Source organism: Phalacrocorax carbo, chromosome 14, assembly GCF_963921805.1.
Source record: "Phalacrocorax carbo chromosome 14, bPhaCar2.1, whole genome shotgun sequence".
Taxonomy (NCBI): Eukaryota; Metazoa; Chordata; class Aves; order Suliformes; family Phalacrocoracidae; genus Phalacrocorax; species Phalacrocorax carbo.
In genome coordinates, this window is record NC_087526.1 from 9,764,710 (window position 1) to 9,972,766 (window position 208,057).

Here is a 208,057-nt window from a genome sequence, read left to right on the forward strand (position 1 = left end):
GCACTGCCCAGCACACGCTGGTGGGGACCATGTCCTGGCCAGCTGCAGGGCCTGCGCCACAGCCCCACTGCCTCAGGGAGCCCACTCCCACCCTGGACTGGTCAGGCACATGCGCATGCCCTGCACCCCCATGTGCACCCCTGCACCCTGCGTGCACAGCAGCTGTCAGCACCCAGGGGTGCCACATGCGGCAGGGGCCCTCCCAGCCTCCCTGAGCACCCCCGCACTGACACTGGCAGACTTGGATTTGGGGCATCTGTGCCCGCAGAGCCCAGTGCCTGGCCTGGTGCCCAGGAGGGCTCTCTGTGCCGAGCAGGGGCTGCGTGGCAAAGGCAGGAATGAGGAGCGTGCTGGTTGGGGGAGGCAGAGGCTGGGCAGGGGCCAGGGCAGCACGGATCTCAGGACCTGTGGCCCTTCAGTGTCCAGGCTCTGCTTCTCACACCTCACATCCCTTCCCCACCTCTGCATGTGGCCCCTTGCCATGGGGATGGACCCAAACCCCAGTGGACGGGCCTGGGCCACGGGTGCCACTTCCCAGGTGCAGACCCCTGCTGCCAGGGCCTCCCTGCCATGGGGGTGATGCCAGGGGTGGTTGTTCCCAGCTGCAGTGCTGCTCTGCCCGCCCTGAGACAACGGCCAGGTTCCTTCCTTGTTTTAACCAAACAGCTGTTGTTTGGAGTGAAACCTCCCAGCAGGGTCTCTGTTTGCAGCCCAAACAGCACAGCCCTGCCAGGAGCCGGCAAGGGGTGTTTGCAGAAACTGCTGTGCCCATGGCATCGCTCGGCTCACAGGCAGGAGCCAGGCAGAGGTGCCAGCTGAAGCTCACCCACACCTGTGCCAAAGGCAGGGCTGTCCTGATTTTCCCAGTGTGGCCAAGATGAGCACAGGTTGCCAGGAGGAGGAACAAGAGGAGGAGAAGGCAGCAGCGAGGAGCATGCCGCTTGCAGTGAGGATGCAGAGGGCGGCTGGATGCTCAGGGATGGACCCTGACTTCCAGCTGTTGCTGGCTCAGTGCTGTCTTCTCCCTGGCAAGGCCAGGGACACTTCTTGCGGCACTCACTGCCTTGCGAGGGATCACACAGTCCCATCCCATGCCATGCTGTGCCCTCCTGTGCTGTGCCCTGCTGTGCTGTGCAGGTCTCGATGTGGGGGTATGGCAGCTCCAGGGACGTGCTGCAGGGGAGTCTCCAGCCCCACTCCAACGAAGCCTCTCCTGCCATGGCAGCAGGGCTGCTCGCACCCCAGGCTCTCTCTGGCAGCCCTGGCTGTTGCCATCGGCCAGGCGCTGCTGTGCCAGCGAGAGAGGATCACTGTGAGCCAGGCCCCTGGTCTGGGGCCCCGAGAGGCCAGACTCCTGCCAGGAACCTGCCCTCCAGGCTGCACTCCCTGCTCTGGTCCCCTGTCCCCCGCAGGTAGGACCCATGACCTGCTCCCCAGGGAATAGAGGCCAAGCAGATCTGCTGCCTGGTGCTGCCCTGATGCTGCTGTCCCACCTAAGGGGAACCCCAGAAGCCAGGGAGGTGCCCACAGGACTTCATACACTGCCTGCTTCTGGAGCCCCCACTCTGTGCTAATTACTCCAGCTGCCCCAGATGGCACAAGTGCTGCTCCTGGGAGTGCCAGCTCCGCTGCACCCCCCTGGCAGAAGGTATGGCACTGTGGCATGGCCACCAGCACCACATCTGTCCCGGGGCAGCTAGCACACTCCTCTTCTGTCCCTGTCCCCAACCTTGTGCCATCCCCATTGCCATGGAGCAGCCCTTTGTGCGCTGCTGGAAGCCTCCTGCCCATGGTTTCCAAGGCAGGCATGGGGCATGTGGAGGGGTTCAGGACAGAGCACCTGGTGGGGTCCAGCCAGGGGCAGGCAGAGGGGGTCCAGCAGGAGCAGGTTTCCCAGCACTGCCCTGGGACATTGCTAGTGCACCCTTGCCTCTCAGCCCCACACCACTTGGCATTGCAGAGAAACCCGGTGCCTGCCCAGCGGCTGCCCCCGAGGGGCCCTTACCTGTGCTCCTTCCCCTGCCTGGAGGACAAGGACTGCCTGGGAGCACAGAAGTGCTGCCTGCTGGGCTGTGGCCTTGCCTGCCTGGAGCCAGTGCAGGATAAGACTCACCATGACATGGCCGTGGGCCCCTCCGTGCTGTAGATGTCTGCCACCTCCCTGCCACCATGGGCTCCTGGGGCAGCCGCACACCGCTTCCCCTACATCAGCAGCTCCTGGCAGCTGCCAGAGAAACCCAGTGCCAGGACACAGCTGCTGGGTGCCAGGCATATGTGGACCACGGTGAGGGGCCAGGGAGCCCCAGGGTGGGCAGGGCATCCTACTGGGGATTCTGAAGCCTTGCGCCTGCTCTGCTCTGCCAGACCAGCCCAAACTTGGGGGGTGCCCTGCAGCGCAGCCCAGGCCAGCGGGGCCGTGCTGGGAGCAGTGCCAAGGCGACAGCGACTGCCCCGACGTGCAGAAATGCTGCAACAGCAGCCGTGACCGCCACTGCCTGCCAGGAGCCCTGGCTGGTGAGACGGGACGGGACAGGCAGCACGGGCAGGGCTGTGGCTTGGGAACCAGGGGTGATGCCAAGGGGCTGCAGCCACCCTGAGGCAGAGGTGTGTGGCACAACAGGGGCCTCCATGCCCCATGCTCACCAGGGTGGGCTCTGCTGGGGCTGGCAGGAGAGCCGTTGCCTGTCCCCAATGTCTCGCTGCTGCTCCCAGTGAAACCTGGCACCTGCCCCACCAGCTCCCCGCTGGGCAGTGACCTGCTGCGCCGGGACCCCTGCACCCAGGACACTGACTGCCCTGGCAGTGCCAAGTGCTGCCCCTGGCCTGCGGGCTCACCTGCCTGGCCCTGCTGCACAGCGAGCCTGGCTGTGCCAGGGGCCAGCGCTGCCCCCACCCCGCACCCTCCCTGCGCTGGGGCCTCATGCTGACATGGTGCCAGGAGGCGAGCACTGCCGGCAAGACTGCAGCTTTGGCCGTGCATCGGCATCATGCGGACACATGCACAGGGGGTCATAGTGCTCGAGGCCACAGTGCCACCGGGGCATTACCAATGACAGGCAGAGAGGGGCCAGGGTGGGGACCCACTGCATGGTTCCCAGGTGGGCACTGGAGCAGGGAAGGATGGGATAGCAAGGCCACCGTCCTGCTCTCACCTCCTGGCTGGCACTGCCAGCCATGCCCTGCTCCATGGCACAGAGGATGCCAGCCATGCTGCAGCCACCCCACAGCCACACCACCAGCAGAGCTGCCACCAGGACCAGGACTGCCCCCCATCCGAGGTGTGCTGTCACCAGTGGTGCAGCCGGGAGTGGCACACACACAGCCCAGGTGAGGGTGGCAGGAGCTGCCCTGGAGCTTCGACAGCTCTGTCCACCCTGGTCCCCATGGCCGTGTCTCTGAGCGGTGCCAGGAGCTGAGGGGACAGGGACCCCAGCAAAGTGGAAGGGAAGGGCTGCAGGAACCCACCTGGGCTGGGACCCCCAGTGACCTGCACCCCAGCCACCTCAGGGACCCCAGTGCCGACCTGCCCCATGCCACAGTTGGGACTCCTCCGCATGTGCAGGGCAGATGCTGCCCCAGCCCCACTGCTGCCTGCGCTGCAGAGTGGCATCAGGGGAAGAGCTGCCTTGGGGATGGGAACTGCCAGCATCCAGAGACATGCTGCCGGCACCGGAGCAGCCCAGAGTGCCATGCTGAGGCAGGAGGTGAATGCCGCAGCCCGGGCAGGAGCCGGGCAGTGCCACGCTGCCTCCTTGGTGCTGTCCCACTGAAAGCTCGGGCAGCAGAGTGTGGAGTGGGGCTGGGTGGGATCCCGGGACTGACGGAGGGGACAGATGTGTCCCAGTCCCTGCTGGCATCCCTAGCCCTACATGTAGCCACGAGCTACATGCCTCGCAGGGACCTCCATGGCTGCGCCAGCCTGGCAGGCGGGGATGAGGTGCCAGAGTGATGGAGACTGCGACGGCAGGGAGATGTGCTGTGGTGGCCAGTGTGTGGGCTTGTGCAGTGCTGAGCACCAAGGTGGGACACGGGGGAGGCTGAATCTGGTGAGTCACAGGAGCGTGGGAGGCTCCTCTCCACAGCCCCTGTGTGCCTCGGCAGAGAGGACTGGTGCCACCCTGTTGTTCCTGTTGGAGGACATGCTGCAGCATCGCTGCAGGGCAGAGCAGTGCTACAGTGCCTGGTGCACCCAGGGCCATGGTGGTGAGGGGGCGGTGATGCCAAGGGAACTGTGTCCCCCATGTGGGCAGCCGGGATGTGCTGTGGGTCTGTGCTGCCATCCTGGGGGCACTGCAGCCACACTGTGCCATGTCTTGCAGGGAAGGCCAGCTTTTGCCCAGCCCGCGCCAGACTGTTCCCCAGTTATGACTGCAAAGCCTGGTGCCAGCATGATGCTGAGTGACCCGGCAAGAAGTGCTGCCTGCATGGCTGTGACTACACCTGCCTGCCCCCATCCTGAGGTGCGAGCTGCTCAGCCCCATGCTGGGCAGGGCAGGGGCAGGGAAGCAGCAGGCAAGAGTCTCCCCACAGCTCTGGGGCTGCATGTCTGGGTGGGGGAGACCTGTCGTTGCCCCCTGTGCCCCCAGCCCCGCTGCCTCCTGCCCCCCAGGCCAAGGAGGTGCTGACCACTGTGGCCCCACGCAGCACCACCTGCTCTGGGGACTGGCAGTGCCCAGGGTCTGAGGAGTCCTGCAGCAGCAGATGTGGCCACGTGTGCTTGGCCCCCAAATGAGGTGAGGAGACAGTCACTGGGGCGGCGGTGCCGTATGCCACCAGGCACACTGGCAAACCTGCAGGGCAAGATGTGGGGCGGTGCTGTTGCAGGCGCTCAGACCTCCTGGGGTGCAGCCATCAGGATACCTCGCAGCCCCCGGAAGGCAGGTGCCCGCAGTGCAGGGAGGTGCTTGCCCCTGGCTCTGCTGCCCCTTCAGACCCTCTCAGACAAACCCGGCAAGTGCCCAAAGGTTATGCCACAGCAGATGCTGGAGACGTGCACAGAAGACTTCTGCACCCACGACAGGGACTGTCCCCAGCAGGAGAAATGCTGCTTCTCTGGCTGCACAATGCGCTGCCCCTGCCCTGCCAGGGGTGAGTGCTGACAGCCCAGCCACCAGCACGGGACAGCTGCACATGAGCAGGGCTGGATGTGTGGGAACCCTGCACCCTCACCCGCCTCCCCTCCTCCCACAGAGCACCCCGGGGAGTGCCCTTGGGCAGAGCCATGCTGGGACCACCAGTGCAGACACAGAAGCTGGTGCCTGGATGAGAGCGTCTGCTGGCAAGAGGAGAAATGCTGCAACACCGGCTGCAGCTGGGAGTGCATCGCCATGCCCAGAGGTAGCGGGCACAGCCTGCCTGGGGGGAGCCGGCCACCAGACCCCTAGGGTGGCTGGCTGACAGCAGGTTGCTATGGCCCTGCAGAGAGCTGGGACAGGGCCAGCGGCCAGTGCATGGACGAGTGTCAGGCCGACTCACTGTGCCCCCAGGGACAGAGATGCACCAGCACTGGCTGCAGTCGCATCTGTATGGACATCCCTAGAGTTGAGAGACAGCAAGGCCCCCGGGAGTCGTGCAGGACCACCCCAGGGTGCCCCATGGTGGGGTGCCCCTAGCTGGGTGTCCCCAGCAGATGCTTGCCTTGCAGGCAGAGTGGGAGTGTGCCCCATCCCCAGGGAGGGGGGACATGCCTGGACTTGTGCATCTTTGATGAGGAGTGTCCCTGGGGCTACAAGTGCTGCAGCAAAGGCTGTGGCCACATCTGCACGCCAGCCTCTCTGCAAAGTCAGCCCCTTGCACCAGAGCGCAGGTCCCCTTGCCCAGCTGAGCCCAGTGGGGCAGAGCCTGAGGTCTCCGCAGCACTGTCCCCACAGGTGCATCCTGCCCCACCCTCCCTCCCCATTGAAGATCCTGTGTCATCACCGCACTGGAGCCCCATGCCAGTGGCTGCTGAGCTGGCTGTGCCCACAGGATCCTCTACCCTCCCCACTCCAAGGACATAACCTGCCCCCATCCTTCTTTCCATGCCTCCGCCTCTTTCCAGGCAAGTGATGAGCATGCACAGCCTCAGCTCAGAGCTGCCACGTGACTGTCCTCTCCTGCCCGCAGAGCATGACACTGCAGTTGTGCCACCATGCAGTGCCGAGCAGCACACAGAGGAGTGCGAGGCCAACTCGCAGTGTCCCTGGGGACAGAGGTGCACCTGCACCTGCTGCGGCCATGCCTGTATGGGCATCCCCGGAGAAGAGATGCAGCTCAGCCAGCCAGGACCCAGGTGTTGCCCTGGGAGCCCCGTGGTGCCCACCAGCTGGGTGCTCCACAGCAGGGTGCTCTGCCTTGTAGGCAGAGAGGAGCATGCCCTATCCCCAGGGACCATGGGATGTGCCTGGACCTGTGCAGCCTCGATGACGAGTGTCCCTGGGGACACAAGTGCTGCAGCAATGGCTGCAACCACATCTGCACATGGGTGCCTGGTGGTAAGGGGGCTCAGGGTCACAGAGCCAGGGCTGGCACCACGGCATGTGGGGTGCCAGCCAGAGCTGCATGAAGAGCACAGCCCTCAGCATGCTTCTGGCTCCACATCACCACAGGGCAGGCTCCTGATACTGCACCATCTCTCTCCTCCCGGTAGAGACACTCCTTCAGAGCGAGGGGACCCGAAGGGACACGGAGTGGGAGGAAGCTCTTGCCAGAACTGGCCATGCTCAGCTGCAACCGTGGCTGGGAATCCCTGGCCCCTGCAGCCTCAGGGCTCCCTAAAAGCACGTCCTCCTTTTCAGACATTGTGTGACAGGAAAGCAGCAGATCCATGGCAGGAAGACACCTTCATTAGGGGATATCGAGTGGTCACGAGTCCCAGCTGGCCTGTCCCCTCCCACCACCTCCAGCAATAAAGCATGTGCAAGGTAACCTCCAGCTGCCCCCAAGTCTTGGCAGTGCCAGGCTGGCCCCACCAGGCCCTGGGACAGCCCCTCATGCTCTGGGAGCAGCCCCAGCATCACCTGGGGCTCGCCAGGGAAGGGATGGTCCCACCAGGTTTGGGGCCAGAGAGCTCAGCTCACGCTGGTGTCGGTGCAACGGGGCCAGCGACGCAGTGCAGGCACAGCCTGGGGTCTGGGACAGGCTGCAGGACAGGCACCACCCATGGCATCCGTCCAGGCAGGGGTCATTTCTTCTCGGTTAGGTCACTTTAGCTCCCAGCCAGGTCACATCAGAAACTTGAGGGCAGAGCCAGGGCTGGGAGCCCACCCAGAGGCAGCGGAAGCTGGGGGGTGGTGGCCAGGGCAAGCCCTGGGGCTGCCATGCAGTGCTGCTAAAGGCACCCACCGCCCGGACCCAGCAAGGAGGGAGGGGCAGCCCAGAGGGATGGGCACTGCCAGCTCCTGCCTGCATGGGCTGGAAGGACACGACCCAGACGTACTCATCCAAGGACCTGTCCTTGTATTGAAGTGTCACTGCCCCAGGGGAGGGCCGGGCTTCTCCGGCGGTGCACCACGGCGCAAGAAGGGGCAGCCATGCCACCGTGGGCGCACATCCCTGCCCTCTGGCCAGCGAACAATCCCAGGCAAGCCACGGCCCCTGGCACGGCCACCCTGGGCAGCAGCGCTCTTCGCCACCAGCCCCACAGGGAACGGCTCCCTGCAGGGATGGGGACGTGGCCGCCGGCAGCAGCTTCCCCCGGGCAGGGGCCATGCAGAGGCCACTGCGCTCCCCGGGCCGGCACTATCAGGCACCTAGAACTAAGAGACCAGGGGTCAGGAGCGGGGCCAGGCTGGGCATTGCCGGGGCCAGGAGCATCCACCGGCCGCAGCACACAGCACGCAGCACACGGCGTATGGCACATGTCTAGTTACCGACATGGGAGCAGGCCTGGAAGCACTCGCTCTCGGTCTCAAAGTTGTTTCTGTTGCCACCACAGCCACCGTAGATGAACTCCTCGCACTGCTGGCTGGAGGCATTGAAGAAGAAGCGGCGGAAGAGCGCCTTGCAGCTCCCGCAGACGGAGGGCAGGTAGCAGAAATCTGCGCCGTCCAAGGGGGACAGGCTGAGCCAGGGATGGGACGGGGACACTGCCAGGCTTGGCACTCCCAGAGCCCTCAGAGAAGTCTTCACAGCTCCGGTCCCCTCTCATCACCAAATCCTTCCCGCTGGCAGACAGCTCTGTGCCTGCCTGCCCCATGGCCCCGTGCACCAGCAACATGGGTGCTCCCCCACTGTACAGCGTCGTGCTCTCCCCGGGTCTGCAGGACCCAGCAAGAGCTCGGGGGCACCCCAGGGAACCCCCTTCCCAGTTTGCTTGGTGCACCCCTCCTCTCACCCACCCCTGTGCTCACCACACCACCGCTCCAGAGCCCCACCACCGCAGCACCGAGCCCTCACCCAGCACCGGCTCCTGGCATGTGTAGCCACACTTGCTGGGGCAGCACTTGGTGGCACCAGGACAGCCGGCGTCACTGGTGCAGTGGGAGCAGGAGGCGTTCCTGCGGCAGGCACCACAGTCCTCATCCAGCGGGTCCTCCACCTCTGGGATGTGGTAGCAGTACCCAGGCTTTGCTGTGGGACACAGCAGCTGGGATGCTGGGGAGGGCCACAGAGCAGGGTGCTGAGCTGCCCCCCAGCACCCCAGGGATGGACCCCAATTGCCCACAGCCCCGTGCCCCTGCAGACACCCAGCACCACACAGAGCAGCGGGGATCACCGGGCACAGCAGCACCCAGAGCATCCCTGTCCCCGGCATGTGCCCCAGACACACTCACCCATCCCCGGCTCCTCTCTTCCAGCAGTGTGCAGGGCTGGGCCAGACCATGCAGCAAAGGGGAGCAGGGCTGTGAGGAGGAAGAGGAGGAGGTGGCCAGGAGGCAGCTCCATGGTGCCCTGGGCAGCCAGGTCTGGGTCCTGGGTGCGGCGGGCTGGGATTTAAGGTGCGCCAGTGGGGCGGAGGGAGCAGGGCTGGTGCCCGAGCCCAACTAATTCCTGCCATGTGGGTAAAAAAGCCACACCCAGGCAGGGCCCGGCCTCCCCATCGGCATCCCAGCCACAGCCCTTGAGCTGGGGGGACCGGTAGGACAGGACGGCTGCTCCAGCACTGCCCGCAGGGAGCCCTGCCAGGCAGCAGTGGCATGCCCAGGCTGGGCTGGGGACGCTGCCGGCGCCCACTCACAGCCCCCTGGGGATGAGCCAGCGATGGAGGGCATCCCAGGCAGGACAGTCCCATGGCTAGGCCCATGGGTACCACCTCACCTACCAACCATCAGTGCTGTGGAAGGGAAGTCCCACAGGACAGTGATGTTCCTGTCCTCTTCCTACTCCACAGGCACCATCCACCATTTGCTGCCCATCTCATCAACCTCTCCCATTCTGGGGCCATCCCCTTCACCCGCTCCCCTCCCAGGGAACTGCCTGTGCAGAGCCATGCCCTGTCCCCTCTGGCAGCCCCCTGCTCCCGGCAGGGGCTTGGGGTCCAGCAGCTGCATCGCACCAGTGTGAGGAGCATACCCTGGGGACTGGACACAGCTCGCAGCCTGCCCCGCTCCCAGCCGGGGGTCAGACCCACTGTGGCGCAGGGCTCCTGGTGCTGGGCTGGGTGGCAGGCGGGTCCCCAGTATCCTGCTGGCACCTGTGGGCGGATGTGGGATGAAACCTGCCAAAAGGAGGGAGAAACAGATTAAGCTGTTCCCATTCAGAAGGAATAATTGTCTTCCTAATTACTGCTGTAATTACTGTCCCAAGGGGGAAGTGGAGGGCGAGGAAAGCTCCATGGGGAGAGGCCAGGAAAGTGGGACCCAGGGTGGGGTTTGGAGGGAGGTGCCGCAACCCGCCCATGCCCCACCACAGCATTTCCCTGCCCCTCCTCTGAAGCCCCAGGATGGAGACCCTGGCAGTGTTCATGGGACACAGAGATGTGGCAAAGCCTGAGCAGGGCAGGAGCAAAGCTGGAGGGACATGCTGGTGGCAACCAGGGGGCACAGGGTCAGGGCAGGCAGCAGGAAGGGGACCCCTGCATGGGGACTGTGGTGGTCCTGGGGCTGTGGCTCAGCAGCCACCCTAAGCATGTCTCCCACAACCTTGAGCCATCCAGGGCATTCCCAGTGACAGCAAAACTCCCAGCCTCACACCCCACAGGAGGGCAGGGCACAGCACCAAAATCTACCGGCGCTACATTTTTCCCTGCTATCTCTCCATGGTATCTCAGCCACCCAGGTGATCACTGTAACAAATGACATCATCTTCCAGAGCAGTCCCTTCTGTCCCTGCACCAGTGGTAATGCCGTGGCCAGGCGGGGGAAACGCCACAGTGGACACAGGAGACGGTCCCAGGGGTGCTGGGGTTCAGGGCACCGCAGGGGGCAAGGGGCGGGGGCTGCTTCCAGGCAGACCTTGGGGTTTGCACACAACAGAAAACCACACCCCACGGGGAACCTGTGTCGGTGACCCCTGCCCTGCTGCCGTGTCCAGCTCACGTGGCTGTGGACGTGCAGCGTGAGTAATGGGCGCAGCCACGCGGGGCAGAGCTGCCGGCCAGGCCTCCACTGTGGCGGAAACAGGGACTGAGGCAGCCCAGCCCAGGGACCACCCAGGAATGTGGCACCTCCCAGGGTGAGCACCAAGGACGGACAGGCTTGGGGACAGGTACAGGGTTGTGCCACAAGGATGATGCTCCTGCCTGGCCCGGGTGTGCGGCAGGAGAGGGGCTGGGGGAGCCGACGGGCAGAGCGGGTGTCCCGGCTGTGGCATGTCCTGGCTGGCCCCACACGGAGCCTGCTGGCCTGTTAGGACCAACGCTCCCCAGGGCTGACAGAAGCCAGGCACTGTCCCCACTGCCCACCCAGGGACAGGCACAGAGACAGCTCCTATGGGGAGCAGGGACACCCTGGCACAGTGGAACCAGCACTCCCCACTGCTCCTCTTCTCATGGCTCCTTGTGCTCCTGGGACAGGTAATCCCGCCTGCACGTCACCTCTGTCCCACACATGGGGACATTCGGATGGGAGAGGGTCCCCATGTAGCCGGCTGCTGGCAAGCGCGTGATGCTACCCAGCCAGCCTGGACTGCAGATGGGCACACACAGTTTAGAGGTGGCACATGCACAGGCAGCATAGACTGTACAAATCCCCCCACACACACAAAGAGTGTGGACTGCACACGCACGCACACGCATGCACACGTGTCCACACCTGGCTGGCTTGGATTGCACGTGCACACACACACACACACATGCAGGCAGCCTGCCTGGCCAAGCGTGCCAGAGCCCTCCTGCCTCTCCCAGGGACAGGCACTCCCAGAAGGGAGCCGGCAGGGAAAGCCCCGGCAGCTCCGGTGCCTCCATCCTTGTGACACGCCACACCAGCAGACCCACCTGCTGCCCCGCACAGTGCTGGCACGGTCCAGCCCCAGGGACATGTAACATCCCAGCACAGTGCTGGGGGCAGCTTTGGGGCCCCCCAGGAAAGCGAGGGCCCAAGCAATTGCCATGGGGCTCTGGGCAGAGGCAGAGCCACGGGTGGGAAGCACAGCCAGACCCCAGAAAGGGCTGTGTCCATCTGAGCAGCGGTGCTGGTGCAGATCCACGCCCATGCCCGGAGCCCTAGCAGCAGGTGGCCGCAGAGGCCAGGATGGCAGGTCCCACCAGCCCTGTGGAAGGGAGCGGGAGGCAAAAAGCCGCTCCGCACCATGTGACAGGGACCTGGGCACCTGTCCCAATTCTGGTGAGGACGTGGGGCCCAGTGTTATGGCCCTGCAGTCCTGGTGCCCAGGCAGAGCCTCCACGCAGCTTCTGGCTCCTTGCCTTCAGCTTTGGGGTCCTGCACCCCCCGGCCAGTCCTGGCCCCCAGTTCCCACCCCAAGGCGTGGGGCCTGGTGGGCACTGGCTGGCCGGGATCTGCAGGGTTGAGGGGTCTGTGGCAGCACGGGACTGTGGACCGTGTCCGGTCACAGGACGTCCCTTGGGAGCCAGCGATTGTTCCTGGAGGCAGAACAATGCCCGGAGAGCTGCCAGGACACCACGAGCCGCTCCACAGCACCCGGCCGGGGAGTCACCTCCTTTGCCTCCGCAGGGCCAGCCTCACACTGGGGTCTCCCAGCCTCTTGCTGCCACCTTGCCTATACCTGTCCCCCACATCAGGAAGTTGCACCGGCTGCTCTTTTCTTGTGGCACAGCATGGCATGGCGTGGCACAGCATGGCTCTCTCAGGGCTGCACAGAGCCCAGCACTGAGCAGCACCACCTTCTTGCCTCCCCGCATGGCTTGTCCAGTAGCAGCAGCCCATGGGAGGGAGGGGACGGGGGGGTTCACGCTCAGACGGAGCGTGCCAGGCACTGGGTCACGGACTGGGTCACTGGGACCAACCTCCAACCCTGGGAGGATTTAAACCCCTGCCTGTGCCCAGACAGGCAGCCCCCACTCTGCCTGCCCTGCGCCATGCGGCTGCTGTTGCTGCTCCTGCTCCTGGGGCTCTGCTGCCTCTGGGCCCGGCTGGTGTCCGTAGGTCAGCGCGGGGTAGCTGCGGGGCGGGCTCAGGGTGGGTGCGGGGAGCCAGTGGGATGTGCTGCACGAGGATGCACAGGGATGAGTGTGACCGTGGCTGGGGTGCAGCATCCTGCACAGCAGCGCTGTCTCCCTATACATCCTTGCACACTGCAGAAGTGACCGGCAAATCCCCCGACAGCTCCCCTGAGAGGGATGCCTGGGGTCTTGGGACCCCTCGCCCCCAGGACCCCACTGCGGGGCCAATGGCTGCACCCCAGTATGCTACACTGCGAAGGTCTGGGACATGGATGCTCCTGTCTCTCCCCAGGATTCACCTAGCCCCTGCCTGGACCCCGACCGAGGACCCAGCGTGTGCCGTTACCCCGCACCAGACAGCCAGACAGCCAGACAGCCAGACAGCCGGCCATGGAGAGATCCATCAACTGCTGGATAAGCACCCGTCCCACAGAACCCCCCTCCACCCCCTTGCCCTCAGCTCCATGCTGAGCATGGGTGTCTCTGTTCCCCCACCCCTAAGTAAACCCAGTCTTGTGATGAACACTTGCCGGGTCCTGCTGTGTCAGTCTCCTGGTGAGCCCCCGCTGGCCTCTGTGGGACCTTCAGCCCCTGTGGGAGGGATGGGGTCCTGGGCAGGGGCTGTGCTACCACAGCTGGTGGGTCCCCGGGGACCTGCACACAAGTCCTGCCCAAACTCCACAGGTCCATCCACCCCTGATGGGACTGGGCTCATTCCTATTCCTGGAGACCCTCCTGGGAGCAGGTGCCCAGCAGGAACCCATTGTACCCCCAGAGGACCTGGGCTTGCCCCAGGGCCATGGCAGCACAGCCATCCCCAACCTCACCTTGGTATGGCTCCGCAGCAGGAGTGTGTTGGGGCTGCCCTGAGATCTCAGTGGTCAGCTGAGGGTGCCCCTCACATCAAGCACCAACAGCAGTCCCCCAGCTCCTGACCCCACTGCCAGCATGGCAAGGCGCAGCACGGGCGGGCACAGGCAAGGCTCCAAGGGGTGCCCAAGCTCCCAGCACCCCAGCACACTGCCTGTGCAAAACCACTGGATCCAGGACCCGGGGGTATGCATGCCCTTGTGACTCCTGGCCAAGCCCTGCCACAGCATCTGCTTTCAGAGGATGCCAGGAGGCCTCATCCATGGAGCAGCTCACCCCAAGAAGCCCCAGGAAGCTGGGAGGGAAAGACCACACGGGGAGGTTTCTCCTGGCTCAGAGATGCTTTGTTGGTCCTGGGTATATGGCTCTCCCATGGGGGACAGAGTCACATCGCTGTGCAAAGAGCCCTGCCAAGACCACGTGGGAGCTCCCCGTGCCTGGGGCAGGGCTGGGGCAGCCACGATGGCCTGACTGTGCCAGGCACTGACCAGGGACAGCTTGTCAGGCCAAGCCAGTGGCCCAGTGTGGGGTTTATTAGGAAAAAGAAGGTCCTGCCCAAAACGCCATCGGTGCCTGGGACCGGCCCTGTCAGAGGTCGGGAGTGGCCACCCCTGTGCCCACCCACCACAGGCTCTCCTTGCGACCCACGCCCCTTGCACACCCTGCGGCATCGGTCACCAAGCATCATCGCCGTCGCCACCACCATCATCATCACTGTAATCTTCGGCATCATCATCTCTGTAGTCATCATCATAGTCATAGTCATCATCTTCATCACCATTGTCATCACCATCATCATCATCGTCGTCGCCATCATCACTATCATCGTTGCTGTCATTGTCACCGTCGTCATTACCCTCATTGTCACCATCATTGTCACCATTACCATGCTCATTTTTATCATCATCATCGTCGTCATCATCACTGTCACCCTGGTCGGACTCGGGCTTCTCTCCCGCCTCAGGCTTCCCCTCACTCTCTGGCTTTTCCCCAGTCTCCGGCTTCTCCCCCGGCACAGGTTTCTCCCCAGCCTCTGGCTTCCCCCCAGCTGCCGGCTTCCCCCCAGCCACTGGCTTCCCACCAGCCTCCGGCTTCCCTGCGGTGTCTGGCTTCCCTCCAGTCTCTGGCTTCACTCCAGTCTCTGGCTTTGCTACAACCTCTGGCTTTTCCCTAGTCTCAGTCTTCCCCCCACATGCTGGCTTTTTCCCTGAACTGGGGTTCTTCCCAGTGTCTGGCTTCCCAGCCAGTGTGGGCTTGTTCCCCGCCACAGGCTTGCCCCCAGTCACTGGCTTCTTCCCCAGCTCGGATGCTGCAGCAGCCACCAGCTCAGCCCCAGGTGGGTGCTGGTCGTTACCCATCCGCTCCGCACCCAACTCCCACTTCCCATCTGGGACAACCCTGCCGGGCTGCAGACCAGGCACTGCACTGGGCTCTTCCCCAGGCAAAGGGCTCTTCCCCAGCAGAGTGCTTCCAGGTTGTCTTGGCTGCGGCCACCTGGCAGGGGCTGCTCCGGGGAGCCCTGGAAGGGAGAAAGCAGCAGTGTCAACCCTGGGGCACCAGACCTGTGCTGCCCTCCCACCCATAGCTCCCACCCATGGCTCCCACCCCAGACTCCCACCCACCAGTGTCCTGCATCATTGCACAGGGTTCCCGGGGTGAGCAAAGCCCACAGGGATCTGTCCCCTGATGGCTCAGGGTCTCAGATTTGGCACTGATGCTAAGTCAGGGCATCAAGGGCAGGACACTCCCTGTGCTTGCAGCAGCCGGGTTTTCCATGGCATCACACGGCTGCCTTCTCCCCCGTGGCTTTTCCCGGTGGGATTTCAGGCCTCTGCCCACCCACTGCTGCCTGCACAGCCAGGGTGACAGAGCTCCCCTGGGGCCGTGCCAGTGCTTCCCGGTGCATGGCAGTGTCGTGGTGGGGCCAGTGCCAGAGGGGCACTCGCCGTGGCTGCAGAGCAGCTGCCACAGGAGCCACAGCATACCTGCCTGCCAGGGCACTGCTGGGCGTTTCTGCACCGGGACCAGCACCCGCCCGCAGCTCCAGCTGCGCAGGGCAGCTGGGTGAGAGCCGGCACCACACCATGCTGCAGCCTGTCCCGACACCAGCAGTGAGCCCCGTATCACCCAGGCCTGTCCCCACCCTGCTCCCCCGGCGGCAGCAGCTGCACCGGCAGCTGCAAGCACCCCCAAAGCACTGGCTTCCCCACCAGGAGGGGACAGCTGCTGGGGAAATTGCAGCTGCAGAGCTTGGAGAGCTCTGACAGACCTTGGAGAGGAAAAGCAATAAAATATGCGTCTCTGTACGTGTGTGTGTCCTGGGGTGCTCCCGGGGGGTTGCAGGGGACAGGTGAACATCGCAGTATTGACTGCAGTGACTTCTTAGCAAAACAAATACAAATGCAGCATGTGCCATTTAACCGGGTTATAAATGTATCACTAAGCATATTTAGGAAGTCAGTCTGCATGCTCTCCTGTTAGGCAGCAGCAAGCGACCCCGCTCAGCAGCAAAGCGGCACAACACAAGGTTGCCCACGGGTAGTGCTGGCCCCTTGACATCACTCCAAGACAGGGAATGGGGCCAACACATTAGCAACAGAGGCACCAGCACTGCCAGCTTGCTGGCAAAAGGAGGGTTGTATTGTAAGGTTTAAAACCAGCCTGTAAACTGAGACGAAAAGAAATTCATGTTAGTTCAACACATTTTCATCAGCGTGCAATGGTCCCAGCATCTTATTACAGAGCAACAGCAAACCTGGCTCCAGCTGCACAGGAGCCGTTGCTGCCTCAGAGTTTAAGCCTTAGAATAAAACAGCCCGGCTTGCAACACATGCAGCAGAAGGAAGGAGTTCCATAAAATCTCAAACACTGCTCTCAGAATCACTTCACTGCTCATTCAAACAAAATACAATTTTCACTTCTTTGAAAGTTGGTCATTAAAAAAAAAAAAAAAGAGAGCGAGAACGAAAAATAATTCTTTGAGAATTTCCTGTCTCCCAGAGCTGCACCTCCTCAGTGGGGCTGGTGCTTTCGGAGGGCTCACGGTGGGGGACATGCCCTGAACCTGCCATCAAGCAAAGCGCAGGGGCAGCTGCCAGCCCAGGCAAGGAACGTGCTGCACTCTGGTCCAAGGCGGGCACAGGAGGGTGAGCAGCAGAGCTCAGCCCACTGGAGCTCAGCTTTAACAACCTGCAGGTTGCCATTTTGGTTAGAGATGCACCTCAGGGTCTGTGAGGGGTGAGGGTCCCCACTCGCCCCAGGGGTGTCCCAGCCCCATGGATGGAACTGCTCTGCCCAGACAGTAGGGACACCCCCAGCCCACCCAGGCAGCCCAGTCTGGGTCCAGTCCAGTCCATCTTGGTCCTGTCTGCAGCACCCCAGGGCTCTGGCCGGGCTGATGTTTCCACCAGTCCCTGCCCTGGTCACTGGTTTGACCGACAAACCTTCCAAGCATCCCTACGGTTGCGCACTGGTTCCCCCGCTGTCTCCGTCCTTGGCAGGAGTTTTGCAGAATCCAAAGATTATAAAACTTAAGCAAGGGCTAAACCGTTCAAGGGTTACAACTCTTCACAGGAAGCTTTCATAAATACAAGGATGAAAACAGGCATTTAAACACACATCACTGAACATCATCATCAACAGTGATCTAGTTGAAGATGTCCCTGCTCGTTGCAGGGGGGGTTGGACTAGATGTACGCTAAAGGTGCCTTCCAACCCAAACCATTCTATAAGTCTACGATTCTATGAAGATAAGGAAAATATATTGAAGTCTAGGAAGGCTGGGTGTTTCCAGTATGCCTGTACTTGCCTGTGGTGGGTGCTGCCTGCAGCTCTGCCCACAGGGCGAGGAGCCCCAGCAGGAAGATGCCTCTTGCTGTCATGCTGCCAGAGCCAGTGGCCAGGGCTGAGCCCGACAGCAATTTAAAGTTCCTCCCAGGCAGCCCAGGTCCGGGAATGGGAGGAAGCAGCTCACAGGTGACTTGTAGGAACCTCCCACATTTTACTGTAATTCTATTTTCTAAAGAGCCACTCCAGTTGCTTTTCTCCACCCACAACCAAGGCAGGAGCAGGATCCAGAGTCAGCTGCACGCCACAGAGAGGACAGCATAGGGACGGGGAGGAGGGAAGGGGGAACCCTGTCTGCAGAGAGGCAAAGTTTTTACTGCTGCTCTTGACGGGAATCCCCATCACATTGCTGAAGGCTGTGACCGACCCCTCCACCACTGCTGCACAGCAGCACCCAAGGACAAGCCACTCTCCCCGAGCCCCAGCGCACAGGATGTTGCCGGTACCTCCCTGCAATGACAAGCAGGAAAAAGCAGGGCTGCCCACACCTGCTCCCGACCAGCTCCATTCCTGCCAGTCCCTTTCGGCAGGTCCCCACCCAGGGTCCAGGATGCTTCAGATGGTGCTGGTCCTGCCACCAGCACTGCATCTGCTGGGGCATTTCCCACTTCCCCGAGAACACTCTGGGAGGTGTGTGAAGAAGCGGGCCTCCAGCACCACTGCTTTATTAAGTGGAATTTGCAAAGACAGTTCAAGTTAGTTGTGGGGAAGGAAAGTGCCAGCTCAGAGGCAGCCCCTTCCAGAACAGCACCAGCTGCCACCGTCCCGCGGGAGAACAGTGCTCACTGTGCAAATCCTGTACCATTGCTTCGGTGAACTGCTGTATTTAAAAACCAGCAGGAATAAACATCCCTGGCAGCCAGAGCACTGCTTGTACTGCAGCATCATCGGTTTCTTTTCTTCATGTCACTGCTGTGTTACAACCGTGAAGGACAGTATGGTGGGAAGCACTTACACACAAAACCCATTGCAGTTTTAAAGACAGAGACAGGGCATCTCCTGGCAGACAGCAGCAGCACTGCTCAGAAAGATGTTTGAGAAGTTGTGAGCGAACTTTATTAACAGCAGGAGCCACCTGCACTGCCCCAGTTCTGGGCTCTGCCCGCAGGCAGGAGCCCATCGCTGCCCCACAGTCCTAGCCGAAATGGGTGCAGGGGAAGAGCACCCACCCAGGCAGCAGCGCTGGGGAGCTCCCTCCTTCCGCATGCAAAGGGCCCTTGTTCTTAAGGCTGCTATTTTTCATAGGAGCCACTATTTGCAGATTTTTGCAGGCCCAATATTCTAGGCTTCTTTTGAATATCTGTCTCTAAATACAGGATGTTGTCTGTGTGTTCTGCTCACGAGCAGTGTGCTCCAGCTCTTTCAACATTACTAATGTAAATCCCTGGGTTTTGGCATCCAAATGAGCGAGCTCAAAGTCTCCTCGGCTGTCCCTCGGCCCACGGGGTCCTTCTCCTTTGTGCCCTCCCCGAATCCCCTGTTACTGTGGGGCAGCCCCGCGCAGACCTGGGCACGCACCAGGAGCAGGCAGAGCTTGGTGCGATCCTTCATCCAGCCCAGCCAGAGACTCTGGCAAGGCACCATCAGAGCAGCTTTCTGGGAACTCTTAAACATAAATTGCAGGGTTTAGTGTCCATGCATGAGTGCCCAATTAATTTTCACATGAGCATTCAATAATTACATGCATGAGCACTGAATAAGTTCATGCAGGAGTGCAGAGTTATCACATGCACAAACACCAAAATAATTCTCACAGGGGCACCCAAACAGCACAGCACAGGGACCCAGGGGAACTCGCGGTGTGCATAGGCGGCATCGGCGCCCAGCTAGGGCATGCACGAGCACCCTATCCGTTCATCTCTGAGGGCTGTTCTGGGCACGGATTTCCTGGTTCAGGCAGCAGCGCGTGTGCAGGAGGAGGCCAGGGGCTGCTCTGAGCCACAGCCAGTGGAAGCATCTGTTACCTCTAATCAGTGAGTAGAAGTTTGTTAACTGGCAATAGATTAAATTAATTAAAAATTCCCTTGAGACAAGACTATTTTTCCCACAGCCGAGATTCCCCAGCCTAAGGACAAGGCTGAGCATCCCTTTCACCAGGTCAAGTGACCACAGTCCCTGGAGAACCATAAGCAGAGAAAGCATTTCCCCTCGGCAGCTGGGGACTGGAGCTCAGGCTGCTCCCTGCCGCTGCGAATCCAGTGGAAAGGTCTGCTCCAGTGAAATGGAGCTCTCTGGAGGGAAAAGTTGCGCGATTTCAAGGACAAGAGATAACCCAAGGCGAGGAGAACACAGGAATATGCCTTCAAACCCCAGGTCCAAACTGCCACCCTTCCCAGGAGACCCACATTAAGAGTAAATGAAAAATTAAATGTACTGCAACATTAACTTCCCTTTTCTCTGCATCTGATTTCAGGGTAAAGACTTATTTAATATGTTTGAGATAATGGATTAAGTAGTAACTTCAATTATGTGAGTGTCAACCCATTTAAATTAAGTTATTCTCAAGTCACACAGAGGTGCTAGTCAGAATCTGATTTTGCAGCTTTTCCTTCCCTACTTAATTATTTCTTCTTCAGCTGCACATGAACCAAAGGGCAATCAACATCATTGAAGAACTCAAGGACTGGTCTAGCCAGGACACACCAGCACCAAGCAACAATGGGCCGGACTTGCTGGATCAAAAGACAAACAAAGTTTAAATCTGCAACTGGTTTGGTTTAAATCTGTAACTGGTTTGAGCTCAACATTATTTCTACAATTCTAAGCAAGTGCGTGGCATGAAAACTGAAAAGGCAAAGTTCCTGCTCGAAGACCTTTCCATCAAAGTCATGTCAAGTGATGCAGGGGCAGTACAAGGGATGAGACTCAAGAGTGGGAAAGTGCACAGCTCCATGCTGCCAAACCTGTGTGGGAAGAGGGCTCATTGCAAGAAATATGCTTTAAGTATAGGCTGAGTCTTCTCCTCACGGCCATGACTCAATTTGGATGCAATTTCTATGTAAACCACGCATGTCTGTTGAGGATCCAGTATTCCACACCTTGCAGTTCCACAGCTTAACCCAATGGCCTTATCACACGTTACTGTTGCTGTTAATCACCGTCAAGCAGGACACCCCACAGAGCAACCTGAGCCGTCCTGCCGGTGTCAGCAGCGTTGACTCCCTTCCACGCACCCAGCAAACAATCTGGAACAACTTGCGGGACTGCAGGGCTCCTTCTAACCCCAGGACTCCTGAGGTGGAGAGCTCTGCCCCTGCCCCTGCCCCTGCCTCTGCCCCAGTGTTTGCCTGGCAGCTCCTCCTCTTGGGAACACCACTGTCCTTCTGGCACATTTCCGTTTTAGCAGACCATAATCTTGGTTAACATTTAGGGAACTAATGAAGGAGAATGCCTTACAAGCTCATTTCTTGCCTGAAATAAACACCCTGGAGACATGAATCCTGCAGGTCCTGTTCCAGCAACATGACTCAGACCCCACAGAGCAGGATCACACCTGCACCCATTGCCCATGGCAGCACAGGTCCATGGAGAGCCGGATGTGCACCAGAGCCCTCCAGCTTGCTCTCAGGAGCAACCAGTGACGGTTGGGTGCCCACCAGGAACACTGTTTCGTTATTCAAAGGCTTTTTGGCCATGTTTCCCCTCTCCTCATCAGCCACTTCCTGACTCTCATTGATTACCTGCAATGCAGCACCAGTCTCATAAGAGGTCAGAGGGTGAACAGAGAAAAGTAAACAAAAAAGTCACGTCTTCTGCTGTGGCAGGATGCAGTTGTTTGCAAAAGAAGAAGCCAGAAGAATGAGCAAATACCCATGATGAGAAGCACCACTACTCCTGCACTTGGATCCTCCTGGGGATGGCTGGGCTGTAGCTGGGGCAGGTCATTGCTAAACTGACGCAGAGCTTGCAGCATCCACATAAATCCCGCTTCCATGGGACGGCAGGAGATCGCCTCAGCTCACTTGGCTCCACAGACACAGAACATCCTGAGGCTGACACAGATAGCTGACAAAGGGGCTCTTGGCATCCAAACCACTTGGTTTCTCTCTCTCTTCCTTTTCCCCTTCCTACCCACCTCAACCCACTGAAACACAGACTCTTCTGATGTATTCTGCCAGCTGTCTTTCTGTGGAGGCTGGTAGAATTTTACAGCATTTGATGCTAAGAAGTAATATTATGCAGTTAAAGTTTACAGGCTATGATCCCATTCCTCCTTCCTAACCCACTGTACTACATATCCTCTTACACCGCAGCCCTGTGGTGACTGCAAGGGCAGACCCAACACCGTCATGAGGATCCAGCGGGATAATGAAGTTTTGTCTGCAAGACCAAACCAGGATGTGGGATTGGGCTCAACAGGCTTTCCCTGCCACCAAAAGCCTGCCTGCTCTGCAGGCCTGCCCACACTGAGGACACTGAGGGACAGACATGACTTTTCCAAAGGCTCTCTGTGGATCGAAAAAACCTCAGGTAACCTCACCCGTGAAACGGCTGTTCAACTCTGGCAGATGTTCACAGGCTGGTGTGTTTTGTCATGTGTACCTACCACACAGATCCACAGAAAGATTACCATTAAAAAATGGGGACTGGAGAGCCAAAGAAGTCATCTCATCAGTTACATTTAGGTGATCCCTGACAGATATTGTTCTAACATGCTCTTAAAAAGACGTCTCTATCCCTCTGAAAACGGGGACTTATTTATTGAGAATTTGTTCTGGGATTTAAGCATTCCTGTAAGTTGAATGTTTTTCCAAAGATCTGATCCAGGTCTCACTTGATTCAGACCAACTCAAGGACGGTGGATACCGGGAGCAACTGATTGCTGTCTTCTCTGCAGCACACATACAGGGCTGAGCCCTCTCTCCAGCAAGCTTCCGCAGGTTAGACAAAAAACCATCCTGTTCACCTTTCCCCATGAGTTTCTACATCCATAGTTATTTTTTCTCTCCTCTGGACAATGTCCAATTTTTGTTGCTAACAATTTGGGGCAACCAAGATAAGCACATAAAAAGCCCAGTGTTGATGATAATGAAGTTATGGCAACCCTGATGGCGACTTGACTGGCCCCACATCCGCAGGTCGGGTTTGTGTAACAGCCTGATCTCATTCTGGGCTGATACAGCCCCAGCCAAAGTAGCAGGAAGGAGACAATAAGGGCAGGAGCCTCTTCCAGCGCGTGAGCCCATGAGTCACCCAGCCTCTCCTCCTGCAGCTGGTCCGGTCTCCCATAGGTGCCAAGTGTGGTTACTGCTGGGCCAAGAGATACAGCAGAAGAATCACACAGGTCACACTGAGGGGAGGCAGCCACAGGCTGCAGCGACAAATGCTGAGAGACACCAACAGGCCATCCTCTGGAGGCACCACCACCATGCCTGCACCCCAGGTGCCAGTCCAGAGCATAGGCAAACCTGGCAGAGAAGAACCCGCTTTCCCCTGCCACGGCACTGTCAAGTGCTGCCCCACTCGCACACAGAGCACGTGAGGATAGCAAACTGGAAATGACTGCTTGAGCCACTCGTCTATTCTGCACCATCCTCCACACCAGCGGCTCTGAACAGGAGCAACAATATTGTGTGCTTTGGGAAATCCAATTTGTTTGGCTTATCTTACAGTCATCTTGGAAATAACAAGGCAAACATTACCAGGAAAATGGCAAATGTTTTTTAACCAAAGAAAATGTTGTTGTCCACCTGACCCAATGGAAAAACTTCTTGTTGGCCACAAGGCATGGTTAGAAGTTCTTGAAAATGACAGACAAATTGTTCTGACTATTCTGCCCATGTTAGATGAGATGCAGAAACACTGGACTGTTTGCTCAGATAAACAATGAGATTCCAGAAGGTGGAAAGACATGCAGGAAAAAGTAAACTGGAACTGCAACAAGTTAATTTTTTTCTATTTCAGGCATAGAATATAATACAACAAGGAATGCACAGAATGTGGAAGGACAAACATTCACATTTCTGCAGCTGCAGTTACTTCGGTCTCATGGGCAGGGTCAATACACCACCAGTTTCGTCTGGGACAGGTCCTGTTCCTAGGTGGGACAGGGTGGAACAGCATGACTTTTTAAGGCTTTAGGACTTAGAATTATTTTAGAGCTGACCATCCATCACTGCATTCATCCCTGCAGCTGAGGGAGCTGTGGTTGTTTAGTCTGGAGGAGGCTGAGGAGAGACCTTATTGCTCTCTGCAACTACCTGAAAGGAGGTTGTAGCAAGGTGGGTGTTGGTCTCTTCACCCAAGTAACAAGCGATAGGATGAGAGGAAATGGCCTCAAGCTGTGTCAGGGGAGGTTTAGATTGGATGTTAGGAAAATTTTCTTTAACGAAAGAGTGGTCAGGCATTGGAAGAGGCTGCCCAGAGAGGTGGTGGAGTCACCATCCCTGGAGGTGTTTAAAAAACATGTAGATGTGGCACTTCAGGGCACGGTTTGGGGCCATGGTGGTGTTGGGTTGGTGGTTGGACTTGATGATCTTAGAGGTCTCTTCCAACCTTAACAATTCTACAATTCTATGACCCATGAAGCTGGTCTTCTTTGCAACTAAGGATTTCTTTATTGCTGTGTGTTCTTACATGACCGCGCACCCCCGTACACAAGAGAGACTGCGCATACCTGGAGGGGAAATTTACAATAAGTCAGGAGGGGAAAAACAACGGTAGACGCGCGGAGGGAAGCAAAGGTGGGCGTGTTAAACCCACAGGGGCGAGGTCAGCCTACCTCGCCCCCTCGGGCTGTTCGAGTTCAGCTCGCTGCTCTGCCCCACCGCGCCCGGCCGCTGCCGCGGGAGGCCCCGGTGCCCTTGGCTACGTCTCCCGCCGGCCTCTCGCTTAGACACACCAGGTGATCCCTCCAGGCCCCGCACCGGGACTCGCTCCCGCATTCCCCGCCCAGACCCCCGCAGACCCTCCCTGTTGCCACGGCAGCCATTACTTCCGGCGCGTCGCAGGCTGATGAGGTGTGCTGGGCCCGGCGCTTCCGGTGGCGCGGGCCGGGGCCGGGACCGGGGCCGCCGCCATGGGCGCCGCCCGCGATGCGGAGCAGCAGCCGGGACCGCCGGGCGAGGAGGGGCCGGGCGGCGCCGAGGAACAGCTGGTCAGCACGGTGAGGCGGGGGGCCGGGGCCGGGGGGGGACGGCGGGCGGGCGGGCGGCGGCGGCTGACGCGTGTGTTCCGCAGAGCCCCTGGAACATCATGATCAAGCACCGGCAGGTGCAGCGGCGCGGCCGTCGCTCACAGATGACCACCAGGTACGGGCGGTAGCGCGGGCTCCACCGGAGAGGCCGGGCTGGTGGGGGCGGAGGGGTGGGATCGGGCGGCGGGGAGCTGAGCTGGGCCGGGCGGGAAGGGGAGCGGGCTGGGCTGGAGCTGGCAGGGGTGGCGGTGGGCGCGTCTGGGCTAGAGAGACCCGAGGGGGAAGGTTGAACAGAGGAACTGGGCTGGAACGGACTGGCTGGACTGGGCACTAAACCGGAGGGGAAGGTCTGGGTTAGACCAGACCGGAGCAAGGAGGGTCCCGCGCCCCCCATCTGACTCCTCTGCCTTCAGCTTCACAGACCCGGCCGTGTCCATGGACCTGCTGCGAGCTGTCCTGCAGCCCAGCATCAATGAGGAAATACGGGCTGTCTTCAACAAGTACATGAAGGTGAGAGCTGTGGGGACAGGCCTTGCCGCCCCATCCCATCGTGGGCTGTGTGGAGAGAACTCCGCTTCCAGGTGCGGTGTGATGCTGTCATGCCTGTCTCATGGCCGCTGGTGTGTGGGTGCAGCACGGGAGCGAGACCCGCATGCCTGCCGCAACACTGCCTGGCTGCTCAGGCTCTAACCCTCTCCTGCTGCCTCCTCTCCAGTTTTTCCAGAAGGCGGCAATGAATGTGCGTGATAACGTTGGGGAGGAGGTGGACCCGGAGCAGCTCATCCAGGAGACCTGTCGGAGCTGCCTGGAGCAGGTGGGCACTAGCAAGGGACTCCACTCCCTCAGCAGAGCCTGGTGCCTGGCCAAGCAGAGTGGCTCAGCTAGGACACATCACTTTTAATGGCTTTGCCGTTAGCTGGGGGACACTCACAGCCCTTGTGTGGCTGCTGTGTTTTGCTTGATTTTCACTGGGAAGTGTAGAGCAGTCAGGGCTGGGCAGCTCGTGCTGCTGCTTTCCACTGCTGCCATCGGCACATGTCGCACAGCTGGAGCTTCCACAGAGACTGGCCCCTGGCACCCGTCAGAGAGTCCTTAGGGAGTGAGGTGGGATTATTTTCTTTCACATCTTGCTTTGGTCCCAGTTGCCCAGACTTTATCACGCACAGATCGTGCTTTTGCATCTTGCGGTCTGTGAAAGCACTGCATGGCGGCACTCCGAATGCAGACCTGTTACAGGGCTTTCAGGTGGATACACAAAAGTGAGGGCTGCTGGCCGGTCTCTCTCTGGACCCAGAATCGGGTAACCCTTCTTTCTTCTCCTGCAGGCCAAACTGCTGTTCTCTGATGGCAGAAAGGTTGTTCCCAGGTTGCCCCATGAGCAGGTGGTACCAAAGGTAAACGTTATTGTTCCCAGAGGCTTGAATGGCTTGTAAGAGTCGGGAGATGGAGGAGGAGGGTTGGAATTGCTTTGTTCTCTGCCCCTTCCTGTCTGTTAGTGCACTAGTGAGGAGGCAGGGGTTAGGAGGGAGTGGTACCTACAGGACAATGAAAATCCTAGACACAGTTGCTGCTTGTCGCAGTTTGGTGCTTCTCACCAAGACAGGGTGGGGTCGGTGTTTCCCTGCACGCTTGTGCTCTCTGCCTCGAGCGCAGCAAAGGAGAGATTGGCTGGCTGGTTGTGTGGGGCCCTGCCTGCCTGGCAGGGAGAAGGGTCCTGCTCATCCCACTGCCATTCCTCTTCCAGCGTGCCCGGCAGATGGATGAGGAACTGAATCGTCGAGGGAGCCCTGTTCCCAAAAAGGTAGGAGGGTTTTCCGCACGAGGGATTTTATGTTTTGGGAAGCCTGCTCCTCATTCCTGGCCGTTCCCACATATGAGAATGTGCAAGTGCACAGGCGGCTTTCGGGGTGCCTTGGAGGTGCTCGCTTTTGTGCCAGCCAGCATTTCTGCTCATGACAAAAAAGAGCAGCTTCCCTGGGAGGGGATGGGTAACATGGGGGCTCTCTCAGCCTGCACAGCTGAGTCACTGAAGGATTTCTTCCATGCAGAGAAAGGGGAGGCCTCCAGGACAGAGTCTGTCAAATGATCGCGGGGTCTCAGGCATGGCTGCGTGAGTATGGGTCCTGAGCTAAAGCCCCTGTCCTGGGAGGGCTGGGGGAAATGAGGCTGCCTGAATGAGGAAGTACAGAAACCCTATGGTCTCCTTGCCCTCCTACACAAAGGAGAGGTGCAGGGGGAGTGACGGAGGGAGGGGAGGAAGGTTTTAGGCTGAGCTGTTCCCCTGAGGAGGCAAAGACCTTCAGGAAGTGGTTTTAAAATGGGCCTGAAAGGGTGAAAAAGTCCAGATGAGCCATGCAGAATGAGCAGTGTGAGACACAGGTGGTGGTGGGATATTGGTGGCCAGAGAGAGGAAAATGTGCAGTAAAGATGAGTGTCCAGAGCTGGGCACTGCGGGGGGGATGGAGGGTGTGAACAAAGGTGGGTCTGGAAGAGCTGGGGCTCAATCCCTGCTACTGGTGCTGCAGTGGTGACTGCTGTAGTCCCACAGGGACTCGTTCTTACTGCATTTTTCTTCCCCTCAGATGGAAGCTCAAAGTCTCTGAGCCCGTGAGAAGGGATGGACCAAAGGTATTGGCTGGCCGACACTGCTGGGCTCACCCTCTCCTCCCCTTTGCTTCCGCCAGCACAGAGCCCTACTGCTGCAGGAGCGGAGGACAGTGCCGCGCTGTGCTCTGCCCCAACAGGCCCCTGCAGTGCAGGAGAGAAGCAAGAAGAGGAGCGAAGTGCCTGGAGGCCTTTGCTTGTCTCCCCTGGGCACTGTAGCCTGTAGCTCTGCGGTGTGGTGCCGCTGTTAGGTGACCTGGGTAGAACAGTAGTAGCCAGGAGGATCCCACAAGCATTTCCCATGAGGGAAACTGCTTAGATCAGCCCAGAGGGAATGTAACTTCCCTCCTTCACAGAAGTCTGGAGGTCTATGGCCAGCTCCCTTCCTCCCAGGCTAGGGGTGGTTCTGAGGTTCCCCATCCGAGAGCTGAGGCTCATGGAGCATGGGCCAGCACCAGCTTCATTTCTAATGTTGCCCCTTTTCCAATTGCTCTGTAGTGGGATCCATCCCGACTGACTGAAACCACAACCTTTGTGCTGGGATCTCGAGCAAACAAGTAAGGAATGGCCCTGTCGATGGAGGGTGGTGTCTCCAAGGCAGGAGCCCGTAAGGCTCCTCCCGTCACTTCGCTTCTCTGCCTCAAAAGCAGTAGGAAGGGCTTGGGGAGGAGAGGAGGTGTCCCCATACCGCTGCAGCCACCCTCTGCACAGGTGTAACACTCCTTCATGTTCCTCTTTCAGAGCTCTCGGGATGGGAGGAACAAGAGGGCGACTCTACATCAAGCATCCCCACCTCTTTAAGGTCAGATGCCGCAGCAGGACACTTCCTCCTTCGGGGTTTGCTCAGAAACGGTTTCTGATGGGAATCGGGAGCGTGTGCTTCGGCTCACTTGTTTTCTTCCTCCCCCACACCTTGTTTGTTATCTTAGAGCATGTACAACATAGTCTGGCTAGTACACTGGAACATAAGTTAATGGCTTAGCACAGCCTCCAAGGTGGTGGGTTTGCCTGAAGCCAGGGCTTGAGGTTGGAGCTGAGGTTGGAGCAGGCAGAGCTGAGCCCTCCCTGGGCAGCACCACGGGGGGCAACACACATTTGAGGGAGTGCTGGAGCGGGGTGCAGCGTCCCAGCAGGAGGGTGGTCAGAGCGGAAGGTCTGTTGCCTGTGTTCAGCTAGGTCCTTGCTGCTTTATTGCAGTACGCAGCCGACCCGCAAGATAAGCACTGGCTGGCAGAGCAGCAGCACATGAGGGCCACTGGGGGAAAGATGGTGAGTACGCCCGGGCTCGCGGCTCCTGCAGCCGGCAGGAACCACGCAGAGACCCACCGCAGGGCTAGGACGGGCGGAGGAGCAGCAAGCCAGAGCGCGTGCTGCGGGAAAGGCGGCTGTGGCAGGAGGCTAGGCAGGGCGCGCGGAGGCAGAGGTGATCCCAGGGTGCTACGGAGGCCTGTCCACTGCCCCTCGGGCTTCAGGCGCACACAAGGGCAAGCAGCGCAGGCTAGGAGGCGCAGCCGGCTCCTGCGGGGAGCAGCGGCTCTGCGCTAGGTGGGGCTGTGGGACACAGTGCTGCCCTCCCTGCCCCTCATGGGTGCCAGAGAGGGCACGCGGCAGCCCTGAGGTGTCCCCCCAACCTTGTGCTGCAGGCCTACCTTCTCATTGAAGAGGACATTCGGGATTTGGCTGCCAGTGACGATTACAGGTGAGGACCGAAGCAGTGGCACTGTGTGTGCTGCTGTGCCTGGGGCTGCTGCCCTGGCAGCCTCTGCTGTGCCCACCTTTGCTGCTCTCACTGCAGGGGAGCCCTGTGCCGGAGGGACCCCACTCTGCTGGTTGGGGGCTGAGGGTTTGGGGGCTCTGCTGGTTGGGGGCTTGGTGCTGGTTGGAGTTGGGGCTAGGGGTGCGTGGTGGGTGCCGGGGGTTTGGGTTCAGTGCTGGCCGTGGGTCTCTAGTAGGTGCCGGGAGTTTGGGCTCAGTGCTGTTTGGGGATCAGTGGTGATTGCTGGGGTCCCTCCATCTCACCCCACCTCTACCCAGGGACTCTGTCGACCTGCGGCTGGAGGAGCTGAAGCCCTTCATCCCGCCAGCGTGGATGACGGAGAAGATGCAGAAGCACATGGAGACGCTTCGCCGTGGGGGTGATGTGCTGCCCCCCGAGGCCCCCCCCGAGCCCTGAGGGCCCCCCACCCACCCCCGGGCCGCCAATAAAGCCGCTTTATACTCGCCTCTGCCGCCTCCTGGGGAAGGGAAGGGTTGGAGGGGGGTGTCTGGCCCTTTAACGCCCCACCGGTACCCGTGGCTCCGCCTTGCCGGGCAGCGACCAATCGTGACGCTTCCGCGGAGGCTCCCATCAGCGTCAGTCACCGGTTACCGTAGTGGCCGCATCGCCGGCAGGAGGTGATTGGCCGGCTCGAACCGGGCCGCGCGCTGATTGGCGATGGGGCCGTACGTTGGAAACATTCAAACGGGGCGCGGGAGCGGGGCGGGGCCGCCGCACTGGGGAGCCATCAGCATCGGCGCCTCCGCTCCGCTCCGCTCCCCTCCGCGCCGGGAGAGCCGCAGCGGGGTCCGGGCCCTGCACCCAGCGCAGCCGCGGGCGGGAGCGAGGGAGGGAAGGAAGGAGTGGAGCCCGGCGCCGCCCGGGTGTGGGAGGCGCGTTCGGCGCCCGGTAACTGCCGGGCAGTGGCGGCGGCCGGAGGCGGGTGTGTCTCCCAGCATCCCCAGGAACAGCCATGGCCTCGCAGAACGCTGACCCCGCCGCCGTGCCTAGCGTAGCCGCCCGCAAAGCGGCTGAGGCGGGGGCGACGGCGGCCCGCGGCTCGGTGGGGAAGAGGTGAGCTGGGACCCGGGCCGGGGCCGGGGCCTGTGCCCCGCCGGACCGGACCGGTAACGTGTGTTTCCCCTCGCAGGCTGCAGCAGGAGCTGATGGCGCTCATGGTGAGTGGGGTCTCGGTGCCGGGCTGGCGGCGGCGGGGGGTCCGGGGGCCGAAACGGCAGGGGTCCCGGGGCGCCCTGACGCGCTGTGCCCCTGTAGATGTCTGGTGACAAAGGCATCTCCGCCTTCCCGGAGTCCGACAACCTCTTCAAGTGGATCGGGACCATCGACGGTGCCGCCGGCACGGTGAGCAGCCGCGACCAGCCCGGCGGGACCCTGGGTCCACCCCGCTCCGCCGGGGCTGCGGGTGGTCTCAGTCCCATCCCCCCCAGCCGCGGCTGCCCCCGCACCCCTGTTCCCCCGGGGCTGGGGCTGCGGCCCCCACCCTTAACTCCTGTCCCCAGGCCTACGAGGAGCTGCGGTACCGGCTGTCGCTGGAGTTCCCCAGTGGCTACCCCTACACCGCACCCACGGTGAGGTTCCTGACGCCCTGCTACCACCCCAACGTTGACACCCAGGGCAACATCTGCCTTGACATCCTCAAGGACAAGTGGTCGGCCCTCTACGACGTCCGCACCATCCTGCTCTCCATCCAGAGCCTGCTGGCAGGTGGGTGCTACAGCCACAGTGCCGGGGGGAGCCTTAGTGGGGCTTCCCCCCCTGCAAGCACAGAGCTGTGGGTAGTGGAGCTCAGGGGTCTAGGCCAAACTCATCCGCTGACCCAGCCCCTGTTCCCAGAGCCAAACGTCGAGAGCCCCCTGAACACACACGCTGCTGAGCTCTGGAAGAACCAAGTGGGTGAGTGCCAGGAACAGATCCCCCTCTCCGCCCTTCCTCCCTCTGGGGTGGGCAGCAGCGCAGCCCCCCGACCCCACTGCGCCCCACTGCCCACCCAGCCCCACGGCTGCCCTGGGACCCTCAGCCCAATTCCCCTCCCTCCTTTCTCCTCAGCCTACAAGAAGTACGTGCGGGAGACGTACGCCAAGCAGGCCAAGAGCCAGGAAACCTGACCCACACCACCTCTCCCAGTCGTACCTGGGCCTCTGCCCACTCCCTCTCTGGCCGCTCCTCCCAGCTTTCTGTATCATAGGCTGTTTTTAAGTTAATTTTGCAGTCCAAGCCACAGTTAATGTATAAATAAATGCATGTTTATAACTTTTCTCCTGGAGGTTTTGTTGCAGACTGGCACCCTGTGAGTGCCTGGAGGCACCTTCTCTCTGTCAGCCCAGCCCCAGGTCCCACCGCCCCCTCTGCAAGCATGGGCAGGAAGAGGACGCCAACCCTTGTGGGCTCACAGTGGCTTTATTTAACACTTAGGGCGGCTGGAGCTGGTCCCATTCCCTCTGTGGGGTGGGGGCAGCCCCCAGCATTGCCTGCCCAGGCAGGGGGCCCAGGGAACATGGGGGTATGCAGGGCCCTATCCCCTATTCTGTGATGCCTGAGTGTGCATGGGGTGTGCCAGCCCTGACACCTCCTCTCCTGTCAGAGCACACTGCAGCAGTACCCAGTACGAGGCCCCTCCCGAGCCACCCCAGCCGCAGCGGCTGTGGTGCTGCCAGTTCCCACCGGCTGTGTGGCCTCCACTGTCCACAGCGGGATGTTGGCTCTGCTCTCCATCTCTGCCAGCATGGCCCTCACCTGCTCCATCTCCTCCTCCAGGTGTGGGGTGGCTGGGGGCTGTGCAAGACCCCCTCCTTGCCGGCTCCCCTTGCGGCTCAGCAACCCCTGGGCCCCCAGCCCAGTGCGCAGTGGGGATGTACCACCCCCTTGCACAGAGAAGAGCTGGCAGAGGTGGTGGGCTTGGCACAGGTCCTGCAGGAAGAGCTCCAGGGCGGAAAGGAAGAGCACCCACAGCCTCTCCAGCTCCCGCTGTTCCTCGGGGCTTGCTGGTGCCTGCCGCAGCCCTGCCAGAAGTGCGCTCCGCAGCCCTACGGGACGGAACACTGAGCCGGGGTGGTCCCAGAGCCCCTCCACCAGCCCCAGTGTGGCTGCATGAGGGCGGGGGGGGCAAGGCAGCCACTGCCCCCGGGCCCACCCCCTTCCCGCTGCCCGGGACAGCAGCCTCCTCCTTACCAGCGCTCAGCTCACGGGCCTCCGCACTCCTCCTGTACCGCTCCTCCCGCAGCCAGGGGCTGTCAGCGCTGCCCCCGAGCTGCAGCACCAGCTGCCGGTGCCCGGCTGTGGCCTTGCAGAGGGCCGCCTGGGCAGCTGCACATGACCCCGATGCCCCCTGCGCGCGGCGCACTTCCCCTCTGCCCGGTGCCATCATGCCCCACGAGGATGGTGCAGGGCCTGGCCCCTCTGCAGCAGCCTCCGGCTCCCTGGGGCACTCGGCTCCCCCTCGTGCTGTGCCGCAGGGATGTGATGGGCTCTGAGCTGCGTCCCTGCGTCCTGCCAGCAGCACAGTGTTGGTCCCACTGTCCTCTCATGAGCTGGGCACTCCCTGGCCCCCCTTGCCTTAGCCTGAGGAGTGTGCCTCCCTCGTCCCCCTCACTGTGCTCCTTTCCAGCTAGAGAGGCTGTGTGGAGCCACTGCAAGTGCTCAGGAAGGAGTGAGTCTCTGGGGAGGAGTGATACACAGCGGCCTGGCACAGGCTGTCCAGGCACAGAGCTCCAGCATTGCCTTGACCCCACAGGGAGGGGGCTGCTGCTGGTGCTCCCACATGTTACAGCCAGGTTCCCTGTGCCCTTATGAGTGGGACACGTAGGTCCTGAAGCATGGCAGGCAGTGGTGCTCCCCAGATCCCCTGTGGTCACACAGCCCTGCCCTGGGGAAGGCAGGAGCAGCCCCCCGGGGCCACTGGCTCCCAGAGCTTTGCTGCCCGCTGGGGCCCCTTGGGACCAGGGCTGCGGCCATGCTCCCTTGCCTGCTGGCGTGTGAACTGGCCATTCCATATGGAAAGTCTGAGCTCAGTGCTGGCGCCCATCCAGCAGCCCGTGGGAACTGAAGCTGCAGCCCTGTGCTGCCCCCGCGCCCTGCTGGCATGGCCCTGTGGGGGGACCCTGACCAGCATGGGGTGTGGGGCACTCACCCAAACATGTTCCCCCTTCCTGGGGAGCAGTGCTCTGGCCCCCTTCCCATGTGAACCCAGTAAAATGCTGCACCAGCAGCTCAAGCCTTTCCCCTTTTAATGAGGCTCAGACTGAAACCACATGCGACAGACTGGAGGAAAAGCTCAGCCACCAGTGACAGGGTGAGACCAGGGTCCTGGTGTGGGGCAGGGTCCCAGCTGGCACAGGTGGCTGGTGGTCGGGCGCTGCTGAACGGCTGCTCCCCAGATGGTGATGGAGCAGGGCTGGGCACAGCAGCTGGCCCGAGGAATGTCTGCTCCCTTACTGCACACCCTCCATCATCTTCAGGAACTCTGCAAGAGAGCAGCAGCCTCAGCCCACTGCCATGCCCAGGGCAGGCAGCACGGGCACTCAGCCGGGGCAGGCACTGGGCTAGGGCCAGGGCCGTTGCTCACCGTCAAAGTCAATGCGGCCATCATTGTTCTTGTCAGAGTCCTTCATCAGGTCTTCTATGTCCTCTTCGGTGACGTGCTCCCCAGTGGCCCTCAGGATCTCACCCAGCTCCTCGATGTCAATGAACCCATCCGCGTTCCTACAGGAGGGTGAGGGCAGGATACGGCCCCGCTCTCTCCCACAGGTAAGGGCAGACAGGTATCACCTCCCCACTCACCGGTCAAAGATACGGAAGCAGTTGGCCAACTCCTCCTCAGACTTGCCTTTGGCATCCTCCTTCATCTGGCGCACCATCATCACCAGGAACTCCTCAAAGTCAATGGTGCCGCTGCCTGCAGGGAGGAAGCCAAGTGTGGGTCCAGCTGCCCACCCAACACCCGCCACCTGCCACCGAGGGCTGCTCACCATCTTCGTCCACCTCCTCTATGATGGCATCCAGCTCCTCCTTGGTGGGGTTCTGGCCCAGCATCCTCATCACCGTCCCCAGCTCCTTGGTGCTGATGTCCCCACCGCCATCCGCATCAAACATGTCGAAGGCAGCCTTGAACTCTGTGGGGAAGGGAGGTGTCAGGGCCAGGCAGCGCACAGCATGGGGCCACAGCAGTAGGGCAGAGCACGGCCCCATGCTTTGGACAGGTTTGGCCCCTGTGCCTGCTGCCCTCACGCTCACCCGCAATCATTTCCTCGCTGAGGAAGGCGCGGGCTTCAGCCTGCTGGTCCGTCTGCAAGGCAAAGGAGAACAGTCACCATGGATGTCCATGGTGCGCCTGCAAGCCCCTTGCACACGTGTGGGGAGACCCCCTGCCCAGCTGGAGGATGGGCCTGTGCCAGGGTGAGCCACAGCCCCCAGCAGTCCCTGCAGCTGTGGTGCGAACCAGCCACCTGCAAGGGCAGAGGGCTATGAGAAGCTGCCTGCCTGGGGCCCCCCACCAGCCAGGGGGCTCCAGGGTGCAGGGGTCGCAGTCGCTGGGTGCAGCCTTGGCATCCCACTCATGCAGTGCTATTTTTGGGATCTCCTCGGCTCCCCTTATAGGGATCAGCAGGGCTGCGGCCATGGGCACCTGTCAGCCCCGATCAAGTTTCTCCTGGAGGTGCGAGGTGGCTGCAGAGCCGACGGCGATGCTGTGTCGCATGACCCAGCACTCAGCTTTCAGCCACCCCCTACCACCACCTCCGCACAGCCCCGAGCTCCAGTCAGGGATGATCTAGCGTCCCTGGGTGCCTGCGCCCCTCAGGCAGCAACACAGTCTCTCCCTGAGTCTCTCCCATGGGGACCCTGTGCCATCGCAATGCCTCCCTGCCCTCGCCCGCCGAGGTCAGCCCAGCCCTGGGGACTATCTCCTCGCCACCATCCGCAGAGGTGCCTCAGCAGCCCAGATTCTCCAGACACGTGCCTCCTGCCCTGCCAAGTCTTGCCCCAGCACACGGCATGCAGCACGCGGCACACGGCTCGTGGCAGCATGAGGACTCTTACCATTGAAGGCATTTCTGCTACTTTCCTCCCCCAGGGAGTCACCACCTCCTGCAGCAGAAGTCCCAGGAAGCTCCCTGGTGTCCGTGGCACCCCAATTTGTAGTGTATCCGCCGCATGGCGTGCCCCCAGCCACTGGCCCCCCGGCCCCAGCAGCCTATCAGCTCCCCGGTGGCAATCCGGCCCCGCTCATTGGCAACAGGTGCGTTTTACCTAATTTAGCCAACATGTTATTGGCCAAGAGCTGGGGATTAAACGTGGGTCTAAAGCCAGGATAGAAATTCAAGCCCTCTGGGGAGGGACACCAGAGTCTTGGCAGAAGGGTGGCTGTGCTCCCACCCTCAACAGCCCCCACCTCCCTCTGCCCAAGCTGGGTCAGCAAGGAGGGGGTGAAAAATAGTCTTGGAGCCACCAGCATCACCCAGAGAAGGGGGCCAGGGTTTCCCCCTGTACTGACCTGTCTGCCCCAGCACAGTGGGCATGGCCCATCACCTGCTCCCCTGCCAAACCCCCAGCCCTGCCTGGGGCAGGCTACCAGCACCAGGTTGGGCTCCCCCAGTTGTCCCCTCCCTCACCCCAGCAAGACCCCAGGGACCCCAGCCCATCTTGCCACCTTTGGCCCCCTCCTTTCTCCCCCATTTTCTGCTCGGGTGGGCTGGGGCAGAGCCTTGCTGCAGCACTGTGCCCTAGATGAGGAAGGGACCCCTGGCAGGACCTGAGCTGTGAAGCCACTGAAGGGGTGCAGAAATGCCCTCCCACGTTACGGGGTCCCCACTGCCATTGGCACCCGGCTCCCTGGTCCGGAAAAGGCCCTGTCTTTTCGTGCTGCTGGGAGAGTGGGAAATCTGCCCGGGCACCTCCTCGAAGGCTCTTCCCTCGCACACTGCAGACCGTGCCAGCCACCTTTGCCAGGGCCCAGCCAGGGCTAGTGGCTCTGGGGACACGCTGGCCAAGTGGCCTGTGCCCTGCAGTGCCCTGAAGGGGTTGCACAGGGACTCGGGGCTGCAGCAGGGTCAGGCTGACAGCACACTGTCCTGCAAGGTCCCAGGGCTGGGGACATCCAGGAGGTTCCCTGGCTCCTGGTTTTGCCAGGACCCCCCATTCCCTGGGTCGGAGCTGAGGATGGCAACAGCCCAGCCCCTGGTGCATCCCACCCTGCCCAGCAGCCAGGCAGGGAGGGGCTGGGTAGGCTTTGGGGCTCCCCAGGCACGGGGTGAAGAAGCCCCCACAGGCCCATCCGTAGGGGAGCGCAGGGATTCCCATCCGAGCCCGGGCAGGGTGCGAGGTGATGGAGCAGGGTGCAGTGGGCAAGCAGGGACAGAGCGATGGCAGCAGCTGGGCTGGTTCCTCGATATTAATAGACATTCCCAAGAAAGCAGCGAGGAGGGAGTGGGTGCGGTGCTAAATAAGGCAGGGCGAGCGCCGGGGGTGCTGCCCGACCACACGGGGCGCGTGGCAAGGCCGGCCGGGGGCGAGGGCAGCGGGGTGCCGGGGTGGCCCGGGGGAGGTCCTGCAGGGGCTGCGGCACAGTGCGATTGGGAGCCTGGGTGTGGGGTAGCGAGGTATTGGGGTACCGGGATATGGAGGTATTGGGGTATCAAGGTATTGGGATACCGGGGTATCAGGACCCCGGGACCCCGCAGTGCCAGGCGCCGGGGTGCGGGGCTTCTCTGGCCCCGGACGGGGGGACACGGGGCCCTGCCAGGACAGCCCGGGCAGGGCGACAACGGGAGCGGTGACCGGGTCGGACCAGGCAGGGGCTGGCTGCGGCGAGCCGGACTGTGGGCAGCGGCGGGCAGACCTGCCCTGACCGTGCCGATCCCGGCCGTGCCGGCCCCGCCGCCGCGATCCGGGTTCCCGGCGGAGGCGGAGCCGCGCAGGGAGGATCCCGGGACGAACCGCGGCGGAGCAGCCATCGCTCGGCACCGCCCGGCTCGGCACAGCCCGGCCCGGGCCAGCACGGTACGGACCGGGCCGGCACCGCCCGTAGCGGGGATGCTGCTGCACCGGGCCGGGGCGGGGGCGGGAGCGGGGCCGGGATGGGGGCGAAGGGGGGGGGGGGGGCCCTGGGCTGAACCGGGTGGGTGTCCCAGGGCCGGGGTGTCCCAGGGCCGGGGTGTCCCAGCCCAAGCCCGTGCGGCGCCCTCGGCTGCCGGCGCCGGGCCGGGCCGTTGGTGGGCAGCACAGTGCGGCAGCGGTGGGCAACCCCTGGCCCCCTGCCCGTCCCGCCGTGTTGGGGCAACCAGGCCTGATCCCCCCCGCTTTGGCAGCTGGGCCAGACGGGATGGCTGCCCACATCCTGCACCGCCTGCGGCACGCGCTGGCCGGCGAAGGCAGCCGGGAGGAGCGGGCGCGTGGCAGCTCTGAGGTCGAGGACTTCCCAGAGAGCTCAGAGCTAGAGGACGACACGGAGGGGCTGTCGACGCGCCTCAGTGGCACCCTGAGCTTCACCAGCCACGAGGAGGAGGACGAGGACGAGGACGAGGAGGTGGACGGTGCTGGAGAGGAGCTGGGGGAGGCTCCGCAGCTGGCAGGGGCAGCAGCGGGTGCAGAGGACGGAGGCAGGTGCTGGGGACAGTGTGCTGGGGGTGCCAGGGGTGCTCCCCGGGGCAGCAGAACCCTGGGAGGGACCCAAGCAATGGTGGGGGCCAGTAGCCCGGAGATGTTGGGGCACTGGGAGAGCTCCATCCCAGCAGCCGGTGGGCTGACATCCGTCTCCCGGTGCAGAGTGGAGCCCTGCGGCAGAGCGCCCTGGCAGCAGCTTGCTGACCCGGCAGCTCCAGGAGCTGTGGAAGAAGTCGCGGGGCAGCCTGGCACCACAGCGGCTGCTCTTTGAGGTCACCAGCGCCAGCGTGGTCAACGAGCGCTCCTCCAAGTACGTGGTGAGTGAGCCCGGCGGGGCTGGGCATGCACGAGGTGGGCGTGGGGTTTGTGTGGGTCCTGCTCCCTGCCAGGGCAGGGGGCCCATGGGGCTGGCGCTTATTTCTCTCTGTCTTTCCCCGTGCTGCTCGGACGGTGCTGGTGGCTCAGATGAGCCTCAGGTAACTATTGCTGATGGGTGCTGCAGCTGCAGCAGCCTAGCCTGCTCCCTCCTGCCTGGGCAAACCCCACTGTGGCCCCTCTGTGGCCACACACCCGGCTCTGTCCGGCCTCATGGGAGCAGCATGCCCATGGCACCACACTGACACCCGGCTTCCCCCGCAGCTCTACACCATCTACCTGATCCGCTCCGGCCAGTTCGACAAGGCCCCTGCTGTCATTGCCCGGCGCTACTCGGACTTCGAGCGGCTGAACCGCCGCCTGCGCTGCCGCTTCAGCTGTGACATGGCTGGCGTAGCCTTCCCCAGGAAGAGGCTGCGCCGGAACTTCACCGCCGAGACCATTGCCAAGCGGAGCCGAGCCTTTGAGCAGTTCTTGTCCCACCTGCACTCCATTGCTGAGATCCGCCGCTCCCCTGAGTTCCTCGAGTTCTTCTTCCTGCAGGACCTGCGGGCCGCGCAGCGCCTGACCTGCACCGGCATGTACCGGGAGGCCCTGGCCACCTGGGCCAATGCCTATCGGCTGCAGGACCGGCTAGGGGTCTGCAGCTCTGGCCGCTTCCTCCTGACACTGGCCGGGCTGGCCGTCTGCCACCAGGAGCTAGATGAACTTTGCGAGGCCCACAGCTGCTGCGAGCAGGCACTGCAGCTGCTGGAGGCCCAAGGCAGCCACCCACTGCTGGGGCCCTTCCTGCAAGCCCACATCCACCTGGCCTGGAAGGTGGGCAAGGACAAGCGGCGCTCGGAAGCCCGGCTGCAGGACCTGCAGGAGGCTGGGCCACCCCTGCAGCAGCAGCCCACCCTGAAGGAGTGTTTGATCAAGGAGCCTCTGGAATGAGCATCCTGCCACTGGCACCCACACTGGCAGGAGGGCAGGGGGCTGTGTGGGGCTTGTGCCTGGGGTGGCCAGGATAAGCAAGGGAGATGCCACAGGTGGGTATGCGACAGGGAGGCAGCACAGCCCGCACCCAAGAGCGGCCTCGAAAATGCACTTTCTCTGTGGTTAGTCTGTCCTGCAGAGCCAGGTGCTCACAGCACTGCTGGGAGCCAGCTCCCCCGCTGCAGGGGGCTTCTAGAGTGGACAGGACTTAGCTGGGACATACTGGCACTGTGTAAGGGAACGGGAGGCCTTCTGGCAGGGTCTGGGGCTCTTGCCAGGAACTTCCCATAAAACTTATGTAATAAAAAAGGGTTTATTTAATAAAATCTTGGTAGGAAGAAGAGCAAAGTGCCTGCTGCATCTGTTCAGCTTCACTTCCCCCAGGACACCATCAACGGGAAGCCTCAAGCTGCCCCCACCAAGGTGGGACGTCCCCTTTCCCTGGCTCCCAGCGGCTGAGCCCTCTCCCGAGCCCAGCCCTGAGGAAGAGACCAAGGGTGAGCAGAAGTAGCACAGGGAGGGCAGGAGAAGTGAGAAGGGGAAGCCACATGTGCCGCAGTAGCACTTTCCCCTCCTGTGACCAGCCTGTTGCGGGGGCAGAGCCAGCCCCCAGCACCCCTGCACTGCCCATCCTTCCCCTTCCAGGAGAGGCTCCCTTGAGTGAGCACAATCATGGGAGCTAAGGGGACAAACTCCAGGAGATGCCGCCCAGCTGTTCACCTGACAGCTTTATTTAAGACAGGTGAAGGGTGGTTGATAGTAGTGTGCGGTTACATGCTCTGCAGCTGGCAGTCGGTCACAGCAGATGCCTCTGCAGGTCCCCATCTGTCGCAGAGGGCCTCTGGCACCAGCACTCCCCCAGTGCTGGATCCAACCTGGTCTCCTTCGAGGCTCCTTCCCGCTCCTGCCCAGGTCCGTCCTTGCTCGCATCTGTTTTGGTCTCAGGGTCCCTCCCTCACATACCTGAGCCCCAGCCCGTGGGGGTTCCTCAGCTAGAGCTTGCTCTGGTTTGGTGTTTGCTCCACCCTGAACACTCCTTCCTGCGCACAGGTGACAGCCAGGACCCCATCTCTGCGCCACAGCCGTCCCTGCACCAGTCCCCGGCACCCACCTGTGGAGAGTGCCTGTCAGACCACAGCCCACTGCCCCCAGGGATGGGCATAGCTCACCTTTGCCACTCGGGTCCCCGGGGAACACAATGTGGACTCACCAGCCCATGGGCTCTCACACTCGTACAGCATCCAGTGGTCTGCTCGGAAGGGTGCGTGGAACCACATGGAATGGTCAAGGGATGCCATGAACTTGATGTGGTACTGCCGGTGCCTGAGCAAGGCTGTGCCCAGGAAGGCGTAGTCGGAGATGTAGGCAGCCACACAGCAGTGCACCTTCATGTCAGTCTCTCCTGCAAAGCAACCGGCATTGCCAGTCCCCTGCGGGGCGACCATGGGACAAGCCTGGCATGTAGCATGAGGCAAAGCCCCAGGAGCTCTGTTTCCCTGAGGGTCAGCTGCTGGCTGAGAAGAGCTAAGATGCTCTTTCAGACCTGCTCCCCTTGCTGTGCCCTCCCGGAAAAAGCCTGCTGTGGCTAAGCACAGCACACAGGCATTGCTTTATGCTCTGACACCCACACCCATATTTCAGCCTTGAAATCTCCAGGCTTCCCCACAGGCTTAGGGCACGGACAGCATCTGAATCACAACCCTCTCAGCCCACTCCATCACAAGTGTGCTCTACAGTGTGAGCTTGAGCCCAAGCCCTTGGCTCATGAGGCAGCTGGACCACCCTCCTGGAGGGACCCACCTATGTAGCCTCGTGCTCGCACCCAGAGGAGCTGCTTTGGCTCCTGTGGCTCCGAACAGAATATATCTGGTGGGTTCACAGGTTTAATATCAATTGGCACATCTTCAGCTTGAATCTTGTTGAGATGCTTTTTGTACTTCTCTGCCAAGTTAGGATTCCTGTAGACCAGCACAGAGAAGTGAGGTTAGTGCCAGGCAGGCCAGGGACATCCCATTGGCAGCAGCTTCAGCCCAGGGATCCAGGGCGCACAGAAAGGAAGGAGAGGCACAGCTCCTGCCCTGCCCTGTGCTGCTTCTCTACTCTCCTCCCAGGCATATGAGGGAACTCTTCAGGCAGTCACCCCAATCCCTGTACCTCCCTAAGCCCCAGCCACAGGGAAGAGTGCCCTTGGCATGCCCCTTCTGCCCTGCTCACTGCAAGAACTTCTGGATGAGCTCCTCTTGTGTCAGCAGCTCCTCAGGGGGTGGCACAGCAGGCATGGTGAACTGGTGCTGCACTGGGCTTTCCTGGGAGAGCTGGAAGGAGGCCTGGCAGGTGAAGATTGGCTTTCCATGCTGGATGGCCTTTACGGAACGAACAGAGAAGCTCTTCCCTGTTCGGGTCCGCTCCACCTTGTACAGCACTGGCACCTTGGGATCCCCTAGGACAGAAAAGGAATATTCTACCATTGAGCCACCACACACCACAGAAGGAACCTCACCTACAGAGGCTGAGCACTGGGGCTGGGCAGGATGACCCCACTGTGCCCTGAGCTGGAGGGGCCAACTGCACCTTCTCCTTGCCATGTGGAGCTGGGATGGTGGCACCAGCTCACCTCTGTGGGCCTCAGCCCTGGCTTCCCCAGCCCCTCAGCTGCTGCATTCGCTGCCTGGCCCCAGTCCCACCATAAATACCAGCACCCCCACCCCCTGCACCCCCTGCACCCCGTCCCCCACCTCAGCCTCCACACTCTACCTTCTGCCCCACCGCTGCCTCCTGGCCCCAGGCCCCCCACGGTCCTGAGATCAGTACCCCAGCACGCCACGGTCCCCGACCTGTTCCTGCCCCCGCAGCCCGGTTCCCCCCGGCCCGGCCCGGTTCCCACCTGCCCGCACGAAGTAACAGTGCAGCGAATGGACCTGTTCGTGGCGGCTGACGGCGCGGGCGGCCGCCACCAGGGCCTGGCCCACGATCTGCCCGCCGAAGAGGCGCTGCGTTGCGGGCACCCAGTGATGCCGGCCCCTGCGGGGAGGGAGAAGGCGGCGGCAGTGAGGGCGGCGGCGGGGAGGGCGGTCCAGTCCCCGCGGCCCAGTGCCCCCACGCACCTGAACAGGTCGAGGTCCAGCCGCTCCAGGTTCAGCACGCTCGTGATCAGCACACTGCGCAGGTCACCGGGCAGCGGCAGCCGCTCCGGCTCCGGCCCCGGCCCCCCGCCAGCCCCACCGGCGCCGCCCGGGGCCGCCATCTCCTCAGCGACCCGGAACCGGCGCCACTGACAACGGCAACATCCGGCCGCGCCGGCCGCGCCCGCCAGATGATTGGGCCGCCGAGCCGTCACTCACCCAGGTGGTGGACACACAACCGCGCCTAAAGCTCTGGGCTGGTTAGCTCGCCTCCTGCCAATCCGGAGAGAACGCTTCTGATTGGCCACTTTCAGAGTATGGGCGGTGTCCCATCTGGTTTAATACCGGCGGTGGGGTGGGGTGGGCCTGGTCCCCGCCATGGAGTTGGGATCCTGCTTCAGGAGCTACGAGGACTTCAGGGAGTGTTTCTGCGCCTACAAACTGGCGCAGGGGTGTCGGTACGGCCTGCGGAGCTGCGTCTCTGTTCGCTGCCACAACAGGCAGCACGGCACCGCCGTCCGCCAGGATGTCGTGTAAGATCCCCAGTGCGCGGCCCTGCCGCCGCTGAGCTAGGCTGCCTCGGTGCCTCGCAGCAGCCGGTGCAGGGCTGGGCGCCTAGTCCCGGGACGCGGGGAGAGGGGGCGAGGGTTCCCCGGAGGACTCCCCAGGCGGTACCGGACACCGGCGAGAGCGCCCGGCCCGCGGCGGAGCGAGCCGCAGGCAGAGCCGTCAGCCAGCCCTCAGACCCCAAACCAGCGCTCTTAAGCAGGGCGTGAGCCCTTGTCTGCACCTGGTCGAACGCTTTTATAACCATTTTATTCTGTGACTTTGTTAGGGTTGATCCTGACAGCGTAGTACACCCGGGGAGAAGAATGCTGTTGGCTACGTCATGCACTCGCTCTTTTCATAGTCTCAGCTGTTCTCATGTCACTCGTACCTCACCCGTGACTGCCCAGCTGTGTCCCAGCGTCTCATTGTGCTCTGTCCCCTGACTAGCACTCTGACTGGCACTCCGCCCTCCGGTGTCTGCTGCTTAGCTGTTTTACTCTGCCGCTCTGTGCGACAAATCTCTCCACCTCTTGTAGCAAAACCTGTAGCCTTGATCTTTGAAACTGCTGGCGAACTACAATGCCCACCTCTATTCCCTCAGATAGCAGGATGCTAAATATTGGTGTCCTAGCTGCCTGTATCTCACCACAATGGAGAAGTGTTGTCAGTTTTCCCTCTCACAGTACTCGATTCTGTACCTTTTGCTTCTCTGAACAGGTCTAGTGATGCTGTGATGTCATGTCATTTCTTCAGTGGGTATGTTCACGGGTTCAAAGGCTGCAAGGTCATTCTCCTGTTACACAAGTGCTCCCCTTGCCTTCTTAAAATATAATTTAATCTCATACCTTGAAGCCTTTCCTGCTATGTTGTAGCCTGCTCCTCCAGGCGCAGAGGAGTTGCAGAAATGATATGTGCTGAAAGAGAGTAAGACACAAACACGCAGGTACCAAGTTTTATTGATGGCTTTGAGGTTTCTGGAGAGCAGAAGTAGAGGCACTGTTGGGAACAAGCACTGGGGCTGGTTTGCAGTAACAGGTCATGGCTGTTGTGACTCTTGGTTCCTTCGTTTCTCCTGTGTTTGTGCTTTCTTGCCCCAGGCTTTGCTGTGCAGACAGCCAACCTGCATGTCTGACTGGGATACGTGGGGATTTTTGTTCTCTCTAACTGAATATAGAGTTGGCATGCAAGAAAAGTCAAAACTAAATGCTGGCAGCCTACACCACCATTGCTTCCCCCACTAATGCCTTCTCAACGTTTGCAGGTTCATGCAGGTGAAGTTTGGTTGTGCTTGGACCCAAAAATACAGCAAGAAGAGAAAGCAGCAGCCGCCCAGCTTGTGTCCGGTGTATTTTTTGTTGCAATATAAGGAGGTCATAGACCAGCTTGTGATCAGTGAACGGAATAGCAACCATGTCCACAGACTCAGTGTTTTCCCTGACCAGAGCCACCGCTGCGATGGCAAGTACTGTGGCACATGATGGCCCCGCAACAAAACTGCATAAGCAGCGGCAGGCAGGTGGGACCGACAGCGGTGCTGCCATGGATGAGGACTCACATGTGGTCACAGGACAACTGGTGGACAGGGTGCCTGCTCTGTACTGGGCTCCCACGCTCCCTGAGGCAGTGAAGGAAAATGCCTCGGCCTCAGCTCTTGTCAGGTTTGCTGAGGTCATGAAAACTTTCCTGAGGGTGGACAGGGGGTCGCTGGCCTCAGTTAGCACAGACATGGCCTGGACAGACTCAGCTTCCAGAGCAGCAAGACAAAGAGCTCATTTATGGAGCTCCCTGAGACCCTCCTGCTGCACAGGGTGCTGAGTAAGGGCGGATACGTGCTCTATGCCTTCCTTGTAGAGAGTAAGGAGCGAGTGGGGAGAGTGGTGCACTTGTCACTGCTGAAGGATGACACAGGGCACAGCATCAGGAAAATGCTGACAGTCTTCAAGGAGTTCAACCCCGAGTGGCAAAAGGTCCAGGTTGTTTTCACAGATGTGTCCTTCTTTCACAAAGCCATCCTCTGCGAGCTATTTCCCTCTGCCCAGGTGCTCCTTTCTGTCTATCACACTGTCCAATTGCTTGAGAAAAACATGAAGGAAGCAGAAATGTCCCCTTCCTTCAAGAAGAACTTGATGCTGGCCTTGCAGAAGGCTGTGTTTTCCCCTTCGGCTGCAAGTCTGGATGCCCTGTCCCAGCTGGTGAAGCGTGTGGTCAGCCTGGAGCTGTACAACTAACTGCAAGCCAACTGGTTCTCCTGCAAGCTGCTGTAGTGCATGCATGCAGAGAAAGGTCTGCGCTCCTGCAGCATGCACATGGACAGCCTGGACCTCATCATGCACCAATTATCCAGTCTCTTTGGCCAGCAGCTGTCCTTGGAGGCGAGTGCTCTTTGTTTTCTGGAGTGTGCAGACTGCCTTGATTCTAGAGGCTTAGGAAGCCTGAACCAGAGTTTCTTGAGCACCAAGGAGGGTGGTTGGAGCAGCCTCCAGGAGAAGCCATACATGTGTGTTGGAGCTGCGGCAGAACCAGGCTCTGTTTCTGGTGCTCTGCCTCTTGCTGAGTGCCCCAAGACCACTGGGCAGGCTGCTGCAGTGGGGACGGGCTGCATGCTGGCCATGCTCTGGGAGACCTGTACGGACCTGGGCTTCTGGCTGTGCCTGAAGGAGTGGGAGGTGGTGCAGACGTCCAGCCAGCTGCTCAGCCCCAGGCCGGGCAGCCTTGTGGTTCAGCTGCTGGAAGGTGCGCACCGGGTGAGGCAGGACTGCTGGAGCTGCAGCTGCTGCTTCCACCGCCGCTACCGGCTCCCTTGCAGGCATGTCCTGGCCGTGCTGCAGGCGCATCGGAGGCGTGTGGAGGAGGGCATGGTGTGCAGGTGCTGGCAGAGGAGGTACCAGCAGCTCCCGGTCCCTGGGACGAGGTCGTCGGGCTCTGGCGGGTGCTCTGCGGGGGGCCGGCTAGAGGGCGGTGGGGAGCGAGCCTGGTCCCTCGGCCTAGAGCTGGCCAGCCTGCTGCTGCCGTGCGAGGGGGGGGAGCTGGAGGAGCGGAGCTCCGCGCTGGCAGCAATCCTGGCTGCCTGGGCCCGGTTACTGGGAGCGAGGAGCGGCTGGCCCCGCACCGCTCCGGCTAACGGGGGCACCGAGGAAACGTGACGTGTGATGGCGGAGGGGAGCTCCCGGCGGTCCCCGGCCCTCTGCCCGCAGCGGGCGGTGTATGGCGCAGGGTCCCAGCCCCCCGACGGGCCGGTACCGGCGGGTGGTGCCGTGGCCTCCAGGGGGCACCCCACGGTGACTGGTGCCGCTCCCGGAAGGGAGTGGAGCATGTCGGGATGCACTCCCCGGGGCGGGAGCGGGGCATGCCGGGATATATCCCCCGGTAGCGGCGCCCGGCCGGGGCCTGGCGATGGCGCGTGCCTCGCTGGTCCCGGTCCGCGGCTCCCTGGTGCCCTACGAGCTGGGCGCGCGCGGCGGCATGGCCTCCTGCAGCTTCCGGAGCGCCGCCCGCTTCCCCGGTGCAGCGGGCGGGCCGGCGGAGCGGACGCTTCACGTCTTGCCCAGGGCAGAGTTGCAGCTCTCCGTCTCCCACCTCTGCAAGAGCCTGCAGCAGCAGATCCAACCGCTGGCCTTGGAGGGCCCTGCCGAGCGCCTGGTCCTGGCCGCCCTGAGTGACACCATGTGCGCGGCCACCGAGCGCAGCCGCAGGAAGATGCATGGCCCCCTCAGGGACCTCATGACGCCAGACTTGCTGCCTCAGCTCCATCCTCGCTGGCTGCTCGACGAGGAGATCCAGGCTGTGCACAGGGAGAGGAGCTGGGGAGCGAGCAGTAACTACTTTTGGGACCTGGATATCGTTACCCAGGGGTTAAGCCAAGCTTTCGGCACTGGGCTTTCTCTGGAGAGCTGCATCACCTCCTTAGCCCAGCACTACCACAAGTGTGTTTCTAAAAGCCCTCCTGATGCTGTGATGTGCTCTGCTCCGCATCCTGATTACTGTGCTGCTTGGGCAGCTCCCCAAAGCCTGCCTGCCTCAGGTCCACCTCCTGCCCCTCTGGTGTGCCAGGGTAAGCCATCTCAGAGCTCCATCCAGGCCTCCCCCACCACAGCAGCAGTTCAGTGGCAGCCTCTCTCACAGCTGCTAACTGTCCCATAACTGCTCCAGACTCCCCTGGCAGCTCCTCAGCTCCCTGCGGCTCTTCAGCGTCAGCCTGAAATTACCCAGACTCTCCTCCAGAGTGAGCCCGTGAGCTCTCAGTCCTCATTAGACCCTTCATTTCTTGCGGCTAAACCGGAGGCCACAGAAAACTCAGAGGCTGACAGTGAGGAGGAGATTAACCGAAGGACTGAAGAATGCCTCAAGCAGTCTTTGAGTGATATTTGCATGGAGCCCGCCGCCAGGCTGTGCCTGAGCGAGTTTGCAGTGGTTCAGAAGTCCGTGCAGCTGATAGGTGCTGGGGAAGATGCTCTCAGCATACGGGTCCTGGAGGATGCCCACAGGGTGGACATAAAGGGCCTGAGCAGTTGCACTTGCCACTTCAGCCAGGTCTTCTAGCTGACCTGTTGGCACATCCTAGCTGTCCTGAATTTGGACAGGAAGACTTTGCAGCCAGAGATGCTCAGTAGACAGTGGTGGAAGGGATGTGATGCCTATCAGGTTGGGCAAGACAGTGCTGATGGCCTCTTGGAGGTCCTGAAGAGCTCCTGGAATGAGTCTGGATAAATCCCTGGTAGTGTTGTTCCTCACAGCGGAGATCAGGTGACTTCTCACCCACTGCAGTGGGGAGGAGTTTGAGCACAGGTACAGGACCCTCTGGGAGCTGGCTGACAGCTGGATTGGGCCCTAGGTCGAGGTGAAGCTCTAGCACCGAGCAGGAGCTGAGCTGGCTGCTCTGTGTGCAGGTCCTCGGGAGCAGCAGGGCAGCAGATGTGCAGGAGGCCTGTTCATTTCTCCACTGGTGTCCCGGTTTCCCCCTCTACTCCCCTCAGCCTGTCACACCCTCAGGGCTTGGCATGGAAGGGGTAGTTTGGGCCCTTTATCTGCCAAGCAATTGTTGCCTTTTGCACGAGGCAGCTGAGGAACCGGATTGGGAACTCAAGATAGCACTGGAATGGGTAACCAGACACTGACCTGGCTAACAGGAGATGTGGCTGGGAGCCAGCCACGGGTGGTGCGGCGTGGGAGGTGATGGTATAATAACATGTGACAAAATTATTTGATCTGTGGCCAGCGCCTGCAGGTCCTTCCAGCATCCAGCTGTGATGTGTTGTGCAACAAAGCCAATAAATTGGTGCTGTATCACTCCAGAGCTGCGTCTGTCTGTGTGCCAGCTGCAGCCGTCTCTCCTTGCTGGCAGGATGGGACAGGGGGGCTTGCTGAGCCTGTGAGATCAGGCAGGGCTTTGAACGTGCTTCTTGGTGGTCTTGCATTGTTGTGGTGCCCTCTGTTAGTGGAGTGAGCCTGTTAGGAGGCAGCAGATCCAGAGGGTGGCAATCTCTGCTGCTGGCAATGCAGCCCACGGTCTGGAGCAGAGGAGTTGTTTGTCTGGTTACAGCAGCTGCTCTCAATTCCTCCCTCATCAACAGCTTGTGTGCTGGGGGAGGTGGGAGGGATGCTCGGGGTCACAGCAGTGCAAACAAAGCTGTGGTGAGGTGGAGAGCAAAGGCTTTAAATATGTGGGGTGGGGGAGGAAAAAATACCGAGAACAAACAAGCCCTGGCCCTTGGGCGTTGCTCTCAGGCTGGATGAGCTCCCTGTTCCCCCTCGCCAGCAAGAGCAGCTCCAAAACCCATCACATTGGGATGTGGCAGGTTGCGTCCTGCAGAATGTGGTGGGGGGCGTTAGGAGACCTTGCTCATTGCTGTGGTTCAGTCACCATCAGTGTTTTCCCCAATCAGTGCTTCCTTCGTTAACACTGGTTCTGGTAGAGTTGGCCTGTCACAGGTGTAGGACTGCTGCGTGGTTGGGGATTTCCTCTTGATTGAGGGTTTTGTAACATTATCTGATACTATCAAATCTCTCTAGCTAAATATAGTGTCGTGTTTCCTGAAACACCTTTCTGTAAACTGGAGCTGCTTCTTTCACCCCTCAGCTGTGCTGTAGAAGAGGCCTGGAAAGCCCTGCCTGCTAGCCCCCTTGCTGTCTCTCTTCCTGGTGTGTGTGGGCACCCCTCTGATTTTTGGAGGGCTCTTTTCTCTGCCTCTTGCTCTGTGCAGCTCTGACACTGCCTCCCTTGCCAGCCCAGCACAGGGTCTGCAGGAACGCCAGCTGCCATCCCCACCAGCTAGAGGATGAGGGGTCTGGAGGAGGGCCCAGTGCCGGCTCCTGGAGCTGGGGAGCACTGGGCTCTCCTCCCCAGCTGGTGAGGTGGGGTAGCTGGACGCTGTGCTGGGTTGCCGTGACTGGCTCTGTGGCCACAGACACATGCCTGAGCAACAGCCACTGCCAGCGCAGCTCCATGGGTGCTGTGGGTTTCCCTCTGGCGTCAGCCTCATCCACCTCCCTGCTGGAAGCACAGGAAATAACTCATCCCTGCTCTTGGGGTAAACATCTTTCCCAAGAGTAAAACTGCCCGGCCAGGACAAGCCGGTTGTAATTTACCCTCTGTTTGGGGATTGGGCTGTGCCCTCCTGCATTTTGCCCAGCCCTCACTCGGATCCACCCAGCCGATCCCAGCTTTGTTCCTGGGCCACAGACAGGTTCTGAGCCCAGCAGGGCTAAGGGCTATGCTCATGGGCCTGACTTTGTTCCTTGCTGGAGGGCAAACTGCTCCCAGAAGTGGCTCCCGAAGTATGGCGGGGGGGGGGGTGTCCCAGCCCCGTCCTAGCCCTGCAAGCCCTCCTTTGACAAGACTCTTCCCACCTTACTAGAACACAGCTACCCTGAAACCCCTTGCAGCTACATGAAATGCCCTGACATGGAAGGGGAAGAAAGTCCCCTTGGCTGAGGACTAAAAACCCATAGTAGTGGCGGCTTCTCCAGGTCGGGAGCTGGGAAGCACACCAGCTCACAGAGCTGCTGAGCACTGGCCTTTCCCTGTCAAGGACCGTCCTGGCGCCAGGCACATGCCAAGGGCTCATCGCACAGGGCACCAATCCCACCGGTGGGGCTGGGTCCCCCGGCTGCAGGGGCTCGGTGTGTCCCGCAGTGCCCACCTCAGCCAGCCTGGGTCTACCAGCATCCCAGTGCAGGCAGCGCCAGCGCTTAACACAGCCGTGATGGTAACAGCCCTGGAGTGGGTTGGGCAGCAATCCCCACTCCCCCTGCATTGCTCTGTGCACCAGCACTCCCACAGCACACTCGCTTTCCGGCTGGAAGTGCTTTATTGATCACTCTGCCCTGTGCCACCCTCCTACCTGTTGCACCAGCCCTGCTGCACCCATCTCCAGGTGTGAAGTCCCTCTGATGCTCTGCCACACTGCCCATGCTCTCGCATCAGCCCTTTGGCAGCACGTGCCATGCATGCAGGTGCCACGGGGGCACGGGGGGCCATGTGCTGATGGGCCCTGGGGGGTGGAGAGGGCAGCTGGGGGCACAGATCCTGCCCAGGCAGCCAGCCGGCCAACACTGGTGGGGCTGTTGGTGTGGTGGGCGGCCTGGGGTTAGCACCCTTGACACCTCACTCGTGTTTGCAGAAGCTCTTCAGTGTTGGAGGCAGGTCCAGGCCATCGATGGCCAAGCGGTGGACAACATGCTTCTGGATGACTAGCCGGCAGAGGGTCTGCAGGGAGGGAACTGGAAGAGAAAGCAAAGGAGTGGCTGAGCTGGCTGAGTAGACTGAGAGCAATGAATGGCAAGAGTGAGAGCAGACGGTATGGAGGAGATGGGTCCTAAGGCTCCCCAGAGGCACCACGTTTTAGGGCAGTGGTAGGTGAGGTTGGTCTGCAGCAGGAGCAGGCATTGTCCTGCCCTGGGCTTGAGCCGGCTGTGCAGGAGAGCCAGTGCCAAGGTGCTCCAGCTGGGACAGGAGCCTGAGGACCCAGAGCTGTGAAGCTCTTCCCATTACTGGGAGGAAGGCTGGGAGGACAGTTACATGCCCGAGTCGTGTGTTATTGTGTCTGGTTTGCATTTGTTTTCTCTGGGGCAGTCAAGCAGCTCCCCAGGGTCTCACATGTTCACACTGCGCTTTCCTTTCATCCCGCTGCCCTGGTGTGCTTCCACCAGTGCCAGTGCCAGGCTGCTGGGTGGGCACCCACAGGCCGGGGCTGCACTGCCTGCAGAGACAGCTCCAGTGATGCCTTTGGGACAACCATCTTCTGAGCCGTTCCCGTGGCCACCCACGTGGGTTCTGCCTGGTTCCTGCTCCTGTGACACGTGCTCCTGTGGGATTCCTTTCAGGAGCCCTTGGTGGCTCCGCGGCGTGGGTGCAATTAGCTGCGGCCAGTGCTCTCCTCAGATTTTAAATGAGAGCTGACTCAGGCACAGCCTGTGGTCCTTGGCTCATCCACTGCCTCCAAGAGCCACAAAAGAGGAGAGCACCCCAGGGCATCACACTCAGCCAGAGAGTAGCCACAGGTGGGACCCAGCCGTTTTGCGTGCAGGTGGCCGAGCACCTCTCTGGCTTCGGGGTTGGTGCCTCCAGGGGCTTGCGCCAGCACTGGGCAGAGCAGAGCTGTGCTGAGCACGACCACGCTGTGCCCAGCAGGCTCCCAACCTTGGGGCTGTTTTGGATTGCTGGGGTGCTTATCTCCACCTTGGTAGCGCAGGGCTGCGTCGTGCCGAGTGCTGGGTGAAAAGTGGCAGATGCCCTTTGCCTCTCCTGCTCCCTGCCCTCCCTGTGCCACATCGCATGTGGCCCACTGCTGACTCCTGGTTTTCGCTTCACCAGCCAGGCCCCAGCCAGGAACAGAACCGCACTGAGACTGATTTTTAAACCCTACGGAAGTGTTGCAAAAACCGGAGCTAGTGAAATCTTTGTTAAGGGCAGGAAGCCAGATTGTCCTCCTGCAGCGGTGCCTGCACCAGCTGTGGCACATGCAGAGACCTGTGAGCAGCCTGTGGCAAGGCAGGAGGGGACAGCTCTCCCAGAGGTATGTGCTGCCAGTAAGAGTCCCTTGCGAGCAGCCAGGGATGGTGCCCCCGAGGCGGCTCAGTAGCCTCCCGCAGCATGCTCCAGCCAGTTGCCCTCAGCACGCTTCCGGGGCAGGGGGGCCTGGGCAGCCAGGCACATTTAACCTCCCTCTTTGGATAATCCAGCTCATAGCAGCTGGCAGGGAGAATCCTAGATTTCAGCCTTGAGACAGAAGGAGCTGAACTTTGCGCTGAGAGAAGTGGTGGCTCCCGGCGGTTGGGAGCAGCCAGCACCTTGGCCATCAGGTCCGGGCTCGTTTCTGTCTGTGGCCTTGCACCCAGGGTGCAGACAGTGAAATATCCCACTGATTAATGCAAAGGTGGCATGGCAGTGTGACCCAGGCACTAGCTCTCCTTCAGGCTCTCCTCTTGCCTAATCCTCAGCATCTGCTGATTTTTCCAGTATGGTGTTAATTAGCACTTATTAACCTGACTCCTCACAAGACCCAGAAACCAGCACCAGTCTTCCCAGCCCCTCCCCAGCTGGCTGAGGGATGCCTGATATTTCCCAACCTCCAAGGGCATCATGGGATGTCTGCTCAGGGCACCCCGCAGCCGGGGCATGCAGCAGATGTGGGGGCATGGCTTGCATGCCAGGGTGGGCAGAAGGGCACAGCCAGATGTTTTGATGCCAAGCCAGGATGTTGCTTGGCTCTGGGCTACCACGTGCTCATGGGGTGGCATGGTGAGGGCTTGCTGGCCCCTGAGCAGCAGCTCTGTGAGCACTGATGTTGGGCTCTGGTCAGGGGCGTCTGGCTGGCTGGGGATGGGCGTGGCACTGTGGGGGTCTGGGGCAGCCCAGAACACCTGCCCCCATCGCTCTGCTTGGGAAGGGTGACCAGGCTGGCCACTGCCCCAGCTCTGCTGCTGGGAGCTGATGTGAGCTCTCCCCTGGCCCAGCCCTGTGTGGCAGTGTGGGATCTCGCCCACGCTCTGCAGGGGCCAGGGACTATCCTGTGGCCTTTACCCCACGTCCTTCTGCCCTGTGGCACGCTCTGATGCTCCCACTGTTGGGGATCATGGGTTGACCCCACCAGACACCCCCCGCAGGCTGCTGGCCCATGCAGGACATGCCGCAGGGAGAGGGCAGGTACCTACAGCCATATTCCACTGGGATGACCCGGACACTCTTGGTGGAGGCAAAGACGTCGACCACGGCGTAGAGCGGGCGCGTAGTGGGCAGGTGCCTGGCGCTCGGCCCCATGTCCTCTCCATTGATGACGATGTGCATGTCGGCAGTGCCATCAGGCTGTGGGGCGTACAGCACACCGATCCGGCTGCGCCGGGCGGTTGCAGGCAGAATGTTCATCTTGTACAGGTCATCCAGGATGTGGCTGTAGCGCCCTGGCCTGCTGCGTCCCACCAGTGTGTCACGGGGGATCCTCACCTGCTCGATCAGCAGGAAGGGCTCCCATGGGAGGCCCCGCGCCTGCACCGGTGCCTCCTCCCCATCCACCGCCACACGGTTGTGGCTCCGGGTGATAGCAAACACCCAGGTGTCCCCCATGTTGACCAGGTCCGGGAGCGAGTACTCAGGCACCACCCTCAAGCTCTGGGGGTCGTGGGCCGTCAGCCCCACGCGCAGATGCCCACACCAGCCCAGCTCCTTCTCCTCGATCTCCACCAGGAATATCTGCCCGGGCGCCAGCGGCTCCTGGCTGAAGCAGAGCCCATTGGCGAAGCTCTCCACCCGGGTGGCCCGCGTACGCGAGGCATCCAGGCGGACGTTGGCCCCGTGGACACGGTGGAAGCGTGTGGCGAGGCAGCACCGGGCAGCCATTGCTGCCACCGCTATTTTTAACTGTCCCCGTCACAGCTGCGAGGTGGTGACAGTCCCTCTGGGCAGGGACAGCTGGGGTGGCTCGGAGGGGTCCTAGTGCCACGGGGCGGGGGCGGGAGGGGACCCTGCGTCTGCCGGGACACAGCCGGGCCCCACCGGGGCCTGCAGGCGACACACGCAGTGCCTGCCCGGTGACGCCCATCCATGCTTGGGTGCTTGGGTGGGCCCAGTGGCAGCCAGGTGTAACCGGTGGTGCCCGGTGGCACCGGGCAGCGCCTGGCAGCGCCCACCCGTGCCCGGCGGTGCCCATCAGGGGCCGCACCCCCGCCGCCGGTTGCCACCGTCGTGCCCACTGAGGGCTCCCACCGGGACCGACTCTCCCCTCCCTCCCGTTCCAGGGCTCCTGTGTGGTGGCCCGCGGCAGGACATGGCATGGCGCCAGGAGCGGGGATCCCCCGCCCCGGTCGGTACCGGAGCCGGTCCCACGTGCGGGAACGGGGCCGGTGCCGGTTGCCCCCCCCGCCCCCCCGGGCGTTGATTGGCTGCCGTGAGGCCCCGCCCCCCGCTCACGTGAGCACCGCAGGTCATATGGGCGGGTGTCATGTGCCGGCTGGGATCGCCGCCTGCGGGAGCCGCGCGGGGAGCGGCCGGGGTCAGCGGGGCGGGGCGGGGCGGGAGGGGGGCCGGGGGGCGGCGTGGGGGGATCGCGTCGGGCCGTGCTGGGGCAGCCGTGGGGCGCTGCTGGGACCGCGGCCGTTCCTGATGAGCAGCGCCCCGACCTCCCCTCCCGTTCCCCCGTAGATGGGGCCGGTGCTGCTGTATGCGCTGCTGTTGCTGGGGCTGAGCCTGAGCCTGGCCGCCCCCCCGGACCACGAGGTGACCTTCCTGCCCGGGCTGGCCAAGCAGCCCTCCTTCCGGCACTTCTCTGGCTACCTCTGCGCTGGGCCGGGCAAGCACCTGCACTACTGGTACGTGGGGCCGCGCTGGTACTGGTGCCGGTGCCATGCTGGTGCCGGGATGTGCCCCGAGCAGCCGGGGCAGGGTCCTGGCTGGGTGCCGGGCACTGACAGCCTGTGTCCGCAGGTTTGTGGAAGCCCAGGGCAACCCCCAGAGCAGCCCCCTGGTGCTGTGGCTGAATGGAGGCCCCGGCTGCAGCTCCATGGAGGGCTTCCTGAAGGAGCACGGCCCCTTCCTGGTCAGTAGTCACAGCCGTCCCGTGGCTCGGAGCTTCTGGGGGCTGGCAGGCTGTGTGGCCCGAGCCGTCCTGCTGGGGCCAGCCTGGTTGTGCCCATCAGTCACTACCTTCTCCTTCCCCAGATCCAGCCTGACGGGGTCACGCTGAAGTACAACGACTATGCCTGGAACAAGGTACGGGTGTAGGCGCTGCAGCCCTCCATGGCTGTGGGGAGAGGGTGGCCCCGAGCCCGTTCCTCTTGCCCTCTCCATGGAGCCAAGCTTCCCGCAGGCCTCCCTGCCCCACATGCCCTGCTCTTGAGTCTGCTGTCGAGCAGGGCAGGAATATGGCTCCCCCAGCACAGCCCTGGGGCAGGCCGGGCACCCACGGGTGCTGCCACTGGCGAGACCAGTGGCCCTCTGCCTCACTGAGCCGGGAGGGGTGTCTCCCCTGATCTCCAGCTCCTCTGCTGTCCCTGCAGATTGCCAACGTGCTCTACCTAGAGTCCCCTGCTGGTGTCGGCTTCTCCTACTCTGAGGACAAGAAATATGCCACGAATGACACTGAGGCGAGTGAGCCGGGCTGCTGGGAGGGACCTGCCTCCTGTCTGCCCCAGCCTGGGCGCTGGCAGTGCTGCCTTGTCGCCTGACCCCTGCCTCCTTCTGCCTGCAGGTCGCTCACAACAACTACCTGGCTCTGAAGGATTTTCTCCGGCTCTTTCCTGAGTATGCCAAGAATGACCTCTTCCTCACAGGGGAGAGCTACGGGGGGGTCTACATCCCTACACTGGCGGAATGGGTGATGCAGGACCCCAGCCTCAACCTGAAGGTGAGCGGCTGGGCTCTGCTGCCAGCCTGGGCTGAGCCGGGGAGCAGAGGGCTTGGCACAACCTCACTGGGGCTCTCGCGCGGTAGCGGGGTGGGGACTGGCAGCGTAGCAGTGTGCGGGGCCCTCTCTGGGGTGCAGGGCAGGTCTGTCCCCGCAGCCTTTCATCTTCTCCTGGGGTGCTTGGCAGTGGCTGCTGGCGGACGTGTCTGTCCATGCCGAGGGGGACCAGGGGGAGCATTCTCGGACACCCCCAGTCCTTCCTGTTCCCTCCGTGGAGTAAACAGTGCTACATCTGCTTCCTGCCTGCTGCTGTGGCTGCCCTGTGGGGAACTGGAACACAACAGAGTTGTTTTCTTCTTTCCTTGCAGGGAATCGCCGTGGGAAATGGCCTCTCCTCCTACGAGATCAATGACAACTCCCTGGTTTACTTTGCCTATTACCACGGCCTGCTGGGGACAGAGTAAGAGGAGGGGAAGTGCTGCCGCTAGACGCACTGTCCCTGTGCAAGCAGAACATGGGCACGGCCTGTGACAGGGCTGGCTGGGTTGGTGGTGTTGCGGGACAAGGGAAGCTCCTGGCCTTATTTGAGCCAGGAGCCAGACTGTGGAGATGGCCCCTCATCCTGGGTAGCTCCTGTGGGCACATTTGTTCATGGGGCCCGCAGGGCACTGGGCTGAGCGACGTGCTGTGCGGCCTCTGGGCAGGGTGGCTGTGGCCATGGCCATTGGTTTTCTGTTGGTGTTGCCATCTGGGAAGTGCAGGCCAATCCCCTAGTCTCTGCCCACAGGCTGTGGAGGGACTTGCAAGCCTTTTGCTGCTCACAAGGGAAGTGCAACTTCCACGATAACTCCAACCTGAACTGCACGCTCAAGGTGAGGGGAGCCTGAGCCCCTGCACACATGCCCAGTGCTGGTGTCTGTGAGCAGCACCCACCCACCTGGCTCTGAATGGGCCCATGGTCCCTCAAGCATCCTGCTGAGTCCCAAACCCTTCTTGTGGCTTGTTGCAGATGGGGGAGATGATTCAGATTGTAGAGGAGTCCGGCCTCAACATCTACAACCTCTACGCCCCGTGTGATGGTGGTGTCCCTGGGACCGTGAGGTGAGAGTGGCCCCAAGGGAGACAGGTCTCCAGGCACTGGCTTGCTTTGGTTTGCAGCATGTGAGGTCCCAGCTGGCAGATGGACGTGGTGGGCTGGGCAGGGGGTCTGTCTAGGACAGGTAGACTGCGGCTGCAGTGGAGGACTCCCCAGGGAGGACTCTGAGCCCTTGTTCCTCCAGAGCTTTCAGCCTGTCCCTGTGCTCGTTCCGGTTGCAGGTATGAGGGTGACTATCTCATCACACATGACCTGGGCAACTCCTTCATCCAGATGCCGATGAGGTTCTCCTGGCGGCAGGTGAGCCCGGGTGCCTGTGCCACCAGGCTGCGAGCATCCTCTGCCCGGCCAGCAGTGCTGCCTGTGGGCAGGAGAGGGCACCACCAGGTGCTGCTGTGGCAGGGACTCTCCCAACTCTGTCCCAGAACCTGTTCCGGATGCCGGTGGCCCGGAATAAGGTCCGGATGGACCCTCCCTGCACAAACTCTACAGCCCTCAGCGTGTATCTGAACTCCCCAGAGGTGAGGAAGGCTATCCACATCTCCCCCAGTGCCCCAGAATGGCAGGTGTGCAGGTGAGCAAGCTCCAGGCAGGGAGGGTCTGCTGCAGGCCTGAGCAGCCATGTGACATTGACACTTCTCTGCAGCTTCGAGGTGAACCACAGCTACAAGCGCCTGTACATGCAGATGAATGACCAGTACCTGAAGCTGCTTGGAGCCACGGTGCGTTTGGGGGAACCCACCAGGCCCCGGGACTGGCTCTGCCAAGCCCTGCCTTGCTGGGGCTGAAGCCCTGCGAAATGCTCACCCTCCTTCTGCCCTGCAGAAATACCGGATCCTAGTGTACAACGGGGATGTCGACATGGCCTGTAACTTCCTTGGGGATGAATGGTTTGTGGACTCCCTGTGCCAGAAGGTAAATGGGCAGGGGCTGGGGCAGGCCAGTCATCAGCTCTGAGCTGTGCAGTCAGCTGCGTGCCAGGGCTGGTTGCAGCAAGAGCGTGGGCAGGGGTGGCCACCTACCTGGGGCAGCTGGGGCACTGAGGGCGCTGCTGCCGGTCCCAGGTGCAGGTGGCTCGTCGGCCCTGGCTCTACACTGAAGGAGGCGAGAACCAGATCGGGGGCTTTGTGAAAGAATTTACCAACATCGCCTTCCTCACTGTCAAGGTAGGGCTGAGGGGGCTCTGGGGAACAGGGCTGCTGGCCACGATGCAGGCAGGCATGCCAGGTGCCGGAGCTGTGGTTGGAGTGGGGTGGCACTGGCTGGGCTGCAGGGACCCTGGGGCTGGAGGTGCTCACAGGGCAGCAGCAGCCCCACGGCCGGCACTGACCTGCTGCTGCCTGTTTTCTGCAGGGAGCCGGCCACATGGTGCCCACAGACCGGCCGCTTGCTGCCTTTACCGTGTTCAGCCGCTTCATTAACAATGAGCCTTACTAGTAGCTGTGGAGGCAGCACCTGGCGCCCCGGCTGCCCTTACCACCCATCACCTCCTGCACAGCCCGTCCTTGCTGCTGCTCAGCTGCACCCGGGCTCCCTGTGCCATGAAACAAGTCACTCCTGCAGCCGGTGGGGCTTCCCGCTCCAGCCCAGGAGCTCTGCCCAGCCATGCAGGATGGTGCCTGGCTGGACAGGGTGGAGGATGGGGCTGCCTGTGGTGGCTGGAGGGTGAGGAGTCCCCAGGGGCTCTGGCCTTGCTGGGTGAGGAGTCGTGCCCCTGCTGCAGCCTCCTCCTCACTTGTGGCTTCCTGTCTCGCCTCCTCCTTGTCTGGGGAGGCAGCTACTTCCCCCCTAGGAAGGGAGGAGTCCCCACCACTTCCCCTCTAACCCACAGCCCCTGCACGCACACAGCCCTGGGCAGGCTCTAAGGCAGCTGCCCCCTGCTAGGAAAGCACAGTTCACATGGTGGCTGCGGGCTACTGGGCACTGCTCCTGCACAGACTTTCTGCTCCCCTCCAAACTGCTCCTACATCTGATCCTGGTGAAAGGAGGCTTACCCGAAGACAATCCCACTGCCACTCACTGCCTGGGGCAGTGCTTCTGGGAACTCGCAATAAACTCTGTGAACAAGGTGGTTCTGTGCCTCATTGCCCAGCTCCTTGCACTGCTCTGCTACCCCCACCTTGCTTTCCTTTTCTCTCTGAGGACCACTACATGCCAAGGATTCTGCAGAGGTGAGTGCTGCCACGCTGTGCTGGGGAGCCAGGGCCTGAGGCCTGCACCCCCCTCTCTGCAGGGTGTCAGGGAGGCCTGGAAACAAGCCACCCACCAGAGCAGGGGAAGTGCAGTTGTTCTGAGCCCCTCCGCTGCTGCTCTGAGCTGTGTCTGCCTCCCAAGTACCTGAGCTGGGGGAGCAGTGCTGTCTGCTTCCTTCCCCATCTCCCCACGTGCTGGCAGCCACACAGTCCAGCGTGGGCACCTCTTCCAAGCAATGAGGCCGCGGTGGGTTGGAGTAGAGTGGTTTATTAGTGTAATGAGAAGGGGCGCAGCAGGGATTCCCAGAATGGCTGTCTCCACCCTGCTTCTATCTGCCAGGGCACAGGTGCCCTGCAGGACGTGCCAGTGGTACCGGGGAAGCTGCTTCCTACCTACAGTCTACGGGTCCAGCCCGGGATCTGCCCTCGGTCCGGGGTGAAGGTGTGAGTGGGGGAGAAGTGCTAGAGCTGGTGGGGGTCCACGCTGGGCTCTGCAGGCCTTGAGCTGGGGTAGGCAGGGGTGGTAGGGACTGGGTGGTATTTCTCAATCACCTCCCGCAGTCCCTTGGAGAAGTGGAGATCGGCTCCCACTGTGAGGAATCCCTGCAAAGAGGAAGAGAATTAGAGCGAGGCTGGGTGTGACTGCGCCTTGCCCCAGCAGGACACGGTCCCTGCACCTGCTGCAGGGGCCTGGGCTGTCCTCATCCTGCCACGTACCGCATGGTTGGTGACCACCTCCTTGGTGAAGTCCATGCCTTCTGGCAGTGGGATCTGTACCCCCTTTTTAGTCCTCTCTGCAGGGAGGGAGAGAGATGTAGTGAAGCCAAGTCCCGCTGTCCCCCTGCCCCAAGCCTGACTGTGTGCAGGCAGTGCTGGTACCTACCATTAATGATGGGCATGATTGTCAGCTGCAGCAGGGTCTTCAGTGGGGCCTGCAGTGAGAACAGCTGGGGAGAGAGGAGCATGGTGAGTGCACCGGCGGCGGCAGCTGCAGTGCATGCCAGCACATAGCGCTCAGTGGGCTGGAAGGGGTGTCCCATGCTGTGGCTGGGTGCTAGCAAGGGAGGCCAGACCCCTCAGGCTGTCACAGGTCTGCTCACCGCTAGTGACTCCAGTGCGGACTGCTTGGAGTAGATGCGAAACCTGCAGGGGGACAGCAGCCATGAGTGGGGCATGGAGGGGACCTTCCCCGTAGGCTCTGCGGGACCCCCAGTATGGCACATACCGTCGCAGGTCCAGCTGCACCCGCAGCGCCTTCCCTTGCAGAAACACCTTGGCACTCAGCTTTGTTTCCTAGGGAGAAAGAAGACCAAATTGCAGCCTTGCTGTACCCATTGCAGGCCTGCAGCTGGCCAGGCCGGCAGCTACTCTTGCTTCACAAGCCCAGCTGTCCCTCTGCTTTGGGACACAGAGCCTTCCCACGTGAGGTGGGAAATGGTCTCCTGCTGTGTTCTGGGGTGGCTGCACAGGGAGCCCTGGCCACATGCACCCCTTGGCCAGCCCCCCACTCACCATGGCCATGCTGGAGAGCTGGATGGCAGGGCGGCCCGGGATCACCAATGAGATGTTGAGGAAGGCAGAGACGGAGATGGAGGTGCCTGAGGGTTTGATGGTGCAGCGGGGGGGAGCAGACACCTGCAGCACCAGCCGCAGGGGAGCATCCACCGTGGGGCTCTGGGGAGGGTGGGTGAGCCAGAGGCACAGAGCTGGGCAGGGCTATGCTCTGCACCAGGGGCTCCCCTGTGCCTCCCACCCCAGCCAGGTACTCCTCTCACCAGCATGAAGATGGTCCCAAAGAAGGTGGCTCTCAGCAAAACATCCAGGTCCTTGGGCACCTGCAGGGAAGACAAACCACCAGAGGGTATGCGAGCAGTTGCTGTTGATCCTAGGAGAGCTGCTCCCTGGATAGCACCCTCTCTGCTCTGTGGGCAGAGCTCAGCCCTCCCTCCTGCCTGGCAGCAGGTTTTGCCTGCAGAGAGCTGCCTGTGGGTAGCCAGGTGACCCAGCACCGCTTACCTTCTGCCCCTGGAGCTCTATGGCCAGCACACCCGCCTGGAAGTATGCATGCATGGCTGAGTCAAAGAAGTACTCGGAGAAGGCGACATAGACCATGCGCTCGGTCTCCTTGATCACCGGCTCCACCGCGTGGTTCTCCAGCTCTTGGTTCTCTCTTGCACGGGGGAAAAACATGCCCTGGGCCAAGAACAGGAGATGTTTCTGCAGCTGTAGCACAACCCATCCTCCTCACTCTGTGGTGCCCAGAGTGCAAGCTGGCACAGCCACTCCCATGGGGACTGGGGGAGGGTCAGCAGGGCAGGATCTAGTGTTCACCTTGAAGTCTAGGTCGAGGGTGTCTGTGGAGACGACTGGATCCCGCAGGAGGGAGTAGTCAATCCCAATGTGTTCATCCACATAATTCCTCACTGCCAGGGAATATGCGCTGTCATGACCAAGCCTGTGGGCAGCCTGATGCCCTGCTCTGCCCGCACCAGTCAGTGGGGTCTGGTCCCTTCCCCCAGGGCAACACTCACCTGGCACTGTGTCCAGCAAGGAGTTCAGCAGCACCAGGCTGGCATGCTCCAGGGACGGGCAGATCTGAAAGGGAAGGGGCTGGGTTAAGAGGGGAATCACTCCAGGTGCAGATGAGGACCCAGAGCCTCCTCCCGTTGTAGGGCAGAGCAAGGCCAGGCTCCATCACCTGTCTCCACTCAGCCATACCTGCTGGCTGAGGAGGAAGCGCATCCCTGTGATGATGAAGGTGCTCAGGAATTCGTAGACCTTCCTGCAGGACACAGCAGCAGCTCTGTGGCTGCCTGCCTTCCCCTGCAGCTCCAGACCTGCCCCTCCATCCCCATGCAAGCACACAGCCTGGACTGGGGAAGTCCCGAGGGTGCAGAAAGAGGGGCCGGGGAGCTGGGCACAGGCGGAGCTGGTCTGGTGGAGCGACAGGGCTGCTGTGGTTGGGTTGGGTGTACCTGAGTGTGCCAGAAAAGCCTGCATGCATTCTGGCAATGGAGGCGTTGCAGGTGATGTTAGAGATCTTCAGGCGTCCAGCCTCGTCCTTGGCCAGCTGCAGCACTGTGTGGATGTGGACGCCATCTGCAGAGGCATTGATGGACCCAATGTCATAGCTGGAAGCAAGGACAGCAGATGAGAGGAGCCCACAGCTCCTACCAGCTGCAGGGCAGGGCAGCAAGGCACTCATGGCACCCAGCGGGCATGGCCAAGCACCAGCTGTGGCCCAGCCGTGGGGTAGGATGGTGCCCAGGGGAGTGGGAATTAGCTCACAAGAACCAGTAGAGCAGCTGCCTCCGGAAGCGCAGGCTGATGGAGGCATTGTTGATGTTGAAGACAAGGTGCTGCTGAGGCTGGAAGTACAGGTCAGAAAATGCCAGCTGCAGGTCCATCACCTTGACCCTGCAGGGGAGGGCACAGAGATGGTCAGACAGACAAACGGACACAAACGGAGCTGTGTGTGCGGGGAGTGGGCAGCACTCACTGGCTGATGTTGTAATGGAACTGCCCCTCCTTCCCGTGCAGGTCCGACACTGTGATGTTCTGCAGCTCCTGCTCCACAAAGCGCAGCCCCTCCTGCTTCACTGCAAAGCAAAGCGAGCCTGGGCTGGCCACATCCAGGCTGTGCCGCCCTCCTGGCAGCATCACCCCCCAGCCAGTTCCCCAGCTCCTCTCCAGCCACCCCACATGCAGGCAGCACAGGCAGAGCCTTACCCAGCTGCAGACCCCAGGAACAGTGTCCCAACCTGCCTCTTACCCAGGCCCCGGGAGCAGGGTCCCGTCTAGCCCCTTACCCAGGTCCAGTCCCTTGGAGGTAATCCGGATCTTGCAGCCAGGTGGGCTGTGTGAGGCCGTGACCAGCCAGGGCAGGAGGAAGAGGAGGCAGCTGCTGGCAGCCATCTCACACCTGGAGGCAGAGAGCAGGGTCACAGGCTGGCCCAGGGGGCACACAGGGGACACCCAGCCACCCTGGGAGGAAGACAGCTGCTGCCCAACCTGTTTGCAGCCCTGGGGCAGGGGATGGCCCCAAGAAGCACCTCATGGCTCTACTGCTCACCCTGAGCTCTCCCAGGTCGTCATCGCCTGAACCCCATGAACCAGCAGCCCACAGCTGGCACAGCCCCCACCCCAGGGTGCTGTGCACAAGCCCCAGCATGCACCCTGTGAGGCCCAATGGGTCTCACATCCCTTAGGAACACTTGCCCCAGTTGGTTCCCTGCCATCCCACCCTGCCCTAAACACACCCGGCTCACAAAACTGCACAGCGAGGCACGAGCCCAGCATGTGCTGCTGCAGTGGGGAGCCACAGCACTGCACAGAGAAGGGAGTCCTCTCCTGTGGGGCCAGCCCACAGCCCTACCAGCCCCACAGGGCAGCCCCTGCTGCCCCCCCACCGCCACCCCCAGAGATGTGCTGCCTGCTTACACGCTGGGCTGAGAAAGGAGCTGGAGCCTGTCCATCCAACAGCAATAGGCAGAGCTCCCTGCAAGATTGTGGGGACAGTCCCGGGCTCTCCCCACACCACCTCTCCACAGTTCTCTGCACGGGAGAGGACAGGGGATCCTCCTGCCCAGGGCTCAGAGCCGCCATCCTTCCCGGAGGCTCTGCACAGACCCGGGGGTTCGCCTACACAATACCAGCTCAGCTCGGGTACTTACAGTGAGGCTTGTCCTCGGCTCCCCTGGTGTGGGGAAGCTGAATCACGTGAAGGGAGGGAGGGAGAACACCAGTAACTCCAGGAGTTTCTTTTGAGCTGGCCGAGGTTCCCCTGCCTTTATATATCCCACCAGCTGCCACTCCTTGCAAGCCCACAGCTGGGAGGAGACAGCGGGACGGACTGGGAGGATGCGGGTCTCCAGCACGCTGAGCCCGGCTGCCTGCCAGCACAGGCAGAAAGACAGCGGGTTGCTCAGACACCCAGGCTCTGGACTCAGCACGCAGTCTTCCTCCCCCACTGCAAACACAGCTCCCTGTGTCCCACACGCACAGCCAGGCACCACATCCCTGGACCCCCGGCACCACAGCAGTGCTCAGCCCTGCGAGAGGCATGCATGCAAATGGGGTCCAAGGGGTTTGTCATGTTGGGGCAGCCCCCCCCAGTCTGAGTTATGAAGCCTCCACTGGTGCCAAGCTCCCCAGCCGACCTCTGCCAGCTCCAGCCCTGCCCGGCAGGGTCTGTGCCAGGGCCAGAGACCCGCAGAGGCCCCGTGGCCCTGGCTGGGGGTGCCAATGGAGGCTGGTTTGTGCCCATCTGTGACATGAGCCCCAGGCAGAGAAGATGACGAGGCTGCTGGATCCTCAGCGCCACTGGCATGAACTGGGCAGCTCCAGGTCTGCAGGACATGCCTCTGCCTGGACTTGCCCAGCTTGTTGCTGGCAGCCTGGCAGGCACTGGGGCTTGTGGCACTGTGAGGGGACCTGTCAAAGTGGCCCTAGCAGCACCCACGCTGCCATCCTGCTCCATCCCGCCCCTGCAAGCACCCATCAACAGAGAGGACACGGGCAGTTCCTTAGGCTGGGACCTCCTTCCCAGATCCCCAGAGGGCCCTGCCTGCGTGAGCTGCAGGGGCACAGTGGAGGGGCTGCCCCTTCGGCCCCTCTTTGGTCCAGGGATTGAGGCTTTACACTGTCCCTCCACAGACTCCCCTCTCTCCCCCAACCCAGGCCATGCAACAAGGGGTTGGTCTGAGCCAGCACTTTGAGTTCCAGGCGATTATCTGCACCGTAGGGCAGCAGAGCCGGGCTGTGCAGGGCTTGTGCACCGAATGCAGGGAGACTTAGTGCTTACACAGCACTTATCCCTCCAGAACTGCTTTGCCAGCATTAACTCTTTAAACTGACCCTGGTGCTCTCAGAGCAGAGGGCAGGACTTCTGCGAGAGCAAGCCAGTCGGGCCGCTGCCGAGGAAGATGGAAAAGCCCCTTGAAAAGCCAGGCAGTGGGGACGCTCCGGCAGCAAGGAGCAGGAAAGGGCCCTGTGGCTAGGGGTGACAGCCCCACGGCTGCCCCTGCCTAGCTCTGCAGAGGCCGTGAGCCAGCGCCAGCCACCATCTGCCCAGTGAGCCAAGCCTGCGGGCCTGCAGCAGGAGCCTGTGGCTGCAGCTCCTGCAGCAGGAGAGGGGTGACTGTGCCCCTGCATGCAGAATGGCTGCTCTGCTGGGTGGGTGCATCTGGGGGTCCACCCGCAGCCTGTCCCTACCAGGCCATGAGGGGACAGCAAAGACTCCTGCAGCCCCGTCCAGAAACCAGCCCAGCCTGGCAGGAGGCAGGACCCAGTAACTGCCATGCCCCCCTTCCCCACCCCATGTCATCCTCCAGCACACATTGTGCAGCTCCCGTCACGCTTTGAGTACCATGCTTTCTGGAGGGGTCTGGGTTCCAGTGTCACAAGCACATCTGTCCCCGCAAGCGTGCAACCCGGGGCTCTGGGAGGACACAACCTGTGGGCACGGAGGAACCAGCAAGGTGGGCCCCATGGGAGCTCCAGCCATGCCAGGGAGTGCAGCCTGGCATGCACCCCAACGGGCCATGCAGGAAGGCAGCCCCGCTGCAGCTCCTGCAGCAGCAGCAGCTATTGGTCTCAGGGCAAGGGAGTGATCCCAAGGGCTGACAGAGGAGCATAGCTGCCTGTCTCAGCTCTACCTGTGAAGCACTGCACCAGGCATGGGGCAGAGATATGCTGCGTGCAGACCCGCACAGCCGTCCCGATACACAGCCACTGCAGCCCTTTCTGAAACCCGTGGGCCAAATTAACCACTAAAACAGTGGGTGTGTGGGCAAGAACGCATAAGCAGGTATTCCTGAACAGAGGAATTCCTGTCAGCAGGCACACGGGCACTAACAGCACTCTGGGTGGCCGCTGCCAGGGGCTGGCCCGTGGGCTGAAGCGCGGGCAGGGAGCCGCTGGGCCCCATCGGGCGCTGGAAGCCCCGCTGCGGGCACCCAGCGGGGCCACTGCCGCTGGCTGCCGCCCCCGCCCTCAGGCCCAGCCGCCCTCTCCGCCCTGGCGCCGTCACACTTCAAAGGCCCTTTGGTGGCGGCTGCTTAGCAGCCTCACCCTGCCTGTGACAGGAACCACCCGCGGCGGGCGGGCAGGGCCGCCCCACAGCGGCCACCGCGGGCCGCAATGACAGGCTACGCGGCCCGAAATAGCGGCGGCGGCGGCGTGGCCATGCCCACAACGGGGCGGGCCGTCACCGCCGCGCCACAACAAAGATGGCGCCGCGGCAGCCGGGGGCCGCCGCCCGCTCTCTGCGCATGCGCTCTCCCGCCCGCCAAAACGCGGGCAGGGCTCTGCGCAGGTGCTCTGCCGGCGGGTCCGGTCGCGGAGAGGAGTAGTGCGCATGCGCTGGGCAGTGGCCAGGCAGCGGCGCCTGCGCAGTGGGGAGGGCGGGGCGGCCCCCGCGCCTGCGCACCGGCGGCCCGGGGTCCCGGCGCAAGATGGCGGCGGCGGGGCGGGCAAGGCGGAGGTGGGGCGGCGGCGGGAAGCGCGGCGGTGCCCGGTGCCTACAGTCCCCGACCTCACGCCCAGGTAAGCGGGGCTCCCACGCGGCCGGGGCCTGCTCTGGAGGAGGAGGAGGGGGCGAAAGGTGATGGGGAGGACGGACGGACGGCGGAGGGGAGGCGGCGCAGGCCCGCGGCCGCCATCTTAGAGCGCGGCCGCCGCCGCCACTACGCCCGCCCCGGTTGCTGCTCTCCTGCCGCCGCTGCGGCCGCGCCTGCGCGCGTTCCGGCGGCTCCTCCCCCGCGGCGCGCCGTAACGGCCTCCTGTCTCCGCAGCGGCCCCCGCGGGCCAGGCGCGGGACGCCCCGCTATGAGGATGCGGCCCCGGCGCGCCAGCGGCGAGCACGGAGCGACGGCCACGCGTCCCGCCAGGCAGCCCGCCACCGTAAGTACTCGCCTGCCCGGGCGCGGGGTTCGCCCGGCCTCCGCCCCGCTTAGACCATGCCCCCGGACTCCTCGCGTCCAGCCTGCAGAGTTGTCGCCGCCGCCGCCTCCTCTCCGTATTCGCTGGGCACCGGTGCCTGTGGCTGCCCGCCGGTCCCGGCCCGCCGCGCCGAGGAGCTCCGTCCTGTCAACATCTCCGGGAGGGCAGCCCCGGGAGCTTCCTCCGCGCTGCCCGGCAGCACGTTTTCCCTCAGCAGATACGGTCCCTTGGTCCCTGGCGCGCTCGCTGCACGTGTGCGTGCCGGCTCGGGAGCTCTGTGCTCTGCCCAGCCCCTGTCCTGCCTACCCAGGCGCAAGGGCTGCCTCTCAGGAGAGGCACAAGTACTGATGGAAAGAGGTGGTGGCCTGGCTTCCAGCCTCCCAAAGCAGCCGTGGTTCTGGGATGAGGGAAAACCTTGCTGTGTCCCAGGGGGCTGTCACTGCTCTCCTTTGTCTGCATTTGCTGTTGTCTTGTGTAAAATCCTACCTCGCTGAAATGGAAACAAACAATGATCTTATTTGCTGTACTTCTTTACTTTGTGTCTTCTTCCACCTTGCTGTGGTCCCTCTGGTTGTGCTGCTGCTCCTAGGTTGTAAGCTCTCTGGGCAGGGACAGCATTCTACTGTGTCTGTGAAGTACTGTATGCATTGCCATGGTGTATAAAAACAATACCGTACTTACCATAAAATACTTACTCTGAATCCCTTTCACTGTCTAAGTCCCAGTACTAGTTACATAAAAGTAGAGTTGCTTCTGTCAGGATTCCTGTTAGTTTGCTTTTTTTCCTTTTCCCAGACCTTAGGGGTACTTGGATTTAATACTCATCAACACTGATCAAGTGATAAAGCTTCTTGTCTGCTTCCACCAGTCTGTTTTATCCATAAATGGGAGAGGCAAAAACAGTGAGCCTTATTTGACAGCTGTTTTGAGTGATCGTTGTGAATAACACTGGCAAGTTGCTGTAGCCAGTGTGTGCTATCCAGTCTAGGAAGACCCTGATGACCAGTGCTGTCTGTAACTTCTTGAAATATATTTTTGGCTAAACACATTCTTGAAAAGTTACTGCACCTGCAGTACTGTCTGATGAGGCTCGTGCTTTGCAGCCCTAGGGCCCCTGAGGCTCCTGTGTGCTTCCTTACATGGATGGCCCCAACACAAGTCCGAGCTCCTGACATGTCTCTTTGAGATGGCTGGGCTAACCTGGCCACTTTTCTGGCACCTAGCTGAGGTGAAATGACTGTAGAGGCCATGGTGGGGTTGGAGTTCAGGAGGAAGTGTGAGTAAACAGATATTGCGCAACACTCACCTGCTGAAGCGATTAAATGTCCATGATTGCATCAGTACGCTCTGTAGCAGATGCTTTTGCCTATGGGCTTTGTTATTGTTATCTGCCTAGTTTTGAGCAGAGACTGAAACTCCAGGTTTCTGCAGTGTCCCACACCTTTCCTTGCTTACCCTTGCTGGAAGACAGAAACATTTTCTGAGGTGCTGGAAGGGTCAAGTGTTCCTCAGCCCTGGCCTGCATCACACTGATTCCACAACCAGTAATAGACAACTTAGCTAGTGCCTGCTAATTCTCGATTGTTGTCAGCTCCTACCATTCTGGGCTTCTGAAATAGCCAGCACAGTTTTTATGGACAGCAGGGGTGAATAAATCCAAAATAACTTAGCGTGGAAGTCAAGCCAGAGTTTTTACTTAAGAGATGTTATATAAGGGAACTTACTGCTGGGTCTGCTATGGTGTTCAGTTAAAAAACACTCTTCTGTATACAAAATTGTGCTACTGCAGCCTGAACTTTGGTGTTGTGTAGGGTGTCTCCAAAGGCCTGAATAGAGTTAAGTAACTGAGGTAGATGGTAATTATTTAAAATGCTTGTTTCTACCCCCCGCCCCCCCCCCCCCCCCCCCCCCAGTTCATTGCCACTGTATTTAGGGCTGCCAGAGAGTAGTCTGCAGTGCTGTTTCAGAAACTTCCCCAGGGGGAAGAATGGTGACTAAGAGAGGAAAAGCTTGGCTGTTTCTCTCCAGCTGGCAACGTTAAATTATGATTAAGATGAGCTTTATTGTTTCAACGGACCCTTCTTTGCATAACTGTTGTTATGAAGATGAAAAAGTACCAAAGGCTAAAACAGCCTGGCTGAGGTCTTACAGCTAGTCTGGGCCTGGGACCTACTGAGGAAAATAATTCACTTCCTGACTCCTAGCCTGTGGTTCTATGAACCACAGAACTTAGTGAAGCACTAGTACTATTTTATATACCAGATTTTTTTTAATAAAAGCCTTTTGTTTAAATTACGTGCAGTTATGCGTGTGTGAATGTTGACTTAAACTGCCTCTGAGGATAGCAGATCAGACATGGCTGGTAGCATTAGCATGGCAGAAGGTGGTACGTGTTCACAGAGAAGTGTATTTTATTTTTTATGCTCTCAGTCCTGGTGTATGGGACCAAGCGCTGCGCTCATTGGAGAGATCTAGCTGAAAAGTGAGTATTTTCAATGCTGGCCTTAAGAACTCCGTGGTCAACACCATGTAAAGCTCAGTATTCCTCATAGTTGTGTCTAGGATAACAAGTATTTTCAGGACTTAGGTGCTGTTTTGTGTGTACTAGTTCAAACCCTGCTTTATTTTTAGAATGGACTTGTAGTGCTACAGCTGAATGGGCCATGTGGATGTGGGGTCTTTCCTGCCATAACACGGATCCTCTGTGTATGTTTTTCTAGTGTGGTTGCTGAGAAATGGCCAATGAGAATCACGGAAGCCCCGCGGAAGAAGCGTCTCTCATGAGTCACTCACCTGGCACCTCCAACCAGAACCAGCCCAGCTCCCCCAAACCTATGCGACTGGTGCAGGACCTGCCAGGTACTGACTCTGCTTTTGAGAAGGCACAGCACAGAATTCTGCAGGGCCCTGCTAGCAGGGGAGAGAAGGTAAAGCGAAGCCTCCAAGGGAGGTTAGGAATGATCCATATTTCAGAGCGTGCTGTGACAGTAATGGGTACCTGAAGGGCAGGGCTGTTATTCAGGACTGCTCCTGTCCTGACTTTCTTACTGTCTTTTCAGATGAGCTGGTGCAGGCTGGCTGGGAGAAGTGCTGGAGCAAGCGGGAGAATCGCCCTTACTACTTTAATCGCTTCACTAACCAGTCTCTGTGGGAAATGCCTGTTCTGGGACAGCACGATGTCATTGTAAGTAAGCACTCATCTCAAGGGGCTGTGCCATGCTGGAGTATTCAGCAGGGGCAGGTGCTATGGTCTTGTGGACTTCAGATAGCACATGTGGGAGGGTCTTATCTACCTTCGGAACTCCTTGCTGAGTCCGGCATCTGGCTTGGTTCTCATAAAATGTTCTTCCTTCAGGTGCGCACTCAGGTAGTGCTGTTCCAGTTGTAGTGAGCGGCTTAAAGAACATTCAGCCTGGGGAACTTGTGTTGCATTTTTCTCATCTAAGTCTTAAAAGTATATGGGTACAGGTCTAGAAGGGATTTTTTTAGCTTTCTGCAGGTGTGAGTAGTGTTGTCCTTATTTCCAGTCAAGTGGGAGCCTGGGCCAGTGAAATGGGAAATTAAGAGAACTTATTGCCTTCATTTGGGACTCTGCAGTGACAGCTGATGAACTAATGTGTACTGTTGTTTGGATGCTCATAGTCCGACCCTCTGGGATTGAATGCAGCTCCGATGCCACTGGAAGGTGCAATGATAGATACCTCTGTGGAGAGCAGGGAAAGGAGGAGGCGATTCTCTGAGGAGGTTCCACTGAGCGGCAACAGTGTGAAAAAGCCCAAGGTGAGTCTGGTGCTGTGAAACAAATAGGCTTAAGGGTGTTGTTCAAACTGAAACCTTGGGGGTCTGTAGCTTGGATCTGGAATTTTTGAACTGTGCAAGGTCAGACTGCCCTAGTACAACTCAAGCTGTGACAGCTGACACTCAGAAAGGACAAAAGTGGAAGCAAGACTCAGGTCCTGCCAAGCTGTCATTTCTCTCTTAGAGCCTGAGGTGTGGAGTATGGGAGTTGGGAGGTAACAGCTTATGACTGAGAAATGTGGTAGCTTGTATGTCCGTGTTAATTTATGCCAACAGCAGGCAGAATGTGCTCTAGCAATTCACAGGGGCATCCTGAGTGGTGTATTGGTGCAGGATTGTTAAGTGTACTGGGCTGCTTCCCCTTTCTGTGGGGCAGTAATTCATCTTTTACACACCCAGGCGGACATCCCAGGGAACCCAGCTGCTCAGCCAGTCCCCAGCTCTCCCAGTATTCCAGGAACCTCTGTTTTGAAGGCGTGGTGTGTTTCACCTGAAGATAAACAGCAGGCAGCTCTTTTACGACCAACTGAGTGAGTTGTCTCCATTTGTATTTTCTCGATGGTAGATTAGAGACGTGGTTTTCCAGACATCTTTGAAGAAGAACCTGAGGGACCCAGCACCCCCCTATATCTTTGCAAGGAGTCTTGATAGTTCAACTTCCTGGCTGGTGAAACAGCCCAAGGAAGCATCTTTAGAAGCAGTATTTGATATTTAGCCAATGATCTGGCCACCCTGATGACATTTGCTTCTGCCACAGAGTATATTGGGACCTGGATATTCAGACAAATGCAGTGATTAAGCAGAGAGCACCATCTGAAGTGCTTTCTCCGCACCCTGAGGTGGAGCTGCTTCGATCCCAGCTCATTCTCAAGCTGCGGCAACATTATCGTGAGCTCTGCCAGCAGCGAGAAGGTAAGTTTCTCTTGGGCTCCCCTATTTGTTTTATCAATCCTGCAGTACTGTGGGGTTCTTCCTTCTGGTTTATGTCTGTCTTGTCCTTGTGGTTTCTTTTTGCGATGGTGATACTCTCTGTGACATTGTTGGTTGTGAAGCCGATAGACAGAACTCCAATGTGATGATCCTTATCAGAGCTTCTGGCATCTCCTTATCATATTGATTAGACCCTTTTTCTGTGCTTATCCAGGGATTGACCCCCCAAGGGAATCCTTTAATCGCTGGATGTTGGAGAGGAAGGTGGTTGATAAAGGGACAGATCCTCTTTTACCAAGTGACTGCGAGCCAGTAGTCTCTCCTTCCATGTTCAGAGAGATCATGAATGACATTCCCATCAGGTACCGTTCAAAGATGGGGCACCTTGCTGGGATGTTTTTGCATTGGTCTGGTCCAGTGATTTAGCTGCCGCAGTTCTGTGCTTTTGTGTTTTCCTTTTGCTGATGAAGTGGTCGGGTGCTGGTGATGTACAGTTTGGAAACTGGACCTGGCCTCCATGCCTTAGTGGCAGCTGTGGAACTCATGCATGTGAATTTAAACTTACCTCAGGTTATCCAGAATCAAGTTCCGGGAAGAAGCCAAGAGACTACTCTTCAAGTATGCTGAGGCTGCGAAACGGCTGATTGAATCCAGGTGGGAGTTCCTCCTACAGTGCTGTCATGTTCAGAAAAGAGAAAAAATTATAGAGACTTTTAGAAGGGGCTGCTGCATCCTACCTTATTTAGCATTGGTCATAATCTTACAGAGAAAAAGCAAGGTTAGGAAAGTACAGAAGAGAAAAAAATAGTGCCGGAGGCATCTTTTGGTGTTACAATAAAATCTGATGTTGGGAAGCTGAATGTATGAGAGGCATGAGAGTCTGAATTACTGGATGTGGAATGCCTTCTGTCATTTATCCCTGAGAAAAAAGTGCTTGAGCACTCACAGCTATTAAAGAGCAGCAAGATTAGAGTGGTATTTTATTATACCATGTATGATTTTTCTAACAAGTTCTGCCACAGAACAGAATTGAGGAAGATAGCCTCAAGTGGGGAAAATAAAAAGCTCGTTAACGGGGCAGTTTCCTCAGAGTCACAAGCTCCTAGGAATGCCTGCATTTGAAAATCAGAGGCAAGCTAAAAATGGACCATTTCTGTGATAGATAAATGCTTTATCTGCCTCGGCTGCAGAGGGGACAGCAGACAGTCCCTAGTCATACAAATGTCTGTAAGCACTCTCCAGAGGAGGCCTAGAGGGGAGTGACAGGGTAGGGCCTCGAGGAAGTGTCAGCAGCTGTGTTCCCCTCTGACAGGAGACCATTGTGGTGGGATGGAATATATTGCTGTGCAGCTGTGAGTTAAATTTTGCTTCTCCATTTCGTGCAGGAGTGCTTCACCAGACAGCAGGAAGGTGGTGAAGTGGAACGTGGAGGACACCTTTAGCTGGCTGCGACGGGACCATTCTGCCTCTAAGGAGGACTACATGGTCAGTATCCCTCTGCTTGTGCAGCTGAGCACAGGGAGCCTGGGAAAAGATGAGGGGGCATGTTTGGGGACGGATAAAGGTCCTCCTGGAGAAGGCTGCGATTGCTGTCCTTTGCTTTGTGAAATGGGAGTGACAACAGCATGGAGACTCTGAGTACCTCTGGGGAGTCCAGTGGTGGGTTGTGTGAGGAACTCTGCCTCTCTGGTTCTGCAGGACCGCCTGGAGCACTTACGCAAACAATGTGGGCCCCATGTGTCTGCTGCAGCAAAGGACTCTGTTGAAGGCATCTGCAGTAAGATTTACTACATATCCCTTGAATACGTCAAGCGGATCCGGGAGAAGCATCTTGCCATCCTCAAAGAGAACAATATATCTGGTACGCAGTCACCTCTGAAGAGCTGTAGGGCTACAGCACTGCACTTTGGCCTGTCCCCATTCAAATAGCATTATCTGTTGGGAGGGCTGCTGAGTCCACAGGGTTGGATTTAATAGGGTCAGAAATAGCCGGTCCAGCATAGGTCTTAGCTGACAGAGTCACACAGTGCCTAGGCAGTCGCAAGGTGTTTTCCATCAGGTACTGTTACCAGCTGAAATATCAAATATCATAAATATATGATTTGTCAGGATTAAGTAGCTTGTTAGGAGCTGGCCACACTGAACAGGGCATTAGTCCATTTCCCTGGACCATGATTTCTTGCTCTGCTTCTTCATGAATTCCTGGGGACAGCTGACACTCCCCTTCCTAATGCCAAGTGCTGTATTCTCCTTTGCCACATTTCTTGGATTCTGAGCACCTTTTGCACTCCTCTGCCTCCCAGCACGTCACTGTGTACCCTTCTTCCTTTCCCAGCAGAGGACTCATGTTCCTTGATCTTTTGTCTGTTCTTTCTTCCTAGTTTATGTCTGTACTTCTGCCTCTAGTCACCTTTTCCTTCTTCCATGGTCCCTGCTTCCTTCACCAGCACTGTTCTGTAGTCCTTTTCCTTTTTGCATCCTAGCTCTTCTCAGACTCCCTTCAGATCCCAGTGTCTGCCTTTTGCTTCTTGTTTTTGCTGCATGTCTTCCCACCTGATTGAATCCACGATTCTTTCCGACTGATCTTTCCTGTGAGCTCTCTTTTTTCCTGCTGAACCCGAGGCCAAGCTGCAGTCTGCAATGGGTAACAGCAAGGTGGCAGGAAGATTCCTTTGCCTCCTGCACTTGACAGCCTGGGAATATTTATTGTGCTTTGGATGAGTTTGGGGCAAACTGAAATAATAACGGTAATGACAAGGAAAGTGTTTTATTCATCTGGAACGTGTCTCGCAGTGGTGGAACAGTTCTGTACAGTCTACAGGTCTGCTGCGCTAGAGATGGAGAAGTGCTGTGAAACGGGTCCTCTCTGTGCTCTGGGAGTGAGTGATGGAATTAATTTGGGGAATCAGCTCTGAATGTAGGTAGCTCCCTACAGGATCTATAAAGGACCACCACAGTGTTTTTGGGGTGACCAGTCTGCTTTTTAGCCCCATTCCTGTCGCTGCACATTTTGAGGTGGAGGAAGATCTGTCCCAAACATCCTTGGATTCTAATGGGCTGCCTTCCTCTTTATTTTCTGTAGCTGAGATAGAAGCTCCTGAAGTCCAGGACAGGCTCGTATACTGTTACCCAGTGAGACTGGCCATCCCCTCCCCACCACTCCCCAGCGTGGAAATGCACATGGAAAATAACGTGGCATGTGTGCGGTACAAGGGGGAGATGGTGAAAGTGAGCCGCAACTACTTCAGCAAGCTGGTAAGGGCTGACTGCCAGTCCTGCGTGACTTGTTGCAAACTGCTCTTTGGTGAGAAGTTTCATTTCTCCGTGTCCTCTGAGAGGAGGGACTGTGCAGAGGGGTGGCATGCTGACCTGGTGGAGGCTTAGGCACTGCCCTAATAGTAGCAGAAATGAGGACAGCTACTTTCACCTTAGTCAGGGTCAGGCATCTGCTGGGAATACTTAAAAGGTGGTGTGTGTATGCTTTGGATACATACTGTGCTCTAAGAATGGTCGTACTGACAGCAAGGCAGTCCTTGCTGAGAGATGCTTGCTGATGTGGTACGTTCGTTCATGCTAGTGAAGTGCTTGCGGTTGACTCACACAGTAAAAGCAGATGTGCTGACAAGCCTCCATGCAGAGCCCCACCTGCTCCTGTTGTTCATCTGTGTCCCTCTCCGTGTCATGGTGTGTCTGTGTACTGTCTTATCTTTGTTGATTTTGTTTGTGTTTAATGGCTGGGCTTTCCCTTCCAGTGGCTTCTGTATCGGTACAGTTGCATTGACGATTCTGGCTTTGAAAAGTTTCTGCCCAGGGTTTGGTGCCTTCTCCGTCGATATCAGGTACTGTCTCAACACGGTTGTACGGTTGTTGTAAATCAGAAAGCCTTAGTAATACTGGGGAACGGAACTTGTTGTCTTTGCTCTGGGGGAGGTCCACAGCTCTGGGAGCCTGATGCAAAATACGGCTTAAACTGGGTCCTTTGCTCCTGGTGTTTTGAGATAGGACTGCATTTTGGGGAGCAATTTTGATCTTGACAGGAGACCACGGTGGGGTAAAGATACATTTTTATGAAAGAAACCTTCAGTAGTTCTTGACTCTGAGGGACAGCTAAAGGCTCTTGGGGGATATATGTGAAAATTGACAGTTGGTTTGTGGGGCCTGAGTTGGATGAAATATCTAAAGAGCATTCTTGGGTACATGCAGGGGACCTACACGAATTTGAGAAAGGACGAGGGGGCCCTGCATACCTAGAGGAGTGGGTGCATGGACGTGTGGCCCTGGGTCCGTGGTCAGTGAAGGGAGCAGCAGGAACAGCGAGTGCAGGCACGGCTCACCGGGGTTTGCTCTCCTCAGATGATGTTCGGTGTGGGTCTGTACGAAGGAACTGGTCTGCAGGGGGCACTTCCCGTGCATGTCTTTGAAGCCCTCCACAAGCTCTTTGGAGTGAGTTTTGAATGCTTTGCCTCGCCCCTGAATTGCTATTTTAAACAGTACTGTTCGGCCTTCTTGGATACAGACGGGTATTTTGGATCCAGGGGGTGAGTCTTATGTTCCAGTGCCCTTGCTGTGTTTCTGTATGGGTGCGTGCACGTGTGATGACTCAAGACAGGCTGACGTGTCTGTGCATTAAGGGAAGTTGCTGGTTGTGTGATGTCTGCTCAGAAGGATGTGTACTTCAGGCCTGCCTAAAGGCAATGAGTGGGCATAGGCTGTCTGTGAATCTGTCGGGACTGTGCCGTTAGTCTAGTTAGAGGGCTCTGGTCCCTGGAGCAGTGCAGTGTATAGGTCTGCCAGCACTTGCCTTTGTTCCTGAAGAATGGGAGACCTGAGCCCTCAAGCAGTCAGCTTGAATCATCAGTCCCCTTCAGTGACTACAGGTGGAGTGTGTCCCCAGTGACCAGTCCTGCTGTTAGAAGCGGCAGGCCTGGTACTGCTGGGGAGCAGGCTTTCTGAGAGTATGACTGCCTTTGCTGAGGGAACAGATGCTTTTCAAGGTGTGAAAATTAGAATTCTAGCCTCTCTGATAGGGATCTTTGCCTTTTTCCTCCAGCCCATGCCTGGATTTCTTCCCTATAAGTGGCTCTTTTGAGGCAAATCCTCCGTTCTGTGAGGAGCTGATGGATGCCATGGTCTCTCACTTTGAGGTATGTTTGCTCACCTGTGGAGTTGTTCTGAATGGAGCTGTGCAGTCAGTCCTCTTCTCGCCACTGCTCCTGCACCATCACACCAGGGCTGTAATGCAGAAGGCAAAGGACTGTGACTGCTGCAGCACTGCTCTAGAAGTGGGAATGTTTTCTTCCAGTAGAACTCATGAGACATGTCATTGCTTAGCCAGCACTGAGATTGTTCATTTTCCTGAACTAGAAACTGCTGGAGAACTCCAGTGAGCCTCTCTCCTTTATCGTCTTCATCCCCGAGTGGCGGGACCCTCCTACACCAGCCCTGACCCGCATGGAGCAGAGCAAGTTCAAGCGGCACCAGCTCATCCTGCCAGCCTTTGATCACGAATACCGCAGCGGGTCTCAGCATGTCTGCAAAAAGTAGGCCTTTTTCTCTGGTCCTTCAGGGAATGCATTTCTGAATCTGTATGACAGAAATATCCTATCGCAGGTTGAAACCAATAGGACATAGGCAGCAGGCAAGGAAGGACGCAGTGCGTTATCACCTTGGATTTTTAAGATAGGCATACAGAGTGTGTGAATTTCACCGTCATTTAATGACTGCGGAGGTGTTTCACTAACAAAATGCTTGTGAGTGTTGTCTTCCTGGGGTATAAGTCCAGTCTGACCAGGTCATATGTACGGTGCTGTGGCGATCACCTGTGCTCCTCTGCCAGCCCTCTAATCTGCTGAGCAGCATTTCCTTGACTGCCAAATGCTGCAGCAGCTCAGTGTCACTCGGGAGGGAAAGCGGAAGCCAGGGGCAGGTAGGGTCTTGGTCCTCAGCAGAGCAAGCTGGCCATTGGGCTGGTGTTTAAGCAACAAGGTCAAGCAAAACCTCATTCAAGCAACAAGTGCTTAAATGCTAAGTTCTCTGTACCTGGTCCTGATTGATGCCTTACCATGGTGGGCCTCCTTCTGCAGGGACAGCAGTGTCCCAGTGCACGTGCTGGTACAGAGCTATGTGGCTGTGCAGCATCAGTGCTTCTCTGGAAGTTGACAAGCCTCTACCTTTACTCAGAAATGCCTGACACTGAACTCTGCCTGCTCTTCTCCTCAGAATAGTGAGAGAAAAGGACAGAGATTAATGCTTGTCCTAAATATGACATGCAGAAAGAGGAGGGGCAGGCACTAGGAAGTGGATCTGGATGGCAGCTGTGTGACCTGTGGGCAGGTGGGCCATGGGAGGTGCTGACCGCCTGTTGTCTTCCCTTGCAGAGAGGAGATGTACTACAAGGCCGTGCACAACACGGCCGTCCTCTTCCTGCAGAACAGTGCGGGCTTTGCCAAGTGGGAGCCCACGCCAGAGCGGCTGCAGGAGCTTGTTGCAGCCTACAAGCATTCAGGCCGGACCCTAAGCTCCTCCTCCTCCTCCTCCTCCTCCTCATCCTCCTCCACAGCAGACAAAGAGCGGGAGATAGGCCGAGAGCAAAGCAGCAGCCGGGAGGCTAATCCCAACTAAGGCGCAGAGGTGCGAGGCAGCAGGGGAGGCGCCGGCGGCCCCGAGGAGGCTTGCCAGGGCAGTGGAGAGACTGCTGGCTGCGTAGCACCGGCCTGGGGGACTCTTGCGCAGCGGCTCCACAGCACCTGCTTTCCTCTGCAAACTGCATGCCGCCCCTGCCCAGGAGCGCCAGGGAGCGCCCAGCCACCGGCGGGGAGAGAAGGCTCAGCTGTGGCCCTCAACGGAGGGCAAGGGAACCCAGCGTGGCACAGCAGGAGGAGCAGGAGGCCCCTTCGACGCCGGAGCACCAAGGCAAGGGGCAGCCAGAGTTGGGACGCACACACGGGCGGAAGAACAGCAGGACAGATGGAGGGACGGATGGCAAACGCGAGTGCTCGGCGCCTAGCGCCGCGCCTGGAGGGCCCCGGCAGCTGGCCGCAGCCCGGTGCCGGCAGGAGAAGGGCGGGCAGAGCCCGGGGGCTCCTGCGGCCGGCTGGCACCAGCACAGCTCCATGTCCACAGTGTAAATAGTTCTGTCCGTGGCGCCCGTGCTCCTCGCAGGGCTGCTCCCATCGCATCCGTGTTTCTTTCCCACATGTGTGAGTCCCGTGTTCGCCGGCACTGTGTACCGTATAGGGGAGGAGCGGAGAAGAGGAGTTTCTTTGGTGTGTAAAGACGTCTTTGCAGCTGTTTTGTAGTCGTTGTGGTTTTTATGCGGAGCCTCCGGGCTTTATTTAACCTCCTTGGGTTTTGTTTTGTAAGGATTAATTTAACACCGCTAACCATTTTATTACTTTTACCAAGAAGAGCAAAGTCTATTTTTGATTTCTGTTTCCTAGTTCTTAGGAACATTAAAAACCAGCATACAGCTCTGCCCTGTGTCTGCCTTTCCTTTTCTGTTGCCCAGGGGCCTGTAGTCGCCCCCTGCCCTCACCTGTCGCACTCTGCCTGAAAGCTAGAAAAGTGTTGGTTTGGTTTTTTTTCAGAACAATCTGGCATCTGACCTCTTCTGTGCTGTGGTGCCCTCAGGGTACATTTTTTAACTCGTGACCAGCATGAACTCCCTACAGCAAAATGACCACCACCCTCTTGGTTCATTGTGTGCCGCTACTGTGAAGAGTTTGGCTTCCTCTTCCCTCCAATGGCCCTCCAAGCAGTGCAGGCAGCTGCAATTGCCCTCAGCCTCCTCCGGGCAGAACCACCCAGCTTCTCATTGTGGGGTCTCCGCTCCTGGGCTCTCCACACTTCAGTAGCCCGTCAGCCCCTGATCGGGGAGTCCCAGGCTGAGCCGTGTTGCAGGCACAGCCTCGGCGCGGAGCAGCGGCTGCTGCGGTGAGGAGAGGGCTTGGCTGGGCTTTCCCGCAGGCCTCGGGGGGGATGTCTGTGGTGAGCAGGGAGCTTTTGTGGATAGGGCCTTGGGGGTCAGTGCACCGTGCTGTTGAAGCGCAGGCCTTCCCCAGCTGGACTGGTCTTGCTTCAGCTTCCAGCCATTGATCTCACCCCGTCCCTGGCCACGGGATTAAAGAATCGTTTACTACCACCAGTATCTTCTGGCCTAACAAGATGAGGGCAACTCTGGGGGTTAAAAGCTGTGGTAGTTCTCTCACCTGGCTTTTGGGGGATTTGGGAATTTCCCGGCTTTACCCCTAGAGCCCCCGCTGCCTCTGGACAGGCTGCAGGCACCATGGAAGCCATTGTCCCCAGCCCCGGGTTTTGCTGTCCCAAAGGAAAACAGCTCTGGAGTGGGTTAGCATTGCCTGGAAGCCTGTAATCCTGCTGACTTGCGGGGCTGCATTTCTCGGCACAGATCAAACAAGTCACGAGGTTTATTAAAAGTAGGGAGATGAGCAAGTGCCACGAATCCTGGGTCTGTGGTGTGCACATGGTGCCCTGCAGCCAGCGCCACCAGTGCCGCAGCAGTGCTGGTGGTGCTCTGCCGTGGGCAGGAACAGCCCAGCCCCATGCTCAGCCTGCTCCCAGTATCTCCGCGGCTCTCCAGGGCTGCTTTCAAGGACAAGAGACGGGGAGGTCATTGACCTCTTTTAACAACACAGGACAGCTGGGAACTCTGTCAGTGAAAGCAGAAGTTTGTAAAGCCTTGTTGTCCTTTTATTCATCATTTTGAGCCAAGGCAGGCTGTTCCTGAAGTGCAGGTGACAGAGACATGCTGGTGCTGGCAAGTCCAGCAAACCTACTCCTTGGTCTGTCTGTCCTCACCGAGTCCCTTGGCCATCACCTGAGGGAGCAAGACAATTACCTTGTTATGTATTTAATTGCAGGAGCACATCAGGAGCCGAGCCCCAGCAGCGGAGGTCGGTGGGGTCTGGCTTCAGAGGAGCACAGGGACGAAGCAACAGCTGGTGGAGGGTCCAGTGAGGGTGTAGGGGCCAGGGGTGCATGGCTGGGACAAGGAGCAGGTTCTGCTCGCAGGCCTGCGCTGTGCCCGATCCTCAAGGCTGCAAGACTGGCCTGCATGGAGCACCCCCATCAGCCTGATGCCAAGACGGGATGTGACACATCCCACCGAGACACTCGGCAGTGGCTGTCCGGCAGCGCGTGGGGCTGCTCGCTGCCCAGCTGAGCTGGCACCAAGGGTGAAGCCAAGGGCAGGTGATGGAGATTGGGCCTGCAAGGGCTGCATGAGGGGCTGCAGTGGTGGGAGCAGCCAGGGGGTGCAGCTGGGAATGGTGGGGGGTACAAGCAGGACTGGAAGGTCAGTGGTCACACTGGGAGCTGGACATTGCCTGGTCACGTGGAGTAAATTCGTTCAGACTCTGCCAAACCTTGACAACTAAAGAAGGGCGCCTCGCTGATGCTGCTTCAGCCCAAGTGGCTGCTCTGGCGTGGGCCAGAGCTGCCGCCCAGCACTGCGCTCATCAGGGTGTGGACAATAATTACCTGGGCAGTTCATGGAGCTCAGTGAACAGGGTAGAGCCCTGCGTGGAGAAAAAAAACACCATAATTTCCTTGCTAACCAGCACAGACACCCTGTCCTGCACCCTGAGGGGGCTGAGAGCAGCAAGTTGTGAGTCTGCCACTGACAAGGGGCTGGAAACCCCCTGCAAGCCCCTGGGCCCAAGTGTGTTCCTGGCTCGGCCATCACTGCATGGGGTCCCCGCTGTCACCCCCACAAGCGCTGCCACCAGTGGTGGGCAGTTGCTGCTGCTCTCCCGGCTGGCAGCGCAGTGGGATGGAGGCTTGGTGGGAGGTTTGCCCTCTCTGTGCTGGGGAGGAATCAGCACTACCGGCCTGCCTTTCAGCCCTGGGCAGCGAGGGGTGTGTGGGGGTGTATGTGGGGAGGGGCGAGGTGGTGGTGGTGGTGTGTCTCTGACAGCTGCCAACCCTCAGGGCTGCTGGAAACACCCCTGCAGGGTCGGTCTGCAGCTGCGGGGGAGGATTTGGAAAGGCTGGGGAGACCCAGCCACAGAGAGGGATGTTGAAAGAGCTTGGCCATGCCCAGCCTGGCTCCAGCAAGCGCTGCAGCCCTCGGGTGCCTTTGGCCCCGGCTCCTTGGGGCGCAGGAGTGGGACAAGGAGGCCAGGCATACATGGTGGTGCTAAGTGTTTCTCTGCACCCCAGGATCCCCATCCTGCAGGCAATGTGTGGGGCCCTGGGATGGGTGTGTGGGGCCCTGGGATGGGTGTGCAGAGCCCTCCTCGCTGGGCACTTCATGCTTGAAGCTGCTTCTCTCCTTGGGGCCAAGCAGAAGCTGCCTGTTCCCAAGCCATGGAAGGGGAGAGAGGTCTGCCTGTGCTGCGGGAGCCCTCAAGACCCGCCTCTGAGGCTTCTCTCGCCCCTGGGCTGAGGCCCCCAGGGGTCACTGCCTGCAGCCTGTAGGCAGGGAAGGAGCATCATTAGGGCTGAGTGGGAGTGAAGGGACTGCAGGGAGCTGCACTCACCCACCCCCATCCCCGCATTGACACGCTGCAGCCTGGTGGGGGCCCGGGGGACCCCGCTGTGCCCTGCGGCATGGGTGGGCCTGACCCTACCCAAGCGGGGCTCAGCACGCCACCAGCATCGGCCAGCCGAGCATCCGCCTCCCGCTCCGCGTTGCCAGGCCAACGCCGCGGAGGATGCTGGCAGCCCCTGCGCCGGGGCTGCCTCCGCAGCGTGGCGGGCAGCGTGCCCCACGCCTCTCCATGGGGCGCACATTGCCACCGGCACCCTGCCTGCCTCCACGGACAGGGCCGCAGCCTGGCCCACCGGGGCCGCAGGGCCGGGGACTGACCCACGGCTGCGTCCCACCCAAGATCCCCGGCGCGGACCACAGGTACGGGGGGGGCGGGGAGTGTGGGCTGGGAGCCCACTCACCCCACTGCTCGGGGATGGGGGGGGGAGAGGGAGGGGTGGCTTCAGGGAAGGGGGGGCGTCCCTGCAGCCATCAGAATCCGGTGCCCGGAGCCGGCCCTGCCCCAGGGCACCGAGAAACCTGCACGGACGGGAAGGGACAAGCTACACCCAGGACTCAGGCCCCCACCGTGCAGTCAGTCCTGTGCCCTGGGAAAGATGTCTCTCTCCCACCCAGACGCAGAGGCCAGGATGGGGGCAAGTCCCAGCGGTGGTGGCATCAGCTGGTGGTTAGAGATGGGCTGTGCTGGCCCTGGGAGGGGGGCTGCTGCCAATGCCCTGCTCCCTCAGCCCCTATCTGCCACGGAGCCCCAGGGGCTGACCAGGACCTTGCCCACGGGGTGCAGCAGGGCCTGGGAACCTGCTCCCCCCACCCCCCCGCCCCCACCCCCAGCCCTTGCTCACAGCGGCTTCCCTCTCCCCGCAGCCCGGACAGCCCTCAGCCAGCCCCGTGGGAGCATGGCCCAGCAGGATGGCGAGCGGGGACCTCAGGCGATGGCACTCACAGCCCCCGAGCTGGAGTGCAAGATCTGCTACAGCCGCTACGATGCCCGCGCCCGCAGACCCAAGCTGCTCTGCTGCGGCCACCGCCTCTGTGCCAAGTGCCTGTGCAATATGGTGGTACTGGGGCAAGCGTCGCCCTGCCAGCTCCGCTGCCCCTTCTGCCGCCGGCACAGCCCTGTGCCCAGTGGGGATGTGCAGCAGCTGCAGGATGACGGTGAGGCGCTGGCACTGCTGACAGGCCGTGAGCGAGCCAAGAAGCGGGGTCCTCCCCGGTCCCCTGAGGTCCTCCTCTGCCCCAGCGTGCTGGAGCCCGTGCCTGGCCCCGACTGCCTGGTTGTCACTATCCTGGAGGTGCCGGAGGATGTGGCCCCGCCGGAGGGCCTGGGCAGGCTCGAGGTGGTGCGGCTGTACCGCTCCGCCAGCCTGGGCACATTGCCCTGCCACAGCCCTGGGCAGAAGTGCCACTCCTGGGGGTGGCGAGCTGTCCCCCGCTTCATCCTGGGTGTCCTCTGCCTCCTCTACTTCAGTTCTCTGCCCTTTGGTATCTACCTCCTGCTCATCGAGCACCACAGCCTGGGCATCGTCCTGGTCAGCCTTGTGCCCTCCACCCTCCTCCTCTGCATCGTCTACAGCCTCTGCCAGTGTCTATGCCGGGAGGTCTTTGGGTTCCCCCACTCCTGACCCTGCATGGCCAAGCCCTGTGCCCACACTGGGGAGGCTTTGGGCACCTTGGCTACAGGTGTTCCCCAACCCACGGCTGACCCACAGCATGGCGCTGTGCCTGGACCACAGGGAGATGCTCAGCAACTATTGCCTTCCCTTGCAGAACAGTGTGGGCTTTGCCTAGTGAGAGCTCATCCCAGAGCGGCTGCAGGAGCTTGTTGCTGCCTACGAGCATTCAGACCAGACCCTCAGTTCCTCATCCTCTTCCTTCACAGCACACAAAGAGCAGGAGCTGGGCTGATAGCAAAGCAGCGGCTGGGACACTAATCCCAACTAAGGAAGCACGAGTGCTCGGCGCCTAGCGCCGTGCCTGGAGGGCCCCGGCAGCTGGCCGCAGCCCGGTGCCGGCAGGAGAAGGGCGGGCAGAGCCCGGGGGCTCCTGCGGCCGGCTGGCACCAGCACAGCTCCATGTCCACAGTGTAAATAGTTCTGTCCGTGGCGCCCGTGCTCCTCGCAGGGCTGCTCCCATCGCATCCGTGTTTCTTTCCCACATGTGTGAGTCCCGTGTTCGCCGGCACTGTGTACCGTATAGGGGAGGAGCGGAGAAGAGGAGTTTCTTTGGTGTGTAAAGACGTCTTTGCAGCTGTTTTGTAGTCGTTGTGGTTTTTATGCGGAGCCTCCGGGCTTTATTTAACCTCCTTGGGTTTTGTTTTGTAAGGATTAATTTAACACCGCTAACCATTTTATTACTTTTACCAAGAAGAGCAAAGTCTATTTTTGATTTCTGTTTCCTAGTTCTTAGGAACATTAAAAACCAGCATACAGCTCTGCCCTTTGTCCGTGCCTTCTCAGGGCTCCTGGTCCCCTCTCCCCTCCCCATCCAGCTCCCCAGCCCCGCTTGTCACCCCATGGCTGCACAGAGCCGCCCGCCACGAGTCCAGCCCCCCGGGGCATGGGAAACCCAGCGGGTCTGAGCCCAGTCCCAGCAGCCAATGTCCCAGTCAGCAAGTGTACAGGCACTGCCGCTCCCACTCCCCCGTCCCCTCAGTTGCCTCCTGCATGTCCTCATCAATTTGTGTCCCTGTCCTTGCATGTCTCTCCCTGTGCTGCCCTGTGCTGCCCCATGGCACAGTGCTGTGACAGCCACCCCAGCCCTGCGCCTCAAGTGTGAGCCTACCCTATGGGTGACCCTGGACTTCCAGGGAGGGGGAAGGGCAGGGGGCATCAGGAAGGCACGAAATTGCCTTGAAATGCTGCAGCTCTTCCTTTGCTGAATGGGGGCAGCCCCACCAGCAGTGGGGATGGTGAACTCCCAGCAGCCTGGATGGGTATGCAGGAGGGTCTTGCTTCAGGAAGCGAGGGGACATCACGGTGGAGCAGAGGGGGCCAGGCAAGGGGCAGCCTGAGGGGCTTGGGGCAGGAGCTGCCCAGCTCCCCAGGGGCGGTGGAGCCACCCACAGCAGTGCTGGCAGTGGTGATGTCTGCATCCCCACCAGCCCCCAACCCCACCCCTGCCAGCATCCCCACCAGTATCCCTAGTGCAGACAGGCAACACCAGGCGGTCCAAGACAGAGTCACGTTTATTAGTGCCCCATGTCTCTTCCTGCCCACACCTCCTGCTCTTCCTGTCCAGGCAGCTGCCAGGTCCCGTGGCTGTCTGGCCTGCTGTGCCTGACCATGAGGGTCTCCCTGCCTCACGGCCACAGCCACAGCCCCTGCCTGGCCCTTGGGGTCAGAGCATGACTGCCGCAGCCCTACCCCTGCTCTGGCCCCACTGGCACCCCTGGGCGGCCCTCGGTCTCGCTGGGGGAAGATGCCAGCATCGCCACCACACTCCAGATCTTGGGTTTCTGGGGCTGCTTGCCCTGCCCAGGGCCTGCCCCCTCCTCGGGACTGCCCCCACACACAGCCTGCGCAGGGCTGGGACTTTGGTCAGGGCCAGGGGGGGCACCCGGTGGGGCCCCTTCGCCCTCGCTGTCCTCGCTGTCCGAGGCGCCACGCAGTGCCCAGCCAGCCTTGTTCTCCTTCTTGAGGCGCCGGCGGGCGTTTGCGAACCACGTGGAGACCTGGGTGAGGCTCATCCGGCTGACCACGGCCAGCATCACCTTCTCTCCCTTGCTGGGGTAGGGGTTTCTGGGGTGCCGTGCCAGCCAGGCTTTCAGTGCTCCGGTGCTCTCCCGTGCCACCACCTTCGCCCGCCCCGGCTCCACGGGCAGAGGCTGCCGGCAGCACGGCAGGCAGAGCCTGGCACTGGGTAGCAGCCCCGGCGGCACCTCGTAGGCTGGTGAGACCTGGAGGGAGCACAGGAGTGTCAGGACAGGATGGGGGGGGGGGGGCACCCGCAGCTGGAGGAGAGGAGCTGGGGGATGTAGGGGCTTGGCAGAGTTGGGTCCTGTCTGCTCTTGTCCTCTCCCGTGCCCGGCACTGCAGTCCCCAAGGTGCTAGGGTGTAGGAGGGGGCAGAGAACCTGGGACAGCAGCTCCCCAGCCCTGACCCCAACCGCCCCACATAGCCCCAGTCCAGTCCCGGGAGGGGTCCTATATCCTGGCCCCCCAGGAGCTCCCATGTGGCACTTACCGAGGGCGCCAGGAGGCTCACGTGGGGTGGCAGCAGGCTGTAGCTGGCCAGCATGGGGCAGGGACAGGGCAGCAGGGCTTGGGGGGGCCTCTGCAGGGCTCCCCAGGGCCCCCTGCAGTCCCCCAGCTCTTGGCCTGGGCTCCCTTCACCCCGAGGAGCTGCCATTGCTGCAGGGAGAGGAACCGGGGAGCTGCTCTCAGGCGTTTTATAGCTGCCGGGGTCTGTGGTGACTGACAGCTGATTAGGGAGCATTAGCACCCACGAGAGCGGCACCAGGGATCTGGGGCAGCCAAAGCTGCCCCCTCCCCAGCTATTGTCAGGCAAGGATTGGCAGGGACCATCCTCCCTGCCTGCCCACCACTAGCAAGGATGTGTTCAGGACCCACACCAGGATGCCGTCCCCCCCCATCCTGTGCAGCCCCCAGGGATGGGGTGCAGCGGTATCAGGAGCTGGTGCATGGGGCCCACGTGAGCCCCACGGACACCCATGGCAACACAGCACGCACAGGGACGTTCATGGAACACAGCACATGCGGGCCCTACTGGAGTGCCAAGAGCCATCGGTCCCCCGCCCTTGACCCCAGCCCTGACCTGGCCCTGGGGCAGGGGTTGCCAGGGCCCCCCATGCTACGGTGGGCCAGGTTGGAGGGCTGGGGGCTGGTGGGAGAACTTGTGCACGGCCCAGTAGGGTGTGGGTGGTGTGAGGTGCTGCCCCAGAACCTGCTCCTCATCCAGCTTGGCCAGGTCCTTGCCCAAGCCCCAGTGCTGCCGTGCCTGCAGCTGGATTCCCGGCTGCAGAGGGGAAGGGGCCCTGCAGCCCCAGAGATGGCTGGGGACCCTTTGCCTGGGTGTGGACTTGACCCTGCAGGCACCGGGGCATTCCTGGCTGCTGGCAGACCGGGGGCAGCAGGCGGGCAGGGCAGTGGTGGGCAGCTGTGCGAGGGGCCCCGACAGCCCACAACCCCCCGAGCTGCGCGGCTCCTGCCGCTGTGCCTCCCTGCTCAGACTGGGATTATCCCACAGGTTGTATCCATCATTAAATACCGACTAATAACGCTCTCAGGATATTAAATATGTAACAAACCCGCTTAGCACTGGCTGGGGACAAGAAGGGGAAGGTCACTGGTGCTAATGAGCCCTGCTGCATACCCAGGCTCCCTGCAGGCCCCTGGTGACTGCAGAAGGTCTCAGGGCTGAGGTGCCAGCGCTGAGGGCCCCTGAGCCCCCACAGTCCTGCTGTGCCCCATTACCCAGAGGCCCAGCAGCACCCAGAGCTCCCCATGTGCAGCAGCTGGGAGCCCCAGTCCCATCCGTCCTAGCACCATCCCCGCCTGAGGCTGGTCCTGTGCTCTTGGCAGTGCCAAGCATGGATGCTTGTGCCACGGGCTGCAAGGGGACGCTGGGCTGGATGGCTGGGACCGGCCCTGGCCACAGCCCTCCAGTGGCCCCATAACCTTGTCCCCACAGGACTCCTCCAGCCCTAATCAGCACCGCCGGCAGTGCTGCGGATCCGCTTTATCAGATAATGGGCTGTAATCTAGGAAAGCGCCTGCGGACTGCTGCAGCGTGCCATGGTGGACGCACACAGCTGGACGGTGACTGAGCTACGGCTGGACAAGCACAGCTGGGCACAGACAGGGCTACAGCCGGACGCAAACGTGCAGCCGGATGCGAATGTGGCGGGACACAGCCACAGCCCACGACAACTGAGGCTGCTCGCCATGGGGAGGCGCGGGGCCACCCACACCCCGCTTCCCCGGCTGGACAGGAAGGTCGGAGGGTCCAGCCCGCAGCGGCCTGGGCGCCTGGCATGCAGGCAGGCTGCTGCCTGCAGTCCTGAGGCAGGGGATGAGCGATGGGCTTCCTGGGGACAGCAAGCACCACCGGCAGCCAGAGGGGTTGGGTGCTGTTGTCATCTTGGGCAGAACACAGGGTCTGCGTCCACAACACAGGCCCTGGTGCCATCCCCATCCCCTGCATGAGCCTGAGCGGGGGCCCGGCTGTGAGCCTGGTGAGCACACTGCACCAGTCCTGCAGCCGCAGGGCTCCGGCCTCATGGAAGCTTTTGGTGAAGTTGGGTGGTTCTAGGCCTTTTTCCCCTCCGCAGATAATCAGTTTAATGCAAAAGCATAGAACTAAAACTCTGAGATTAGCTGTTATAATCACATGTAAATACTTCCAGACAATCCGCTCAGGGAGGGGCAGCGTGTGTAGTTTGGGACAGAGTTACACGGGATTTAGGCTGTTTACCACTTGATTAATTTCATGACTCCAGCCCCAAACCCACTGCTGCACCAGATGCCCGGCTCACTTCCCAGAAGTCAAGGTCACTCGGGCAGGAGGAAGCCGATAGCACAGGGCAGCTGCATCTGGCAGCAGGGACCTGCCCAGCCCCAGGGCCAGGCTCTGGGACCCCTGCGCCCCAGCCCTGGAGGGACATGCCAGAGAAGGCATCAGGAAGGCCTGGCTGCCCCTCCCCACCGGCTGGGTGCTGCGAGGACCACAGAAACTGCAGGCAGGCACACGCACTGGTTTCAATCCCTTTTTATTCATAAGCATAGTCAAAGCTTGAGAATGTCAGAATCGAACCCCTCCCACAACCACCTACAAACCAACTCCAGAGTCCATCTCTCTTCAGAAGAAAAATAGAACATCTTCCACCTATGTTTCTTCCTACTCCGGGTTCCTCCAGTCCAAAGCCCTACTGCTGCCTGCCTGCAGGCTGGAGAAGCCAAGGGCGGGATGGCTGCCCTGACGCCAGGACCGCAGGCCCCAGAGCTGCGGAGCACGTGGCTGCAGCTGCACCCACCCCTCTCACACCGTACCACATGGCTGTGCTCAGCGCCACAGCTCTCCCCCAGGAACCTCACGTGCTAGGCAGACGCCGATCTGAGTCTGGCCCACACAGACATGATTCAGGAAAAGGGATTTCAGACCATGAAGTGCAACAGGCAAAGAGACCGGCCACACGAGAGTGCTGCCACTGCTCAGCCTGCCTCAGCACCTTAGCTGCAGAGTAGTCTCTGCTGGAGGCAGCTGCCTGTGCCGGGGAGCTTGCACAGGACCCGAGCAGCGCACAGCTGAGCGGCAGCATGCCCCTGCTGCGGCATGTCCCTCGTAGCCCCAAAGCAATAAGGCAACTGCTGGCTGAGGAGGCTCCTGCCTCGTGCAGCTGTCCTGCTCAGCACGGGTGTCCCAGCACCAGTGGGCCTGGCCCTGGTGCTAGTCCGCCAGCGTGATGACGTCATAGTGGATCCCCTGCTGCAGCTGCTGGATCTGCTCGGCCGTTGCCTCGGTGGTGAATACGCCCTGCGTCTGGGCCATTGCAGCATCAGCCACTGCTGCAGAGGAGAGGGGGATCAGTGCCTCCTTGCATCCGAGGGCAGGGGGGAGCAGGTGGCTGCCCAGGGTCCCCCTCCACGCTCGCCCCCTGCCTCCAGGGGAACAGGCAGGCAGATGACCATGAGCACAAGGGCCACCACGCTCACACAGGGCTCCGGTTAGCTCTGCAAACACACATCAGTGTGTCTCCACCCTGTGGAAGCTGCTTCACCTCCCAGCATGGCAACTCACGTCCAGGGGAAGGGAGCTGGTACTGTTCCAGAACTGATATGCTGAGACCAGCAAAGATTTCCCCTTGGACACCAAGGCTGGGCATCCCAGAACTACAGGGATGCAGGCAAGGTGTCAATCTAGCCTCGCCCACCCCAGCCTTTCTGCCAAGGGCCACTGCACTCCTGGCACCCATAGCAAACCGGCAGCTTCTGCAGGCAGAGCTGGGCTGAGACCACGGCATCTCTGTGGCTGCTAACAGGCATCATAAATTGCCCGGCAGGACTGGCACTCTGAGACCCGGAGGGAGATGGGACTGCTGGAGCTAAGCCAGAGCTTGACCCTGGGGTCCTGGTCCTACCTGAGACTGCTGAGTGTGCAGCTGCCTCCAGCTGCGCCTGGGTGACAAGCTGCTGCTCAGGTGAGACAGGCATGTACTGGATCTGCAGGGAGGAGAGAACAGGAGAGTCCAGGAGGGGCAGTGTCCCTCCTGGAGCACTGCTCTGGCCACAGTCACTGCACCAAGTCACCAACCCACATGCACCTTCTATTTCACATCCCTCCCGCATCGGCTGTGTGCTCAGAGCCCATCTCACAGCAGCCCCGTCAGCCCCAGCCACCATGCCTGGCTCCCTCACCTGCGGCTCCTGCAGGAACTGGCTGCCCTGCTCATACTGGATGTGGGTGATCTGACCATCCTGTACCTGGGGACAAGAGCTGCAGTGAGGCTGTGGTAGGGCTAGCAGGCATCCCTGCCCCTGAACAAAGCTGTGACTCGAACGGAGCAAGCCACAGGGAGCAGGAGGCTGAGCCCTGCACACAGCAGCCTCATGAGCCCCATTCACCATGCAAAGGAAGCAGGAGCCAGCCTGAAGCTTACCTGGATGTGGTGTCCCTCTGGGACAACAACATACTCATGGGGAAGCAAGTGCTGTACACCATCCTGGGCTATGATGTACTGAACCTGCAAACACAGGGATTCAGACCCAAAAAAAGAGGTCACCACTGCCCAACCCCCCACCGCAACAGGGTTGGTTCTTGTCTGTCTTCTGGGCCTGTTTCCAACCCACCCCTCCCCACTCCAGCTGTGCGAAATCTTTTGGTTCCTGGGACGTGCCACCCCCCTCACCTGGTTGTCAGAGGTCACTAAGTGCTGTACTGTCTGTCCGTCGGCAGTTGTGATCTCCTGGATGTACGTAGCCTCCTCCTGCAGGTCAGCGAGAGCCCAGCACTGTCAGCAGGGATGGCCCTCCTCCCGGGAGGGAGCCTGCACAGCTTGTGGGGAGCACACGATGGGAGGATGAGACCAACGCGCCTGACTCACCTGGCTCGTGACACTCTGCTCCTGCGCGACGATGATGTGCTCCTGCCCCAGAGCCTGCTGCAGCCGCTCGGGAGCCAGCACTGCCTGGCCGGACTGCAGAGCCGCTGGAATGTAGGGAAAGGCGGTGTGGACACTGCTAAGGCTGCTGGCCAGCCCCGCTCCCAAGCAGCCCCTGCCAGGTGCCCACCCCAACAAGGAGCACATGACAGTCTCTTGGCTCTGCTCACAGAAGGTCAGAAGCTAAACCAAACTGTCTCAACGTGAAGTAAATTAGAGGTCACTGTGGGCAAAACACAACCTCCACATGAGGCCACAAACTCTGCTTCCCATTTCAGCCGTAAGCTGCTCACAGAGCAACACACTGATCTATTGGGACCTGCTTGGAGGAAGCATCAGACCCCTAGTTCTGCACAGAAACGCAGCGGTCAGCACCCTGTGCTCATCCTCCTCGTGTCTGCAGCCACTAAGTCCTGCTGCCGCTGGCAATCCTAACCTTCAGCAGGCATCTCCTGGCCCCGACCCTTCTCAGCTCTGCTTGGCCCACAGGCTGGGTGAATCCCCATATGGAGCCCTGGCTACAGGAAACCCGCAGGTCACCCCTGGTCACAGGGACATGTCTTACTCTGCAGGGTGGCCAGCGTGTCCTCGTCGCTCTTCAGTATGATGGTCTGCTGTGCAGCAGCTGCAGGCGCCCCCGGCCTCTTCCCCTCTGAGCTGTGCAAACGCTGCATGTGGAACTTGAGGTGCCCATTACGGTTGAACCTATGGGAAGACCACAGAGAGGTAGAGTTCACCATGGGCAGCACAGGGCCTCTGTGCTCTCTGCAGAGACACAGGCCAAAAGCACCATGAGCACATCCTATGACATGGCCTGTCCCAGCTCCCAGAATGCTTCCATCAGTGCCCAAGTACTGAACCTCCTGTAGAGGAGTTCCTTGGAGACAAAGCTGGGTCCAACCTGCAGCAGAAACCGTTGAAGGGCAGAGTCCCTTCTAATAGGGGACTGTTCCCAGGGGTAGGGTCAGGGCAGCCAGTTCTTTGCCAATATCCTATCTCCTCTTGAGCCTTGGAGAACTCTACAGGATCTCTCGAAGCAGCAACAACCTAGCAGGCTTCACTCACCTCTGCCCACAGATCTGGCAGACAAAGGGTTTCTCATTGGTGTGCGTCAGCATGTGCCTGCGCAGGTCCTTCTTGTTCTTGGAGGCGAAGCTGCAGTGGGTGCACTTGTGTGGCCGAAGGCTGGCATGCTGGACCATGTGGCTCTGGGAGCAGAAGGACAAGCGCAGCGTCAGAAAGACCCCAATTTCTCCAAACCTCTTGTTCCCAGGGCTGATCTGGGCCAGGGAACCTACCCGAACCTCCGGCCAGAGGGCTGCAGTGAACGGACAGTCGGGACACTTGAAAGTGCTGGGCCCCATGTGGGCTCTCTTGTGACTCTCCATTTCTGCTCTCCCTGTGAACATGGCTGTGCAAATCTTGCATGAAAACTTTTTGGCTGTGGAAATCTTGCACGAGAGCTTCTTGGCTGTGGAAACCTTGCACGAGAGCTTCTTGGCCATGCCTTGGAGCACAGGCCACTTGACCTTTGGGGATGAGACTTCCTGCCCCTCGGAGGCTGGGGATAAAGACGAGTCCTTCTGGAGCTGCCTGGTGACACACTGCACCAGGGGCCACTTGACTCCGGCAGGCTGTGCCTCCTGGCCCTCCGCAGCCGAGGGAAAGGCGGCATCCCCACTGAGGGGCTGAGAGAGAAACACTCAGTCACACCTGCTCACACTGCTGCCCGAGACCAAGAGAAAGCTCAGCTTCTTACCTCAATCTGATGGAACTGGTTCCCTGGAACACTGGATGACATGATATAGTGATTGTTATGGTCCTTCAGGGCCTCCTCTGTCAGCACAGCTTCGCTCACCACAACTGCGTGGGAGGTCTCCACAGGGCTCTCCTCCTCACTGCTGGAGAGGACAGGGTCAGGGAGCATCTGCCTTGTTCTCTGCACCACTAAAGCCTCCTCATCTGAGGTCAGAAATGCCTCTGTCTCCCCACTCCTCCCATACAGCTGACCTGTACAGCGTGCCTGGAGCCTGAATCTCCTCACTGATGGGTGTGATGATGCTGTACTCTGTCGTCCCACCAAAAGGAATAGTGATCTGCTGCAGCTCTGAGCCACCCAGAGTTGCCTCCTCATAAGCCTCCCGCACCAATGTCTCCCCAGGCTCTGCCACGTGCAGTGTCACCAACTTCTGCTGCTCCTTAGAGCCCATCTCTGCCTCTTCCTCCTGTGCCTGCGGCTCACAGGGAGCCTGTGCTTCTCCTGAATCAGCCGGCTTCACCACTGCCACCTGCCGGAGGGGAGAGCAGCTCAGCCACAGGCAGGCAAGGCTCTGCAAGAGAGCCCCTCAAGCAGAACAGGGCTGAGCACTGTGGAACAACTGTGGAGGGCTGGGAAGCCTCCCCCTGCCACCCCACAGCAGGCAGAGCACCCCCCCCTCAGCCCACCTCACCTGCAGCGAGCCTGTGGCCAGCTCCCGCTGAGTGCTCATGTTTAGCAGGAGATCCAGGGCAGTCTGTGTGGCCAGTTCTGCTGATCCTGCCACATCTGTCAGGGTCCAAAGAAGAGGGTCAGGTACGCATTTGCCCACCTCCTCCCCATCCCCACCCCCTTCCCTAGAAGCTCACCTACCTTGTTCGTAAATGATGGTGGCCCCTCCCAGGGAATCCTGCGAGAGGATGGGTGGCTCTGCTCCTGTGACAGCCTGAATCGTGTGGTAGGTGACAGGGCCAAGAGGTGCCTGTGTGAGAGGGAGAGCTGACAGCATGGCCGGGGCTAGTGAGCACCAGGAGGAGCTGGGGCATGGGCAACGGCACTCACCGGCGGACTGGCCTCTGGCTCAGCTGGGGCCTGCACCTGGCTGTGCTGCTGCTTCAGCTCCTCAATCTGCTGCAGGGTGAAGAAGGGGCGGCGGCGGCAGGGTGGCTCCTCAGGGTGCCTCTGTGCCCACTCCTCAAAGGAGTCGGCGTGGCGACAGTGCACATGGAGGCGCAGGTTCTTTTTGTGCTTGGTGGTGAAGTGACAGAACTCACAAGCAAATGGCTTCCCTCCTGTGGGACACAGGAGGCAGGAGTCAAGCTGGGTGTCCCCGAGGGATGGCAGGGAGAGCAGACGCACTCTGAGCACCTCCTGGACAAGTGGTGCATAGGACATCGGGGCACAAGGCGGGCAGGCAGCTCCTCTCACCTGTGTGCTTGACGGCCATGTGGGAAACCAGGAAGTCCTCCCGGAAGGTGGAGTACTTGCAGAAGCTGCACTTGTAGGGCTTGTCATTCATGTGTGACAGCTGGTGGTTCAGCAGGACCTTTTTGTCCTCGCAGACATAGTCACAGAACTCACACTTGAACCTGCCAGGACAACACCACCTGTCACACGGGTGGCAGGGACTTTCTGTCCTCCCCTCTGAGGGGGAGCTGGAACATAGGCTCTACCAAGGCATGCCACAGGGTATTGCCAGGCTCCTACCTGCGGTTGGCAATGGCCTGGATGTGTGTCAGCAGGTGCATCTTGAAGGTGTAGCGCTTCTTAAAGGACTTCCCACACTGTAATGAAACAAAGAAAAGCAGCATTCACCTCTGGTCCAGCCTCACTTGACACCAGCCCTTCCCCAGGCTGTGTCCCACCCCCTCACCTTGTCACACATGTGTGGTTTCTCTGTGCTGTGCGTCTTCATGTGCTGCGTAAGCCTCTTCTGCATGGGGTAGATACGGTTGCATACAGGGCATGGGAAGGAGTTCAGCTTTGGGGGCTGGAGGGAGAGCATGAAGATGAGCTCACCTGGGAAGGGCTCACCAGTTTCCTTACCCTCTCCCCACTGCAGGACCTGGGCTGCCTTTCATCAGGTGATCCAGAAACACTGCCTTCAACAAGGCACCAAGAGTTTGTGGAAGACCCAGACATGCCTCTTCCCATATAAGAGTGCTGAGAGAGAAGCCAACAGGGTACTCAAACTCACCGGATCAGCTCTCTTTTTCCTGAAAAAGAAAAAAGAAAAGCCCCTTGTGTCGGCCACATCCCAAGTCCAAGCTCCCTTGTACCCAGACACCAAAACTACCCGTTTTGGAAAGGGCCAGAGGTCAGGGGAAGGGGCAGTCACGGCTACCCCCCAGGGCAGGAGGAACAGTGCTAGTGACACTCAGCCAGGCTGCAAGACAGTCTCTAGGACTGCACTTCCCTTACCTGTCCCGGCTATGCACTGTGGAGTGCCGGATGACATCCTTCTTGTATACGCTGGTGTAATTGCACTCCTCACACTTGTAGGGCTTGCTGCCCACGTGGTTGAACATGTGCTCCTGGCGAGAGGCAGAGTGGCATCTGTGAGACCTGGGGCCACCAGCCACTCTTGTGGGTATGGGAGCAGGGCGGACAGCACTCACCTTGAGGGAGGACCAGCGCCGGGAGCGGTAGCTGCACTGAAGACACTTGAAGAGCTGCGGGTCATTGGCCTCATGTGAGTTGACATGGAAACGCAGATCATCATGCGTGAGGAAACGTGAGCCGCAGATGCGACACAGGTAGGGCCTCATCAGGGGCTTGGGTGACTTGTAGTAGTATCTGCGGAAACAGGACCAGGACTCAGAGCTGTGGTGGCCAACAGGGGCTGGACCAGCCCTGGGCACAGGCCAGAGGGCCCAGCGCTGGCTTGGCACACACCCCTCACCTGCGCCCCATGTACTTGCGGTATTTCTTGCCCAGGAAGCGGCGGGAGGGCCGCCCTCGCCTCCTGGGGACGATGTCCGCCTCCTCGGGGCCAGTGCTGGAGGAACGGTCCTTGTTCTCGGAGTCAGACTGGTTGATGCTGGGCTCCGCCAGGCTATCGCTGGTCCTGTTCTGTTGGCCAGAGGAACTGGCTTCTCCCGAGTTCTGCAGCTCATGGTTCGGTGTGCTTTGGGATGTCACCAAGGGCTCCACCTCCCCTCCTGCTCGACAGAACACAGCACAGCTCCATCACACAGCCTCTCCCTACGTGCCCCCAGGAGCTCAAGTACTGCTCCCTGCTCCAGCCCAGCACAGGGCTCCTGCCTCCTGCTTCCCCCACCTTCAGGCATGTCCTGGGTCATGTCATCGAGACGAGGAAACTTGCGGGGTCTCCCCGGGCGTCTCCGTGGCCTCTCCTCACTGGATGTGGGGACAGTGCGGCTGTACTTGGGCTGTCGCCCACGGGGCTCATCCTCAGCTGGGTTATAGTCACTGTCCTCTGGAGGTAAGTAGCCCAAAACATCAGAGAGAGACTTGGAAAAGACTAAGCTATATAAGATGCGGGGAGGACAAGTCCTACCTTCAGGGTCATCAATAGCACCAGCATCCATGATATCGTCATCTTCTTCTTCTTCTGGGGCCTCCTCCTCTGCAGTCTTTGAAGCAGATCCCCCCTTTCGTGGACGTCCTTTCTTCAAAACCAGAGCTGAACCCACTGCCACAGAGAACAGAATGAAAAATCTTTACCAGACTGTACTGCCAAACAGGTCCTTACTGGTACTCCTCCCCTTGTTTCTTCCGTGGAGAGAGCAGGCCCATCGGCAGTAAGATAACTCTTCCTCAGCCCTTAACATGCACCTGGCTGGAAGTGCCGCTCTTTCATGTGGTTGATCAGCGTTTTCTTAGAGACGCTTTTGTACTGACACATCTTGCACTTGAACTGCTGCACCACGACCACCTCCATCATCTCTTCCAGGGCATCCATGTCTGGCTGGCCAAGCTCCTCCTCACCATCCTCCTCTTGGGCCTGATCTGGCTGTGCAGGCAGCTCCAGCACTTCCAACTGCTTGGAAGGGTCTGAAGGGCCGGGCTGGTCAAGGCATGTGGAGGTAGGCCCATCAGCAACAGCTTCTATCGCCAAGCTATTGGCCAGAGCAGAGGTGGCCATCTGGGACACCATGGGGGCACCTGAAACACCAAAACCAGATCAGCCAAGGAGCAGACTCTCACCTGCATCTAGGCTGCACCCACACCTGGGACACAGGGCCAAACACGAGCTCAGTAACAAGCTCCCAACAGTCAGCACATCCACAGGGACTCTGGTACAGGCGCTGTGGCCAATGGAGCTGGGATACCCACGCCAGGTCCCACTCCCGCAGAAAAGACTTGCGGGCAGGGACAGTGACCACCAGATGCCCTTGGACACACCCTTACCATCATCAGGGCCCTGCAGAATGAGGTACTGCGTAGTCTCTGCCCCACCATCCTCCGCGCTGGTCACAGCAATGCAGCCTGGGAGGAAGAGGAGAGCAGAATGGTAACGGCCAGATGCAGGGACTGTAGAGTCACTGGGGCTCTCCCAGCTTCAGACTCAAGTGGGAAGGGGTGAGGAAGATCTGGCTCCAGGGACAGAGCCTGCCCTGGGCTGCTGGCACTGTGGCCGAAGGAGCAGCCATACAAAGGGAGGGCTGTCCAGCAGCTACAGCAGCCACAAGCTCCTCATCAAACCCTCCAGCTACTACAGCAGGGTAAAAAGAGAAAGCCCCACCGATCAAGCTGCATACATATGCATGTATGTTTCTCCCTCACCTCTCAAGGTCTGGCACAGCAGCAGCTCCCTTCCCCAGCCCCATGAACCGTTTGCACGTGGGGAACTCCAGAGGGAGAACAGGCAGGTCTGCTGCATGTGCAAGCAGCCGGGAGCGTGCACTCACTCTGGATGATGTCAGGCCCAATCGTGGACTCGATGATTTTGTCGATGGCAGAACCTAGGTCTGAGGAAGTGGACGTGGTGGAGTCTGACACGATTGCGGCTCCATCAGTGATAATGCTGGAGTGGACCAGGACTTGTGGGGACTCTGACACCATGATGGACTGGCTCACAGTGGAGACACTGGAGACCAAGGTGGACTGGGCAATGGAGGATGAATCTGGCAGGTAAATCCGGGGAACGACATCTGTGCTGGAGCTGCTCTCCGACACCTCTTCCTGGCAGGGGAAAAAAAAAAAAAAAGTCCAGAAGAGCTCAGCTGAGAGACCTTTGCCCAGCCAAGACCTTAGGGGAGCCAGTGTATGCTAGCCACACTGGTTTATCACTACAGAACTAGCAGGAAAGGCATTACAGCAGTTCCTTTGGTATTGCCAAAGACCCTAGATCTCCAGGACTCCTCTTGCTACCGAGAAGAGTTCTCCTCAGACCGTCAAGCAGACACCTGACTGGCAGCATAACAGCGCCTGCCGAGGTTGCTGAGCTCCTGACCCTCAGCTTACCAGAAACGTCTAGAGAAACTCTTAGGAGCCAGAACCACAGCTGCCCTTCCCTTCCCCAAGCTGACTGCCACCCCCCCTTCCCCAGTAGCTCCTACCAAGGAGCCCCCGCTGCTGTCGGAGCTCTGGCCCACGTTGGAGTCATCCTCTCGGGAGAGGGGGTCGGGGGCCGAGGCAGCGTCGCTGCTGTCCGCCGACACGGCCTCCGAGCTCCCAATGCCCAGGCCGCTCTCGGAGGGCTCCTCCCGCGCCGCCCGCTGGGCCGCGTCGCTGCTGCTCTCCACCGCATTCTCCTCCATGCCCGCCCTGCCAGGGCCGCCTAGGCTCGACCTGAGGGGGGGGAGGCCGCCGTCGCCGCCGTCAGAGCCGCACCCCGCCGCACGCATCCCGCCGCTCCGGGGGTCCCGGCCCGCGGGGTGGCGGCTCCGCGCCACCCGGTTCACCCGGCCCGGGGAGCCCGGGCCACCCCTCGGGGCACCTGCGGAGAGCCCAGAACCTCCGCGGCGCCATGTCCGAGGGTCCCGCCGCCCTCACGGGGGGCCCCGTCGCCACCGCCGGTCCCATCATGCCCCGCGGCCCTGCCCCGCCGCCATCTTGCCGCGGGGTCCCCCCCGCCGCCTCCGCGCGCGCGCACACGGCGGGGCGGTCCCGGGTGCCGGGACGAGGGGGAACCGCCGCCGCCGTCGCGGCGGGGCAAGGAGGTCCCGACGCCCGCCCACCGGCCCGCGCCCTCACCCAGCCCGCCGCGGCCCCGCCGCGCCTCCGCCGGAGCCGGCATCACGACGGCCGCCATGCCCCCCCGCCCTCGCGCCGCGCAGCGGTATGGCCAGGCGGGACCCGAGCCGGGACTACTTACCCAGAGCCCCGCCCCGCCCCGCGCGGGGAGCTCCGGCCGCTGCGGGAAGGCGCTTCCCGCTCCGGCCGCCGCCGGCGGCTCCCGGCACGGAGTGGCGACACCCGCCGCCCGGGGGGTGGGAGAGGCCTCCGAGCCCTGCTGAGGACTACTTTTTCCGCGGAGGGAGCATGGAGAAGGGGTTGCGATCTGCGTCATGGCGTCACGAAGCGGCGCCCGGGCCCTGAGCGTCGGCGTCGCACGGGGTTGCGCCCATCACGTGACGAGAAGGCGGAAGCGGTAGAGGCGGGCCGGGGCTCGGGGCTCTTGGCTCCGCCGTTCCGCTCCCGGCCTGGCCGCTCCCTGCGATCCCCTTGCAGGCCCCAATCGGAACCTCACCCCGCTGCGGGGGCTCTGCCGTACCGACCGGCGCGGTCCCGTCCCCGTGGTGCTTCCCCCCAGCCGGTGGCCGCATCCCGCGCGGTGCCGCGCAGCCCCGGCGCTCTCGCTCCCTGTCTGTAGCCCGTAGTGGTGGGCACGGAGCCCCGCGCGGCTCGTGGTCGCTTCTGCGGGCTCAGCTGGGGCCACCCCGCCCCCGAGCGGCGGGGACCTTGGCCGTGCCCTGCCCCGGGGCCCTGCTGTGTTCGGCCCCCGTGGCCGTGCAGGCTCGGGCTGTCAAGCACTTTTCCCCTTGCTCTCCAATGTGGGAATGGTGCCTGATGGGTGCTGTAGGTTTGCTCTGTCTTACAGAAGCCAAACTCGCCTCTTTTGATGGCAGTTCTGCTGAGCAATGGCATCTTCCTCCGTTTTGCTAACCAATCTGCCATCCGGGTTGCTTTACATCCTACCGCAGATGGCAACAGGCGCCCAGTTTGGCAGGCCTTGGTTGGCTGTGCTTGCTGCTGGCGGCACTGCTGGTACCTGTGCTTGAGGTTCACAAGCTAGGGGGCAGCTCTGGGATGGCCTGGGGCTCCTGGCAGGCAGTGGGGCTTTGCTGGCATCTCCTGATGCTGTGGCATCCTTGCAGGGATGTGCTGGGGAGCCTGCTGCTGCCCCAGCTCTCCAGCGGTGCTGTCGAGCACGGTGGCGTGCCACCTTCTCCAGCTGGGTTCAGCCTCTTTTGGCCAAGGCCCCTGGACCACAGGGCCCATGCTCTGCACTGATGTCTTTAATGAACCCCTGGCTTGGATGGCTCCCTGCTCTCACTGATGTTTTCTCATGTTGCAGTGCTCTACTGAGGACATCTCTATCCTGGGTTTTTTATGGAAGAAGGGTGGCCATGTTGTGCCTGTGCTCCTCCGAGGCTGGGACACGTTTGGGCTGAATCTGGCTGCTTGCCCCCGTGGAAGGGATGTGCTCACTGAGTGAGGGGCCAAGGCTCTGCGTCCCAGCTCCATCCTGGGGCCACGAGGACTGAGTCAGCCCGCAGTGCAGCTCTGTCCAGAGCAGGTCTCGGCAGGCAGTTGCATTGTGTCGCTGGCCAGAACGGCCAGTACAGAGCTGGTGCTGACATGGTGCCAGCTGCAGAAGGACAGACAGTGTCTTGTCTGGCGCAGTCTGCGAGTGTGGAGTTAGCCTGCCAGAAATCCGAGTGGATGGGTGTGGAATGAATGGGGTGGGCTGGGCTGGATCACCACTCTGTTGTTTGGTGATGGTGCTTCTGGTCCAGGGCAAGGCGGGTGGTGGCTGGATTCATCCCCCCGCAGCCCAGGGCCCCTCTGTGGGGCTCTGCGGGTCCCTCGCGTCCATCTGTCGCCTCCTGCCCTGGGTGAAACTTCCCGGAGGTGCCGCGTGCCTGGTAGAGGCAGCAGAGGAGCTGCTGCTGAACTGCCAGGGTGGTGTGTGTGCATCTTCCAGCTCTTTTTCAAGCTAAATAAATACATCCTTGAAGGTTTATGCCCTCGTCTGTCATGGGGTGACAGCACCAGCAAAGCCCATCCCTGGGCTGGCAGGAGCTGAGAAGGGGCTGGCTGCACAAGCGCTCTTGCTACAGCAGCAGTAGAGCTGCCTGCCAATAACTTGGGTGCCGAGTTGCTGCACACAGCTGTCTGCTGCAATCACTTGTGCCAGAAGCTGAGAGAGACCAAGGGGTTGGGGTTTTTTTCCCCATTGCTCCTCTACAAAGCAGCCCTGCATAGCTCTGCTGTTGCTGGGGGGGGGGAAGTGGAGCCAGGGTACTCCTGTGGACAATGTCCCCCTCTCTGATGTCCTCCCTCCATAGCTCATGCCGAAGGAGCCTGGCACTGTCTCTGACCAGCTGTGGTGCCAGCTCCATCTGTGGGTTTGGGGCATCACTGTGCTCCCTGTTGGGGGAAGCTCCATGTTTCTGTCAGGGGGGAGGGTCAGAGGACCCCCTGGTAAAAGCTGCCTCCCAAGTAGAGGAAATGGGATGGATTCATGTCAGGCTAGCAGGTTTCCTCTCTGCCTTCAGTAAGCCAGTGTCTAAAACAAGTGAAGGATTATCCTAACAGACAATGGTTCTGGGGCAAAGCAGCCTCACCTCTGGGAGCCTCAGGGGCTAGCATGGACCCTCCTGATGCTGGCTTGACTGATGGAAAGTTTCTTAAAGCCTCCCTGTTACCCTGCAGAGATACCCCATGTCCTCTGTCTCAAAGGATTGTACCAGCAGGAGCTTTGCTGAGATGGGTAACCTGCTATTTTTAAAAACACTGCATGCCCCCAAGCAGGGGTGAGCAGAGAATTTCCAAGCTGGGGAAAGCACAGCTCCCATACTATGCTCTGGAGGCACAGCTTCTCTCTGATAATGCTCTGCCGTGGCAGCTCCCGTCCCTGAAATCATTTCAGGGCCAAAGAAAACAAAGAAATCTCGGCAAGAGGCTTAAGAGAATCCAGAAATGGATGCGGCATGCAGTGGATGTGCGTCCAAATACCTTAGCGGGGGAGCGCCAGGTTAAAGGCCTTTTGGGAACAGGCTGAGAAGACAACACAAATGCTTGTGTCTAGAGAATAAAGTGATAAGACTCAAGTGGGATATGAAGCTGATTTTTAACAGGCCAGTTGTTCAGCTGCACTGACAGGCTGTCCCAGGAGGTGGAAGGTTTCCCAGCTCCATGCTCTCCAGCCTGAATATGGTGCTCGGAAGGAGCTACCGCCAGACAAGCTGTGGCTCAGGGCAGGGTGAGAGCGTGCTGATCAAGCGACTCTGGTCGGGAGCCCGCTTTTGCCGGCGCCCCTCGGCTGTGCTGATTTGCTTCGTCCCCAGTGGCGGTTTGTTTGCGTGCTGACCTGCCTCACGGGCTTGCCCTGCTCCCACAATAGCTTCTCCATGAGCTAATGGCTTCGGTCAGTGTCCCAGAATAGGTGGTGGCTTGTGCTGAGCACAGTGCCCAGGGCTGCATCCCTACAGCCTCTTTGCAACCTGAACCCCTAGACTTCCACTGTCAGTGATTTTGTCGTCTGTGCTGTTTATTCCTCGTTGTTTCCTTTTTCCTTTTTAAGGAAAACATTGCTGGCGATGTTTGTGTAGCTGCAGGGCATTAATCCACATCAACCAGGCTCGTATTTATATCCCACCTGGGAAGGGCAGTTGCATCAGCACATTTTGTAAAACGTTGAGCAAAACAGCCCTTGCTGCAGGAAATGGTTTTTTTCTTCACACCAGATTGCTTCACCACTCAGCTCCTTCCCAGCAACTGCAGCTCCTAAAGAAGGCGCCTGGGGCTCTCCTGGGGGATTGCTCCATGCTGGGATGGCAGCAAGCCGGGACAGCTTCCCACAAGGCACTGCACCAGCCCCTCTGCTCTGTGCCTGGGGCTTGCTGGGCCACCAGTGCTTCTGCAGGGAGCAGCCTCCCTCCGGAGCCGGCTGTTCCTGCTGGGATCTCCACTTCCCAGGGCGCTGGCACGGGTGGGAGTGTCGTAGGATAATGCCCTTTCTCTGTGACTGCCAAGGCTGCGGCTGAACCGGCGGCCTCAGCTGTAATGCCACCCTTGGGCTCGGGCAGGGCACTCCCGAGACAGGCAGGAGCCGCTCCCAGCTGTTCCCCAGGGGTTTGGAGGAGCTGCTGAAAGCCCATGGCAAGGCCACTTTTATCCTTGCAAGGTCCCCTTGGCAGGAGGCGGCTTGCTGGCCTTGGCTCTGCCTAGCCCGGCTGGGCTGGGAGGTGCTGCTGGCAGCCGTGCTGTGGGCACAGAGGGGCTGTCCTTGGGGTGAGGTGGTGCTGCATAGCTGGGCCAGCTCCAGACAGAGTGTGCAGCCCAGCTCCCTGCCAGCGCCTCCGCTACTGCTCTGCTGGGTGCCCTGCCTGCTGGAGGGGGCCACGGTGCCCTCCTTGTGTCCCGCTGCCTCCTGGGCCATCAGTGCCCACCATCCTGCACGCAGGCTGGAGCGATGGCAGCGCTGAGCTGTGCCGTACACTGCTTGTCCCGAGCATCTCATCTTGCACCCGGGTCGGAGCCATGGCTGCCATTCCTGCAGGGCTTTGGGACCATCAATGGCCTTTCCAGGATGTGTTTGGAGCTGCTGAAACACAAACAGCAGCGGCTGTGGCCCTTCCCAGCTCATCCTCGCCTGCCAGAAGTGCTGCTGCTGCTGCTTGTTTTTTTTCCCCTTCTGGAGAGATCCTGTGGCTTCCTTCCCAGAACCTGAGACCTCGGAGCCACGGTCCAAGGCCGCCGGCTTCCATCCTCTCCTGTGCTGCTGATTCATCACTGCTGGTTAGTTAAAAAAGTGGTAATCAGCAAATTACTGAAATATAAGTTAAATAAACAGGGTGGGAAGGAGAACTGCGTATAGCAGGCCCCCAGAGGCCTTAAACATGTGCTGTGCCATGCCGTTCCCATTGCCTGTGCTCAGTGTCCGTACAGAGCTTCGCCCTGCCGAGCACCCATGGAGCGGGGGAGCTCGGCACCTACATGCTGCTGCAGGGGCTCCCAGCTTGTGCTGGCCCCACAGCCTTGCCCGTGACTGGACCTGCTCAGAGGCCAGAGAGGCCCCATGGCTGTCACATGGCAGCGGTCCTGAGCCCCACTGGGCAGCGACTGGGTGCAGTGGCTGGTCAGTCTTCCCTGCCCCATGGAAGGGGGTTACCAGACCTCCGGGCCAAGCGGGCGGGGTCCAGGGCTGCTCTCTGCCATGTGGCTTTCAGAGGTGCCTGCAGGGCACGGCAGCTCCCAAAGGGCTGGTGGCTCTTGCCCAGGTGCTCTCCAGCCCTTCTCCGCCTCTGGCAGCACAGCAGATGTCTTCATCCCCAGTGCTCCCACAGCCTGGCGGCCACCTTCTTCCCCTCCTGCAACACCTGCGCCTGCAGAAGAGGTTTTAAAAGGCCCCAAGGGTCGTGCAGCCCCAGCAGCTCCCAGCTGACGGCCAGGCCGTTTGCCATTCCCCGGGCTGCCTGGGTTTTGTCCATATGCCTATGTTGACAACTGAGCTGCTCTGAATTAATTTGGCAGCAAGCGTTTAAACAGTTGTCAAATGTTTTACTGAAATCCAAGCATGTTGCATCTACCACTCTTCCTTCTGCTTCTTGTAGTTTACAATTAAATAAAACCAGTTTTGCCCATATTTCACCTTCTACAAACCCCCGCTTCTTATTCCTAAGCCATTTCATCACTGGCAGCCAGCGGGTTCCTGGCACTGAGTTGTCCCCTTCATGTGCCGGACAGGCAGGCAGGTTTGCCGTCATTGTCACAATTGTTGCTCTTCCCGTTTTAGCAGGCAGCTGCCGTGCCCATCTCACTGCTGGGGAACAAAGCACTGCCCACCCGTGCCGTGCCATGCCGGCTGATGGACCGGTGCAGCCGCTGTGCCTCGAGGAGCCTGCAGCCGCCCAGCCTTGTCCGGCCCCACTCCCCTCTCAGCCCCTGCCTTACCCCTGTGGGGCGCAGGAGGCAGCCTCCACAGGCCTGATCCGGCAGGTCACCCCAGAGGGTACGGCCCCAGGTGGCTCAGGGGATGATAGCAGCAGGGCTGCCCATGGATACCCCCTTCCCAAAGCCACCACAGGTGACAAAGTCTCGGTGCTGCCCCACGCAGCCTCTGGGAGCTGGGGCAGCCCTGGGCCCTGCACCCCTCTCGCGTGCCTGAACCCACTGTGGTCCTGCTCCTGGCAGGTGGGGAAAGATCGGTAGAACAAAAATTGGCCAAAGCCAGAGGCAAAAGCTGAGACAGGATGAGGTTCAAGGGATGGGAGTTTACAGCAAAGCAAGTCATGAAGCACAAAAGCCCCACAGTGTTTGGAGCTCTTGCACCCCTTTCCTACGGCCCTGGGGCTGTCATGCTCTTCGTGCTGCTCTCTGGCAAATGGGATGGTCTGGGCTGTTTTTCCTCTGTATTGAATACCAAGGTGTTTTCAGAGGCCTCTGTCACAGGCTGACTTGTTTCTTCAAATCCTTTCTGGATTTCCTACCTCAAGGGCTTCCCAGCAGGTGGGAGCATAGTTTCCTCTCCATCCCATGGAGATGAGCAGGATGCAGGTGAGCGCAGGGGTTGTGCCATGCAGCGAGGGCTCTGCGTGGGTGTCTGCAAGGCACTGGGTCCCCTCCTGGCATCGAGAGGGCTATGTCCAGCAGGGAGGCTGCCTGGCTGCCTTGGCACAGGCTGTGCTGGTGTGCCCGCCACTGGCCTTGGTGTCCGGAGGAGCAGAGCACTGGGTGGGAGTTTCCTGCTTCAGCATCCCTGTGGGACTCAGACAGACAGGATTCCTGGGGTGTGAAGGGAATGGGGAAGGCACGGAGGGGGGATGTCCCAGCCTGATGTGGCAAGATGACTGTTCCACCCATCTGGGTGCCTGGAGCTGGCGTGACGGCTGGGGGGATCCGTCATGTGCCGTTCGCAGCTGGGATCGGTACTGCCAAGTGATGAAACTGCAGTGCTGGTTTCAGTGCCTGCAGGGTGGAGGTGATCCGCCCAGCTGACACCAGCTGCATCATCCTCACCCAGACAAGACGCTGCTGAGACCAGCAGCACTGGGGCTACTGGGGCTGGTGGGGCAGCTGGGCTGGGGGTCAGGATGCCACCTCCTGCCTGGGCAAACAGGGGCAAAGAATTCACAAGAAGCTGGTGTTGAGGGGGTGGAGAGCTCCCCAGGTGAGGCAAGTGACAGGCAGGATCTGGTAGGGACAGGCAGGGGAGAGAAGCAGGCGCATCCATGATCACCAGGCAGGCAGGGAAGGCATGCGGGGCTGGGGACCAGCCATGCCGGGAGCGCTGTGGGACCATGGCATGCAGTGCAGTTTGCCAGGAAGGGTCCTGGGCCCAGCTGGAGGACGCGATCCCAGCCCACGCGCAGCCCGGCGTCTGGGAAGCAGATATGGGAAGTGTGTGCAGGAATGTTGTTTCTGTCTGGAGCCCTTGAGCAGGACCAATGGGGCTTCCAAGCCTCTGACGCAGAGCTGCTCCCTGTGCCTTCGGTCCTGCTCCTGTGCCAACTGTCCCCATGCCTGGGACACTGCACCGTATGGTGGACTGGTGCTGGCTGTGGCAGCTGGCGTGTGGGCGGCAGCTCTGCTCCCTGGGCACGGGGTGTTGCACAGCCTGTGGGATGGGAGCAGGGCTGGGCTCGGGGCCGTGGGGCTGGCAGCTGCAGCTGCCCGGCTTGGCTGGGGGCACCTGCTGGTACCCTGTCTGCTAGCTGGGGAACCTGGCTCTGCTGTGGTGACTGTGGCGCTGGCACTGTGTGTGGCAGCTGACAGGTCCGAGAAGCTCCCTGCATTCGCATGGGCTGTGCTTCCCTGCGGCAACTGGCGCTTCTCTCCCCAGCCCGGCGCTGTCTCACCCGCACAAGGTGCTGACTCCCTCCCATACTGCTTCCCCTCTGCTGTGCTCCACCATGCTCCTGCCCGGCCCCGTGCGCCAGGAGGGTATGCGATGCCATCTACATGCCTGGGTCTGTCCTTCACTCCTGCATCCCCCTGTCTCCTGCCCAGACCTTTGGGCTTGCAGGTGTGAGGCAGTGACAGTAGCAGCTGGGTGTCCCCTTGCAGCCCCACTCCTTACCTCTCCCACCATGTTTGCCACCTTGGTGCACCCCATGGCCATGGCTGTCGGACCTGTCCCCAGCTGGCCCCCACCTCACTCGCCTGCGCTGGGGGAATGGAGCTGGGGAGGGTCCAGGCCCAGCTCGGGGGGTCCCTGGCTCCACCCAGCCTCCTCAAACTTCATTGGTGGCCCAGCTGGAGAGCTGCAGCCTGGCCCAGGTGCCGCTGTGTCCCGTCAGCCTCTGCCCTGGGCAGGGCTGCTGCCTCCCCAACAGCAGGGATCCAGGCAGGCATCCGGCCCCAGCCGGGTGTCCCAGACCTGTTTCCCATAGGTGTCTCCCAGTGGTGCCTGCCTGCGTGAGGCTGGCTGTGAGTAACGGCGTGAGAAGAGGATATGGTGGCTGTTCCTTCCCCTTTTGGCGGCAGCGGTAGTGACAGGCAGCCTCGTGGCTCGGACAGCTGGCGGGGATGGAGAACATCCACATGAGTTTTTCCATATCATTCTTCCTTATGGGGGCACTGGGTGTAAACAGTGGCCTTGGGCAGACATAGGCTGGGCACAGCACCCAGATGCTCTTGGGGTCCCTGGCAGTCAAAAGCCCTCTCCTGCCTGCTGCTCTGCCTGTACTCACCACTGCCCTCCGCCCCTTCCAGCAGCAGCAGCATCTGCCCTGAGCATCCCTGTGCATGTGCCTGTGCCGAGGGACCTGTGCCTTGCCCCAGCTCCCTGGGCTGGCCTTGCACGGGGCTGGGGCTGCCAGTGGGCTTTGTGCTGGCAATGCCAAGCCTGTTCCCATGGAGTTCCCCAGCCTAACTCTGAGGCTGCTAGTGCTGCCAGACACGGGGTTTTCCCTGCTGCCCTGGCCCTGCCCCTACTCCCTTGTGGAGTCTCCAGAGAGTCACCAGAAAATCCCCTGGGGTTGGTGCCAGGAGGAAGCTGGCAAGTGGGTCCATGAGTCAGTGGGAGAGGCCAGGCTGGTGGGCAGAGCTGTGGCTGGCAGCCCCCCCGCTGGGACACTGGCTACCCAACTCGAGGATGCTCAGGGCATTGGCCATAGACCCACTGGTACACCCTGGAGCCAGCCAGGGCCAGGCAAGCATGGGCTTGCCAGGACAGGCTGCACAGTGTGTCGGGCCTTGGCGCTTGGCACCTCCTGCCATTGCTCTCCTCTGAGCTCTCTCCTGGTCAGTGCTGCTCTGCTCTGCTCGGCCATGGCGCTGCCCTCAGGGGTGCTGCTCTGCCCTCAGGGGTGCTGCAGGTGGTGCGGTGCATTGCAGGCGGTGCCGTGGCAGTGTGCCCAGGCTGTAAGAGCTGTGGCTTCTGCATGTGGTGGAAATGAGGGATAGGAATAGCATGGGAAAGGCCCAGGGATTTGCCACAGCACCGGGGGGGCCAGAGCCAGATCTTTCCTCCCTGGCTGCGCCCCAGAGCCTGTGTCAGACATCCCCTTGCCTGGGCTGTCCTAGTGTTGCATCTTCCCAGTGGTGCTTTTGCATCCAGCTCTGGCACCGGCTCTGTATGTTGTGGGCTGAGATCCTGGCAGCCTGGAGAGTGGAGAACATGGAGCGATGCCTGCTCCCTGCACATCCCAGGAGCCATTGGCTGCAGTAGGGTCCTCAGGGAGGGCGCCTTGGCAGAGACCCATCCTTACCCCAGCCGCTGGCCAGGCAGGGAGCACAGGGAGCCGCTGTCCCCTGCTTTGCAAAGAGCTGGGCCATGCACAGGGGTGAGGGGCAGCAGGCTGGACCCCTCAGTGAGGGGAGACAGTGGGGGTGGCCTGGCTGCGGGAGTTCCTGGCCTGCATCCTGCCAGGAGGGGGCTGCATGTGGGCATCGTGGGCTGGACGTGTTTGTCATGCTGGGGCGCAAGACGGCAGCTGCTTGTGGAGCAACTTCCTCCGCCTGGGAACCAGGGCTGCTCTTGCAGGTCTGTGGCAGGGAGTGAGGCAACCCCACGATTTCTCAGCTCCGCTTCCTCCTGGTGCGGCTCACGTTGCCTGTGAGATCCCCAGGCCCATATGACTGTGGCCCTGGGGTTGCATCCTGTCGGCACTGGGTGTCTGCCACTAGGCAGCTCCCCTGCACGTGGCTGGGCCGGGAGTGGGGCTGTGGGACCCCAGCTGGGTGGTGAAGGGGTCCAGGGCAGAGCCTGTGCCTGGGGTGAGCCCCCTCAAGTGAGCCTGTCTGCCCCCCACTGGCGATGCTCCCACAGGGATGAGCCCTCCCTCAGATGTGGGGGCTCCTCTGCAATGGCACAGGGGAGTGTGGTCCCTCTCCTCTCACCATCCCCCAGCCTTGCTGGACTGCAGCATAACTCAGCCAGAGCATGGGGTAATGCAGAGCCAGGGGTGGCTGCAGGGGTGCAGCCTGGGATTAGTGAGAGCTGGGGAAGGGGGACCCACCCTGGGACCTGTGTCTGGGGCCGTAGGCTGCACCAGCCCTCCCACTTCACCCAGCTGATGCTGCACCTTTCTCTCTGCTCTGCCATCTGTTTTCCTCACTCCTTGTCCATGTTTGCTTTCCCCTTTACCACTCCTGTTCCCACAAGCGTCGGCACTTTGGGAGAAGCAGGAAAACACCATCCCATGGTGAGGTTTTTGCTGTGCCGAGTGGGAACCTGAGTCAGCAGTGCCCTGTGGAGTAGCTGGCCATGAGGACAGGGCACCCCCATGTCTAGTGGGCCCTGCTGGAGTGTCCCCAGGCAGGGAGCTGCTCCTGGGCAGGCACTGCCCCCAGACCTGCAGGGCTCTGCCGGGCAGCTGCTGGCGACTGGGCTTAGAGGCACCTGTGGGGTGATGAGGCACGAGGACCTCTTATGTTAGGAACGCTCTACCCCATGCTCTGCCCTGCAGATGATGCAGCCACAGTGGGGGATATGGGGATGGATGCTGCAGCCCAGTGAGGCTCCAAGCTCTGGCATCTGGCTCTGCATGTGCTGAGGTTCTGGGCAAAGGCTCTCCTGCCGGCTCTGCCTGTGCAACCCCAGTGCCCACCCAGGCCCCTGTGTGTCTGGCTTTGGCAGCATTGGCCCTTGGCCAGCGGAGCCCAGTGTTGGCCAGTGCAGCAACACGGCTGCAGGGTCCTGAGTCCCCAGCTGGCCCCCTGGCCTCTGCAACCCCCTGCTGTCCCTGCTGCCACCACAGCCCTGGGGCTGGCAGGGCAATGCCTCTCACTGCCAGCCACCCTGCCACGGGGCAGCCCCAGAGCAGCTGTGCTGTGCTGTGCCCTGGCACAGCTGCCCGGCCGCTCTCCCTCTTGCCCATCTTCGCGCCTTGCGTGGCCATCGGACTGAGTGTGTTTAGTAAACAAGGTGATGAAACAGTTAAGGAAGGGAACGGAGGAGCCTGAGTGAGTGTTTCGTCACTGTGGGAAGGGAGCGTGAGTCGCTGAGGGGTCTGAGGGTGACTCACTGCTCTCCTGCTGCATAAATAGAAGTGGGAGCCCAGCAGCATCCAGAGTGAGCGGCAGGGACCCAGCACAGCCACAGGCCTCCTGCCACCGCCGTGCCATGGTGCTCATCCTCCTGGCCCCGCTCACCATGGGGCTGCTGGCCCTATCCTGCTGCGCAGCCCCGCTCCAGAGCAAGCCGCAGGCGATTGTCACATTCCCGGGGGAGCTCGTCAGCACCCTCTCAGACCTGGAGCTGGCGGAGGTGAGGGGAGTGCAGCCCCACGGCCCCCTCCTGGCATCCAGGACCCCAAGGGGCTCCCGGGGCAGCAGTGCAGGGCTGCAGGCTGAGCCTGGGGGCTGCCTGTCTCCCTGCATCCTGGGAAGTGCCTGGGTGGGGGTCAGGCACCAAGCGTGTGTGGTGCCTGGGACTGCACAAGCCCCCTCCTGCCTTGCTCAGCACCTCCCTCTGCCTTTCCTCCCCAGAGCTACCTGCTACGGTTTGGCTACACCACAGAGGGAGAGGCAAGGACGAGCAGCAAGCAAGTGTCCATGGCCAAGGCGCTGCGCAAGATGCAGAAGCAGCTGGGCCTGGAGGAGACGGGGGAGCTGGATGCCAGCACGCTGGAGGCCATGCGAGCCCCCCGCTGCGGTGTCCCTGATGTGGGAAACTTCCTCACCTTCGAGGGGAACCTCAAGTGGGACCACATGGACCTGACATACCGGTGAGTCTCTGCCGCAGGAGATGGAGCCTCTTGCTCACAGAACAACAGTTGCCTGGGGGATGGAGACAGGCGCAAGGGCCCAGGCGGGACGACAGCCTCAGCTCAGCCCACTGGCCATGCCTCAGCATTGCCAAGACAGCTGGGTGTCAGTGCAGCCAGGGCCAAGCCAGCACAGTGCAGCATCTGCTCCCCGGTGCCTGGGAGAACATCTGAGTCCTCGCCTGAGGGTGGTGGCCGGCTGCTCTGCCTGGCAGTGCCAGCGCTGCTGTCCCCTCCCAGGGCAGGGGCATGTCCCTGCCATGTGCCTGGAGCAGGGTCACTCCTGCGGCACGAGCCGGGACCTGGCAGTGCTGACTCTCCTGCTTCCTCCCCGGCAGGGTGATGAACTACTCCCCTGACCTGGACCCTGCCGTGATTGATGATGCCTTCAAACGGGCGTTCAAAGTGTGGAGTGACGTGACCCCCCTCACCTTCACCCAGATATACAGTGGCGAGGCAGACATCATGATCATGTTCGGCAGCCAAGGTGATGTCCTGTGCGCAGGCAGGGAGCCGGGGGCTGGCTCATCCACAGGGAGAGGGCTGGTGACATGCCCTGCCCACAGGACTGTCACTCCGCATCTTCCTGGGCCATGTCCCCTCGTGCCCAGCATCTCTCTGCCCCTGTGTGTGCCAACAGACACGTGCCGTGCAGGCACACAGGGGGTGCACAGGGCTCAGGGTCTGTGTGTACACCAGGGGCATGGGGGCTCCTCTGGTGGGGCTAGCCCTGAGTGTGCTTGTCCCCACAGAGCACGGGGACGGGTACCCCTTTGACGGCAAGGATGGGCTCTTGGCCCATGCCTTTCCCCCGGGCCAGGGGATCCAGGGTGATGCCCACTTCGATGACGATGAGTTCTGGACACTGGGAACCGGCTTAGGTAAGGGCAGGGTCTGGTGGGTTGGGGGAGGGTGATGGTGCCCACCCCAGCCCTGTCACTGAGCCACCCCTCTCCTGAGCAGTGGTGAAGACCCGCCATGGAAATGCCAACGGGGCCAACTGCCACTTCCCCTTCATCTTTGAGGGCCACTCCTACTCCCAGTGCATCACGGCGGGGCGTAAGGATGGGCTACCCTGGTGCGCCACGACCGCCAGTTATGACCGGGACAAGAAATATGGCTTCTGCCCCAGCGAACGTGAGTAGCAGTGGCTGCAGCCCCTGCCCGGCCCTGCGGGTGCCTGGGGCTGTCCTCACCCCTCCTCGCCCTGCAGTCCTCTACACCAATGGCGGCAACAGTGATGGGTCCCCATGCTTCTTCCCCTTCATCTTTGATGGCACTTCCTACAACACCTGCACCACGGATGGGCGCTCCGATGGCTACCGCTGGTGTGCCACCACTGCCAACTTCGACCAGGACAAGAAATATGGCTTCTGCCCCAACCGAGGTGCGAACAGGGAGGGAACATGTGGGGATGGGTGCACGGGGTGGCTGGTCCCTAGGCGTAGTGCACAGGGTGGGTGCCTGAAGGGTCTCAGGGCTGTCCTGGGGACTGGGGCAAGCCCTACTGACACTGCACTGCAGACACAGCGGTGATCGGCGGCAACTCCCAAGGGGACCCATGCGTCTTCCCCTTCACCTTCCTGGGACAGTCCTACAGTGCCTGCACAAGCCAGGGCCGGCAGGATGGCAAGCTCTGGTGTGCCACCACCAGCAACTATGACACTGACAAGAAGTGGGGCTTCTGCCCAGACAGAGGTACCAGTCTACACCCTCTGGCCCCATGCTGTGCTGTCACACTGGCATGGTCCCCACGGGGGTCACAGTCCCTGTCTGGTATGTCCCATCCCACTGGGTGCTGAGGCTGGTCCTTTCCCCCAGGTTACAGCATCTTCCTGGTGGCTGCCCACGAGTTCGGGCACTCGCTGGGGCTGGACCACTCCAGTGTGCGTGAGGCCCTGATGTACCCCATGTACAGCTATGTCCAGGACTTCCAGCTGGACCCAGATGACATTCAGGGCATCCAGTACCTCTATGGTGAGCAGCTGCACTGTGGCTGGGCATGGCAGGGGTCCCACAGTCCTGGGCTGGCCCCCAGCCTCACGCCCTCCCTTATATTCGCTCAGGTCGTGGCTCTGGCCCTGAACCCACGGCCCCTGCACCTATGCCCACTGAGAAGCCCCAGCCCATGCCCACTGAGGCTGGCAGCACCTCCACCACTGAGGAAGAAGAGGAGACACCAGAGCCCACAGCCAACCCCGTTCCTGTGGACCCCAGCCAGGATGCCTGCATGGAGAAGAACTTCGATGCCATCACAGAGATTAACGGGGAGCTACATTTATTCAAGGATGGGTGAGCAGCAGCAGCCAGCGCCTCCTGCCCTGGCAGGTGCTGGGGTGAGGAGGGGGTGTGGGGGGACATGGGGCTTGCCAGGCTGAGGTTACCAGGACAGCTGACCTTCCCCACCAGGAAATACTGGACCTACTCATCCTTCTGGAAGTCGGGCATCCAGGGCGCCTTCTCCGTTGCAGACACCTGGCCTGGCCTCCCAGCTGTCATCGATGCTGCTTTCCAGGATGTGCTCACCAAAAGGGTCTTCTTCTTCGCTGGTGAGCTCTGCCCCTGCCACCCTTGGCCCTCGTGCTGCTGGCATCATGAGGAGTCAGCTCCTGCCCTGATGTCCTCAAGGCCGGCTGACGCCTGTGCACTCTCCTGGCTGCAGGTCGGAAGTTCTGGGTGTTTTCTGGCAAAAGCATGCTGGGGCCCCGGAGGATTGAGAAGCTGGGCATTGGGAAGGAAGCTGGCCGCATCTCGGGAGCCCTGCAGCGAGGCCGTGGCAAAGTGCTGCTTTTCAGTGGGGAGAGCTACTGGAGGTGAGCGGGTCCAGATGGCTGCAGTGGCACCTGCTGGCTCCCCCTGCAATGGGCTGGAGCAGGGGGCTCGTGGCAGCCCTTAGCACAGCTCTGCTCTCCCCACAGGCTGGATGTGAAGATCCAGAGGGTGGACAAGGGCTACCCCCGTGCCACCGATGATGTCTTCACTGGTGTCCCCCTTGATGCACACAATGTCTTCCTCTACCAAGGTGAGTGGGGTCCTGTTGGATGGGGACTGTGCCGTGACCCCCAGGCTTTCCTGAGCCTCTGGTGGGCAGGGGCAGCATCACCCTGGTGCTGGGCTCGGGATGCTCACAGGTGTGGGGAACAGCCCAGGCAGGTTCTTGTGGTGGGGCTGGCCAGGCCCTGGCGAGAGTTGTCTGCTTGCCTGCACCACTTGGGCAGCTGCCAGGATGGGTTCTTGCATGGATAACCTCCTGCTGACCCTCCATTCCCTTTGTCTCCCTCCTTACCCAGACAAGTACTATTTCTGCCGGGGCAGCTTCTACTGGAGAATGACACCACGCTACCAGGTGGACCGGGTGGGCTATGTCAAATACGACATCCTGCAGTGCCCCCAGCACTGAACACCCGACTGGCTGCCTGGCTCCAGCTGGCATGCTGCTCCCTGTCCACTGCTCCCAGCCCCCTTGCAGCCTGACTCCCCTGGGTGCTGGGGGCCATGCAGCTTTGCAGCAGTGGGGCAGCCCCTACCAAGGTGGAGGCTTTGCTGTCTCCCTGGCAGGAAGGGGGAGGGAGTCCTGGGGTCACCCCTCGGGAGCTGCCCAGCCCGGGGAGCCCCGGCTGGGGAGCAGGACTCTCGCCACAGCCGGCACCGTGCCACCCCTGCCAGGACCGGCTCCACCGTGCAGAGGCGTTTGCCTGGTGCAAACCACACATGGATTTGTAAAGACTTTGTCTTTTTCCTGAGCCAGCCTTGCTGGGTCGGGCTGGGCTCCGCTGGGAGCTGGCACCCGGGTACTTGGCCGGGGCGGGGAAGCGGGGCTCTGCCAACCTCCATCTGCCTGTTTTTAATAAAGACAATCTTTCGGACATGGTCTGTGTGCTCCATCAGCCTGCTGGGGCTAAGGCATGGCAAACCCCCAAGGTGTGGGGTGCCAGCATCGGTGGGGAAGGGGGTGCTGGGAGTGGGGGGCTGCAGCCAAGCCTCCCTTTTGCTGAGGGCTCTGGGATCCCTAATGGACACTAGGTCCCACCGGGAGGGCATCCCTTGGTCCCAACATCCTCCGCCACCTGCCCCACACCATGCACAGCCCCCTGTGCCCTTCCACTCTCCTGCCCCCCGGTTCCCCTGCAGGGTCTGGCTCCCCCATACCCCACCAGCCCTCCGCTGCATCCCCGGCTTTCCACCGGTGGTGTAGAGACGGGCGTTTGTCACAGGCTGGGACACGGCGTGTGGCCGGGACCCGCTGCAGCCTGGCCCGCGGAGGCCAGCGGTGGGGCCGTGTCCGGGGCCGTGTCCGGGGTGCTGCGCAGGGCCGTGGCAGGGTGGGGCGACCGCAGCCCCGGGGCTGTAATTAGCTGCAATTAGCGGCCGCAGCTCCGCGTAGGGCGGGGGCAGAGCGTGGCCCCGTCCAGTGCCGTCCCGTCCCGCCGCGGTCCGGTCTCAGCACCCTCCGTGCGGCGGCTGCTGCGGGGCTGCGCGACCCCGCGGTCCGTCCCGTCGAGCCGATCCGATCCGAACCGAACTTAGCCTAGCCGAGCTGAGCCGAGCTTTGCCAAGCCGAACCGAGCCCTGCCAGCCCAGCCGGCCGTGCCCGCCGAGCCGAGCCAGCCCTGCAGCCGCGGGGGCGGCGCGGCGGGCGGTGCCGCGGGCACTAGGACCCCGGTCAGCGCCCGGCGGGGCCGCGCTCGGCGGCCGCCGGGGCCCGGAGCCACTTGTGGAGGCGGCGGGGCCATGAGCCGGCGGTTCACCGTCACCGCGCTGCCCCGCCACGGCCCCACGGCCGCCCGCGGACCCGACCGCGGCGCTGGGGGCGGCCGCCAGCCCGGCCGCGACGGCAGAGGTGAGCGCCCGGGCACGGCCGGCGGGGCGGGCGCTGGGGGGGTGTCGGTGGGGCAGGGCTCGTGGGAGGCTCCGTGGAGCAGGGTCTCTGGGACAAGGTCTGTGGGTAGGGTGCGTGGGGAAGGGTCTGGGGGGCAGAGCCGGTAGGGCAGAACCGGTGGAACAGGGTCTATGGGGCAGGGTTCCCAGGGCAGGGTCCTCGGGGAGGGTCCAGAGGGCAGGGAAGGACAGGGCAGTCAGGCCACCGTGGGGGGGTGCGGCATTGCCCTGGGCCGGTGGTCAGTTGGCCGGGTCCCTCGGAGGTGGCGGAGACACCCGGAGCAGGGCTGATGTGGGGCTGTGGGGCTCAGGGGTTGGTGGGTGTGGAGCAGGGAGTGGGGGCTTGGCTGCCCAGGCAGGACCCCTCATTCCCAGGCTCTCCCCTGGGGCTGCTCCTACTCCCTGGGGAGCTCCCCTGCCCAGTCCCCATCCTGGGGTATGTTGGAACAAGGCCCTGCTCCTGCAGGACTGGCAACGGGATGGAGCTGGGATCATGGCTGGCATGTGGGGAGATGGCTGTGGGGTGCGAGGCTGCATGCTGCTCCTTGGGGAGCTGTGGAGGAGGGTGGGCTGTGGGGCTGCAGCTGGGCCAGCACGAGGGCACAGGGAGGGCAGGCTGCGGTTAGCCCTTGGCAGCGGCGGCCCACCAGGCTGCAGTGGGCGCTGGTGTGGGGGCTGGTAGGCCATCGCCTTACGGTGCCCAGGGGACGTGGTGGCAGGCCTGCACTGTCACCGGAGCCATATTGATCCCAGAAACCCGGCCGACGGCAGCACCGTGCTGTGTGGAGCTGTGACCTTGCGCCCTCAGCGAAGGGCGCTGGTGGGAGGCGGTGAGCAGCCGGACGGGTGCCGCGATGGCCAGGCCATGCTGTGTCTCCGTGAGTGGGCTCCAGCCGCTGGGCCACCCGGACCAGGACCCCAGCTGTGGCGGGGTGGTGCAGGGTTAGAGCCAGTGGTGGGCAGGTTCAGGGCCACTTGTCACCCACAGCATCCCAGGGTGGCTGGGCCTGGCCCATGGGCTGCACCAGGAGCAGAGCAGCCGGTGCCGAGCCAGAGCTGTGGCTGGAGCCCGTGGCTCTCCAGGAATGGCTTATCAGCTTGGCAGCTGATATACTCATGGGGGGACAGGCAGGCCAGGCGAGGAGCAGGCCTGGCCGTGGGAGAGCTGGCGTGGGCATGCTGCAGGGGCCGTGGCAGGGGAGGTGCAGGGACGGCCTCCCTCCCCAGCTGAGCTGTGACCTTGTGCCCTTGCAGAGGACAGCCAGTGGCCCAGCCCTGCCGGCTGGCACCCAGGGACTGACCCTATGCCGTGGGTTGGCCACAGCCATGGCAGCGTGCATGCTGAGGGGTTGGGGCAGCATGCCAGAGAGCCCCTGGGCTGCCCCAGTACATGCCCTGTGTTGCTCCGTGGCCCTGGGGCTGTGGTTGCAGCCTCCCCGGGGGGGATGGATGGGAGGGCTGTGGGGCTGGGCACCTCCGGATTTGTCATGGGGCTGTGGATGGCAGAGCTGCCTGTGCCGTGCTGGGGAGAGACCAGGTCCCAGGCGGGTGTGTGGTGCTGCCTGGCCCTTCCCAGTGTCACAATGGGACGGGATGACAGAGCCCCAGGGACCTCGGCGCAGGTCCTGGGGAGGGAACAGGTGGGGGCTGGAGGCGGCCGTGCTGCTTGGTGCTGGGGAGCCATTGGGACCCCCAGGGGCAGCGTGGGGACCCTCTCCCCAGTATAGACCCTGGCCCTGCAGGACCACCCGGCCCCCGTGGGTCCTTGCTCCCCACCATCCTGGCCCGGTGGGCTGGTGCCACAGCGGGCTGGTGCTGTGCTCCCTGTGCCATGCCAGGACCGTGGGGCCGCTTTGCTGCTGCTCCTCCCGGCCGGCTCTGCCCGTGGGCGGCCCCACGCGGGTGGCGCTGGGTGGGCGGGTGGGGCTTCAGCCCCATGCGAACCCCGGGCAGGGGCGGCCTGGGGCTGTCGGGGTGGCCGCGGGAAGGGACTTCCTGGTGCCGGGCGGAGCGTGGGCAGGGCCCCGCAGCGGGGCCCCGGGGCCGGGCGCAGGTTGCTGCTGCAGCACGGCCGGAGCTGGGGTTGGCCCGGGAGGGTCTCAGGACAGGACGGGACGGCCGCGGCCGGCGCGGGGTCTGTGCGGGGCCGGCGGATTTTGGTGGGGGCGGCCGGGGCTGCGCAGGGCCTCGCAGCCGCCAGGGGGTGCTGCCGGGACGGGACGGGGGGGGTGGTGGTGAGCCCCACCCTGCCCCGCCCCGCCCCACCCGGTCCCGCCCCTCAGCCGTCCGCGGGACCCGGCCGCTGCGGCCGCCCCCAAGAGAGTCTCCCCAACACCCGCGGCGTGGGAAGGGCTGGGCCTTCCGCGGAGCCGAGGATCGGGTGGGCCTCCCCTGGGACCCCCTGCCCCGGGGCGCTGGCCGTGGGGCGGCTGCCCTGGCTCGGGGGGACACCGGGGCACCTCTGGAGCGGAGCCCCCCCGTATCCCGAGGCAGCCGGGCTCGGCGGCAGTCGCCATGGCAACCAACTGGTTAAGGAGCCTCTCTCGTTGCCATGGAAACCGGGCCCAGTGTCATCCCTGCCGGCGGCTCCTGATGCTGGGGGGGGGGGGGGGAGTTCAGCGCTCTCCCAGACCCGCCAGGGGAGGGCGGGGCCGTGGGGCCGTGGGCAGGGCTGTGTGGGGCAGCCGTTCTAGGGGCCGGCCCTGGGCGGGGGGTGGGCACCCGTAGGGTGGGGGGCCTTGAGTGCCCGTGTGGGCCCCACCAGCCCTAGCTGCATACCGGCTGCAGGGACACCCCACTGCGGGCCGCTGCCCTGGGGGGCCGGGGTGCCAGAGCTGTGGCAGGGTCCCCCGTGGGTTGCCAGGGCAGCCCACGCTTGAGGCACCAGGCACTGAGTGCAGAGCGGTGCATGCAAGGGACAGGCTCTGCAGAGGCTGCGTGCATGGGGGGCCCTGCCTCCCCTGCCGACCACCCCCCACTGCTGTGACGCCCCAGCTCCCCCAGTCCCCTTGGCTCCCCCAGCCCAGAGCCATGCAAAGCAGGTTTGTGGGAGACTGGATGCCCTTGGGAGAGGTTGTTAAAAGCACCAAGGGGCTGTGCATAGAGGAGTTGCATGGCACAGGGGATGTAGGACTGCTCCCGGGGGGGGCTGGTGCAGCCCAAGCTCCAGCTGCCACCTGCAGCACATTCCTGCGGCCTCTCCGTGCAGCCAAACCCGCCACGGGATGCTCCAGCAGGGCACTAGGGGCTGGGGGAGCTTGCACAAGCTGTGGTCCTGGCAGGGGGTGCCGTGTGGGACACAGGACACCCCAGCACCTTGGTCAGCTGTGCTCCTGCGCCCAACCCTTTTGAGAGCAGCCAGTGATAGCTGTGCAGCTGCTTCTCAGCGGCACTGCGCCCTCCAGCCCTTACTCAGCTGTGGCAGCCTGGCATCCCTGGGGCACTGCAGCTGGCGCAGGGCTGCTTTGGTGGGGCTCCTTCTCTGCGCTACCTGGGCATGGGGCTTGGTGGGAGGAGGTTGCTTCCATGGCTGATCCCTGTGCTGGGCTGCCCGGCCACCACTGCCACAGCCCCACTGCTGGCAAGACATCTGGGCAGGGCAGCCAGGATGTTGTACCAGCTGTGCATGGTGCGGGGCTCTTGTGGCCCAGGAGCTCATGTCCTCCTGCCCTGCCTCACTGCCACCCTTCTGTTCTTGGCCTTGGGTAGCTGCACCAGCTCCTGGCTCCCTGTGGTTCTGCTCCCAGCCTCACACGACACCATCCCTCCACATCCTGTCCCACCACTGGAGCTGGTGGCAGGTCCCAGCTGACACCCATGTCACCTTCAGGCTCTGTTTTTGCCCTGGTGCTGGTTGCAGGACCCTGACCTGTCTGGATGGGGATGAGCAAGGCCCCTCCATCCTGCTGAGGTGCTGCAGGATGTGCTGCTCCCAGGCTCATGGGGCTGGCAGGACAGAGCGGTGCAGGGCACGCCATGATGCAAATCCTCCAGCACAGCCCCTGGCTGTGTGTGTGCATCGCTACCCTCCATGCCCCACTGCACCTCCGAGCTCCCCCCCCCCCCTTCCATCTTTTGAGGTCTCTCCTGCCCCAGCTCTTCCTTATCCTGGGGGATGCTGGCCTCATGCCCTCAAGCCCCCAGTGCTGTGAGGAGCACCCTGCCAAGCTGGGACCGCGGGATCTCCCATCCAGGCAGGATGTGGGTCAGGCAGGCTGCTGATGGTGTCCAGGGATTGCTGCAGGCAGTGCAGTGTGCCCACCAGTATCCTCACAGCATGGCTGCCCTTGCCTCCCACCTGGGCTGCTGTTAGGCTGCCCACTCTGTGCCCTCAGGAGGTTTCCCAGAGCCTCTGGCACGTGCCTTGCTCCTGGGAGGTTTGACCACTGCTGGTGACAAGACAGGCAAGAGCTATGCAGCCGGCTGGTGGGACGCCTGCCCTGGGAAGGGCTGCAGGGACAGTTCTCCCCACCTGGGCTCTGCATGATGCAGTGGGTGCAGAGGGGTCTGGGATGTGCTTGGGGTCTCTGAGGGGTTTGCAGTGGCACAGGGTGGTTTGCAGGGATGCTCTGTGTCCCAGACCAGCTCTGGCTCTGGGGGTTTCACACAGCCCAGCAGTCTCCATCCTGGGGGGTTGCAGAGGCATTGTGGGGGGGTGGTCCGGCTGTGCTGTGCCAACCCCTTGGCCTGGAAGAGCTGTACAGCTCTCCTTCATCATTCTTTGCATTAAGTGAGGCACTGATGCCAGGATCCTGCCTGTGCCTGGGTTTAGGGGCCATTTGCAGTTGATCACCCCCCATGCCCAGGGAAAGCCCTCTGCCTCCCTGCGTCCCCAGCTCCTCTGCCCATGCCCTTGCGCTGCCTTCAGCTCTGGTGCCAGACCCCTTTCCCAGCACCCTGGTCACTGCAGGGTGCTGGGAAGTGGGTCTGGCACCAGAGCTGAAGGCAGCGCAAGAGCACGGCTGCTGCCCAAGCCATGTCAAGCCTCTCCGCTCCCAGCACGCTGGAGCCACCTACCCCAGCCCTGGGGAATCACGCTCACGGGCCAGGGTTAGGTCAGTGCTGTGCTGGTGGGTCGAGCCCCCTCGGTCTGGCTCTGCTCCAGGGACACCCTCAGTGTGCCCCCCCATGCTGGTGGGACCCTATGCATGGGCTCAGCAAGTGCAGTCGATAGTGTAGCCCCCCTGCACTGCTGGCAAATCCCAGCCCCTGAAATGGAGCCATAATCCAGGGATTACAGGATTCGTGGTCTTTCACGTGCTCCCTCCCCCCATCTGTTTTAGCAGGAAAATCCCTCTTGTGCGGAGCCCACGCGCTGCGGCCTCCTGCACAAAACCACCCTCTTGGTGCTCGGCACTTGCCGTGGCTGTCTGGCCCCCACGCAGCCCCCAGCCCACTGCCCCTCTGCCCAGCCATGGCCTCTGTGTGTGGGTGGGCTCTGCAAACCCCCCCTGGACCCACCAGGGAGAGCGGCTCTGCCCACTGCATCCTGCCTGCAGCCCTGGCTGTGCAGGCAGTGTGCGGGGGCCAGTCCCGTCCCTTGGGAGCAGGCCAGCCCCTTGCTCCAGTGCTGGCTCCCGCTCAAGGCCAAGGGACGTGGGGGTGAGGGAACAGTGCTGCTGTGGCTTGGCAGGGGCAGCCCCATACTGTGGACGGTGCGCAGGGTCCTGGGCAGGGAGGGGAGGGTGGGGGCTGAGCAAGGGGGCTGGTGGCAGTGTTCTGCCCCTGCTGGGGCAGCCCTGAGCTGGCCACCTTGCCTGTGGGCCATCCAGCACCGTCTGCTGTGGAGCTGGGGCTGTGCCGGTGTGGCTCCCAGGGTACGCCAGGCCCAGGGGTACTGGCTGCAGCAGGCTGGGCAGGGTCTGGGGCTGCTGGCAGGGCCGGTGCAAGGGGTACGAGCCCTCCCGCCCAGCAAGGTGAGGGCCAGGGAGCCTCTGCGCTGCAGAGCAGCTGGCCCCGTACCAGGAGAAAGTAAACAATTAATTACAGCCGTCAAGAAGTAACTAACGCCAGCGGGCTGTCATGATCTCAGCCCGCTCCGGAGGAGATGCCGGGAGCTGCAGCCAGCTACGGCTCTGGGATCCTCCTGGATTAAGTGGGTGAGAGAAGGGTGGGCTGCGAGTGGCCCTGCGGGGTCAGTGCGGGGTCCTGCCAGCAGCCCTCAACCCAAAGGTGGCCCTGAGCCCCGTGGCCATGTCGGGGGACAGGCTGTGAGGGCCGGGGGCTCGCGTGAGGCAGCAGGGCCCGGGGGGGGTCAGCTCCTTCACAGCCCTTCTCCAGGGTCAGCCCTGGACCTGCTGCGCTGCAGGTCGGGGAGGGGGGCGGGGGGAGGCTGTGTCAGGGTGTTCCTGGGCACGGTGTGACTCTGTCCCCCCTGGAGACCCGAGGGGTGTCAGGCCAAGCCTGCTCCTGTCTGTGGGCTGCTGCAGCCCAGCTGGGCAGAGAGGTGTCAGCAGCCTCTGCCGGACCCTTGGCCCCACTGCTGGGTGGTCTGGCCATCCTCCTCCTCTCCGAGGTGCTCTTGGATGATGGTGGCTGCTGCTGGGGTTGGGGGGGCTTCACCCCCAGCCGTGGCCCTGCTGCCTGCAGAGGGGTCCTCAGCATGGCTGGCACTGTCCTACCCGGGAGTGGCCCACACCCGGGAGCTGCTCGCCGCTAGCCTCGCCACAGGCAGGGGCCGGGGTCTGCCCGGGCAGGGGGTTGCCTTGACCCCAGGCCTCATTGTCCCTTGGGGATGCGTCGGTCCCGCAGGCGCAGGGTCTGCCCTGCTGCACACCCGGAGCCGGCTGCCCGGTCCCGGAGCTCCACCGGGGGCCGGTGCGGGATGCAGGGGGCTGGTGTGCGGGATGCGGGGCTGTCCCGCCCGCGCCAGCCGGGGCCCGCAGCGCTGCCGTGCCCTAGTTCTCCCCCCCCCCGCGCCTGGCTCAGCCGGGAGGCGGCGTGCGCTCCGCTCCGCGCCCTCCCCCGCCTCGCCCCTGCCTGCCGCTGCTCCCCTCCCCACAGCGGCGGGGGCAATGCCTCCTGCATACGTGATGAAGTGAGCGGCCGGGCTGGGCTCCGCCGGCAGCAGCGAGCCGTGAGCCCGGGCTCCTCCGCACTGCAGCCCCCTCCCACCGGCGGCGGCGGGGGGCGGCGCGGGGACGCGGCTGGCTGCGGAGCGCGGCGCTCGCAGCTCCCGGGCAGCAGCGTGCGGCCGCGGGCAGCCGGCGCCATGCTGAACAACCTGGCCGATTGCGAGGACGGCGACGGCGGCGCCAGCCAAGGTGAGGGACCGGCACCGGGACCGGGACCGGGGGGGACCCGCGGGCCGGAGGATCCCGGAGCGCCCGCCCCTGCTGGGCTGGGGGCCGAGGCTCGGCGCCGAGCGGGTGGCGGAGGCGGCGCGGAGCCCGGGGGCTGGGGGTGTCGCGGACGCTGGATCCCGCCGCGGGGCAGGCGGACAGCACCGGCACCGGTACCGGCTGCGACGGCGGCTCTTGGTCCGCGGCCCCGCGGGGCTGCGGCGGGCGGTGCGGGGCTGCTCCCGCTGCCGGCGCCTCCGCGCAGCCCCGGCCCCGCTCCCGCCGCTGCGGCATCCCCGGGAAAAGGCGGCGCGGCTGGAGCAGCGCGGCGGGGACGAGCCGTGCCCGGGGCTTCCCGGGGAGCCTCCTCCCGGGCGGGGGCTGCGGGCTGCGCTCCGGGCGATCCCGCCGGGTGCCGGCCCCTGCCGTCTCCCGGGCAGCCTCCGGCGGCCCGTGCACCGGCGTGCTCCCGCCCGCCCGGGAGCCCCGCAGGGGTCCCCGCGCCCGGCTGCCGCTCCCCCTACCTCGGCTACCTCCTACCTATCCCTCCCTACCGCCTACCCCCCTCCGGCTGCCGCCCACCCATCCCCGGCTACCTTCTCCCTATTCCTCCCTACCGCCTCCCCCATCCCCGTTGCCGCCCCCCCATCCCTCCCTACCGCCGCCCCCCCATCCCTCCCTACTGCCGCCCCCCATCTCCGGCTGCCGCCCCCCTATCCCGCCCCGCTGCCGCCTCCCCCGATCCCCGGCAGCCCCCCATCCGCTGGCGCCCCCCATCCGCGCCGCCCCCCCCCCCCCGCACCCGCCGCCCCCCGGGGCTCAGCCCCCCCGTGCCGCTGCCGCCGCCGCCGCTGTCCGCGGTGCTGAAGCGGCCGTCCGGGCCCTGCGCCGGGGCCGGCAGGAGCCGCTGGGTCCGGGTCCGCTGCGCTCTGCAGTGCCGCGCTGTGCCGTGCCGAGCTGAGCCGTGCCGTGCCTTCTTGTGCCGTGCCAAGCCAAGCCGAGCTGGTCGGCTCGGTCTAGCCCATGCCGTGCCCTGCCAGTCCGGTCCAAGCCGTGCCATTCCCTGCCAACCCATGCCATGCTGGGCATGCTGCAGCCCCGGTGCAGTGCAGGCGGGCAGCGCTGCTGCAGGCAAGGGGACGGGGCTGCAGCCCCGCGGGTGGTGGGGCTGCCAGGCCCTGGCAGCGGCCGTGCGACTGCTGGCGCTTTGGCCTGAGCTCTCCCTGGGGCACCCGCCAACAGCTGAGCTGCTGCAGAGGGTCCTCGGGCCGCTGCAGGGCCACGTCCAGCCCCAGGCAGCTGGGCCAGTGCAGCACCCTCTCCTGCAGGTGTTTCTGTTGGGCACAGGGGTGGGTTGGAGCCATGGAAATGCAGCGATGTACCCGAGGGTACCTGCAGTGCTTGTCTGACTCCCCCCAGCCCCCCAACAGGTCCCCTCGTGGGGTCTGCTGAAAGCTCAAGCCAGGAGGGGACAGCCAACTCTGGCAGTCGCTGCAGAAGTCCCTGGCTGCCTGCAGTGAGGCTCTGGGCACAGGCACGATGAGGCTTTTGGTGTTCGCTCTGCTCCGCCGACCTGAGCGTGTTTATTTGCTTGTTTATTCATGGCTCCACTCAAGGTCAGGGCTGGCAGGAGTCTTCTTGGGGCACCTTGCTGAGCTGGGGAGAGCTGTGCTGGCCACGGACAGTGCCCTTCCCTGGGCTCTCACCATTCCCAGCACTAGGATCTACCCCACTCGCTGTGTTTCCATCACAGCAGTGCTAGCGGTGTGGCGGCAGGCGTTTCTGCCTTGCTGGGGTCTGACAGGAGGGCTGGACATAGTGCTGCTACAGATGGACCAGGCAGACTGTCCCTGGAGCCAGGCCTGGCGAGATGGTGCCCTGTGTGCTGGCAGGTGCAGGGCTGGAGGTGGCAGGGGCCCTGGGGTGCTTGGGAGAGCAGGGAAGCATCTCCAGGGAGGGGCACAGCAGGGCCTTCTGCATCCGTCCTGAGGGCGGCTGCTGCAGGGGTGTGTGGGATTGCCCCCCCCACCAAGGGTCGCACTGAGCTCCCTGCAGGGTTCTGTCTGTGGGGACCATGGATGACCTGGGGGGGAGGGGCAGAACTGTTGCATGCCAGCGGGCCCCCCCATGTCCTGGCTGTTCCAGCACTGGCTGGCCGGCAACTTGCCGAGCCCAGTGGAACTGCTGAGGCCTTGGGTACCACTTAGGCCATTTCCATCAGAAAGGCCGAGCAGCGTCCCCACTCAGGTCCCCACTCTGGACAGCCTGCAAGAGGCTCCTGACAAGGGCTGGAAGGTCTCCAGCCCTGGCAGCCTGGCGTGGGCTGGGATGGTGGCAGACCCTCTGGGGAGGCAGTGGGGAGTGGGGGAGCAGGCAGGGATGCTGCCTGTGGTGTCCAGGCTGGCAGCTTGCACTGCTCTGTTTGGGGTGTGGAAATGTCAGATGCAACCCCACTGCAGGCTGCCATGATGGTGCTCCAGCCTGGAGGCACCGGGATGCCCAAGGAGGGGAGACCCGCGGCTGGGAGCTTTGCTGGAGCTTGTGTCCATGGCCATTTCCAAGGCAGGGCATGGGCTGTTGGAGAATCTGGGAAGCTGTTTAAATGCAGCCAGCCAAAGCGCCTGTGCTGGAAATCCTGCGCCTGCAGGGCCGGCTGATCAAAGGGAGGATAATCCCGGGTTTAGGAAGGAAGAGGATAGGTCTGAAGTAGCAGTTGGTCCAATTTGGGTCAGGCAGCGAAAGAATCCAGCCTGAAAGGCCACTTGGTGTGCCTGCTGGCTGGAGGGGGAAAGCGCAGCCCTGGGGTGGGGAAAGCATCCCACCACCCCCCCACACCCCACCCCATCGCCACGCTGCAGCAGGGAGCTGGCACTGCTGTGCACACTGCTAACAGAAGTGAGGGCTGCTCTGGCCACCGGTGGTCTCTGCCTTGATGGGGGCCACAGTGGGGTCTGTGGCCTCTCCGAGGATTACCCTACCCAGGGCAGCTGGCAGATACCCTTGCTCAGGGAAGAAGGATACCTGGGTGGGAGCAGAGGTACCAGCTGCCATAAGGGCCCCTTGGCCATCCCCATCTGCCTTAGGGACCCCCAGGCCAGCAACCCAGGACGAGACCAGTGGCTATGCAGCCAAGTCCCCTTGATGGCCAGGAGTGACAGAAGAGCACTGTGGCTTCCTGGCCAGCAGCTCCTGCAAAACGGCAGCAGCTGAGGACATCAGCCAGGCCCACGTGCTCACCTGTATGCTTGCTGGGCTGCCGGGGTCACCCTGGGGTGTCCCTTGCTGCTGGACGCGGGCAGAGCCCTGGGGAGCAGGAGGAGGCTGCTCGTCAGCTGGTGCCATCGAATGCTCTGGCAAAAGTCAAGGTGCCCTGTGCGCCTCCAGGGGAGCCCCGGGGCATCCACAGGCACTGTGAGCAGCCGCCACACTGCTGCTGTCCCTGGGGCTGGTGGGACTGGGGGGGGTGTGCATGAGGGGCCAGTGGCCAGGCCTGCACGGGGGTCCCTGAGTTGTCAGCACCCTTGTGCCAGCACCTGGCGGGCCCTGGGGCGCTGCAGGAGCAGAGAAGGAGGCACAGGGGCAGTGTGGGGCTGGAGCTGACCCCACTGTGTCCCCCCTCACCCGTTGTTCCTCCTGGCTGGCACCACAGCCCCAGTGCCCGATGTCCCTGGCCAGGGCTTGCTGTGCATGGCAGCCGTGAGGAAGCTGGCCCTCGTGGTGTGCCGTGGCAGGGACGGGCTGACTGCAGCTGGGCAGGAGCAGACAGCAGCCCCGGCAGCAGCTCTGGTTAATTAGCCCATAGGGTTTGGCAGCCTGGGCTCCCCCCAGCCAATGCTCAGTGCCTTGTGCCATGTAAAGCGATTAGGGAGGATTTGGGATAAGGGACATGACGCTTCCCAACCCAATTTAGGGCTGAGTAAAAAGCCATTAGGAGATCACATTGTGGCTGGTGCTGCAGCCTGAGTGCTGCCCTCTGGGGCAGGTGAGCTCCCAGGCACACACGGGTGGTCCCTTGGCTCTGGGGGTCCTGGGCTGCTGGGACAGGCAGCGGGGTTAGCTGTGAGATGCCTTGGACAGGCAGCGGGGTTAGCTGTGGGATGCCCTGGACAGGCAGGGGGAGTGGTAACCCCTGCCACAAGCAGGACCGTGCAGTGCCCACAGCGGGGCTGTGGGTTCCTGCCAGCAATCCCGCCGTGAGCCCTTCCAGCCGCCGCAGCAAATTAAAAGGCCGATTCATGTTGAGTGATCCCTGGGGAGCGGGGGGTGGCTGAACGCTGGGATCGAAGCCTGGCACGGCTTGGCTCTGCTCTGCTCATGCCACTTCTCCCGTGCTGGGCTGCCTGGCCCCGTCCTGTGCTTCTGTCCTGGTGCCACGCATCCCTGGGTTGTGCTGGGGGAGTGGGACACAGTCAGGCCCGGCAGGTACTGGTGGGACCTGGCAGTGTCCCGCATGCCCCCACAGCCAGGAGGTGTCACCCCCTCGGTGCTGCTGGGCAGGGTCTGACTGTGGTGGTAGTGGGTGGGGAACGGGGTGGGCCCTGCCCGGGACGGGCTGCGGTGCCCCTGCCTGCCTCTGCCTTCACAGACTACAAATCCTGTGGCAGCTGCTGGGGAGAAGCTGCACCAGCCCCTCTGCGGCAAAATGGTCTCCAGCAGGAGCGGGGACCACATATCACCTGGGACCCCGCGGCCCGGGCACTTAACTCCTTCCAGCCTGTGGGGCCAGGGGCGAGGTGGATGGCGGGGCATCCCCCCAAGCCATGCCCTGGGGATGCCGGAGCTGTGCTCCATGCACATCCCTGTGTCCCCACCTCTCACCAGCTTCTTGGGGCCTCTCCAGTGCCGGTCCTCCCAGCAGCACCAGCAGGCGAGGGGCTCCTATGCCCCGGGGCAGCCCTGGCCGCCCAGGTGATGCCAGCACTGGGCCACAGTGCCTGCAGTGCCAGAGAGGGGTGGTGCCCTGGCCCGGGGGATGGAGGGAGTGTGAGGTTTGGATGCTGATGTGGTGCTGGCAGGTCGGAGCGTGGGCACCCCGGGGTGCTGCTGGTGTCTGTCGTGTGGAGCTGGGTGGTGCTGGTCCTGTGGGGTCCGGGGGCACGGCTGTGCTGTCCGGCGGGCGCTGGTGGGCTGGGGCGCGGGTGCCGTGCGGGGCCGGCGTCCGGCCGCCTGCGCCGTTACATAAGAGCGGGAGCCGAGGCGGCCGTGGCTCGCTGTTGCCATGGAAACCAGCACGGTGATGTCGTCTGCCGGGTACAAGGCGGTGAGGCGAGGCCCCTGTGGGTTCCGCTCTCCCAGTGGGATCCCAGGGCCTCACCAGGCTGTGGGCATGTCCCCCCTGCCAGGCTGCCCCCACCCCTGTGCCCTTGAGGTGCCATCCGGCCCCGCTCCATCCTGGGGCGTGGGGAGGTGGGCTCCGGATACCCCTCGTCCTGCACCCTCTTGCCCCCATGCTGTGGACGGGCCCTGCCATTGGCTTGGAGGGCATCACTGTTGGTGTGGTGGATGCCTCTGGTCCACACGGTCCCTGGAGCTGGTGCGGTGGGTGGGAGCCGTGGCGAGCCGGTGGGTGCCAGCCCGTGCCGCTGCTGTTACCTAATGAGTGCTGGGTGCAGCGCTTTAGACCAAACCCTGAGCAAGGAGAGTGTTAGGGCCACACTGGGAACCTTTCATGCACCCTTCAGTGGGTGACACAGGGCAGGGCACATGCTGGTGGTGCAGCGCATGGTATTGTTCATGCATCCAAGGGGGCTCCAGAGTGAGACCAGCTGGACTTGTGGGCTGGGTGTCCCGCTGCTGCCGCCATGACCATTCCTGTGCAGGAGGAGCTTGTGGGGCTCTTCCCCACAGTTTGGCTGCACCATCAGGGACACTGCTGCCCCGCTGCCCCATGCCAGAGGAGCCCAGGGACCAGCAAGAGGTAGGGGGTCAGTCAGCATCACCTGTGGCGCTCAGGGCTTCACCTCCTGGTCAGGCAGGAGCACCGCATCTGCCGGCGAAATTGCAGATGGTGAATCACCACTGCACACAGGCAAACTGGCTCCCAGGATCCCAAATATGAGTCAACTGGCAGGAGGCAAGCAGTCTTCAAAGGACTGGGCTGCTCCAAATGGTCGCAGGGTCTGTCTCGGGCTGCCGTGGTGCATGGGTGGCTGCACTGCCCTGGCTTATGGGTGGCTCCTGCACCATCCCTGCACCCCTGGGCACTGCTGGGCTCTACACTCAAGGCTGGTAGAGGGGATGGCTCTCACTGTGGGCTTGGTGTGCAGGTCTGTAACCCTGCCCATGCAGGCAGCCTGCCTGGTGGTGCTGCTGCTTCTGGCAGTCCGATTGCCCTGGCTGTAGGGCCATGGTAGTGGGGGTGGGTGCATGGTGGGGAGCCCCTCTCCTGCCCAGGGCCAGGGACCAGGCTCAGCCGCCCAGGTTTCCCTGTGCCACTGGGTTGGTCACCCACTGAGCCGCTCTGCCCAGCACCATCTCCTTTGGCTCCCTGGCCCTGCATGGTCCCTGCCCCCGCTCCCCTCTGGGCCTCCGCTCAGGGCTGCACCGCTCCAGCAGCACCGTCTTCACTGCCGCTCCATTTCCAGCCTGATTTATTTCTGCTGCTCTGCAGCTCCACTGTTTTCCTTGCTATTAAGCCGACTCCGGGTTTCTTCTGCACGAGGTCGTTAATGCAGCGAGCAGCCGTGGCCCTGTCCCAGCAGCTCTGCGGGCTCTGTGCTGCTGCAGGCAGCTCTGCTGCCCCGGGCAGAGCAGCAGCACCTGCCCTTTGTGGTGGCATCACTGGATGCCTCCCCACCTTGTGGCACAGCCAGTGGGGCTGCAGCCCCTGCTCCTGTGGTGCGTGTTGGGGAGCAGGACCAGACATCTGCCTGGTCACACTGATCCCAGGCAGCGTGCTGGGACCGTCCCCCTCTGCATGACGTGCTGGGTAGCTGGCCAGATCCTGACCCTGCAGATGTAGAGCTGCAGGCAGCCCCGGCATGCTCACCCACGGGCGCCCCATGCCATGAGTTATTGCTGCCAGCTGTCTGGCTGGGAGGGTTCCCCCTGGATCCACACCGCTCACCTCACTGCGTGGATGCGCTCCGGTGGGTCCGTGCACTGGCCTGGACGGGCAGGGCAGTGCGTGGCTTCTGGGGATGGGCAGCCCTTGCCCCCGTGTGGTGCATGAGGTGATGCTGGTGGCTGGGCCACAGGGGCTGCCACTGTCTGTCCTGGGCACAAGCATGGTGCCCACGGCTCTGGCAGCCCCCCCGTGGGAGCTGGGGTGCAGCCGTGACCCCTCACAGTGGCAGCCCAGTAGGGTGGATGCTCTGACGTGGGCTGGGGCAGGGGCTGCCTGGTTGACCTGGTGGTGTCTCTGCAGGCGATGGCAATCCCAAGGAGAGCAGCCCCTTCATCAACAGCACGGACCTGGAGAAGGGCAAAGAGTATGATGGCAAGAACATGGCCCTCTTTGAGGTAGGACGCATGGGTGGTGGGGCAGGGAGGCTCCCTGGGGAGGGGACCGAGCTGGGTAGCTGTCCCACAGCACCCCGACCTGTGCCTTGGGCACTGGGACTTCCCAGAGCCCCAGGCCAGGGTCCCCCCACTGCCGCAGCTGTGCCCAGCAGGGTGGGCAGTGGGGTGGCATCTGGCAAAGTCCCTGGGTCACAGGGATGGCCGGGGTCCCGAGGGACTGTCCTCACGGCCTGGGGCTCTGCTCTCTGCAGGAGGAGATGGACACCAGCCCCATGGTCTCGTCCCTGCTGAGCGGGCTGGCCAACTACACCAACCTGCCGCAGGGCAGCCGGGAACATGAGGAGGCTGAGAACAATGACGGGGGCAAGAAGAAGCCGGTGCAGGTGAGGGACACAGACAGATGCAGCCCCTTCTCCTGGCCCCTGTCTGTGCAGTGCTGGGCCATGGGCTGCCCCTGGGACAGCTGGGTCCCTTGGCCCTTGCTGGGGGGACAGTTTCACCCAGGGTCCCTGGCTATGTTGCAGGAGGAGCGGGACACCTCGCTCCTCTGCCAGCCAGGCCCGTGAGCCCTGACGGCTGCCCGCTCCCTTGGCAGGCCCCACGGATGGGCACCTTCATGGGCGTCTACCTGCCCTGCCTCCAGAACATCTTTGGGGTCATTCTCTTCCTGCGCCTCACCTGGGTGGTGGGGATCGCCGGCATCATGGAGTCCTTCTGCATGGTCTTCCTCTGCTGCTCCTGCGTGAGTGATGGAGCCGGCCGGGTCCCCACTGGCCTCACCCAGGGTCTGGGGGGCACCAGCCAGGCTGGCTGGGCTGCAGAGAGGTGCACTAGCTGCTGGCCCACCCCGCCCTGCTCCTGCCCCTGCTCCTGCCCCTGCTCCTGCCCCACTTACAGCAAGGAGAAGTCTCCGGCTTCTCAAAGGAATCAGCAGCAGAACGATGCTCAAATGGCGACCCAGATCATAGATGCTATGCAGGGGGGATGTGGTGGGGGTCCCCTGCCCTGGCCCTGAACTCTGTGCTGCAGTGGCCATCCTGCCAGGACCGTGACCCCAGGGCAGAGGCTTAGGGGGGTTGAACATGGGCAGCATCCTGGGCAGCCCAGGGACCCCCCAGACCCTCACAGCACTGCTGGTCCCTCCAAGAGGCTTGGCCCCCCTAGCTGCACTGCTGGCCAGCAACCCTGCCCGCCCACCAATCCATCCATCCATCCATCCATCCATCCATCCATCCATCCATCCATCCATCCATCCATCCATCCATCTCTCCTCCCAGACATCCCAGCCCTATGGCACATCTCAGTGTGGCCCTGGGGAGCCCCATGTCCCAGCATGGCCCCGTCTCTCCCTTCTTGCTCCCCTGTCCCTCTGCCCCAGTGAGGAGGGAGCTCTGCCAGGTGCTGACACTGTTTCTTCCCACAGACAATGCTGACAGCCATTTCCATGAGTGCAATTGCCACCAACGGCGTGGTGCCAGGTAGAGCCGAGCCCATGTCTGTGTGCATGCTGGGGGTGAGGGGATGTGGCTCTCTGCTGGGTCGCATGCCTGTGGGGGCCCCTTTACCCCAGAAAAGCTGGCCAAGTGTGGCAAAGGGCTTTTCCCAGAGAGCATCCCCTGAGGTTGTCCCACTCCCTGGGCTGTGCTGGCTGAGCTCGGGCTGCCGTGCATGGGAGGGCGGACGTCGCCACCAGCCGCTCCCTGGCCTTCTGCCACCAGCCTGTGCGGGTTCCCCATGACCCAGGGGAGAGTGGAGCTGGAGCCGCCACCCATCCCCAGAGCTGCGAGGTGCAGATGGCAGCGAGAGCCGCTAGCCGCGGCTCCTCCTTCCGCCAGACTGGCGAGGCCGTGGGGGAGCCAGGGAGACATGCTGTCAGGAGGATGGGCGCCACGGGCTGGGTGGTGGGGCAGCCTCTCCCCCGGCCTCTCCAAGCCACACCAGATGCAAGGACACTGCTTTGTGCAGACTCTACCCCTGGGGAGGCACTGGTGGGGTCTGGCTGTGCAGGTGCCCCTAGGCAGCCTTCGCCCAGAGCATGCCCAGCCCCATAGAGCCCCAGAGAGTGGTGAGTGGGCAAGCTGCACTGGCCTGGCTGGTCTGCCAGGCTGGGCACAGCACTGACAGCCCCAGCATAGAGTGCAATTAAAGCTATTTATCATCCTACTGCCGCAGCAGGACCATCAATCCTGGCAGTCTGGCTCTAAGGGCTCCTCTGGGAGGCTGGAGCAGGGCATGGCCCACATCCCTTGGGCTCCAGTGCCTGGTGTCCCAGGGGACACATGTCCCCATGGCCATCACACCTGGCTGCTGGGCTCCTGGGGAATGGCTCTGCCAGCATGGTTGCTCCTGCTGCTCCGTGCCCCTGGGGACTGCATCCTGCTCTCTGCTGGAGCAGGGTGCAGGGCTGCCCTGGCTCCATTCTGCCCTCCAGGATTCCTGGCAGGGCTGGGGGTGCCACTGGGGTCTGACTGGAACCCACCTTTGCTCTTTCCGGCAGCGGGTGGCTCCTACTACATGATCTCACGCTCCCTGGGACCCGAGTTTGGTGGGGCTGTGGGGCTCTGTTTCTACCTGGGCACCACCTTTGCCGGCGCCATGTACATCCTGGGCACCATCGAAATCCTGCTGGTATGTGCCTGGTCCTTCCCCCCACGCGGTGCCAAGGGCTCAGGTCCTGGCAGGACAGCTCTGCCCTCACCTATCCATGCTGCCTGCTCCTTGTGGCCTGTCAGGGAGCTGAGGCTTTACAGTGGGGCTGAGGGACCCTTTCCTGGGGTCCCCTCTGTGGGGCTGTAGCTGGGCAGTGATGCCATGACTCTCTCCCAGGCCTACATCTTCCCGGCCATGGCCATCTTCAAGGCAGAGGACGCCAGTGGGGAGGCAGCTGCGATGCTCAACAACATGCGTGTGTATGGCACCTGCGTGCTGACCTGCATGGCCACCGTGGTGTTTGTGGGGGTCAAGTACGTCAACAAGTTTGCCCTGGTCTTCCTGGGTTGTGTCATCCTCTCCATCCTTGCCATCTATGCCGGTGTCATCAAGTCGGCCTTCGACCCACCAAGCTTCCCGTGAGTACGGCATTCCATGGGGTTGTGGCGGGGCCAGGGCACACAGGTGCATGGCTTAGTGCCTGCCCTCCTCGCCCAGGATCTGCCTTCTGGGCAACAGGACCCTCTCGCGCCACGGCTTCGACCTCTGCACCAAGATGGTGGTGGAGGGGAACGAGACGGTGGGCTCCAAGCTCTGGGAGCTTTTCTGCACCTCCCGCTTCCTCAACGCCACCTGTGATGAGTACTTCACCATGAACAATGTGACCGAGATTGAGGGCATCCCCGGCGCTGCCAGTGGCCTCATCCAAGGTGGGCACGGCATGGGAATGGAGGCTCAGGGGTGGAGGAATGGGGATGGATGCATGGGGATGTGGGTGTGGGGCAGAGGCGCAGGGCAAGCCCCAGGAGAGCCACGGCGGGACAGCGGCCGTGACTCCGGGGCAGCTCCACCGGCAGGGCTGGTGGAGGGGCTGGTGCCACAGGGTCCATCATGCACAAGGGCAGCTGGTCCCTCGGGCAAGCCAGGCAGGGCAGGGGGCAATGCTGGGTCCAAGTGAGGGGGCATGCAGGTGATCCCCTCGAGTTCTGCCCCTCGAGCACAGTGAGCCATGCTCACACTGTGCGAGGGAGCAGGACGGACTCCTGCACTGCGCGACTGAGCTGGGTGCTGCAGCCGCCTGCACACAGTCTGTGCCAGCCAGACCACAACAGGACGGCTCCGAAGGATGCCCAAAGGCTGAGGGGGAATAAATCCTCCCTCTGTTTCCTCTTGGCCTTAGGAAAGGCTGTTATTGATCTGAGGTTTTGCGAGAAGCGGTGGCCCCTTGGGGGCACTTTGCTGCTGCGGTCACAGCCACGGTGGGAGACTAGCCAGGGCCGCAGAAAAACTCGTGAATTTGATGGGAGGAGCCACTTTTGACCTGTTTTTCCAGAGCTGCTGGTACATTTTCCAGGTGCTCACACTCCACAGTGGGCGGTGGAGGCCAATGTTCAGTGCCATGCTCAGAGGGCGTTTGCAGACCCCTGCTCTGTGGGGCTGTGGTGGTAGGACCTGCTCTGGGCACTCCCATGCTGGGGCTGGTGTTGGGGCTCAGGACGCAGCACCTTGTCAGGCTTCCCTGCCCATGGAGCCACGATCAGGGTCAGCCCTTCCCTGGTGCAGCAGCTGGGCTGGGTGCTCCTGCGATGCCATGCTGGGTGTTGGGGTGGCGGCTGTGCTGGTCATGCTGCATGCCGGGTGCACACGGTGAGCTCGCAGTGGCTCTGTCTCTGGTAGGTCCTGCGGAGTAGGGCAGGGGCTGGGGTGTCTGGACATGGCTGGCCTTTGCTGCAGGTCAGCCCCAGCTGCGCCTCCACCGGGTGCCGAGGCTGAGACTGTGCCAGGGGGGCTGCGGGACTGCTCCAGCCTGTCCAGGCTGTGGTGGCTGCGGGGACCCAGGCATGGGAGTTTGGACTTTGCTAAGCACATGGCACTTAGGGCTATGGCTGCCAGGCTGTGTCACGGTGATGTGGTGGAGTGCATTCGCTGCGTGTTTGGGAGGCTCCCAATGGCATCCCAGGGCAGATAAGGAGACCCTGGCTGCTGCGTACAGTATGCTCCTGCTGGTGATGGTCCTCCCAGGGAGGGGACGTGGACGTCTGGCCTGGCCCGGCCAGTCTTTGTCAGGGCAGCAGACAGCAAATGGTCCTGCATCTGGGGCACGCAGGGCAGAGCCAGGACCCGGCTCTGAGGCGGCTGGTGGCAAGGGTGACATGGCTGGCAGCATCTCAAGGCAGGGTGTCACTGTGTGGCCCTGGCAGAGGCGGCTGAGGCTAGCTGTGTCCCAGGTGCTGGGTCTCCCTGTGGGGAGAAAGATGCCTTTCCGAGAGGATAAGCCAGGCAGGGCTGCGTTGGTGAGGGCTGCCAGCCCCATCTGTCACCTGAGAGCGGTCAGGGGAGGTCATGCGGCTGGAGACGGGTGCTCAGTGTCGGGAGTTGAGGGGCCCCTTTGGACCTGCTCAGCTGCCCCTTTGCAATGCTGGGCCGAGGGCAGTCGGCCTCTCCCCGATGTGCGCGGGCGCTGGCTGCTCTCTGCTGCTCCAGTTTCTCACCGCAATCTGTGGCCAAGGCAGCACGTGGAGGGACACTAAGCCTGTTACATCAGCCCCACACTCGTAATCCCATCAAAAACATTATCAAGTTACTTTGACACGATCCACTTTCCTTAAACCTGTGTTGATCAGCATTAATTATATTACCCTCTTAATTATTTGCTACCGCAATCCCATGTCAGCTGCTCCAGTATCTTGCAGGGACAGTGCCAGCAGCAGGACGGACCTGTTCTGGTCGCCCACCCGTGCTGTGGGGCCTGTCCCCAGGCTGGGTGTTTCTGCGTGTCTGTGACGGGCTAGGGACACCCCGTCCCTTGCCTGACAGATGCCAGCGGCTGTGCTGGCTCTCAGTGAGGCCAGGGCAGGGGGAGGCAGCGCTGGATGCCCCCATGCTCCATCCATTTGGGCTGCGGGGCAGGAGGGTGCTGTGCCAAGTGCGGGCAGGTCTCCAGCACCTCCTCACGCCGGCGGTGCTGCCTGGTCTCCTGCCTCCTTGCAGAGAACCTCTGGAGCTCATACCTGACCAAGGGCGTGATCGTGGAGAAGCGGGGGCTGCCCTCCGTGAGCCCCCCTGACACCCCGGTGGACATGGACCAGCCGTATGTCTTCAGCGACATGACCTCCTACTTCACCCTGCTTGTCGGCATCTACTTCCCCTCGGTCACAGGTGGGAGCTGCCGCCGGCCCCGCTCGCGTTCCGTGGGGCACCGGCTGGCGCACATGCGGCCGGGTGTGCTCCTGCAGAGCCCCACGTGTGCTCGCCCCCCATGCTGGGCGCGGCGGCGGCAGCGTGGGGGTGGATCACAGCCTGTGCCTCCCACGCAGCCGCCCACGCTCCAGATCTGATGGTACCGCTTGGGCGCCGTGCTGACGTCCTGTGGCTCCAGTATTTATAGCTCCCCGGGGGTGGAGGAGCGCCCCCCCCCCACCCGCCAGTCCCACTGAAGCGATGCTGTGGGGCACAGCCGCCTGGGTCCTGCCTGCAGCTATGCCAGTGCCCCAGAGCCGGTGGGACCCCCAGGCTGTCCCAGGCACTACGATCACTGGCAGGGTCCGGTACCGGACAGCCCCTGTGACGCTGCTTGGCACATGGCCCCTGGCACCCTCCCACCAGGCACCCACTTACTGGCAGGACCCATTTTTTGCGTGGTGCATGTCCCCTCAGTGACACGGGCTGAGGTACAGGTGGCTGCGTTCTGACTGTGGGGTCCTGCCCTGCTGGGAGCAGTGGGACGGCCACCCTGGCCACTGCCGCAGTGGGAGCACGGGTTGTCCCTCGGGCTGTGCCGGACCTGCCAGTGCCAGCCATGTCCCAGCCTGGCCTCCTGCCTTCCCAGAGCATCACTGGGGCTGAACTCTGTCCCTGTCACTGCTGCAGTCACCATCCCTGCTTGAGCTAATTAGGGGCTAATGAGACAAGTTACTTAAGAGCGTTTTGAGCCTAATCCTTGAGTGGCCTCAGGCTGCAGCTCGGGGTGGGGGAAGTGCTGGGATGATGCAGGGATCGGGCTGGGTGCTGTGTGCCCGCTCCCGGTCCTGGCACACTGTGGAGCCAGTACCCTGCCGTACCCAGGGCTTGTGTGGTGCCCAGCATTAACCATCCTGCCGGCTGGGATGGGCAAGGGCTGCAGCTCGGCCCACGGTGGCACTGTCCCCTCTTTCCCCAGGCATCATGGCTGGCTCCAACCGCTCCGGAGACCTGCGGGATGCCCAGAAGTCCATCCCCACGGGCACCATCCTGGCCATCGCCACCACCTCTGCTGTCTGTATCCTTCAGGGCTTGCCTGAGCCTGAGTCATGGGGCTGAGGGCAGGTGGGCTTGCTGTGCAGGGCAGGCTGGCTTGGGTGCCCTGCCAGGCTGGGATGGGGGTACCAGAACCCTGCTGGTGGGGGATGGGCAGGTGGGTGGGTGGGACTCTGCAGTCTCCTGGCTCTCCTTGACCACCTGGCAGATATCAGCTCTGTTGTCCTCTTTGGGGCGTGCATTGAGGGGGTCGTCCTGCGTGACAAGTGAGTGTCCCAGGGTCGTGTGGGACCAGCATGGGGGGAACCTGGTAGCCCCCCAGGAGCAGGCCCTGGGAACAGGCAGGCTGGGGCAGGGGCAGCCCTGGGGGGAGATGGGCACAGGGGCTGCAGCTGGGACACGCTGGGTGGATGGAGTGGCACTGGAGGGTCCGTGGGGGTCCCGGGTTGAGAGCACCGGGTTGCAGGGGTCTCTCAGTGGTGGCCAAGCTTATAACAGGCATTGGGGGCTTGTGTTTGGCCCTGAGCTCCCCACTCCAGGTTTTGCTGCACATCCACAGTTCTTCCTCCCGCTCCAGGGCTGCAGGCAGTGTGCTTGTTTGTCAACAGGCAGGGCTGCCTGTGCTGCCTGTGTATCTGGGGCAGCCCAGCTCACTGCACGCGGCAGGTGACACTTCTGGGTCGCCAGCACCAACATGAATGGGATCCGACTGCATGCAGCCACCACCGGCCTCCTCCCAGCACAGGGGATGGGGAGCCCCTGTCCCACACCTCCCCCTTGTTCTCCCCAGAGTCATGGGTGGGGGGTGGGGATGGACACCAGCTACCTGAGCCCCCTCTCCCTTGCTCACCCTGTGTGGGGGGCGATGGCTATCAGCAGTCAGGGCAGGGCCTGCCTCCAGTCCAGTCCCCCCACAGTGGTGTCCCTCAGTGGCCAACCTGCCTGTGGGGCTGGGTTGTGCCGCCATGGTGCTGGTGCTCTCAGGGCTTGGCTACGGGACAGAGCTGCGGGTGATGCTGGTGCCCTGCAGGTTTGGTGAAGCTGTCAATGGGAACTTGGTGGTTGGCACCCTGGCGTGGCCGTCCCCGTGGGTCATTGTCATCGGCTCCTTCTTCTCCACGTGTGGGGCTGGGCTGCAGAGCCTCACCGGAGCCCCCCGCCTCCTGCAAGCAATCTCCAGGGACGGGATTGTGCCCTTCCTCAGGGTAGGCATCCCCCGAGCCCAGCCCAGCTGGCTCCAAGCACCCACCACAGCCACAGCTCCCATCAGCACGGGAGATCAGCAGGGACCCATGCTGCCCGTGCTGCCTCCTCCTGGCACCGCTGCCTGCCGGAGCAGCCCAGGTGCCCTGCCCTCGTCCTGCTGGCACTGGCAGCTATGGTGGGTTTGGCCGTGGTGTTGGTAGGAGGAGAGAGCTGGGAAAGGTCAGGATCCCCTCCCCCTGCTGCCGTGCCGCTTCATATTTTATCTGCTCTCTGAAGACGCGTTCTCACAACCTCATCTCTCCAAATCCAACCCGACATCTCCCCCCAGGGAAGAGCAGGCTAATTTTATCCTTCCTCCTTCACCCTGCCAGCCCTTGCCTGAGCTCTCGCTCACTCGTGCCGCCCGCACCCTCTGGACACGTGCCCCCAGCGCCCGCCCTAGCACCCCGGCCTCCCGAGTGTCCCTGCAGCTGCAGGAGGAGCTGCTCTTTACCGGCAGCATGTCCATCCCAGACACGGGGTGCCCGACTCCATGCTGGCTGTGGCCAGGTGTTCCTGGGTGGGGATCCCAGGGGGACAGGGGCTGCTCTGGGTGCAGGAAGGGCCTGGGGAGGGTCTGCTGGGAACGGGGCTGTACCAGCAGTGGGAGCCAGTCCTGCTGGCCCTGGGACTGCTCCCCAGTGGGACCCAGCTCAGGATGTGTGCCAGCTCGTGGCAGAGCTCCTGTGGCCCTGGTGCACTTGGTCCCTGCTCCTGGCCAGGACTGGGTGCATGGCAGGGTCCAGCCCCATCGGGCTGTGCTGAGGACCCTCACCCAGGGCTGTGTGGCACCGGCATCACAGAGCCCTGATATGTCCCTTTCCACCCTCCCTGCTTCCAGGTCTTCGGCCACGGCAAAGCCAACGGGGAGCCGACCTGGGCCCTGCTGCTCACAGCCTGCATCTGCGAGATCGGGATCCTGATCGCCTCCCTGGACGAGGTGGCTCCCATCCTCTCCATGTAGGCAGCATGCTCTGTCCACCCGCACCTTCGCGAGTGGCGGATGGGCCCGTGCCCCATCGCCCCAGCCAGGCGGGTGGTGTGTGGGGGTTTCTGCTCCTTGGGGGCAGGGGATGGATGCCCCCACTGCCCTGGCCCCTGCCTGGGAAGCGGGGAGCCCCACAGGGAGCCCAGGGATCCTCCTGAGCCAGCATTGTGTCCTGGTTGCTCCACAGCCCCAGCTCCCCTGTCTGCTGGCAGGGCTTGCTCCAGCACTGGCCACCCCGGGGCTGGGATGTGCAGTAGGGCTTGGCTGTGGCCCCAGTCCAGCTCAGCATGCCTGGCTCAGCCTCTGCTCTCTCCTACAGGTTTTTCCTCATGTGCTACATGTTTGTCAACCTGGCGTGTGCGGTGCAGACACTGCTGCGGACACCCAACTGGCGGCCCCGCTTCCGCTACTATCACTGGTAAGCTGGGACAGGATGGGATGGGATGGGAATGGATGGGACAGGGTTTTCTGCCACCCCCCGGGCCACCCCAGGCCAGGGACCCTGGCACGGCTGTGGGGGTTGGGGTGCGCTGACGGCGCAGTGCTCTCCACAGGACCCTGTCCTTCCTGGGCATGAGCCTCTGCCTTGCACTGATGTTCATCTGCTCCTGGTACTACGCGCTGGTTGCCATGCTGATTGCTGGCCTCATCTACAAATACATCGAGTACCGTGGGTAAGGGCAGCTGTGGGGCCACAGGCCCTGCCCACCACAGACAGCAGCCCCTCAGACCCTCGGTGTGGGCTGCTCAGCTCCCCTGGGATGCTCCTCCCGGGATGCTCCGGGGTGCTGGCACAGAGCTCCATGGCCGGACCCATGGGCATCCCTTACGTGCTGCCGGTTCCTGCAGGGCAGAGAAGGAGTGGGGCGATGGGATCCGGGGGCTGTCCCTGAGCGCAGCCCGCTATGCCCTGCTGCGGCTGGAGGAGGGTCCCCCACACACCAAGAACTGGAGGTGAGGCCGGGCTGGGGGGCGGTGGGCTGGGGGAGGCCAGGGTGCAGGTGCTGACTGCAGGACCGTCCTTCCAGGCCACAGCTGCTGGTCCTGGTCCGTGGGGATCAGGAGCAGAATGTGGTGCACCCGCAGCTCCTGTCCTTCACGTCGCAGCTCAAGGCTGGCAAGGGCCTCACCATCGTGGCCTCCGTGCTGGAAGGGACCTTCCTGGATAACCACCCGCAGGCGCAGAGGGCAGAGGAGGTGAGAGCTTCCTGCACTGGGGCCACCGCCTGTGCTGGGCCAGGTTCTGCCAGCAGCGGGAACCTGCGGCCATGCCCAGGAGCTCGGTGGCATTTCTGCCCCGTGGCCAGGGCTGGCGTCCCCAGCTGGCTGGGAGCGCTCCAGGGTGGCACTGAGCGCACTCGGAGACTCCATGCTTCACCAGGGCTCAGGGCACCTCTGGACCCCTGCCCCCCTCCCCAGACACCAGAGACACCAGCACCAGTCTGGCAGTCTGGCACTGGTCCATCTTGGCCAGCTGCTGCAGGGCTTGGCATGGTATGGCATGGCACAGCACAGCACGGCATGGCGCCTGGCCAGGGGCTGCTGTGCGGCTGGGCTGAGCAGCCCCTCAGCTGCCCCACGCCCGCTGCATCCCTGACCTTCCCCACAGCCCCCACAGCCTCCATGGCCCCCGTGGCCCTGGTGCCCGGCAGGGTGGGAGACGGGATCCTTTCCCCGCCAGAGTGAGAGCCCTCCCCATTCCCTGCACCTCTGTACCAGCCGGTCAGCACATTAATGAGATTAAGCCCTCGGAAGCAAACAGTTTCTCTCCCATGCAGACATGTTATAATTTCTCTGAGTAAATAACTCTAATTGCTGCTCTGCCACCCATCAGAGCCCTGGCACGGGGACACCCTCCGCTCGGCACGGTGCAGAGCTGTGCGCCAGCTCTGCTCGCTGCCGGGCCTCACCCCTCCCAGCCCAGGACGGCCAGCCTGCCGTGAGGCAGGGAGACCTGGGCACCCCGCAGGGGCCTGCACCCCACACCCTGCACCCCACACCCTGCACCCCACACCCTGCACCCCGCCTGACCGGGGTGCTGCTACCGGGCTGGTGGCCACCACGCCTGTGGCAGGCACCCATCCCCAGGCCCTGTGGCCCCTGACCGTCCTCTCCTGCCACCAGTCCATCCGTCGCCTGATGGAAGCAGAGAAGGTGAAGGGCTTTTGCCAGGTGGTGATCTCCTCCAACCTGCGGGATGGCATGTCCCACCTCATCCAGTCCAGTGGGCTGGGCGGGCTGCAGCACAACACGGTGCTGGTGGGCTGGCCCCGCAGCTGGCGCCAGAAGGAGGACCACCAGACCTGGAGGAACTTCATCGGTAGGCAGCACGGAGAGAGGGTGCCGCTGGGCTGGGGTTGGGCTGTGAGCCACCCCAGCTGACATGGCCCTTCCCCTCCCAGAGCTGGTGCGAGAGACCACAGCTGGGCACCTGGCCTTGCTGGTGGCCAAGAATGTCGCCATGTTCCCGGGCAACCAGGAGCGGTTCTCAGAGGGCCACATTGACGTCTGGTGGATTGTCCACGATGGGGGGATGCTCATGCTTCTGCCTTTCCTGCTGCGGCACCACAAGGTAGCTCAGACCCTGGGACATGGGGCAGGGGGTTGGGGCCATTCCTGCCAAGCCATGCCCATGCCTCCCTCCCTCAGGTCTGGCGCAAGTGCAAGATGCGTATCTTCACGGTGGCGCAGATGGACGACAACAGCATCCAGATGAAGAAGGACCTGACCACATTCCTGTACCACCTGCGCATCACTGCGGAGGTGGAGGTGGTGGAGATGGTGAGTGCTAGGACAGGGGCATGTGACAGTCTGGGATGCTGTGTGTGGGAGAGCCAGACAGACCCTGCCACGGGGGACTCAGCACCATGGGGAGGGGCATGCAGTTCCACAGGGGCACACAGCACCACAGGGGTCACACCACCACGGGGACACTGCAGCACCATGGGGACATGTAGGTCCATCCACAGGGGCATGCAGGGCCAGGCAGCTTACCCTCCTCCGTGGTTTCTCCTGTTCTCCCTTCCCCCCCACAGCATGAGAGCGACATCTCCGCCTACACCTACGAGAAGACTCTAGTGATGGAGCAGCGCTCCCAGATCCTCAAGCAAATGCACCTCACCAAGAATGAGCGGGAGCGGGAGGTGAGGATGCAGGACAGTCTGGTGGGATCTGGTCCCTTTGGTGGCTGTGCCACCAGTCAAGCTGCCCTATGGCTCTGCGCACTCATCCTGTCGTGGAGCTGGGGCTGCAGGCTGGGGTCTGCCCAGCTAAGCCCTCTTCTGCCCCGCTCCCTTGGCTGATCCTGTCCTGCACAGATCCAGAGCATCACAGACGAGTCCCGCGGCTCCATCCGGCGCAAGAACCCGGCCAACACGCGCCTGCGCCTTAGCGTCCCTGAGGAGCAGGTGGGAGATGCTGAGGAGAAGCCGGAGGAGGAGGTGAGGCGCTGTGCCACGACGGGGCCCAGGCAGGTGGTGGACCCTGGCCCTTGCCCACTATTCCCCTCTCCTCTATACAGGTCCAGCTCATCCATGACAAAAACGCCACCGCCTTCTCCAGCAGCTCCCAGTCCCCTGGTGATGAGGTGGAGACGGCTCCTGAGAAGGTGCATCTCACCTGGACCAAGGAGAAGTCTGTCGCAGAGAAGAACAAGAGCAAGAGCCCCGTGAGCCCCGAGGGCATCAAGGACTTCTTCAACATGAAGCCGTACGGCCCCCCCATGCTGCCACCCTGTCCCACCCGTGCCCCGGCCACCCCTGCCCGCCCTGGCCAGGCGGGTGCAGGCAGGGCCCTGGCAGCACTGGCTCAGTCCTTGCTCTGAAGAGGGTCCAGCAGCCCGGGTGCCCTGAGTTTGTCCCTGTGGAGGGTCTGGGTGGGAGGTGGGGTGGGGTCCCTGCGCAGACCCGTGCTGCCAAGGAACGGAGTGCCTGGGCAGTGTGCACTGTGGCGACTTGGGGTGCACACCCAGCACTCACCTCTTCTCTCTCTCTCTCTCTCCCCCCACCTGGCCCCGTGGTGCTCCTGGCAGGGAGTGGGAGAACCTGTAAGTCTGGGTTTGGCTGGGTGCTGGGTCCCAGGGTGGGGGAAGCTTGGCCACCACTCATGGGGCAACGTGCTTGGAGCCATCGGGGTTGCCCCCCGTGCACAAGGGTGGCTTGGTGTGCTGCAACAGCTGCTGCCACCACGGTGCTAGATCGCTCACCCGGGCAACGTGCGGGGGCTGCGGCTGCCAGCCCCGCGCAGACTGTGCACCGTGCGGTGCCCGCGCCACGTGCTCCCTGTCTGCCCTGTTACGCTGCCGGCAGCGTCCTGCAAGCTTGGCTCGGGCACCGGTGGTGACGCTCACACCGTCTGCTCTTGCTCACTCCCCCATGGCTTGGCCCCCGGGAGTCACAGTGTGCTGCTGCCTGTGGGCACCATGCATGGCCCTGCAGGTCACGGCCATGGGTGCGGGCTCGGATTCACCAGCAGTCGTGCCAGGCAAAGCTTGCTGCTCCCCGAGCTCATGCTGCAGCTCAGCCCTGGACCCCTCTGGGTCAGGAGGCCAGCCCGCGCTGTGGCCCCTTGGGTCCAGTGTGGCACTGGAGGCTGTCAATGCCTGTCCCTATGTCCACACGTGCTGTCACCCCCAGGAACCAGTCCAACGTGCGGAGGATGCACACAGCCGTGAAGCTCAATGAGGTGATTGTGAAGAAGTCCCAGGATGCCAAGCTGGTCCTGCTGAACATGCCAGGGCCTCCCCGCAACCGGAAAGGGGATGAAAACTGTATCCTTCCAGCAGGGCTGCTGCCTCAGGGCTGGCACCAAGACCCCTCTTTGGGGGGGAGGGAACTGGTGGCCAGGGGGCCGCGATTCTCCCAAGGCTGGTGGATCTTGTAGGCAAGTGTCAGGGCACAGGTCCAGTGCCTGATCCCAGACCTCTCCATGCCTCCTGCCCCCAGATGGGTCCAAGAGCAGTTGTTGGCACCAACTTGCCTGTCTGGCAGAGGTGACACATGTGGGACGGGTGGTAGGGGCCACACGTGTGAGTGCGATGGCACGTTGCAGTGGTGCAGGCAGAGCTCCATGAAGCTTGGCTGCCTGCTTGGGTTGGGCTCAGCCACAGTCCCCATCATCTGACACCAGTGCGGGTGGGCTCCCCTGGCCCCTTGTTTCAGGCCTGACCCCACCAGCTCCCAGCTCTGGTGCGGGCGTGTCATGGCGCAGGTTCAGCTCCCCAGGTGCAGTTCTGGGCAGGGATGGCACGGGGCTGTCCCCGTTGCACCACCACAGCTCTGGTCCTCCTTGACAGCTGAGCAGACATGGAGTTCCTGGAGGTGCTGACGGAGCACCTGGACCGAGTGCTCCTGGTGCGTGGTGGGGGCCGGGAGGTCATCACCATCTACTCCTGAAACATGGCGCGCAAGAGAGGTTTGTCTGCACGCTGAGAGCCCCGCCACCCCTTTGCACCGTGCTCCTGGAGGGGAGGAGGGAAGGCCTGATGGCAGCCGGTGTGCAGAAACTTCACCTGGCTTTGGCCCCTGATCTCTCCATTCGAACTGCAGCACCAGATCTTCCGGGAGCATCCAGCATCAGAGCAGCTGTTCCTCATTGCAACATCACAGCACTGCTGTCCTTGTTTATATATAAATATATACACTGTACTGCGGACTGAGCACCAGAGCCCAGCGCTGCTGCCACCGCCGGTCCCTGGCAGGGCCAGCCCTGTCGCCAGCCCCAGCACTGCTGCTTGCAGCTCCTGGCCAGGCAGGAGGGTGGCTGTGCCGAGATGGGCGCCCGGCCCCACCGTGCTGCAACCCCTGCACAGAGCTTGGCTGGACGCATCTGTGCCCTGTGACCGCCTGCCACTTGCGCCCTGCCTCCCCATGGAGGCTCTGGGAGAAGAGAGAGGCCACCAGCACGCTTTCCTAGCCGGACACTCCTCTCCCCACCTCCAGCAGCACCCGGGGCTGCCTCCCACAGCGCTGCCCCACCAGCCACCCCTCGCCAGGATGGGCCCAGACAGCCCCACCTCGCTGCTGCCTCAGTGCCACCCGTCTCTGGAGGCCGTGGGTTAAGCTTGCGGAGATGCAGCGTGATGGTTTGGAGGGGGCAGAGGGTGGGGGGGCAGCTGCGGGGTGGGTTGGGTGCTGGAGCACCCCGGAAACTGGGAGCAATCCTGTGACAGCACGAGTCCCAGCCTCGGTTGGGTAGGGGGTGCTCCCTGTACCCCTTCCCACTGACTCCGGGCTCTCTCTGCCCTGGTGCTCTCCTGGTGCTTGCGCAGCGGTCACGGCATGGAGCTGCAGTGGCCAGAGCTCAGCAGATGTCCCGCCATGTGCATCATGAGCTGGAGCTGCTCTCCGGCTGCTGGAGCTGTGTGGGTGCTGCTGACCCCTGGGGCACCAGCGCCTGCTCTTGGCCCAGGCATGGAGGAGCCAGCCCACCCCTTGTCCCCTCCTTGCTCCCTCACCACACTGCACCGGGGGGCACGGGGGGCTCTCGGGCCCCTGGCACCGGCCAGCCCGGCTGGTCCCAGCACCTGCACGTGTGTCTGGGTTCCCCCACGCCCTGCTGTGCTCCCTGCTGCTCCCCAGGGCTTCACTCCAAAGCCGGCCCCAGTGCCAGGCAGTTGCAGGCGTTACTGTGGGACTGTAGGAAAAGTCCAGGTCTGTGCGTAGTTTTAACATATGCAAAGTCTGTTTGCCTGGCCCGACAGGGCTGGGCCCCGCAGCAAGTGGTGGCTGTAGGGGTCCCCCCGCCCCCCCTGCCCCGGCATCGCTGCACTCCCTCACCCAGCTGGCCAGGGAGGCCCAGGCGCTGGCCACATGGCCACGGCAGCCCAAAGCCCGTCCCCTCCATCGGCCCGCGCCGCAGCGAGCAGCCCCCGCGCGCAGGCAGCAGGGCGCACCAGGGCAGTTCAAACACGTCTTACCTTTGGCAGCAGCTGCAGGGCCGCCCCCCCCGTCGTCCCCCCCAGCATCTCTCACGCCAGAGAAACTGAGGAGCTTTTAACAAATGTGAATGGTTCCAGGAACCACGCAGGAAGCGGTGCTGAGGGCAGCCAGAGCATTCGCCGGTGCCTGCCCCGGCCCCATGTACATAGTGTACATAGTACAGTACGTGTATTTTTAAAGTGATCATATTTATGTTAATAGAACCAGATGAAGTATATATATAGAGATCTATATCTATTCTGAGAGATGCAGGGCTCTGCTAGCACCAGGCCGTGGGGACGGAGAGCCCAGATGGGCTGCTCCTGCACAAAATGGGCACCCATCCATCGCACCGAGTGCTCTGGAGCAGTGGTGAAGGCTACAGCCTTCCCCGGCCACCGGCAGCCCCTGGGAAAGGGCCACGTCGCAGGTTCATTCTCATGCCAATTTAGCTTCTTAAGAGTTTTCAGGGAATAGAAGTCACAGACTTTTCTGAACTTGTTTCACAGCAGATTTGAGCTTCCACTCAAAGTGCAGCCCGCTAAGAGTTGCCCTCTCCTGGCAGTGCTGGCTGCTTTGCACCAGCCTGGCCTGAAGTGGCAGCGCTTTGTCCCCTGGCCAGAGCTGAGCCCCTGTGCTGGAGTGCTCACCTCCTCGGCCCCCCCAGACTGCTCCCCAGTGCCACCCCGCACCCCAGCAGCCTCCCGGATGGTGCAGAGGGAGCGGGTGCTGCCAGTGTCCCCACGGATGGCCTGGCAGTGGCTGCCTCCTGCCCAGCATGGCTGGTCCCAGTGTCCAGCCCCCTGCCTGGCTGTCCTTCCTGCTGCTGAGAGCGGCTGCAGCCCTCGGCTCCTGCCTCACTGAGGGTAGGAAACTCCCTCTGCACTGGATGTCTCCGGTACCCGCTCCCTCTGCAGAGCTCCTCTACTCCTCCAGGTCCAGGCCAAAGCTATTTAGGGCTGCTTGGATAAAAAAATGGGGTTTTTTGATGTTGGGGTTATTTTTTGCTTTAAGATACTACTTGGACACACTCCCAGACCAAAACCAAGCCCCAGCTGCGCATCTGTGCCTGCTCATACCTTGCTCCTACATTTCCATCGCTCCCAAAGTGCCTCCCTTCTCTCCAGCAGCAGCCCCACCTGCAGCCAGACTTTCTGCCGCGGTAGCTCAGCTATCTGCACGGCTGCATCAGCCTGCATTGTAGACTCTGATGTGGAAGCTAGTCCCAAGGGCATGGCGAGCTCAGTGTTTACAGGAGGTGTCCGTCAGGGTGAGCTGAGACCTGGTTTCCGTGCAGGAGCTCCAGGCTGATGAATGGTGCAGATGCACAGGGTACCACTCTCTGGTCCTGCTACTGCCTCAGCAGAAAGACCAGGCAGGCGTCCGCAGGTGAAAAGTTCCTTTAACGTAGGGATGGGCAGCCCCACAGGAACGAGGGTTTGCCGGTGTCTAGCTGCTCTGCCCCTTGGAGCTGGCCCTACACCACCACACACAAGCTCACGTGCTGTTCCCAGCCTCCCAAAATTATTTGAGGCACTTCTGCAGCCATGGGGGAGGTGCATACAGCAACCTGCCCACTCATCTCATGTGCTAATGCCATGCTTGTTGGGCCTAGGATGCTTGCCAGCTGCTCTGCCTCTTCAAAAGATCCCACCCGCTCCCTACAGTCACCTTGTAATTACAGCTTGGCTATTGCCCTGCTGCATCGCTGGGCCTGCAGCTGCAACTGCTGTCCTGCAGCAGCAAGCCGGGTCCCCTCCTGCCCTGGCGCACGGAGCAGGTCAGCACCGAAGGCCCGAGTGCAGAGGCAGGTTACCTGCAGCACCAGCAGCCGCTGCAGCCACCAGTGCCTGGCCTCTGCTGAGGTCGCAGGCAGCATCCACCCTTGGCAGCATCAGGGTAAAGAGCTCTTCCTTCGGCCACAGGTACAGGGCAGCAGGGAATGACATTTTCTGCAGAACAGTGGTGAGACAGCAGGCCAGGGCATGCTTCTCTGCTGAGAGGTTTGCTTCATTGCCTCCCCAGCAGCACCAGCAGATCCCATTCCCCCTCAGCACTTCAACCCCCCGTGGTAAAGGCGCAGTCCCAGCTCCCCCAGGGAGCAGGAAGGTCAGCCCTTTCCGTCACTACTGCTGAAAAAAGGCTTTCCCCTTCCTCGTCCTCCAGCAAGAGCAGGAGCACAGCTCTAGACAGAGCCAGGGCTGCCTCAACACCCCTGCCAGGCAAAATTTGGCTGTGGCAAGAAAGGTGCTGGTTTCCACAGCGAGTCCTCGCTCGCCGTTGGCTGGAGAGGGCCAGTTTTAGCAGACAGCACTGCATGTTAGTTTACAAACCCAGCCCTGCACGTTTGGCCTCTGTGAGTGTTCAGTTTCCCCATGGAGCACCCTTCTGCCATTCCACCTTGGTGAAGACAGTGTCCTCCTCTGGTAGACATGCAAGTTCCTCCTTGGCACATGTGCAGACACATTTCAGTTTTTGTTCCAGACAGGAAGGTCTTGACCCCCAAGTTAGTTTCAGAGGCAGGCTGCTGCCGGGAGCAGCGCTGAGCAGACGTGACCCACCAGGACGGTGGGACGGCAGCGTGGCCCGCAGCAGGTGGGGACCACGCGTACCCACAGCTGCGTTCGGCCAGCACACAGCACTGGGCCGGCGACGGTGCACGCTCTGGTTCCTGCTGTGCGAGCGTTGAGCTGTCCTGTCGCTGTCAGGGGGCAGGCGCAGGCCCCCGCACGCAGCAGCAGCAGCAGCAGCAGGCGGCTCACGCGGCTGCAGCCACCACACGGTACAGGCAACAAGCCACAAGACGGCACTTACAGGAGGCACAGGCAGCGTCCAGCCTGGGCCGGTGTCGGTCCGTGGCTGGACGAGAGGAAGGACAAGGTACTGCACAAGGGTAAGAGTTGCACTACAAGAGTCAAGACCCTCCTCTGTGTAGCAGGACTAAAAACTGGCAAAGACCAAAAGGTCTGAGATTTGCTGGTTACAACACTTTCTGTGCTACATGTGCAATATATTTGTTATGAATGTTATCACAAAGTCAGTTCATTCAATAATCTTTTAATCACTGTAGCTAGATGTTCTACGTCCATTCAAGTGACTTTTATTCGAGTGCAATATTTCAATAGACATGTAGTGACCAGTATGCTTTGTGTTTTAGAGAATCTGTGTGCAGAGCAATGCAATTAAGTTTAAAACCTTGTAAATAAAACAGGTTGCAAACCAAAAAAAAAAAAAAAAAAAAAAAAAGAGTATTAGGCTTGCATTTAATTTCTGTGAGTGTTTCAGTATTGTGCATTCGGCCGCCTCAGTACAGACCCTGTGTTCTCTGTGCAGGTATTAATGGAGGAGTGGCTCCTCAGCTGTTGAATGCTCCCTGTTAATGCTTTACTGCTTTCCTGTATTCATTTTTCTAGACTCCAGTCTGCACAAAATGCAATAAATGATTTTATTACACCCTTCACTACTTGCACAGGGAGTTTTCACTTGCTTCCAGAGTCTCCACAGCTATTTTGCACTTGGCTGCTACCATTTCCATAACAAGGACCAAGGCCCGACAGGGAGCAGCAGATGGCAGAGGAAGCAAAACATCAGGAGAGGAACAGCCTCTCCCACATACCACAGTTCCCATGTTTAAGCTAAATCAAATTTCTCATCACCCCAGAAAAGATGGCTTTACCTGTCTGCAGGGCTGCAGGGATGGAGAAAGGGATCTGATAAAAAGAGACTGGAGGAATAAAGATGGAAGACGCACATATGTTGATCCAATTTTAGGTTGTGTAGTGACGGCAGCACAAAGTCAAGGAAGGCCAGTGCTAAATGCACGGGGACTTGTAGCCCTAGCTTCATGCAGCAGCCATACAATGAACAGCAGCTGCGGCACAGACACCGGACCAGCTCACCGCTGGCCCAAGCGTGCACCCTCCCCTCCCACCACCAGCAGCAGCCGGAGTCGCTCCAGACCTCTCCCACCAACCCCTGCCATGCTCTGCTCCAGAACGCAGGTCCCTCAATGGACACGTGGGCTGCTCTGCCCGATATCGTCCAAGTCCACTGTGCCAGAATAAGTACCTGTGAGGTACTTTAAAACCAAAGCGTTATAAACTGAGACTACAATATTCTCGCAGTGGGTCACAGTAAGGTTCGTATGCTTTCTGCTTAGCATCCCGTGCCAGGGAGCGTCTGACACAACTCATCTGGAAGAAGACAGTAATGGCAAACGCAGTGGAATATTGTATTCCAGTAATACTTGGGCTGTCAAGTGTCAAAAAAACAACAAAACGTTTTTCCTGCCTTTTTATTAAAAAGTAATGTCCTCTTGTTAACAGCACAGAGAGGAAAGAAAAAATGCTACAACACAAACCACCTGGGACAAAGAAAATCCTCTGCGCCAAGAACACTGCTTTCTTAGTTTCTTTTGGTTCTCTGAAGGACACCTACAGACTCTAAGAAGGCCGTGACGGGGAGGACCACATAGTTAAGGGATGTTTTCTGGTATCAAAGTATGTTACTGGTTAAAAACACGGTGAAATCACTGCCCGATTTTCCACTCAACTGTCCGCTGCAGCTACCAAAGTGTTGAGAAAAATGTATAAAATCATGGTATTGCATCTTGGCACTGCCTCTGCACCTTAGATGGACAAAACACCCACCAACGTGAGATGAAGTTTCAGAGAGCAGACGTTCACCACTACTAACTGGCTGCAGGTATTCCCAAGGGAGGGCCAGCAGCACATCGGTGTGGCTGTGGCTGAGCTGTTGGGCTACAGTAACCACCTGTCCCAAAACAAGATTATAAGAAAAGGAAATTTATAGGCCAAATTTAACAGATTGATCTTAACACTTGGTGTAGGAAAATTGACAGACCATTTGAAATCTCTGCCTTGGCTGGAAGCTCTTGTGTTTCAGATCTGCCACAGTACTCAGACCAAAGCTGCCAGTTTCCGTGAGCTGGGCGAGGTGAGGAGGGTTCCTCTGCCCTCGCTGTGCCAGGACATGACAGTCCAGCTACAGAAGGACCAAATGGCACGGTCCTGGGTTACCAAGTAGCGGTCAGGCATGTGCTTCATGATTTCAGCTGCTAGCGCTACCACTGTACTTTCCAACTGGCTTATATGTCATTAAAAAAAAGAAATAAAAAAAGAAATCCAAAGAAAAATAGTGCCCATTCCAAAAAGGTGGGTCTCCAAGAAGGCCCAGTCAGCATACCGCTCTGTTCAGTCCCTATTTCCTCAAAACCACTGATGCAAAACTACCAAGACCATCTAGCGAGACCAGACTGCACTGCAATGTGAAGGTACACCAGCTACTGGGAGTGAGGAAAATGCAGGACTGTCATTGCAGCAGCTTCTGGGACTGGACAAAACAACCGATTATCCAAAGCGGCTCTTAACACATTGTGCCGCTGAGAAAATAAAGCATTCTTCTCCCAAAACTGCTAACCAGACCAAGGTGAGGAAAGGTAGCGCTAGCAACAGTCAGCAGCAATGTCACTGCGGGTACACTCTCGCCAAAGTGGAGAGGACATGCATATCCAGGGGCATTTGTCCCATGTCAAGGACAGGAGACACTTTAAACGGCTACAAGTATGGAATGGCAAAGGGAAGGGGAAAGGGCCTGACAGCTCAGCTTTAATAGTGTCGCTGGAAGGAACCCATAGGTTGCTGGGCTGAGGACCCTGCTCTCCCCTGAGCCACGGTTTGGCTCACTAGGTGGGAGAGTGCAGGACCGCTCTGGATAAGGGTGTCCAAGGCTTTCTGTACACTAGGGTTGTCAAAGTTGATACCAGAAGATACTGGCCTTTGAGCAGGTACATTGCCAGGTGCAGGGAGGCGATTTTGGTGCTGACCATAGAGCGGCTGAGCTTGTGGAGGAGCTCCAGGTCTTGGACCCGCATTTCTTGAAGGGCCTTGGAGAGCAGGAAGCTGTGTGCTTGGAGTCTGCAATCTCTGCTGAGCCTGGTTTAAATTTCCAGCACTCATTTGTGCTGACCGGGCCTGACCGCTGGCCATGTTAGCAAAGTTCTGGTTCGGAGTGCCACCTGAAGTGCCTGCAGAGGCTGCAGAACTGCTGTTTGCTACAGCAGCTGCTGCTGCCGCCGCCCCACTGTTGAAGAGACTGAGGATTTTTGCTTGAAGCTCCTGCTGAGGGTTAGAAGACGACACTGGAACAGAAGGAGCAGAGACCAGAGGCTGTGAACCCTGATGAGCCTGAGAGCTTGGAAGGCTGGACTGACTACCCAGAGACGATCCTGAAGGTGCCCCCAAAGACTGTCTTGACATGGATGCTGGGAAAGAAAGAAACAAGGGTTAAAACTCTTGCAAATGCCCTTGAAGGGGCACCTAAAGAAAACCAGAGAAACAGCTACCAAAGACACAAGCATCTATGAATAACCACCCTCTGAACAGGAGAGCTGCACAGCTTGGGGAATCCAAGCCATTCAGCACAACTGTTGCCCTTTGTGTAGCGGCCAAGCCAGTTATGACAGTCCCGTGGTTTCCCTGAGAGAATCCAATAGAAAAGGTCTTTCACATGAAAGATCTGAATTGTCTCAGGACTCCCAAGGACACATCCACCTCAATAAAATGAGGCAGTGTGTGAGGAAGTTACAACACTAAGACTCCTCTGCAGTACCAGGACTGTTTTCGGGTCCCAGCCCAAAGGGCCCACAAACTATACCATTAATAGCCTTGTCTGGGGCTGAGAAACTTACCCTGGAGAGAATCAGTGCTTCCCCTCAGTAACCGTTCCTTCCGGTCTCTCAAGTAATTAATTACTTTATCAGTCTCCTCAGCAGTTAGATAGCGATTGTCTGCCAGCAGGTTCAAGAGAGTCTGAATCCCTGGAGGGTGACCTCCTCTGACACCCTCCTCCATGGGGGGTGGGCGCTCCCGCTCCTGCAGAACTGCTTCATCTGCCATCTTGGCAGCCTGCCGGGCAATCTCCTCGCGTTCCTTCTCCCGTGACTCTGTTTTGTAGCGCTCGTAATTCCTTGCCACCAGCACCATGGCATCAGCCTGGGGCATGTTGCGGTGTTCTGCACAAGGGAAATAGATGCCTTAAGTAAACCAAAGTGATGTTAACAGGAGGTGCCTTGCCTCACACACACCAGCACATCTCATTCAGCAGGCAGGCACTACTTTGGGATTGCAAGCATAGACTTGGGAAGCTTCCTAGACACGCAGTAACACTCAATTTCCTCACCCAACAGAAGGCTCAAGGCTATCACCCAGCAAGGCCATCCTTTACTTCCACAGCTGAAGGCTCTGAGAAGATATCGTATCAGCCCAAGAAATGTCTTTCTTGCCTCTCACCCGATTAAAAGGGAAAGCAGCTCCCTCTACCTCTCACATAAATTCTCTGTGCTCCAAGAGGAGACAGTTCCAGCCATTCTACTGCTAAAGTCATGGACAGATCCAGAACTTGCCCGCTGAAGGCTGCTAAAGCTTCCCAGAGCAGGTCAGCGATGGGAATGCTTTTTGGTTCTGTGTTGGCAATGCCTTAATACAGTGCATGCGCCTGCAGGAGATGGGGAGGGAAGCAGCACTGATTCAGTGTCACATTGCTGCTCATGTTTACTGATTTGGCGCAATAAGCAGCAATCAAGTTCTTCTGTAATACAATGAATAATGGTCAATTCCAATTTTTGCACTTGCCTTTTAAAGTTTTTGAGGTCATTATTTCCACCTCACAACGCACACATGCAAATATTTCCCTGGAGACAGATTTAAGCAGGGAGACCCAAGGGTGAAGGGAAGGCCTTTACCTTCCGATCACCTGCAAATCATCAAATCCTACCACCCTTTTCCTCATAACAGAAAACTGGGGTTCATTTTAACATTACGCTGTGCACAAGTTATGAAAGAGTTCCCTGAAACTAATGTGAATGGAAAGGTGGCTGCGGCCGTTAAAGTGAGCATATTTACTCTCTAGAAAGAGCTGTGGATATGAGCAAATGACTGAGGTTCTTATCAGATTTGATACATCGTTAGATCCAGTAAAGAAGAAGAGAAGCTTTGCTGGGAGGACGGGTGTTAAACCAAAGGAGCTGGAGTTAAAACCAAGGGCAGTGGAAAGCCCAGTGAAATTCTCCATGAGCTGTATTTGTGCAGGAAATGAGAGAACCCTCCCCTCACATCTGCATCCAATGTTAAAAGAAACCGGGCTTCTTCAGTCAGTAAGCACACAAAAACCAGTGACTGCGCATTCAGAAGCTTACTCTCCCAGACGAACCTCACAAAACATCACTTGAGAACACAATAAGGGAGAGAGAACCTGATCAGAGCAAAAGGCAGCTTTCCAGAATCACATTCTGACAAGACTTTTTTTTAATACCTACACCCACCCTCACACTCACAACAACTAAGTCACACCCTGAGATGGAAAGTGATGCGATGAGTGTAAATGGCGCTAAAATGCCATTTTAGCTCCATGAAAGTGGTGCACGTACACCAAATCACTTTGTATGTGTATCTTCCCAGTTTCACGATCAGATCTTTACCTTGACCGAATACGCTATCCTTATTCCGTTTTCCTTAATTTACATTTGGTTTTAAAATCTGTTCTGTAATTCATCACATTCCAAACAGGCTCTCTTTGAGAGCAACAAGTAATAAACTGAGGTTGGACTGGTATTACTCAGAAATCTACCAATGCAATGCAGTCATTTCTAGAGCTGGGGTTCATGACTTGCCCTAAGATGCAAAGGCTGGTGATGTTAGGTGCTAAGAATGCAGCTAAGATTCCCTCTTGGCGGAAATTAGACAGTCCTTTTGACATGGGACAAATAAAGTATTATGGAAACTTGTAAATAATGACATTTACATTTATGACATGGTGTCAAGCCTTAATAACTACTTATGTCACAGAAAGATTGAGCTTTGTCCTGCATGATTCTGCTTGAAAGTGTTCTAAAGCAGCATTTAGAGCTGTTCAGCGACCACAGAGCTAAACAGCCTACTGAGACCTCAGTACCTTGTGGGGTGCCAAACATGATGTTAACAGTGCAAGAGCGGTGAACTTGATGCTGCTGGGTGATGACAATGGCAAAAGGAGACCCTCCTCTGCTCACATCGTCCAGGGCTTGCGTCAGTGACATCTCTGTGTTGAGGAAGATCAGGTCCACTACCATGCCCAGATCCCGCACCTTCCGCCCCACTGACTCCGCGTACTCCCTACCACAAAGCAAAGCCAGCAGAGTTTAACAAGTCAGTCACATACAGAAAGAGAAATCCGGGCACATCCACCCTCTCCATCATCTCAGATTCACTTTTTTGATGGCTTGCCAAACTTCATAATGTTTGACAGGACAGTATTAAATCAATCTCATTACAATAATATAAAAGCCCATAACCTACCTTTATTTTGATCTGATCAGTCATTTCAGTTTAACTGAAATAGATTACAAACCAAGCCTCAGCTTAGCTGGGAAACAGAGTGTTTGCAAAGGGATTTACACTATTATAAATTTGCTTATGTATAAATGTGTTTAAACTGGATTCATTATGTGAGGTAATTTATGCCTGCAGAGATCTCAGCAGTACACAGCAGAGCAGCTAACCTACAGAAGTCAGCTACTTGTGCTACATTCAGTATCTTAACCTTTCAAATGCGCCTTATCCTAACTCACTGTAGCACAGACCAACTTCTGGACTTAGAAGATTAATTTTCAGAGGATAGCTACCCATCCATAAACATTCACTTGGAGCCACTGTTCCAGTTCCGCTAGCCTACAAACTTCCCATTCCAATCAACAAACCATGGCTCATACAGCTGAGCTTAAAGTTTTCAAGCCTTTCTCTAAGCTTACTATACTAAGTACCAAAACTGCAATACTGACTGCATATGCATTCTGAGAAATTTAGTCTGCGTGCACCACCATCTTTTGAAAGAGGTTCAGTTTATCATCTTTGGATGCAAACATTGTAACGGTGACTAAAACTGTTCCCCCCGCCAACTGTCTTTTTAAGGATTTCTAAGTCACACCAATTGTGTATCTAAGTTATTTGGGAGTCATCTTTCAACAGGTCCATAGTAGGTGACATTAATGCTTCAACACCCAAGACTTGTTAACATACTCCAGCTCTTAAGGTTTGTAGATGTTACAGACCAAAAAGATCTTTAGGATATTAAGCTGACCCTCTTGCACAAAAAATTCTCCCTGTATCGAGTACAATAACTTGTGGTCTATTAAAATACCTTCCAAGACTTTTAGCCACCAAGAGATAAAGGATGTAAAATTTCAAGATTTGTTCCAATAGGTAATCAACCCCATTAAAAGCAAACCACAGAAGTGTTACTTCTAGTTTCACTGCTTCCTTTGTTCCGATTTCCCATTCTGTCTTCTACCACCAGATCAGGCAAGCACAGCTCTCTCTTCCTGACTCACAGATACAGCAAAGTTAAATAAAACCAACTCATGATGTTTTTTTTCTGAAGGGCTGAGGAGACAGAGCTTTAAATTTCCCCTTGGCAGACATTTTCCTCAGAGCCTAACCCAGATCTATGATTTATTTACATCTTTGCTGTTCTTTAATATATTTATTTGTAAAGATAAAGACATCAGACTGGTGCCATCATTACAGCCCTCCTCCCACTGTACCAGGCATAGGTGTACCCCTCTCTTCCCAACACAGTGCCTGCTCTCCAAACTAAGGATATAACATTTTTGATACAAGTCCCTTTGACTCCTAAAATTGTTTTAAGTCCTTATATTCCAAGAGAAAGCACACCTTTCTACAAGGATGGCCTGAATTTTGCTTCTAGATAAACAATCTTGCATTTAGCACAATAAAAAGACACACTGTGTTTGTGTGGGGAAACCCCAGTAAGTGTTCGCACTGCTGCATGAGATCACCCTGGTTACTACTTACACATGCTCTTGATATCGTTCATGACTACTTCCAGCAGTGATTTTATGCTTCTTGCACATTGGATTAACAGTATTGACTGGTGTCTAACCTAGTAACTGATCTGAGAGGAGCTCTGAAACGAACACCCCCACAACTCCACCCTGACAACTGCTCTGTACTATCTGCTGGTTGGCGTATATTAATAAGTTCCACATCATTCAACCCATGAATAACAAGTACAGGCCACTATAACCTGTCGCGACAGTAGGCTGATATGAAAAGTAGGTAGAAAAGTATCAGGAGAAGGTATAGTGATAGGTGACAAGAAGGAAATAAAAGTAAAGCACAAGATACAACATTTCTCCATCTCATCAACGTATCTTCTCAGAACAGCAGCAAGAGCTGTAGCTTTCTGAGGGCTCTAAAGCCACACTCCTCAAAAGCAACCTGTAAGACAAACAGTCTCAAGGCAGGACTAAGTTTAATTCCATGTTCTTCTACCATGCAAAAATAAAATGGGTCATAACTATTTTCTTACTTTGTCTGTTTATTCACCACTATCACAGAACAATCCACAGGTCTCTCTGCATCAAATCGCCTCTTGATTTCCTCATAGTACTGACGGTACAGCTCCTCTCGGCGCCGCTCCTCACGCTTCAGACGGTCTGAAAGCGAGCCACAGGGACAGAACAATGCCTTTTGGAGCTGCTTGGAGCGTCACAGAACGCAACGCACTTGGCACTGCAGGCATCTCCTGCATCCTCCCAGAGGGAGAACGTCAGTCTGCCCATTATAATGTTAAAGGTACTCACCTTCTGAATTCACTGGTGCTCTATCAAAATGCTCTTTGTAACGGTCGTAGTAAGAGTCATCCTTCCGCCGATAGTAGTCTTCAAGGCGAAGGTAACGGTCATAAGCTTCATCTCGTCTGCAACATTTAAAGAACCAAGGATTTCCATGCTCCACACAGTCTGAGGCAGTAACTTTTGCCAATACAGCACACACAGACCTTCCTCAAGTTTAATTTCTGAAGCACCCACCTGCTCCTCGCAAGACACAAAGCAGGCACCCAACTGTCCCCAGCCAAAGCAATTCCCTGATCTTAAATGCCTGACACCACTCAAACTAGTGCAGCCATTGAGGCAGGATCACCATAAAAACGTGTTGGCAAATACGATCCCGTGGAAATTACCTGTACAAAGGGTCCCGAGGGTCTCTCATATCCCGTGGATCCCTCATATCCCGTGGATCCCTCACATCTCGTGGATTCCTCATATCCCGTGGATCCCTGTATCGATCATACAGTGGCTCCCGTGGGTCACGAAGATCTCTAACATCACGAGGGTCCCGCAAGTCTCTTGGATCCCTGATATCCCGTGGGTCTCGCAGGTCCCGTGGGTCCCTGTGGTCTCTGGCATCACGCATGTCTCTAGCTCGAATGTCTCGAGTGTCTCTGGAATCTCGCCCGTTTCTACCATCCCTGCCATCTCTGGGGTCTCTCCGTGGGCTCCCCCGAAGAGGGGAGCGGTCGCGTCTGGCATCTCGGCCATCCCCGTAGGCATATGGCTCTCTGAGGAAAACACCAGGGAAATTCCATTAGACTGCTAATGACACGAGTACTGCTACCCCTAGATCTCTTACCTGAGGTGCCAAAGCAACCCTTCTCAGCAGCTGAATCCTCCCTCCTATCCCACTATAGCAAGAATTGCCAAAGAAAAACATATTTGTTGAAGAAGGAGCCTAGAGAAGCTTCTTAATCCCAATATTTATCATAGCCAAACAAGACCCAGAAAGCTCCTTAATGGACCATCACTAGAAGTGCAGAGCACCTGTGGAAGAAGAGAACCAGCACCTCAGAAACTACTGTTTCAAGGCCTCTGGCCTCTAACATCAACCACAGGTCATCTACTCAACAAATTTTTGCAAATTTGAGAGAATTTAAGGTGCTGGATTCCAATACCCACAAATATTCAATAGCCAGGAACATTCAAGGGATCCATTAAATTCACTAGTTAATGACAGCAGAATACCTGAATTCATTCATTACTGGCCTATGATTAAAAAAGGAGCTTGCTGTGACCAAAGACACTGTAGGTTCCATGTTGCAGTTGGGTTTGTGCTGCTAGCAGAAAACAATGATAGCTACCACTGCGTCCTGGATTTGAAGGGATAGTTTCTGTAGAAAGCCAGTCTTATGTTTACAATGCCCCATGTTAAGAGGGTACTAAACCCAACGAGAATGGCATCCTCAGCAGGAACAGGCTTCTGTGTCACATCTGAATGATCCACGTCATTCAGACTTTGTACTGCACTGTCTTCGAAGTCAAGGAAGAATAACATTCCAGTCTTCATCTCTTCCCAAAACAGTAGGGTTTTTTCCAAGGTCATATTTTGTTTTCCAGAAAAAATCGTAACTTTCACTGTAGTCTAAGCCAAACATAAAAAAAGTCTTGCAGAGAAACCATTGAGCTTCATGTTTGGAATGTTCTTTCCCCAAGATACTGACAACCATTAAAAAAAAAAACCCAGTTTTTTGAATTTTTTATTTCCAAAACTTGACAGATTTTTAGAGCCCTCTACCAGCCTGATCTAGTTTATGAATGGTAAGCAGAACATAAGCCTGCTTGCAGTACAGTGCATTCACGTAGCAGTCAGCTGGAGAGAACAGCGGAAGCAGCAAGACAGATGTGCCCAAGTTCACTGTCAGACAGAGCAGACAGTAATGTGATGGATGTGCAGAGTCTGTGCATGGACGTTGGTGGTTAGACACCCAGCTGTGCTGGGGGATACACAGGAGTGCTGGCGTTCTCTATTTTTGTGTCAGACACAAAACAGATCTTAGGACAAACTACAGTGTTGCCACCAAGAGCATATATAACCTCCTCCTGTAAAAGAAATGCTGTATTTGCACACAAACAAGTGTAAACTCCTTCAGCTTTTTGGACACACAAATCCACTTTTGTTTGTGATCGGTGTTGAAAACACATCCCATGGGAAAAACACATCATTGTCCCCTTCCCCCCAACCTACAGCGAATGATGGCAGAAGCTCTGGGGAAACCTCTGATTTGCTCTAATGGATATTGAGTAACTGATCTTTTTGTAGCTGTAAGACTACATAGCAAAACAGCCAGATGCAGTGTAATTGTTTGGCATATGACATTTATTCCAGCTGGAGTGGGGGGTGACCAGAACAGGCCATATTCATTATCTGCAGAGACAAAAAGATCCAGAATGAACAATGCATAACTGCAACAGAAGTACAGACGTGGTGCGGGTGTCTTCTGCTCTTGCACCTGCATTGCTGCCCTGCCGCTTGCAGAGAGGCAGCGGCACAAAGGGACAGCAGCCTTCTCCTTCCACGCCTCTGTCACCATAGTCCAACTCCTCAGCAGCACCAGCACTGCTGCCCACCTTTGCTCAGGACTCGGTACCACTGGCTCAGCACCACTGCCTGTGGTACAGCGTGGGACTCTGCACCCCAGCATCAGCGGCTGTTGTTCACATGCACGCAGCGTGGTCCAGGCTCCATCATCCACTGTCTGTGTGCCCGTGACCTCATTGCCACCCATGCCCATGGTGCTGCTTGGGACCTGGTGCTAGCAACAGGGGATGGCCACGGTGCCTGCAGTGTCAGCTGGAATCCAGGCTTTGGTGCCACTGTGACAAGCACTTCAGCAGCTGTGGCAGTAGTCCAGTCCACAGCCAAGTGCCCACAGCACCACTGCCCATGGCTCACACACCTTCAGTGCTCCTCAGGGTCCACGACATGGGCATCTGCTCTTGCATACGTGCAGGATAACACAGGTCCCAAGGCCCATGGCATCAGTGCCTGCCGCTTGTCCCTCTGCAATGCGGTCTGTAACCTCCACTACACACCTGCAGTGCCACTGAGGCAGAAGGTGTGCCATCACTGCCTGCTGTTCCTGTACTTGCAGTGTTTTTGGGGGCCTCACACCAGCACTGAGCACACCTGACACTGCCCAGGCCCAAGGCTTGCTGCATCTGTAATGGGAACCCCCAGATGTGTGTCCGAAGCACTTCCTGGGTGATGCCCACGTGCTTGTCTCTGCAAGCACATTTGGCCCTGTACAGGGTAAGTGCACAACATACAAAAGACCTAGATGATGCCAAGAACTGCAGCTACTCAGTCGCTGTTTTTTGGTGGTAGATGTCTTGCTAGTTGCACTTTTTCCCCATTTTTGGTAATTTAACAGATCAAGTTAGTAGAGCACACCAGACACAGGAGAGCTTGATTACCTTCAAGTCCAACATGTAACACTCCTTTGTGTGGAAAGCTTTACAGTATAGGCATAGAAGATGCACACGTTATACCAAACTGTAACCACAGCACGTCTTTGTGTTCCCCCTAGTAATGCCATGGAAAGGAACTGAAGTAGTCTTCCTGCGACAGGACAGTCTGTCTTCTCCACCTGCCTGTAACTTCACACACAGAGGATGTGCAGGAGCTGCGCGCACTGTGCCTACCGAGGGGTGGGAAACCAGGAGAAGCTGCAGGTACACATCACTAACTGGACAGAAGGGGATTGGTTCCAGGTACTGAGAATGCAAGCACACATGCAGACAGGACAGTGCAATAGAGATGTTTGCTCTGTCTTGTGATTTGCTCACGTGCTCTTTTCCAGTCTCATTTCAGCAAGTGAAGCTTTCAACATCAGAAGAGGCAAGATCCTGAAGTCCTCTGCAGCATGGCACTGGGAATACTACAGCCCCTCGGCGTTGTCTATATATGCCTTGGCTTCTCTGACACTTGAGGCAGGAGCAAACATCAAGTGTATTCTTCCTCACAAGTCTCTTACAACCTGTGCTGCAAAACACAGTGCTTAGCTGTAGTAACAGCAGCAGACACGAGGTTTCCCTTGTGCCTCCTGAGGTGTCAGCACCAGAAGGGCTCTTAGAGGTGGAGCGGCCATGTCCCAACTGCCTCGCTTGAGCATCTCTGTTTGACTGGGGAGGTGGTGGTAGGGAAGAGACACAGACATTTAGCACAGGCCGCTGGGCTCATGCCCTAAAAGCCTGACCTTCCTAGTATAACTCACTGCTTCCAGGTACTTTACCTTCGTGCCGGACTGGACCTTGATGAAGCCTTATTCATATTTCTTCTTTCCACTGCTTTATTAATATCTGTAAAGAATAATCAACCCATCTGTTCAATGCTATGGAACAAAAAAAGATCATCAGCACAATTCAAATGAAAGCAACTTAAGCTCAACAACATCCAGATGGTGCAAGAAAGTCCATTCAGCAGAGAGACATTGTCACTTTGACAATTTTTTATTAAGTTTAGATAGTACAATGTAATGAAATTTTCATGGATTTCTGAGTTCAAAATAGGGTGGACAGCCTGGGTGAAATTTTAACCCTTTACATTCAGGCCTACATCCAGACTCTTCATTCCATAAGAGAACCCTCTTTCTTCTGCAGTCTATGAGCGAGCAGAAAGCGACTCATGGACTCTAGGAGAAAAAGCAGAGTCTGAAAACCTCCAGGAAAGGAAGCTGATGGCCAGCACAGTCACAGCCAGTCCTGTTCAATGGAACATGCCGCTACCCTTGTTGAATATAATCCAAGGGTTCTCAAGTGGCACATGCAACTGCCTTCCAAGGGACTGCTGCAGCATTAAGTTGCACAGCCTCCACCACTGAGGAAACGGGATCCAAGGAGCCTCAAGCACAAGCTCCTTATGAAGTCAGCATGGTGCATTCAAAACACTACTGTTAACATGATGCAAACTGATGCAACAGATCAGAAATTTGAAAACTGGTTGGCTTCTGAGCATCTCCATGATAAACACCATGAAATGAAAAACAAAGAAGTAAGAAAACTGAAGAAACAGTCTTGTCCTTAACCAGAAAAAGTGAAGCTGCCCAGAACTGGCAGGGGTCCGTACTGTTCTACCATGAAGAAACAAAGCCTTCCATAACTGATGTTTGAAGATGAAATAATGTACCGGGGGGGTGGGGGGGTGGGGCGCGGGGTGGGGCAAGAACAAACAGAAATGACTTCAGGTGTTTTACTCAGAGAGCCTTTTAAGGAAAAGAACAAAACCAACCTAGGTCCTGCCTGCCCCCTGAGAATCTATCAACAATTAAAAATTCTTATTAGTTGTTTACATTAACTACTTTCAAAGCTCTTGCAAGAGAACAAACATGCTACAATGTCTTTAGGCAGACTCAGTTTTAAAATCTTCTGTAACTTCCCAAACCATCCTTCATTACTTTCAAGATTAAAATTAGAATTAAGGGATTAGTTCTAATTTTGCTAAATTTGTCAAGAAGCAGCATGTTCTCTTTTTTGTGGGAGGAGAGAAGCAAGTGCCATCAGAACATTAGCTACAAATGCAGCATAACAACATTCACAGGACCACAAAGCAGTCTCTCCAGGATCAAGTACAGCTGTACTGTCTACTGTCACAAACCAAATCTGATGGACATCTATTCCCTACATATTTTCTCATTAAAGATCTGAAAACACTTCTACGCATTTGTGGAAGCCTTAGTATAATGCAATACTGGAGTTAAACTCTCCCAAAGCCTTTTACCTTGTTGTGTTATTCGCAATTATATTTAATAGTCAGACTGCATAACTGAAGCAACTGTTCTCCTTGCATTTATTTTTTTTAGTTGAGAATTCCCCCCACCCCAAAGTCAAGTGTTACCTTTAAGCAAGACACTATCTGCTTTCTTTGGTTTAAGATTATTTTTATTTTCTGTTTTAAGATGCCATTGCAGAAACCTATGATTTTTTTACACTCAATACCATACATTTATTTCAAATTAAAAAAAAGTATTTAAATCTGAACAAAAATACTTTACTAGAAGAAAAAACACCTTTGACAGGGATCCTTCTCTTGTGCAAAACGAACAGATTTAATAACATTTTATTTAATGCCAACAGCATTTACAGGTTAAATATTTGAACATTGACAAAACTGAGAAAAAAAAATAGTCTTATGTTTTGTAGGATTTTGAGATGACAGGGCCACTGTAATCATACAGCATAACCTTCTCAATAAACACAGGTGACAAGAGTTTCCTGAATCACATTCCTATCTCAAGTGCAGCAGCGGCATTGAGCTAGAGTTTAACTTTTAGCAAAACATCCAATTCCAATTTAAAAGTCTTCAGAGCACAGAAGCCACCAAAGTTCCAATAAGTTATTCCAGAAGTAAATTACTTTGCTGTTAAAGAAAACCATTTACTTCCATTTAGGGACTTGTCAGACCTATGCCTATTAGATTAAAACTCACTTGTCTCCAGCTCTGTCTGTAACACACAGATCACACCTCTCCTTTATCTTGAGGCTTTTTCTAGGGCTTGTTCTTCGATTCTTTAAGCCTTCTTCAGATTTTTGAGGCTTCTCCAATTTAGCATTATCCTTTTTGAACCAGACATACCAGAACTGAACACAGTATTCCAGCAGCAAAACCCCACAGGTACCAAAACCTCTCTGCTTACAAATCTGTGTTTTGTACAGCTAAGAATGACAAAAGCACTGCTGCTAGGTGCAGATCTTCTCTTTTGGCTTTACTGATAGCTCAGTTCTGCCTGAAACCAGCTTAGGAAGAAGTCCAAGTCATTTCACCATCAGTGACTTAATCTTCATTATTTCATTTTCTCTTTTTAAAACATGATTGTGAGTTTTCTTTCCAAGTCACTTATAAAAGCACTGTCTGGCCAGGAATAATTTTTTTTCCAGCACACCATTCAAAGCACTGAGGAATTTCATCTATGTTACACAGAGATTCATTTGAAATCCATTCAGCCTTATGTTGTTTTAATTGTTCTAGTTCCTTAATCAAATCAAACATCTTAAAGAACTCTTGCATCAACACTGCTACTTCCCACCATAAAACTTGCAGTATAATAAGAATAAGTTAGCTTGACAGGATTATTTTTATGGGCATTAATTCACTTTTCACTGAGAGTCAGGTGAAAGAATCCCTTCTTTATCAGGGGTTGATGCCAGGCTCATCCCATTTACACTGCCTACTGGCACATCTGCAGTACTCTGCTAGGTCCCTGGAAACTCCCTAGTTTTCCAACGTTTGTGGAAAAGCAACACTAATAGCTTAGGCAGGTCTTCATTTCACTGAGCCTCAAAGATGTTGATTTAATTTTTTGAGAGGTCTAGTTTTGGTAGCTGCTGTTTTACCTTTTTTAGCTTGCTACTGAAATGGAAACTAAATTGAAACCAACACCTTCTGCCTCTTCAAAAATAGACAGCAGAAACATTAACCGAAGACTAGGTGGTCCTTTCCAGTGAGAAATTTTATCATTTCCAGACAGTTACACCTCAGCTTCTAAAAAAGCCGCAGTTGTTCCTGTTTAAGCTTCTAGCAAAGCTGGCCATTACTTCTTCTTGTATCCTTCTAGCCTCCTTGTCTATTTGTCTCCATTTCCACCTTCAGGCTCATATTTGCTCCTGTACACACACCTTCCCACAAGTATTTATTACTCCTTTCATTTCTTCCTATGTCAAACTTTTTCTTTAAATTAGTAGAGGTTTACCTTGAAAGCAAATTTTTTTGCTTGCATTTAGTAGATTACTCTTAGACTTCTTAGCATTCATTTCTGTTTGTTTGCTCCCAGCATATTTAGGATTATTTTCATCTTTATGAAAATGGCCTTTTTAAAGCACCCAGTATTTATAGCACTACTTACAGATTGAATTCACATGTGCAAAAAAATCCAAGTTAAGATTACTTATCTAAGGAGCTGCAAAGTGCTGTGACCAGTTCCTCTGAACCTGTCAAGATGAAGCCCAATATTGGTTTACAAATGTCTCTAAAACCGTATGAGGTTTCAGTGATTGCGTTCCAGGGCTTACATGTTGAACAGTTTCTTACACAGGGTAACAGAGCTTTTCAAATACTAATACTTAAAAATAAGCTCAGAGTAAGACCTACGTGGCAAGACAAAACGCTGCAGATGAACCACATTGCACTTACAGCAAACAACTCAGAAGGCAAATACATACCTAGTAAAAGGGATTTTATACTAGCACCAGGCAAGTGTCACATAATGATCTTTCAAGAGAGCTTTAAAAAAAAAAAAGCACTCTTTCTACCAGAACACATGCTAGGGTCAGTAGGAGAGCACGGATCAGTTTTCCTTACCTAATCTATACCCTTTATAAAGGCGACCCTTCTCACCGTCCAGAGCGGCCTGGACATCTTCTAGACGGTCATACTGCACGAACCCATAGCCATGGTACATGCTGAGGGCTGGAAAAGTTAACAGCAGGGCAAGACCAGTTACAACTAAGGGACAGTACTAACCCACACCCAGGCCATCACGTAACCCCACCAGATGAACAAGTAAAGGGGCCCTACCCAGAAACGACTATGCAAATCTCCTGGGAAAACTAAATCTACCAGGATCAAAATGCAGAGCTTAAAGACTCCGAAATATATTTCATAGATCAACTTCCTTCTGACAACGCAGTGACCAAAATATAGCCTGTGAAGTGACCTAGATTTGATTAAGAGACTATGGAGTCACTTGGAAGAGGATTGTTACATCACACTGCAACTCCAAAAGCTATAACACAGCTGATACACACGCATTACATTTCAGCTGTACTGAAGGAATCACTTCTTCAGAGAAAATGCAGGCAGAGAAAATTATCAATAGAAGGTCACTTTTTAGGAACAACATTAGTCACTCCTATCACCATCATCGAATAGCATTTGACAAGCATGAAAGTTATATTTCTCACTGAATTCCCAGCCACAAAAAGGCATAAGATAATATACTAACCCCTGATCTTGCCATATTTTGAAAATATCTCTTCCATTTCTTCACGAGTCATGTGGTCTGTGGGCAAATTGCCGATAAAAAGTCTTCTTTCTAAATCCTGAGGATTGGTGCTGTTAGTGAAGTCGCTCTGTTTGATGCTATTGCTCTTGCGTCCTCGAGCCATTTTGCTTTCGTTCCAAATCCAACTCTTCGCAAAAAAGAAAAATGGCCATGCATATAATTTCAATCCATGACATTAAAATTACACTGGAACAAGATTAAACTTAACAGCTTTGCAGACTAGAAGCCAACTGGGTCTGCTTGATGCAAACTTCACTCCAGAGAAATCTCAAGGCAAGGGATACAGAGGTCTGGCAAAAACGTATACCGCAGCGTTTTGGTTGAGCTTTTCTGTAATACTGAAAGGTAGTAAACCTAGTTATTTTGCGGATAAGTTTTAATGGTTTAACTCCAAACTAAGATACCAATAAAACTTGTTTTCCACTAAAACATCTTAATTTTTAAGCTTTTCAATACACTCGTTGTCATAGCTATTTCTTCAGTCCACCGGCAGTAAGTGTTGAAATTTATGCAATATTTTAATAAGCAGAGACACTCATCTCAACATTGCATAAGAGGACTCAAATGTTTCAATACAGGCTTTGAATTAGGAAGTATTGTTTAAATGCTCAAGTGACCATGTTTGGATTGCTTTACTAAATGTGAAATCTTAGCTTTCCAATACCAGGAAAACCCAGTTTCTCATTCATACCCCTCCCTGCTAAACAGCACATCCTTGTCGCCACACAGATGTCAGCTCCCACAGAAGGCGGGTCCACAGCTGGGAATTTAACCACCCCCACATAAATGCTGTACCACTACCTCATCTCCCCCAGTACAGCAAAAAAGCACTTCATTAACCCACACCATCACAGACAAAGCTGGGGCAGCCAGCCACATTCATTGCACAAACTTACCCAAAGAATTACAACAAAAAAAACACCACCCCAAACTGCAACCAACCAAACAAAAAGCCAACATAACGAACTCTACCAAGCCAACAAAAAACTGCCATCAAACCCCACCCAGGACTCACGCTTTCTGGCTTAAAAGTAACTGTTACATAAAGCTTAAAAAAAAAAAAAACACCACACTGAAACTTTCAAGATGAACTTGAAAGGCTGAAAACTATTTAGTAAAGTTGTCATACTTCCTAAACATTCACCTACAGGAATGCAGGATGGGACTTTATAACATGCAAGAAACCTGGAAAAAGAAAGCTGATGAAATTGAGTGTATCAACAGAAACATCTACTGTTAATCATGAGGTTCCTACAACTAACACACTCCCTAACAGTAACCTATATTTGTTACAATTTAAAAGTAGCCTGTAAATAAACAAGTCAAATATCCAAAAATATAAAATAGCTTTGCTTCTACTACACTTAATTGGCATGAAAAATCCATCTACTCCAGACCTGAGGCATAAAATTTGGGGTCTTTTTAAAGATAAATCAACTTTATACTCATGTAACTTTTCTCCTTCCTTTAGGAAACCCTGCAGGGGCAGGAAGCAGACAACACATCCCAGTCTAATAAACTTTTGAAAATGAACTGAACTGACAGAACAGGGAGGAAGGAAAAAAGAAAACAAAACCAAAAAAAAGTAATTTCTTCAAACACATTTGCCTCAATGCTCCTGTAACTTTGTCCACATACACACAGAGCTTTACCTTCCCTGTCAGAAGTACCAAATCTTGTCCTATTTATCTGTATGGAAGGACTAGGCTTCCCTTCTATTCTACTACTGCAGCTCAAGTTCTCATCAGCTGATGGAAAAGAAGTTTCCAAATTTCTCCCAAAAATATTAAGAGGCTATAAAACATGGAAAGACCCATCTAGGCCAAGTTCCCATGCGGAGCAGGGTGACATCCAAGCTGGATCCAGTTATCACAGCCTTTTCCAGCCAGGCTCTGAGCACCACCAGGAATGGGGGCTTGGAGCCTCTGCGAGCAGCTGCTGAGGCAGCACAGCCCATACATGCAGTCTCAGGACATCACGTATATGCATAGCAAACAGGATGTATACACACAGCAAACAGGTGTCAACAAGACCCGTAAGTGCTGCTGGCAGGACGTTTCACTTTCAGATTAAAAAGCAGGAAGAAATTCCCTTTTCTTTTTCTTAAGAGTGAAGACAGTAGGGGACAGCTGGGGAAGAGGGTGCAAGAGCTTTCCACAAAGAAAAACGGAGTTATTTTTCCACTTCATGTTGCTTTCAAAACAAAAGAGAAAATCCGAAACACTTCGACAGGTTGAATTACAAAGAGCTTTCATACAAGAGCATTTACTGCCTCTTACCATTTGGTTCCTTACATAGTTAAAGACCACTTCACAGCCATAAGACCAGAATAAGTGAATGTCATCCCAGCTTTAAGCACACCACGTGAACAGCTAATTTCCACGTTAAGTCTGTTTCTACAAACACAGCCAGGAAAGCCAACTACACACCTGGGCAGCTTAAAGGTGCCAATCCCCCCCTGCAGAAAACGGGCACCAGGCCGAGCAGGTTCCTACAACAGGACAGCCCACATGCCAATAAATCCTCTGGAAGTTAATTAAAGCCACATTTCCCTAAGAATCTTACATTTAAAACCAAAGTTATTTACTAGTAGGCCTACAGCTTCAGAAAGTTAGAGATAGCTGAAGCAGGATGCTGAAACTAATATGACACAGGTGAAACATTGAAGACAGAAGTCTGCAAGTTCCTGGGCAAGGCAAAAAAAACCCCAACCCAAACATAAAGGCAACCAGCGCCGTAAGGAACGGTGCTGAGGAGCTGTAAGCTTCCCACCCAGCACCTCGGAGCCAAGGCTGGCCGGGCAGCCACACCCCTAAAGGCCAGGAGAGCTGTTCTGGGGAAGCGCTGGCACCCACCCGCCTTGGCCCTCTGGCCCCGGGCAGAGCTGCCCACAGGGAAAACGTTAGCACGAAGAACGGTTTCCCCTTCCTTCCCCACGACCCCGCCGCGCCGCGAGAAGGCGAGCCGGGCTTCGCAAACCACGGCTGCCCAAGGCCCTCCTCGCTGCTCCGGCCGGCGCCCTCGCCCTGCTCGCTACTCGCAGCCTTCTCCAGCAGCGGTGAGGGACAACCGGCCGCCTGTCGCTTCACCGGGGCCGCGGTTCCCGCAGCAGGCCGCGGGTGCTCCCGGTGGACGCCGCCACAGCGACATCACCCGCTACACACCGTGACTGGGGAAGAGGCGCTTTAACTCTCCGCACCCCCCTGGCCCCACCGCGGGAAGCACCGTGCCCCCGCCCGGGGGGAGCGGAGCAGGCCCGGCGGGCCCGGCCCTCCCCGCTGCCGCTTCCCCAGCCGGTGAGGCGGAAGGCCCGCAGGCCGCGGGGCACGCCCGGCCCGGCCCCAGCCCGGCGCGGCGGCCGGGAAGGACTCAGCCCTCCACGAGGTTTGCTGTGGTACGTGTTTTATTCGAGCGCTCCCCGCGAAGCCGCCGCCGCCGCCCCGCCGCCGCCGCCCGCAGACTCACCGCCGCGCCGGGCCCGCTCCGCCACAGGCCGCCGCCCGCCAGGACAAAGGCGCCAAACGCCTCTACCGCCGCACGGCGCCGTCGCAAAGCAGAGAGGGAAGCGCCGCTGGTAAGGCGACGCGTCACGCTTTACGGCGCGACCCGCTGACGTACCGCCCGCCGCCATGCCTACCGAGGCAAACGGAACGGGGAGCGGCACGCCTTGCCCCGGCTACCGGCATGCCCCGGGAGGCGCCGCCGCAAGGCAGGCTGGGATTTGTAGTCCCGCGGGGGGGGCGGCCGGGCGGGGCCGCTGGGTGGCGCCACCAGACCCGGCGCGAGGCGGAGCGGGAGGTGGCCGGGGCCGGGGCCGGGGCCGGGGCCGGGGCCGGGGCCGGGGCCGGGGCCGGGGCCGTCGCACCCCTGCCCAATGCAGGGGTCAGGCTCCGCGGCGGTGCCAGCGGCCTGCTGCCGGTGGTGAGTGGGTCCCCGTGATATCCCGAAGGAAACAGAATTTTTCTCTAAGTAATAACGATGACCCATGTGAGCCTGGCGAAACGGAATGTGGCGGCCAGAGAAGGGAGCTGAGAGATAGGGAAGCATCTGTTTTACGACTATATCCTTGAAGAGAGCTGAGAGACTGATAGAGGAGAACGTCCCTCCTCAGAAGACGCTGAGAACTGGGTGATAAAGCGTATAGTCAGAGAGAACAACTAATTGGGATGTTGATAAGGACTAAAACTAAGCATCCTTTAGGTGAACTGTCCTCATTATAATACTAAAAATCACGCTTATAGGCCAGAACCGCCCCCTCCCTCAAATAAACCCCCTCACTCTCTGAGCATGCATGGTAAATTTAAAGACAGTTGTACCTTTAAGTTGAAATGAGAAATAAACCAACCAATTCTTAGCTGGGAGGTGTGAATACTAGCTGTTACCGACACGTTTAACTGTATAAATAACTTGTAGTTTCTCAGTGCAGGGTGCTAGCTTTGTGGAGTTACCATCTCACGCCCATCTTTGTGCAAAAATGAATTGAGTAAGATACCTCCGCGCTGTGTAGAGTTTGGTGTCTTGCACACCGGGTAAATAAACCTGCTTTTCGGGATAACACCCAAGCTGCCGTCCCCCCCCAGTCCACGGGGGCCGCACTGAGCAGCAGGCAGCACTGGAGGGACCCGCCGGGCGGGCACTGGGAGTGGGGCAGGCTGCTCCCACCTGAGCGGCTCCTGCCGGGCACAGAGCACTGGGGTCCCGCCACCCCCTGCCGCTCAGGGCTGTCTTGGAGCAGGGCTCACTCGCAGCCCAGAGCCACAGCACATCCTTCTGCACAACTGGTGCTCAGGGCTGTGGGGACTTCCCAGGCTGGGCCTGTGGGAGCCAGGCCCAGAAATCCCCTCCCCACCTTTGCCTCCACATCTCTGCCCCCAAGACTCCCCTGGGACCCTTCACGCTCTCGAGAGAGTCAGTTTTGGGAAGTGACAGCAGGCTGGGGAATCCAGAGCACACGGTTCCCGCGCTGCCCACCCCACTGTCGCCCTCGGGGAAGCACGCTGCCTGCTGCTCCCGCTGGCCGCACAGGAGCAGGCGTGACCTGGCAAAGGCCAGCAGCAGGCGGCTGGCAGCCTCCGAGCTGGGGCTGAGGCAGCGATCGTGGCCAGGAAGGCCGTTGCTGCAGTGTAGCCACGAAGGCATCGCTGCAGCGTGGGCACAGCGTGGCTGTGGGGGGACAGGGTGGCAGCACAGCATGTGACCGGGGCGCAGAGGGATGCTGAGAAGACACAGCTCCCTGTGTGGCCATGCACCGCGCTGGAAAGGGGAGCCCAGGAAAGTCTCCAGCATGGGCAAAGGAGCGTGGAACTTCCTTGGGGACCCCCTGGGGACTCCTCTGAGGGAACTGAGCCAGAGGCAGGTGTCTGGCCAGAGGCACAGCCAGGCCCCCAGTGCTTTTGCCCCTTCCCGTTTCTGGGCTGACGTATTTGTGGGGATTCCGTGCAGGCCTGCAAGCAGTGACGAGGGGCTCTCCAGGACCACAGCTCTGAGTTACCGTTGGGAAAATGAAGTGAAACCTTGAACTTCTGCCTCAGGAATGAGCTGACGGGCCAGAACAAATGCTTTCCTCACCATGGCCCACAGCTGACTCCTGCCCCTTCCCGCACCTCGTTCACCCAGGGAAGGCGCAGGCAGGGCAGCGGCTCTATGGGGCTGGCCGGGAGCTGGCAGGAGCCAGCTTGCCACCTCCAGTGGCAGCAAGTCCTTCGCACAGAGCCACCGTGCAGGGACCCCCAGCCCCAGGGGCTCTCCTGACACTCTGGGTGGCCGGCGGGGGGACTGCGCCTGGGTGTCCCAGCAGCAATGCCTGTTTCCCCGCCGGGACGACAGCGGGAGAGACCGGAGCCTGCAGCCGCGGTGCCCCCGGTCGAGCATCGCGGATGGGCCAGGATGGGGCCCGGGGCTGCGGCAGCACCTCCCCGCAAAGCCGGCCGCTGGCGGGGCTCTCCGCGCCCTGCGAGGCGTGGGGAAGCCCCGGGGGCGGCGGAGGGCGGCCCAACGCCCCCTTCCTGGGCGGGAACGGGCCGAGGCTAGGTTATAGGACGGGCGATCGTTGTGCGGGGTGTAGCGCCATGAAACGACTTGTGCTGTTGGGGTTCCTCGGCGTGGTGCTGCTGGGCGTGAGTGGGGCTGGGGGCTGGGGGCTGGGGGCTGGGGGCTGGGGCGCTCCCTCGGGGCTGAGCACCGGCCGTAGCCGCCGGGCTTTCCGGGAAGGGGCACGGTCCGGCCGATCCGGCCCGTCCCCTCGGTGCGGCCCGCCCCCGCGGGAGGAAGGCCCCCGGCCGGGTCCGTGCCAGGGGCGGTGGCGGCGGCGGCGGAGGAAGCCCCGGCAGCGCTGCCGGCCCCGCACAGCCCGAGCCGTGCGGAGCCGTGCGGGTCCGGTCTCCCCCGGGACCCCCCGCTGGCGCCCGGGCGTGGATGTGGGGAGGAGGAGGAGAAGGCAGGACGGGGCAGGCAGGTCTCTGCTCGCGGGTCCCCCAGTCCGACTTCACTTTCGCTTTCTGCCCGAGGGAGCAGGGCCCGGCGGGGTCTGCAGCCTCCACAGCCCGGGGCGGGGGTCCCCGCCGGCAGGGACGGGCGGCGTCGAGCCCTGGGGCTCCGCAGCTAGGCACAGCCTGGGTCCTCGACCGGGGTCCCCCCAGCTCTGGGCACAGGTCGGGCCTGGGAGGTTGCAGGGGTGCGGGGACAGGCCCGCCTGCGCCCCTTTCACTTCCCTTTCTGCCCAGTGTCAGATGTACATGACGATGGGGCCAGTTCCCCTCTGCTAAGTCAGGCATACCCGTGTTGGAACTGGCAGTGCCCCACAGCCCCATTGTGGCCGTGTCGAGCCAGGGCTGCCCGACCCTCACCTGCTGGTCCACAGCCCCGCAGTCACCTCATGCCAGGGCTCTGCCAGAGCCCCCATCCCTCCCCCTGGCACAGGCAGGCTCGGGTGGGTCTGTCCAGAACTGCCAGGCTGCTGGGCATGGGCACTGAGGGGCTTGCTCTGTGCGAGGGTATGGTGCTGCGGGTGCCCTCCTGCACTCCCACTGGCTTCCCCCTGCCTCTTCCCGACCCTTCCCCGTGCACAGAGCCCCCTGCTAGGAGGGGCAAAGAAGGGCCCTGGCTGACACTTCATGGACAATATATACTTGCCCAGGGCTTTCCTGCCCATCAGAGCCAGTGCATCAGCCTTGGGGAGGGGCTGGCAGTGCTCTGGGTGTGGGAGGCTCAGTAAACAGTGCTGCCCAGGACCCCAGCACTGTTGGCATGGGCACGGGGCAATGAGAGATCAGCATCCGTTCAGAAATCTCGGGAAACATGGGGCCACCCCACCAGAATCACTGCCACCCCACTTCAAAGAGAAGAGCACTGGTGGCATCAGGTAGCGCAGGCGGCTTTGTGGTCTGTGGTTAGCACAGGCATTGGAAGAGCATTGCGAAGGAGCCCTGACCTTGGGACGTGGGTTTAGTGCACAGGTTAGCACACACATGCTTGCAGAAGTGAGGCGGTTCCAGGGTGCTGGGGAGCAGCATGAATTTGCAGGTCTTGTTTCTTCCAGTGCTGGGAGCCTGGTGACGCTGTAAGATGCTTTGATAAGCAGTATGAACACAAGGGCAGGTGCTGCAACCGGTGTCAGCCAGGTACGGAGACCCCTACCCCTTCCCCTTCCTGGGGCCCCAGGGCCCAGCTGTGCCAGGACCCACTGCCCAGCCACAGCAGAGCAAGCCCAGTTCCCTGTGACCTAGCCCCTCCCGCCCCACTGGTGGCAGTACTGACAGCTTTACCTCCCTTTGTCACCTCACTGCTAGAGCAACTGGGGACCTCATGGGTGCCTTGGGAGACCCCCTGGACCTCACTGAATCTGTTAGAGCTCTCTTAGGGACTGTCTGTGCTCCTGCAGCCGCAGGACTCCATGGCACGGGCAGCTTGCAGGGAGAGTGCTGCCACTGTCACTACCGGATCATGATGGTATTTGCCAGCTCCCGCTGTCACTGCCAGATCGTTTCCCAGTCCTTGGAGTGCTGGAGGCAGTGAACGGCCCCCCTGCTCTCCTGCCCGAGTGCCCAGCAGCCCTCCCGACCTGGTCCTGTGCACTGTGTGCAGCCACCAGGCGAGGTGGCCCCTGCAGCCCTCCATGCTGGAGCAGCATCAGGCTACCAAGCAGCACCCTGCAGAAACCCTGGCATCCACAGCTGCCAGTGCTCCCCTGTCCTGCTGGGAGAGCTGCTGCCTGGAGAGGGGGAAGGCCCCCTCGACCCCTCCTCACCAGCCTCTGTTGCAGGGCAAAAGCTGGTCTCTGAATGCAATGGCACAGAAGAATCCGTCTGCACCCACTGTGAAAGTGGACACTATCAGCAGGGCTGGACTAGGGAGAGGCACTGTACCCCCCATGATACCTGTGAAGACAGTAAGTGCTCCCTGCGCCCGCCAGCCCCAGACTGCAGGGGCTGGTGTCCCCCCAGGCTCACCAGTCCGGTGCCTCACCTTGCCCGTGCTCCCTTTGCCCAGACACTGGTCTTATCGTGAAGACACAAGGAAATGCAACACACAACACAGTGTGTCAGTGCCGGACTGGCATGCACTGCTCGGACACCAGCTGCCAGACCTGCGTGGAGAACCAGCCCTGCCAGCTTGGCTTTGGCTTTGTGGCAGGTGAGTCCAACTAGATCCTCCCTCTCAGTGGCACCAATGCCCTGGCAGCACTGACCTCAGGTCCTCCAGGGAAAGGGGGACCCCCCAGAAAAGTGCCCCTAGCAAGGCTTCAGGAGAGCTGTGACTGGCAGCATTGCCATGGGGAGAGCTGCTTGCCTGACCCCCACAGCCCCTCATCTCCTGCAGTCCACATTGACCTTCCTGCAACCTCTGCTCCTCTCCAGCCAAGGCTGTGGTCCGGATGTCATCCCCCTGCGAGCCCTGTGCAGAAGGCACCTTCTCCAATGTCTCTTCCAAAACAGAGCCATGCTATCCCTGGACAAGGTATTGTCTGAGTACTGACCACATCCTTCACCCATCCCCAGCTGTGCCCAGGCTCTGTGAGCACATCCTCTGCTGCCAGCCTCCTTAGGGGCGTTGGGGCCCAGCAGCTGGGATGGTCTCTGGGGGACACAGCATCAGGCTGGCATAGGGCAGGAGTGAGCACAGCAGAGCTATGAGGGTGGTGAGGTCCAGGGCAGTGTGGCTGAGCTCGAGGCAGACATCCATGCCCTTGTGACTGTCCCTCAGCATGTACACAGAGTGCTGGCTCCTCTAGGGACGTCCACACTGTTGTCTGCACTGGGGAGCAAGGGATGAGGGGCTACAGGGACCTCCCATGCCCTGTCCAGGCTCTCCCTCCCAGCATGCTCCTTGGCTATAGTCATCAGCCAAGGCACCAGCCCTCTCCGTGGGGAGTCTGGCTTTGAGGATGCTATGGGCTGGCAGGTCATCCCTGTCTTTAGAAAGCTGCTTGAGGGTTAATTGCAATCCCTGGTAGAAACGTGAGCCTTATTTCCAGGCTGAATTAGTCTCGCTTCAGCTGCCAGCCATTGGATTTCACTTTGCTTTTATCAGTGCCCAGAAATTACCTCCCCATGGAGCCACTTGTAGCCTGTCATCGAGTCATCTCCAAGCTGTTCTGCAATAGCTGCAGTGCACAAGCCCCAGGGTCTTCCTGACCGGGCAGGTCTCAAATACCTGCTCCCTCCTGTGCCTTGTCCCCAGACTTGTCTTCATCTTCAGCAGTTTCAGCATCCAGACCAGGACCCCAGGGTCTGGCCCTGCTATCTGCTATGTACCTGGTGTCCCTGTCACACAGCATAGGCCCTGGCATTAGCCAGGGAGCCCTGGCCACTTGTCCCCCCCGAGCCCGGCAGGCCCAGTGCACATGCTTTCTTGCACAGCTCTAATGGCTGCCCAGCCCTGGCCAGTCCTCCTCAGGGGCTTTCTGCATGCTTAGGCTGCTTGCTATGTTTACATGGTCTCATTCTTCCCTGCAGCTGTGAGAAAATGGGGCTGGTGGTGAAGGCAAAAGGGACAAACACTTCGGATGTGATCTGTGGTAAGTGCCTTGTGCCCTGGCTGGGCCGGTGCCGCGCAGAGATCTCCAGGTGCTGCAGCTCCCGCAGCACTTGGAGGAGCTGGCCTGGCCCATAGGTGTTTTGGGGAGAGGAGGGTCTGACTGCACTACTGGTATGATGCCTTCCTGCTCCGCTCTGTCCCTGTGAGGGATCCCCACAGGACTAGGCTTGGACCAGCAGAGGCAGCTTGGGGCACTTGGCATCTTTGCGGGAGTGTCATGCAGGTTGCCTTACTGACCCCATCTCCCTCAGCAGAGTCGGGCAGGCGCTCCTCACTGTCAGTGCTGATCCCCATCACTGCCGTGATTGTCACATGCATCGTGGGCATCTGCATCTACTGCCTAGTCCACAGAGGTAAGGGGCTGGGACGCGGGAAGCGATGCCTTGGCCAGAGGGGCCATATGGGGCCATGGAGCTGAGCAGGGAGGATGGTGTGCTCTGCTGAGAGTGGGGCGGCCCTTCTGGGGACACCGCCAGGGCATGGCTCCCTGAGCCCATTGCCCTGCTGGGTCAGTGGGCTCTGTTCTTGGGAGCAGGCGTGTTTGCACTGCTGCAGCTCTAGCTGGGCCAGCTCTTAGAGGAAAGTGCTGGTGCCCTGTGGGTCCAGCCTGGCTCCCCTGCCATGGGCCCCAGCTCCTCCAGCCTGGCAGCAGCAGCAGGCACAATGTGAGCTGCAGGACCTGTGGTGCAGCAGCACCAGCCCTGGCTCTGACCCCTGAGAGCTCACTGCAGGGCAGGAGCACTCCTCCGACTGTTGCCTTCTCTGTCGTTCTTTCCATCCAGATCCCAGGAGACAGATGCAGAAGCAGGTGAGTCTGCCCACAGCCCTTTTCCAGCAGTGGGTTCGGGCCCCTTCTGGGCACAGCTGGGGATGTGCCAGCCCCAGAGAGCACAGAACAGGGGCTGTGGCACTGCAGGGCAGGAGGGGTGGGGACTGTCCGAGGGCTGCCTGGCTGGGACAGGACAAAGGCTGGGCAACCCTGGGATGCTGCTGGCAAATGATGAGACAGGAGGGACCCGCAGAGAGCAAGGCCCTGCCTTGCACGGGAGCGTAGCAGGAGCCTGTGGAAGGACATGGCTGCAGAGGTGGGGGATGATACTGCCTGCCCCTAACCCCTGCCCCTGTGCAGATAGAGGATGGGAGGCCCAGAGAGACCCTGGAGGATCGGCAGCCCATGGAGGACGGGGAGGATGTCTTCCCTGTGCAGGAGACCCTGCTCGGGGGCCAGCCCGTGGCCCAGGAGGATGGCAAGGAGAGCCGCATCTCGGAGCAGGAGAGGCTGTGAGGGTGCAGGGCATTGACTCTTGACAGGAGCATGGACCATGTCTGTCCCCTCTCCAGCTGGGGAGGAAGTCTAGCAGCTGGCCTGGCTGCAAATGATGTGATGCCGAGTGTACCATGGCACAACCACCCCAATGGGAATACCACAGCAGCACCTGGTCTGGCTGCCTGCACGGGGCTGCCATGGCAGAGCAAAGCTCAGCTGCCTGCGTGGGGATGCAAGAACAGAGCTTGGTCCCACCGCCCACCCGGGGTGCCGCAGCAGAGCTGAGCGTGGCTGATTATGTACTGGCCACCCTGGCAGAGCCTGCTGCAGCCACCAGGCCGGGGCTGCCGTGGTGGAGCAGAGCACAGCTTCTCACCTGGAGAGCCCGTGGCAGAGATCTGCCTGACCACCGGGGATGCCACAGTGGAGAGCGCTCGCTGCTGGTGTGGGACCACCCTGGCCGAGCACCTTTCAGCCACCCGTGCAGGAAAGCTACAGTGCTCAGCTGGGACCCCTGCACAAGGGCCCTGCGCTGGGGCTGGCTGCGGCGGGTGCTGGTGCTGTGGCATCCCGGGGCAGGGCAGCAGCCCCGTGTCGCCCTGGCACAGGTGGGCTCCGTGGGGACAAATAAAGGCAGGACACGCTGCCCCGGCAGTGCCCGCAGCCCTCCTCTCTCGGCCGGGGCACGGGGGGACACACGGAGCAGTAGCGGGGACGTGGCCGCCGGGCGCTGACGCGCGGTGGCCGGGAGGTGGTGCTGCGGGACCGGCGTGGGTCTGCGCGTGGCGTGGCGGGACCGTCCGCGACCGCCTCCAGCGCGGGCGGGCAGCGGCGGAGCGTGACCTCGTCCCGCGTGGCGCGTGTGCGCGTGTGTGTGTGTCCGGGGTCCCTCCGCCCGGCCGAGCCCGTGGGGCGGCTCCGCCGGGGCTGCCCAGCGCTGCCTCCCTCTGCCGCGCCCCCCCCACCCGCGGCCCCCCACCCGCCACCCACGCGTGCACCCACGCACCCAGCGGCACGTGCGCAGGCGGGGGCATACGCTGCTCGCCACGTGCCGCGCAGCCCACGCGTCTGCAGCGCGGCTCCGCTGCCTGCAGCCACCCGTGGGGGGAGCTGCTGCACTCGCGGCCACGCTGCTCCACGCCCGGCCCCGCCACGGAGCTGCGGGGGGGGGGGGGGGGGCGGGAGGAAGGACGCGACTGGATTATTCGCCGCCGCACGGCTGACAAAAAGCTGTAATTAAACTTCGTTATTCTCCTAACGTGTGCGAACTGCACAGCCCACAGCCCCTGCCAGCCCCGCCTCCGGCCTCCCCGCTTCGCTGATGCCTACCAGCACTCCTGGGACCGATGCTCCTGGGAGGGACGCTCGGGACGGCGCTCCCACGACAGATGCTCCCACCAGAGGAGGGAAGTGAGGAGACGCCATCAGCGGTGCTTGATCCTCGCTGTGGCCCCAGACCCTCCCGATGCTGTCCCCCAGCCTCCAGCACACCCTTGCGCTCCCCCTGCATCTGCAGTCAGCATCCCCCAAGGCTGCCACGCAACGTGACAGCTCCCACCCACTGACCACTGCCTGCGAGGAATGAGCACACAGGCTCCAGTCCAACACAGCCCCACCACCGGTGCCCTGACCTCAACCCTGCAGCGCAGGGGACTGAGTGTACAGGCAGGGCTGCCTGCAGCAAGCAGGCTCAGTGCACCTCACCATGCACCGTGTGGGGCCCGTCTCCCTGCAGGGCAGCGCTGTGGGGTGATGGGAGGGAGGGCTGCAGCAGAGCCGCCATGGGCCCTCACTCACTGGCATGGGGCTGGACTGCAGCGGCACCAAGCCCAGCACAGGCTCTGGGTACAGAGACCAGCTGCAGCCCGTGACCTGCCACCACCTGAACGCATGCAGCATGGCGTAAGAAAGGCCATAAATCCCAGAGCCAGGAGCAGCTGGAACACAGAGCAACTTTTACAGTAAAGGCAGTGGCACATTATTTAAGGCTCCTCTTAAAACCTAATGTTAGGTTTAATAAGGGAGGTAATAGTATGTCAGCAGCTCTCCCTCTCAGGGCTCAGTGCTCCCAGCAGTGCTGGGGACACAGTCCCAGGGCTGGACAGTGTCCCCTTGGCACCAGCCTAGTGAGCAACCTGCCCTGGAGACAGATGTGACCCTGATTTCTGCTGGCCGTGCCAGTCCTGCCAGCGGAGAGGGCTAGCATCACATGGGCCACAGACATGGAGCCTTTGGCCCCAAATGGCCCCTAAAGGACTGTCTCCCCAAAGCTGCCCCACAGCAGCGGGCTGGCCCCTCTGGCTCCCTCCATGCTGACCTCTCCCTGCTGGCACACAGTGTGTTTAACGCCTGCTCCCTCATGTCAGACATGTGCCATCTCATTAGTGCATCGGTCCCCCAAAGTGAGAAGGGAGAGCGCATGAGACCTAATTGAATGTAACTAATTATTCACTCTGCAAATGCTCTGTTTAAATGGGATTGTGAGGGACAGAATTACTCATTCTGAAAAGGGGAGAGAAAGACAGAGGAAAAAACAGAGGCGGATGCTGGAGCTGCAGCTCCCTCTCTCCCCAGAATACCAATTACTGGATGAAGTGATTGTATAAATCTTTACGGACTGAACTAACTGTACTAGTCACTTACTCCTGTCCTCATATTATGAGGAAGCAATGAAAAATCATCCCACTCTCCAGTCCAGTTAAGGGCTCCCAGTCGCTGCCTCAGATGCTGTCTGCAGCTGGAGAGTTCATCCTGGTGCTTTCCCTGGGCAGAGGTTCTACAGAGACAAGGCCAAGTGCTTAGCAGGGATACACACCACTCCTGCACCCCTGGCCCTGGAAAGGAGCAGCGACTGCCTCAGGGAGTTGCAGAGCTCCTGCTCCAGTGGGAACCAGGCAATGCCATGTAGCACCCCAGGAGATGGGAAGACAGGCTGGTCAAGGACCCCAATGCCACATGAACGGCAGCTCACCCAGGGACCCTGGTACATGATGTAGAGGCACCCTGTGCCTGCATCTTTCCTGTCCTCTCCTTTAGTGGGTCCAGCCCTGCCAGGCCCCTGGCCCCACTCTGCAGGCTCCCACAGAGCTCAGAGACCTTTCCAAATGCTCAGTGACTGGGCAGAGCATAACACTTCCCAACCCCTTCCCATGCCGGAATCAGCGTTTCTCACTCCCCAGCATCTCTGCTCCACAGGCTGGAGAAACACGCTCATTAGCTGCAATCTCCATTGCTCTTCCCTGCCACATTGTTTAATGCCAGATCCTTCGCATGGTTTCCTCCAAACACACCCATTTCTGTCCCCGGCAGTGGTGATGGCTTGAGGAAGAGGTCCTGGCCATGTGGAGCAAGGAAAGCCAACAGGCTCTTCCCAGTGATGGGGAGCACCTGCACCCAGTAGAACTGCTGCACAAGCTGGTGAGGACCCAGCCAGTCCCACACTCCCTGCAAACAACACCAGGACCACCCCTCACCACAAGGCATCCAGCACCCTGGGTGCTGGTTTACCAGGACGAAGGCCAGCTGGTCTCCACATCTTGCTGCCACCAGGAACAGAGATGCAGCAGCCCCAGGGTGCCCATGACACCAGGACCCTGCGGCACTCTGGGTCCTGCAGCTCCCCAGCTCAGCTGGGAGTGAGAAGCCACTGGAGGAGTTGTGCAGTTAGGTCACTGGCAGGGAAAACAGACTGGCAGCAAGTCAGCAAGGAGAGGGCAAAACCTCCAGCCTGTCCTGCCTCGTATGGGGTGGGGATTTAATTCTTGCCAGCAGTAAGTCTCCAAGCGCTGGAGATGTGTGGGTGTGGGTGTGAGGGAGATAACATCATCATGATCATAACAAATGCAGCTGTGCAGCTCCATTCTGTGCTTATTGGCTTTCTTCTGTTTATCTATAAATAATTGTGGGGACACAATAGACTTTTAAGACCGCCAAAGAGTTTGTCTCCTTCCAACAACCGTATTGCCACAGTGCTGCCACCTTATCTGCTTGTAGAAAGATGAGGGTGGGAAAAATATTTACTGTCGGGGATATTTGTCATCTGCAAATTACCTCTGCCTACAATCTGCAGTGGGGATAGAACTGACAGTGCTGATCTGTATTGCAGGCACGTGAGCCCTGGGGTTCTCCATGCTGTCCCAGACCCACCTGAGCCTCCTCCCAGTTAGCTGGCAGGGCAGGCAGCACTGTGCCAGGGAATCCACTGTGCATGCAAATCCACCCCATGGGCTGCAATGGCAGCCCAAAGCGATGAGGAAAGCAGCAAATGATGCTGAACTAGGTACCCAGCAAGTGGCTTGACATGGAGGAGCACTGTGATGAGACAACTGGGTCATTGAGGAGCTCAGAGTTTTGCTATATTGGCAAACCTCCCCAAGTGCACACCCGCACCCCCATGCAGCACAGCAGCCCCAGGCAGCAACCACCTGAAGAGCTCCAGGCCTTGCCACTCACCTGCAAAGGACAAATGCACTGCATACCCCTGCTGCTCTCTCAGCACTCAACATCCCCACCAACCCCACCAGCCTTGCTCACCATTGGGATTCCTCATATCCTGCAGCCCAGAGGCTTTTGCACAGCACTTATCGCTGCAGCATCCAAGAACTGATCTAGTTGATGTGACACCAATTATTCAAGTATCACTAAATGCAGAACTAATGCATCTGTTTGTACAAGCCTCCTAGACCCTGACCACGAAATTATAACTCTGACATGAAAGGAGCCAGAGCAGGAGCACCAGCTCTCAGCTGAGCCCCTGCCACCACAGCATCAGCCAGCCCTGCTGGGACACCTCCCCGAGAGCCATGCAGAGAAGCGGCATTGCATGGGATACCTGCAGCAAGGTCTGCATCCAGCTCACTGCACTGAGAGTCAGAGTGCATGGCTCCTTGAAGACTGGGCTGCAGCCCTGGTGGGTACCACACAGCCAAGTCAACCTAGGCAGCATCAGCCATGTGAGCGCTGGCAGGGCTGCCACGGCCATCATGACAGCTGGCCTGGGGAGCTGCATGCTCTGCAGGGCAGTGCAAGAGCCATTTCTAGGCTGCTCAGCACAGCCCATGCAGCTAGCAAAGCTCTTGGCTTGGACATGGACTGGTGCTGGGAAAAGCCATTCATTGCATTTGAAATTTTACTGTGAAATTAAGCTATGTCTGGACACACAGAGCTTGGCATAGGCAGCAGTTTGTATTTTGTAAATTGCTTTCTACAATCAATTAAAGAAAAGAGGTGGCTGGTGGCCTGGGAGGGGGAGCACACAGGGTGGCTCCTCTTTGGGCTGGGTCCAGGTCCCTGCTGTGCAGCCCAGAGGAGCAGTCCTAGCCCCCAAGGGAGCAGCCTTGGCATGGGGAGACTGCAGGGCTGGGGAGAACCTGCACCTGGCAGAAAGGGACATGGGCTGCTGCCCTCTGCTTCTGTGCCATGAGGGGGGAGGATGGCCCCATAAGGGGCTGCTCTGCTGCCCCCACACCTGCACCAATTACCTCGGTGAGGGGCTCTTGCCCTCCCACTGCTGGACACCTGCTCCCCTCTGCACCCCACTTGTCACTGTGGTCAGTGCTGCGCCCCAGCCCAGGATGGAGCAGCCACTGGCAGAGCCGTGTCTCACTACTGCTCCACACACCCTCCTCACGCTGCTGGCATCGCTGCAGCAGGGGTTTGCAGGCCGTGGCCCTGTGGCATTTATCACACAGCTGCTGGGCAAGGCCACGCCGGCCTCCCTGCTACACGGGATGACATGCAGACCCATGGGCTGGCCCCAAGCATTGGCACCACACCAGCCAGCAGCAGTTTGAGTTGGAGTCCTACTCCAGACAAACCTATGCCCCCTCCCAGCCTTACCCTGGCTCTGGCACCCCCATCCCCCAGCAAGGACTGGGGACCTCAGAGCTGGCAGCACACCATGGTCCCACCACCGCTCTGGGGCAGCAAAGCAGAGAGGTCCCGTGTGAACTGGGGGATGCCGACCAACGTGGCAAAGCTCTGGCACCATCTCCCATCACATCTGGGCAGCAAGCATGGCAAGTGCGGCACTGCTTGGATGGCCAAGGGCTCGCCCTGGTTCTGGTTTGCTCAATGTTTTCATTAAGGACCTGGATGATGGAATAGAGAAAGCACTTATTAAATTTGCAGATGACACGAAGCTGGGAGGGACTACAAGTATCTTCGAGGACAGGATTAGAATTCAAAATGATCTTGACAAATTGGAGAAATGGACTGGAAAAAATAGGATGAAATTCAACAGGGACAAGTGCAAGGCAGGATGCTGAGCCGGGAACAATCAGCTGTGCAAACACAGGCTGGGGATGGCAAGGCTGGCGGCACGCAGCCCAGCCAGGCATGAGACCACGCAGGCGCTCGGGCAGGAACAGGGCAGGCAGGAGGCACGCTGCCTGCTCAGCCTGGTGGTCCTTTGGGAATCAGAGGAGCAGAGCCCATGGGGAGGCAGGAGGAACGGATGGAGGGAGGGAGAGGCTCTGCAGAGAGAAGAGGAACCTCTTCTGGCCTTGAGCACAGACTGACCCCTTGGAGCTGTGCCACAGGCTCTCCCGGGGTCCTGCATTGCCTCTCATGCCAGCCAGAAACCATAGTGAGGTCCAGCTGGACCCCAGCCACTGCACACGCTGGGAGCAGGGCTGAGCAGGGGTGCCCCCCCAGGCTCTGCTGTCCCTCTGCCTTTGCCAGCTCAGAGCCAGAGCTGCTGCCCTACGGTGACCCAGGGAGATGCCCCTAAACTGACCCCAAAAGCTGCTCAGCCTTTCCCAGGCCCCAGGCACCGGTGCAGCCCAACACCAGGAGCCAAGCAGGCCCCTCCAGCACAGGGAGCTTTGCTCTGAAGGTGCTTCCCATGCCCAGGGCCCAGCTGGGTGTCCGGCCACAGCCCCCCTACCCCACAGAGCACACCCCTGCAGGCAGCCATGCCCCGCTCAGCAGCACATCTGCGGGGGACAGTGGCTGCAGGCGGGGAAGCTCCTTCCTGCAGCTCCGGCCCTGCAGGCCCAGCTGTGCCCAGGGGTGGGTGGACATGGCTGCCTAGCCCAGGCTGAGCTCCCACAGAGCCCCTCCTGCTGCCTTCCCTTCGCTTCAGCAATTAGAGCTCCAGCCAGCACCCTCCCAGCCTGTGCAAACACCGAGGCTCATTTAAATAAATTAAGAAGACATAATAAATCAAAAGGAAATGAGGGGCTGTGCCTGGGGGCAGGGGAGTCACTTGAGTTTAATTACATTGGCAAGCCTCTCACAACGAAAGAGCGGCGAGTCCCACATGCAGCGAGCACGGGCAGGAGTGGGCACAGCTCCACAGCAGGGCTTGCAGCACCACCCCAAAGCCCATACCCAACAGCACCGGCTCCACCGAGCCAGGAAAGTGAGCTGGATGGCTGCAGAGGTGGGTGCTGGGCACTGGCTGCTCCTGGGCTCCCAGCAGCAGGTGCCCAAGCAGGCAGGCTGCGTCCTGGCAGTGCAGTGAGAGCCCTTGCACGGCTCCCTGTGGAGCCACCAACAGTGCCCAGTCCCACAGGGAAGCTGCTGAGGCAGACCATGGAGCCCTGCCTGCCCTGCACCCTGCCAGCCGCCCGGAGCCACCGAGACCAGCCAAGGCTTGGGGCGAAGTGGTGGCACCAGCAGCACCCCTCTGCCACTGCGTGAGATTTACAGCCCATCCCTTGTTGTTTAAAGACTCGTTCATGGCTGCGGTTGGGACTCCAGGAAGAGCTTTGTGTAGCGGCAGCAAATTTATGAGACTGGCTCCAAATCCCCAGTCACATCAGGGGCCAATTCGTCTTCCCAGGGCTGAGGATGAAATTAAATTATTGTAAAATAAATCTGTAAAAATGATGAAAAGACCATCACCCGGCGGCAAGGGCGGGGCACCGGGAACACATGCGCAGCCGTGACGGATGGGGCTCACCGGGTGATAAAGCGCCCAGACCCAGTAGCTCAGGGATTTTTGCTGTAATCTCACTAAAGAGATGTTGTTTACAGGAAAAAGGGTATTTTGGGGAGGAAATTGCATTTCAAGGTTAAAGGAAAAAAATGGAGTGAGTCTCCCAGAGAGCCTGCTTATGTGCAAGACGGCAGCAGATAGACAAGCGCGCAGGTGCTGGAGAGCAGCCAGGCTGGGACACAGGCTGGAGGCAGCGCCTTGCACACGCGAGTGCAAAGGGCCAGGGCCAAGCATGTGCCAGCAGCATGGCCCCAGCCTGCCGGCGCAGGGTGCAGCTGATGCCGGGCTGCCGAGGCTCTGTACCCAGCTTCACTGCTGGCTCAGGGTCAAGGCAGGAGTGGGCTACGGATGTGGGCAAGGATGGGCGCTTGCTGGCCCCGCAGGATGCCCAGCTAGGCATGGCCCTGGCAGAGTGGGCGGTGATTGCCCTGGCTCACAACAGGGGAGGCTGGCAGCGCCTGTGGGTCTGGGACAGCCCAAGGAGGCTGGGAGTCCCTGTGGGTGCCACTGGCCCACCCTGACACAAGAGCTGATGCCGCCAGCAGCCAGTGGGGCAGATGCTGCTCCCCAGTCCCGGTGCCCCGGCACTGCCAGGGGCTGCCCTGCCCCACAGCAGAGGGTGCCTGGCCCAGCTCAATACCAACAAATACTTCCCATGATGAGCTCTGTGAGGAGGGCCCCAAACAACCAGCACCCCACACATCTGATGCCTTGGGGGCAAGGGGGCACAGCTGAGCAAGTGCACTGCACAGGAATTTGCAGCTTCACCATTTCAGTCTCATCCTACAAGAAAGATGCTGGAGAGATTTTGGGTTTTTTCTGCAATGACTGGAAAAAAAATAATGACTTCATCTTATACTGTGTTGGCTGGCCACTTAACAATAGGCCATTAGCACAGCTCAGCATGGGGAAGGGATTTATTTAGGACACACAGTTGCAAAGACAACCCAGCACCAGGTGCTTAATAGCATTTCAGAGGTATCAGAGTGTTGCAGTGCTCAGAAAATGCAGCTGTAGGGAGTTCAGAGACTTATTCTTCACTTCTGTGAAATCCCACAATACCAGTAGAGATTTCTCAGCTCTGCCCTAAGCACAAAAGCAGCCTGGAGAAAGCAGCAGCTTTGCAGGGCTGAGGTGCCAGCCAGCTTCCAGCCACAGCACGTCCCACCCCCGACCAGTGCAGGTGGGACCAGCTCCCAGTGGCACAGCTCAGACTGGCACTGGGCATACCCCTGTCCTTGCTCCCTCCCACCCAGGGCTGCTTGTGGGGCCTGTTAAACCCAGGGGCTTCCCTCTGCCCCCAGCAAATGCACGCTGAGCATGGCACAGGGGAGGGAAGTTTCCCATGCCCCAGGAAAGACCTGTCCTCCCAGGCATTGGCAACAGCCTCCCTTGCTCATCCCAGCCACTGGTGCCATTGCCCTGGGGCACCAGAAGGCTCTGCCTGAGCCTTCCCCGTGTTTTGATGGTCTGGCCAGACACTATCACCTGCCAAGAGCCTCCTCACTCCTGCAAATGCCACAGCGCAGCCCCAGCTCCAGCCCTGTCCTGCCACCAGCACTGGGGCAGCTCAGTAAGCACCAGCATGTTTCTATCCACTGATGGGCACAGAGCTCCTGAGAGTGGGGACAGGATGCTGGGCAAGCTCCCCTCATGCCTGCCCACGCTGCCCAGCAAGCACTTGTTGCAAAGCCCCTGCCAGAGCAAGCTACCAGGGCTGTTGGGAAGGAGCCTCCCAGCACCTAGGATCTCTGGGGCTCAGCAAGAGGTGCTGTATTTGCAGCAGCCACAACAACCAGCCCCTTCCACCGCACAGCCCTGGGAGAAACGGGATGGAGAGGCAAAAGTAAGTGCTGCAAGGCCCCTGGGGAATCCAGCCCTGCTGGCCCCAAGCAAGCAGAACTGGAGGCCAGCAAGAGCAGATGCACCTGCACAGGTACGGCAGCTGCAGCACATGGCATCAGCACGGCAAACACACAGGGAGCTGGTGGCCCAGGCACCCACAGCTGTCCTCAGCAGTCCTCAGCAGCAGCGCAGACCCATCACATCCCAGGGCCAGACTGTATCTGTACCTTCCCTCCATGCTTGTCTACCTATTCTGCCTAGCCTGCAGAGCACCATTAGCTTCCCTGGAGAAACAGGCTGAGCTTCCTCCCCTCCCTAGCAGGGAGGTAGTAACCCCTTCTCCTCTTATCACCTGTCAAGGATGAGTTCAGCACTGCCCTAAATCAGCTCCATGTGCACCTAATGGCCTGGGTTACACCCCCTCAGGGCACAAGTGAGCTCCAGCCACCTGCCCCTGCTGCTTGCATGGCCCCCCAGTGCATCCTAGCGCATCCTCTGTTTCACTCGGGGCTCCCATGGCTGAGCAGCTCCCGGCCTTCCCCAGCCCCTGTGGCCAGCGAACCAGAAGTGGGGAAAGGCACTTTGCTGGACCCAGAACCTGCGCAGCCCCTTGCCCGCAGCCTTGCCAGTGAGCGGAGCCTGGCCACGCATGTCTCAGCACGGCAAGGGGTCCTGCAGCAGCAGGCGGTGAGGCTGGGGGCAGGAGCTGGCGGCTGTCCCGCACAGGCTGTGAGGCAGCAGTGTGCCGAGGTGGAAGTAAAGAGTTACTGAGCAAGCAGACGTTCAATAATTCATGGTCACTGAACTGCAACAGGAGCAACGACAAATAATAATACAGGAAAATGGGGAAAAACCTGAAATAGTTAGGCCAATGGTTCAAGCATGAAGCCAGTGTGCTGAGGGAGCGGGATGGCAGTCACGCCATGTGCAGATGGGGGGGTCGATGCCAGCTGCACCAGGACACCCTGGCCTGGCACCCCCTGCCCCAAGGGCCCCCGATGGGGCTGTTGCCTCACAGGGGCTGTTCTGGGGCACGTGCCTGGCCCACGGGAGGCCGAGCAGCGCCGCGTGCCAGCCCTCAGTGCCCTCCAAGCCTGGTCAGCATGCAGGGAGCTTGTTCATGTCTCCAAGAGGCAGGAAAGGCAGATCTGCTCTCCCTAATTATAATTAGTGATGCTTACCATGGGAGTTTGCAAACATGGTTTAATTAGAGCAGCCAGGCTCCCTCCACACACTGCACCCTCCCTGGGGTCAAGGACAGAGCAGAGCAAAGGAAGCAGGAGCTGGGGGATGCTCAGCAGAGTTTGGCTGCTGGGCTCACACAAGATTTACTACTTCTCTTTGCTCACAGCCATGGCCCAGAGAGCTGGTAGGGCTCAGCTTAGCTCAGCTTGGCTCAGCTTGACTTGGCTCGGCTCAGCTGTCAGGCATCACCGTGTGTCTCTGCACAGACCCTCTCCCAAGGACCCAGCACTTCCAGGACTGCACTCTGCTCCCAGGGATGGGGCAGACACACATGCACACCGACTCAGCCAGAGGCCAGCGGACACTGCACCAGGAAATTTAATCCACAGCTGCAAGAAAGGGCTGTGGAGTCTCTAGATGCACGAGCCTGCTTCTTCTGTCAAGAAGAAAAATAGGAAAGGGGCATAGGGAATTAGACAAAAGCAGAGAGGGATTGGGGGGGTGGGTAGTCGGAGAGAGCAGGTGGTGGCCAACGGCATCCCCAGCATGGGCATGGCTGATGCTGGAGCCGGGGCAGGGCACAGCCCCATGGTGGGAAGGAGTCAGCTGCGCCCCACCCCAGCTGGACCTTCCAGTGGCCTCCACCCTCCCAGAGTCAGTACCGTGCATCCTGCGTCTCCTCCTGCTCCAGTTCCTGTGCTGCCTCTGCAGGAAGCCTCTGCTGTGCCATGAGCTGCCATTGCTCTCCCCAGCTCCATGGTCAGTGGGGCAGACAGTGTTCACAGCTGTCCCCGCGTCTTGTCACCTGTCACCTGAAAGAGCTTCAGGACACTTATCCATGCTGCCCTGACATCCCTCCAGGAAGATGGGGTTGGGGATGTGACTTGTACTTGCTGAGGCTGGAGCACTGTGGTTGCGGTGCCACCAAGCATGGCGGGGGTCATGCAGCTCCCTCTTGCTGGGACCACGGCCACAGGCTGGACCCATCCCAGCGCTGGCCAGGTGATGCTGCTCTCTGCAGCATCCTCTGGGCTCATCCAAGCCAAGCCAGGCTGGCACGCTGACTTGTCCTCGCAGACTGGCCATGGCCCATGACTAGTGGCCACATCCCCCTGGTGCCCAAAGCCCTGCAGAGCTGGGACCAGGACTGTGCTGCCCATGCACGTGGAAGACATCAGTGAGTGCTAGGAGGAGACAGGGCTAAGCAGGAGCAAGCTCCTGGCAGGCTGTGGCTCTGGGTGCAGCCAAGCCGACCACTGCCCAAGTTGTCCCATGGCTCACCAGGGTGTCTGGAGGGACGAATTTTGGCAACATGAGCGAGACCATCCTGAGCTCAAGGACAGTCAGCCGTGGAGGCCAGGCAGTGGCAGGCAGAGCATGCGCGCAGGCTGATCTGTGGGCGGGATGCCTGGAGTTGCGGCGTGGAGGGCAATGACTTGGTCAGAGCTCCCTGCAGGTCCCAGGCACCGCACCGGGAACCTGGATGCCTAATTGTCTTTGTCACCAAACCTAATTAGGAGGCTGGCCACAGCCAGATGGAAACTGTAAGTGTTAATTCTTTCTGGTGGGAATGGTGCCCTGTCCAGAGGGGCTCCTGCGCTTCAGCCTGCCCAGAGCAGCTCTTCTCCACAGCTGTCTGTAGAGGCCCTGCCTGCCCTGGTGCTGTGCCCCAGTCCTCACCCCCCCTGCCCCGCATGCATGGCCATTCCCCATCGGCAGGGTACATGCTGCCTGGATGCTGGCTGACGAGCCCCCCATCTGGGGAGCTGTGCTCTGGGCCCTGTGTGCCACAGGGGTATGATGAGGCTCTTTGCAGGGAGAAGCTGGGATGAGTGCCTGGGTCCTGCTCACTCCAGGAGGGTCAGGCAGATGTGGGTGCCTCCCTGCACCGTGCATGGTGCTCCCACAGCCCCTGTGAGGCCATGTGGCGGCGAGAGGGAGCCGAGTTCAGTGTCTCGGTGACAGGTTTACAAATCACCGTTGCTGTGTGAAGAGGGAGCTTGGCTGCCTTGGCATTCATCCCCACACTAATTACTGCCTCCCAGAGGAACCCTATCCATCTCGCTGTAATTGACAAAAGGCAATTAAAAAGCAGTTGTGAATAAAGGGGGACATCTCTGGAGGGCCTGGTAGGAGAGATTTAGGTGCTTTGCTCCCTGGCACCTTGGACACATTCCAGTGGCACGGCTCAGGAGCAATGCTTGGGGCAGCCATGCCCCCTCCTGCCCTGCTGCAAGCTCAGCCCCAGGGCACGGGTGCTCTGCCCTGCACCCAGCCAGCCCTCTGTTCGCCCACAGAATGGTAGGGGTTGGAAGGGACCTCTGGAGATCATCTTGTCTGAAAAGGAAAAGTCTCCTCCCGCCCTGCCAGCTGCAGGACTGGCCGCTTACACCTGGTCTCCATACAGACCCAGAGACCCAGCTGGCTGCGTGCTCTCCGGCCACCTTCCTGTGGGCAGGGGCTGGGGCAGAAGCAGCACCCACGTGGAGCCAAAGGCAGCACCTGGCAGAGACCCTGTCTCAGGGGCTCCCTTCCAGCCCGCACTGGGATAAGCCCCCAGAGGTGGGAGACCACCAGCATCTTCCGCCACCAGGAGCTGCGGGAACACGGGGAGAGCAGGGCAGAGCCACTCTGGGAGCAGCGCGGTGCCTGCTGTGGGAGCACCACGGCCTGCTGCCTGCGCCGCCGCAGAGCATGGCCTTGCAGGAGACAAAGGGCAATCAGCGGCGAGTGGCACGGAGCTGGGTGTGAAGAGCAGCTGATTGAGGAAGAGACACGTCAGATGCCTCTTGTGCAGAACGATCTCCTGATTGTGGAGAGCAGCAGGTGCGGGTGCTGCCAGCTCACCTGCGGAGATGCAGCCCTGCCTGCAGCGGGGGAAGGAAGGGCAGCGTGAGGGCAGGGGGGATGTGGGTGCAGAGCAAAGGCCTGATGGACCTCCTGCTTTCAGGAGATGGGAGAACTCGTTGCACCAGGGCTGCAGCCAGTCCAGCAGTGCCTTGTGTCCCTGCACGGCATGTGCCCTGCGTCCCTGCGCAGCGTGTGCCCTGCATCCCTGAGGGCCAGGCAGCTCTGCTCCAGCCTTGCAGGGACAGACCATCTGGGACCATGTGCCAGGCGGCCCTGCAGGGAGAGAGGGCAAGGGCACCAGGCCCGTCTCCAGCTGAGGGAGCAGTGCCTGTCAGCATGGCGAGAGGTGTCTGCCCCGAGCTCTGCCAGCTGCTGGTGCTGCCAGGGAGCCAGCCCTGAGGCATGGCAGAGCACAGAGCTGCCCTTTCCTGCCACTCACTCAGGCCGGGGCTCGCAAGAGATGCCCAGGGAGAGGCAAAAGCACCCCAGGCAGAGCTGCAGCCCTGAGAGCCCTGGTGCATGTGGCTCAGGCAGCTCTGGCTCCTCTGCTTCCCCTCTGCACCTGCATTGGCACTGGCTGCATGTGGCTCCTGTCGAGGGGAACCCACCTGCCCGCAGCCCCACGGTGGAGGTAATGTTCCACAGCTGCCCTGTCCCAGGGAGGGGGCTGCCATGGGGTGCGTGAGTCTGGCAGGGCTGCCCCACTCTCCAGCGGTGGCAGATGGCAGGATGTGCTGATGCTGGGATGTTCTTCACCATCTGTTGGGTCTAATTGACTTCCTGCAGAAGTTCTTAAAAAAAATTAAACCAGTTGCAAGAACAAAATTGTTAATTAAAAGGCCTTTTGATTAGATAGACAAATATTTACCAATTATGACTGACCCCGACCACTCTATTTTTTGTCTGCAAACTCCACAATCAGCAGTTATTTCAGCAATTACATCTGCGACAACGGTTCCCCCATGTAATCCTTCCCCTGGGGGTGTCCCTGCAGTGACGGGCAGGCCAGTGGGAGGAGGGAGACCAGTGCTGCCAAGTGGAGGGGTGAGCTGCCCCACTGCGCCCTGGGCACAGCCCCACGCCAGCCCCACACAGCGCTGCACGGGTGCACTCCCCCCACCTACCACCTGCCCTGCTGCAGATGCCCGGCTCCGGCTGCGGTGGCTTCTGGTGGCAGTGTTCTCCCCTGGGTCTGGTGCTGGTCCCCTGGCAAGCAAATTAGGCTCGTGCTGCTCTGCGCTGAGGATGCAGCTCCCAGCCGAAAAGCTGTCTGTGCTTTTGGGGGAAGCTCAGCACATGGCAGGGCTCCCTGCTAGCCCCAGCAGATAGTGCCCAGCCTCGCGAGAGGGGCTTTGCTTCCCGTGGCCAGCACCCTGTGGCCCTCTCCCATGCCTGGGCAGTGGGTGCCAAGGGCCGTGCTGGCTGCCCAGGACCCTGCTGCAGTGCCCAACCCCACTCCCAGCCTGCTGGAGCCGCAAATCCCCCTTCCCCCTGCTCCCCACTGGCACCCCATGGCCAGAGGCTGCAGGACGGGGAGCCTGTGCCTGTCCCTGTGTTGGCCCATCTTGTACTGATGGCTCCCAGGCACAGCATGGCCCATCGTCCATGGAGCTACACAGGGGCTGGATGGGAGCAACTGCAGCCTGTGACACACCGGCCCCCCGCTCTGCAGAGGGGACTGTGTGACCATGCTGTGCCTAGGGGTGCACTGGGAGGGAGTCACGGGGTGCAGCACCAGCCGTGCACTCCCAGGGTGGGTCATTGGTTTTAATGTGGTAAGAAATTGATGGATGATTCTGAGCGAGCGAATGTTCAGTGTAAATTACCCATGTTAGGCTCCAATCCATGGCTAATTCATTAGACACACATTTCTACACAAAAATAAAAAGCCTTCTGCGTGCATTGTTCACCAAATGCTCTAAAGAAAAGATGTGGGGAGGCAAGGCAGGCTCTTGACCCACTCTTCTTGTTAAATCCTAATTCCCAGACTCTCTACTCCCATCGCGATGAGCGGGAACAGCTCCAGCCCAGCCGTGCAGCCTGCCAGGGAAGCACTGCCAGCGCCTGCCTGTCCCTGGAGCCTGGCTGGCCGTGGGGCTCGGCAGCTCTCTGAGACCAGAGTGGCTGTGGAGGAGCAGACGGCACAGGGCGCGCTGACCACTGGCTCTGGTGGGAGAAGAAATCCTGGGCATCGGACCCGGCAAAACACCGGGATGGCTGTGAAGGCCCATTCCCATCATCTAACACCATTTAGAGTCTTATTAATGGAGTGGGACAGTTAATTGTGATTAAAGTAACGATGGCTCTAAACAGATAATTCTGCACTGAAGGGCAAGATAGATTTTTTTAAAAGTGAATAAAAAAGGAAAAGACGGAGTAACCAGTCTTTAAAAATACGGAGATCAGTAAGTGAGGATTCATTTTTTTATTAGCACAGAGATCTCAAGGGAGGCATGCGTCTGCATCCCCAGTGCCTGAGACTGCACAGCTCTTAATAAATGGCACGCCAGCGATGCTGGGCCTGCCCGCTTCATTACCATGACTACTGCACTCTGCTTTTACAGAAAACTAAATATTGAACAGAGAGCAGGTGTGCAGAGGATCCCAGCCCTCCCAAGCCATCAGCACCATCTCTGCAAGCAGCCACAACCCCTGGGAGGGAGCGCTTGGCCACAGGGCTGTGGGCCAGACACAGCAGCAAGCATCCCTGTCCCATGCACCTGGCTGTGGGAACCTTCGCACCTGAGCCAGGAGAGCAGGGACCAGGAAGCCCTGGGCAACGGGGTCAACAGGAAACCATTCTCCAGGGAGCTTAAAATTACTGCCTGAGCAGAGCAAAGCTCCTTTTTGCACCAGCAGCGGCAGGGAGAGCGCAGCCGGGACCTCACCTCCCTGCGAAGGCTGCAAGAGTGAGACCCTTCCCAGTGCCAGGGATCCTCCTCCCCTGTGCTGGCTGTTTGCCATGCCCGTCTGCAGCAGGGAAGCTGCAGGGCACTCAGTGCACTGTCCTGAAGCAGATGCACCCCGGGGATGGAGGATATGTGGTAGAAGCATCCCGTGTCCAGCCTCCCTGCAGGGCTTGGCTGCTGATTTCAGGAGACCCCAGGACCTAGAAACTCAGCAAACAGCCCGTGGCTCTTTCTCCCCACAACAACTAGCACAGGAGGCAGTGGGGAAGGAGTTTGCCTATCAGAACTGCTGGAGGTTACTGCTTTCATAAATAGATGGCATGCAAGTGCTCAAGGTAAGCAAGACAAGAGGAGAGCCCATGTCTCAGCATGGCTCCTGCCTGCAAAACAGCGTTCGCCTTGTCTTGCGTTTCAAGGGCTCCCCAAGCCCATCTCTGCCCAGTGGCTACCGGACTCCTGCTCCCTGGGTGCCCCTGGGATGTTCTGCTCCCCAGTGCTCTCCCACCCTCACTGTGCATTTCTATTCACCCCTCTAAATGTTCTAATACTGTAAAAGATCCATCAGAAACCTTCCACTCCAGAGGGATATATATTATCTAAATTTGATAAGACAACTTAATTTCTCTCCGTGTCTGTTACTGGCGATAAAACTGGGAGACTTTTATGACCTGGAGTCTTCTGTAAGATTGTCAGGAACTTATTATACAAGGTATAACTGGATTTCTCTCCACAGATGGCTCGCAGCCATGAGCTGTAACGCAATTCTGCAGCACATTTGGTAGAATAAATGCAAAGAGCTTGTTACAGTGAGTTAGATAAGAGAGACGGGAACACGGCTCTCGCAGGCTAATTCGGCATCTGATCTGCCTTTTTCCTCACTGTGAAGGACGACTTGGAAAAGTGCATTTCATGGTGAGGAAGGAGCCAAGCCCTTCCCAGGGCCGCCTGGGACAGGCATGGCAGCCAGTGCGGCATACTCGGAGGGACAGGACCCGGTGTGCCGTGGCAGAGCTGCCTGCCCTGGCCCTCCACGCATGCAGCAGCTGTTTTGCCAGCAAACCAGCATGAGAAGGTGCCTTCCCACGTGGTGGTGAGGAACGGCAGGTCCCTCTCTGAAGCCCTTATGGCAGGCTCTTCTGTTATAGTTATCACACAGCCCATTCAGGCTCTGACCAGATAAAGACTGGTGATTTTTTATTTACTGATTTTTTATTTCAGCATCCTGTGGGCAGGATGCCACGCAGCACACTCATTTATCTCAATTTGCTCCCTCCCACCTCCCATCCCTAATTTTTCAGCAGAGCCTTGGAGGTGAAAGCCTTTATCTATGTTGCTTCCTGCACGTGGAAAGCAATCGTGGCCTCTCTTTGTAGCGGCCCTGATGGGGTTATTTACTGTTGGAGCAGTGGCTACGCGTCCTGGAGATGCCACCGGTCCCTCTGTGGCTGCATGTGGCCCTGGGCCAAGCCAGACCCTGCACTGCTGTGCCCGAGGCTCCAGAAGGGCTCATGCACAGGGCTGCAAAGGCTCCCAGTCACACAGCAGCTCTTCAGTGACCATCCCTGAACAACAAATGCATCCCCCAAACTCAGACCATGTTAGAGCAAACAGGAGCTGCCGGAAACGATGAGCCTCTCACGGCAGTTCAGGCTGCCTGCTCTCACGCAGCCCTGCCATGCTGCAATCCCTGGTGCGAGCAGAGCTAGCCCACAGCCCCGCGCACTCTCCCCACGGGTGCTGGCAGCACCCCCACGTGCTTGCTGTCCCCTAGACCGGGTGCTTGCTGGGCCCCAGCGCAGCCGGGCGTGGGCTGGGCAGGCTGCTGCCTGCACCCGTGCTGCGCTGCGGGCAGCCCCTGAGGCCATTTGGGAAAGCAGCACTGGTCCCTGGCTCTTGGACATGCGGGGCACAGTGGGGCTGGAATCCTGGCTGAGAGCGGAGGCTGCAGCACAACGTGGCCACGTTAATGCTGTGCGAAATATGTTGTTATGTGCATCAGGTTTTGTAATGGAACATGTTTAAAATTCAATAGAAAGAAAGATTAAAAAATAAGTTTCTTATCTAAAGGAGCCATAGAGCCAGTGAGGAAATTATGAATGTCTTGTTGTCCAAGGTTAAAGAGTGAGAGCTGAGGCATGAAAAGGCAGGAGATAAGATGAAATGTTTTCTGTTCAAATGAATGGGCTCCACTCTGCTCCGTAATAAACGATCAGTGTCAATATGACAAATTAATTCTGCATTGAGCTCCATTCAGTGTGTGCAGGGCGGGGAGGGGCTGGTGGAGCGGCAAGTCCTGGCCACAGCCTCTGCTGCCAGTTCCACGCCGCAGGGTGAAGCTGGGGCTTCACGACCTGTTGCTCCAGGAGCATCTCCTGGAGGGTGGCACAGGAGAGGTCCCGCATCCCCGGCAGCTGCCCTTGTCCAGGAGCCACAGCTGGGCTCTGCAGCCCCTCTTTGTGGCTGGTGGAAAGCCCCGGCCAGCAGTGGGGCTTGCAGAGCAGTGAGCGCCCAAACAGGGACAGCCCTGCTGCCCCGGAGTCTCCTGCCACGGTGGCTGGAGCCTGGCCCTGAATGGGAGCTGCTGCTGCATGGGGGGATCTGCTTGTGGCCCCACGGGCTGGGCTGCACCGGCTCCATGAGCCCCCCGTGCTGGCAGAGGGGAGGGGTGCCCTGGGAACCAGCTCTGAGCACTCCTCTGTCCATGGGGAGAGGGGGACCACAGCAGGACCCCAAGGACGAAGGGACAGGGATGACGTGTCCCAGGCTGGCAGCTGCGGTGGCTGCAGCAGAGCCGTGCCTGCAAGAGAGGCTGCTGGCAGAGCAGCCAGGTGACCCCAAGGAAGAGATTGGACCTTTTAAAAGAGACAGTGACAAATGAAGCTCCCTTCCAGCTCGAGGCGTGGAGGAAGGGGGCAGGGAGGCGCTTCCAGGAGCTTCGAGCTGAAAGTCACCCAGGAGCCAGATGATGCTGCCACAGGGCAAGGGGAGCCTGGAGGCAATGGTGTGGGATGGGAGGGTGCGAGCAGGGTAAGACAGCGGGTGCAGGACCTGGATGGGCAGTGCCAAAGGTGCAGGCATTGGTGGGAGGAGAGGGGGAGCAGGAGCCAACCCCACCCCGGGGGAGGACAGGCAAGGAGCAGAGGGCCTGTGGATGATGCTCCTGAGCACTGTTGTAAGTGCCTGGGGCTGTGGCGTGGCCGTACCAGCCCTGCCCAGGGTGGCCCTGCCAGACCTGCCGCAGTCCTGCCCAAGCCCCTGCGCTGGTAAGTGATGCTGCTGGGGACTCGTTTCCCACTGATGAGCAGTGAACCTAGGGACAGAAACACTGTTCCCTGGGTGGGAAGCAGGCTGTCCGCCCAGGCAGACCAGTGAACTGGCCACCAGCCCTGCTGCTTTCAAGGCACCATTCCTGCCAAAGAGCAGCCTCCGGCTGAGCCCGATGCAGCAGCCGCCTGGCAGAGCGGGAGCCAGTGCAAAGGGCTGTGCCTCTCCCTGGAGGATGGCCGCGCCAGCCCAGTGGATCCCTATGGAGGCACGGCTGTAACGGCAGCTGTTATTATTCGCAGGAGATCCTTAGCACAAGACAGATTTGCTCAGAAGACAAATCGCAGCCGACACACAACACTGTTGCTCCATGTTTATCTCCAGCTGCCTGAGGGCAAGAGCAGGTGAAGTTACAGGAGATGTGGGATGGCTGGAGCTGAGATCTGGCACAGCCCAGAGCGGATCCATGGCCCTGTCCTGTCCCAGCGTGGGGCTTGCTCACCACCAGCCTCTGCCCAAGCAGCCAGGCACAGGCAGGGACGGAGCAGAGCTTCACCCTTGCACTGGGCAGGCAGCATCTCCATCGCTACCGTGGGGCAGGGGTGGCTGCTGCTAACAAACCAGGGGGCTGCCTCCCGGGAGTCCCCAGGGATGCAGCCACACATGGGGGACAGCATCTGTGAGGATGGGCTTGCTTTGCAGGTCCCAAGCAGAGCATGGGGCACCCAGCCACTGTGCTGGTCCCATGTAGCCACTGTGCTGGTCCCACCCTGCCGCTGGCTGCACCGCTGCAGAGCTGAGCTGTACCCACCAGTGCTGTGGCGGTCAGTAGAGCTGGGTGGCAAAGCTTCCTTTGGAGACTCAGCAAGTGCTCCTGTATCAGCACCCAGCTGCCCCAGGAGGGGATGGGCAGAGCTGCCTGTGCCATCGCGCACCCCTTGCTGCAGCATTACGGGCCGGCATGGGAGCCTGGGGAGATGCGGCAGCTGGGCTGCAGGGCCTGCTCCTGGAAGAGTTAACAGTCTTCCCCATCTTGTTCTCAAAATACTGACACTGGAGCTGAAATGGAAACAGCATCTCAACAGCTGAGATTAAAACAAGAAAATGAGTATAGAAATGATGTTTGTTAAAACGAAATAGCTAATATAATCCTCAAAGGATTTTTCCTTTTGACTTTAAAAGAAAAAATCTAATATCTTCATTTCCATACCTTTTTTAGGCTAATTTGTGGAAAATTAAAATGGTGAGCCCACAAAGGCTGCAGTTTAATTGAATCTTGCATCAGCCCTTGGTGAGCAGTCTCTCTTGGATTCCTTGATTAGTTCCCTCCATTAAATCATTTTTGCATCGTTTAGCTGAGATACTGTCTTCTGGCGGGTCTGGGACTCAGGGACCTGGATAACTCAGTCTCCATCTGAGCAGATGTAAAACGACATGCCACGCTCTGGAGAGATGTCTTATTTGGCCTCCCATGCCCACAGGACTTGCTCCTCTGCCTTGCTGGCCAGGTAGTGCTGTGCAGGGCTGCCCACCGGTGCTGGGGCTGGCTGGGGATCAGCACATCCCCAGGTGCTGAGCACAGTCCTGTCGGACTCTCATGGGGAGCAGCCAGAGCAAGTCCAGAGGTGGAGGAGTGGAGGGCAGTGGGAGCAGTGGGAGTAGAAGGAGCTGCAGGAGCAGCGCTCAGCACCAGATGGCTTAGAGAGGGCGCACTGGCCCATCTGTGGGGGATATGGGGTGCAGCAAGGACCACAGCATGACATCCCGGCTGGGGAAGTCCTTCTGCTCTGCCTGCCTGGTAGTGCCCTGTGCATAGTGCTGCAGGCACCAGCCCCTGGCGGAGCACAGGTCCTCAGCACAGGGCATGCATGCAGGATGCGGACACAGCAACGGGAGCTGTGTGAAGTCCACCTTCTGCCTCTCCCTGCTGAACATCCCCTCTAAGTGTGGATAAATTACATCTAGCAGGGACAGCTCACAACTTAGTGGGGAGAGCATTTACAGCCTCCATGTCCCATGGCACAACATCCCGACAAGGGCAGAACCACTAAATTTGTCTGAAGCTACCAGCAGCAGCTGTACACCAGGACAGCCAGCACAGCTCCAGCCCGGTGAGCCATGTCCCAGCCCCGCTGGCCACCCGACACTGTCCCGCTACACTATGGAGATGTGGGTACTTCATGAGCCAACTTGCCCTCGCACATCCCCAAACAACCCAGGCACCTCTCCCTGCCCCAACCCATGGCACATGAGTTTTCTGATGGCCTTGTCAGGCTATCATGTCCTGTAGATTAAAAGAGATTTATATAAAGTCCTTTTCACCCCATTAGATTACTCTGGATTAACCTTGATCTCAGTAATAGATGCTATAAATGTAAGTCCCGCTCAGGGGGATTTTATCCATATGTTCTTGGAAGGCAGAAAGTAGATAAATTCTTAGAGAAGGTCTTACTGAGTGATTAGAAAGATTTAACCTCTTCAGAGCCAGCTGAGTGGTGTGCCCCTCTGTGACATGAGCGCTCAGCCCCACTGCCTCGGGAAGTGCCCCCCCCCCATAGCCCCCCCCCAGCCCTGGGCTGGGGCATATCCTGCGCTGCCACCTGGGGAGGGGGACACAGCATGTGGTGGGTCACCGGCCTGACACTGCTGCTGAGTGGAGCCACCCCAGCTGGCGAGCTCAGCCTGCCCAAAGCACACTCTTGGGGCAGCCCTGCCTGCTCGATCCTCTTGCAAGGGATGCTGGTGCATGTGCAGGCAAGGCTGTGCAGGCAGGCCGTGCGGGCAGGGACAGCCATTCTGGCTCTGTGGTAAAGCCTTAACTTTGCACCCAAGCAGGAGCCCCACAGCAATCTCCTCCTGTATCCCTTAGGACTGCGAGTGCCCTGGGTGGATGATTACCACCATGCACCTGAGCTCTGCTAGCAAGACCTGCACTGCCTCTTCAGATCCAAGAGCTGCCTGATGCTGCTGCTGGCCTTGATTTATAGCCTGTGGTTTCCTTGAGAGCTTCATGCTTTTCCCATCACTAGAAGGGAAAAGGCTGTTGGGCAGAGCAGACTGCAGTCCTTTCAGTGTTTGATGGCCAAGAAACAGTTAATTCAAGGAGTGATGAAGGCAGGGCAAGGAAATTCAAGCAGCTGAGAGAGCAGAGGAAGGAGGGATTGCTATGCGTGGCACCATGCGTGCACCCACAGGTGTGGCCCAAAGGGGTGGCAGCAACCAAAATTAATTCCCCGTCCCCTCCTGCTGCTGGTACTAAATTGATCTAAGTGCAGGCTAGAGCCAGAGCCAAGCTCAGCTCTTCCAGGAGAGTTTGGCCAGCAAGTTGCCTTCTGCTTGCTGATCAGGGAAGCACCTAATGGAGGAAGAGTTTGGCACTGGGCTGGGCTGCAGAGAACTGGCCCTGCTGGAAGCTGCTGCAATCACACAGACTGCACTGAAGACAGGCACAAGCTGTTGACGACAGACAACAGTAATGAAGAGGAGTCAGCTCTGCAAAGCTATGCGGTGCTGCAGACAGCCGGGGTGCATTTGGGGTGGTCTGTGAACACGCTGGCTCCTGCAGAGTCGTTGGTTTAGGCTGCAGCACTGCTGCAGAGTGCTCTCAAGGTTGGAGCTGGTGGGAAGGGCTGGTACAACTAGCTTTTCCTATACTTCAGCATTAATCATTGATTGTTCACCATGGTCCTGGCAGGGAAGGGGCTGCAGTCCTGCCCCTGGCAGCAGAGCCAGGTCCAGCAGGCTTGGCAGCACACTGCCCATCCCACCTCCCGACCCAAGGTGCTCCCACAGGGTCCTGCTCTCCCCGGGCCAGGCTGGGGGAAGGCTGGCTGGGTTGTTAGCATTGCCTTGTTGGGGCAGGGTGCTGCACTGCACACAGGGCGACAGCGCACAGGGGCAATTCCCGCAGAGTCAGCCCACTGCAGGGAGTCATGTGGGCACCCCAGCTGGTGGCTCTGCATGGCAAGGGTGCCTGCTGGCCTGCACCGGGGAGGAGGCAAATCCATGAGCCCTGATGGGATGCACCCATGAGTGCTGAGGGAGCTGGCAGATGTTCTTGCTGAGCCACTCTCCATCACCTTTGAAAGGTTGTGGCGGGCAGGAGAGGTGCCCGAGGACTGGAGGAAAGCAAATGTCACTCCAATCTTCAAAAAGGGCAAGAAGGAGGACCTGGGAAACTATAGGCCAGTCAGCCTCACCTCCATCCCTGGAAAGGTGATGGAGCAGTTCATTCTGGAGGTCATCTCCAGGCACGTAGAGGACAAGAAGGTATCAGAACTAGTCAACACGGATTCACAAAGGGAAGATCATGCTTGACCAACCTGATAGCCTTCTATTATGGCATGACTGGCTGGGTCGACGAAGGGAGAGCGGTGGATGTTGTCTATCTTGACTTCAGCAAGGCATTTGACACTGTCTCCCATAGCATCCTCACAGACAAGCTAAGGAAGTGTGGGTTGGCTGAGCGGACAGTGAGGTGGACAGAGAACAGGCTCAACAACAGAATTCAGAGGGTTGTGATCAATTGGGCAGAGTCTGGATGGAGTCCTGTCACTAGTGGTGTTCCCCAGCAGTCTGTGCTGGGTCCAGTCCTGTTTAATATATTCATCAATGACCTAGACGAAGGGATAGAGTGTAGCCTCAGCAAGTTGATGTTACAGTCTGGGAGGAGTGGCTGATGCACCAGAAGGCTGTGCTGCCGTCCAACGAGACCTGGACAGGCTGGAGAGCTGGGCCAAGGGGAATGTGATGAAATTCAACAACAGCAAGTGCAAGGTCCTGCATCTGGGGAGGAACAACCCCCGCACCAGTACAGGTTGGGGGCTGAACTACTGGAAAGCAGCTCTGTTGAGAAGGCCCTGGGGATGCTGGTGGGCAGCAAGCTGACCGTGAGCCAGCAACGTGCCCTTGTGGCAGAGGAGGCCAACAGTATCCTGGGTTGCAGAAAAAGGAGTGTGGCCAGCAGGCGGAGGGAGGTTATCCTCCCCCTCTACTCCACCCTAGTGAGACCACATTTGGAGTACTGTGTCCAGTTTTGGGCCCCTCAGTTTAAGAAGGACGGAACTGCTTGAGCAAGTCCAGCAGAGAGCTGCCAAGATGATCAAGGGACTGGGGCATCTCCCTTATGAGGAAAGGCTGAGAGACCTGGGTTTGTTCAGCCTGGAGAAGAGAAGACTGAGGGGAAATTTCATCAATACCTATAAATATCTAAAGGGTGGGTGTCAGGACGATGGGACTATGCTCTTTTCAATAGTGCCCAGTGACAGGCCAAGGGGCAACGGGCACAAGCTGGAACACAGGAAGTTCTACCTCAATATGAGAAAAAACTTCTTCCCTGTGCGGGTGCCAGAGCAGCGGCACAGCCTGCCCAGGGAGGCTGTGGGGTCCCTTCCCTGGAAATATTCAAAACCCACCTGGATGCATTCCTGTGCCCCCTGCTCTAGGCGTGCCTGCTCAAGCAGGGGGTGGGACAAGGTGATCTCCAGAGGTCCCTTCCAACCCCTGCCATTCTGTGATTCTGTGATTCTGAGGCAGGGAGGTTACCGCCGTTCTTCATCAGTCCCCTCACAGCATGGGGGCTGTCAGGTCTGCAAGGTCCCCTTGCAGCAAGTCATGAGAAGGGGCTGGTGGGGGTCAGCTGGCATAGTTACCCAGAGAACGCAGCCAGCCTTACGGGAAGGCTGCTCAGCACCAAGCAGCAGAGTAAGCATGAACTCAGCCTGCTGAGGATGAGGACAGTCCTGTGTCCTGCCTGAACTGAGCTGGCACCCAGGGAAAGACCTGCTGGGGCTGGCTAGGCTGTGTCACAGCCAGCACTGCCCTCAGGGGTGCAGACTCTCCTGTGCCCTGCACCTGCCCTGCCAGCCAGTGAGGTCCTGCCTGGTTGGGGTCACTCATGGCACCAGACTTCTGCTGCCACACTGGCAGTATCCCCCCAAGGGCTGCATGAGCCCCACACACTACAGACCCGCCTGCAGCAGGGAGACCAAACTGTCTGCCCCCACTCATCTCCCCCAGCCAGGCTGCGCAGCGCAGGCACCTCTGCGCACGCAGCAGACATGAGCACCACAGGACAACTCACACTGTTAGCAAAGTTTGATGAGAATGTGCACGGTCGGCAGTGCCCTGCAGTCAGGGCCCCACCTGATGAGCTGCAGCACAAGGACAGCCAAGCCAATCAAGCTGGCATGAGCAAGAGCTCTCTGCTAGGCAGCAGGCACATGGGATACAGAGTGAATAATACATCACCTGCCCTCAAAGGCCAGAGTGTTCGTTAGTGCATTGACCTCGCTGCCTCCCTTCCCTGTCAGCATCCATAGCGTAGCCATAGCCACACATCTCCCCAGGGAAGAGAAGTCCCACATCCCTTGCATCAGCCAGGGCCCACGCTCTGTCCTGGCTCTTCTGCAACAGGAGACATTTCCCATGTTGGCTTGTGTGCCCCTCTGCAGGGCTAAGTCCTTCCCCACACGGACCATGGCTGGGCACAAAGCAGTGTTTGCATGACTGTGTGCTGCTGGGGTCTCCGAAGCTCGCAGGAGAAGTGGCTGGTGGCTGCTCCCCCATAACCATCAGCTAGGTCAGAGCTGCTGCCAGCAGCTCTGGAAGGAGAATCTCTCTTGACAGCCTACTTCTCGCTGGCCCCGAGCAGCCCTGCTGACTGTTGCACAGCACCATGGTAGCACCGGTTCCTGACTTAATGCTGCTGCCACTGTGAATTTGCAGAGCACCTGCATGCACCCTGACAGGGCTACCTGTCCAGAGGGCAGCTTTGCAGGTTGCATCGTGCAGGATCTCTCTTCCCTGCTGACTGGGCATGCCCAGCTAAGCTTGTGGCTGGCTCTGGCTGTGCCCCTGGCGCTGCTGGCCTCCCTGGACCTCCTGTTTCTCCAGGCCTCCACTCACTGGACCTTTCCTCAGGACACAGCTGCCATGGCCATCACCAAAGGGCTGGACTCTGCCAACACCCTGCGCGGAGCCAGTGAGAGCCCCCAGTGCCCTCGAGACACACCCAGGCCTGGCTGGTGCTCACAAATCGCAGTAGCCACGGGCAGCATGGGATGCTGCATGGATGCTCCAGCGCCTGGGCTCACAGGGAGCAGCCAGGAGTAGAACAGGCACAGCGCTGGCCTTGTGCCCCCACAGCCACCAGGTCACCAGCAATGGGGAGCACAGGGAGCCCGGGCCGAACGCGGCGCGGTCCCAGGCTGCACTGTCCCCAGCCACTGCCTCGAGGTGCCGGGGTTTGTCCTGCTGTGCTCCGCCTCCCAGAGGGCCAGGAGGTCTTACGGAGACATACAGAAATTCTGCCTGCTGCCATAAGCTGTCACCTCCGATTCTGCTGAATATTTAAAAACCACCTGAATCTGATGTGACAAATCCATCATTGACCATCTGCCACTCTGCACGGTCACCCTGCAGCAGTCCCTGACATTTCCAGCTCTGCCCTGACACAAGCCAGTAACTTGGAGATGAAAGGCATCAGCCTCCACAGGCTGACAGGCGCTGCCCCCCACCAGCCCCGGGCCCCTCCACATCCCATGCAGAAGGGAGCCCCTCCTGTCCCTCCTAGCACAGACTTGGTGACCGTCTGCAGACTCCTGCTGAACACACGGCTCCACATGCGCCAGCCCCACCACTAGCACAATCTGCGGGACAGAGCCTTGGGGACACCCCACTGAGAGCACAGCTGTCCCCAGAGCAGGCTGGCAGCAGCACCCCGTCCATCCCTCAGAGGGGTGCCATCCCCAGGGATGGGGGCTGCTCCAAGCCCCACAGACAGCACTGTGCCCTCCTGCACCTGTGCCATGGGCTCCCCCCAGCACAGCTGAGTGCATGGGGCTCCAGCACGGGGTCCCAGAAGCCTGCCCCTCCCCAGGACTGCACAGGAACCCTGCCACATCCCCACCGTGGGACAGTGTAGCCAGGCTGCCACATGCTCTGCACGAGGATTCGAGTGGGTGCCTGCTTGTGCACAAAGGACCATCTACCCCAGGGCCCCCTCCCTGTCACCTGGTGGTGGCTGTCCTGTTTGCTCCAGGAAGATCAGCATCGGCACCCTACAGACCCACAGCTCCAGGGAACAGGTTGCTTTGAGGCAGGGTCATTCCCAGGAAAAGAGCAAGTGTTAATTGCCACTCATCCCCTTGGCAGCAAAACACTCACATTCTGCTCAGCTGCAGCAGCTCCTGCAAGGCAAGCCCACGCTCAGCCCAGTCCCTCCCTGCCACCACAGGGACTGGGCAGAGGGGGTCCCCTTGCTGCGAGGTGCTCTCCCCGCAGCTGCTCCCCATGGTGGGTGCGGGAGTATTACAACTGCAGCTTCCCAGTAAGGCTGCCACACCCTGGAAACCTGTTCTGGGGTTCTGTGACGGGGCAGTCAGTAGCACTGCTCATCCCGGGCCCTGAGCCAGCAGCAGTCCGGGTGCTGTGGGCCAAACCCCAGAGCCCCGGCGGGGAGCAGGGGCTGCCCGGGAGCGCTGCCCGGGGCCCAGGATGCTCCCAGGCAGGCAGCATGGCTCCTGTCCCCCAGGGCCCCAGGAAGGGCTGACAACACTCACCATGGCAGCTGCACCGGGTGCCTGGGGAGCTGCTCCTGGCAGCTCTCCCGCAGAGGAGCTGCACCACAGCAGCCCATGGGGCTCCTCACCACCTCTCCTCCGTCCACAGAAGTCTAACAGGGTGGGGCAGTGGGGCTGGGTGCCAGGACACCCCACGGGGGATGGTGGGGGCCGTGGACCTACACCTCCATCTTGGCTCAGGCCCCGAGCAGAAACAGCAGGGCTGCGGGAGAGCTCCCGCCTGCCGTTTGCTCTGTACTTGTAGCTGGCACAGAGCTGCAATTTACAATCAACCTGCTGTTTGAGCTAATTGTGCTGTAATTGCTGAGCTGTGCTCCCTCCTCTTTCACCAGAGAGCAGCGGTTCTTACACCTCTCTTGGCAAGCTGGCACATCTCGCAGGCGGCCCCATCGCTCAGCCTACTTGCTCCCAACCCAGCCATGTCCCTGGGCAGAGCAGTTTTTCCTTTCGCTCCCTCTGCCAGCAACCACCACCTCTGGTGCCTGGAAGCTGCTGGCCCCTCTACAAGCCCCCACTGGAAGTGCTTGCTGAAGGGCACAGGGTGACAAGGCACTGCCATGTCATGGGATGCGCAGATGGGCAGGCGCAGGGCACTTCTCCAAGAGATGCCTCTGCATCCTTGGAAGGCATCTTGCCAATGTTTCATTTTGATTAGATAAAATTTGTGCAAAACAGACCGTGCCTGAGTCCGGGGGACCAGGAAGATGGGGCCTGGGGCACGCATTGTCCCACTGCAAGATGATGAGCTAGTGAGCACGAAGGGAGGGAGATGCTAGGTTATCAATTGTAATTAAAGGACACTGTCACTGGAGGGGTTGGGCTGGTTCCCAGCAGCTCCCTGTCACTCCTCCGTGCTGATGCTGCAAAACTTGCACATCCTCTGTGCTATTTAAAAATCCCACCTTTAATAACTCAGAGACATCTGGAACCTACAGGACAGGCACAGGGGGACATCAAGGCACAATG

General features: G+C 59.7%; 20 protein-coding genes across 35 annotated transcripts in view; 13 read left to right on the plus strand and 7 right to left on the minus strand.

Moving 5' to 3' along the window:
- The window catches only part of LOC135315702 (WAP four-disulfide core domain protein 3-like), a 5,605-nt gene extending 3,459 nt beyond the window's left edge, over positions 1 to 2,146 (plus strand). Inside the window, 2 exon segments of the mRNA XM_064465335.1 lie at positions 1,260 to 1,312; positions 1,961 to 2,146. Coding sequence (XP_064321405.1) covers positions 1,260 to 1,312; positions 1,961 to 2,146 — 239 coding nt within the window.
- A 21,992-nt stretch (positions 2,147 to 24,138) lies between these two features.
- Positions 24,139 to 29,177, plus strand: DNTTIP1 (deoxynucleotidyltransferase terminal interacting protein 1). 3 transcript variants are annotated; one of them, XM_064465603.1, is made up of 13 exons: positions 24,144 to 24,320; positions 24,395 to 24,465; positions 24,764 to 24,860; positions 25,066 to 25,164; positions 25,676 to 25,744; positions 26,095 to 26,151; positions 26,399 to 26,460; positions 26,933 to 26,978; positions 27,453 to 27,511; positions 27,696 to 27,756; positions 28,152 to 28,223; positions 28,598 to 28,653; positions 28,989 to 29,177. In XM_064465603.1, the coding sequence occupies exons 1-13, from the start codon at positions 24,234 to 24,236 to the stop codon at positions 29,125 to 29,127; spliced, it is 975 nt and encodes a 324-aa protein (XP_064321673.1). In that variant the 5' UTR covers positions 24,144 to 24,233; the 3' UTR covers positions 29,128 to 29,177. The 3 variants fall into 3 exon arrangements, with proteins under 3 accessions (XP_064321675.1, XP_064321674.1, XP_064321673.1); XM_064465605.1 differs by lacking the exon at positions 25,066 to 25,164 and having other exon boundaries at positions 24,139 to 24,320; XM_064465604.1 differs by lacking the exon at positions 28,152 to 28,223 and having other exon boundaries at positions 24,142 to 24,320.
- A 239-nt stretch (positions 29,178 to 29,416) lies between these two features.
- UBE2C (ubiquitin conjugating enzyme E2 C) lies at positions 29,417 to 30,986 on the plus strand. Its single transcript, XM_064465606.1, has 6 exons — positions 29,417 to 29,784; positions 29,861 to 29,888; positions 29,986 to 30,072; positions 30,231 to 30,435; positions 30,565 to 30,624; positions 30,778 to 30,986. Exons 1-6 carry the CDS (start codon positions 29,684 to 29,686, stop codon positions 30,834 to 30,836), a joined length of 540 nt encoding a protein of 179 aa, XP_064321676.1. The 5' UTR covers positions 29,417 to 29,683; the 3' UTR covers positions 30,837 to 30,986.
- Positions 30,987 to 31,101: 115 nt separating this feature from the next.
- LOC135315732 (regulator of G-protein signaling 9-binding protein-like) lies at positions 31,102 to 32,226 on the minus strand. The gene is made up of 2 exons (XM_064465607.1): positions 31,900 to 32,226; positions 31,102 to 31,754 (listed from the first exon to the last, which is right to left on the minus strand). Exons 1-2 carry the CDS (start codon positions 32,093 to 32,095, stop codon positions 31,309 to 31,311), a joined length of 642 nt encoding a protein of 213 aa, XP_064321677.1. The 5' UTR covers positions 32,096 to 32,226; the 3' UTR covers positions 31,102 to 31,308.
- A 714-nt stretch (positions 32,227 to 32,940) lies between these two features.
- TNNC2 (troponin C2, fast skeletal type) lies at positions 32,941 to 34,906 on the minus strand. The gene is made up of 6 exons (XM_064465149.1): positions 34,765 to 34,906; positions 33,961 to 34,012; positions 33,696 to 33,839; positions 33,508 to 33,622; positions 33,293 to 33,429; positions 32,941 to 33,190 (listed from the first exon to the last, which is right to left on the minus strand). The coding sequence occupies exons 1-6, from the start codon at positions 34,774 to 34,776 to the stop codon at positions 33,159 to 33,161; spliced, it is 492 nt and encodes a 163-aa protein (XP_064321219.1). The 5' UTR covers positions 34,777 to 34,906; the 3' UTR covers positions 32,941 to 33,158.
- A 1,736-nt stretch (positions 34,907 to 36,642) lies between these two features.
- SNX21 (sorting nexin family member 21) lies at positions 36,643 to 39,027 on the plus strand. The gene is made up of 4 exons (XM_064465612.1): positions 36,643 to 36,723; positions 37,032 to 37,349; positions 37,489 to 37,643; positions 37,966 to 39,027. Exons 2-4 carry the CDS (start codon positions 37,046 to 37,048, stop codon positions 38,635 to 38,637), a joined length of 1,131 nt encoding a protein of 376 aa, XP_064321682.1. The 5' UTR covers positions 36,643 to 36,723; positions 37,032 to 37,045; the 3' UTR covers positions 38,638 to 39,027.
- A 362-nt stretch (positions 39,028 to 39,389) lies between these two features.
- ACOT8 (acyl-CoA thioesterase 8) lies at positions 39,390 to 41,969 on the minus strand. Its single transcript, XM_064465609.1, has 6 exons — positions 41,784 to 41,969; positions 41,564 to 41,700; positions 40,894 to 41,119; positions 40,480 to 40,637; positions 39,890 to 40,081; positions 39,390 to 39,790 (listed from the first exon to the last, which is right to left on the minus strand). Exons 1-6 carry the CDS (start codon positions 41,921 to 41,923, stop codon positions 39,672 to 39,674), a joined length of 972 nt encoding a protein of 323 aa, XP_064321679.1. The 5' UTR covers positions 41,924 to 41,969; the 3' UTR covers positions 39,390 to 39,671.
- A 171-nt stretch (positions 41,970 to 42,140) lies between these two features.
- On the plus strand, positions 42,141 to 45,493 carry ZSWIM3 (zinc finger SWIM-type containing 3). The gene is given in 4 exon segments (XM_064465608.1): positions 42,141 to 42,334; positions 43,612 to 43,767; positions 43,769 to 44,070; positions 44,073 to 45,493. Coding segments are annotated over 4 exon segments (2,034 nt in total). The 5' UTR covers positions 42,141 to 42,179.
- Positions 44,584 to 47,641, plus strand: LOC135315733 (zinc finger SWIM domain-containing protein 1-like). The gene has a single exon (XM_064465611.1). The coding sequence runs from the start codon at positions 45,744 to 45,746 to the stop codon at positions 46,488 to 46,490; it is 747 nt and encodes a 248-aa protein (XP_064321681.1). The 5' UTR covers positions 44,584 to 45,743; the 3' UTR covers positions 46,491 to 47,641.
- Positions 46,491 to 47,641, plus strand: LOC104048688 (zinc finger SWIM domain-containing protein 1; the record flags this gene model as incomplete). The annotated part of the gene is given in 2 exon segments (XM_009509222.2): positions 46,491 to 47,047; positions 47,049 to 47,641. Coding segments are annotated over 2 exon segments (708 nt in total), but the record flags the coding sequence as incomplete, so codon positions are not given.
- Positions 47,642 to 49,649: 2,008 nt separating this feature from the next.
- NEURL2 (neuralized E3 ubiquitin protein ligase 2) lies at positions 49,650 to 53,622 on the minus strand. Its single transcript, XM_064465617.1, has 2 exons — positions 52,503 to 53,622; positions 49,650 to 50,069 (listed from the first exon to the last, which is right to left on the minus strand). The coding sequence occupies exons 1-2, from the start codon at positions 53,182 to 53,184 to the stop codon at positions 49,954 to 49,956; spliced, it is 798 nt and encodes a 265-aa protein (XP_064321687.1). The 5' UTR covers positions 53,185 to 53,622; the 3' UTR covers positions 49,650 to 49,953.
- A 108-nt stretch (positions 53,623 to 53,730) lies between these two features.
- CTSA (cathepsin A) lies at positions 53,731 to 58,353 on the plus strand. The gene is made up of 15 exons (XM_064465616.1): positions 53,731 to 53,836; positions 53,986 to 54,152; positions 54,268 to 54,379; positions 54,502 to 54,552; positions 54,840 to 54,926; positions 55,031 to 55,186; positions 55,555 to 55,646; positions 55,974 to 56,058; positions 56,196 to 56,287; positions 56,504 to 56,582; positions 56,708 to 56,856; positions 56,929 to 57,004; positions 57,108 to 57,197; positions 57,347 to 57,448; positions 57,636 to 58,353. Exons 1-15 carry the CDS (start codon positions 53,786 to 53,788, stop codon positions 57,717 to 57,719), a joined length of 1,473 nt encoding a protein of 490 aa, XP_064321686.1. The 5' UTR covers positions 53,731 to 53,785; the 3' UTR covers positions 57,720 to 58,353.
- Positions 58,354 to 58,726: 373 nt separating this feature from the next.
- On the minus strand, positions 58,727 to 67,073 carry PLTP (phospholipid transfer protein). 2 transcript variants are annotated; one of them, XM_064465615.1, is made up of 16 exons: positions 66,389 to 67,073; positions 62,284 to 62,396; positions 61,974 to 62,073; positions 61,763 to 61,891; positions 61,450 to 61,605; positions 61,193 to 61,256; positions 61,006 to 61,069; positions 60,806 to 60,897; positions 60,491 to 60,667; positions 60,250 to 60,309; positions 59,987 to 60,148; positions 59,700 to 59,767; positions 59,575 to 59,617; positions 59,358 to 59,421; positions 59,192 to 59,268; positions 58,727 to 59,077 (listed from the first exon to the last, which is right to left on the minus strand). In XM_064465615.1, the coding sequence occupies exons 2-16, from the start codon at positions 62,387 to 62,389 to the stop codon at positions 58,937 to 58,939; spliced, it is 1,503 nt and encodes a 500-aa protein (XP_064321685.1). In that variant the 5' UTR covers positions 62,390 to 62,396; positions 66,389 to 67,073; the 3' UTR covers positions 58,727 to 58,936. The 2 variants fall into 2 exon arrangements, with proteins under 2 accessions (XP_064321685.1, XP_064321684.1); XM_064465614.1 differs by lacking the exon at positions 66,389 to 67,073 and adding an exon at positions 63,148 to 63,701.
- On the plus strand, positions 65,862 to 78,617 carry PCIF1 (phosphorylated CTD interacting factor 1). The gene is made up of 17 exons (XM_064465613.1): positions 65,862 to 66,019; positions 66,268 to 66,376; positions 69,136 to 69,274; positions 69,475 to 69,599; positions 70,058 to 70,195; positions 70,613 to 70,743; positions 70,971 to 71,125; positions 71,358 to 71,505; positions 71,714 to 71,797; positions 72,529 to 72,628; positions 72,842 to 73,004; positions 74,226 to 74,398; positions 74,896 to 74,982; positions 75,497 to 75,681; positions 76,194 to 76,287; positions 76,508 to 76,683; positions 77,521 to 78,617. Exons 3-17 carry the CDS (start codon positions 69,151 to 69,153, stop codon positions 77,762 to 77,764), a joined length of 2,127 nt encoding a protein of 708 aa, XP_064321683.1. The 5' UTR covers positions 65,862 to 66,019; positions 66,268 to 66,376; positions 69,136 to 69,150; the 3' UTR covers positions 77,765 to 78,617.
- A 3,005-nt stretch (positions 78,618 to 81,622) lies between these two features.
- On the plus strand, positions 81,623 to 84,087 carry LOC135315672 (E3 ubiquitin-protein ligase RNF182-like). The gene is made up of 2 exons (XM_064465150.1): positions 81,623 to 82,013; positions 82,518 to 84,087. Exon 2 carries the CDS (start codon positions 82,550 to 82,552, stop codon positions 83,273 to 83,275), a length of 726 nt encoding a protein of 241 aa, XP_064321220.1. The 5' UTR covers positions 81,623 to 82,013; positions 82,518 to 82,549; the 3' UTR covers positions 83,276 to 84,087.
- Positions 84,088 to 88,362: 4,275 nt separating this feature from the next.
- On the minus strand, positions 88,363 to 98,789 carry ZNF335 (zinc finger protein 335). 6 transcript variants are annotated; one of them, XM_064465624.1, is made up of 28 exons: positions 98,686 to 98,789; positions 98,049 to 98,280; positions 97,398 to 97,671; positions 96,898 to 96,975; positions 96,322 to 96,651; positions 96,044 to 96,178; positions 95,804 to 95,962; positions 95,426 to 95,684; positions 95,142 to 95,319; positions 94,945 to 95,057; positions 94,721 to 94,739; positions 94,397 to 94,513; positions 94,231 to 94,307; positions 93,952 to 94,112; positions 93,586 to 93,815; positions 93,397 to 93,505; positions 93,218 to 93,312; positions 92,778 to 93,055; positions 92,527 to 92,668; positions 92,066 to 92,455; positions 91,833 to 91,975; positions 91,333 to 91,472; positions 90,711 to 90,814; positions 90,516 to 90,593; positions 90,267 to 90,350; positions 90,025 to 90,090; positions 89,748 to 89,829; positions 88,363 to 89,175 (listed from the first exon to the last, which is right to left on the minus strand). In XM_064465624.1, exons 2-28 carry the CDS (start codon positions 98,247 to 98,249, stop codon positions 89,057 to 89,059), a joined length of 4,161 nt encoding a protein of 1,386 aa, XP_064321694.1. In that variant the 5' UTR covers positions 98,250 to 98,280; positions 98,686 to 98,789; the 3' UTR covers positions 88,363 to 89,056. The 6 variants fall into 6 exon arrangements, with proteins under 6 accessions (XP_064321694.1, XP_064321692.1, XP_064321691.1 ...); XM_064465622.1 differs by lacking the exon at positions 98,686 to 98,789 and having other exon boundaries at positions 92,527 to 92,665; positions 95,441 to 95,684; positions 98,049 to 98,492; XM_064465621.1 differs by lacking the exon at positions 98,686 to 98,789 and having other exon boundaries at positions 95,441 to 95,684; positions 98,049 to 98,492.
- An 11,322-nt stretch (positions 98,790 to 110,111) lies between these two features.
- MMP9 (matrix metallopeptidase 9) lies at positions 110,112 to 114,732 on the plus strand. The gene is made up of 13 exons (XM_064465625.1): positions 110,112 to 110,371; positions 110,593 to 110,831; positions 111,209 to 111,357; positions 111,623 to 111,751; positions 111,834 to 112,007; positions 112,084 to 112,257; positions 112,395 to 112,568; positions 112,692 to 112,847; positions 112,937 to 113,162; positions 113,280 to 113,419; positions 113,533 to 113,683; positions 113,789 to 113,892; positions 114,161 to 114,732. Exons 1-13 carry the CDS (start codon positions 110,228 to 110,230, stop codon positions 114,268 to 114,270), a joined length of 2,070 nt encoding a protein of 689 aa, XP_064321695.1. The 5' UTR covers positions 110,112 to 110,227; the 3' UTR covers positions 114,271 to 114,732.
- An 842-nt stretch (positions 114,733 to 115,574) lies between these two features.
- On the plus strand, positions 115,575 to 145,707 carry SLC12A5 (solute carrier family 12 member 5). Of its 4 annotated transcripts, XM_064465627.1 has the most exons (27): positions 115,575 to 115,710; positions 130,395 to 130,489; positions 130,741 to 130,872; positions 131,085 to 131,231; positions 131,913 to 131,967; positions 132,987 to 133,117; positions 133,316 to 133,557; positions 133,637 to 133,848; positions 136,130 to 136,297; positions 137,298 to 137,396; positions 137,583 to 137,640; positions 138,405 to 138,579; positions 139,461 to 139,579; positions 139,927 to 140,025; positions 140,162 to 140,281; positions 140,457 to 140,561; positions 140,636 to 140,804; positions 141,732 to 141,927; positions 142,010 to 142,179; positions 142,257 to 142,388; positions 142,643 to 142,750; positions 142,925 to 143,047; positions 143,128 to 143,315; positions 143,638 to 143,652; positions 144,242 to 144,375; positions 144,909 to 145,019; positions 145,154 to 145,707. In XM_064465627.1, the coding sequence occupies exons 1-26, from the start codon at positions 115,602 to 115,604 to the stop codon at positions 144,998 to 145,000; spliced, it is 3,393 nt and encodes a 1,130-aa protein (XP_064321697.1). In that variant the 5' UTR covers positions 115,575 to 115,601; the 3' UTR covers positions 145,001 to 145,019; positions 145,154 to 145,707. The 4 variants fall into 4 exon arrangements, with proteins under 4 accessions (XP_064321697.1, XP_064321696.1, XP_064321698.1 ...); XM_064465626.1 differs by having other exon boundaries at positions 144,909 to 145,707; XM_064465629.1 differs by lacking the exon at positions 115,575 to 115,710 and adding an exon at positions 122,920 to 123,010 and having other exon boundaries at positions 144,909 to 145,707.
- Positions 145,708 to 150,730: 5,023 nt separating this feature from the next.
- NCOA5 (nuclear receptor coactivator 5) lies at positions 150,731 to 170,799 on the minus strand. 4 transcript variants are annotated; one of them, XM_064465631.1, is made up of 10 exons: positions 170,678 to 170,799; positions 167,153 to 167,339; positions 166,510 to 166,617; positions 162,449 to 162,515; positions 158,564 to 158,941; positions 158,184 to 158,299; positions 157,910 to 158,036; positions 155,495 to 155,694; positions 153,234 to 153,557; positions 150,731 to 152,807 (listed from the first exon to the last, which is right to left on the minus strand). In XM_064465631.1, exons 2-10 carry the CDS (start codon positions 167,313 to 167,315, stop codon positions 152,152 to 152,154), a joined length of 2,139 nt encoding a protein of 712 aa, XP_064321701.1. In that variant the 5' UTR covers positions 167,316 to 167,339; positions 170,678 to 170,799; the 3' UTR covers positions 150,731 to 152,151. The 4 variants fall into 4 exon arrangements, with proteins under 4 accessions (XP_064321701.1, XP_064321700.1, XP_064321702.1 ...); XM_064465630.1 differs by lacking the exons at positions 166,510 to 166,617; positions 167,153 to 167,339 and having other exon boundaries at positions 170,678 to 170,761; XM_064465632.1 differs by lacking the exons at positions 162,449 to 162,515; positions 166,510 to 166,617; positions 167,153 to 167,339 and having other exon boundaries at positions 170,678 to 170,775.
- Positions 170,800 to 173,212: 2,413 nt separating this feature from the next.
- On the plus strand, positions 173,213 to 179,168 carry CD40 (CD40 molecule). Of its 2 annotated transcripts, none has more exons than XM_064465634.1 (9): positions 173,213 to 173,328; positions 174,750 to 174,831; positions 175,473 to 175,598; positions 175,700 to 175,843; positions 176,068 to 176,167; positions 177,166 to 177,227; positions 177,499 to 177,600; positions 178,030 to 178,055; positions 178,377 to 179,168. In XM_064465634.1, exons 1-9 carry the CDS (start codon positions 173,281 to 173,283, stop codon positions 178,530 to 178,532), a joined length of 846 nt encoding a protein of 281 aa, XP_064321704.1. In that variant the 5' UTR covers positions 173,213 to 173,280; the 3' UTR covers positions 178,533 to 179,168. The 2 variants fall into 2 exon arrangements, with proteins under 2 accessions (XP_064321704.1, XP_064321705.1); XM_064465635.1 differs by having other exon boundaries at positions 177,502 to 177,600.
- The last annotated feature ends 28,889 nt before the right edge of the window (positions 179,169 to 208,057 follow it).

Bases quoted from the DNA above. Each gene is read 5' to 3' on its own strand.
- DNTTIP1 (XM_064465603.1), top strand. From the start codon at position 24,234: ATGGGCGCCGCCCGCGATGCGGAGCAGCAGCCGGGACCGCCGGGCGAG. The intron at 24,321-24,394 runs GTGAGGCGGGGG...TGTGTTCCGCAG, and splicing joins AGGAACAGCTGGTCAGCACG to AGCCCCTGGAACATCATGAT. The intron at 26,152-26,398 runs GTAGGAGGGTTT...TCTTCCATGCAG, and splicing joins GGAGCCCTGTTCCCAAAAAG to AGAAAGGGGAGGCCTCCAGG.
- UBE2C (XM_064465606.1), top strand. From the start codon at position 29,684: ATGGCCTCGCAGAACGCTGACCCCGCCGCCGTGCCTAGCGTAGCCGCC. The intron at 30,073-30,230 runs GTGAGCAGCCGC...TCCTGTCCCCAG, and splicing joins TCGACGGTGCCGCCGGCACG to GCCTACGAGGAGCTGCGGTA. The intron at 30,436-30,564 runs GTGGGTGCTACA...CCCTGTTCCCAG, and splicing joins CATCCAGAGCCTGCTGGCAG to AGCCAAACGTCGAGAGCCCC.
- LOC135315732 (XM_064465607.1), bottom strand. From the start codon at position 32,095: ATGATGGCACCGGGCAGAGGGGAAGTGCGCCGCGCGCAGGGGGCATCG. The intron at 31,755-31,899 runs GTAAGGAGGAGG...TCCGTCCCGTAG, and splicing joins GGCCCGTGAGCTGAGCGCTG to GGCTGCGGAGCGCACTTCTG.
- TNNC2 (XM_064465149.1), bottom strand. The intron at 33,840-33,960 runs GTGAGCGTGAGG...CCTTCCCCACAG, and splicing joins CAGCGAGGAAATGATTGCGG to AGTTCAAGGCTGCCTTCGAC. The intron at 33,191-33,292 runs GTGAGCAACGGC...GCTCTCTTGCAG, and splicing joins TGGCCGCATTGACTTTGACG to AGTTCCTGAAGATGATGGAG.
- SNX21 (XM_064465612.1), top strand. From the start codon at position 37,046: ATGGCTGCCCACATCCTGCACCGCCTGCGGCACGCGCTGGCCGGCGAA. The intron at 37,350-37,488 runs GTGCCAGGGGTG...CTCCCGGTGCAG, and splicing joins CTGGGGACAGTGTGCTGGGG to AGTGGAGCCCTGCGGCAGAG. The intron at 37,644-37,965 runs GTGAGTGAGCCC...CTTCCCCCGCAG, and splicing joins AGCGCTCCTCCAAGTACGTG to CTCTACACCATCTACCTGAT.
- ACOT8 (XM_064465609.1), bottom strand. From the start codon at position 41,923: ATGGCGGCCCCGGGCGGCGCCGGTGGGGCTGGCGGGGGGCCGGGGCCG. The intron at 40,638-40,893 runs GTGAGCAGGGCA...GCTGGTCTACAG, and splicing joins CTCATCCAGAAGTTCTTGCA to GAATCCTAACTTGGCAGAGA. The intron at 39,791-39,889 runs GTGAGTCCACAT...CACTCTCCACAG, and splicing joins GTGTGAGAGCCCATGGGCTG to GTGGGTGCCGGGGACTGGTG.
- LOC135315733 (XM_064465611.1), top strand. From the start codon at position 45,744: ATGGCGCGTGCCTCGCTGGTCCCGGTCCGCGGCTCCCTGGTGCCCTAC.
- NEURL2 (XM_064465617.1), bottom strand. From the start codon at position 53,184: ATGGCTGCCCGGTGCTGCCTCGCCACACGCTTCCACCGTGTCCACGGG. The intron at 50,070-52,502 runs GTAGGTACCTGC...TTTCTCTTCCAG, and splicing joins CATCCCAGTGGAATATGGCT to TTCCCTCCCTGCAGACCCTC.
- CTSA (XM_064465616.1), top strand. From the start codon at position 53,786: ATGTGCCGGCTGGGATCGCCGCCTGCGGGAGCCGCGCGGGGAGCGGCC. The intron at 54,153-54,267 runs GTACGTGGGGCC...CTGTGTCCGCAG, and splicing joins GGCAAGCACCTGCACTACTG to GTTTGTGGAAGCCCAGGGCA. The intron at 57,449-57,635 runs GTAGGGCTGAGG...TGTTTTCTGCAG, and splicing joins TCGCCTTCCTCACTGTCAAG to GGAGCCGGCCACATGGTGCC.
- PLTP (XM_064465615.1), bottom strand. From the start codon at position 62,389: ATGGCTGCCAGCAGCTGCCTCCTCTTCCTCCTGCCCTGGCTGGTCACG. The intron at 62,074-62,283 runs GTAAGGGGCTAG...TTTGCTTTGCAG, and splicing joins CTCCAAGGGACTGGACCTGG to TGAAGCAGGAGGGGCTGCGC. The intron at 59,618-59,699 runs GTATGTGCCATA...GTCCCCCTGCAG, and splicing joins GTGCAGCTGGACCTGCGACG to GTTTCGCATCTACTCCAAGC.
- PCIF1 (XM_064465613.1), top strand. From the start codon at position 69,151: ATGGCCAATGAGAATCACGGAAGCCCCGCGGAAGAAGCGTCTCTCATG. The intron at 71,506-71,713 runs GTACCGTTCAAA...AACTTACCTCAG, and splicing joins ATGAATGACATTCCCATCAG to GTTATCCAGAATCAAGTTCC. The intron at 74,983-75,496 runs GTACTGTCTCAA...TGCTCTCCTCAG, and splicing joins GCCTTCTCCGTCGATATCAG to ATGATGTTCGGTGTGGGTCT.
- LOC135315672 (XM_064465150.1), top strand. From the start codon at position 82,550: ATGGCCCAGCAGGATGGCGAGCGGGGACCTCAGGCGATGGCACTCACA.
- ZNF335 (XM_064465619.1), bottom strand. From the start codon at position 98,336: ATGCGTGCGGCGGGGTGCGGCTCTGACGGCGGCGACGGCGGCCTCCCC. The intron at 93,506-93,585 runs GTGAGTGCCGTT...CCTCTCACACAG, and splicing joins AGCCAGAGGCCAGTCCGCCG to GCACCTCTTGGCCCTGTCAC. The intron at 90,351-90,515 runs GTGAGGGGGGTG...CTGTGTTTGCAG, and splicing joins TAGTGACCTCTGACAACCAG to GTTCAGTACATCATAGCCCA.
- MMP9 (XM_064465625.1), top strand. From the start codon at position 110,228: ATGGTGCTCATCCTCCTGGCCCCGCTCACCATGGGGCTGCTGGCCCTA. The intron at 110,372-110,592 runs GTGAGGGGAGTG...TTTCCTCCCCAG, and splicing joins CAGACCTGGAGCTGGCGGAG to AGCTACCTGCTACGGTTTGG. The intron at 112,848-112,936 runs GTGAGCAGCTGC...ATATTCGCTCAG, and splicing joins GGGCATCCAGTACCTCTATG to GTCGTGGCTCTGGCCCTGAA.
- SLC12A5 (XM_064465626.1), top strand. From the start codon at position 115,602: ATGAGCCGGCGGTTCACCGTCACCGCGCTGCCCCGCCACGGCCCCACG. The intron at 142,389-142,642 runs GTGAGTGCTAGG...TCCCCCCCACAG, and splicing joins AGGTGGAGGTGGTGGAGATG to CATGAGAGCGACATCTCCGC. The intron at 142,751-142,924 runs GTGAGGATGCAG...TGTCCTGCACAG, and splicing joins AGAATGAGCGGGAGCGGGAG to ATCCAGAGCATCACAGACGA.
- NCOA5 (XM_064465631.1), bottom strand. From the start codon at position 167,315: ATGGCTCGAGGACGCAAGAGCAATAGCATCAAACAGAGCGACTTCACT. The intron at 166,618-167,152 runs GTTAGTATATTA...TAACTTTTCCAG, and splicing joins AAAATATGGCAAGATCAGGG to CCCTCAGCATGTACCATGGC. The intron at 155,695-157,909 runs GTAAGAAAATAG...GCTTTGTGGTAG, and splicing joins GTGGTGAATAAACAGACAAA to GGAGTACGCGGAGTCAGTGG.
- CD40 (XM_064465634.1), top strand. From the start codon at position 173,281: ATGAAACGACTTGTGCTGTTGGGGTTCCTCGGCGTGGTGCTGCTGGGC. The intron at 176,168-177,165 runs GTATTGTCTGAG...TCTTCCCTGCAG, and splicing joins CCATGCTATCCCTGGACAAG to CTGTGAGAAAATGGGGCTGG. The intron at 177,228-177,498 runs GTAAGTGCCTTG...CATCTCCCTCAG, and splicing joins CACTTCGGATGTGATCTGTG to CAGAGTCGGGCAGGCGCTCC.